At 39.8% G+C, this 209,880-nt stretch overlaps 6 protein-coding genes across 12 annotated transcripts; 3 read left to right on the top strand and 3 right to left on the bottom strand.

The window, feature by feature from the left end:
* Positions 1-14,060: 14,060 nt before the first annotated feature.
* CASP6 (caspase 6) lies at positions 14,061-31,985 on the bottom strand. 2 transcript variants are annotated; one of them, XM_053565150.1, is made up of 8 exons: positions 31,849-31,985; positions 26,589-26,685; positions 20,767-20,809; positions 20,090-20,236; positions 19,534-19,610; positions 17,601-17,776; positions 15,546-15,705; positions 14,061-14,899 (listed from the first exon to the last, which is right to left on the bottom strand). In XM_053565150.1, the coding sequence occupies exons 1-8, from the start codon at positions 31,855-31,857 to the stop codon at positions 14,661-14,663; spliced, it is 948 nt and encodes a 315-aa protein (XP_053421125.1). In that variant the 5' UTR covers positions 31,858-31,985; the 3' UTR covers positions 14,061-14,660. The 2 variants fall into 2 exon arrangements, with proteins under 2 accessions (XP_053421125.1, XP_053421205.1); XM_053565230.1 differs by lacking the exons at positions 26,589-26,685; positions 31,849-31,985 and adding an exon at positions 22,461-22,600.
* PLA2G12A (phospholipase A2 group XIIA) lies at positions 31,896-49,854 on the bottom strand. Of its 3 annotated transcripts, XM_053565339.1 has the most exons (5): positions 49,464-49,854; positions 37,503-37,579; positions 35,810-35,975; positions 33,597-33,614; positions 31,896-32,834 (listed from the first exon to the last, which is right to left on the bottom strand). In XM_053565339.1, the coding sequence occupies exons 1-5, from the start codon at positions 49,669-49,671 to the stop codon at positions 32,716-32,718; spliced, it is 588 nt and encodes a 195-aa protein (XP_053421314.1). In that variant the 5' UTR covers positions 49,672-49,854; the 3' UTR covers positions 31,896-32,715. The 3 variants fall into 3 exon arrangements, with proteins under 3 accessions (XP_053421314.1, XP_053421397.1, XP_053421467.1); XM_053565422.1 differs by lacking the exon at positions 33,597-33,614; XM_053565492.1 differs by lacking the exons at positions 31,896-32,834; positions 33,597-33,614 and adding an exon at positions 32,841-33,554.
* Positions 49,855-60,443: 10,589 nt separating this feature from the next.
* Positions 60,444-115,847, bottom strand: CFI (complement factor I). 2 transcript variants are annotated; one of them, XM_053565594.1, is made up of 15 exons: positions 115,696-115,847; positions 99,872-99,919; positions 94,916-95,195; positions 91,485-91,635; positions 88,223-88,404; positions 87,270-87,383; positions 87,023-87,133; positions 78,743-78,766; positions 78,435-78,455; positions 71,819-71,854; positions 69,957-70,060; positions 69,675-69,778; positions 66,949-67,226; positions 62,906-63,010; positions 60,444-60,855 (listed from the first exon to the last, which is right to left on the bottom strand). In XM_053565594.1, exons 1-15 carry the CDS (start codon positions 115,750-115,752, stop codon positions 60,638-60,640), a joined length of 1,833 nt encoding a protein of 610 aa, XP_053421569.1. In that variant the 5' UTR covers positions 115,753-115,847; the 3' UTR covers positions 60,444-60,637. The 2 variants fall into 2 exon arrangements, with proteins under 2 accessions (XP_053421569.1, XP_053421642.1); XM_053565667.1 differs by lacking the exon at positions 78,435-78,455.
* A 15,853-nt stretch (positions 115,848-131,700) lies between these two features.
* GAR1 (GAR1 ribonucleoprotein) lies at positions 131,701-140,171 on the top strand. Of its 3 annotated transcripts, none has more exons than XM_053565815.1 (7): positions 131,701-131,882; positions 132,380-132,599; positions 134,130-134,284; positions 134,726-134,785; positions 137,548-137,689; positions 139,423-139,488; positions 139,868-140,171. In XM_053565815.1, exons 2-7 carry the CDS (start codon positions 132,392-132,394, stop codon positions 139,879-139,881), a joined length of 645 nt encoding a protein of 214 aa, XP_053421790.1. In that variant the 5' UTR covers positions 131,701-131,882; positions 132,380-132,391; the 3' UTR covers positions 139,882-140,171. The 3 variants fall into 3 exon arrangements, with proteins under 3 accessions (XP_053421790.1, XP_053421734.1, XP_053421871.1); XM_053565759.1 differs by having other exon boundaries at positions 131,702-132,086; XM_053565896.1 differs by lacking the exon at positions 131,701-131,882 and adding an exon at positions 132,117-132,214.
* A 1,808-nt stretch (positions 140,172-141,979) lies between these two features.
* RRH (retinal pigment epithelium-derived rhodopsin homolog) lies at positions 141,980-157,675 on the top strand. Its single transcript, XM_053595054.1, has 7 exons — positions 141,980-142,457; positions 147,139-147,329; positions 148,978-149,077; positions 149,628-149,781; positions 150,666-150,834; positions 154,443-154,621; positions 156,053-157,675. Exons 1-7 carry the CDS (start codon positions 142,352-142,354, stop codon positions 156,165-156,167), a joined length of 1,014 nt encoding a protein of 337 aa, XP_053451029.1. The 5' UTR covers positions 141,980-142,351; the 3' UTR covers positions 156,168-157,675.
* A 3,430-nt stretch (positions 157,676-161,105) lies between these two features.
* Positions 161,106-190,973, top strand: LRIT3 (leucine rich repeat, Ig-like and transmembrane domains 3). Its single transcript, XM_053595068.1, has 5 exons — positions 161,106-161,227; positions 165,109-165,581; positions 182,238-182,543; positions 183,809-186,415; positions 190,359-190,973. Exons 1-4 carry the CDS (start codon positions 161,112-161,114, stop codon positions 184,951-184,953), a joined length of 2,040 nt encoding a protein of 679 aa, XP_053451043.1. The 5' UTR covers positions 161,106-161,111; the 3' UTR covers positions 184,954-186,415; positions 190,359-190,973.
* Positions 190,974-209,880: the final 18,907 nt, after the last annotated feature.

Consider the following 209,880-nt stretch of genomic DNA (forward strand, 5'->3'; position numbering starts at 1 on the left):
CAGCAGATATCTGGTCTGAGTTTATGTATCCTGTCAGCCAGCCTGTGCCTCTTTGGAGGACAATTTAAAGCATTCGCATTAACTGAGAGAATTGATAAGCCTGCTTGTATTTTGGGTGTCATGATTTTCGGATGTCCAGTGGACAATTTTAATCCTTTCACCACTGTGGAAGTTGGGTTTTGTTCAAAAAATTTCTGGGTGAGTTTACATTGGCGGTAGAGCATAGCACTGGTCGTTGTGGAGGATGGGTCTGAGAATATCCTGGAGAGCTGGTTTTGTTATGGCAAATTTCTTCAACATGTCTGTGTCATTAAAGTATTTGATTTCTCTACAAATGAAACTCAGTTTAGCTGGATAGAGGATCCTACACTGGAAGTTATTTTTTTTTTTTTTTTAGGAGACTGAAGATCAATGACCATCTTCTTCTGGCTTGAAACATTTCAGCTGAGAGATCTATAGTCATTCTGATATTTCTCCCTTTGTAGGTGATGCTTTTCTTCCGTCTGGCTGCTTGCAGAATTTTCTCATTCATCTTCACTTTGGCAAGTTAAGATGAATGTGTCTAGGAGATGCTTTATTTGGACTGAGTCTTGCTGGTGTTCTGAAACTCTGCTATCTGAAGTTCTGTATCTCTTGCAATGTTTGGGAGATTCTCCTCCAAAGTCTCTTGGAGTAGAGCATCTGTACCTTTAGGACCATCCTCTTCTCCTTCGGATATTCCTATAAGACGAATGTTTGATCTTTTGGAGTGATCCCACAACTCGCTCAGGGAATGATCAGTTTTTGCTCTCCACTTGTCTGCCTCTTTGAGTGTTTAGGGAATGTTTAAAAGCTTTGTCCTCAGTTTCAGAGATCCTTTCTTCTGCCTGGTCAACTCTATTACTGAGGGATTCTAATGTATTTTGGAGCTCTTCAACTAACTTTTTTGTTTCCTTGAGCTCTACTATCTCTTTTCTCATTATGTTCATATCTTTGGTGACTTTGTCTTTGAATTCATTAATTTCTTGAGACAACTTTGGAATTCAATTTCTGTCTTTTCTTCCATTCTATTTATCTTATTTGCCGTCCATATAATGAATTCAGTTTCCAACATTGCTGCCATTTGTCTATGCATGGGATCTTCAGTTGTATCTCCTTTGTCATTATTTCGTGTGTGTTGGGGGTTGATCTACTCTGATTATTCATGTTGCCAGAGTTCTTCTGCTTGGTCTGCATCATGTTTATTTTCCACTGTTTGGTTATTAGAACTGGTAGGGTGAGATTGAATTGAGGTTCTCAGGTAGTAGAGATAGCCCCTAACCAAAGCTCTGGGCTTTGTAATTGTGGCTTATCTCCTACAACCTTACAAAGTTCCCTTTCAGAGTTTTGGCCAGAGACTCTGAGAACCTACTTGGTGAGATAGTGCAGGCTAGCACTGTTTTGATATCAGCCAACATCTACCCTATCCTTAGAAACCACAGTATTAGATTTAAATCTTGACTGTGAAGAGATATAAACCACCCAGGCCCCACCCTTCAGTTCTTTTCCGCTACAGAACTTCAAAGGTCAACCTCAGAATGTCCCTGAGTGGACTGCCCCAGACACAGGTTCCAACCAAATTGTCTTTGGCAGTGCAAACCCTGCCCAACAGAGAGGGATTCAAAGACAATTCAGAGCAAAGGGATTCAAAGCACAATTGGAGCCAGGGATCCATGCTCCACCCACCAGACTCAGTCCACACTTTTGTCTGCTTCTCTGCTCATAGGCCCAGCTGGAGCCAGTGGTAATGCCCCCACCCACCAGTCTCAGCCCACTGCCTGGCAAGCCTCTGTTTCCAGGCTCTTTTGGAGTCAGGGCACCGGGCACCGGGCCCTGCCCTCCGGTCTCAGTCCGCACACAGCTAGCCTCTGCTTGCCAGACCAGTTGGAGTCAGAGGACCACACCCCGCCTGCCAGTCTCAGTCCACTGCCTGGCCAGCCTCTGTTCGCCGGGTCTGTTAGTCAGGGCACCACACTTCACCGGCAGGTCTCAGTCCTCATCTGGTAATCCTCTGCTCACCAGCCCTCAGGTCTTGGTTCACACCCAGTTGAGGGTTCTGTTGGAATCAGAGAACCACGCCCTTGCTCTCAGGTCACAGTCCACGCCTATTTAGCCTCTGCTCACAGGCCCAGCAGGGCCTGGGGACCAGCCCTGTCTGCCAAACTCAGTCCACATGGGGCAACCATTCTCCTGCTGTGGGTGCCTTCAGAGCTGGGGGTTCTGCACCCCATCCTGCCAGACACAGCCCAAACTGATGGTCAACACTAGCACTGGCCGGGCATAGTCATAGCAGGGGACTACTCCTTCTCCTGCCAAGTGTCCCTTTCTTCCTACACCCTCTTTCTTCCCCATTAGTCACAGATTCCGTCCTAATGGTTGGTGGTCCACGCTATGCCCAGGTCTCTCAGGACAAGACCAAACACTATGCTCCACAGGGGGCAAAACCCCAGACCACCATGCAAGGGGGAAAGAGTGGACTGGGAGCTTGGACTTGTGGGGAAAAATATCCATTCAATTTTATGCCTGGCAGGGTGGTGTCTAGGTTCATAAGTGGCACCTCTCTGGAGAAAGAGACCTGGAGTGCAGCAGCTCTCTCTAGCAAGGTGAAATGAGAGGTCTTTTTTCCCCTTGCTTGTTTGCAGATAGCCTGCAACAGGCCTCCTGCTTGGGGGAGGGGTCTCCTGTCCTCTAGTCAAAAGGATTTGTACCTGTAATTTGTTTTCTTGAATGTTCTTCCTTGGAGTTACAGCTTGCCAAACTTCTGTTTTGGCTCAGCTCTCCGTCTTTGGCTTCATAGAGTCTGATTCCATCCAGTTTTTCTTCCTCTGCTCAGGAGCCTCTGAGGGTTGCTTACCAGTCAGCCATCTTCCCAGAATTCTCAGATTTTTTTATTACTGCTTCAGTCCAAGATTTATATTTCTTCCTGATTTATGCTTGAGAGATTATGTTTCCAAGAATTTATCCATTTCATTTTCTTTCAGTTTTGTAGTTTGTTTGCACAGAGGTTTTTGTAGTATTCATAGTTCTGCTTGAGCTTATTTGAGTTATTTTTCTGTTTCTGGCTAATCCGGCTAGTGTCTATCAATTTTGTTTATCTTATCGAAGAAGCAACTTTTTGTTTTGTTGACACTTTGTATTGTTTGGTTTCCACTTTGTTTAGTGCTGCTCAGTGCTTTGTTATTTCTCTTATTCTGCTGGCTTCGGGTTGGCTTTCTTCTTTTTCTGTTTCCCAGAGATGTGATTATTTCCCTGAGATGTGATATTAGGTTGTCATTTTGTGATTTTTCTTTTTTTTTGGAGTCTCATTCTCCAAAAAGTTCATGATGCCTGTAGCTCACTACAACCTCAAACTGGGGGGGTTCAAGAGATCTTCCTGCCTCAGCCTCCTAATTAGCTAGAACTAAAGGCATGTACTACAACACCCAACTAATTTTTCTATTTTTAGTAGAGACAGGGTCTCATTCTTGCTCAGGTTGGTCTTGAACTCCTGAGTCTCAGCCTTCCAGAATGCTAGGATTATAGATACGAGCCACCCTATCCAGCCTCTGGCCTCTTCTTTCTTTTTGAAATAGGCATTTAACTTTCCTCTTAGGGCTGCTATTAGTGTATCCCACAGATTTTGAAAGCTTTTGTCTCTGTGTGTGTGTGTATGTGTTTTGAGACAAGAGTCTGACTATATCACCCTCAGCAGAGTGCCATTGCATCACAGCTCACAGCAACCTCAAACTCTTGGGCTAATCGATTCTCCTGCCTCAGCCTCCCAAGTAGTTGGGACTACATGCACCCACCACAACGTCCAGCTTTTTTTTTTTTTTTTGTAGTTGTCATTGTTGTTTCATAGGCCGGGCTTGAACCCGCCAGCCCTGGTGTATGTGGCCTGTGCTATAGCTGCTGAGCCACAGGCACTGAGCCAGATTTTGAAAGCTTTTGTCCCTTTTGTTACTTAGTTCAAGGAATCATGATTTCCATCTGAATTTTTCTTTTTTTTCTTTCCTAATTTTTTGACAGGGTCTTACTCTGTTGCTCAGGATAGAGTGCAGTGGCATCATTATAGCTCACTGCAACCTCAAATTGCTGGACTCCAGCAATCATCCTCCTTCAGCTTCTCAAGTAGCTGGGACTATCTGTGTGCACTACTACACCAAGCTAATTTTTCTAATTTTTAGTAGAAATAGGGCCCTGTTTTTGAACAGGCTGAACTTGAACTCCTGGCCTCATGCAATCCTCCCAGAGTGCTAGGATTATAGACATGAGCAACCACACCTAGCCCCGATCCTAATTTTATCATTGACCAAAGGATTATGCAATAGCAGGTTGTTTAATTTACATGAATTTGTGTAGATCTTAGTGTTTCTTTTGGAATTGATTCCTAGTTTTATGCCACTGAGATCTAAGAAGATACATAGTATGACTTCAAAATTTTTTGAATTTGCTGAGACTTGTTTTGTGGCCTAAGAGGTGAAGAATCTTGGGAAATATTCCATTTGCTGATAAGAAAAATGCAGTCAGTAGGGCGGCGCCTGTGGCTCAGTGGGTAGGGCGCCGGCCCCATATGCCAAGGGTGGCGGGTTCAGACCCGGCCCCGGCCAAACTGCAACAAAATAATAGCCGGGCGTTGTGGCGGGCGCCTGTGGTCCCAGCTGCTCAGGAGGCTGAGGCAAGAGAATCGCGTAAGCCCAAGAGTTAGAGGTTGCTGTGAGCCGTGTGACGCCACGGCACTCTACCGGAGGGCGGTACAGTGAGACTCTGTCTCTACAAAAAAAAAAAAAAAAAGAAAAATGCAGTCAGTAATTTGGGATATAATGTCCTGGAAATGCCTATTAATGTCCGTTTGTTGTAGAGTCCATTTAAGTACAGTGTTTATTCATTTTCTGCTTTAATGATCCATCTAGTTCTGTCAGTGGAGTGTTGAATTCCCTAACTAATAAGATCGTTTTGTTTATTTCTTTGCTTAAATCTAGAAGAATTTGCCTTTTTTTAATTTTATTTATTTATTTATTTATTTATTTTATTCTTAAATCATAGCTATGTACATTAGTGCAATCAAGGGGTACAATGTGTTGGTTTCATACACAATCTGAAATAATTTCATCAAACTGTTCAACATAGCCTTCATGGTATTTTCTTAGTTATTGTATATAGACATTTGTATTCTGCATTTAGAAAGTTTCACCTGAACCCATTCTAAGATGCACCGTAGGTGTGGCCCCACTTATTACCTTCCCTCCACCCTAACCTCTCCGCTCACTTCCCCTCCCTTGGCCCTTTCCCCATATTCTTGTGCTATAGTTGGGTTATAGCTTTCATATGAAAGCCATAAATTAGTTTCATAGTAGGGCTGAGTACATTGGATACTTTTTCTTCCATTCCTGAGATACTTTGCTAAGAAGAATATGTTCCAGCTCCATCCATGTAAACATGAAAGAGGTAAAGTCTCCATCTTTCTTTAAGGCTGCATAACATTCCATGGTATACATGTACCACAATTTGCTAGTCCATTCATGGGTCGATAGGCACTTGGGCTTCTTCTATGACTTGGTGATTATGAATAGGGCTGCAAGAAACATTCTGGTACAGATGTCTTTGTTATGTTGTGATTTTTGGTCTTCTGGGTATATACCTAGTAGAGGAATTATAGGATCGAATGGCAGGTCTATTTTTAGATCTCTAAGTATTCTCCAAACATCCTTCCAGAAGGAACGTATTAGTGTGCATTCCCACCAGCAGTGTAGAAGTGTGTCCTTTTCTCCACATCCACGCCAACATCTCTGGTTTTGGGATTTTGTTATGTGGGCTACTCTTACTGGGTTTAGGTAATATCTCAAAGTAGTTTTGATTTGCATTTCTCTGATGATTAAGGATGATGAGCTTTTTTTCATGTGTTTGTAGATCGTGTGTCTGTCTTCTTTAGAGAAGTTTCTCTTCAAGTCCTTTGCCCACCCTGAGATGGGATCACTTGTTCTTTTCTTGCTGGTTATTAAACCTTTATGGGAGGTATAACCTACAAATATTTTCTCCCATTCTGAGGGCTGTCTGCTTCTTTTACTTACTATGTTCTTGGCTGTGCAGAAGCTTTTAGTTTGATCAGATCCCAGTAATGTATATTTGATACTGCTTCAGATGCCTGGGGAGTCCTCCTCATAAAGTATTCACCAAGGCCAATTCCTTCAAGAGTTTTCCCTGCATTTTCTTCAAGTATTTTTATAGTTTCATGTCTTAAGTTTAAATCTTTTATCCAGTGAGAGTCTGTCTTAGTTAAGGGTGAAAGGTGTGGGTCCAGTTTCAGTCTTTTACAGATTGCCAGCCAGTTCACTCAGCACCATTTGTTAAAGAGGGAATCTTTTCCCCACTGAATGTTTTCAATTGGCTTGTCAAAAATCAAATAATGGTAAGTGGCTGGATTCATCTCTTGGTTCTCTGTTCTATTATAGACATCTACTTCTTTGTTTTTGTGCCAGTACCATGCTGTCTTGATCACTATGGATTCATAGTACAGTCTCAGGTCTGGTAGCATGATTCCTCCTGCTGTATTTTTATTGCTGAGTAATGTTTTGGCTATTTGAGTTTTTTTCTGATTCCATGTAAAACAAAGTATTTTTTCAAGGTCTTTAAGACAGTGGAACTTTAATAGGAATTGCATTAAAATTGTATATTGCTTTGGGTACTATAGACATTTTAACAATGTTGATTCTTCCCAGCCATGAGCATGGTATGTTTTTCCATTTGTTAACATCTTCAGCTATTTCTTTTCTTAAAGTTGCATAGTTCTCTTTATCGAGATCTTTCATGTCCTTTGTTAGGTAAACTCCCAAATATTTCATCTTCTTTGGCACTACTGTGAAAGGAATAGAGTCCTTGACTGTTTTTTCGGCTTTTTTGTTTTTGGTACATATAAAGGCTACAGATTTATGGGTGTTGATTTTGTAGCCTGAGACATTGCTGTATTCATTGATCACTTCTAAGTTTTGTAGTAGAATCTCCAGTGTTTTCCAGATATACGATCATATCATCTGTGAAGACTGAAAGTTTGATCTCTTCTGACCCTATGTGGATACCCTTGATCACCTTTTCTTCCCTAATTGCGGTGGCTAAAACTTCCATTACAATGTTAAAGAGCAATGGAGACAATGGACAGCCTTGTCTGGTTCCCGATCTGAGTGGAAATGATTCCAATTTAAGTCCATTCAGTATGATATTGGCTGTGGGTTTGCTGTAGATGGCCTCTATTAGTTAGAGATATGTCCCTTCTCTACCAATTTTCTTAGATGTTCTAATATGAAAGGATGCTGGATATTATCAAAAGCTTTTTCTGCATCAATTGAAAGAATCATATGGTCCTTATTTTTTAGTTGATGTGTTGCTGGATTCTGTTTGTTAGGATCTTATTGAATATTTTTGCATCAATATTCATTAGTGATATTGGTCTATAATTATCTTTTTTTGTTGGGTCTTTCCCTGGTTTAGGGATCAAGGTGATGGTAGCTTCGTAGAATGTGTTGGGTAGTATTCCTTCTTTTTCTATATTTTGGAAGAGGTTTAGTAATATAGATACTAGTTCTCCTTTAAAGGTTTGGTAGAATTCTGACGTAAAGCCATCTGGTCCTGGACTGTTCCTTTTAGAGAGATTTTTGTATACTTGGTGCTATTTCAGAACTTGATATAGGCCAGTTCAACATTTACACTTTGTTCTGGCTAACTCTTGGAAGGTGGCGTACTTCCAAGTATTGGTTGATTTCTTTCAGATTTTCTTATTTCTGAGAGTAGAGTTTCTTGTAATATTCATTAAGGATTTTTTGAATTTCTGAGGGGTCTGTTGTTATTTCGTCCTTGTCATTTCTGATTGATGAGATTAGAGATTTTACTTTTTTTTTCCTTGTTAGGTTGGCCAAAGGTTTGTCTATTTTATTGGTCTTTTTAAAAAATCAACTTTTGGATTTATTTATCTGTTGTATAATTCTTTTGTTTTCAATTTCATTTAATTCTGCTCTGATTTTAGTTATTTCTTTTCTTCTGCTGGGTTAGGGGTTGCAGTGTTCTTCCTTCTCCAGTTGCTTGAGATGTCCCATTAAGTTATTAACTTCCTCTCTTTCAGTTTTCTTGAGGAAGGCTTGCAGTGCTATAAATTTCCCTCTTAGGACTTCCTTTGTAATATCCCAGAGATTCTAATAATTTGTCTTCATTGTTGTTTTGTTCCAAATATTTGGTGATTTCCTTCTTAATCTCATCTATAACCCATCTATCCTTCAGCATAAGGTTATTTAGCTTCCATGATTTTGTATGGGTATGCAGATTCCTGTTGTTATTGAGTTCAACGTTAATTCCATGATGGTCTGAGAAGATGCAAGGAATAATTTCTATTTTTTTTTAATTTGCTGAGGTTGGATTTGTGGCCTAGGATGTGGTCGATTTTGGAGTATGTTCCGTGGGCTGATGAGAAGAACGTGTATTCAGTTTTGTTGGGATGAAATGTTCTGTAGATGTCTGTTAAGTCCAGATGTTGAATGTCTAAGTTTAAATCTAAAATTTCTTTGTTTAGCTTTGTTTAGGAGGATCTTTCCAGCACTGCTAGAGGGGTGTTAAAATGTCCAACTAATATGGAACTTGAGAAAATCAAGTTGCTCATGTCTGTTAGTTTCTCTTATAAATTGAGATGCGTTCTGGTTGGGTGCATAAATAATTGAAATCTCATCATATTGAGTATTACCTTTAAGAAATATGAAATGTCCATCCTTCCTTATTTTGGTTGGTTTAAAGCCTATTGCATCTGCGAATAGGATTGCAACGCCTGCTTTTTTCTGCTTTCTATTTGCCTGGAGTATAGATGACCATCCCTTCACCTTGAGTCTATATTTGTCTTTTAATGTAAGATAAGATTCTTGCATGCAGCAGATATTGGGCTTGAGTTTTTGTATCCAGTCAGCCAACCTGTGCCTCTTTAGAGGACAATTTAAACCATTCACATTAATTGAGAATATTGATAAGCCTTTGGAGACTCTGGTGGACATTTTTAATCCTTTTGCGACTGTGGAAGTTGGAATTGGATCAAAATTTTCTGGGTGGGTTTACTTTTGTGGTGGAGGATTACGCTGGTCTTTATGGAGGATAGGTCTGAGACTATCCTGGAGAGCTGATTTAGTTATGGCAAATTCAACATGTGAATGTCATTCAAGTATTTAATTTCTCAGTCATAAATGAAATTCAGTTTAGCTGGGCATGGGCTCTTGGGTTGAAAGTTATTTAGTTTTAGGAGATTAAAAGTCAATGACCATCCTCTTCTAGCTTGAAAGGTTTCAGCAGAGATATCTGCAGTTATTCTAATATTGTTCCCCTTATAGGTGTATGTTTTCTTTCATCTGGCTGCTTTCAGAATTTCCTCCTTCATATTTTTAGTGAAATTGATTATGTGCCTGGGGGATGTCTTATTTGGGTTGAGTCATGCTGGAGTTCTGAAAGTGTCTGCTATCTGAATTTCAGAATCTCTTGGCATGTCTGGAAAGTTCTCTTTCATAATCTTATGGAGAAGAGACTCTGTGCCTTGTGAAGCCAGTTCATCACTTTCGGGGATCCCTATAAGACGAATATTGGTTTTCTTTGAATTATCCCAGAGCTCTTTGGGAGAGTGATCTGTTTTTGCCCTCCATTTCTCTTCCTCTTTGGGAGTTTGGGAGCGTTCAAAAACTTTGTCTTCAATGTCAGAAATCCTTTCTTCTGCTTGCTCCATTCTGTTACTGAGGGATTCTGCTGTGTTTCTCAGATCTTTGAGGTCTGCAACTTCTTGTCTCAACGTGTCAAAATCTTTGGTCATTTGGTCTTTGAATTGTTGAATTCTTGAGATATCTTTTGGGTTACTGCTTAGGATTCTAATTGGATCTTATTTGCCATCCAGATTCTGAATTCGATTTCTGACATCTCAGCTATTTGTTTGTGCATGGGATCTTGTGCTGTGTCTGCCCCATTGATCTTTGGGGAGTTGATCTATTCTGATTATTCATATTGCCAGTTTTTCTGTCGATTTCGCCTCATGATTGTTTTTCACTATTGCCTCTAGCTGTCCTGAGTTTGGGAGGTGCCTCTCCAAGATTAGACCCCAGCGGGATCACTCTATTGTTGCTGGATCTTTGTAGGGAGTGACCCTGTTTAGCTCCTCTGCAGCTGCCCCAGCAGGGAGTTTTGGTTGTGGGAGCAGCTCCGGAATGTGGTAAACCCGGATCCAGCAACAGGGCGGGGTGGGTGGGTGGGTGCATACATTTCTGGCAGCCTGGTGCCCAGTGACTGGCTGAAACAGCCCAAGGCTCCAGCAGTCTCTGGCCAGGAGGAGGGCTCCAGAGGACACGCGGCTACCAGAGTCCCTGGCCAGACGAGCAGGCTGGTGTGGAGGCAGGGAGGTTACAGGAGGGAGGATGCAGGATTGCGCGGCTCCTGGAGTTCCTGGTCAGGGTGTGTGGAGGCCCAGCGGGTGCAGCTCTTACCAGGGTCTGAGCAGGGGCAGATCTCTGATCGTGGCACAGCTCTTATGGAGGGCCGGGAGCTGATCGCTCATCGTGCGGAGCTCTTACGGAGCTCCAGGCACCAATAGCTGATCATGAATTTGCTTTTTGAAACTGGGAACTCACATGTTAATTGCATATATATATATAGGGTGGGCATAAATTTATTTTCAAATTGCACATGAACTTTGTGGTCACCCTGTGTTTAGGATTGTTAGGTCGTCTTGAATTTTTCTATTACCATTATATAATGACCATGTTTATTTTTTTCCATTGTTAAAGTCTGCTTCATCTGATAAGAGAATGGCCACCCTTTCTTTTTAGGTTTCCATTTGCATAGAATATTTTTTTCCATCCCATTAACTTGAGTGTATCAGTCCTTATAGTTTACATGTGTTTCTTGGAAACAGCAAATATTTGGGTTGTTTCCATTCAGCCAATGTCTTTTAAGTGGGGCATTCAAACCATTTATGTTGAGTGTTGGTATCGACATGTGGGATGCAGTTCTGTTCAACATTATTGTTTTGTTTTCCTGGTTGTGCTATTTTATCAGAGGTGTGAGCTATTACTTTTGGGTATTTTTATACTGCTTGGTATCTGTCATTCATTTGTATATATAATGCATTTTGAGCATTTCCTGTAGGGTAGGACTAGTAGTGACAAATTCCCTTAGTTTTGTCTGGAAAAGGCTTTATTTTTCCTGTTTATGAAACTTGGTTGAGCAAGAGAAAAAATTCTTCGCTAGTGGTTATTCTGTTTAAGGGGACTTACAATAGGACCCATTCCTTTTTAGCTTGCATAGTTTCTCTTCAGAAGTTTGCTCTAGTCAAATGGGTTTCCCTTTGTAAGTTACTTGATGCGTTTGCCTCATGGCCCATAGGAGTTCTTCCTTTGTGTTAACTTTGGCCAGTCTAATGAGTGGTGGTTTCCTTTTTGCAAGGAATCTCTCAGATGTTCACTGAGCTTCTTATATCTAGATGTCTTAAACTCTAAGAAGAGCAGGGAAGTTTTCCTCAATTATTATCTCACATAGGTTCTGCAGGCCTTATGCTTTTTCTTCTTCACTCTCAGGGATGCTTCCAATTCTTATATTTGGCTGTTTCACATCCCATATTTCTTGTAAATTTTGTTCCTCTTGATTCTTTGTTCTTTATCTTTTACTGGCTTAATTCAAAATAATTATCTTCAAGCTCTGAAATTCTTCTGCTTGATCTACTTTATTCTTAATGTTTTCCATTTCCCTAAATGAATTTATTTATAGAAGTTTAATTATTTTTTTAAATGTTAATATACTGTCTCTTTAGTATTTTTTCATTCATTCCTGAATTGTTTTTCTGGTTTGAGTTGGTTTTCCATTTTCTCTTGGATGTTATTGAGCTTCCTTACAATCCATATTCAGAATTATTTATCTTTTATTTTGGTGGTGATCCATGGCTAGAGAAAGTGTGCTCCTTTGATGGCATCCTTTCACTCGGATTTTTCAGACTTCCAGAGTTTTTATGCTGATTCCTTCTCATCTGGATCAATTGTTTCTTCTTGGTTTTGGATTTTCTTTTGCTTAGATGGTGCTTTTTTACCCTCTCCTAGTCACTCTTAAGGGCATGGCTGTGGCATATGTTGTGGGTATTTTGACAGGGGTCTGGATGGTATGATACCTAGGCTATAAATATCCTAAATGTGATAGTTTTCAAAATTGCTGGTTATTTACAGTCTGTAGCAGTGGTATACTACATGGGTAGATTCCCTGTCTCTTGTCAACATGGGGAAATGGAGGTCTTTGAAATCCTTTCTTTCCCCAGCCCTTCCCACAAGGAGAATTGTAATTGTTTATCAAGACCAGCCCTGTGGTCTTATTAATAGTGTGAATTATAATGGGATGCCCAATTTAATCTCTGTGACAAGTTGGTGATTGTGGGTAAGAATCAGCCATTCCCTATATGACTGAGTCAGTAAAAGTTGTAAGGGCTGTGCAAATTGACCTCCCTGCCATAACCACTGTGCTACAGGTGTTTGCAGGAAAGCAGTAGCAGTATTGTTTTTCCTTTTTTTTTTTTAAACCTATGACTGGTTCCAATCCATCAGAAGGACTCAGTAGTCCCAGGTGATACGTGGAACCCTGGAGCTCCAAGGGACTTCTTTTTCTCCACAAACGCAGAGATGGGTGGAGGAATGAGGCTAGGTGGGGCTAGGTCAGGGGAGTTTATATTTAGGCTCCATAAAGACAGACACAAGAGCTGTCTCAGTGGGGTCAAGGGTCAGCTCCCAGGCCACTGTGGAAAGCCACTGGGCAGGTGGCTATTAGGAGTGGTTTTCCTCTTTGGACATATTTGTGTAGGGACCAGGGCTGAAGCTCCCTGGAAAGGATAAAGACATAAAATGAGTGGAGAAGCAGCAATATGGCACTCACCATCTCAGCTCAAGGGTGTGGTTACAGAGAGTGGCTCCAAGTGCTTTGTTTTCAAGAGCTCCCAGTTCATTGGGAGCAGCAGCTTTTAGGTTCAAGAGAAACTCTTTTGAGCCTGCTGAATACCAAGTGTGAGGGAAGGAGAAACAACACACCTACCTACTCTTTCCACACAACTTGAAGTTTCTGAGGGTTGATCTCTGCTGAATCTTGCTCCTTGTTCTGTTCTGCAACTTCTTCCTGCAGAATCTCTGATAAGTTCTGGCACTTTTCTCTCAGCATTATACCTGAGGTATTTTATTTTTTTCATCCAAAACCTTTCCTTTTTCTGAGATGACCTGGTGACTGATGTCTCTAGTCAGCTGTCTTTTCTCTTTTCTCCCAACTTCTTTTTATTTATTTATTTGAGACAGAGTTTCAGTATGTTGCCCTCGGTAGAATGTCGTGGCATCACAGCTCACAGCCAACCTCATACTCTTGGTCTTAAGTGATTCTCTTGCCTTAGCCTCCCAAGTAGCTAGGACTACAGGTGCCTGCCACAACACCTGGCTATTTTTTTTGTTGTAGTTGTCATTGTTTAGCAGGCCCAGGCTGGGTTCAAACATGCCAGCCTCGGTGTATGTGGCTGGTGCCATAACCACTGTGCTACAACGCCAAGCCACAACTTCTATTTTTAATATGCAGTAGCCTAGAAGGAAGATTGTGATCATTTATCAAAAAGGGTTAAACATCCTACTAACTAGAAAGCACAAGTGGCACTTTCTGAACTACAACTGAAACAACATGTGCAAACTATGGCTTTTGAACTAGCAACTCATAAGTTTCAGTTATCAAAGCCCTAATAGTTAACCTTCTCCAGACTCTGGAAGGCTATTAATAAGACAGTATATAAGAATTAGACCTTACTAGTAACATCTATTATTCTGTTAATGTGGTAGTCTGTGAGTGGGTCTCACAATGATAGGACAGTGCATAGGAACTTAACATGGAAGATGCTAACAGGTAATTGGATTTTGTAGGTGTTTGGCTGATAGTAGCTAAAAATTATTATGTTTTATGTTTCATCCTCAAGCTGATTTTTTAAAGTAGGATTTAATAAGTCTGCCATAAATTATGAGTAAGAATGTGAATTAGAAAATTATAATAGAACATGAATTTCAAATATTTTATTAAGGGATAGCAACCTAATTTTTAGGTTTCAAAAACCTTTCAAAACATTACACAGTCAAAAAATACATGTAAAAGTTAAATTGGCCAGGCTCAGCACCCATAGCACAGTGGTTACTGTGCCATCCACATACACCAAGGCTGGTGTATTCAAAGGTGGTCCGAGCCAGCTAAACAACAAATGACAACTGCAACAAAAAAATAGCCAGATGTTGTGGTGGGCACCTGTAGTCCCAGCTACTTGAGAGGCTGAGGCAAGAAAATCAATTAAGCCCAAGAGTTTGAGGTTGCTGTGAGCTGTGATGCTATGTCACTCCCCCGAGGGCAGCATAGTGAGACTCTGTCTCAAAAAAAAAAAAAAAAAAATTATAAAATCTTATAGATTTTAATGTATAGTATTAATAATTCCCCAAGGATTTTTGTTTCTATGTATCAAAGCAAACCCTTTCACCATGTCCAACGTGAACTATTTAAATAAAAAAAAAATTTTTTTTCAGGACCATATGCTTCACTGTAGTGATCCTTATGTATATAAAAAGAGAAAGATATTTTGAATACAGATTGTAAGATAAAAATATACCCTATTACTTAGATTTTGGAAAGAAATGCAGCTTTTTAGTTAGCATTGAGGCAAAGCAGGGAACTTGCTTCTTTCCAATTGCACTTGGGTCTTTGCAAAAGTCCACTCGGCGCTGAGAAACTTTCCTGTTCACCAGAGTGAGGAGTTCTGTAAACTCTAAGGAGGAGCCATATTTCCTCAACATCTCACATAAGTCTTGAATGTACCATGAACCATTCACAGTTTCCCGGTGAGAATAATAGCCTAAAAGAAGAGGAAAACATTACCATAGTTTTCTGGCTTTCAATTACTGTGACTGAAAAACACCTTCATAATTTATAGTTACAGAAGTATTAGCTCTCAAAATTCACTTGAAAAGATTAAGATGTGTCCATGATACGGTTTTAAAATTTTTCTGTTGACTGTTCTCAAGTGAGAAAAGAGATTAATTCTATATAGCTTTATATAAATGGGATTAGATTCTATACAATTTCCTCTATTTCTAAAACATTGCTAAGATTAAGAGACACAGATTATTAGAAAGAAGTAAAACAAAATTATTTACTGTGCAAACAAAGAATAACTATAACCAAAATATTTTTCAGCAAAGCTTTCCATGAATATTACCACAGTAGCACAACCACTGTCAGTAATAAATAGGCTGCTGATACTGACTGTAATTAGACTTGTTGCTTTACTCAATATAGTGCTTAGAAGTGATTTCTCTGTAAGGTTTTTATACTTTCATTTATTTCTTTGTGCCAAAGAAATCCTTTCTAAGCTGAGAGCTTCAGGATCAAGTCATCATGTCCCAATAGAAAGATCTGATCCAAACCAATCAAAGGTGAAACTTACAGGAACTCAACCAAGAGAGCCAATTATACATCTGTTAAATTACACACCAACACACCTTCAGCAACAGAGTAACACATGAGGAAGTCTGCTCCAGCAGGCAATGTGTAAACTGAGGCTGCGTCCACCTCAGTTATGTTGGTGTCCAACTTGTCTGTCTGATGATCCACTACATCCAAAGGAATGACAGGTACGTCATGCTGGTTTCCCCGACATGCCTACAGAACAAGGAGGACAAAAACACTTCTGCCTACCCAGCACTTCTTCCCAGTGCTTACTGTGTACAGTGAATGTGTATGTCAGTATGCTGTCATATCAGTAGCAACAGAAGCCGCATTATAAGCAGGTCGAAGGCAATACATTCAGGTTTAGAGGGGACTAAAATCGACAAAGTCATTTCCCAACTTGTGTTTTTTTTTTAGTTAAGGTTAAAAAAATATTGGCATCCCCAAATACATCCAAAATTATATTGGTATAAAGGTACACTGCAGAGAAGGAAAAAGCTTGTGGTTTTAAATTTCTTAAAGATTAACCACACCTATAGCACCAAAAACCGTATTCTCTTTTAAAAGCTATTTCCCTAAGTGTTTCTAATCAGGTACAGTATTTCCAGATGGGGCTTTGCCTGCCTGGCCTAAGAATGGGTACCTATTAATGTGCTGCCACTTTGAAATAAAGTCTCAAATTCTTAGCCACTAATTCTGATTCAAAGGCTAACACTAAATTCTACTCAAATGACTGTTTATGAGCAGAATTATCTCCCCAAAATTCAAATGTGGAAGTTCTAACCCCATTATCCCAAATCTGATTGTATTTGGAGACTACACCTTTAAAGAGGTGACTGAGATAAAATGAGGCTATAAGAGTGGGCCCTAATCCAGTATGACTGGTGTCCTTACAAGAAGAGATTAAGACACAGACATGTACAGAAGTAAAGACCATGTGAGCCACAGGGATAAGAGAGGCCCTGGAAAAAACAAACCCCAGAAAAAAGGGGTTTATCTCAGACTTTAAGCTATCTAAGCCACCCAGTCTGTGGTATTTTATTACAGTAGTCTTATAAATTAATACAGTGACCTAATGAGATTCTGCTGTGGCATTTTAAATGCATGAATTATTTCAGAAATGGTTAGTTACAGAATTAAAAGTACCAAAAGAAACAAAGTCCTGAGTAATTTCAAAGTTATCAAATAAAAGGAAGATCCCTAATATCCCATTTTTACAGGGAGAACTCAATCTATTTTAATCTTAGGATTATCTGGCTTACACCTTCTTTTTTTTTTTTTTTTTTTGGAGACAAGAGTCTCAGTATGTTGCCCTTGGTATAGTGCCATGGTGTCACAGCTCACAGCAACCTCAAACTCTTAGGCTTAAGTGATTTTCTCAGCCTCCCAAGAAGCTGGGACTACAGGCGCCCACCACAACACCTGGCTATTTTTTTGTTGTTTAGCAGGCCCGGGCTGAGTTTGAACATGCCAGCTCTAGTGTATGTGGCTGGCACCGTAACCACTGAGCTATGGGTACCGAGCTTATACTACTTTTTATTTTTTTTCCAGTTTTTTGGCCGGGACTGGGTTTGAACCCGCCACCTGTGGGACCAGCGCCCTACTCCTTTGAGCTATAGGTGCCACCCGCCTATACTTCTTTTCTTATAACCACTCACCCCCAAGGCTGGTGAAGGGGGGCAATCTTGGCTTAAGGGGAAATGTGAAAGGCATGAAGCATGCTAGGACTGGAAGTCTTTATTCCTACATTCTTTCTACTGGCTTATTAAATGCTCTCCAGCTCCCAAAGCAAACTCAGTGTGATCAGGCTGTCTTGCCTGGCACCCTTCAATCAGCAGACACCTTTCTCAGTAGCTCTACCTTGACACCTGGCTGAGTAGCACATTGACTATTTTGTGAGTCACTTCCAATGTCAATCCAAACAGTGTTTCTATGTAATAAAGATAGTGAGTGTGAAGAAAGAATTATTACGAATAGCTCAAAGTACAACTCTGATAGGCCAAGATTCAAAAAGGACCTTTCTAGTTACTTTCAAAATTGGCCTTTAGAATTTTATCACATGTATAAAAACAGGGACTTTAATAAGATGATAATGTAATCAGTCTTACCTGAATGATAAATATCTTGGGTTTTCCAACCAGGCTCTGACACTTGTCTCCTTTGAACAAGCCAGTTAATGTCTGAATTTCAATTTTGGCATCATATGCATATATGTGATTCCCTTCTCCATGGCTCAAGAAGACACATAAAAAGCAATCGGCATCTTTGTGGCTAGAAGTTGACACTACAAAAGGCCCCCCAAAAGTTCACATAGAAATGAAAATATGATGCTTGATATCTATATATAAAAATTCAATTTACTAATATTAAGATAGTTACATTCATATGACCGGGGGAGGAAGAAAATGTGTTCTTTTAAAATATCTGTAATGAAATAATTTAATCTTCAGTCAAGCAGAATTTATACTACACTGTATCTGATTTTAAAAACCCAACCTTATTCAATTTAAGAGTTAGATGAAGTTTATTTAGCTTTTCTTTGTGTGTTTGTTTGTTTTGTGATTTTTGGCCGGGGCAGAGCTTGAACCCAACACCCCCGGCATATGGGGTTGGCGCCCTACTCCTTCAAGCCACAGGCACCGCCTTATTTAGCTTTTCTTAAACACTGAATGATGTAGAAAACAAAGGAATTAACATGAGAAACCCCCTTTAAATCCAAGGAGGCATTCAATCCCATTATGGATGGCCAGGTGTGGTGGCTAATTCTAGCACTTTGGGAGGCCAAGGCCAGAGGAGGTTAGGAGGTTTGAGGTTAGGAGTTCATGACCTGCCTAGGACACATAGCAAGAGTCTGTTTCTACAAAAAATAAGAATGACTTGGGAGGTACAAGCCCTAGCTACTTGGGAGGCAGAGCCAGGAGGACTGCTTAAGCCCATGAGTTCAAGGTTGCAGTGACAATGATCATGCCACTGCATTCCAGCCTAGGCAACAGAGTGAGATCCCATCTCGAATAAAATAGAATCCAAGCTACTTTGACAATTAAGTTTCTTTGAAGACCTTCTTAGAGCAGACGGGGAAGACCCAGAAACTGCTACTCAGCAACTTCCCACATGTTGTTGCATCTCCAGGGAAGGCCATACCTTCACTCTGCAGCACTGAGACCTTCCAAAAGAGTATAAAGACATGAAACTGATAGCCTCCAAAGCTTATGAGCAAAGCAGAAAATCTGGTAAGCAGCCAGTTAAAATGATATATAGTTTAAAGAAGAGAGTGCTCTGAAGAAAGTTTAGAATAATTATCCAAATATCAAAATAGTTAATTGGCAAGTCATTTGAAAACTTGGCATGCAGCAATGATTATAAGTTGCATTATAATTAAAATACCTATTGCAGTGATGTTGTGGAAATTTAAGGAGATAATAAATCAAGACGCATATTTTGAAGCAGTAAAAAATGGGGTATGAAAAGAGTCAATTAAAAAATGAGTTGGGGCGGCGCCTATGGCTCAGTTGGTAAGGCGCCGGCCCCATATACCGAGGGTGGCGGGTTCAAACCCCGCCCCGGCTGAACTGCAACCAAAAAATAGCTGGGCATTGTGGCGGGCGCCTGTAGTCCCAGCTACTTGGGAGGCTGAGGCAAGAGAATCGCTTAAGCCCAGGAGTTGGAGGTTGCTGTGAGCTGTGTGATGCCATGGCACTCTACCGAGGGCCATAAAGTGAGACTCTGTCTCTACAAAAAAAAAAAAAAAGTCTATTGACTGCCCAGTACCTGTAGTATATGCATTCTAGACTTTCACCACCAAATCAACAGATCATTTCATTCACTTCTAGAGTAGTAGACTATAATTAGCAGTCTGCTAAGTATAAACTTTGAAGGCATAACAGTTTGCAAAGGTCTCTAAATCTCGTGGGTAATAAAGAGGCACAACCAAAACCTATAACCCATGCTATATTGATATTGTGGGTACTGTTTTTATAGAAAAGATAAAGGACTAAATCCTATCAAAGAAAGATGAATGTATACAACAGCAAAACAACCTACCCTCATGTATTTTGCGTAGTAGTTCCTCTGCTTTAAGATCATTAAAGCATTTCACCTCAAATCCTAGATCTGAAAACCTGGTGATACATTAAATGGAATGTTAGCTTATAAGCTTTTCAAAGTTGTCTAATAGTTGCATTCATATGATTAGGGGAAGAGGAAAATGTATTCTTTAAAGAAATAATTTAATCTTTAATCAAACAATACTTAAATTTGAGGACCCTACACATTTTTATGACATAAATTTACTTTCTTTAGGAGAAAAAAATTAAATATGACAATTATGATTTTCCTTGCTTCACCCACTGGGAGGAAAAGATTTAATCATGATAGCCAATTCAGTTTAGAATATTGCTGTCTACTATGCAAGTCTGTTAGTAACAGTGCAAAGCCTGTTAATATTTAATAGAACAGAGTAAGGAAGATAACTCAGGCAAGTTCTTAAGGGAGGCCCTGTCCAAGTGAGGCTTATCATCAAATGCTCTTGATCTGTTATCTTATGAGTGGTAAGTAATTCTGCTTTCACTCAAGTGTCTCATCTTGACAGTAGAACTACCTGTGGATAAGATTGTCTCTGTCTGCACTGGTGCCCCGCCTTTCTGGCAGTGTTAAGTGCCAAAAGAACCTCTCATGATTGAAGATTAAAGCAATTCCTCTTCTCTTGTGGTCCATTCTGTACTCTTCTGCTGGATCAAACATTTCTCTGTTAATGAAAAGTTCAAAAACAATCACTTAAATTCATATTAAATAATGAGTTCCTCCAAGCCCAAGGTCAATGTGTAGAAAGGAGGTACATTGCTACCTCTTCCTTCACCAGGCTGATATTCCCCTGGTGTGCTCTGGGAAGGGCCATGCTCAGGAAAGGAAAATCCTGAAACATTTCTGTACCAATTGGTAAACAGAGGCCATGCGCCATCCTGATCCCTAACCCTGTGTCTGGATGTCTTTTCCGCTAATTCCCCAGATCCAGTAACTGAGGACAACAGCCTGGCTAAGGGCCAAGCTCTAGCTGTAGGCTCATGCCATACCAATTACCATTGATCATACCAATTATTCTGACCATCACTCCAGTCCTTTGACAACCAGAGTCTTATCTACAAATCAATTCCCCAAATGCTAAAACTTGCATACTTAGTTCTACTTTTTAGTTCCCAGGTCCCATTCTCACTTTGATTTTTACAGGCCAATCATGCCCACCAAAGAGTCCTTTTTAAGAAAAGAGCACATTTTTACCTTTTATAGAAGGCATCTGTTTCTGTCATGTTTTGTTCCCCACCTATTAACAAAAAGTTGATTTTTGTTAATTTGTTTTTGGCTTATGGTAGTAAAACACAGCGAGAACTCCCATCCTCCTTCTGACTTTCAAACTCTTAAGACTGTCCTATTTTGGTTAGTTTAAAAGCCAAAATATTGGGCCAGGTGTGGTGGCTCACACCTGAAATCCTGGCACTCTAGGAGGCCAAGGCAGGTGGATTGCCTGAGCTCACAGGTTCAAGACCAGCCTGAGCAAGAAGAAGACCCCATCTGTAAAAATAGTCAGGCATCATGGCAGGAGCCTGTAGTCCCAGCTACTTGGGAGGCTGAGGCTAGAGAACAGCTTGAGCCCAAGAGTTTGAGGTTGCTGTGCGCTATGCTGCCACAGCACTCTACCGAGGGCAACAAAGTAAGACTCTGTCTCAAAAAAAGCAAAACTTTCCAGAGAGAACGGATAAGAAAAAAACGAAGGGAAACTGTTTGCTGATAAACAAAGCTCAATGCTTTCTCACTCCAACTATTACCTGCAAAATAAGAAATAATCTTGCAAACAGAGTGGAGAGAATGTTACACAAATACATTCTTTGGTCATTCTACTGTCATCGTCTTCATTTACTGCAGTACCTATAATCCTCCATCAACAATTTGTTAAATAACCTGAAGTTGAGTAAGTCTAGACCATACGTTGAAGGGGGTGGGGTGGAGAAAGAAAAGTAAGGGAGTAGGCAAGGAAAGGAATCGCAGAGCAAGGATGGACGGGGAGGTGCAGTGACGAGTGGCCGGCCACCCTGGCTTGCTGCCCGGCTTCCCACCCCTCACCACTTGTTCCAGAGCGGGAGACTGTCACAGGCCCCTGCACCCTTCATCCACGACAAGGCCACTTCCTGAACGACCATGGTGCCTCTGGAGCAAGGCTTCCTTTGTACAGCAAAGAATAAGAAGCTCCGAAAGGAGGGCACTCAATAACCAACTGTTGGCGGGTCAAACTTTCTTTTTCCTTTCCCTAGCTAGGCTGGAAGTTTCTAAACTTTACCAGTAACATATGGTAATTAACAGGGAGAACGTTTTATAGGATGTGTTTAGCAGTAAATTACTTTGTAGAAAAAAGTTATTGTGATTTTCACTTAAACGGACAGGAAGCAGCAGGTTTCCTGGATGCAGGGGATACCGGGGCTGCCCCGCCGCCACGGCCAGGTCTTTGCTTTCAGGCTAAGCACAGGCACCCGCACCCAAAGGCTATGATACTTTCCTTATTCAGAACGCCTGCTGCTTTTTATTTTTTACTTAGAAGTTAGCAAATAAGATTAAACCCCACCCCCACCCCCAACTTTTCATAAAACCAGGCGAGGAGGAACCTCACGACCAGCTGAGCCCGCCTTTTAAAGTTTAAATGGCCGGCGCGCTTGGGAAGACCTCAGTGCTGGGTGGACAAAGGCGGCAGGGCCACGCCTCGGCTCCGCGCGACCACAAGGAGCAGCCAGCCAGGTCTGCGAGGTGTTTTCCCGGACCAACGAGCGACTCTATCCTCTCGGGACACAAGCGCGTCCCTGCAAGACCCACAACTACTTGAGGCCATCCGGCAAAGCCGACGAAGCCCGCGTCCCTCCCGTGTCCCCTCCGGCCAAGACACAACGCGAACCCGCCCCGCGCTCCCTCCGTGCCCCCTGGACTACCTGCGGGGCGAGCCCCGGGGAGCCCCTTCGCCGAGCTCATAGCCACCCAGTTTGCGGGACCCCCAGACGGCTTGGCTTCCGGAATCCAGGCTGCAGCCCCCGCTCCTCCTCTTCCCTCTCCTCCTCCGCCCCGCCCCGTCCCGTCCCGCCCCGCCCCTCCGCTACCCACTCCCTTTCCTTTCCTCCACTCTCCTCCCGCGCATCTGCTCCGGTCCTCCCCCCCTGGCCGCGCCGCCCGGAGGGCCCTTCCGGAGAGTTAGAGCTTCTCCCAGTAATTCTGGGGACCATAGAGAAGGACGCGGTCTCCGCCTCTGCGTCGGGAGAGACTAGCCGAGCCCTCGGGAAATGCCAGTTGCCACCCCGGAGACACCCAGATCGCCGAGCATTAGGCAATTGCAGGTCGTGCAGTGAGCTCTGACTCATCCAATCCCTGCAGCCATAAATATTTGCTTTTCCTGACTACCTATGGGCCCCGAAACTGCCCTTTAAAAATTAACAAAGAGCCACAGGTAGGAACTGTGACAGGATATGTATATAACCAGCCACTTTATAGCTGATGGTCTTAAAGGTTCTTAGCTTTCTTCGTTGCTCACACAGATAACATCACCCTTGTGAAACCTAAGGCTAGTTTTTAAGATACTCTGCGCACAGGCCCAGACCAGTGGTCCACATGAAGAACAGACTCAACTGGTCTTGAGTCACGACAACACAAAAAGGCCGTTTCTACACCCCTATGATCCTGCCCTGAACCCAACAGATCCAATTTCCTAACCCTTTGCCTACCAAACTATTATATCTTTAAAAATCCTTTCTCTCAAACTCTTGAGGAGACAGATTGGACAACATCCCATTTCCTCTAATGGTGCCTGCACTATTACAGCTTTCTCTGCTATGACCCCTGCTGTCTCAGTGTATCCTCCCTGGAGGGCGGTAACAGTACAGGCATAGCTTGTTTTACTGCATTTAACACACACTTTCTTACAAATCGAAGGCTCCTGGCAACCCTCCCTTGAGCAAGTCTACCAATGTCATTTTTCCCACAGCATGTGCTTTGTGTCTGTGTCACATTTTGGTAACTTTTGTGATATTTCAAACTTTTTCAGTGTATCTGTTATGGTGATCCGTGATCAACGAGCATCAATGTTTCTGCTGCAATTGTTATTTGTTACCATTACCTGTGTCTGTAGAGCAAGAACAGTGACCTTAACTGATCAATGTGTGTTCTGTCTGCTCCGATGAGATACCAGTTCCCTGCCTCTCTCTCTCTTCTCCAGACTTCCTGTTCCCCGAGAAAAATAATATTGAAATTGGGCCTGTCACTAACCCTATGATAGCCTCTAAGAGTTAAAGTGAAAGAAAAATTCATACATCTCTTACTTCAAACAAAAGGTAGAAATGATTAAGCTTAGTAAGGAAGAGATATTAAAAGCCAGATAGGCTGAAAGTTAGGCCTGGTGGTGCTAAACTGTTAGCCAAGATATAAATGCAAATGAAAAGTTCTTGAAAAAAATTTAAAAATTTTTTTAAATTTTAAAATTTAAAACTTTAATCATAGGGCTGGGGCCGGTGGCATAATCCTAGCACTCTGGGAGGCCAAGGCAGATGAATTGCTTCAGCTCAGTAGTTCAAGACCAGCCTAAGCAAGAGCAAGATCCATCTCTACTAAAAATAGAAAAACCAGGCATTGTGGTGGGCACCTGTAGTCCCAGCTACTCGGGAGGCTGAGGCAGGAGGATCACTTGAGCCCAAGAGTTTGAAACTGCTGTAAGCTACGATAAGACCACAGCACACTACCCAGGGCGACGGAGTAAGACTCTGTCTCAAAAAAAAAAAGTGCTATCCTAGTAAACAAATGGTGAGAAAGCAAAATAGCCTTATTGCTGATAGGGAGAAAGTTTAAGTGGTCTGGATGGAAGATCAAACCAGCCACAATATTCCTTTAAGCCAAAACCTAGAGCTAGAGTTAGCAAGACTCTAACTCTCTCCACTTCTATGAAGGCTGAGAGGTGAGAAAGCTGCAGATGAACAGTTGAAAGCTAGTAGAGGTTAGTTTTATATAAGAGGTTTAAAGAAAGAAGCCATCTCCATAACATGAAAGTGCAAGGTGAAGCACCAAGTGGGGGCGCAGAAGCGGCAGCAAGTTAGCCAGAAGACTCAGCTTAGATCACTCCAGATTTCCAATGTAGATTAAACCACCAAATATTGGTGGAACATGCCATCTGGGCCTTTCATTAACAGGAGAAGTTAGTGCCTGGCTTCACAGCTTCATAGGACAAGCTGACTCCTGTTAATGTAAAAAAAAAAAAAAAAATTAATGAGGTTTATACTTTGGAAAAAGAAGAGCTTAACTTCTTATAAAAGGTCGCAGCCTGTTGGGCAGCTATTCCAACCAGCTGGGAAGCAAGGCCCCAACCAGAAGCCAGGCACGTGTACTTCAAAGAAAAGACAAAAAGACTGGGCACGGTGGCTCACTCCTGTAATCCCAGCACTCTGACAGGCTGAGGTAGGAGGATTGCTTGAGCTCAGGGATTTAAGACCAGCCTGAGCAAGAGCAAAATCCCATCTCAACTAAAAAAATGGACTAGTGGAGCATTGTGGTGGGCAGCTGTAGTCTCAGTTACTTGGGGAGGCTGAGGCAAAAGGATTGCTCAAGCCTAAGAGTTTGGGGTTGCTGTGAGCTTATGACGCCACAGCACTTTACCCAGAGTGACAGAGTGAGACTCGGTCTCAAAAAAATAAAAAAAAAGACAAAAAAGAGAACAGATTTTATACTGAGCAGGGTACTCAAATATACATATTCACCAAGTTATATGAGGAATCATGAATATTTATGGAAGGAAATCGTGCCCATGGTATGTTTTGCTTTATCTCTCCTGGGAACTCAGTTTTAAGTTGTTTCTGGGATCCCTTTTCCCAAGAGGGTTCCATTCAGTTAGGATTTTATTTTTAGTTCACAATCTCTTTTCTTTTTTTTTATTGAGACAGAGTCTCACTTTATCACCCTCGGTTGAGTGCTGTAGCATCACAGCTCATAGCAACTTCAAACTCTTGGGCTCAAGAGATTCTCTTGCCTCAGCCTCCCTAGTAGCTGGGACTACAGGTGCTTGCCACAACGCCTGGCTTTTTTTGTTGTTGTTGCAGTTGTTTAGCTGGCCTGGGCCAGGTTAGAGCCCACCAACGCTGGAGCATGTGGCTAGCACACTAACCACTGAGCTATGGGTGCTGCCAGTTCACAATCTGGTGACTTTAAATTGAAGCCAATGTTCATTTACCATTCTGAAAATCCTAGGGCCCTTAAGAATTACATAAAATCTACTCTGCCTGCGCTCTATTAATGGGAACAACAAAGCCTGGATGACAGCACATCTGTTTATAGCACGGTTTACTGAATATTTTAAGCCCACTGTTGAGATCTAATGCTCAGAAAAAAAAAAATCTTTTCAAAATATTACTAACAATTCATATTGGTCACTCAATAGCACAGATGATAGTATGTAAGGAGATTAATGCTGTTTTTATGCCTGCTAACACAACATCCATTCTGCAGCCCATAGATCAAGGAGAACTTCTGACCTTCAAGTCTTATTGAGAAATATATTTCATAAGGCCATAGCTGCCATAGTTAATGATTCTCATTATGGATCTGGGCAAAGTATATTGAACATTTTCTGGAAGGGATTCACCATTCTAGATGCCAGTAAGAACACTTGTGTTTCATGGGAGGAAATAAAAATATCCATTATTAACAGGCATTTGGAAGAACTTGATGTCAACCCTCATGGATAACTTTGAGGGGTTCAAGATTTCCGTGAAGAAGTAAATGTAGATGAAGCAGAAATAGCAAGAGAACTAGTTTTAGAAGTGGGCCTGTATTGATGTGATCTTTTATTAAAACTTTAACAGATGAGCAGTTTCTTCCTGCCTATGCCTGAGCAAAGAAGGTGGTATCTTGAGATGGAATCTACTCCTGGTGAAGATGCTGTGAACACTGTTCAAATGACAACAAAGGATTTATAATATTCCATAAATGTAGTTGATACAACAGCAAGAGGATGTAGGTAAAATGCATCCCATGTTACAGAAAGATCTTTCATGAAAGGGAGAGTCAGTCAAGGCAGACTGACTTACCGTCTTTACTTTTAAGAGATTGCCACAGCCACCCCAAACCTTCAGCAATCACCACCCCGATCAGCCAGCAGCCATCAACACGAGGCAAGACCCTCCACTGGCAAAAAGATCATGAGTTGCTGAAGGTTCAGATGATCTTTATCATTTTTTAGCAATAAAGTCTTTTTTAAATTAAGGTATGCATTTTTAAGGCATAATACTAATGCATACTTATAATAGACTACACTATAGTATAAATATAACATTTATATGCACTGGGAAACAAAAAAAAATTGTGTGAATTGCTTTATTGCAGTGGTCTGTAACCAAACCCAAAGTATCTCCGAGGTATGCCTGTAGGGGGTGATATGTGTGTAACGTTTCATGTTTAGTCCTTTCCTCAGTGAAAGTTACTTTATAGGACTTGTAATAATTTATTTTTAATGCACTTTGTTTGGATATGGGATTTGGGCTAAAGTAAACGGAGGCAGCTCCTAGATTTTCAAGGCTGGCTTTCACAGGGAAGAGTTAAACTGGGGAAGAAATCAAGCAGAGATTTACAGAATAGGATCTGTAAATAATGGTTTTTCTAGAGGCAGAGCATATTATTGTTATTGTCATCACAAAATGCCACCCAGTGTGCTAATTAGGTGCAATGGGGTGCTCAATATTGGATTTAATTTAGCCCCTTCTTGGGTGGTTGGTTATTCTGAAAAATTTACTTTGGTAACTCTTGCAGATGAAAAGGTGGTCTTATGTTCTGTTAACTCCTCTGGACCTTATTTAAAACATAACCAACTTCAGACTGGGAAAAAATTAAAATGTGTCTTGGCACCATTTCTAATACATTAAAATAAGTATAGGTATATTTAAGAAATAAGTATAAGGGACTTGTGTCATAAATACGATACCATTATTTTAGAGGGAAAAATAAAATCTAACTTGGTAGCTTTTCCTACCTGTGCTTGTAATTCAAAGTCTTACTCGGTCATTAAATCAAGTACAAAATCAAGGAAAGGTTTAGATAAAGCCATTTTCTGTTCATTTCATTGTGTACATAAAATATCTCAGAAATCACTATCTTAGTAACTTATTCTACAATTAAAATGTGGAATATCATTATCTCCCTTGTATGGTGGTTGTGATGATTAAATTAAATGACTGTATAGTACTCAGAACACTGCCTGCCATAAAAAGGTCTCAACGAATATTGGTTACCATCATCATCATCTTCTTCTTTTTTTGGGAGATAAGAGTCTCACTATGTCGCTCACGGTAGAGCGCTGTAGAGTCACAGCTCTCAGCAACCACAAACTCTTGGGCTTAAGTGATTCTCTTGCCTCAGCCTCCCAAGTAGCTGGGACTACAGGCGCCTGCCACAATGCCCGGCTATTTTTGTTGTTGTTGTAGTTGTCATTGTTGTTTGGTAGGCCCAGGCTGGGTTCGAATCCGTCAGCCTTGGTGTATGTGGCTGGCACTGTAACCACTGTGCTATGGGTGCCGAGCCTCACCATCTTCTAATACTCAGTGAAAGCAGGACTGGCTTTCTCTTGGTTTCCTCAGTAGTTAGCCCAACTGCTGAGCATTTAGGAATTGCTCAACAAATATTTAGCCGTTGAATCGGCTTCAGTGTTTTAACATTGGCACTCTGGATTTTATCCAGTTTGAATGAGTTACCTGATCACCAGAACTCCCTGTCCTTTTGCCTCATTTTCAGGGTCTCTGAGTCTTCAAAACACTTCTTCTTCAGGAATGGAACCCTAATTGGCCGACTTTCCACTTAATTGAACAGAGCAGATGAAAAGAATTTGTCATCTTTTCTCCATAGGTATGCTATTACCTCAGAATATTACTTCTATAGTCTATGTGGTTATATATTTCAATGTATAATTTTATATTGTCTTATCGTAAAACATAAATACAAAATATTTTCTTGGCCAGGTGCCATGGCTTATACCTGTAATCCTAGCCATTTGGGAGGCTTAAGCAGGTGGATTGCTTGAGCTCAGAAGTTAGAGACCGGCCTGAGCAAGAGCAAGACCCTGTTTCAACTGAAAAAAAAAATAATAATAATAATAAAACTAGCCAGGCATTGGAGAGAGCCCATAATCCTACTCAGGAGGCTGAGGCAAGATTTCCTTTTTTTTTAATTATTAAATCATAGCTGTGTACATTAATGATTTTCATTGTGTGCATAAAATATCTTGTAATCCTAGCTAATCTGGAGGCTGAGCCCAAGAGTTTGAGGTTGCTGTGAGCTAAGTTGAAGCCATGGCACTCTACCCAGGGCATCAGAGTGAGACTCTGTCTCAAAAACAAAATATTTTCTTGGGTAATTATTTCAGAATTATAATTTTAGCCTTTGAAAGCAATACTATCCACAATAAAATGGTTCTGTGCCTAGGACTGGGAAAGTCTACTCAGGTTCTAATGCCAGCTTCATTATTATCTGTCAGACACTGAGGTATCTCAAATTTAGAGAGAAACGTTTTCAGCATTTTGTGGTTTGTTTTCTCTATAACCTATTTGACCTCATGCCTTGAGTTGTCATATTCAGACATTTTGCATTATTTTCAAAGATCTGTCTTAGAATAGAGATGAACAGAGGAGGCAGAATTGTTTAGTTAAGAAGCATAAACATAGCATTATAGAACTTTAAAATGTTATTTTTAATGCATTGTCATGTTCCTTATTCCCTGCATAGTTCTGTGTTAATCTCTTAATGTTTTAAACCAATCTGTTTTTTTGAGACAGAGTCTCACTATGTTGCCCTCACAGTAGAGTGCTGTAATGTCACAGCTCACAGCAACCTCCAATTCTTGGGCTTAATCGATTCTCTTGCCTCAGCCTCCCAAGAAGCTGGGACTACAGGTGCCCACCACGATGCCCAGCTATTTTTTGTTACAGTTGTCATTGTTGTTTTAGCAGGCCCGGGCCAAGTTGAAACCCACCAGCCTCAGTGAACAGGGAAAATAAAAACTTTAAAAGCTAAATATATGCCCTATGGAACAGAATTTGACTTGAAGACATCAGTACAAACTCTTGTTTGCCTAATATACACATACACAGAAATAATTATAGATATGTATACATACACGGGTTAATATATATTAATATATTATATTATATAATTATATATAATGTATATAATATATATATACTAATTATAGATATGTATACATACATGGGTTAATATATATATATATAGTAACTTTCTCTTCCAGGAGGTTGAATCTTGCTCATCTCCCACCTCCCACTGACTGGACCTGGTGACTGGTTTCCAAAGAACAGAAGTGAAGAAAAGGAAAATAGTAACTTTACAACAGAGGAAACCAACAGACACTGCCTTAACCAAGTTTCCAAAGTCAATATAACAGGCAGATAGTATGTAACTCCTGATATAATGCAGTGAAAAGGACCCTTCACCTATGTGGTATATTATTCTCAAAAATTCAAAATCCCTGTCTAATCATGAAGAAACATCAGACAAACCAAAATTGTGGGATTATTTTACAAAACACCTGACGGGTATTCCTCAAAATTGTCATGGTTATGAAAAATAAGGAAAGACTGAGGGGTCATCACAGACTAGAGGTTAACTAGGTATGATGACTAATGCAGTGTATGCTACCCCGTTTCCCTGAAAATAAGACATCCTCCGAAAATAAGACCTACTTACAGGAAAGATAAGACATCCCCTGAAAATAAGACCTAGCGCATCTTTGGAGCACACCTTAAAATAAGACACTGTCTTATTTTTGGGGAAACAGGGTAGATTAGTTCCTGGAAGTGAACAATGACATTAGTGGAAAAATTAGTGCCATCCGAAGAACAGAGTTTAGTTAATGTAATTACCAATGTTAGTTTCTGAGCTCTTGACAAATGTTTCATGGTTACATAAAATGTTAACATTAGAGAGAACTGGGTGAATGGTATACAGAAACTTTCTTTGTAACTTTTCTATAAATCTAAAATTACTCCAAGATAAGTCTATTTTTTAAAAAAATCTGAACATAAAACTCTTTCTACTAATCTTTATATAATTTATGCCCATGAATTAAATATATTATAAAGACAGTCTGAGTTTATCCTCTGAAGAAAGTCAATGCTGCTAAGAAAATCCACAAATTCATTATAGTTTCAAATTACCTCATCAAGCATTTAAGAAATAAAAACTGATTAAGTATTGAAACAACTTTTAAAACTGTACCTCTTGAGGTCAGGTGTAGTGGCTCACACCTGTAAACCTAGCACTCTGGGAGGCAGAGGCTGGTGGATTGTGTGAGTTGGAGACCAGCCTGAGCAAAAGCGAGACCCCGTCTCTACTAAAAATAGAAAAACTGAGGCAAGAGGATTGCTTGAACCTAAGAGTTGGCAGTTGTTGTGAGCTATGATGCCATATCACTCTACGCAGGGTGACAGCTTGAGACCGTGTCTCACAAAAACAAAACAAAATTGTTTAAAAAAACTCTATCTCTTACAAAAGTTTGAAATACATATCAATTAAGGGTTGCAAAGATTTAAATTGGAGCTCAGTTTGCTCACTTGGCCACAGGCATATACTTGCCTGCTCTAACAGAAGACACATCTCTTAGCCGAACAGCTACCACCATCTCAAGTTGAAGATATTAAGTTCCTGGCAATGACAGGAATGTGGCCCTTTCTCAGAACATGTTTCCTCTGCCCAGTTCTGCCTCTAATGACTTACAAAGAACCACCTCTCTTTGTGCTGTCCTTCTCTGACTTTCCAACTTTGACCCCTGGGTACCAGAAAGATATATATAACTTGGGATCCTGGGCTAGGGACAGGCAACAGCCAGTGCTAAGAAAAGGCCAGTATAGGAACACAGCTGGCCATTCCAAGAGGTTGAAGAGTTTTCAGCATTTGGTAGGGCTCGGTGGCTCGCATATGTAATCCTAGCACTCTGGATGGCTGAGGCAGATGGATTGCCTGAATTCAAGACCAGCCTGAGCAAAAGCCAGACTCCCACCCCAGTAAAAACAGCCAGGTGTTGTGGTGAGCGCCTGTGATCCCAGCTACTTGGGAGGCTGAGGCAAGAGGATCACTTGAGCCCAAGAGTTTGAGGTTGCTGTGATTTATGCCACAGCACTCTACAGAAGGCAACAAAATGAGACTCTGTCTCAACCAAAAAAAAATTTTTTTCAACATTCACAGACATTTTCAGAGGCAGCAAAATTTTCTGGGATTTGCTCTTAAACATCTGTTAATAATTTTCAATATCAATAAGAGATTCACGAGAGGCAGTTATTTTTACCTTACCTTTTCCATTCCTTTAACTCCAGAGTTAGACTTGAAAAAGAAAAAAAGGTATCAAGAACAACTTTTATTAAGTCCACAATTAGTAAAAGGTTACAGTCTTTTAAAAATATCCCAGCATCTACCACAAGGAACAAGTGCTAGGAAATAAACATCAAAGGATAACAGTAAATAGCGCACTAATGTGTTTGTTAAATAAATTTTCATTTGTTTCATTATATCCACCTTTACTCCAAATTAGACCTTTGTGTTATGAGTGGTCCATAAAACGGAAGTAGCTATGTTTCTGTATCTTCTTCACGTCACCTTCTACGCATATTACATAATATTTAGATTACATATGCTGGGTTTGTTTCCTGAGTGGTGATCAGCTGAAAAACAGACATGGAAACCTTGTCCTTATAATTAGCCCTAATAGAAGTGTGACTTATTTATAGGCTCAATGGACTATAGAAAAACAACAAATTATGTGTAATTAAGTGAAGAATTTCCCGTAGTTCCAAAAAAATAATAATGTTGAACAGCCTTTATAATGAATTTTATATTTGATCTCATTTTTCTTGGTAAATTTGGTTGCAAAAATCAAGTTATATAATGCTTCTTTGTAAAAATTCTGCCCTTAAAACATACTGGTCAAGACAATTTGGCACACTAAGGCACAACCACCAGGAGGGCGGCTGAGAAGGCAGGCGCGCCTCCTCTGACCTCCTCCACGATGTTTTACTTCGAGGTTTTAATGTTAAAATATAAACTTTTATAAGGTCTTAAACTAATCTTTTCATAAAATATTTTTATGCTATAAAAACATTTGTTCTTGGGCAAAGACTATGTTCTTCCATCATCATCTGTCACCAGCTGTCAGTATCTTCCTTAAAGATCTGTTTTTTCTTCATAACGGCACCTACATGCAGCTCGCTGACTGTCCAGGTATGGTTTACAGCCTAAATGTATGACACTGTCAAACAAGAGCTCCACGGTTGTTTCACATGCTGCAAAGTAAGGAAACACAATTACTGCTGGGCAACTGCAAAGCATCTCTCCCCTTTCACCTGTATTACATATCACAACACACTGTCAAGCTCATCTCTAGTGAGCACTCAAACCACGTTAGCAAACATGTTCCCAAACTCTCACATACTGTTATATGTGTATAACATGCGTGTATAAACTTCCAGTTTTAGTCTCTTTAAATGTATCTTATATTTTGCTTGCATTAAACTGTTCAACCCAATTGTTTATCCCAGACAAATAAGTCTTTATAAATAGTACTGATTAATCAGTGTTAATGTTCCTTTAATCCGAAAAATATAATTGCCAATAGAGATGCCTGTTCACACACACATTTTGAGGAAAGATGTTTTAATGCAGAAGAAACAAAGTTTAAAAATAGAAACCTCAACACATTTTATTGTTGCCAATGGCTTCTGAGAACTGATCACAGGCACTTAAGACACTTAATATAAATTCTTTGATCAATATCCAAATATGGCTTGGAGGAGAAGGACCATAGGAACCAAAAGGATTTTTACCCTGGAAGGGCTTTTAAAACTTTTTTAAGACTATAAGAAACATAATTGATTTATTTACTTTTCTTTTGGGGGGGTGCAGGAGGGCTGGGTTTGAACCTGCCACCCTTGGTGTATGTGGCTGGTGCCATAACCAATGTGCTATGGGCGCTGAGCCTATTTACTTTTCTTATTCGGAGAAACCTGGAACACATAGGTGAAAGTATTTGAACATGTTATACTTACAGAGATATAGCAGAGTGGCTTTTAGTTGTCCAAATGTTTTCAGTTTCAAATATTCATGTTAAGGAAGAAAGTTTTCATTACAAATCTTAACAGTTTCAAAATTCTCCAAAAGACTGTGCCACCAAAGAACAACCAACCACAGATGTGTAGAGGCTATCACTATTAAATAGGAACTACAAGAAAACTGGTTTCAGTCCTTAGCTCAGAAAACAGGAAATATACCCATCTATGCTTCAGCTAGTTTACCTTAGCCAATAGCTCCAAAGGGATACAGAGGTGGTGAATTCAAGCTTCACGTGTAGCAGAGATGCCTTTCTTGACAGTTAGGATTAGGAATTAGAATGAGAGCTACGATATGGGACTATGTAGAGAATATTGTAGCAGACAGAACATAGATTTTAGAGATAAATAGTCTAAATGCAAACTTGAGGCAAGTTACTTCTTTCTGAACCAGTTTCCTCCCTTAAACAACAGAGATAATACCACCCAGCTCTTCAGGTTTTTTTTAGCATCAAAAGGACACGTGAGTAAGTATCTATCTAGCACAGCACTTTATGATAAGTGCTGAAGCTGTTAGCTTCCTTCCTTGCCCCTTCCCATTACGGTCATCTTCTGACTTCAGTGTACAGCACATTCGTTGGCTTGACAGTAGAGAAATCTTATAAATACTAGTATTTAAATAGTGAACTGTATTTTCACAAATATTTCATTTCACCTTTGTGACAACTCTGTAAAGGGAGTAATATCATCCTCCCCAATTAGAAAATGAGGACATTAAAAGGCTTTTTCTTTGCTGATTTTGCTTTGTTCCCTTCACCATAATAAATCATAGCAGTAAGTACAACTATATGAGAGGTCCTCTGGTTTTCCTAGTGAACTCACTGAACCTGGGCATGATTTGGGGGGCTATACCAACAGATAAATAGGAAGAGACAGAGGTAAGACAAATCTTCTAGAACTTCTTACTCCAAATCCGATGTGCAGTGTGCTATACTTTTTTTTCCTTTCAGACAAGGTCTTGCCCTGTTACCCAGGGCTAGAGAGCAGTGGTATCATCATACCTAACTGCAACCTCAAACTCTTGGTCTCCCGCCTCAGTCTCCCAAGTAGCTGGGACTATAGGTGTACACGCCTGGCTAATTTTATTATTTGCTTGTAGAGATAGAGTCTTGCTCAGGTTCAGGCTGGTCTCGAACTGTTGGTCTCAAGTAATGCTCCTGCCACAGCCTCCTAAAGTTCTAGGATTATAGGCATGAGCCATCATGCTATACTCTTAAATTCAGTGGTCTGAATGTTTGTAATCCTCCAAAACACATTTTTTTTTTTCTGGGTCTCACTTTGCTGCCCTTGGTAGAGTGCCGTGGTGTGATGGCTCACAGCAACCTCAAACTGTTGGGCTCAAGTGCTCCTCTTGCTTCAGCCTCCTGAGTAGCAGGCACTACAGGTGCCCATCACAATGCCTGGCTATTTTTAGAGATGTGGTCTTGCTCTGGCTCAAGCTGGTCTTGAACTCCTGAGCTCAGGCAATCTGCCTGCCTCAGCCTCCCAGAGTGCTAGGATTATAGGTACCGGCCTGACCCCTAATAACGCATATGTTGAAACTCTGACCTCCAAACTGATGAAATTAGGTGAGAACTTTGGGAGGCGATTAAGGTAATGAGAGTGGGGCCTTCATGAATAGAATTAGTGCCCTTATAAATAAGACAACCCAGAGAGCAGCCTAGTTCCTTCAACCATGGGAAGACACAGCTAGAAAGCACTACTCTATGAACCAGGAAGTAGGCACTCATCAGAAAATGAATCTGTTGGTGCCTTGGTTTTATTCTCTTCAGCCTCCCAAACTGTAAGAAATAAATTTGTTACTAAGTCTTGCGGTCTTTGGTAGTTTGTTATAGTAGGCCAAATGGGCTAAGACATGAGATTCAGAGTTTCATACTTTAGGCTCTGGATGATCAGAGATACATACTTCAGGATACAAGGTGGTGAATTCTATCTCTGCCTCAAACACCCTCTTCCCAAGGTCTCTTAATAATTTTTGCTTCTGTGACTATAAATCATTTCAGATTATGAAATCATCAACTCCTCACCTGAGAAAATGGAACAGTCTGCTCCACAATAGATAATTCATATGAAAGATTTCTATACTACAATATAAAGCATTCAGTAAAACTTTTAAAAGTGCACTCCTCCCCAACCTGCCAGAACATCCTTACCCTGAACATGCTGAGCTAGTCCTAGTGTTTTCTGCACATTTCGGCAGATCTTGGAGAGGCAATACTGGAACTCCTCGTCACAGTCATTCTTGCTTTTGCCACAGGTCTCATAGCACCTGTCATGTTGGTTGCAGCACTTCGTCAGGGAAGGGATACCAACGTTAAGCTGCAAGAAACATTTGGATGAATTATTGTCAATAAAATGCAAGACTCCTCTGCTAAAGTACTGCATTCAAACAGACCTAATAGAAATGACAATGACTGCTGTATAGATAATTCCAAAATCGATTTCTGCCTACAAAGGTTTTCCATCTTAGAAATCTCCCCATTACTCTTATCCACACCCACCCATGTTACTTTGTTTCAGCCATGCCTTACTGATCCCTGCTCTGCAGTGTTAGAATATGGTAACAAACAACTTCCAATCACCCAAAACACAAAACATAGTTCTAAAAACAAGAAGCTGGGTGTGGTGGCTCATTCCTATAATTCTAGCACTTTGGAAAGCCAAGGCAGGAGGACTGCTAGAGGCCAACAGTTCAAGACCAGCCTGAGCAACACAGTGAGACCCTATCTTTACAAAATAGAAAAAATTAGCCAGGTGTGATGGTGCATGCTTGTAGTCCTAGCAACTCAGGAGGCTGAGGCAGGAGGATTGAACTATGATGACACCACAGTAAGTTATGAAGATATGAAGATACTACTGTATTCTAGTCTGGGCAACAGGGTGAGACCCTGTCTAAAAAAATATATATAATGCATTAAAAATTTTCTCTAGTATGATTTTTAGATATGAAAGTGTTTTTTGCCACTCTCACCCCAAATAAAATGTCACAGAAAACTTTTAAACTCCTACAACTCAAATTTTGTTTTTAAAAAATCTTTATCCATTCCCCAAAAATAACATTGCTCTGAATCTATAACTTATCTTTAATTATTTAAAATAACTTACACCCTTATATCTAAGAATCACTTTCATAAACATTTTTCCTCATAATACTTGGCTTGGGTCCAGTCTCTCCTATAACCATGACACAGCTATCCCACTTAGCCTTGTTTCAATGTAAAAAACACATTTTGGAGGGGGGGGGTTGCGGGGGACAGAATCTCATTTGTCACTCTCAGTAGAGTGCCATGGCATCATTGTTCACAGCAACCTCAAACTCTTGGACTCAAGCAATTCTCTTGTCTCATTATCCTGAATAGCTGGGACTACAGGCCCCCACCATAATGCCAAGCTATTTTTTATAGATGGGGTCTTGCACTTGCTCAGGCTGGTCTCAAACCTGTGAGCTCAGGCAACCCACCTGCCGTGGCTTCCCAGAGTGCTAGGATTACAGGAGTGAGCCTCTGCGCTCAGCCAGAAAAAGTTTTATCTACACATTTTATACCCAGGTATTTCCATACTCACAACTTTTAGACCATGATTGCAACATTAAGAAATATCATTTAAATGGTATTAACATTTATAAGATTCAAAGATAAAACATTAACTTTACTTCATTTAGTAACCATACTAAATGTTCTGCCATAAAAGAATGTAAATAAACCCGATTACTACTATACCAGACTAAAATTATTTGTGAACCTGAGGATATACTGATAGTCTTATATTATCAAAAGTATTACTGCATTCAAATAGATCTAATAGAAATGGCCTATAAAATAAAACATCAAATAAAAAAATATTTACATGAACACCAAACAGTGGAGAACCACATCCATTCGGCGGGGAGGGTCTGTAACCATAACGTGGGAAAGGTTTAGATCCTATAAAATATAAATGGTATCATAATTAACTTTCAAATATGACAGAAATAAAATATATAACAAAAAAGGTCCACACAGCCTTGGAAATACTGAATATTTATTTGGATGAGCATTAAGAATGCTAATTGTCTAACTGTTACCTCTCCTATGAAGAATGCAGAATACAAACATGCACATGTATACATAACTAGTAGTTCATAAAACGTAATTATTTGTAAGCCTATGCCTACAAAACGTAAGTACTTTTCCTTGACTTCTGGAAATTTCAGAGGTTACATGGCAGACTGGGTCCATATATATGAAAGATAAATCTACTCTGTGTTCCTGTATATTCTAACACATTTTATTTTTCCAATCTTCAGTAAACACTCCATCAAACACAGACCTCAATAACCATTAACTAACTAATTCTCTCAGCTAGATCCTATAGCTAAGGAAGACAAGGTCATCTGATGATCATTTAGTAATCTTAACGACACTAGAAGACCATACATTCTGCTTCTGTAACACTAATCATTTCACAGATACACTCCTTTGCCAGGTATAGGAAACGGTCAGAAGGGTACCTGGGGAACTACAGTACTCCAGCTATGCTAACGCTCTCTAATAGCATCAATGGTTCAGTAACAAGGAAAAAGAACAATATCACAGCAATGTTAAGTTTAGGAGAGTATTTCAGAAATATATCACCTAATTTAATACAGGCACACCTTGGAGATAATACAGATTCAGTTCCAGGCCATAACAATAAAGTGAGTCATACAATATTTTTGGTTTCTTAGTGCAAATAAAAGTTACGTTTATACTATACTGTAATCTATTATGTGTGCAATAGATTTACCAATGTACATTCTTAAGAGTACTTTATTGATAAAAAATGCTGACACAAACTGAGCACATGTTGTTGGGAAAATGATACTGACAGACTTGCTCCATTCAGGGTTGCTACAAACCTTCAATAAGTTAAAAAAAAATCACCTAGAAGTGCACTGAAGCAAAATACATTAAAATGCGGTAAGCCTATATAGGAGGACCTACTGTGTTTTTGCATGTTGCCCACAATCCTCCTACAACAAGAAATAACCCATCCCACCGTGGAATGGCATGAATTGTTAAGACATTCTTCTGCCTTCCTGAAAACATTCCTCTGCCCCTTGAGGAAAACACAACTCTCTACATGATAATCCTTACAAATGTTTGGGGCTACAATTTAACTTTACTTCTAAAATGGAATATTCTGGCTGGGTGTGGTGGCTCACGCCTATAATCCTAGCACTCTGGGAGGCAGAGGCGGGTGGACTGCCTGAGTTTAGGACTTCAAGACCAGTCTGAGCAACAGTGAGACCGCATCTCTAAAATTAGCCAGACATTGGGGCAGGCACCTGTATTCCTAGCTACTCAGGAGGCTGAGACAAGAGAGTTGCTTGAGCCCAAGAGTTTGTTAGTTGCTGTGAGCTGTGATGCTAGTGCACTCTACCGAGGGCAACAAGTGAGACTCTGTCTCCAAAAAAAAAAATATTATCCAGTTATTTCAGCCATAAGACATGGCATAGTTTCCAAATATCACCCCACAATTGTATACACGAGAGAGACAAAGTATTCCACTAAATTTCATTCAACTAACATTTATTGCTAGGAGACCTAAATAGAGATATGGTTATCCTCCAAAAGTAAAGTAAAGAGGTGGAGAAAGCACCTCTTTCAGTAATCATCCATCAAAATAAGTAACCCAAAGTCTGGGTTTGAGTTGCTAAGAAGATCCATGCTCAACTGAGGTGACCAAGTATAGCCTCAAGAAGGTATATAACCTCATAGAGATATAAAGCTATATAGCCTGCTCCACTGATTCTTAAGGAGCACTGTGCACAAAAAAGATGGTTAAGAGGAGTCTAGAAAACAGGACGCCGGTGAGAGAACTTGGTCTTGTCGCTCCTGCAGTGTCCAAGTAGGGTGGTTTCTGGGCCCTTGGAAAACAAAGCTAGATGCCTCAAGCTACCACAGATGAGTCACTGTGACCTTTACCTCTTATCTCCTGCTTTTAGTCCTTCATTCCTAAGAAAACAGTTTATGCTTTGCCTTCCTATTTACAAGGGCCTACAGAGGAAGGATATACTAACCCCAGGGATGCCTACTAGGCATCTCACACTTAAGATGTCCCTCCTGACATGTATCCCAATACTGCTCTAGCCATGGTTTCCTCTTCTTAGTTAATAGTAACTCCATCCTTCAGATGCTCAGAGCAAAAATGTTAGCCATGCTTGAGCCTTATGTTCTTATACCCCACATTAAATTCAATAGCATTGACTCTACCTTCAAAATATTAAGAGTCTAACCACTTCTCATCACCTCCCCACTACCATCCTACTCCAAGTCACCACAGATTATTGCCTTAAATTCCTACTTAGTCTCCCTACTTTGGTCCCCCCACCCCACAACCCCAGCTACAGTTCCATCTCAATACTGAACTTGAGTGATTAGATCAGGTCTTTCTTCTGCTCAACTCCCCCCGAGGTCTTCTCATCTTTTTTTTTCCTTTTAGAGACAGACTCTCACTTTATCATCCTTGGTACAGTGCTGTGGCATCACAGCTCACAGCAACCTCAAACTCCTGGGCTTAGGCGATTCTCTTGCCTCAGCCTCCCGAGTAGCTGGGACCACAGGCGCCCGCCACAACACCCGGCTATTTTTTTTTGTTGCAGTTTGGCCAGGGCTGGATTCGAACCCGCCACCCTCGGTGTATGGGGCCAGCGCCCTACCAATGAGCCACAGGCGCTGCCCCATGTCTTCTCATCTTATTCACAATGAAATCCAAAGCCTGTAAAACTCGATATAATCTGGTCCTTCCATGATTTCCCCCACTTCATCCTCTTACTGTTTTCCCTCTCCCTTTCCTCCTTACTCCATTCCATCATATCTGACTTCTTTGCTGTTCCCCAGATACCAGGTCTGCTCCTGCCTCAGGGCCTTTGAACCTGTTGTTCCTGTATGTAGATGCTCTTTCTCCAGATATGTACATAGTTTCTCCTGAGCATTTGTGTTACCCGGCAACTCCTAAGTTGAAACCTAATCACCAGTGTGGTGCTGTTAGGAGTTGGGACCACTGGAAGGTAATGAGGTCATGAGGACAGAGCTCTCATGGACTGAATTAGTCCCCTTATAAAAGAGACCCCAGAAAGCTGTCTTGCCTCTCATACTACATGAGGAAACAGCTGGAAGTGCCCTCTAAAACCTCAGTCTGCCAGCTCCTTGACCTTGGACTTCCCAGCATCTAGAACCATGAGGTATAAATTTCTGTTGCTTACAAGCCACCCAGTTTACAGCAGCCCAAACAGACTAAGACATCCACTTCTTCAGCAAAATGTTCCCTGACCATCTCATTTGTAACATATGAGACCTTCTAACATACTATATCACTAACATACTTATTATCTGTTACCTTATCCTTGAGAGCAGAAAGTTTTGTCTGTTGTGTATTCCCAATGCCTAGAACAGTGCTTGGCATATGGCTAGGTTTGCAATAAATATTTGTTGATGAATGAATACGTTAATGAATAGAAGATGTGGAAAGCTAATCCACATGGCGGTTATAATACTCTATAAATTAATAAACTAGGACTGTTTACTCTTCCATCTTTTAAGTTTCATAAGCATCATCAAACCTCCAAAGACTGACCACTTGTAGTTTGTTACACCTCTTTAAAATGTGGCACTTCAAACTGAACATCATTAAATATGGTGGCCTTTTTACCTTTTAAGTTGGTTAAAGTACTCTTATTAACATAGCCTAAGGTGTTATTAGCATATGTTTCCTCTGAGTCTCAGAGCCATCACACATCAGACAGTAGTACAAAACCATCAGTTGTTTTTTTCTAAAATGAACTTAAATTTTTAAGATTTACTACTAGAGGCTCACCATTTTTGCAAATTTTAAACCTAAATATTATTATTATTATTATTATTATTTTGAGATAGTCTAAACTATGTCGCCCTGGGTAGAGTGCTGTGGAGTCACAGTTCACAGCAACCTCAAGCTCTTGAGCTTAAGCGATTCTTTTGCTTCAGCCTTCCATGTAGCTGGGACTACAGGTGCCCGCCACAACAACCAGCTATTTTATGTTTGGTGTTGTCATTGTTTGGCAGGCCCAGGCTGGATTCGAACCCAACAGCTCCGCCAGTGTATGTGGCTGGCACCCTAGCCACTGAGCTGCAGATGCCAAGCCAAAACCTAAATATTAGATTGTATAATTCTATCTTGTTAGTTTAAGTTCATCATTCAGGACTGTTCAGCAACTTAAATCTAGACCTATCTACTGTTACTACCTACTGCTCCCATATATTATGGACTTAGACACAGACATTAATCAGAACAGAGGTCAGCAACGCCCTGCTACAGACAAGCCCTCTCTATAATAGTCATGAAGTCATTAGCCCAACCCATTGGGTAGACAGCTCGACCAGCTGTGACTTCACCTAAACCTAGTTTTAACCAGTCTACATTTCTTATGGGAACATCATGAGAGATTACACATTTACCTATGGTTTTCTCTGATCTATTTTATTCTTGGGAAACCCATTCTAGTTCCTTAAGCTTTACCACAAAGTTCTCTGTTATCAGAGGTTTTAACAATCAACTGTTTAAAATGTTTAAAAACTTATTTAGAAAGACACATTAAGCAATGGGTCAAACTGTTAAATCTGAAAAAAGTACAATGAATACACCCTAGAATATTCAAACAGTCTGAAAACAGAAAATATAGTGTATTTACAACACATTTTTCAAGTTAACAACTTGTCTTATTGTTTTGTTTTGTTTTTTGGAGACAGAATCTCACTGTTGTGCTGGGTAGAGTGCCGTGACATCATAGCTCACAGAAACCTCAAACTCTTGGGCTTGAGCAATACTCTTGTCTTAGCCTCCCAAGTAGTTCGGACTACAGGTGCCTGCCACAACATCGGGCTAATTTTTCTATGGGGTCTCCCTCTTGCTCAGGCTGGTCTTGAACTCCTGACCTCAAGCAATCCACCTGTCCCAGCCTGCCAGAGTCTAGGATTACAGATGTGTGCCACTGTACCCAGCTTGGTCTTATTGCCTTAAATTTAGAAGTATATCACCTGAAAAGGTAGAAGAAGAACATTGGTTGTTTATTTGAAGAAATGTAACTAACATACTGTTTACCCTATCTTTCCAACTTTTTGAACACCTTATAATTCCCCCTCCCATCTGCCAGTCTCCAGATTACTGGTACCTCTTCCGTAAGTAGCAAAGACTATCACCCTTAAATTGATATGGGTCCAATTTTAAAGGCATATGGGTTTCTTTCCTTCTTTCTTTTTTTTTTGAGACAGAGCCTCAAGCTGTTGCCCGCATAGAGTGCTATGGCATTCTCCAACTCTTGGGCTCAAGTGATTCTCCTGCCTCCACCTCCCAAGTAGCTGGGGCTATAGGTGCCTGCCACAAAGCCCAGATATTTTTTGGTTGCAGCTGTCCTTGTTGTTTGGCAGGCCTGGGCTGGATTCGAACCCGCCAACTCAGGTGTATGTGGCTGGCGCCTTAGCCAGTTGAGCCACAAGTGCCGAGCCAGCATATGGGTTTCTAATGGCTTCAAGTATGTACTTTTTTTTTTTTTCTAACTAGGAAATATTCCCCTCAGTACTCATTCAACAGCAGTACTTCTATTTTTCCTTCCCTTTTTATTTTCTCTAAATCCATAGCCTTTTTCAATTTCAAGTCTATAAAGACATTCTTGGCATTATGATGTATGATGGTAGTGATACATACATATATGAACATGTGTGTACACATATAGTTATTGTCTCACTTCATAAATGATGATTATCTTTGAACAAGAGAAGGATCAGAAGCAAATGAAGTCAGGAAAAATAAAAACATGCCCAGTACAGGAGAATAATAAGGAAGAGAGCACAGAGAAAATCAACTGGCAAAAGTGAGACTGAAAGCATGAAAATACAGGAGGTTGCTGTCTTAACCAGGACAAGTGCTTATAATTGTCTTAAGAAGTTGTTAAAATCACCAGGCACGGTGGTTCATGCCTGTAATTCTAGCACTCTGGAAGGCCAAGGTGGGTAGATTGTTTGAGCTTACCTATTCAAGACCAGCCTGAGCAAAAGCAATACCTTGTCTCTACTAAAAATAGAAAAACTGAGGCAAGAGGATTGCTTGAGTTGGAGGTTGCTGACGTAACAGCACTCTAACAAGGACAACAGCTTGAGACTGTCTCGAAAAAAAAAAGGTTGTTGTTAAAATCAACCCAATATCTACTGGATATGAAACACTGGATGGTAACACCATGAAAAAAATGCTGGCGAAATTGGCAAAAGGAGCACGTTTGTATTTGGTTTTTTAGTTTCTTTTGAAGCAGTATCTTGATCACTTCCTCAGTGAGGCCTTCCCTGCTGACCCCATTTAAAATAGTGCCTTCTTTCTTCCTGGCATTTATTGACCAAATTAACACAGCATTAGTCAGTTTCCACGAGAACTGGAACCTAGTCTTACTCCTCTGTGTGTCTGGCACACAATGGGAATCCATGAAATTACCAGGTGGAAAAAAAGAAAAAGGGAAACATTCTACAGACAAAAAAAATAAATAAAAGAAGCTTAGAAGTACTAGTTTCCTAAAACATAAGTTCACCTTGAAATTGAAATAATTATTTCTGAGTAAGTTATATAGAAGGTTATTTAGTAAACATAAGGTTGATACAGATGCCAAAATTACAAATGTATTAATATAATTGTAACTTTTGTTACAAATGGTGTTATAAGCTGCTAAACTGTTTAAAAAAATTAGCATTTCCTATGGTGCCATGTTTTAAAAAGCAAACAAAAACTCAGTAAGGGAAGAAACAAATCAGACTCAAACTAAAACACCATGATGTTTTGGGGCCACTGTCTTCTGAAGTTTGTGAACAGATACAGAAGGCTAAGAAAAAGAGATGAGAGGAAGAATTAAAAAAGCAAACCAAATTCACTGTGTATAACTGCATGGAAAGATTATTTTCCTGGATTGAGACTTTTCTCTCTCTCTCTTTATATATACATGGGTCTTTACCAAATTTTTGAGATACATAAAAATCAAGAAACATGGGTGGCACCTGTGACTCAGTGGGTGGGGCGCCAGCCCCATGTACTGAGGGTGGCAGGTTCAAACTCGATCCTAGCCAAACTGCAACAGAAAGATGGCTGGATGTTGTGGCGGGCGCTTGTAGTCCCAGCTATTCAGGTGGCTGAGGCAAGAGAATCACCTAAGTCCAGGAGTTGGAGGTTGCTGTGAGCTGTGACACCATCGCACTCTACAGAGGGTGATAAAGTGAGACTCTGTCCTTACAAAAAAAAAAAAAATCAAGAAGCATAAAATCCATGTGGACAGAAACAAATGAAGCTCTCTGAGCAAAAGGGATAAGCTGAGCAAATTGAAACTTACAGGGTGAATCAGATAGGACACTGTCAACTGTGTTTCTTGGAAGTGAAATAATGGACTATAACAGTCTGTCTCATGTGTGCACACACAGAGTGCCCCCCCCCAAAAGGAGAAAACTGTATTAAATTTGTAATACTAAAGTCATATTTGATAATTGCAATTATAAGAGGTGCTCAATATGACTTTTATTCTTCTGTTATCAGTATATATTGAGTATTATAATTTTAATATAGTTTTTTACTTTCTTAAAATATGTATATATATACATACACACTTTTCTTTGGCATTGTGTGTGTGTGTAAATTTGAGGTAAATACTTCCAAATAGAACAATTTTTTTCACCTGGAATATGAAGCAGAAGAGAAATTTCTGATCACGCAATGCTCCCACCATGTTCTGGAAGAAACATGGTGGTAAGATCCTAATCTGTATTCCCAAACACTTGAAACTTTAAATTCACGGTCATTAAGCTCCACAGAGTCCTTAGTTTTTATATGTTACTTTTCTAGTCCATTGACTTTCCTCAAATCTTTAACATCCCCATTTCTCATCTTCTCTCTCAGCTGATACCCTTGCTTCCTACTTCACTGAGAAAGCTGAGGCAATCAAAAGAACTTGAACATCTATTCACCTAACCAGACTGTCCCCATATCCTCTACCTTTGCTCCTACTAAAGGGATATGCTATATATTCTTGACCAATCTCTTGGTTTATGTACTAGAAACCTTCTCTCTCACTTAGCCAAAGGATATGACTCCAATAATTCTGCTCTTTCTCCCTTATCACTGTTTCTACTCTCTATTGAATCCTTCTCAAAAGCATATGAATATGCTGTTATTTTTCCTAATGCCCCAAAATTGTCCTTTCCATGGTCTTCCCCATTTCAGTAAATGGCAATTCCATCCTTCCAGTTGTTCAGACCAAATCCTTTGGTATAATTTTTTGACTCTACTCACACCCTATTTCCATGCCATTGGCTAATCTTTTAAGTTCTTCCTCAAATCCAACCTCTTCTCACTACCTCCATTGCTACTGACCTGGACAAAACCACCCCCATCTTTTGTCTGGACTCCTGCATGTGTTGTTCTGCTTCCATTGTTGCTCTCTAACCCCTCTGACCCTTTTTATTCTCAGCAAACAACAGCCAGAGGGATCCTGTGAAAACATTTATCATTGAATGAATTAACAATTTATTCATATATATATATATATTTTGAGACAGAGTCTCACTTTGTTGTCCTCGGTAGAGTGCCATGGTGTCATAGCTCATAGCAACCTCTTGGGCTCAACTGATCCTCCTGACTCAGACTCCTGAGTAGTAGGGACTACAGGCCCTCATCACAACACCTAGCTATTTTGAGAAAAGGGGTCTTGCTTTTGCTCAGTCTGGTCTCTAACTCCTCAGCTCAAGTGATCCACCTGTCTTGGCCTCCCAGAGTGCTAAGATTACAGACATGAGCCACTGTGCCAGGCCTTATTCATAATTCTAAAACACTTTTAAACCAATTTTGTTTTCTGTTTTTCAAAAGAAACTGAAAAGTTTTCTTATTCAAAATCGTCTTTGCCAAGAGAAAAAAAAGTTAAAAAAAAGAGAACATCAAATGCATTCCCCTAAATAACTTAACTTTTAATAAAGCCTTTTTTTCACCCAAGGGGAAAATAGCCAAAAAGGGAACAAGTCTCTATAATGCTAGTCCCTTAGGTAAAACAAGGATAGCTGAATGCAATAGTCTAGTCTGTGCTCCTTACTCTGACCACCCTCTCCCTACCATTAATATTTTTTCAAGCTCCCCCGATCTTACTCTTCCAAGTAAAAACCATTCCTTAATCACCATGTTCCTCTAGCTTTGGGATTTTTCTGATTTGGTCACTTGCATTCCAAACTGTAGGAAAGGCTAAATCATTGTTCCAGGGAGACTTCTCAAGTATTATAACAACAATTAAAAAAAATAACTTTCATTGCGTTGTAATTATCAGCATGGTGACTTGAAACCACAAGCCCAAAGAACAGACAGATACAAAAGGATTTTGAAGCACATACCATTTCTTCATTTCTGAAATCCTCAAATTCGTTTGTGTGGTTTTGTTTTTTTTTTTAGAGACAGAGTCTCACTTTATCACTCTCGGTAGAGTGTCATGGCGTCACACAGCTCACAGCAACCTACAACTTCTGGGCTTAGGAGGTTCTCTTGCCTCAGCCTCCCAAGTAGCTGAGACCACAGGCGACCATAACAACACCCGGCTAGTTTTTGTTGCAGTTTGGCCGGGGTCAGGTTTGAACCCGCCACCCTCAGTATATGTGGCCAGCGCCCTACCCACTGAGCCACAGGTGCCGCCCCCATTCGTTTGTGTTTTTTATGCTGGATGCCTTGCTCTAAAACTCTGAATGACAAATTTTGAGAGCCCTGCAAAAGATTAAAAAGATTTAGTGAATAGATTTAAACAGTTTTTTAATAGAACTAGTATCCATTCAACTTCAGGGATTTCAAATGTAAATAAACTCTAGAATCCTGGACTCATAAAAAAGACTACGCCTTCCAAGTATTCCCTATCTCTGTAAATGGCAACTGCATGCTTTCTTCACCTCAGAGCAAAATCTTCAAAGTCATCCCTGAATGCTCTTTTTCAAGGATTACCACAGTGTCACTTTTAACACTGTCATACTTCTTCGCAAATATTCCCATATCAATGAGGCCTTTCCTGAGCAACCTATTTAGAAGAGTAAACTACCTCCAACACAGCCGCTTCCATCTTCCCTGCCCTACTGCTCTCAAAGCACTGGCATATTACATAACGTCATAGTTGCCTTATTTTGCTTGTTTATTAGTTTACTGACTGTCTTCCCACCAGAACATAAGCTCCACAGTCAAGAGTTTTTGTCTGTTTTGTTCAATACTGAATCTCCACTTGTGACAAATGGGGACGGGCAAGGTGGCTCACACCTGTAATCCTAGCACTCTGGGAGGCCAAGGCGGATGGAATGCCCTGAGCTCACAGATTCGAGACCAGCCTGAGCAAGAGCAAGACCCCATCTCTAAAAAAATAGCCGGGTGTTGTGGCAGGTGCCTGTATTCCCAGCTACTTGGGAGACTGAGGCAAGAGAACTGCTTAAGCCCAAGAGATGGAGGTTGCTGTGAGCTATGATGCTACAGTACTCTACTGAGGATGATAACGTGAGACTCTGTCTCAAAAATAAATAAATAAATAATGGGGATGACTAAGTAACCTGCACAACATTTACTTCAGGAAACACAATCACTTAACCCTTATTCATTTATTCCTCCTAACAAGCTGTACGAGGACAAAAACATCTCTCTGATGCATAATGATCATAACACTTAGGTGTAAATTTAGGAAGCAATGGAACACATCTCAGCACCTGCTCAGCACTTTTAAGCATACAAAATACAGCTCATTCTTTAATTCTATTAACATGAAACTAGAAATCATTTTGAGAATTCTAGGCAGCAGGTGGCATCAAGGTTTTACATTATATAGATAGGTTCCTTTTAAATTCACCTATAAAACCATCAGATTTTACCATTACAGTTATAGGGTTCCCTATTATTTTCAGCTACCAGCATTAATGAGCCCATGACCTTGACTAATCTTACTGGAAACACAATCTCTCCAGTGCTATCTTAACATTTTGAATTTCAAACAGAAGCTTAAGCAACTTTTTCTGAACGATTAAAATATTTAATCGTTCAGAAAAGTCAAATGCCTTAAAAAGAACATCTCTGCCTGAAAAATTTTATTAGCACCCACATGGCCACCAAACATATTCTCAGATGCAAACAAAACTGAAGTTTAAGAAGCATGAAAAGAGTAAATGAAACAATAATATTCGTATTAACCAACAATGAGAAGAAAGGGTCATTGATATTCAAGGAAAGAAAACTGTCAGGTTTTGAGAGTGTTATCAGAACTCTTTAACATTCAAGTACACCAAAAGTCTGTACAAAGGTCACAATTTTCTGTAGCTTTGCAGGGGAAAAAAAAACCAACACCCTCAAACAAAACCCAATACCAATACTTGAGAAAAGTGAATACCGTCATGATTTTAAAATTTTCAGTTTGCTTCGCATGGCCAACTAATTTACAAGAGCAAAAATACTGAGCTAAAACCAGTCTGTTCCACCCCATTCCCATGATCCCTACGTCACTAAGTTCTTAGGCAACTCCGTGCAACTGGGGGGAAAAGTAATTCAGGAGCAATGAAAACACCGGAAAGTGCACACGCAGCCAACCGCTCACGTTCTAACAACAGCGACGCGAATCTGTACTCAGGTTGCTCCATCTCAAGAGCGGCAGGATTCTAGCAGTGGTTGAGTTTTTCCACAGTCTAAGGACACAAACACCGTCGGTCTTGTTTCTGTCACTCCCACACGTCCGCGACCTCCCTCACTCCAACGCCCCCGAAAGCACTGGCCAGCGTGCCCTCTCACCGTCACTGCACTTATACTGGCAGAGCCCGTCCTCCCCTCCTAGGAGGTCCAAGGCGGCGTTCAGGTAGGTGTCTATCTTGTGGACGCCGTTCCGGATGGTCTTCAGGGTGGCCCTCCAGTCGGTGGTCTGGGCCTGCTCCTGGCATCTGACCCCGGCGGCCAGCAGGAGCAGCAGGAGGGTGAGCGCGGGCCGCGGGAGCAGGGCCATCCGCGCAGCGCCGGGCTCCTCGGGTCCCCGGAGCCGGGCGAGCCCCCAAGGAGCCCCCGGGACGCCCTAAGCGGCGGCGCGGGCCCTGGGTAATGCGGCTGCCGCCGGCTCCATACCCACGCCTCCTTCCCGGCCGACCCGCGCACCCCTCCGCCTCCAGGAGGCGGCACCGGGGCGGAGACGCGCCCCCGCGCGTCCGCTCACCTGGGCCCCGCCCCGGCGCGCTCGCGTCAGCGTGCGGCGCGGCGTCGGGAGCGCGCTCAGGGGCGGCGGCCTCCTGGCCTGCGTGGTCGCCGTTGCTCTGGTGAAAACTACCTGACCCGGGTCCTTAAAAAAAAAAATGTTCGCACGGGGCGGTGCTTATGGCTCAGGGGGTAGAGCGCCGGCCCCATAAACCGAGGGTGGCGGGTTCGAACCCGGCCCCAGCCAAACTACAACAATAAATAACCGGGCCTTAAATTGGACGTCTGTAGTCCCAGCTACTTGGGAGGCTGAGGCAGGAGAAACGCTTAAGCCCAAGAGTTGGAGGTTGCTGTGAGCTATGACACTACAGCACTCTATCGAGGGCCACAAATTAATTAATTAATTAAAGAAAAATATTTTTTTAAAAACTTCGAAACTAAAAGCTCTCTGGGTGGTCGAACAGTGCAGGGAACGCGGAGAACCCCCACAGGCCTCATCCGACCTGCCCAGGGTCTGCTCCTCTACCTGATAGACTCCGGGCGAGCCCAAGTTTGGCGAAATTAACTCCCGCGCCTCATACAGAGAGGGCTGCGAGTGCCCCGCTGAGTTTAAAACGCGATTCTGCGGGAGACCTGGGCCAAGGCTGCGCTCATCTCCCTGTCCTCGCCGGGTGCCCAGGACACTCGGGCCGGCTGGGGGACGGCGATCCGGAGATGCTGTAGGTCTGAGCGTCTCCGGAGACTAAAGCCCAGGGCCAAGGCGGCGCCTGACTTTAACCAAGTTGAGCTAGGCCCTGGTTTAGACTTCCTGGAAGGAAAAACAAAATTGGAGGTTAAAACTCTCAAGTTTCTTTCTCTAGTAAGGAAGAAAAAGTATTCTACATTTGAATGTACTAAAAAGAAAATCAAAGAAATCTCTGTTTTGCCACTCGAGATTTTCTGTAACTTGGCAGTTCTTTGTATTTCCACCTCCCAGCCCCCTTCACTGTGCAGGATCCATAAATAACGATTGCAGTACTATTTACCAGAGCTATAGATACCTGGTTATCTTAGTATCCCAGCCATTTCCAAGAATTTTACAGTAAGATCCGGGATAAGGCTGCAAGTGTTGGGAATAGGTCCATCCTTTCTGTAAGAATTACCAATACTAGGTTGGGCATTTTGTATTGTTACAAAATTCATGAGCTTATAATAAATATTCATGTAGAGTTCATAAGAATTCCATCCCTCTTTATTGAGTGCTTAACTGTGTGCCAGGCACCTCTCATGATCTCTCAGGCGCAGAACTCCATTTTACAGGGTTGCAGCCTTTGGGCCAGTTACAAACATTAGGCTCCCTCCAGGCAGATGGTGTAGCTGTAGCTCAGCCTCGTCTGGGTTAGTGGAGACCTGCCTGGGCTATAGTCTCCACTCAGACCTTCATCCAGGCATGTTGGGCAATGAGCAAGCAGATCCTACTATAGTAGAGGAAGGGAGAAATGGTCCTAGAAGGCATAATTATCCTGGTTTTTTTTTTTTACAATGAAGATGTCCATGTCAGAGGATTTTTGAGTGTCCAAACAAGGCCTCTTTCTGTCTTCACAAGATGCCAAAGGATTTTCATTGTTGAAATAAGAAAATACCAAAGTGTGGATGTTGAACTAGATTACCTATTAGGTTCTGAGGTACCACCCAGTCCCACCACCACATCCTTAAACAGGGCATGGTCTTTCAAGTTTTCTTCCAGAGAAACTCCCTAGTTCAGAAATAAGGGTTCCAAAATAAAGAAGAGAATGTAGTAAAATAACCCAAACCCAAAGGCCCTTCCAAACTTTTTATTTTCCTTTTCTCTATGCATTCACTCCTTTGCGATCTCATCTAATTTCTTATACTTTAACTACAGTTTATGCTTATGGTCTGAGGACTCAGACTCAGTTTTCTATGTCCTATACCTCCTTAGGGATTAAATTCTCAAATCTCAGGTCCTCTGCTGATGGAACTGTTCTCTTTTCACTCAGGCAAATCTCCTTTTCCACTGTGTTCTCCATGGGAATCACCACCATCTTTGTAGAAAACAAAACTCTTAAGTTTTTATTTTTGAATCCTTTTCACATTCAGTCATTAAACATTTGTTGTTCTGCAATAATTCCAAGATATACTTTCTCCTCTTAATTCCTGCTATCAAATATCAGGGTTTGACACTGACCACAGACTAACTGTGTAATCTGCAGGGTTTGTTGCAAAATAAAAGCGCAGGGCCACTGCTCAAAGTTTATTCAGAATTACCACCAACAGCGTATGAAACGTCACCTTTCTCCACATCTTAGTTATTACCTTCTTGATAAAAGTTATTTTAACTGGGATGAGATGATAACTCATTGTGTTTTAAATTTGCATTTTTCCAATGATCAGTGATGTTGAACACTTTTTCACATACTTGTAGATCATTAGTAGGTCTTCTTTTGAGAAATGTTCATTCATGTCCTATTTCCATTTTTAAATGGGATTATTTGTTTGTTTGTTTAGTAAGCAAAAGAAGTATTTATTAATGACCTGCACAGAAGGCTGGCCTCTTCCTAGTGACTGCAGGCCAGATTATTTGTTTTTTACAGTCGAGTTATTTGAGTTCTTTCTGTATTCTGGATATTAGTCTCTGTCATATGATTAGTTTCCAAGTATTTACATTCAAGAGGTTGTTTCTTCACTATATTGATTTTTTTATTTTGGTGTTTAGTTTTTTTTTTTGTTTGTTTTTTTTGTAGAGACAGAGTCTCACTTTATGGCCCTCGGTAGAGTGCCGTGGCCTCACCCAGCTCACAGCAACCTCCAACTCCTGGGCCCGAGCGATTCTCTTGCCTCGGCCTCCCGAGTAGCTGGGATTACAGGCGCCCGCCACAACGCCCGGCTATTTTTTGGTTGCAGTTTTGGCCGGGGCCGGGTTTGAACCCGCCACCCTCCATATATGGGGCCGGCGCCCTACCGACTGAGCCATAGGCGCCGCCCAGTTTAATATATTCTCATTGATCTATTTTTGTTTCTGTTGATTGTGCTTTTGAGGTCTTAGTCCTAAAATCCTTGCCAGACTAATGTCCTGAAGAGTTTTCCCTATGTTGTCTTCTATCATTTTTTTTTTATTTTTATTTATTTATTTATTTTTTTTTTGGCTGGGGCTAGGTTTGAACCTGCCACCTCTGGCATATGGGACTGGCGCCCTACTCCTTGAGCCACAGGCGCCGCCCTCTTCTAGCATTTTTATAGTTTCAGTTCCTACATTTCATCTTTTTTTTTTGTAGAGACAGAGTCTCACTTTACTGCCCTTGGTAGAATGCCGTGGCATCACACAGCTCACAGCAACCTCCAGCTCTTGGGCTTAAGCGATTCTCTTGCCTCAGCCTCCCAAGCAGCTGGGACTACAGGCACCCGCCACAACGCCCGGCTATTTTTTGGTTGCAGTTTGGCTGGGGCTGGGTTTGAACCCACCACCCTTGGTATATGGGGCCTGCGCCCTACTCACTGAGCCACAGGCGCCGCCCTACATTTCATCTTTAATCCATCTTGGTTAGTACAGCCACTATAGAAAAGGGCATGGAGATTTCTCAAAAGACTAAAAGTAGAACTGTGATATTATCTAGCAGTCTCTCTACTGGATATTTTTCCAAAAGAGAAGAAATCAATATATCAAAGGGACATCTACACCTCCACATTTATTGCAGCACTGTTCACAGTAGCAAAGATACAGAGTCAACATGTCCAGTGATGGATGAATGAATAAAGAAAATGTGTCTACATACACAATGGAATACTACTCACCTATAGAAAAGAATAAAATCACATCTTTCCAACAACCTGGATAGGACTGGACATCATTATGTTAAGTGAAATATAAGTAAGTCAGGCACAGAAGGACAATTATCACATGTTCTTACTCATAAGTGGGAGCTAAAAGGTTGATCACATGGAAGTAGAGAGTAGAGTGATAGATACCAGAGAGTGGAAATGGTGAAGAGAGAGATTGGTTAATGAGTACAAACATACAGTTAGATAGATGGAATAAGTTATAATGTTTTATAGCAGAGTAGGGGAACTATAGTTGAAAACAGTATTGTATTTTTCAAAATAGCTGGCAGAGAAGACTTGAAATATACCCAATGATAAATATTTGTGTGATGGATACCCCAGTACCCTGACTTGATCATTACACATTTTATGCATGTAATAAAATTTCACTTGTACCCCATAAATATGTGCAAATATAATGTGTCAAAAAATTGAAAAATCAGTGAGAATTTCAAGGCTATGACAAGTGCACAGCCCTTTTGGATGTGGGGCTTCTTGCTACTGCACAGGATGCATGCCCTCGATGACCATATCATATACCTTCTTCTATATGACCCACTTCCATCTTCTCTTCCCAATAGTTAGCATAAAATGTTTGAAAAGGGCAGCACCTATAGCTCAGTGGGTAGGGCACTGACCACGTACACCGAGGATGGCCGGTTTGAATCCGGCCCAGGCCAGCTAAAATCAACAATGACAACTGCAACAACAACAACAAAATAGCCGGAAGTTGTGGCGGGTGCCTATAGTCCCAGATACTTGGGAGGCTGAGGCAAGATAATTGCTTAAGCCCAGGTGTTTGAGGTTGCTGTGAGCTGTGATGCTACAGCACTCTACAGGATGACTCTGCCTCAAAAAAATAATAAAATGTTTGAAAAGAGCCTTCTTTAGAGGGACTTTCATATAATTAGCAAAGCCTATTATTTTTGTTGCAGGCATCATTGGTAGCAAATGCACAGCTGTCTTCCAGGTCTTTCCTGCTAGAGAATGGATAGTTTGTCTACATGTACTTTGGCTGTGAAAGGCGAGAGCTGAAATCTGGAAGGACACAGTTGAGCAGGTAAAGTGTTAGTATGGCCTGGTCTGGGGAGAGATTGGTGGAGGTGTGAAAAGTGGTCACATTCTAAATGCAGCAATTGTAGAACCAAAGGGCTTTTCTGATGGGCTGAATGTGAGAGAAAAGAGGAATCAAAGTTGGCATTGAGATATTGGCCTGAGCAATTAGAAGAAAATAGAGTTCTCACTAACTAAAATAGAGAGGATTGCAGAAGGAGCAGCTTTCAGGGAAAAAAATTAGAAAATTTTTCAGGCATACCATGTTTGAGCTTATTCTGAGTCTGCAGCTCAAAGGTGGGATAAAGTTTAGAAATAATTTGGAAGTTGCCAGGATAGAAATGGCTTGTAAAGCCATAGGGCTTGATGAGATCCTGTAAAATATGCATGTATAAAGAGAAGCAGAACAAAATCTAAGTCTTAGGAGGTGTTGGAATGAAGAATTAGTAAAGCAGGTTAAGAAGGAGCAGCCCAGTGCAGCAGGAATAGAACTCAGAGAGTGCTGTGCTCTGGTGTGTCAAAGAAAGACAGAACCATCAATTCTGCTGATGTGGAAGATGAGGACTCGATACTGACCACTAGATTTAGTAACTTGGAGGTGACTGGTGAACTTCACAAGAGATGTTTCCTTGGAGTACTGAGGACAAAACGCTATTGTAGTCAGAGAAGGAAAAGAGAAACTGGGAACAATTATAATGGATGTTATCAAAATAAAATTGTGAAAATATAAAACACTATCTGTGTTGATTCTTGTCTGAATGGTTTGAGTGCCTTGAAATAGGATCTTCTGGATGGCCAAGACTAGGCTGTATTTTCTATACAGAACTAATATACAGTATAATAGTGAACACAAGAAGTCAAGTATCTCTTCTGGAAACCCCTGATGATCTCTTCACTGTACAAGGACATCACAGAACATAGTAGTGTTGATGAGATGAGACTGCAAGAGTTTTTCAGTTTGATGTAACATATTAACTTAGAATGTTTAGAAACTAGACTATTGTGCAATCGTTTGTGTTATTTAAAATAACACAAAAATCAACGAAATAACAAATGATCAAGGACGGTTTCTAATTTTTAGTGTTTTTCCATGTCTCATTAAATGGCCTCAGCAGGGCTAGTGTGATGGAAATAAATGCCACCTGGTAAAATAAATCCAGCCATAATGTCTGTCCTTTGTCCAGGATGAAAACAAATACCATGTGATGAAATCATTCCAGTCATAAAGATCAGTCTTTCCCCACTGCCAAGCCTGGATGGTTATCCTCTAAAAGGGAGTTCAAATTAAGGAGAAATAAGTGCTAGTTTCTAGCCTCTGGCTAGAAGGTGAGTGGCATGAATAGCTTTCAAGCTGGGACAAAGTGAAGGACGAGAGGTGGCTGTGCCAGATCTGTGAACATGGGATGGTTCCATAATATGTTAGAGATAGGGCGGCACCTGTGGCTCAGTGGGTAGGGCGCCGGCCCCATACACCGAGGGTGGCGGGTTCAAACCCGGCCCCAGCCAAACTGCAACAACAAAAGTAATTAGCAGAGTGTTGTGGTGGGCGCCTATAGTTCCAGCTACTCGGGAGGCTGGGGCAAGAGAATCACCTAAGTCCAGGAGTTGGAGGTTGTTATGAGCTGTATGACGCCATAGCAATCTACCGTGGGCAACAAAGTGAGACTCTGTCTCTACAAAAAAAAAAAAAAACAAAAAAATGTTAGAGATAATGGCTGTGTGCTTGGTGAGGGTGGGGCGTGGTCGGCCAGGTGTCTACCATCAGGCAAATTTGATCAGGAAGAGAGATTTTCTAGGTATCGTTGTAGGCAGAAGGTAAGATGACTTGGCACAGAAGCAGCACTGGAGAGCTGGAAAGGAGCTTGCTTAGGTGAGGCTGCAGGTTTGACCATCAGGACAAATTCAGTAGGTGATTTCTCTAGCTAGGGTTCACTGGTTGATTTTCAGCTTTGCATACTGTACATCATCACTGGGCTCCCATGGCACCATAACTTTAGAATATCTCTAAACCTGCCTTTATTCCTCTATTCCCTTGATTTCTGCACTCAGTAGCAACGGCAATCATCTCATTATCCAAAAGCCTGGGAATTACCCTAGACTCAACTCTCTCTCTTTAGTACTTGGCTGTCTATTTGTCCCCAGATGGCATCCATTTCATTCAACATATCTAGAATCTCCACCATCCTCTTTACCCCTGGTTTAGTTTCTACCTTCATTATTCTTGGATCACTTCCAGTCCATCTTTCTCCCTCCCACCAGCTTGAACTTTCCAGAATCCTTTAATGGTCCCAACTCTTTGGCATGAGGCCCTCTCTGGTCTGGCTCTTTCTCTCTTTCCAGTTCCTCAGCTGCACCGTGTGCTCTAGTTGCACTGAGCTGCTCTCCGTTCCTTAAGCAGCAGGACCTTTGCATTTGCATCTGCCTGGACAGTCCTTCCTTCCATAATTTAAGTCAGCGGTTCTCAAGCTTGGGTCATGACCCTTTTGTAACAATGGAAATACATTGCAGCATTAGGAGGGTTGAGAACCACCGATTTAGATTAAGCTTGCCTCTGGGGAAGCCTTCTTTGACACTTCAGGCTGGTTTTCCTGATCTGCCTTAATGTTTTCCTTACCATTGTACCTGGCAAAGTACAGCTTCATAATTTGTTTTCTCATCTCCTTCATAAGATGGTGCGGTCTGAAGCCAAGTGAAATAGCAGATGATGGGACAGCTCCACATCCAGTGAGTTCTGTCTCCTGCCCACCTTTAGGGAAGATCTGCTAACTCAAGGAGGCACAGCGGCAGAGGGTCTAGCAACAGTGTCCAGTGCCCAGACTTTGTGGTACAAGCTGTCCCTGGAGACTGGCATATGAGCTGGTGGCAGTTGGAGTCTCTGATGGAGCCGTCCTATGGTGGTCTTTGAGCATTTTTCCCAGATGTGTACACTTCCATTCTCTGACTTACCTGAACATTCTGTGAACCGCCTAATATCTTTGAATATATATATATTTTTTATCGAGCTGATTAAGTTGGCTTTTGTTGTCTGCAGTTAGGAGCTGAGACAGACCTCTAAACAGGAGAAACTTGGCATCAGGTCATCCCACTCCTGCTATTCCAGGTCTGTACCGCGTGGAGTCCTTTCAGAGAGCAGGCTCTTTGCCCTTTAGGCCCTGACCCTGTTCTGCTCTGCTGCGAAGCCGCCAGGTTCTAGGTCACTGTGCAGACTGGCATGGCCCCTTCCTTGATTAGTTGACGGTGTTCCATGGGCTGGGTTCCCACCTGGCTGCTCTTGAGCATTTTCTCTTTTTATCTCCTACATAGCCATCTTCTAAAGTGCCACATTGTGCCAGGATTTCTGATCAGGACAAGGTGGTTTTAAAACATGTCCACACATTCTTTGATACCCCTTTCATCCAGAGATGGATTATTTCCCTTCCCTTAAAACTGGGACTATCTTTGTGGTGGAAGTGATGCTGAATGACATCCAAGGCTAAGTTAGAAAAGGCCAGGCCGGTCCTGCCGTGTCTCTCGGGACACTCATCAGCTGCTGTGTAAGGAGTCTGGCATCCCTGGACTAGCCATGCTGAGAACCCAGGTGGAGAGAACACACAGAGAGGAGACATCTGAGAAGCTCCAGCTGTCAGATTGCTCCCAGCCCAGGCATCAGAAGCCTGCGTGGAGGAAGAAGCCTCAGTGATGATTCTGCCTTCATCCCTGTGACTGCAGCTGCGTGAGAAACTGAAAGGGGAGCTGCTCAGCTGAGTCCAGCCAACCCCAGATTCATGAGCAAAATTATAAGCAATTTTTATTTAAGCCACAATTTGGGGGTTCCTTCTAACACAGCAGTAGATAAGGAATACTTTCCTGTACCCTTGAATGACAAAAGGAATTTAAAATATGGGCAGCATGGGAAGGAAGAACGGGGAATTATCGTTTAGTGAATACAAAGTTTCAGGTTGTGAAGATGAAGTATTTCTGGAGATGGATGGTGTTAATCATTGTTTAACAATGTGACTGCTCTTAATGCTTCTAAACTGTACACTTAAAAATGGTTAAAATGGGGCCAGGTGTGGTGACTCGTGCCTGTAATCCTAGCACTCTGGGAGGCCAAGGCAGGAAGATTGCTTGAGCTCAGGAGTTTGACAACAGTCCGAGCAAGAGCGAGACCCTGTTTCTACTAAAAATAGGAAAACTATCCTAGCATTGTGGTACACGCATGTAGTCCTGGCTATTTGAGAAGCTGAGGCACAGGAATCTCTTGAGCCCAGGAGTTCAAGGTGGCAATGAGCTATGGTGATGCCACTACATCCTAGCCAGGGCAACAGAGTAAGACCAGGTCTCACAAAACAACAACAACAAGAACAATCACAACAACAAAAAGTTAAATGGAAAAAAAAAAAGATTAAATGGTTAATTTTATGTTATGTATATTTTACCTCAACTTAAAAAAAAATCTGGTAGCAACTAATTTTGGAATGTATGTTAAAATGGATATTTCTTTTTTTTTTTTTTTGCAGTTTTGGCCAGGGCTGGGTTTGAACCTGCCACCTCTGGCATATGGGGCCAGCGCCCTACCCCTTTGAGCCACAGGCGCCACCCAAAATGGATATTTCTATTATTTAAACAATTGGTCCTGTCCAGTCTTGGATCCTGATACCATATTAATTTTTCACTTATGCAAAAAATATATGTCTGCCTTCTGGATGATAATAGCTCTGTTTTTAAAATAAATAAACAATATTAGCTCGTATTTATTCACTGAGTGCCCTCTATGAGCCAGGTGCTAGGGAGGCAGCTAGAAAGAAGGCAGATGATTGTCACTCATTTTACATTGTAGTTGGGTTGCGGGAGCAGTGAGGGGAAGAGATGGACAAACCTATAAAAACAGACTGTGTTGAGGGATGACAGTGCTCTGAGCAGGTTAGAGCAGGTGATGATAGATGGAGACTGGGTCCACTGTAGCCCTGAGGGGTGGTAGTGCTGTGTACCCAGGTGGGAAAGAGCAAGTCAGGCAGGGCCAATACTGTGCCTGTGTGTGCTCGTTACTTTTGAAATGCTACTAGATATCCACATGACAATGGCAAGTGTTCAGCAGCACATACCAGGCTGCAGTTCTAAGAAAAGGCAGAGCAGGAGATTTTGTGAATCTGAATGAATTTGTGAGTCATTAGTTACCAGTGAAATTTAAAATGGAATATAGGTGAGGTCGTCAAGGAAAGTGCAAAATGAGAGACCAGAAGGAAGAGGCTAAGAACAGCAGCCAGGAAGGAGTGTGATGCTCTGAAGGGTGTAAGGCTGTGGGGAGGAGAGCAGCTAATGGACTGTGAGGTCTGACACCAGATAGGCCAATGGTGGTGGAGAGATTCAGGGAAAGAGTCAAAGAGAACGTGTGAAATGGACAGTGAAGACAAAATTTTTAAGAAATTTTAATAGTTCAAGGAGCAGAGAAATGGACAAGACCTGTGAGGTCAGTTATTGCCCTGTGACAGGCACTATGCCTGCCAGATATTGCACATTAATATGTAATTTCATTGCTAGACAATTCCAGTTTCCATTTTATAGGTGGAAAATGAGGCACAAAGAAGAAAATAGATGGCCCAGGGACAAAAGTAGTAGGTGCCGGAGTTGAGGTGTGAGCCCAGTCTTATGTGAACTGATGTCATTCAACTAGTTACACCGTTAGTACATCACTCCTGCATGAGAGAGAATTTAATCCAAATTTCTGATAAATAAAATTTGTATACTTAACCAAAATATTTATTTCATAATTACACAGGAAAATTCCAGTATGGTGTAAACTTTGTAGAGACCTTTAAAAATACCAATGAGATTTGATTCAATTTTGTCCCTAGAGAAAAATTAAATATACAGTTTCATATCAATTAAAATGGAACTTCTGAAAGAAAAAGAGTAGAAAGAGGAGGATCACAATTTTATAGATTATGCTGAGAAATAAGAGACCTTCCCACATGGTAGCTAATCCAGTCAAAATAATTGGCTACTTTGGTGTAAACACCAGGGAACTCTGGTTGTCCACAGTTTTCACCCCAACTCACAACACCCCAAACGTAAGTCACGTTGTTGGGATCCATACAGACCAAGGGGCCTCCAGAGTCCCCTTTACAGGCATCGATGGAACCATCAACTGTACCTGAGAAAGAAAGGGGGAAGAGATGGTCACACGGTTCCTTCTATTTTCAAGGCTGCTCCGCCTCCTGCCTCCTACGCCAACGCATGTAAGGGCCTCAGTTGCCTTAAGCTTACCTGACAGGAAATAACAGAGTTGGAGAGATGCAGGTTAGGAAATATTTTCTAAGCCTTCTTTTACTAATGCCTTTAATTCAGCATGCTTTTCCTGTGTTCTCTGTTTCATACAACTGTATACTGAGATGAACGACAACCTGCAAGTTGCATCAGATGCTGAGTAGGGACAGGAATACTTAGTGCTTATCAAGGTCCTAATATGGATTGGTCATTCATTGTTTTAATCCTGACCACAATCCTATGTGGTATCAGCTATTTTGCAGCTGAAACGAACAAGGCGCAGAGTTTAACTGTCCAAGGTCACTTTTAACAAATAGCATTGCCTGGACTTGAACCCGAGCAGCCACACCTCAGAGCTCACGCTCTGAACCATGATACCACCTCCTGGAAGATTTTATGCTGTTCCTCTCCCTTTCATCCACTGTAATTCGGAACCATTTCAAGACAGAAGAACACTGTCTCCTTACTCTTATGACTTTCTAAAAATTTTTTTTAATTTATTAATAGTTTATTTATCACTCATATTCATAGCTCAGGAACATGGGTCAGTGACAAACGTCTATGTAAATCAGCCCAAAGAAATTCTTTATATTCCAAAATCACTTTACACTCTGAAAGACACCAGCCTTCCTCATCTCCTCAAAATCTTTCACAGAATCATAATTTCTGTAGAAATCTGCATATGCCTTCTTTCTTGGTTCAGCCACAGCAAACTTATAGAAAGCTGCAACCTCCAGGGATACAACAAATGCTCCAACAATGTGAATCCACAGGCGCCTGGCCAAGAGGTCATGCATCTGAGGTTTGGCCAAAGCACTGGAAGCCATGGTAGTTACTGTCCTTGATGGGTATGCCAACCTCAATGTGTCCTTCCGGCTGAGGTACACACGAACTGCCCTAAAATTTTTTAAATCACTGTATTCAAAAAGATTATAGGATATTAATAACTGCCTTTTTCAGTAATACATTATTTATAAATGGTTTCAATAAAGCATCCTAAATGCACCACACAGGCTGGTGCCCAGCCTTTGGATCATCTCCAGAAGCAGGAATTGTTCTTGTAGTGTTGGGGAATTAACCATGACAGCAGCAGCAGAGACCATGGCATAAGAAGCGCAATGTGATTTCTCTCTCTGTTTTTTTTTTTTTTTTGAGACAGTCTCACTATGTTGCCCTCAGTAGAATGATGTGGTATCACAGCTCACAGCAACCTCAAACTGTTGGGCTCAAGCAATTCTCTTGCCTCAGCCTCCCAAGTAGTTGGGACTACAGGTGCCCACCACAACACCTGGCTACTTTTAGAGACAAGGTCTTGCTTTGCCTCAGGCTGGTCTCGAATCTGTGAGCTCAGGCGATCCACCAGCCTCAGCCTCCCAGCGTGCTCCCAGATTACAGGCATGAGCCACCATGCCCTGCCCACAATGTGATTTCCAAGGAAGGGGGATTTACTTCCAACTGGAGTCATTCGAGATGAGATGACTTGAACTTCTCTTTAGAAGTGGTTTTAGTTTTGGTCTTGGGTATATTATTACCTTTTGTCTGTAAAACTTTGGGTAAATCATGTAAATGCTCTGCCCCTCCATTTCCTTATTATTTCCTTAGAGCCTCAATTTTCCAAGTGAGGAAACTTACTTAAAGTCACATGACTAGTAATTGCTAAAAACTGGGATATAAATCTAGGTCTGATTCCAAAGTCTGTGCTCTTAGTCAACCTTGCTGTACTAGTATATAATAGTTTAAGGAAGATGTTTCCTCTTAGTATTAGAATGGGGGAACTTGAGCTACAGGGAAGGGAGCGAAAGAGTTGGCAACAACTAGAAGGCCAAACGGAAGCGTTCAGGGCCCAGAGCAGGGGAGCTGATAGGGTGGGGAGGAGGAGCTATTTGCTGGTAGGAATATATATACTGTAAATCCCAGATGAGCCACTTAGCACTTACCTGCACATTCCATTTCTTTTTCATAGAAGCGATGTTGATAAAACTTAGAGCAGTTGCCAATTAGGTAAACTTCACCCCACCGAAGTGTAAAGACTTTTTGGTTATCTAAAAAAAGTGAAAAAACAAACATTTAGAAGTCACAAAGAAGAAATCTAAATAGTAAACCATTAGGAATATAAGAGAGTATATATTCCTCAACATACAGATGAACTTTTGAGGACAGGGCCTTAGCATATTTCATCATACTTTTCTCCTCATATCCCCTTTTCTGTAATTGTTTTTTACAGAAAATTGTATGGATCATCAAGGGGGATTATTGAACATATGGACTGAAGTCACACTCATTAAAAAAGAGCTGGTACCCTGAGATGAATGAGATAAAATCTTTCCCTTTTGGTTGCAGAGTTCAGTAGAGCAGTGGACAGGAATCCGTAAGGGATTGTTTTATGTAAACATCCTCTATCTTCTTACAATCCCTATTTCCTTGAAAAGTGCTTGTTAGAGTGAAAACAACTTTTTAATATAAGAAGTTAGAATAAAGAAAATGCATATGAAGTTATTAATGTGTGCGTGGGGAAAGAAATTCATTTCCTAAATGATTTGAAGCAATTAAAAGGAGATCTAGGACGTCCTTTCTATTTAAGTGTTTTGGGACTTGAACATTTTTGGTCCAAGGAAAAAGAAGGGCCAGGTACTGTTAACAAACAGATTAGGGAAGATGAAAATATAAGAATACAAGTGAGATGTCTCAGGTATAAGGAGGGAATCTTTGCCGCATCTCCCCTCCTCCTTTTCCCCAGATCTCAGCAATTTTTATACTTTAGTTTCTTATTTTGTGTCTGCTTCCTCATCAGTCAAAGTTTTAGGGGGGCAATATAGGCCTGACTGATTCTTTACCAGCACCCAGAATCATGCTAGCACAAAGTAGTTGCTTAATAAATATTAATGTAATTAATGCATGAACTCACAGTAATTCAGTTATATACGAAGTATCTTATGCTGAATGACCCCCCCACACACTTCACTTAACTTATGAATGACCTAGGGATGGAGACCTCTGGTTTATCCTCAGAGGACACCTCCACAGACCCTAACCTATAGCATGTAGAGGTACTTAATTATACAATTAGTATTCTACTCCCCCGAGAAGCAGAGGAAGATATAAGCCCACCAAAGTATATGGCAAATCAGGAAGGAGTTTCCTTTTTTTCCTTCAAGCTTTACTTCAAGTTGGTCTCAAGATGGTTGCCTTTCTTGGAACAAGAGCCTTTTTAAAATTGGGGATTTATTATTTCCCTTCAGTCAGGAAAAGTAAGAACTGTAAGAAATTTTAAAACTGTAAGAAATTTTTAATGGTCAGGAGACGGCCTCCCTCCCTGTACTCTTGTTTTATATATTTCTTATGCTGTCTGATGGGGGCATTCCTGTCTGATAGCTCCTCTGCAGATTGAGCGTGTTGACCTGGAATTATCCCAGGATGAGTCAGGGAAAGGACAGAATTTGACCTCCAGACTTCAAGGTAGCCAATGAGCATCCCGAGAGCTGGCTTTCATCTTACAGCCCTGCAACCTCTTCATCTCTTTGTCTATTGACTGGGGCCATATTTTTTGCCACTGAAATTCTCTCATGTTAGTATTAAAGTGCACTTGGTAAGCGCTCAATAAATGTGTTAAGCCATATTTGTATATAATTGGTTTTTGTTGTTGTTGTTTTTGAGACAGAGTCACACTTTGTCACCCTCAGTAGAGTGCTGTGGCATCACGACTCACAGCAACCTCAAACTCTTGGCCTTAAGCGATCTCTTGCCTCAGCCTCCTAAGTACCTGGGACTACAGGCGCCCGCCACAACACTCGGCCTTTTTTTTTTTTTTTCAAAGCTGGGGTCTTGCTCTTGCTCATTCTGGTCTCAAACTTGTGAGCTCAGGCAATCCACCCGCCTCAGCCTCCCAAGTGCTGAGGTGTGAGCCACGGAGCCCGGCTAATAACTTAATTGTTGAATAAAAATGTATCTAACTATAGCTTATAGGAAAATACATGGGATGGAAGAACATGTCAAATATCATATAAAGGATATGATCAACCAAGTTCAAGGTGTGGAAATTCTAAAATAGGAACTACTCAGTTTTAAAAATAAGTACTTTTTTTTTTTTTTTGCGGTTTTTGGCCAGGGATGGGTTTGAACCCGCCACCTCCGTCATATGGGGCTGGTGCCCCACCCCTTTGAGCCACAGGCACCACCCTAAAAATAAGTACATTTTAATGAAAAGGAATGGGTAATTATTCTAGATTAAAAGAGATTTAAGAAAAATAGCTACAGAATGCAATGTATACACTTTGTTTGGATCCTGATTCAAATAATCCGACTCTAAAAATATTTTTTATAAATAGATGAGGAATATTAAACAGACTGGTTACAAGGAATCGCTTTTATTTTGGGGGGTATAAAAATAGTATTGTGTCCTTATCTGGTAAAGATCTATACTAGAGTGTTAAGGGATGAAATGACATGATATCTGCGATGTGATTTAGTATACTCCAGGAAGGATGTGTGGGCAACATGCTGACTAGCTCCCCGTGATCCCTCCAGTGTCCTGCCTCGCCCTGCCCTGAGAGCCCCACCTGCAGGAACTCCTAGCCTCTGGTTTCCAGCTGGTTTTGGACAAACAAGTTTCCAACAGCGGGGAGGATGATGAGATTGAGGACAGCTATATGCAATGTCTTTGCTTCTGTTAGGCCGCCTGCTCTACCTAAGACTCTTTCTCCTAGTACCATTCCTTCCCTTCTACCTTCAGATCTAGAGGCTGCAGTGACGGCTCTGGTACTGCTATTCCTGGGCACCTGTGGGCCTTGTGGTTCTCTAACCCCCCACCTGTGTTAATTAACTCCTTTGTAAATAAACCTTTCTAATTATGCCATTGAGATGCCAATTGATAGCAGGGAGATAAAGTAAGAAGGGCAGAATGTTGATAACTGTGGAAACTGGATGATGACTAAGTAAGGGTTTATTATACTTTAATCTCTACTTTTGTGTTTACTTAGAAATGTACATCATAAAAGATTTTTTTTTAAGAAGAAATATAAGGATACAATAATTTACACTTCCAGATAAATTATTTCCTAATAAAGTTTAGTATTTTACAAGCTATGTATTCAAATGTACTACAAATCTAGGTTAATGTCAACATATATTTTATACTTTTTAATGTGGCAATTATAAAGAATGTGTTGGAATATGACTCTACAAGACCCATTCAGTGACGTTACTTAAGGTTTCTGCTAACAAAAAGAGTTTAAGAGAGTTTAAGAGGTCAAAAGGAAGCTAAATTTCAACAATAAATCTTCAAGAGGAAGGGAGAAGTGTTGGGTGGTTTAATTCTAATCTAATCTCTAATTCATCAGATCATGCCAATAATTTGTCTCTAAATGTTCACATCTCTTAATTATATGAAGTGTTCACTTCAGGTCTTCATAAAATCTCAATGAATGAATTTCTTATATTTCCTTTCTATTTGTGGATGGGGTAGGCCATAGGGAATGGGGAAGAAAGGAAGGGAGAGAGGAGGGTTGTGAGAATTAGTGACTCGACACATACTGAAGCTCTCCTTTTGCAAACCTTTTTATCTTTCATCCACATTTCCCCCAACAAATCCAAAAGGTCCCTGCCTTATGTCTCCTTATCTATATATTTTTTCTTGATTAATGGTTACCCATTCATCACAAAGAGAGTGTATGTGTCCATTGAAAGTCTGGCTACATAATTTGCAGGGTCCTGTAAAAAATGGAAATGTGGAGTGAGGCCCTTTCAAAATTATTAAAAATTTCATGATGGTGACAGTAGGACAGTCCGTCAAACTTGGGGCCCCATCTGTGTGTGGGGTGCTGGGCAATGCACAGTCAGAAACCCACAAAGTCAGCCCTGGCTGGATACTCAGTTTTCTAGATATGTTCCTCTCTGAGCACTAGGGAATTAGCACCCATGCATTTCTCTCCTCATTCGAATATTTTCAGCCCCTGGATTCTGATTAACAAATTATAAAACATACCTTTTTCTCGACCCCAGCCAGAAACGATGCATCTACTGTTAGGTTGAAATAGATACGGAGACCAGGGGATGCAAGCAGGGATGGATTTAGTCAGCTTACAAATTCCTGGTTTGGGGTGGCCTTTCATTTGTATCAAAGCTATGTCATTCTTGTAGGTGCTTCCATTGTATTTTTCGTGGATAATAATCCTATCCACCCATTCAACTTTTGTCTCAGCATTCGGTTTTATCCAGTCTATTAATGATGTCCAGATTTGGTAACGGTGACTTCTAGTGGCTCTATAACAGGAAAAAAAAAGGGGGGGGGGGACGAGAAGGGAAATAAAATATAGTGACAAAAAAGTTAAGTATGGAATTCTAAAACCTCATCTTTATTCTCCCTTTAAAAAGACTTTTTTTCATTTTCCCAGACTTTTAAAATTCTTACTGTCATGAAGCAGCAAGATTACATTTACTTAGTGTAGATTTAGGTCAATGGTATAGTTAAGAAAGGAATAATCCATTTAACTACTTAATATCAGGAAAGTAAAGAACTAATAACTAGAGATGCCTGAAGTGAAATGCAACTTCTGCCTTTGGAGTGAGTGGGCCATCACGGTAATTGTTAAGCAGAGAACAGACAGCGTCTTGCCAGAAATACAGGTGAGGAACTGGAGAGTTGGACCATGTACTGTTTTTACAATGCCAAACCCCGAGGTTCTCAGCGCAAAGTGCACAGCAGTTCTTATCCTCACCGTTAAGACTGACTTCATTCTAAGATTGCATTGTATTTATGCCTTCATATGCCTTTCTACCTGCCAGACCAGTGGTTCTCAACCTTCCTAATGCCACGACGAAAATAATTTTATGGTTGGGGGTCACCACAACATGAGGAACTGTATTAAAGGGTCGTGGCATTAGGAAGGTTGAGAACCCCTGTGTAGGCTGTGCTGCTTAAAGCCAGAGATTGGATCTAGTTCATCTTTGCAACCCTGGTGCCTAGTATTGTACCTGAAACATAGTGGCTGTTTTAAAATCCTGCTGAAATAGTGAATGAGCTAAATATTGCCTGTGTGTATGCCTCATTGCATTTTCATAGCAATTTTCAACTCATGGTTTCAAACAAATTTGGCATGTGCTATTATCTTCTCAGGGAACAGTATGGAGTCACTGGTGAAGCAGGTGTGTTGTAGCTCAGGTTTTGTTCATTTTGAAGAAAGGTGCTAAATAAGGACCTTATTTCCAAACAATGAAGTATTTCATAAAATGGATTTTCCTTAAGCAACAAAACTTATTCTAAACAACTTAATAGAAATCTTTACAAAGTGTACTACGTATATATGCTTTCTCAAGCATAATAAACCAAACAGAATTTATCCTTCCATAAAGATGATAAAGTTAAGCCGTGATGTCCTAGGAGATAATGAGATATTCAGGATACTTTTAGGTACAACTGTTCCAAGAATTATGTCATTAAAATTAATTTTTGTTATTTTTTTTGGATCAGAGAGCCTGAATATTGCTGAAAATTTGACTCTGTTAATTCAATTTATTCACCATATAGTGTGGACCTGTTATACCAGGCACTGTGTTAGGCACTGTGATGCAGTAGTGAGCTAAATCAGAAGGAATTCCTGCTCTCATGGAGCTCGGGGTCTAGGGAAAGATGCAGAGTTATGGATTATCACACCGATGAAGGAATGTACTGGGAAAAGAGAAAGGAATGAACTGTATATGGGCTTTTAAGAATTTCTCAAGAAGACTTTGAGTTAAGGGGGTCAGGGAAGGTTCCGTAAGGAAGTAAAGATTGAGCTGAGACCTGAACAAAGGGTGGTATTAACTAGGGAAATAGAATAAGGAAGAGCATTTCAGGTAGGGGAAACAATATATGAAGGTCCCTTTGCAGGAGCGAGCAAATGAGCTTGAAAAGCTGAAAGAAGCCCAGAACGGTGCAGAAGGGAGCAGGAGGTGGCGCTGTGGAGCAAGATGAGATTGGCAAGGGAACGTAGGGGTTGGGTTACATGGAGCCCAGGTAAACCTTTCTGTTTAGATCTTTATCCTAAGAGGGATGCAAAGCCATTGAATTTTAAGTTGTAAGTGATTCAGATTAGGAATGGAAACGTTACTCTTGCTGTACAGTACAGAAAAGATAGATGGGGCACAGCAGAGGATAGATTGTAAGTAGTACCTGCCCACTTTCCCACCATGCAAATGAGCCAACCAGGTAATTTGTCACCTATGGTTTGGGTCTGCCCTTGACAGTGGGATCAGCAGTTTGGTCTGTAGAGAACACAGTCTGTCCTGGGGGTCTGGCCTCTGGAGTTCTGGTCATGAATACCAGAGAACATTTAGCCTTTAATAGAGTGGAACTCCCCAATGACTTTTCTCATATATGCTTTTATTTTATTTTATTTATTTAATTAATTATTTTTTAAGAGATGGTGTCACTCTGCTGCCCAGGTTAGAGTGCAGCGGCACAATCATGACTTGCTGCAGCTTTGAACTCTGAGCTCAAGGATCCTCCTGCCTCAGGCTCCCCAGTCATTGGGACTACAGGCCACACAACCATGCCTGGCTAATTTTTAAACTTGTTTTTAGAGATGGGGTCTGGCTATGTTGCCTGGGCCCGTTGGGAACTCCTGGCTTCGGAAGATTTCAGATAAGGCTTTTATTTATTATCTGCCACAATCTCTATTGCTCATTTTCATTGTTTCAGGAAATCTTAGATGTACTGAAGACACTTTTTACCTGACACAATGTGCAGCAGTCAGAATCCAACAGCCACCGATATAAATTCCTCCACAGGAAATTCCCTCGCTATCCTTAATTCCCACCTGCCATGGGAAGTCTCCCTGTAAAAGACATTTGTGCAGTCACTGCCATTCTAGCAGATAGTGATACGCACAGGTAGCATAAGACATTTCAGTTGTAATATTCCCAGCCCCTTGTAATCGCATCATCCCCTCCGTTTCCCCCCGCAGTCCTGGCCGTTCTGGGGAAGTCATGTTGCAATTTTCCACACAGATTTACCACTACTGCAGGCTTTCCTCCCACGACTCGTTTCCTTCGAGCATGCAGGCTGTTTTTAACTCCACAGGATAGTTTAGGGAATAATGACTTTATCCGTTTTCTTTCTTCAAGAAAGGAAGAGATTAGGTGTTATTATTTTGAACCCATTACCTTCTGAACGGACACTTCTTGATTCTGCCACAAAAATGGCAGAACCGCACTACTAAAAAACAGGCTGGATCCATTAGTAAATTATTTTTGATGCTAAGCTCAGCTATTGACCTTGCTAAAAGATTGTGGCTTCCTATTAAAATTGGTTTTATTCTCTGAAGTTCTGCTTAAAGGGGGACTAGTGACAGAAAGTGCTGGCCGGCCTCTAGCGATGAGAGATGCTTCATATCCAGGCATTACTACAGTGCAGTGCAGAAAGGAATCCCCTTCTGAGGTCATCGGGGTAAGATGACAGCCTGGGGAACTGTGCCTTCTCACTCACAGTTTTTACTTTCTAGCCGCTGTTTGTATGGCCCTCTTTTCAATAATATTAATATTATCATTAATGATATTATGATAATACTGAGCACTTTCTATGTGTCAGGTCCCACACTGAGCGTTTTGCATATCATTTATCACATTTAACCACAATATTAACCCTGAGGGGTGATGTGCCAGGGACCCCTGGGCAAGCAGATCAGCAGAGCAGGGGATGGTTTTTTGGTCGCTTGACATGTAACCATATTCCTTTCTCTGTGAGCGTGCAGATGTGGCTTGTTTGTCACTGAGAAAATGTGGTAGAGCAAGACGTAAGTCATGAATTGGCAACAGAATTTGTGACAATGGAAGAAAGGAAAAGTGTAAGATGCTTCCTTTCTTCTCTCCCTATATTTTACTGTGGCATGAGAATTTTTTTTACACTTGTTTCCTAACCCTGAATGAGAAAGGAAAGTGACTCTCATCATTATACATTTGGGGCATCCCAAAAGGAGGGAGGCCCTCGAGAGAGAACACGGACGGAAGACTTTTTTTAAAAAAAGAAGTCTTTACTTATATTTTTGTGTCACCTGTCCTAAGAATCTGGGAAGAGATAAGGGAAGAGTATGATGGTAAATCTTAAATTTTTGCTTAGACCTTTGAACAAAGAGCAACCTCATTGAGGACTGTGAAACCACCTTGGATACTCTCTGCAAATTAATATTATCTTGAGTAGAAAGTAAGGATCTTTGTCAAAAATCACTTTTGTTTAATAATCTGTAGCTTCTAGATCTAACGCTTACATTCACTGCTATTTTTTCCCCCTGTTTGTATTTGAGGTTAAGTTGCTCACCCAAGGTTCAGATCTAATACATAACTGAGTCAGGATTTAATGTAATCCGTCTGACTCCAAATCTTTAACCATTTACTATCCTTCCAGGAACTTAATACTTTCATGTAATTTCGCTCTTATTACACAGCTGGCCAAGGTGCCATCTTCAAAGGTCTTCTGTTATCATGATTTAAAATACTGCAAAATTCGATTAACATCTATTATTTTCTATTTCAAAATGTATGTCATACGTTATGCTTGAAATCCAGCTATTTTGACAAAAATGCCCTGACAAAGTTCATATCAAAAAGTTTGCCTAGCACTAGAGTACTGTTTTCACTTCAAAATTAGACATATAAATTAATACAGTTTTAAAAGAAGTTCTCGAGAATCATTTATGCTTGTTTTTCTTAAAAGCCACTGGGAAAGGAGAACGATAGTGTTACGCTTTCAATTTAGATTGATACCAAAGTTAGTTGTTGCTTGAATCAATTATATACACATACGTGTATATGTGCAAATAATCTTAACATTTCAGTTGAAACTAGTGAACCACTAAGAAAAAAGTATAATGTTAACTTACCTTCATTCATATCAGCAGTCAAAATTTCTGTTTCTTCTATAATAAAACAAAAATTTCCAATGTTTAAAGTTATCTTTATAGTGAAAATTAAATTATTCAAATCATTTAAACTTAGACAATGATTTTCTACCTTAAAACTTGTCTTTCCTTTAAAAGGACCATACAAAATCCTCAAAGCATGTCATCTTATTTTCTTTCTATAGCTAGGTATTTGTAAAGGCTTAAGTAAACTAATAGAAATTGATGCTGGCACAAACCAGAGGTGTTTATTTGTACAAGTGAGTGGTGAGACTTTTGGTGTCACAGTTTTCTGTATTTAGAACAGGCAACATGCATGGGTCAGAGAAGGAAAGCTTCTCTTTGAACTCTGTGTTCACAGGTCTTACCTAGGGATAGAGCAGTCACCCACACTGATCAGTACAGCCCTGAGTGACATTTAGAAGGCTCCTCTCATTTTGCACAGAATGTGGCACTTCTTACAGGTTCATGCAAAGAAAGATATTTCACTGGTTTCAGTAATAGGTATGGTTAACAGTAGGCAGCTGGGATGTGGAAGTCATAAGAAAATAAAAAGATTCTTTTTCCCTTCAGACGTTTTCTTGAAGCTATACAAGACATTTCCATCTTCAATCTGGCACCCTAGAACATTTCAGTGGATAGGATTATAATTTCTTTGACCCAAGAATCTGAAGCCAAATTCCTATCAACATGTTGCTCTGTCTCGGACAAAGATGTGGCTGCGATGATGTAGTCCAGACAGGGGTGGGGAACTTTGTCATGTTGAAAGGCACATTCATTTAGCTGCAATCAAATAAGGCTGCATTCAAGAAACTTCAATTAGATATACTTTTACATTATTATGTAAAAATCTAATTACTGGGTACTTAATAATTTCAAAAATGAAAACTATCTGTTAATTTTAAAGTTAACTAACCTTTTGGTGACTTTGTTGTGTTTGCTTATTGTTGAAAAGCATTTGAATATTTGGTTGCAGCATGGATGTCACAGTTTTGGTTGCAGCATGGATGTCACAGTTTTGGTTGCAGCATGGAGGTCACACTTTCAGTTGCTCCTCTAGATGGGTATGAGTCATTTGTGACCTTAAGGACATTTTTATTTTGATTAGATAGGACAATGAAGATTTGCAGCAAGAAATGGTTGAAAAGCAAAAAAGTATTTTTGAGGCTTGTTGCCAAAGGTGTGGGTATTCTACTGTATTTCCCGTGCTTCAGTTGGATGTTTCTTAGCATCAATGACTTTATTTATTTATATTTTTTTGAGACAGAGTCCCACTTTGTTGCCCTCAGTAGAGAGCCATGGCATCATAGCTCACAGCAACCTCAAACTCTTGGGCTTAAGCGATTCTCTTGCCTCAGCCTCCCAAGTAGTTGGGACTACAAGTGCCAGCCACATGCCCAGATATTTTTAGAGGCAGGGTCTTGCTCTTGCTCAGGCTGGTTTTGAGCCCATGAGCTCCGTCAATCCACCCGTGTTGGCCTCCCAAAGTGCTAGGATTACAGGTGTGAGCCATTGCACCTGGAGTTAGCATCAGTGACTTTAAAATGTCATATCTTGTGATACTTTAATAAGAAGAATGTTCTCTAACTCCATCCAGGTTAATACAAAAGATGTGAAGTCTTCATCTTTTTATGCCTGAATAGTATTCCATGGTATACATATGCCATAGTTTATGATCCATTCCTGGGTTGATGGGCACTTGGGTTGTTTCCACATCTTGGCAATTGTAAATTGATCTGTGGTAATCTAGTGCAAATATGCGTATGATAAAATGATTTTTTTCTTCTGGGCAGATCCCTAGTAATGGGATTGTGGGATCAAATGGAAGGTCTATTTTGAGTTATTGAGGATTCTCCATACTTATTTCCAAAGAGACTGTATCAGTTTGCAGTCCCACCAGTAAAAGTGTTCCCTTTTCTCTGCATCTGGGCCAGCATCTGCAACTTTGGAACTTTGTGATGTGGGCTGTTCTCACTGGGGTTAGGTGATATCACAGGGTGGTTTTGATTTGCATTTCTCTGATGATTAGGGATGATGAGCATTTTTTCATTATAAGCCCACAGTGATCAAAACAGCATGGTATTGGCATAAAAAGTAGAGATGTAGACATATGGAACAGAATAGAAAACCAAGTGATGAAACCAGTTTCTTATTGCCATCTAATCTTCGATAAACCAAGCAAGAGCATACACTGGGGAAAAGAATCCCTATTCAATATACAGTGCTGGGAGAAGTGGATAACCACATGGAAAAGAATACTTTTTTAAAATTTGTGCAATAAACCCTTCATTTTCCTTTTTTTTTTTTTTTTTTTGAGACAGAGTCTCAAGTTGTCACCCTGGGTAGAGTGCTGTGGCATCACAGCTCACAGCAACCTCAAACTCTTGGGCTTAGCTCACAGCAACCTCAAACTCTTGGGCGTAAGCTATTCTCTTGCCTCAGCCTCCCAAGTAGCTGGGACTCCGGGTGCCTGCCACAATGCCTGGCTATTTTTTTGTTGCAGTTGCTATTGTTGTTTTAGCTGGCCCGGGCCATGTTCGAACCCTCCAGCCTCAGTGTACATGGCCAGCACCCTGCCCAGTGAGCTACTGGCACCACCTAAACCCTTCATGTTTTGCTGTCATGGAAGGCACACTGTCTCTATATAGTCTAACTAAATTTACCAAATTCAGTCTAACATCACAAGATTTATCTTAAAAGTTGTTGAAGATATCTACTCCATGTGTTCTTTTCACATGTATACCCAAAGCAAGTAACTCTTCATAGCAAAGAAAATGTTATGACCTGAATGAAGTATAAAACCTGCGCTGAGTCCATGGTATAAGTTGATTGAATAACATATATTTTCCATTTGAAGTATTGCATGGAGTTGTTCTGTTAAGTTGAAAGCTAATTTATGCTGCTGATCAATTATGGTTCTCCCTGAAAAAGGCAGTTGTTTGTACATTGAAATGTAGTGTATAAGCATCCTACAACTTTGAGAATGCATTCTTTCACCATTTCTATATCATTGAATGGCTTCCCTTTGAAGTGATTAACTTTGCAGGTTGCTGCAGCGGCATTATTTCTGGGTCTTACTGCTGCTTGAAAGAATTGTCTTTGCTTTTGCTTTTCCTCTTTTAATTTCTGCAGTGTAACTTTTTGCACCTCTCCTGCTAATTTAAAATATTTGTGATCCTTATGAGTGTTATGATGCTGATAAGCATTGAATTTCTTTAGTGTTGATATTAGAGTATCACAAAGCAAGCAAATCGTCTTTATCTTCAGCAGAAACAAGATATTATTGTAATTCCTCATCCTTGTTAAAAAATCTGTTTTCTTCCTTCAGGGTTCTCTTGGTCTTCTTTGACATGATGGACTGTTAAGCAGACAGAATTAAAAAATACTGCCAAGCTGTGCGGCTATTTACAAATCCCACTTCAAACAGAAACACGGTATACAGTTGTCAAAGGCTGATAACAGACTGGTGAACCTGACCCCCATTAACACTTGCCAACCACCCCTGAGCAGTAGTGGCGTCCATCAGGTGTGGGAAATTAGAACTAAATCATGAACCTTGGCAGCCAACAATTCAGGTATTATGGCTTACTAACATTCTAATTTTGCTGGTCAATCTGGGAGGATTATTTCAGGAAACTGATTTTATTCTTTGGTATTTTGAAAACATTCATTTAAAAATTAAAATAAAAGTATAAAAGATAAACAAAAATATATTAATAAAAATAGAAGGATTTATTCTGTAAAATTTGGATTCAGGTAAAAGGCTGCACTTAAGGACCTAGAAGGCCACATGAGGCCCTAAGGCTGAAGGGCCCTTCTCCACTTGTGGTCCAGAGGGCAATGTTACTTTGCTGAAGTGCTGTGTCCTGTCCCAGGATTCTCCAAGTTCTCTTTGGGGGTGGCACACATGTGTCTGTTATGCCAACCACCTAAGTTGTTTTCCAAGGAAGAGAAAGGCTTTACCCAGAAGTATTCACAAGAATACCCTCACAAATCAGAGAAGACGCATGAAATGCTCAACAAAAGAAGATGCGGAAAGTCCAGTGTCGCTGAGCTGTGCTGGGTATAAGAAGAGCAAACAAATCTTCTAGCACAAACCATAAGAAAAACAACTGATAACTCTGATTATATAAAAAGTAATTGATTTCAGGTGGTGCCTGTGGCTCAGTGGGCGCCGGCCCCATAGACCGAGGGTGGTGGGTTCAAACTCGGCCCCAGACAAACTGCAACAACAACAAAAAAATAGCCAGGCATTGTGGTGGGCGCCTGTAGTCCCAGCTACTTGGGAGGCTGAGGCAAGAGAATCGCCTGAGCCCAGGAGTTGGAGGTTGCTGTGAGCTGGGTGATGCCACAGCACTCTACCGAGGGTGATAAAGTGAGACTCTGTCTCTACAAACAAAACAAAACAAAAAACCCCAAGTAATTGATTGCTACTCAATTATCATCATGGATAGAGTTAAATTTGGATGACAAGATGGAAGAAAGTATTTGTAATGTCTAAAACTGACATCAGATAACTATCCCAGGGGTCCTCAAACTATGGCCCGCAGGCACATGAGGTGGTGTGATTGTATTTGTTCCTATTTTGTTTTTTTACTTCAAAATAAGATATGTGCAGTGTGCATAGGAATTTGTTCATAGTTTTTTTTTTTTTTTAAACTATAGTCTGGCCCTCCAACGGTCTGAGGGACAGTGAACTGGCCCCCTGTTTAAAAAGTTTGAGGACCCCTGAAACAGGAACCCTTGCAAATCAATAAGAAAGAAATATGTAAGAGATATGAAACTAAGCAAAGGATGCGAACAGGCAAAAAAAGAGAGGAATGAAAAAGAAGAAAAAAACTCAAAAAGCTAGTATCCTCATGAAGAGAAAATCAGAGTCATTGGTTATTGCAAAAATTCAAGTTAATAAAGAATGTCATCACTTGACGTATGAAACTAGCAAACCTAGAAAGCTGGACGATGCTAGATCCTGGCAGGGTTGTGGAGAACCCTCAGGCATATGGGTGGGACTGAGACTGGTACATAACAGCTCTGCCAAAGAACATATAGGCACCAGTCGTCAAATTAAGGAGTTTTACACGCCAGGACTCAACCTCCTTGCGGCTATGGCTCTTCTCTCATGAATGGATTAATGTTCTCTTGCGAGTGGGTTAGATACAGCAGGGGTGAGCTTGTTATAAAAGTGACTTCAACCCCCTCTCACTCTCTCTGACTGTCTTGCTCTTCCACACTCTGCCATGGTGGGACACAGCAAGAAGGCCCCTCACCAGATGTGTGACCCTCCACCTTGGCGTTCTCAACCTCCAGAACTGTAAAAAATTATCTGTGGTATTCTGTTATAGTGGTACAAAATGGACTATGACACTTGCCCAGTTAGATGTCTCAAAGAAATCTTCCCACTGATCCTAAGGAGAGGATGTTTATGATGGCATGACTATGGGTTGGGAGTCCACCACTGATAGAACTTGGGAAAGATGAACAGAGCAGAGCATTGTCTACAGCAGTTAGAAGCTACAGATTAGACGAACACAGAGCAACATGGACAAATCTTTAAAATGTAATGCTTTGTGAAAAGAAAAAAAAGGGGGAATATGAGACCTATAATACAATACTATGTAAATAAAAAATGTATGCTCACAGAATATAAATACACATTGGATAAGAATGCATACAAACAAAAGACATACACATTAAATCACTTTAAAATGGTTGTCTATGGGGGAGGGTAACGGGAGTCAGGTATAGGGATAAAGAAGAATAAAGAAATGAAACAAGAGAAGGGCCTTGCCTGGACCAGTGATGATCACGTATAAGCAGCTGAGGCGTGTCTCTAACTCACGCCTTTGCCCCTGAAGTCTGACATTAGGGAGAGAGACGGAAGGAAATGAAGAAGGGAAAAAGGAATAAAGAAGGTAGGGGGGAGAACAGCAGCTTCAGAGTGCAAAATGACAAATGAGAGGAAACACAACACAATAATTAAGACTAGGTATTTCAACTGGGGGTGATCTTGAGCTAAGAATCTGAAGACATCCTGAGGAAGACCATGAACTTCTGGCATTATGTGAACTGGAAATTAAGTCCTTTTATATGAGTATTTTTTTAAAGGTATTTGTGAAGAGACTTGTTAACAAAAAACAAGAAACATACAACCCCCCGCCCCCACCAACCAACCAACCAAACAAACATACAAAAACAAAAAAGAGCTGGAGGAGCTGGGAACATCTGGCTATGTAAGCAAATAAGAAAACGTCTATTATGAAAAGTTGTTATCTTTCTGATTGTCGCACTTTCTTCAGGAGCTGCCCTGATTTGAGGAGAAATAAAAAGAAGAGGAGAAGGGTGTTTAGCAAAGGTGAAATGTGCAGAGACGGGCTGAATTTGGACAATGTTTTGGTCAGCAGGCTGTGGATGGGATGGGTGTGAATGAGCTTGTCACATTGAAGAAAGGCCTCTGTGCCTAGACTTATGTTAAAGATGGGTTATCCCTAACACATGGTCATATCAGGCTCAGGAAATAGTTATCATTAAAATGTAAGATAACTGAATTTTAGTTTTGTTTCAATTTTTCAATATCCCAAGATTTTAGTAAAATTTTTACCTTGAGCCACAAGTGCAAAGCCTAAAGAAAAACAAAGAATAAGACCAAAGTTTACCACAGAAAAGGATAAATTCTAATGTATAAAAAATACATACCACATCAATATACTATACATATATCATAAAAAACAAAGCACCTTATTTTTGTTTTCAATATAAATTTTCTATTATAGAAACAGGTGGCATGCACCTGTAATACCAGCTACTTGGGAGGCTGAGGCAGAAGGATTGCATAAGTCTAGTTGTTCAAGGTCAGTCTGGACAATACAGCAAGACCCCATCTCAAAAAAAATTAAAAAGTAGATTTACCTTGAGTTGCAGAATGTCTGGGTCCTAAAAACAAAATGAAAAAAAAAATGACTATAGCAAAGAGATTATATTCATTTAAATAAAATATACAAAGATCATTAACATTTCATAAAAGTATAACAATTTGAATTAATAGTTACAAAAAGATCAAAGGAAACCACAATATACCATCTTACTTTGATCTTTAATATTGCATAGCAATTTTTTCATCCTACATTTAGACATATAAATTTCACCACAGCAAGGAAATTGTTTTAACTTTAATTTTAAAAAGAGATTCATATTTTAGATACATTGGAAAACACAGTCAAAAGCATATTTACTATACAGTTATATAAAATTTGTAATTATTTTAAACTTATATTAATAAAAGGAGGCCTATTAAGAGATAAATGCAAACCTCTCTTGGTTTAGGTCTTCTGACCTGGTCACTTAAAGAAGGGGTCAAAGAATATATTAATATTTTTATTTTACATCTTTGCTCTCACTTGACCTTTCTTAAGAGAGAAAAAAAATACAACCATTATTGAGATACAGACAACAGGGCTCTTCTGAAAGAAGGGCAAAGTGAAGTAACAATGACAGGTGACAAAATGTGGTTTTGACGTAGATTTAAGAAATTGATTAAAAATAATATGTTGTAGGTACTGTCCTGCACAAGGATTTTTTATAAACTAACAAATTGTCTTCCTTGTTAGGGGGGAGGGCAAAGTAAAAAATTATAGAAGGAAAAAAAAATCAAACTGAGAGCTTTGGTAGAGGTCAGTATTTACTGTCTCCTCCCTGAAAAGTTTTCCGTTCTTCCTCTCTTTCCTAAGGGCTGAACAAATTTTAGTGAACGGAACAACACTTCTGCTCAACTGCTTCTATGCCCTTCAGAAGAAATTATATGACTTGAAATCCTAAACAGTATACTCTTTAATTTAAGAACTAGTATCAACAGAAAATTCAACAAAATTTTAGTGAAGCCTAATACTGAGCATATCTAGTAACATGTTTTATAAAAAATAATTAATAATTTATCCATATGTATCTCCAACATGTATTTAATGTTTATTGTGACACACTTCTCTTAGGATATCTGGAATATACAAATAATTAGGTAGAGTCTATTTTCAAGGTGTTCACTGCTGATTAGGACAAGTACAAAAATCAACGAACAGTTGAAAGTCATTCATTGGTGTGCTGGCACCAACTTGGACAAGTTTGCCAGAGTCTGTTGTGCCCACCATGCCCAGCTTAAGTTCTGTGACATCTTGTCAATATGAATTACCGAGGTGGGAGTATTTACACCCTCAGAAATTAGCAAAAGCTATGAGTCAAGGCTTCTCTCCGAAGCCAGTTGTTAACCGTTTGCTAGCACACCACCGGATAGGCCTGTGGAGGAGGTGGACGTGAGTATACCTCCTTCTCCCACAGCCTTCCCCATCTTTGTGGGTAGCAGCTCTGTCCTCTCCATTCTCATGCCAAAACCCTTGCAGCCATCCTTGGCTGCTCATTCGGTTTCACACCCGATCCAATCCATTGGGAATTGGATCTTGGATCTTGTTGGCTCTACCTTCAAACTGTATCCTGAAACAACTGCTTCTCATCATTTCCCTTCCCACCACTTGCCCTCGTCACTCTCTTCTCTTGCTGGGCTTAGAGTAGTAGTTTCCTAATTGGTGTTTCCGCTTCCCCCACTTGCCCTTATACAGCATATTCCCCACCCAGCAGCCAAAGCAGTCTTGATTTCAAGAGTCAGATCAAGTTTCTCCTCTTCTCAAAGCCCTGGAGTGGCTCCCATTTCACTCACTAACAGGCCTTACTCGACTTTCCCTGGCACCTCTGGCCCCCCCACCCCTCTACTGTTTGTCCTTTAATGCCTCAGACCATTACCTGTACCACCTGTCACACTAACCCCCTAACTCCTTTCCTTACACATACTAGGAATGTTTCTGTCCCAGGAACATCGCACTGGCTGTTGCCTCTGCCTGGAATCTGCTCTGAGACATCTATCTGCCTGGCTGCCGCATGGTTTCCTTCAGCATGTTGCCTGAAAGTAACTTCAGTGAGTGAGGCCTTCCCAGGTCTCATGTCTAAATTTCAAAACTTGGCCAGGCATGGTGGCTCCCACTTGCTCCTAGTTCTCTAGGAGGCCGAGGCAGGTGGAGCATTTGATCTCAGGAGTTCGAGACCAGCTAGAACAAGAGGGAGACCGCATCTCTAATAAAAATAGAAAAACTAGCTGGGAGTCATGATGGGCACCTGTAGTCCCAGATATTCAGGAAGCTGAGGCAAGAGGAGAACTTGAGCCCAAGAGTTTGAGGTTGCTGTGAGCTAAGTCGCCAAGGCACTCTAGCCTGGACAATGGAATGAAGCTCTGTCTTAAAACAAATTTTTTTCTTTCATAACTTACCCCCTCAACATTTTAAATCCTCTATCCTTGCTTTATTTTTTCTTAAAACTTACTTTACTTAATATTTTACTTATTTCTTCTATTCATTGTCTTTCTGCTACCACCAGAATGTAAAATCTATGAAGAGGCAGAAATTTGTGAATTATTATTCACTATTGTAACCCCAGCACCTAGAACAGGGCCTGTACATGGTAGGAACTTAATAAACATCCATTGAGTGAATGAATATAATAAGTTACAGAGATTCCCCCTAGAAGGCACTGATGGGAGCAAACAGTCGGTCTATATGGCACAGAGTAGGTACATAAAAAACATTTTTCACCATTGGAAGTTGTCCTGGGCACCAACTCATTGCTTTGGAACTTCGTAAGTAAAGGGAAAGAGTTAAACATTATTTTACCTTTCTACTGTGAAGTAAATTTTATGGAAACAAAATAGTGGATGAAGGAGAATTTTTTTTTTCCTATAGGTTTCCATTTAATAAATGCAGAAGGAATGGTAAAATTACGTATCATCATTTTACTGCCCCTAGTGGCAAAATGTGTGAACACAAAGGCTGCTGAAATCATTAGGCAAAAGGTTATGAGGGCACTTTTAAGTGGACACGTCAAGCAGTTCCAGTGATCAATTTTGGTGTTGTTGGTAGGGGGACATCCAGAGAAGACATTTTGGTAACAGTAAATACAAGGCAAGACTCATCAATAAGTATTGCCTAAAGTATTAAACTTTCCTTCTAATCAAATCTTATAGATCCAGAATAAGAACTAGCCTACAGGCAAATGACCTAGTTTCTGTTAAAAAAAATCAATGGCATGAGAAAAATTGGGGTAGGGGAGGTGATTCTTAAAGAATAAGAGAGACTTAAAAAACATAATAACCAAACCCAACCTTCAGATTCTTTTAGATCCTGATTTGAACATTTAACTCAAGAAAGACATTTTGGAGATTATTGGGAAAATTTGAGCATGGTTGATATTAAATGATACAGGGAATTATTTTTATTTTAGGCCTACTAATGAGAGAGTGGTTTTATATATATATAGTCTTTTTATCATTAGATGCATATATGGGTGGAGGGATGTGATATCTGAAATTTGCTTTAAAATAATCCAACAAACATATAAACAAGCTGGAAGAGAGAAAAAAAAAACTGGCAAAGTATCAATAAATGTTGCATCCAGAAGGTGGTTACATAGAGGTTCATTTTATTTTATTTTATTTTAACTATTATTATTATTTTTTTTGAGACAGAGCCTCAAGCTGTCGCCCTGGGTAGAGTGCTATGGCATCACAGCTCACGGCAACCTCCAACTCTCAGGCTTAAGCGATCTCTTGCCTCAGCCTCCCAAGTAGCTGAGACTACAGGCTCCTGCCACAATGCCTGGCTATTTTTTCTTGCAGCCATCATTGTTGTTTGGCGAGCCTGGGCTGGATTTGAACCCGCCAGCTCAGGTGTATGTGGCTGGCGCCTTAGCGGCTTGAGCCACAGGCGCCAAGCCCATAGAGATTCATTTTAATGGTCTTGTTTTGTGTGTATATGAGAACTTGTTTTTTTTTCTTTTTTTTAATTATTAAATCATACATTACTGCAATGTCCATTAATGCAATCGTAGGGTACAATGTTCTGGTTTCATATACAATTTGAAATGTTTTCATTACCCTGGTTAACATAGCCTTCACGGCACCCTCTCAGTTATTGTGTTAAGACATTTATATTCTATATTTAGTAAATTTCACATGTACCCCTGTAAGATGCACTGTAGGTGTGGTCCCACCAATTACTCTCCCTCCACCCATCATCTCCCCTCCCCTTCCCTCCCTTTCCCCTTTCCCCATATTCTTGGGCTATAATTGGGCTTTCATATGAAAGCTATAAATTAGTTTCATAGCAGGACTGAGTACATTGGATACTTTTTCTTCCATTCTTGAGACACTTTGCTAAGAAGAATATGTTCCAGCTCCATCCATGTAAACATGAAAGAGGTAAAGTCTCCATATTTTTTAAGGCAACATAATATTCCATGGTGTACATACACCACAATTTATTAATCCAGTCATGGGTCGATGGGCACTTGGGCTTCTTCCATGACTTAGCAATTAAGAATTGGGCTGCAGGGCGGCACCTGTGGCTCAGTCGGTAAGGCGCTGGCCCCATATACCGAGGGTGGCGGGTTCAAACCCGGCCCCGGCCAAACTGCAACAAAAAATAGCTGGGTGTTGTGGCGGGAGCCTGTAGTCCCAGCTACTCGGGAGGCTGAAGCAAGAGAATCGCTTAAGCCCAGGAGTTGGAGGTTGCTGTGAGCTGTGTGAGGCCATGGCACTCTACCGAGGGCCATTATGGTGAGACTCTGTCTCTACAAAAAAAAAAAAAAAAGAATTGGGCGGCAATAAACATTCTGGTACAAATATCTTTGTTATAATGTGATTTTTGGTCTTCTGGATATATACCTAGTAGAGGAATTGTAGGATCGAATGGCAGGTCTATTTTTAGATCCCTAAGTGTTCTCCAAACATCTTTCCAAAAGGAACATATTAGTTTGCATTCCCACCAGCAGTGTAGAAGTGTTCCCTTTCTCCACAACCACGCCAACATCTCTGGTCTTGGGATTTTGTGATATGGGCTAATCTTACTGGAGTTAGATGATATTTCGAAGTAGTTTTCATTTGGATTTCTCTGATGATTAAGGATGATGAGCATTTTTTCACATGTCTGTAGGCTGTGTGCCTGTCTTCTTCAGAGAAGTTTCTCTTCAAGTCCCTTGCCCACCCTGATATGGGATCACTTGTTCTTTTCTTGCTAATATGTTTGAGTTCTCTATGGATTCTGGTTATTAAACTTTTGTCGGAGACAAAACCTGCAAATATCTTCTCCCATTCTGAGGGCTGTCTGCTTGCTTTACTTACTGTGTTCTTGGCTGTACAGAAGCTTTTTAGTTTGATCAGGTCCCAGTAGTGTATTTTTCGTGTTGCTTCAATTGCCCGGGGGTCCTCCTCATAAAATATTTGCGCAGCCCTATTTCTTCAAGTGTTTTCCCTGCACTTTCTTCTAGTATTTTCATTGTTTCATGTCTTAAGTTTAAATCTTTAATCCAGTCAGAGTCTATCTTAGTTAATGGTGAAAGGTGTGGGTCCAGTTTCGGTCTTCTGTAGGTTGCCAGCCAGTTCACCCAGCACCATTTGTTAAATAGGGAATCTTTTCCCCACTGAATGTTTTTAATTGGCTTGTCAAAGATCAAATAATGGTCAGTAGCTGGGTCCATCTCTTGGTTCTCTATTCTGTTCCATACATGTACCTCTCTGTTTTTGTGCCAGTACCATACTGTTTTGATCACTATCAATTTATAGTATAGTCTGAGGTTTGGTAGTGTGATTCCTCCTGCTTTGTTTTTATTTCTGAGTAATGTCTTGGCTATTTGAGGTTTTTTACAATTCTGTGTAAAACGAAGTATTATTTTTTCGAGATCTCTAAAGTATGACAGTGGAACTTTAATAGAGAGTGCATTAAAATTGTATATTGCTGGCTCAGCGCCTGTAGCTCAGCGGCTAAGGGTGCCAGCTACATACACCAGAGCTGGCGGGTTTAAATCCAGCCCGGGCCTGCCAAACAACAATGACAACTGCAACCAAAAACTAGCCAGGCATTGTGGCAGGCACCTGTAACCCCAGCTACTTGGGAGGCTGAGGCAAGAGAATCACTTAAACCCAAGAGTTTGAGGTTGCTGTGAGCTGTGATGCCCCGGCACTCTACCAAGGGTGACAAAGTGAAACTCTGTCTCCAAAAAAAGAAAAAAAAAGCGTATATTGCTTTGGGTAGTATGGACATATTAACAGCATTGGTTCTTCCCAGCCATGAGCATGGTATGTTTTTCCATTTGTTAACATCTTCGGCTATTTCTTTTCTTAGCATTTCATAGTTCTCTTTATAGAGATCTTTCACATCCTTCATTAGGTAAATTCCCAAATATTTCATCTTCTTTGGCACTACTGTGAATGGAATAGGGTCCTTGACTGTTTTTTCAGCATAACTATTGTTGGTATATATATAGGCTATAGATTTGAGTGTTGATTTTGTAACCTGAGATGCTGTTGTAGTCCTTGATCACTTCTAAGAGTTTTGTACAAGAATCCCTGGTGTGGCGGTGCCTGTGGCTCAGTGAGTAGGGTGCTGGCCCCATATGACGAGGGTGGCAGGTTCAAACCCAGCCCTGGACAAACTGCAACAAAAAATAGCCGGGCGATGTGGCGGGCGCCTGTAGTCCCAGCTGCTCAGGAGGCTGAGGCAAGAGAATCGCGTAAGCCCAAGAGTTGCTGTGAGCCGTGTGACGCCACGGCACTCTACCCAAGGGCGGTATGGTGAGACTCTGTCTCTACAAAAAAAAAAAAAAGCAGTGGAGACAATGGGCAACCTTGTCTAATTCCTTATCTGAGAGGAAATGATTTCAATTTAACTTCATTCAATAGGATATTGGCTGTAGGTTTGCTGTAGATGGCCTCTATCAGTTTAAGAAATGTCCCTTCTATACCCATTTTCTTAAGTGTTCTGATCGTGAAAGCATGCTGGATCTTATCAAAAGCTTTTTCTGCATCAATTGGGAGAATCATACGGTATTTGTTTTTTAATTTGTTTATGTGATGAATTATATTTATAGATTTACATATATTGAACCAGCCTTGAGACCCTGGGATAAAACCCACTTGGTCATGGTGTATAATTTGTTTGATGTGTTGCTGGATTCTGTTTGCTAGGATCTTGTTGAATATTTTTGCATCAATATTCATTAGTGATACTGGTCTATAACTTTCTTTTCTTGTTGGGTCTTTTCCTGGTTTGGGGATCAAGGTGATGTTTGCTTCATAGAATGTGTTGGGTAGTATTCCTTCATTTTCTCTATTTTGAAAAAGGTTGAGTAATAAAGGTACTAGTTCCTCTTTAAAGGTTTGGTAGAATTCTGATGTGAAGCCATCTGGTCCCGGGCTTTTCTTTTTAGGGAAATTTTGTATAGTTGATGCTATTTCAGAACTTGATATAGGCCTGTTTAATATTTTCACTTCATTTTGGCTAAGTCTAGGAAGGTGGTGTGCTTCCCAGTACTGGTCTATTTCCTTCAGTTTTTCGTATTTCTGAGAATAGAGTTTCTTGTAATATTCATTAAGGATTTTTTGAATTTCTGAGGAGTTTGTTGTTATTTTGTCTTTACCATTTCTGATTGATGAAATTAGAGATTTTTTTCTTTTTTCCTGGTTAGGTTAACCAAAGATTTATCTATTTTATTGACCTTTTCAAAAAACCAACTTTTTGATTTATTATCTGTTGTATAATCCTTTTGTTTTCAAATTAATTTAATTCTTCTCTAATTTTGGTTATTTCTTTTCTTCTGCTGGGTTTGGGATTGGAATGTTCTTCCTATTCCAGCTGCTTGAGGTGTCGCATTAAGTTGTTAACTTCCCATCTTTCCGTTCTCTTGAGGAAGGCTTGCAGTGCTATAAATTTCCCTCATAGGACTGCCTTTGTGGTATCCCAGAGGTTCTGATAATTCAGGTCTTCATTGTCATTTGTTCCAAAAATTTGGTAACTTCCTTCTTAATCTCATGTATGACCCAGCTATTATTCAGCATAAGGTTATTTAGTTTCCATGTTTTTGTATGACTATGCAGATTCCTGTTGTTATCAAGTTCAACTATGAGAACTTTTTTTAAAAAGTTCTGTAACAAGTAGATATTTAGTAAATAAAAATATGAAGTGATGAAGATTTCATAGTTTTTAACAGTATTCTTACTGCTACAGCCACCCCTTGTCCCTTAAGTTCACGCTTTACCTAAAGAAAAGTTTCAGAAGTCTTGAATTCAAAAATGAAAAAAAGTCACCCCAAACTTTAAATTACCTTCACAATCAACTTCATCTTCTCCTGTAAGGCAGTCCACTTCACCATCACATTTATACCGGCTTGGAATACAAACACCCGATTTACAAAAGAAACTGTCACCGCGGCACCCTGTGCAAACATAAGTAAGAAAGTTTTCCTTCCATGTCTTAAAACGTTGAATGAGGTGCAATATGAAATTCAATGGTAAAGTTGTTTTTGCTTTTTTAGTTAGAAAAATGAATTTACGGGCTGGATTTATGTCTACCTTTACAGCACAGCTCATCACTTTGGTCTCCACAATCATTGACACCATCACAAGCCTTCCTCTGAGAAATGTATTTCCCATTCACACACTGAAAGGATTTATCCATTGGTAAATCTGTAAAGCAGGAATTAACTTTGTGAAATTTATTTACGGAGTTGTGGCATGACATCCTTAGCACATTTGGGGGATAATGGACTTGTTAAGATAAAGTGAAACTTCCAAAATCTGATATAAAATGGATTAGTAGTATCAACATAGTATATATGACTAATAAGGGAAAATAAATGCCAAAGTTGGCTGATGGGGTCCTGTCATTGTCCCTGAAAATCAGCATTTATGGTGGAAGTCTGACAGGGGGCCAGGAGTCAGGAGTGCTTGCCAAGGTCAGCAAACACTGGTTCTCACCATTTCTTTTTTGCTGCCACACTAATACCCACACCTACTTCCAAGATCGTACTTTAAAAAGAAAACCACTGGAAAGGGGTGGCTATGGTTTTGGCCTTTAAAACCATACGTATGGGTCAAATATTCCAATGTCAGAATGGAGGGTCAAAGTGGCAATGACAGCCGGGAAATGGAGGCTCTGATGTGATCACTTCAAGGTTTTAAAGGAAGGTATGCACACCAGAACTCTAAAAGGAGATGCTGAGGTTTCTTCTTGTGCTCAATTGACTTCTGTTTGCTGTAATAACTCTAATCCGATATTCAAAGAAAGCAAAGGGGAGTCAGGCAACTTTGCTTCCCATATAGGAACCTGGAGAGAAGTGATATTTTGAATGGCAAAAAGACACAATAGGAGAAAAGTACCAATTTAGCCTCTAAAGCCCAAAACATAATAGAGTCCATATCACTGCCTCTGTGACTGGAAACTGGGTACTAATCATTTGTTTACTGTGGTGTTGGTATAAAATAAATGTGAAGGAAGGGAAAGGACAGGCAAGTACTCCACCAACCTGTGTCCTGTGTGTAACACACCACACCAGCTAAATCTTGGGAACCCTGAGTTCTTCTCTTAGTAAAAGTACATTCAGCCAAACTGGTCTCGAATCCCCGACAATGCACATGCAGACATTCAGTGGAATTTATATAAGGTTCTTCAGAAACACTAAACCTTCTTTGAGTATGAAGAGCACCTCTGCAGACAGAATAAAAGAAACATTACGGTAGAATAATTAGTGCATTGCATGTATGACCCTCTGTAGGAGGTCAGGGACTCAAGTTGTTTCCTCTCATTCTGTGCATATGAGTTACAGATTGGGGAACATACTTGAATTCTCTGAGCCCCAGTATCTTCACCTATAAAAAGGAATATAACCATCTCACTGGGTTTTGTAAAGATTAACTAAAATAATCGATTTTAACTAGCCAGAGTTCAAAACATGGCAAACACTCAGCAAATGTTGGTTTCTGCTCCTTGTTTCTTATTAAGGAGAAAGGCTTCTTTCTCATTCCTGGTTTCTTTCCTGGAATCCTTTGGCCAGAGGATTTTGGAAATAAATGTCAGAAATGGTGCGCTCAGATTTTTTGTCCTTTCCTTTTGGGAGTCTCTCTGCCTTCCCCATGCTATAAGGTTATCTGGCCGGTTTCATTATTGCCTAAGATTTGGAAGGCTGAGTTAGTTTAATTCTAGAGGGTCCCTTTTGCTTTTACACTAAGCTTATCCTCAATTCAGGATTGACACTATTAGGGCAATACTTTGGCATCTCTATGTCATTGCCTGGGCTTCCTAATTTGTTCAGAATTTATGTGGAAAAGAGGCTTCCTTGGTGAGGCACCATCCTAGAGACAATTATTTGCAATGAACTATTTTTCCAAGACGTTCAATGGGTCCTTGCTTCTTGTTAGAAGTAAATGGGGGGAAAGAGGTTAAATATGAACAGTTGAGCAGAGATGCATCAGGCAAAAATTAAACAGTAATGGCAGTAGAAATATCAGACTAATAGAATAAAAGGCAAAAAGAGAACTAAAAGGAGGGTACTTTTAATTATTTCAGATCCATGATGAAGATGTGGCAGTCATGAAGCTGTGCCATGAGAATAAGCAAGACCCTTGGGGACAATCTGATGAGTAAGTAATCCAAAAAGCCTCTCAATTAAAAGTATCAGAAATATTATATAAAACATAACAAATGTACTCAAATGAGCTTTTCAGGAAGTAAGGGAACTCCACGCTGGCTAAAATCAGAGAAGTTGGTTCATGAGCTTATGGAAAATGTAATAAGAGCACATAGAGATAAATAAGCCCAAGAGAGTTTACCACCAGGTTGAACCAGTCACTTGAAGATCACTAACTGTCGAAAATCAGAAATATTCTATTGCTCATTTTAACAATAAGAGACTCTCACTAATGAACTACTAGCAGGTGTCACTTAAGAAGAAAATTGAATCCAGAATGGAGGTGTGAGATGCACAAAGGAACAAGCCAAGAAGCTAGTAAACATGAAGTAAATCTGAATAAACATTGACTTAACAACTTTGACAATAATTGCTTATTATACAAGGATAGTGATTAACTTCAGGGGCATATAAAAATAAGGTGAAACTAAATATGGGAACTTGATGGGATAATGACATTTTTTCTATTATGTCTAAAGAAGCTGAATACTTCCTAAGCCAAGAATTTATACTATAAATGGTATAATGGTATAAATTCAAAGATAACCATTAAAGGAATAGAAATATAATGTATTGGCTCAGCACCTGTAGCTCAAGTGGTTAGGGCACTGGCCAAATACACCAAGGCTGGTGGGGTCGAACCCACCCGGGCCTGCTAAACAACAATGACAACTGCAACAACAACAACAACAAAAATAACCGGGTGTTGTGACAGGCGCCTGTAGTGCCAGCTACTTGGGAGGCTGAGGCAAGAGAATCACTTAAGCCCAAGAGTTTGAAGTTGCTGTGAGCAGTGACATCATAGCACTTTACCAAGGGTAACAGAGTGAGACTCTATCTCAAAAAAAAAAAAAAAAAAAGAAAAGAAAAAAGAAATATAATGTGTTATTTCCAAGCCAACTAAAAGAAGAGAAAAGGAAAGATTAAAAACAATCTTTATTATCTATTAGCAATTAGAAAAGAAAAAATGAAAGCACAGAAAAAGCAGAGTAATAATAAGCCCAAAAATAAGAAAGGAAAAACACAACACACCTAACAATGTAGTAAACACAGTAATGTAAATAGAATAAACTCTCCAGTTAACAGTGACTGTCAAATTAAATAAATAATCTAGGTAATGTGCTATTTATAGGAGACATGCTTAAAATATAAAGATATAGAAAGATGGAAAAGAAAGAAATAAAAAAAAAATTTGCAAAAACAGTTAATTATGCTAATTCTAATGGATAATGAATCCATCACATAGAATCCTGTACCTGGAGCATTTAAAAAACACTCAACTACAAAGCAAGTCTCAATGAATATTTTAAAAAGTTGTCATCATACAGGCACATTCTCTGACTATGATGTGTTTAAATAAGAAAACAACAACAAAAAGTTAACCAAAAGCAAACTAATATATTCATACGGAAAATAAAAACAAAAAAAGAAGAAAAAACCTTCTAAATTACTTATGGCTCAACAAAGAAATTACATTGAAAATTAGAAGATATTTTGAAGTAAATCATAAATAAAATACCACTTACGAGGTTTATGGAATGTAAATGAAGAATTACCTAGAGGGAGATTTTTACTGTCAGTGTTTGTTTATGTTAGGAAAGTAAGAAACACTGAAAATGGTTGAGTTGAGCCTTGAACTCAAAGATAACAGTAAAGATTAATGACGTAGAAAATAAAGAAACAAGAGGCCATTCATAAATACAAAAATCAAAAAGACTAATCAAATAGACAAATCTCCGCAAAGCTGACCAAGGAGAAAAATAGAAAAGGCTCCTATAAACAGTATTAGGTGTGAAAAGTGGACATAATTACAGATATGGAAGAGACAGATGGTAAGGAACACGTTTGCAACTTGGAATTCCCAAAGGATTCACATGCAAACTCTTCAGTAGACTTGCAGATGCTCTGTGCTCAGCAGGGTTCTAAGTGCCAGGTGAACTTGCCCACCCTTCATCCTCCTGACCATGCTATGAGGCAGGTAGTTAATTTTCTCAGGTTACACATGAGGAAACTGAGGCAAAGAAAGATTAGGTAATCAAAAGCAAATAGTTGGAATAATAAAAACAAAATCCTGAGAAAATCTTCTGATACAAGCACTCACTGTTGAAATCCAAGGTCAAGGCAGGCCACGTTGGCTTCCGTCATGCTCCAGCTACTGTGACATATGAACATTTTTGTATCTTGGTCTACAAGTTTTACTTCAACGACTCCCTCTGAGTTTTTAATTCCATGTAAGGAAACACTGAATTTTCCTAAAATGAAAAACCAAAAGAATAAGAAATATTTCAGCATTTACATTCCCCCCTTAATTAAAAGTCTTTAAAATAATAAAATATACATAATTCAAATAATCTTTGTTTCACATTCAGTATTTTAATTTTCTAGTGGACAATTTACATATTTCCCTCACCATTTCCTTTAAGTTAGTGTGACAATTCTCCATAATAAACTACTTAAAGAGACGCTTTAGTCAACAATGGAATGAAATAGCCTCCCCCCCACCCCCAAAATCACTATTGCTTTTAAAATACCAACATTTTCACCAATTTTATACTGAAACGAAACCACACAATATTTGTGCGATATGTGTTTCAGTGCCATTGTTGTGCTGGATGGCAGAGGCTCACTCGGCTTCACATCATCCAGAGACCCTGGATAGAATCTGACTCTAATGTCTTGAAATCCCAAATTGTCATGGCTCCATCGATGCCAGTAGTGCGAAGTTTGTGACAATCTTGTTTGTCTGCCTCTTAAATAGACACTTGAGTGATGCTATTCTGGTGTAGCATCTCCAAGGCTGTATTGCAGTCCTCAGGCGTGGCCCTCGTATCCACATTGCAGAAATGTTCCATGGCAGACATACTGTGCTGGGTGCTCTGTTTTGGAATGTCTCACTTGGACCCAAGGGTCAAGCAGCCGTGGTCATTGTAGTTAAAGAGCATGGGGCAGCAGTCATGGCCAGCAGCCACAATGCTATTGTCTGAGACAGATGATACACTCTGGAGTGGCAGGAACTCTCTTTTCAGAGTTGAGACCTGTACACTTTTTGAGGCATCAGCAACAGATAAGGTGCTGTTGTCACTGACCCAGGCTAGGCAGCTCCCAGTGGCGGAGAAGCTGACCCTATGGACCCAGCCACTAGTGCTACTACCCTCAAACTCTGACATCAGCTGACCAAAGGCTTCGTGCTGCCCTGGGGTGTACTGGTTGGCTTTTCATCCACTTCTTTAATCTAGGCAGAAAACACTCTTCATTTGAAGTCACATGATCCTGTTGTCAGCAAACATTGTTGGGATGCCAGTCCAAGCAGAGGACCGTGGAGCAAATTGGCTTTTTAATGTTTTTGCTTACCCATCAGTCATTTTCAGACTGGAGTAACAAACAGAAATGAGTCATGCTCCACTTCCTACAGCAAATTTTTTCTCTGAGGGGTACCACTTCACAAAAGTGGCTGCACGATTAATTCTCAGGTTCACCAGGGCCAGCTTCCAGACACCATCTTTCTGACTGCAGACATAGGCCTTGCGGTCTGCCCCGAAAGTGATGATGTGGTCCCTTTAGGGGACCCCAGTCAATACCTGTGATGTGTCTGCTATGCTCCTTGAGTTCATGAGCTTTGACCCACTGGCTTCCATTTTTCTTGCAGATCTGCACTTCGTGACTATTGGCGCTAAGGGCAATTTGGGTAGGATCCCTGTTCCAGGCGTGACAGGTGATTGGCTCTAGTAAAAACTGATGCAGGGACATTATTCTCCGTGTTTTCAAAGAATGGACAGCTGGGGTGGGGGCAGTCAGGGCAGGATCAGAGCAGAGAATTCGCAGATTCTGGTCAGTCAACACCAACAGGCTTCATGGTTGCAGGCCTTAAGTTATCTTCGAACACCATGGGGATTGTAACAGATAATAGTAAGCAGCTGTTTTATGGCTGCTTGTCATGTGTCAGTGGCTGTGCTTCCCAGCTGTATAGAAGAGCATTGAATTCTCACATCACCCTATGAACATTAAGACTGTGCTTATTCCTGTTTTTATACAGGAGAAACCTACATCTGAGAGAAGCAAGTTACTGGCCCAAGTGGAGAAGCCAGGAATTGGAACCTGCTGAATTGCTCTTACCCCAAGTCCAAAATAAACAATTAATGAAAACATAGGAAGGGTTCATGTCTTCTCACATATCTAAGGCATGGAGTGCCTCAAGAGAAGAAAAGTCTGACATGGACAATATAACCTGCACTATTGCCTTCTTCCTCTCCCAAAGAAATGGGCTTAAAGAAGGAGTTTTCTCCTTCCTTTTCCACAATATTTCAACATTTTTTTTTTTTTTTTTTGAGACAGAGTCTTACTCTGTCACCGGGGTAGAGTGGCATGGCATCATAACTCACAGCAACCTTGAACTCTTGGGCTCAAGTGATTCTCTTGCCTCAGTTCTTCACTTTTAGTAGAGACAGGGTCTTGCTCTTGCCCAGGCTGGTCTCTAACTCCTGAGCTCAGGCAATCCACCTGCCTTGGCTTCCTAGAGTGCCAGGATTACAGGTGTGGGCCACTGTGCCCAGCCAGTATCTCAACTCAGTATCTCAAAAGTATATCGGGCTACTATGAACTATATGTCATGATGCCTTTGAAAAGAATGCTTTCGGCATCCCTAAGGTCACAACGTGTCTGTGACCACTTGATATCAGAAGACAATGAGCCTGAATTTTGCTGTATAGCTCAAATTTAAGGAGTACTTTCTGTTTGCCACACCCTGCATGAGGAACTTTACATATATCATTCTGTTTAATTTTAACAAGATGCTTACAACTTAGAAACTTCTATTATTGCTCTTTTAGAGATGAGGGAACTGGGTCCAGAGAGGAGATGCAGCTTGTCAATAACAAGGTGGGGTTTGCAACTACATCTGACTGGCAGTGAGATCCCCAATCTTAACTTCTCCATTAGCCCAAATGTAACGGCCCCGTTCTCCTCATTGCACGGAGTATCTGGATGGAGTGTAGTTGAGCAGCCCGCTCTTACATGCCAAGTTTGCTAGGTTGGCATAGGTCCTAGGTTATCAGTGGCTCCAACGTGCCTTGGGTAATCAGGCCGGTGGGGTCAGAGATGCTGGGAGAGAGGAATACTGGAAGAAAATGTTAGGTCAGAAGGTCCAAAAGGAGGGCTCGAGGTCTGAGTAGCCTACATTTTGGAGAAATATTTTTTCACTGGGTTCTGAACCAATTCAGTGGCCCTGGGAATCCTTTTAACAAAGTAAAAGAGAGAGTGAGGACAATTCTAAAGGGCTGGGCTGTAGAGAGTGACACCAGCAGTCGTGAGGTGAAGGCCTGGACTCAGTATCCCCTGCTCTGGATTCCAGGGCTGGCTGGATTCTGGTGATCATTGATTTCATTAGTTTTTACTCCAATTACTATTGAGGGACTAGAGAAGAATTTTGAGTTGTTATTATAATATTTCACAGGAAAAATATCATCTCATAGAAAGTATGACATTCAATTGTGCTCTATGTATCAGAGAACGACTTCAAAACTAGGCTTTTCCTACCTTCAGCTGGGCATGTTCCATTATTTAAAAACTTTGTTCCTGCATAAAGACATTCCACACTCTTCAGGTGACAGTATGTTGGGTAGCTTCTCCCATTGGTTGCACATACCACGGGGCCATTCTTTGGGCACTGATACGGGAGTTTACAAACACATGTCCCCTCTATGCATTTTTGCCACGGGTGGCAGAAGACTTTATTGCAGGAAAGGTGTGTGTATTTTTTCGCTAAGCACGTTTTCTCCACCAGGTCCTCTTGAGGTGTGTCTGAGGTTACAGTGAGCTGTACAATGCAAAATAAATATTAACTTAGCAACAAGTTGAAGTCTTTTTTTTTTTTTTTTTTGGTTTTTTTTTTTTGTAGAGACAGAGTCTCACTATACTGCCCTCGGGTAGAGTGCCGTGGCGTCACACGGCTCACAGCAACCTCTAACTCTTGGGCTTACGCGATTCTCTTGCCTCAGCCTCCCAAGCAGCTGGGACTACAGGCGCCCGCCACAACGCCCGGCTATTTTTTGTTGCAGTTTGGCCGGGGCTGGGTTTGAACCCGCCACCCTCGGCATATGGGGCCGGCGCCCTACTCACTGAGCCACAGGCGCTGCCCAAGTTGAAGTCTTTTGTGTGAAGATGAGTAAATGAAGGAAAAGAGCAAAGCAGACCCACCTCACAATACAGATGTGTTTGGGGTAGTCTGGTGGCTTTAAGAATCAGACAAACTTGGCATCTAGTTCCAGTTTGGGCACTGAGAGTTATATGACCTGGAACAAGGGATTCTGTTGAAATGTGAATTTCCTGTTTGCAAGATGGGAATACTATCTCTCCTATTCTGCTAAGTTATCATGAAGATTAGAAATAATACATGTGTAATGGTTGGCGGTTACCAGACTTGAAATTAGTGGAATTTATTATTATCCTCAGGCCAACACGTATTTTGGCCTTTGAAAAAAATTAGTGAATCTCAGCAGTCATGTTAAGGAGTAAACACACTTGGTGTTGAATATAGTGTCATGGAATGAAGTGATGCGTGAAATTTATTAATTGTGCACTCCATATATTAAACTCCTACTGCATGCAAAATCCTGCTAAGATGAGTATGACATGATCTCTCTCTTTGAAGGGCTTGATATGTAGGCAGTAAGGTAGAAACACACCTGACAGCTAGGATGAAAGGCAGGCTATGCTGAGTAACACAACACTGGCACGCACACAACTCAGTTCTCTTGGAGAACCAGGGTGGGAGAGATCGTCTCTCTAGGGAGATTTAAAAAGACATCCCAGAGGTAGTAGCATTGGAAAAAACCAGGAAGGACAGGTGTGGCTGCCAGAGGGCTGTTGCTAGCAGCACACTGAGCAGGGATGGTGTGGGACATATTTAGGGCACTGTGAGCAGCCTCTACACTCACACATATGGCAGTGAGTGTGCTCCAGATGGGGTGGCCGCTGCTCAGGAGACTGGGGAAGAAGAGGCAGCAAGAGTGTTATATGAGAATGGTCTAGAAAGACATGAGCAGGCATTAGGATTCAACAACTTAATGTGTATAGGGGTAAAGGGTGGGTCCTAGGTTTTAAGGTTGAGTAAATGGAATAATGTATAGGGACATTAGGTGGAATGTTGTGAATTTGGTTAGGGACCTTTCGAGTCTGGGTTATTTTATAGAGGATATGTGTGTCTGACGTTTAGAAGGCAGATTATTAGCTCGTGTATCATTTAACAGAATAAGTGAACACTGCTTTGTGCTAGGGACTGTTTTAAGGCTAGGGGCAAAGGGATGAAAGGCTGCCCTGTGGGATACACCGGCCCAAAGAGAGACAAGCCAGCATGACTGACAATTTCCCTGATTGACCTGGGCCAGGAATGCCCTTAGGACAGAGTTCTAGGCCCCTAAGCCGGAGTAGAAGACTTAGGACCACTTCTAGGAGCAGCTTATGTCTGGGCTGAGTTCTGAGGGTGTGTGGGAGCCAGCTATGGAGGCAGTAGTGGGTAGAGAGTCCAGGCTGCACTGTGGGCTGGACTCCAATAGTGAGTTGGAGGTTGGAGAATAGAGTGAAAAGTTGGCTGGGGATGAGGGAGCAGGTCCTGAGGGAGCCGTTGAGAGACTGTAAGTGGAAAAGCACTTCCTGGAGATCAGATCAGATGGGGAAGAGGCCAATTAGACCTGTAGGAATTCAGAGGAAATGTGATAGGGGCGAGGAATGGGACAACAAATGGGACAGCTTGTGGAAAGCCAGGGTCTGTCCCTGTCCCCAGCCATGCTAGGTAGGATGGGCATCTTGTCCCCCAGTCTCCCTGCCCCAGCCGTGACAGCCTCATCCTTCTTCAGTGCCTCGCAGCTGCAGTAGCAGCCAGCTGGGGCCCAAATGAGTAGACTTTAAATGCTCTTATGAAGACAAAGATAAGCTAATTAAAACTTTGCAAAAAATATGCTTTTTAGTTTACTTTAAAAATAGCCATGGAAACAAGAAAATTTGACAAATTGGTCCCATTCTGTGAACTGGCTTTTGACATAGTGATCTAGAATTAAATCTACTAGTTACACACTTTTCATGGTTCCACATACTTCTTTGGGGTATGTAATTAGAGTTGGAATTTTTTTTTTTTTTGGAGACAGAGTCTCAAGCTGTCACCCTGGGTAGAATGCCGTGGCATCACAGCTCACAGCAACCTCAAACTCTTGTGCTTAAACAATTCTCTTGCCTCAGCCTCCCAAGTAGCTGGGATGACAGGACCCCCCACAATGCCTGGCTATTTTTTGGTTGTCATTGTCATTGTTGTCTGGTGGGCCCAGGCTGGATTCGAACCTGCCAGCTCTGGCAGTCTAGCCACTGAGCTATAACCACCAAGCCCAGATTGGAATTTTTATCCTTATTTCTCTCCTGTATCTTCTGCTGACCAGCTTGGAAGTGCCTGATGGCAGAGACCTTTTATGTATCATCACCTTTATGCTGAAAGAGCAATAGCAACTTGATTCTTCCCCCCCCCCCATCTTTTCCCCTTTAAATCCTTTCTGAGGTCTCTTTTCTCCTTGATCTTAGGGTAAGAACTTGGGCAAGTGCCATAACTTTTTAAGTCATTCTTAGATTAAAAAAAAAAATAATAAAAGACTTTTATTCCTAGGAACAGTTAATACATAGCAATGACAATGTCTCGTCTCATGTAACTGTTGAAATGCTGACCTTCATGTCAGGTAATGTAGCCTCACCCCCCCACCCCCTGCTTAGACTTGCTTCAGGTCTGGTGGGCCCTTTGTGAGCTCTCCTCCATCCCACAGCTTGCAAGGCCAGGAGAGGAAGAGAGGGACAGGCAACTGGTCTTGCCTGACTCTTAGGGCTGCAACCTGCAAATTGATGGGGTAGGGTGGGGATTAAAGCTGACTCTCACATGTGGGATACCATGAAGTTCTCTAGAGATTATAGAATGGGTGATATCAAAGCTTTGAGAGAGAGGAAAATGGTTGAAACAAGGAGATAGGAAAAGTAATCACAGCACAGGAGAGAAATTGTGTTAGAAATTAAGCAATTCCCTACCCCTACAATTTCCTATTACTGGAATCAACTTTATGATATTACCATTTTAAATTTCAGATGGATGGTAATGGCTAACACCAACACAGTGGCTGTTGACAATGGCAACACTAATCAAAGGAGAGATAGAAAGTCACTGTTGGCCAATAGTAAGAAGAGAGATTTATTTATACCCTGTATAAAACATAATGACAATAGTTTTAGCTATTTTAAGTCTAGTTTAGATATAAAGGGGCACAGAGAAATGGGGTAATAGTTAGGGTTGGCCATGGGATTAAAGGAGGATTGTGTCTCAAGCTCATATACAAGAGCTTGATTAAGGAATGTTATATAAGTTTTAGGTGAAGTAATCCTCACAAATTGACACATATCCTGAAGAGATTCTTGTCAAGAAATGAATTCTGTATTAAAAATTATGCCAAAATGCAACACCAATGAACAAGAAAATTCCAGAGCCTACATTTTTAGCAATCATTAGCCACATTATGGAATAAAAAACGATATAAAGTTAATCAGTATGCTAAGAACTCCGTTCTTCTCTTCAACCAGCAGTACTAAAAAGATGATTTGAAATGACTTATATCTAATATCATTAATGATGAACCTCTCCCTATGTATTTATTGTGTGTGTTGCTCTTTGTGAGTTATCTTTTCCAGTTAATATGCTATTGAAATCAAATGAAGTTTGAAAATAAGAAAGTGTGATTAATGACAGTATTCCATAAAATATTAATGGTCAAAATTATTATTAAAAGATTTGCGTGTATAAAATTCTGTCTATTTTTAAGGTGCACTTATTTGTACAATAGCACATTTATTATTTATAAATAAATACATTCACATATACTAGGAGCACTTGCTCTAAAATTTTTAGCAATTATTATTACTTCAGACTACTCATTTACAAAACATGGCCCCGTCTCCTTTAGTCAGTACTACTTCTCTGTGTATATTGGCTTTTAAAACAAAAATTCTTTCCTTGGTATTTGAAATGATACAGCAATAATTTTTATGTGAACTTTATCTTTTTTCTCTAGGTGGGATTCCAGTGAAACTATTTTATTTTTATTTATTTATTTATTTTTGAGACAGAGTCTCACTATGTCACCCTCAGTAGAATGCCGTGGCGTCACAGCTCACAGCAACCTCAAACTCTTGGGCTTAAGCCATTCTCTTGCCTCAGCCTCCCAAGTAGCTGGGACTACAGGTGCCTGCCATAATGCAAAGTTATTTTTTTGTTGTAGTTGTCATTGTTGTTTGGCAGGACCAGGCTGGATTTGAACCTGCAAGCTCCAGAGTATGTGGCTGGCACCCTAGCCGTTGAGCTACAGGCACCGAGCCAAAACCATTTTAGATATATTTTCATTAGAAAACAAGGAACAAAACAACTCCTTATTCCAGGCCTTCTCAATCCAGTTTACAGACATACAACTTTACCTTAGTTTTCTTTGTCATCGTGTCTTTTCTGGGATTTTCCTGTTTAACCTATAAACAAAGGACAAAAGATGATCAATTATGATCAATATGAGAAAAACTCTACTCCCGTCCCCTTCTGCTGGGCATCATTAGAAAGTTACCCTTGTATTGCTAGCTAACTGTGTGATCTTTGGGAAATGACATTATTTTTGATCCTATTTTCATTTGTATAAAATGTAGAAAATACAAATAACCCATTTCCACATAGCTATGGTGAGGATCAAATGAAAAATACATGGGAAAGCACAAGTAAACATCTAAGATCCAATGTAAATGCTAATACGATGATTGGGGTGAAGTGCAGATAGCCGTGATTTTTCTACCCTCATCTCATCACAGTCCTTTGCTGTGCCTCTTACTGGGGACAAGGTGTATTTCCCCATCCTTTGACTCTGGGACAGGCCATGTGACTTGCTTTGGCCAATGAAAAGTCAGCAAATGTGACACAAGAGCTGCTTGGAAAATACTTGTGCAATTTTTTTGTCCTGTGTTTCTCTGCCATAACTATGAGAAAAATGTGACCAGGCTAGTACAGAGAGGAGAGAAGAACCACACCGCTGAGCCCAGCATAGACCTGCTGACCTCCAGCTGACCTACAGAATTGTGTACTAAATAAAGTTGTATGCCTTGGAGATACAGTAGTGCTTTTATCATTGTTATTGGCACAATAACTGGCACAATATTGATCTCCCTGGAAAATGCTGAGGAAAAAAAAAAAGAAAAAGTTTCAAAAAGAGTAAACAATATAAAATTATGTTTTTTCTCTAGGGGCGAATAAGCAACTTTGATCTCAAGAGTTACATATCAGTTAAGGTTCTCTATGGCCTCACTTCCTACTCATCACGATACTCATTAGAAATTTTTTTCTCCATTTTTCTCTCTCCTTAAGCTGCCTATCTTGCATTATACTTGAGAGCAGCTCTGTTCCAGAGTGCTGCAGACATCCCAACAACTCCTTAATTAGCAGCCATTCTATTCAGGTAAAAGAATAGAGGGAGAATGTTTCTCTATTAATCCCTAACAATGAATTCCAATTCAAGTAAGAAATTTGATAAGGTCTTTTGTTGTTTTTGTTTTCATTTTAAAAATAAATGTCCCTCTTTTCCCAGGATCAAAATGTTGTTGGGAATTGGGGGGAAATGGCTTTATGATGTGAGCAGGTAGGATGGATTCTTGTATCTTATTATTTAGTCTCTCCAAAAAAACAGAAAGTAGTATTTTGGAGCAACTTCATTATTTTTGTCTCTGAGATTAAAATAATCATTGGCCTAGTTTCTTGGTCTTGGGTTTTTTCATAATGAATGTGAGATGACTAAAATTTTGGGTTTTCCCCCTTTATAATAGATTTTTAAAAGTAGGAAACATGGAGAAATGTTCAAACACGTTCAAAAAGATGCCTGCAAAAATTGTATTTTGTTCCTTCACTTACCCTCTTAATCTACCTAGGGCCCACCTCAGAGGCAACTATTCTTTGTGAATCTTTCCAGTAATCAGCTACATATACCTGAGGCCAATTTTGCTCTCTAATATCTGCCCCACAATATCAGTGCATTTGCAAGCTTTAGTCCTATAACCAGCCCCTAAAGTGCATATAAATTGTTTCTAATGTTTTGCTGTTATGAACAATGTTGTAATGAATCATCTTTTCCCATATATGTTAAGTATACCTGTCAGATACTTATCTGGAAGAGAAATTGCTGTATCAAAGAAATGAGCAATTTTAATAATGAAAGATACAGCCTATATGAGAATGCCTAGGTTCCATACCCTCAACCACAAGATATATACTTTATTAACTTTTTTATCTTTGACAATTTGACATGCACAAATGTTATCAGAGTATAATTTTACTTGCATTTTTCCTGAGTGAAGTCTAGCATCTTTCAATATGCTCAAATTTAGAGATTTTTATTTTTCTCTCCACATACTAACCATATCTTTTACTTTTCACTCAATGTAAATTAGATGTTTTTCTTTTCTTTTGCAATACTTTTTTTTTTACGTTTATTGAAAACATTGATAAGTAGGGTGGATTTCTGTCCATCCTGTTGAATAGAACTTGGGGGAACTTGGGTTGAGGCCAGTGGAATCCCCGAGGTTAGGAGAAAGAGCTGAGAGTCAATGGAGACCAACTGTAGTTTATAGAATAAAGGCCTAGATAGAAGCTGCTCAAGGAGAGAACTTTGGAGCTCTGTAGGTCTCCTTTCAGTATTCAGTTGAGTATTCATCAATACTTACATGTGAAAAAACTATCAGAGGCTGGGGAAAAACAATTTGAGTTAATAACACCCATGCTCAATCAGCTTCTTCTCACCATTCTATCTAGAAAGCTTATCATTCAGGGGATACTGGGTGGAGTATACAGAAGGATCTTTCCCTAATAGTGTGTAATTAGCTATAGATTGAGTATGGTTTGACCTACCTAAGAAAGCTTAAGAGCAAGGCCTGAAAAGATAAAACAGTTTCTAAGTAACTAAATTAGCCCCTAGAACAAAGCTCAATAATATTTGCAGGAATAAAAAAACTCATCCAATAAGATAAAATTCATAACATTTTGGCATTTAAAGAAAAACAATAGGCACACAAAGAAGACACAAAATGTGACTCACAATGAGGAGAAAAGTCGATCAATTGAAACTTACCTAGAATGCCTAACACAGATGTTAAAATTAGGAGGCAAGGAGATCAAAAGTTATTATAACTGATCTAAACAAAAGAAAAATCCAAAAATAAGAGGGAACAACTGCTTCTGGTTCAGAGCCCACATACCACAATGGCTCAAGAGGTAAAAGAAAGCAGTGAAGTTCTATTCAACAGGATGGACAGAAATCCACCCTGCTTATCAATGTTTTCAATAAATGGATTGAACTCCCTTTTCAACAGACATAGGCTAGCTGAACGGATAAAAAAATACAAGTCAAGTATCTGCTGTCACTAGGAAATACATCTAATCCACAGGGCCTCATTCTTTCTGAATGAGGGATGGAAAATGATATTCCAAGCAAAAGCAAGCTGGTAGAGAGCCATTCTCAGGTCACACAACATAGATGTCGAAGCAACAAAAGCAAGAAAGGCAAAGATGGTTATTACACAGTGATAAAGGGAATAATTCAACAAGAAGACATGAGAATTTAAAATACTTATGTACCTAACACAGGTGTACCCAGATTTGTAAAGCAAATCCTACTAGATCTAAAAAAAAGTGATGAACAGCAATATTGTAATAGTCAAGTACTTCAATACACCACTGACAGAACTGGATAGATCCTCCAAATAGAAAATCAATAAATAAACATAGGACTTAAACAAGACTCCAGAGCAAACAGGCCTAATAAATATTTACAAAACGGTCTACCACAAAACTACTGAATATATATCTTCTCATCAGCACATGGAACATTCTCTAAGATTGATCACATCTTAGACCGCAAAATAAGTCTCAGCAAATTCAAAAAAAAAATAGTAATTATGCCATGTATATTATCAGACATTAATGAAATAAAATTAGAAATCAACACCAACAGAATCAACAACCAACTGCTGAACTATTATTGGGTCAAGGAGGAAATTAAGATGGAAATCATAAAATTCTTCAAAGTAATTGATGAGGGGACCAAGTTATTAAAATCTGTGGGACGGCTGAGCGCCTTGCAGCCCTAACCCTCGGGGACAGAATGAGACCGGTTTTGGCACACTGGGTAAGTGGATAGCCACTTCAGCAGTGATTCCAGCGAGAAAGCTGGGAAAGCTTCTGCTCAGCAAGTTTACAAGTTCAAAGTGCCTTTAAGTGGGCTGAAGAGAGATTTAGGGTGTCTACCTGCTGGGGCTTGAGAAATCAGCAGCCTCCAGTCGTATCAGAACTGTGATTAACATCTCATACCCCAGAAGACCACGTGTTGCCCAGACAATATTCAATAACATATACAAACTGCATTGTTTTTGGTTGTGCATTTTTTTCTTTTTTTTTTTGTTTGGTTGTTTTTTTTGTTTGTTTATTTTGACGTTGTTGATGTTCTTTTGTTTTTTAATTTCAATCTTTTCCATACAGATCCCTTTTTCTTTCTCAGTTTTTCTAGTTTAATTATAATTTCCCATTGTTGCCTTTTTTAATAACTAGAACTTCATTTTTGTTAGTGTTTCTACCGCTATCATTTGGTTTTTCACCCAATTCTATCCCCGTAAAGTTTTCTGTGTGCTTGTTTTGGTTTGATTTATAGCATTTTTGTCTTTCCTCTCTACTTGGTGGAGGTGGGGTACTGTGTCTGATCAGGTTAGCAAAGAGCTGCTGACCTCAAGGGAACCACCCAACTGGGCACCCCCAGAAGGTGGGTTTTTTTTTAAGGTTGTGTCAAAGTACCCTACTGTACACCTATATTGCCCTGTCTCCCTCTTTCTGTGCCTCTCTTCTTTTTGTCAATATTCCTTATACCCACCCCCTCTCCTTTCTCTATCTTTCTTTTTTTTTCTTATCACTCGGTCCTCCTTTCTTTCATCCCTTTTTTGCTCTTCAACCTTCTCACCCTTCTGGTCCTGTAACCCTTAGTCCACAGGCACAAGAACTTAAAGAGCAAGAGGAAGTGAAAGGAAAATTAGGGCAAGGAAACAGATAAAAGAAATCACTCATGAGGAAGAATCAGCAGAAAACTCCAGGCAACATGAAGAACCAGTCTAGAACAACCCCACCAAGGGACCATGAGGTAGCTACTGCAGATGATTCCACCTGTAAACAAATGTTAGGAATGACAGAAAGGGAATTTAGAATACACATGTTGAAAACAATGAAGGAAATTGCTAATAAAGTGGAAAATAAACAAAAGGAAATCCAAAAACAGAATCAAATAAGAGATGAACGATATGAAGAATATAAAAAGGATATAGCAGACCTGAAGGAACTGAAACAGTCAATTAGGGAACTTAAAGATGCAATGGAAAGTATCAGCAACAGGTTAGACCATGCAGAAGAAAGAATTTCAGAGGTAGAAGACAAAGTTCTTGAGATACCTCAGACAGTAAAAGAGGCAGAAAAGAAGAGAGAGAAAGCAGAACGTTCACTGTCAGAATTATGGGACTTTATGAAGCATTCCAACATACAAGTTATAGGAATTCCAGAAGGGGAAGAAGAATGCCCCAGAGAAATGGAAGCCATACTAGAGAATATTATAAAAGAAAATTTCCCAAATATCACCAAAGATTCTGACACACTGCTTTCTGAGGGATATCGGACCCAGGTCGCCTCAACTCTAACCGAGCTTCTCCAAGACACATTGTGATGAACCTGTCCAAAGTCAAGACAAAAGAAAAGATTCTGCAAGCTGCCAGGAGTAAGTGGCAGTTGACCTACAGGGGCAAATCCATCAGAGTGACCGCAGACTTCTCTAATGAAACTTTCCAAGCAAGAAGACAATGGTCATCTCCCTTTAACCTACTTAAACAGAACAATTTTCAGCCCAGAATTCTGTACCCCGCTAAGCTAAGCTTCAAAATGGACGGAGAAATCAAATCATTTATGGATATACAAACATTGAGGAAATTCGCCACAACAAGACCAGCTCTACAGGAAATACTTCAACCTGTTCTGCACACTGACCACCACAATGGATCAGCAGCAAAGTAAGAACTCAGAAATCAAAGGACAGAACCTAACCTCCACACTGATGCAAAAGATAAAACTAAGCAAGGGACACTCACCAAATAAGACGAATAGAATACTACCACACTTATCAATTATCTCAATAAATGTTAATGGTTTGAATTCCCCACTGAAGAGACATAGATTGGCTGACTGGATTAAAAAACACAAGCCATCCATTTGCTGTCTGCAAGAAACACACCTGGCTTCAAAAGACAAATTAAAGCTCCGAGTCAAGGGTTGGAAGACAATTTTTCAGGCAAATGGAATTCACAAGAAAAGAGGAGTTGCAATCTTATTTTCAGATACCTGTGGATTTGAAGCAACTAAAGTCAAAAAAGACAAAGGTGGTCACTTTATATTGCTCAAGGGAAAAATACAACAAGAAGACATTTCAATTCTAAATATTTATGCACCCAATTTAAATGCTCCCAGATTCTTGAAGCAGACCTTACTCAGTCTGAGCAATATGATATCTGATAATACCATCATAACAGGGGACTTTAACACTCCTCTTACAGAGCTGGACAGATCCTCTAAACAGAAATTAAACAAAGATATAAGAGATTTAAATGAGACCCTAGAACAACTATGCTTGATAGACGCATATAGAACACTCCACCCCAAAGATAAAGAATATACATTCTTCTCATCACCCCATGGAACATTCTCCAAAATTGATCATATCCTGGGACACAAAACAAATATCAACAGAATCAAAAGAATTGAAATTTTACCTTGTATCTTCTCAGACCATAAGGCACTAAAGGTGGAACTCAACTCTAACAAAAATGCTCAACCCCACCCAAAGGCATGGAAATTAAACAATATTCTGTTGAATAACAGATGGGTGCAGGAAGAAACAAAACAGGAAATCATTAACTTCCTTGAGCATAACAACAATGAAGACACAAGCTACCAAAACCTGTGGGATACTGCAAAAGCAGTTTTGAGAGGAAAAGTCATCGCTTTAGATGCCTACATTCGAAAAACAGAAAGAGAGCACATCAACAATCTCACAAGAGATCTTATGGAATTGGAAAAAGAAGAACAATCTAAGCCTAAACTCAGTAGAAGAAAAGAAATATCCAAAATCAAATCAGAGATCAATGAAATTGAAAACAAAAGAATCATTCAGAAAATTAATGAAACAAGGAGTTGGTCTTTTGAAAAAATAAATAAAATAGATAAACCATTGGCCAGACTAACTAGAAATAGAAAAGTAAAATCTCTAGTAACCTCAATCAGAAACGATAAAGGGGAAATAACAACTGATCCCACAGAGATACAAGAGATCATCTCTGAATACTACCAGAAACTCTATGCCCAGAAATTTGACAATGTGAAAGAAATGGATAAATATTTGGAATCACACCCTCTCCCTAGACTTAGCCAGGAAGAAATAGACCTCCTGAACAGACCAATTTCAAGCACTGAGATCAAAGAAACAATAAAAAAGCTTCCAACCAAAAAACGCCCTGGTCCAGATGGCTTCACTCCAGAATTCTATCAAATCTTCAAGGAAGAGCTTATTCCTGTACTGCAGAAATTATTCCAAAAAACTGAGGAAGAAGGAATCTTCCCCAACACATTCTATGAAGCAAACATCACCCTGATACCAAAACCAGGAAAAGACCCAAACAAAAAGGAGAATTTCAGACCAATCTCACTCATGAATATAGATGCAAAAATTCTCAACAAAATCCTAGCCAATAGATTACAGCTTATCATCAAAAAAGTCATTCATCATGATCAAGTAGGCTTCATCCCAGGGATGCAAGGCTGGTTTAACATATGCAAGTCCATAAACGTTATCCACCATATTAACAGAGGTAAAAATAAAGATCACATGATCCTCTCAATAGATGCAGAAAAAGCATTTGATAAAATCCAGCATCCTTTTCTAATTAGAGCACTGAAGAGTATAGGCATAGGTGGCACATTTCTAAAACTGATTGAAGCTATCTATGACAAACCCACAGCCAATATTTTACTGAACTGAGTAAAACTGAAAGCTTTTCCTCTTAGAACTGGAACCAGATGAGGTTATCCTCTGTCACCTTTACTATTCAACGTAGTGCTGGAAGTTCTAGCCAATACAATTAGGTAAGACAAGGAAATAAAGGGAATCCAAATGGGAGCAGAGGAGGTCAAACTCTCCCTCTTTGCTGACGACATGATCTTATACTTAGAGAACCCCAAAGACTCAACCACAAGACTCCTAGAAGTCATCAAAAAATACAGTAATGTTTCAGGATATAAAATCAATGTCCACAAGTCAGTAGCCTTTGTGTACACCAATAACAGTCAAGATGAGAAGCTAATTAAGGACACAACTCCCTTCACCATAGTTTCAAAGAAAATGAAATACCTAGGAATATACCTAACGAAGGAAGTGAAGGACCTCTATAAAGAAAACTATGAAATCCTCAGAAAGGAAATAGCAGAGGATATTAACAAATGGAAGAACATACCATGCTCATGGACGGGAAGAATCAACATTGTTAAAATGTCTATACTTCCCAAAGCAATCTACCTATTCAATGCCATTCCTATCAAAGTACCTACATCGTACTTTCAAGATTTGGAAAAAATGATTCTGCGTTTTGTATGGAACCGGAAAAAAACCCATATAGCTAAGGCAGTTCTTAGTGATAAAAATAAAGCTGGGGGCATCAGCATACCAGATTTTAGTCTGTACTACAAAGCCATAGTGGTCAAGACAGCATGGTACTGGCACAAAAACAGAGACATAGACACTTGGAATTGAATTGAAAACCAAGAAATGAAACTAACATCTTACAACCACTTAATCTTTGATAAACCAAACAAGAACTTACCTTGGGGGAAAGACTCCCTATTCAATAAATGGTGTTCGGAGAACTGGATGTCTACATGTAAAAGACTGAAACTGGACCCACACCTTTCCCCACTCACAAAAATTGATTCAAGATGGATAAAGGACTTAAATTTAAGGCATGAAACAATAAAAATCCTCAAAGAAAGCATAGGAAAAACACGGGAAGATATTGGCCTGGGGGAAGACTTCATGAAGAAGACTGCCATGGCAATTGCAACAACAAAAACAAACAAATGGGACTTCATTAAACTGAAAAGCTTCTGTACAGCTAAGGAGACAATAACCAAAGCAAAGAGACAACCTACACAATGGGAAAGGATATTTGCATATTTTCAATCAGACAAAAGCTTGATAACTAGGATCTATAGAGAACTCAAATTAATCCACATGAAAAAGGCCAACAATCCCATATATCAATGGGCAAGAGAGATGAGTAGAACCTTCTCTAAAGAAGACAGACGAATGGCTAACAAACACATGAAAAAATGTTCATCATCTCTATATATTAGAGAAATGCAAATCAAAACAACCCTGAGATATCATCTAACCCCAGTGAGAATGGCCCACATCACAAAATCTCAAAACTGCAGATGCTGGCGTGGATGTGGAGAGAAGGGAACACTTTTACACTGCTGGTGGGACTGCAAACTAGTACAACCTTTCTGGAAGGAAATATGGAGAAACCTCAAAGCACTCAAGCTAGACCTCCCATTTGATCCTGCAATCCCATTACTGGGCATCTACCCAGAAGGAAAAAAATCCTTTTATCATAAGGACACTTGTACTAGACTGTTTATTGCAGCTCAATTTACAATCGCCAAAATGTGGAAACAGCCTAAATGCCCACCAACCCAGGAATGGATTAACAAGCTGTGGTATATGTATACCATGGAATACTATTCAGCCATTAAAAAAATGGAGACTTTACATCCTTCGTATTAACCTGGATGGACGTGGAAGACATTATTCTTAGTAAAGCATCACAAGAATGGAGAAGCATGAATCCTATGTACTCAATCTTGATATGAGGACAATTAATGACAATTAAGGTTATGGGGGGGGGAAGCAGAAAGAGGGATGGAGGGAGGGTGTTGGGGCCTTAGTGTGTGTCACACTTCATGGGGGCAAGACATGATTGCAAGAGGGACTTACCTAACAATTGCAATCAGTGTAACTGGCTTATTGTACCCTCAATGAATCCCCAACAATAAAAAAAAAAAAAGAAAGAAAAAAAAATCTGTGGGACTCAGCAAAAGCAGTCCTAAAAGGAAAATTCATAGCCTTAAATGCCTACATCAAAAAATCAAATCAAAACAAAACAAAGCAACCAAAACCAACCAAATGAAAAACCCAGAAAGATTGCAAATCAACAATCTAATGAATTCTGTCAAGGAATTAAAGAAGAAAGAGCAAACCTATCCCAAATCCAGCAGAAGAAAAAAACAAAAATTAAGGTCAGAACATAACTAAACAAAAGAATTAAACAGAAGATTAATAAAACAAAAAGTTGGTTCTTTGAAAAGATAAACAAAATTGAGAGACCTCTTGTTATATAAGCCAAAAATAGAAAAGAAAGGACCCTAATAAGATTACTTAGAAATGAAAAAGGAGGTGTTACAACTAATATCACACTCACTACTTTCCATAACAGCAGCAATGAAAATAAATACCTAGGAATATATTTAACCAAGGAAATGAAAGGCCTCTGCTGGGAGAACTATGAGATGCTAATGAAGGATATCATGAAGGAAGTAAACAAATGGAAAAATATATCATTCTCATAGACCGCAGAATCGACATTGTTAAAATGTCTATACTACCCAAAGTGATCTATAGATTCAATGCAATCTGCACTAAAATACCAGCATCTTGTTTCATATCTAAAAAAAAAAAAAAAAATTCTATGCTTTGTATGGAACCAGAAAATAGCCTGAATAGCTAAAGTGACCTTAAGCAAAAGTGGACAAATTGGGAAGCATCACTTTACCAGACTTCAAGCTATACTACAAGACTATGGTAATCAAAACAGCATGATACTGGCACAAGGAGAGAAACATAGAGCAATGAATCAGTACAGAAAACCCAGATGTAAAACCATCTTTATATTGCCATCTGATGTGAACAAAGCAGAAAATAACATACACTGGGCAAAAGAATCCCTAGTCAATAGGTGGTGCTGGAAAAATTGGACAGAAACAGGATCTACACGCCTCTTACCACCACAAAAATTAATTCACAATGGATAACAGACTTAAACCTAAGGCCTAAGACTATAAGAATTCTAGCAGAAATGTTGAAAAAACTCCTCTAGACATCAGCCTAGGGAAAGAATTTATGACGAAGATCCCAAATGCAATCACAACAATAACCAAAATTAACAAATGGAATCTGATTAAATTAAAAACTTCTGCACAGCCCAAGAACTTAATTGACAGAGTGAATAGACAACCTACAGAATGGGAGAAAATATTTGCATGCTGTATAGCCAATAAAGGGATAATAAGAATCTATAATGAACTGGAGCAAATCGTCAAGAAAACAATCAAACTCCATAAAAATTGGGCAAAGACAGGAGCAGAAGTTTTTCGAAGGAAGATAGACTAATGGCCAATAAACATATAAAAAATGTTCAATGTCTCTAATCATCAAGGAAATGCAAATCAAAACCACAATGAGGTATTACCTAACTTCAGCGAGAATGGCTTTTGTCAAAATATCCCCAAACAACAGATGATGGCATGGATGTGCCATGCCATCACTTACATGCAGTTGGTGGGACTCCATACTAGGACAACCTCTCCAGAAAGTCATATGGAGATACTTCAAAAAACTAAAAGTAGACCTACCATTTGATTCAGCAATCTCATTATTGGAATTTACCCAAAGGAAAAAAAGTAATTCCGCCAAAAAGACATATGCACTCCAAAGTTTATTGCAGCGCAATTCACAATTGCACAGATGTGGAACCAACCCAAGTGTGCATTAATACATGAGTAGATTAACAAAATGTGATATGTGTATAACATAGAGTACTACTGAACCACAAAAAATGTTGAACTAATACCTTTTGAAACAACCTGGATGGCACTGGAGACCATTCTCCTAAGTGAAGTTTCACAGGAATGGAGAAACAAACACCAGATGTACTCATTATTAAATTGGAACTAACCAATCAACACCCATGTGCACATTTGGCAATAAACTGAATGGACAGTAAGCAGGTAGGAGGCATAGGATAGAAGGGGTAAACCAACACCTAATGGGAACATGCCCTCTATCCAGGTGAGGGGGATGCTCATAATGTTGACTCAAACTATACAAAAGCAATTCATGTCACCAGAGCATTTGTACCCCCACAATATTCTGAAATATTTTTTAAAAGTTAAAACGTGATATGCAAACAAGTTACCATAACTGTATTTCATATGTTCAATAAGTTAAATAGAGACATGGAAGATATGAAAAAGATTCAAATTGAACTTCTAGGGATAAAAACCACCCTACTTGAGATTTTTAAAAATTTGATAGAACTAGTGACAGATCAGACATTGCAAAAGAAAAAATTTGGAAAATGTAAAGACACATTAATAGAAAGAAACTATCTAGAATGAAACACAGAAATAACAAAGAATTAAAAAAAAGAATAGAGTATAAGTGAGCTGTGGGACCCCTCTAAGCAGCCTAGTATATGAAATTAGAGTCTCTAAAAAAGAGAGGAGAAAACAAAAAACATTTGAAAATTTCCCCAATGTAATGAAAACTATAAAAACACAGATCCTACAAACTGAATGAACCCAAGCACAAGAAACATGAAGGAAATGCCACTAAGCTACATCATACTCAATGGTGCAATGGCTCAGGCCTGTAATCCTAACACTCTGGGAAGCCAAGGTGAAAGGAGCCCTTGAGCTCAGGAGTTTGAGACCAGCCTGAGCAAGAGTGAGACCTTGTCTCTACTAAAAGCAGAGGGCATTGTGGCAGGTGCCTGTAGGCCCAGCTATTTGGGAGGCTGAGGCAGGTGAAGCCAGGAAGTTTGAAGTTGCTGTGAGCTAGACTTAGGCCATGGCACTCTACCCTGGACAACAGAGTGAGACTCTGTCACACACACACACACACACACACACGCACGCACACACACACACACACAGAAGAGGAGGAGAAGGAGAAGAGACTAATGATGAAGAGAAAATAATAAAAAAAAAAAACCCAAAACACAAAGTGTACAGAGGAACAAAGATAAGGATGACATATTTTTTCTCTATAATGCAAGTAACAGTGCCCCAACATTTAAAAAGTACTGAAAAAAAATTTTTTTGAGACAGGAGTCTCACTTTGTTGCCCCCAGTAGAGTGATGTGGAGTCAAAGCGCAGAGCAACTTCGGACTCCTGGGCTCAAGTGATTCTCTTGCCTCAGCCTCCCGAATAGCTGGGGCTACAGGCGCCGGCCACAATGCCCTGGCTATTTTTAGAGGTGGGGGGGTCTCACTCTAGCTCAGGCTGGTCTCAAACTTGTGAGCTCAGGCAATCCATCTGCCTCAGCCTCCCAGGGTGCTAGGATTACAGGTGTGAGCCATTGCACCACCCAGCAAGTACTGAAATTTTTTAGAAAACTCTGTTGGCCTATAATTCCATATCTAGCAAAAATATCATTAAAAAATTAAGGCAAGATAACTATTTCAGACATACAAAAACTTAAAGGAATTAATCAGCAGTAGACCTACATTACAAGAAGTTTAAGTCCTTTAAGCAAAAAGAAAATTACCCCAGATGAAAATTTGGATCTACACAAACAAATGAAGAATATTGGAAATTTTTGGTATGGGGGCATGGTAACTTTTATCTTTGCTTTGCACCTTTTCTTGTGGTATCTTCATCTGAGTTTGGTATGAGACTAATAAAGGCCTTAGAAAATGCTTTAGAAATGCTCCCCCCCTTTCTATTTTTTTGGAAGAGTTTTAGAAGGGGTAGTATTGATTCTTCATATGTTTGGTAGAATTTACCAGTGAAGCCATTTGGTTCTAGAGATTTCTTTCTTGGGAGGTCTTTTGTTACTGATTCTATCTCTTTACTTGTTATATAAGTTTGTTAAGATTTTCTATTTCTTCTTGAATGAGTTTTGGTAATTTATCTTTTTCTAGGAATTTGTCCCATTTCATCTAAACTTATTTGCTGGTGTATAATTGTTTATAGTACACATATTTGCTTATCACTCTTTTTATTTCTGTAGATGAGTAGTAATGCCTCCAATTTCATTTCTGGTTTTAGTTATTTGTGTGTTTTCTCTTTTTTGTCAGTTTAGCTAAGGTTTGACAATTTTGTTAACGTGTGATATCTTTATACAATATGTAACTATTAACATGATTTATAATAATCTTTATGTAGTCGTCTTTTAAATCATGTAATAGATAAAAAGAAGAGTTACAAACACATATAATATTGGCTTTACTGGAGTTCATTGTTTCTTTATATGGCCTTGAGTTACTGTCTAGCATTTTTTCATTTTAGCATGAAGGATTCCCTGGCTCGTGGTACATTTCCTGGAGAGCAAGTCTGCTAGCATCTAACTCCCTCAGCTTCCATGTATCTATGAATTTCTTCATTTCTCCTATAGTTTTGAATGAAGTAATTTTTCTAGATATAGAATTCTTAGCTGACAGTTATTTTATTTTCAGTAATTAAAAAAATATCATTTCACTTTCTTCTGGCCCCCATGGTTTATGATGAGAAAATTGCTGCTAATCTTATTAGGGATCCCATGACCACAATGAGTTACTTTTCTCTTGCTGTTTTTAAGACTCTCTTTTTGTCTTAGTTTTAACAATTGGATTATAATATGTCTTTTGTGTACCTTTTTGTGTTTATCTTTCTTGAGATTGACTGAGCCCTTGACTATCATGAATTTTATCAAACTTGGGAAGATTTTGGCCATTATTTCTTCAAGTATTGTCTGTCCTTTTCTCTGTCCCTTCTTTCTGAGATTGCCATTATGTATATGTTACTATGCTAGATAGTCTCCCACGGGTCTCATGTGCTTTCATTTATTTGTTTGTTTATACATTTATTTATTTAGTTCACTCTTCTTTCTTTTTGCTTCTTAGACTGGATAACTGATTGATCTTCTTATGTATTGACTCTTTCTTAGGCCTATTTACCTCATCTATTGAAACTTCTTTGTGAATTTTTAATTTCAGTTATTATTGTTTCCAACCCCAGAATTTTTGTCTGATTATTTCTTATAATTTCTGTTTCTTTACTGGTATTCTATATTTGTTGATACACTATTCTTTCAATTTCCTTAAGTTCTGAGCATATTTAAGACAGCTGATCAGTAATATGGCAGTAATATGGCAGAAAAGGATTTCCTAGCCCTTGTCCCATCCCCCCCCCACACACACAAAAAAACCCACCAATTTAACAACCATCTGCATAGAAAAATACCTTGATGAGAGTTCCAGGATCCAGGTGAGAGGGTACAGTACCAAGGGGAACATAGATATAAGGAAGATAATTTAAAGGGTAAGAAAACAATTTCTCTTTGTATGTTTCACTCTTGCCCCAATACAGCATAGCACAATGTTAAGAGAGATTACTTTGGCTCATACATTCTCCTATGGGGGAATGAGGGAGCAAGCCTGTCCCTGAACCCTGGCATCAGACCTTGGCACCAGGCCTATATTCCAGAATTATAGGTCCAGCTCAAATCCTACTTGGTTCATAATCTCTTCCTGCCCTTTCTGCACAAAGTGATTTGTACATTATTCATGTACATAAAGTCCTTTGCTACAAGAAATTTGTATCATTTTTGACCATTAAATGTATACTGTCTTATAACATTCCCCTCTTTTGCATTTTCAAGTGTTGTTTTAAATCTTGTTTATTATTTCTCCATTGGCATATTTACATCTCCTTTCTACAACTATACATTATACTAAGAGGCTATTGAAGGAAGAGATCAGTCTTACTACTTTCCTAGCACTATATCTTACAGGCAGAAAAAGCTTGGTAAATGGTTATTAAATTACTGTAATTACAGTAAATCATAGTCTTGTTTTAGTAAAATTCTTTTTCTATGTCTATACCTTGTTCAATCTTTATGTACATATATCATATAAAAACTATATTCTTAAAACTTTTATCAAGATATTAACACATTTGTTACTGACTATGTACTAGCATTGGTGGTGACTGAACTATGTAATATTTAAATCAACATTATATCTTTAACTTTATTTTCTCTATTTCTATAATCCTTAAAAACGTACTTAAAATAATTTGCATAAAGATTCAATTACTTACCTGGCAAAAACTTAAGTAGAAACACAGAAGTAACAGAAAAATATGAATAAGCTTCATGTTGGAGGTGTTTAGGGTCTGTGTCTCTGCTGAGAACTTTCTTCCCACCCAAGATAGTGTTTTGAAATTTAATTTTTAACCTCTGAAAAAATATTTCAAAAGAGTAAACCTCCTAAAGAGCTTTGTACTTTTGAACTCTTAAACAATTTGACTACGGTCCAAAGAGTTTTACCGTAACTGAAACCAAAATACGGCCTTCCCAGTAAATAGCTAAGCAAGGTAACCAACAGGAACCGTGTTTCTTCCAGAAGAGTTTGATTTCTCCACCTTATTAATGAACAATGCCTCAATTTTGTTTTCCAGGGAATACATAAATTTCTTTTTTTCTTTGTAAGATAAACTATATTTTTTTCCTCTTAGGGTTGAAGACTAGAAGGCAGTTAGAATAAAAGTATATCAAGGTGGAGGCTTTGCTAAATACATTAAAAACTACAAAAAACATCCCTGCTCCTTTACCACGCATTGGTTGTGCAGGTATGTTTTCTGAGCACAGAAAACTTGGTGAAACAAGCATTCTTGTCCTAGTACCAAGTTCATTTGTATTTAGGAATGAAGTTTGTGACAGCAGAAATGCTTATACAGTTTGGGTTCTTCTTAAGCAGACTTGAGATAGAGTTTGGGGTACAAGGTTCAACAACTGTGAAAGGAAGGCAGGGGAAGCAGGAGAGAGCAGATGGAGAAGTGAAACTGAATGCAGCTTCGACAAAGCCTTAGGGTGCTCATGGGCAGTTCTGGAGTAAGCGTGATCTGTCATGCTGACCAGGCAGACATTATATGCTGCCTTGCTCAGTTTCTCAATATGGGTTGCCCTGAAGCCCATGCGCTTAGGTGAGGCAGACCCTGAAAGATCTGACAATTACTTGCTATCAGGAGGCAGTGTCTTCTGACCATACTCTTCACTCCCAGGTAGCTAGACCTTCCTTGATGGAAGATCTAGGAAACCCATTTCTGTGCCTTTCTGAGTTCATTACTTGTACCTTTTAGATGTACTTTCTGAAGTACATCTGCTTTTAGATGTATACTCTGTGTAGATGTACATTTCCTTTCACGTGTATACTTCAAAGCTGGCTTCAACATTTGACTGGGCCTCTCTTCTTTTTAAAAAAATTTTTTTTTTAGAGACAGAATCTCACTTTGTCACCCTCGGTAGAGTGCTATGGTGTCACAGCTCACAGCAACCTCCAGCTCTTGGGCTCAGCTGATTCTCTTGCCTCAGCCTCCTGAGTAGCTGGGACTACAGGTGCCTGCCACAAGCCCGGCTATTTTTTGTTGCAGTTTGGCTGGGGCCGGGTTCGAACCTGCCACCCTCAGTATATGGGGCCAGCACCCTACTCCCTGAGCCACAGGCACAGCCAGGCCTCTCTTCTTGATATAAAACTTAGAAGAGGGAGTTAGTAGCAAAGACTATAGCCAATGCCATTTTAGTTGTAGTTGATACCCACTGCCCCCTGCCCTGTGCATTCTGGATTACCTTCACCTGAATTTTCACCTCTTCTGGCTTAGGTGGCCTACCTGTTGGCACAACCCACCATCTCTTCCAGCAGTGGTCTGCGCCTCTGGCTACCATTCCCTTCTTAGGCCAAGTTGCTGCCTCTATCCTATTACTGTTCCAAGAGGTACCCCAGTAGGAGGTGTGGGTTCCACACACTCTGCTCTCTGCCTGCATCGTAATAATTGCAGCCGTACTTCCTCTGAATGATCAGGGTTAATTACCCTCATTGAGATTGAACTCTTTTCCTACTGATCCCAGATACAGGAGCCTAATGTTCACCAGGCAGCAGCCTAAGCTTATGATTTAATGGGATTCTTGCTGTGCACCTGGTGAGAGTGTGGTCTTGTTGGGACCAAAACCACTAACCCTGCTGAGTCTATAGTTGTGGGGACAGAAAGCACAAAGCCTTCATTCAGCTGGTCAATGGAAGTGACGGTAGGTCTGGTCATTCTTGCCTCCATCCCTTGATTCCCAGATCCATGTATTCTTCCCATTAGGAATAAAATGCTATAGGAAGGGCTTTGATTGCTGGAGGACAGTGCCCCATTCTCACAGAGTCTTGACTTTAACTAGCACTTCAGCTCTGCATGTAGCACCCTGTCCCAATGCTCTATCACACCACCAGCTTCTGGATATGTTATATGACTAGTGAATTTCATGGGCAGAGGCCCACTCCTACATCACCTTTGCTATAAAGTGGGTGGCCTTGTCTGGTCAGATGTTATACACACGTTGGATTCCCTGCTGGAGGAATAAGCACTCTGTGATCCTCTGGATTATGGTGCTAACTGAGGCCCTGCAGCCAGGAAAGGCATTCCATACCTTGAATATATGTCTATTTCTGTGAAAATGGACCACAGGAGGCCTAGGTGGGTGGACTGCTGGAGCTCAGGAGTTTGAGACTGGCTTGAGCAAGAGTGACACCTCGTCTCTAAAAACAGCCAGGTGTTGTGGTGGGCACCTGAAGTTCCAGATACTCAGGAAGCTGAGACAAGAGAATCACTTGAGCCCAAGAGTTTGAGGTTGCTGTGAGCTGTGATGTCATAACACTCAGAAGTGAGACTCTGTCTCTATTAAAAATAGAAAAATATAAGCCAGGAGTTGTGGCAGACACCTGTAGTCCCAGCTACTGGGGAGGCTGAGGCAAGAGGATCATTTAAGCCCAAGAGTTTGAAGTTGCTCTGAGCTGTGGCACTCAACCCCAGGGCGACTGAGTGAGACTCTGTCTCAAAAAAAAAAAAAAAAAACAAGGACTGAAGGGACCAAATGTTGTCTGCTACCAAGTTAATTGTTCTCCTTGATGAATTGTGCCATCTTGTGGGCACAGCTTTGGTCTTGGTTGCGGTGAGGTTGAGTATTTGTTAATAGCAGTACCAAGATGGGGTTCCATGCTATTTGCTCATGGGTATTCTCATGCTCTGCAGGTCACTTCATGGTGGTGTCCATCTCACCTGCACTGGGGTGGCTGATGACTGAGACTCAGTCATTTTAGTTCAGTCATTTTATTGGGCCAAACTGGCTGAGTCATTTTGTTGGTTATTTAGTGCCTTCTCTGATGGATGCTCTCTGGTGGGTATTAACATGATACAGAGACGTTTATACTTATGCCCACTCCCATGTGCGCATACACATGTTTGTACCCCAGACCTTCTTTGCTCTTGATCTTCAAATATTTTTCATGTCCGGAAAAAAAGATGGTCGTCAGTCACCATTGCTTGTGATTTCTTATATAGTCTAACCTTTGGCCACTTCTTTCCACATAGTGAATAACAAGGCGTACCACCTTAAGCTTTGCCCCCTGGAAAGATGTTCCCTCATGGGTGTCTTTAAAAACCCCTCCAGAATATGACTCTAATTCAGCTTCTGTCCATTTTCGACTTGTACCTAGGTAACAAGCCAACTCATCTGTAAATCAAAGGCAAACTTTTCCTTCTTCTTTCAGCTCGTCATATCAGATTCCCCATTGAATTCATACCAATCCATAGGTATGAACTGACAAAGGGGTGTGGGTACAACTAATTAGGTGCTGGTGGTGGCAAAGAGGGTGTCTGGGCTACCTGCTCACTCTGCTTGCTTTTGACCTTTGCTCCTGTTTGTTTTTGGTTCTAGGTGTAATTCTCTACCTTACAATACATTTTTGCTAAGCCTACTTGACCTTATGCTTCATGGGTCTGTTAGGACATAGTTCGCAATGGGCGGTTCTGGCCACAGGGTCATGTGGCATCCCATTCTCTTTATTCCACACTTACCAGGAATCGATAGTGCATAAGACATTTCTCAAAAGTGTATAATTCTCTGCTGCAGCTGGCATGGCCTTGCTCCAGAACTCCAAGGTCCTTTATTGTGATGCTCCTACTGGGTCTTCCTTAGACACTATACGTTGTCACATTACTGACACTTCTATCACTATACAGTCTGCTGGATACTATGGAAGGCTTTTCTGCTTTGCAGCTGGAGCAGTATTCCTCAGTGCAGAACATTCCTTCAGAGTTCAAAAAGCCTCACTGGGTTCTGTACTTCCTTCTTTGTTAAAGACACAGTAATTTGTCTTTTACTTTAGAAAGGATGTTGTGGCAGATTCCAAAGCACCAGTTTCCTAATAATCTTACTGATGTGCCAGGCTTTGTTCCTCACCATCTGGAGAACATGTGTCTCCTCAAAGTATTCAGCATGTGAACCACTTTTTTTTTTCTAGCCACTTTTTGCTTATCTGCTCTGATGAAGGTAATACCATCAATGCAAAACCATGTTACGTTTTTATAGGAAGTTCAGATAATCCAGAGTTCTGTGGATTCTATTATGATAGAAGGCAGAAGATAAGGCCTGGGGAGAATTGCAAGCATACAGTGCTGCTCATCCCATGTGAATGTGAACTGTTTCTGATTTTCTTTTCTGATTAAAATGTCTAGGATGTTTTCAGTTTTTCTGAACAAATCCTTATTGATACACTTTATGGTATCGTTAAAACTGGAATCAAGTTTCTCACATGCAAAAGAAATTCCACAGGAACAAAAATTAAACCTTGGGTAAAGGGTACAATTTCTAAGCTTAGAAAGAACAGGAAAAAAAATAGACATTTATATATTTAAATTCCATTAAAATTTTAGAACAAAAGTCACTGAAAAATGCACTAAGCATACAACTCAGTATATTATTTTTTTAAAGACCAGTAAAACAAATAAAAAGTGATAGTCTCTTTTCTTGGATTGGGAATAAAAGTGACAAAAAAAATAATAAAGACACATGCAATAGTACGTAAACCAGAAAGTAAAAGGCCTTAGACTTGATAAATGAAACAAAGAATTATTTTGAGAAGTGAAAAAGAGTGAAACAATTTTAGGAGAATGCCATTAGAGTAAATATTTTTAGGGGGCTGCCCAACATCCATTAATCTTCATAACAGGTTCCTAGTTTTCTTTGGGGGAATTATCTTTCTTCTATTTTGGGTTATTCTGGTGGAAGAGTTATTCCAGGCACATGATTTCCAAAATGGAGGTTGAAAATTTCATATTTAGTCTCTTTCCATTCCCTTGTATTGTTCAGGGACTGATCTGAAGTCAATCTCTGTTTCTCCTTCTCTCTCTTTCTCCTCCCTCTCCCTGGTTTTTCAGTCTTGAGTAGAACAGAAGAAACAGCTGGGAATTATTTATCCCAGCAGCAGCATCCTAGTCTGATTATTGTAGTCACGAGATTCCTGTGACTTTCCCGACCATCATGAGTATCTTTACTTCTTAAGCCTAGTTTCTTAGTCCCTGCGAATAATGTGAACACCCTGCCATTTTCCAAATGAATTTTCTTTTACCAAAATTAGCCAGAGTGGCTTTGGTGGCTTGTCATCTATAACCTTCAGTGGTAAAAGCACATGCAGTTTATCAAATGCATCTAAAGATCTAGATGAACATTTCAAAGAAAATAAAATTAATCAGAATTACTCAGGAAGAGTAGAAAATGGAAACAAATTAATAGCACAGAAGAAATAGAAAGAGCAAAAGAGGGCAGTGCCTGTGGCTCAAAGGAGTAGGGCACCTCCATGCCGGAGGTGGCGGGTTCAAACCCAGCCCCAGCCAAAAACTGCAAAAAAGGAAAGAAAGAAAGAAAGGGCAAAGGGCAAAAGATTTTAACCACTCAAAGACACAAACTATGTGTTAACAAAATGTTAAAGATCATTTCTCTGTTATTTAAACTTTTCCAGAACATAGGAAAAGATGGAAAGCAGCCCAGCTTACTAGCAATACTCTAATATTCTTTTTTTTGTTTTAATTGTTGGGGATTCCTTGAGGGTACAATAAACCAGGTTACACTGATTGCATTTGTTAGGCAAAGTCCCTCTTGCAATCCTGTCTTGCCCCCAAAAGGTGTGGCACACACCAAGGCCCCACCCCCTCCCTCCTTCCCTCTCTCTGCTCTTCCTTTCCCCACCACTTCCTCCTTCTTTCTCACTCTGCTCTCCCCCTCCCCCACCCCCACCGTGACCTTAATTGTCATTAATTGTCCTCATATCAAAATTGAGTACATAGGATTCATGCTTCTCCATTCTTGTGATGCTTTACTAAGAATAATGTCTTCCACGTCCATCCAGGTTAATATGAAGGATGTAAAGTCTCCATTTTTTTTAATAGCTGAATAGTATTCCATGGTATACATATACCACAGCTTGTTAATCCATTCCTGGGTTGGTGGGCATTTAGGCTGTTTCCACATTTTGGTGATTGTAAATTGAGCTGCAATAAACACTCTAGTACAAGTGTCTTTATGATAAAAGGATTTTTTTCCTTCTGGGTAGATGCCCAGTAATGGGATTGCAGGATCAAATGGGAGGTCTAGCTTGAGTCTACATACTTCCTTTCAGAAAGGTTGTACTAATTTGCAGTCCCACCAGCAGTGTAAAAGTGTTCCCTTCTCTCCACATCCATGCCAGCATCTGCAGTTTTGAGATTTTGTGATGTGGGCCATTCTCACTGGGGTTAGATGGTATCTCAGGGTGGTTTTGATGTGCATTTCTCTAATAGATAGGGATGATGAACATTTTTTCATATATTTATTAGCCATTCGTCTGTCTTCTTTAGAGAAGGTTCTATTCATGTCTCTTGCCCATTGATATATGGGATTGTTGGCTTTTTTCATGTGGATTAATTTGAATTCTCTATAGATCCTAGTTATCAAGCTCTTGTCCGATTCAAAATATGCAAATATCCTTTCCCATTGTGTAGGTTGTCTATTTGCTTTGGTTGTTGTCTCCTTAGCTGTACAGAAGCTTTTCAGTTTAATGAAGTCCCATTTGTTTATTTTTGTTGTTATTGCAATTGCTGTGGCAGTCTTCTTCATGAAGTCTTTCCCCAGGCCAATATCTTCCAGTGTTTTTCCTATGCTTTCTTGGAGGATTTTTATTGTTTCATGCCTTAGATTTAAGTCCTTTATCCATCTTGAATCAATTTTTGTGAGTGGGGAAAGGTGTGGGTTTCCAGTTTCAGTGGGCAAAGGTGTGGGTTTCCAGTTTCAGTCTTTTACATGTGGATATCCAGTTCTCCCAACACCATTTATTGAATAGGGAGTCTTTCCCCCAGGTATGTTCTTTTTGGTTTATCAAAGATTAGGTGGTTGTAAGATGTTAGTTTCATTTCCTGGTTTTCTTTTCGATTCCAAGTGTCTATGTCTCTATTTTTGTGCCAGTACCATGCTATCTTGACCACTATGGCTTTGAAGTACAGCCCAAAATCTGGTATGGTGATGCCCCTGGCTTTATTTTTATTACTAAGAACTGCCTTAGCTATACAGGGTTTTTTCTGGTTCCATGGATTCTGGAAAAAAAACATTTTCTGGATTCACAAAATGCAGAATCATTTTCTCCAAATCTTGAAAGTACGATGTTGGTATTTTGATAGGAATGGCATTGAATAGGTAGATTGCTTTGGGAAGTATAGACATTTTAACAATGTTGATTCTTCCCATCCATGAGCATGGTATGTTCTTCCATTTGTTAAAGTCCTCTGCTATTTCATTTCTGAGGATTTCATAATTTTCTTTATAGAGCCCCTTCACCTCCTTTGTTAGGTATATTTCTAGGTATTTCATTTTCTTTGAAACTATGATGAAGGGAGTTGTGTCCTTAATTAGCTTCTCATCTTGACTATTATTAGTGTATACAAAGGCTACTGACTTGTGGACATTGATTTATATCCTGAGACATTACTGTATTTTTTGATGACTTCCAGGAGTCTTGAGTCTTCGGGGTTCTCTAAGTATAAGATCATGTCGTCAGCAAAGAGGGAGAGTTTGACCTCCTCTGCTCCCATTTGGATTCCCTTTATTTCCTTGTCTTGTCTAATTGTATTGGCTAGAACTTCCAGCACTATGTTGAATAGTAAAGGTGACAGAGGACAGCCTTGTCTGGTTCCAGTTCTAAGAGGAAAAACTTTCAGTTTTACTCAGTTCAGTAAAATATTGGCTGTGGGTTTGTCATAGATAGCTTCAATCAGTTTAAGAAATGTGCCACCCATGCCTATATCTTCAGTGTTCTAGTTAGAAAAAGATGCTGGATTACTCTAATATTCTTATCCAAAACTGAGTAAGATGAGTTTCAGAAAGAAATTCATAAACTAATCTCACTTATTAATATGCATGCAATGGGCTTGGTGCCTGTAGCACAGTAGTTACGGCTCCAGCCACATACGCCAAAGGTGGTGGGTTCGAACCTGGCCCAAGACAGCTAAACAACTGCAACAACAAGAACAACAAAAACACACATGCAATGGTTCTAAATAAAGATTAGGAAACTAAATAAAAGACTAACAAATCATAACCAAGTGGAAATCATTCTAGAAATACAGGGATGTTAAATGTTAGGATATCTTTTGCCAGGTGTGGTGGCTCATACCTGTAATCTCAGAACTTGGGAGGCCAAGGCAGGTGGATTGCCTAAGCTCACAGGCTGGCGAACAGCTTGAGCCAGAGAAAGACGTCCTACAATAGCTGGGTATTATGGCAGGTGTCTGTAGTCCTAGTTACTTGTGAGGTTGAGGCAAAAGAATGGCTTAAGCCCAGGAGTTTGAGGTTGCTATGAGCTATGATGCCACGGCATTCTACCCAGGGTGACAACGTGAGAATCTGTGTCAAAATAAATAAATAAATAAACAAAAAGCATTAAGATAGCTATTAATGTAATTCAATATCAAATTTTTATTCAATTATAATAATAGATTAAATAAGATCTATATGTACATCATTAGATAAGAAAAATGTGGTTGATATATTTAACACTTATGCTTAATTTTTAAAGAAGGAGTAATCCATAAAAAGAACAAATATCATTAACCTGATAAAGGATAGAATGTAATAGTAAACACCATACACTACATATATGGAAAAAAGCAAATCTATTAGGGTCTGCAACAAAACCAAGAATGCTATATGTCAATATTGTTCTAGAGACTTCAAGCAATGCTATACACAAGAAAAAATTATAAATGTTAGAGTAATACAGAATAAATTGCCATTATTTGCAGATGAAATGATTATCTACTTAGGGAGATTAACTGAAAAATTATTAAAACTGAAGTCAAAGTTTATTAAGGTGGCTAGATATAATATCAACATAAGAAAATGACTTTGTCAGCAATTGAAAAAAAGACAAGGTAGCAGATGGCTTGCAGTGACTGATGTTCCAAGCAGTTTATGTCTCTTCTCCAAAAACCTAAGGGAAAATAAAAATAAAAATAAAAATAATTCTGTTGAACCATTGAAAAATGAAGGAGGATTTCATCAATAGGATATAAAACAAAGAATTACTGGAGTATAGTAGAGAAGAAGGGATTAACTTTAAAACCTAAAAGAGTTTTAAGAAATGTCAAATTCCAATCAGTGTAACTGGCTTATTGTACCCTCAATGAATCCCCAACAATAAAAAAAAAAAAAAAAAAAAAAGAAATGTCAAATTCATGTAGATGACAGTGAGGTAGCCAGAATAAGGGAGTTAACAATTAGAAACAGTAGAATCTAAGAGAAGTGATGGACTAAGTAATTAATTAAATCCTTAAGTTGCCTACAATAGAGCGACTTTCTAAGCATTTGCTCCAGGATAAAGCTTACCCCGAGGCTCTCTGTGGTACATGTTCTAACCCAGAACTCCTTGAGTGGACATGGGGGCAGATGTCACACATTCTAGGTGACAAACAGCCTCTAAGGCTGAGGTTGAGGGGGTTTCTACACTTAAGAGGAAGCTATAGGAAACCCATAGGCAAAACCCTGAGACCTCACATCCCACCTTTTTTCTGGGCAATCATCACAGGTGGAACTCTATAATCAGAAACTACAATACCAGAATGTACAGCACAACAAAAAGACCAATCCCGTTTATGAATATAGGTGCAGAAGTTCTAAACAAAATATTAGAATGCTGATATAAACAAAATCTGAAGTAGTCTTTAGTATTCTTAATGATAACATCACTATGTATTTGACTATGTATATATACATGCTAAGGTAAATATATAATTATGCTAATGTCAGAAGAATTTCAGGTAAGAGAGACACAAGTTTAAATTCAAAGAAACAGAAACTTGTAGTCTTTTAGTTAGAAATATTACAATGAACCATGAGTTTTTTTTTCTTTCTAAAAATGTGTACCTCCTAGCTCTGTCCACCAACAGGTCCCAGTGGTCATGATAATCCAGAGGCAATGAGTACCCCTTTGTGCAAGAGTGTCTTTTCTACATACCATTTTCCACAGGGAAGGGGGAAAGCAAGCTCCTTGGAGGGCTGATTCCATATTTGGGACAGATGTGTACCAGAAAGCAAGGAAGCCATCAGAGGCTAGTCAGTGGTATTAAAAGACACAGAGCCCAACATGAAAGGGCTCCTTCCACTCGCTAAAGATAAAATACTTTTTTTTTAGGAACAGTCTCACTATGTCACCCTCAGTAGAGTGCTGTAGCATCACAGCTCACAGCAACCTCAAACTCTTGGGCTTAGGCGATTTTCTTGCCTCAGCCTCTCAAGTAGCTGGGACTATAGGCACCCACCACAATGCCTGGCTATTTTTGTTGCAGTTGTCATTGTTGTTTAACTGGCCCAGGACTGGTTCGAACCTGCCAGCCTCTTTGTATGTGGCCGGTAACCACTGTGCTATGGGCGCCAAGCCAAGATAAAATACTTTGAAAATTATAAGGAATAATGATAGCAAAGAACTGATATAAAAACTAATTATCAAAAAATAAAAGAAAGTTCTTTATTTCTGCTAATAATTGCAGAAAGAATGGTAGGATTAGCATATCAACACTTTACCATAACTTATGGACCAATGGGCGTGGGTGATGATCATCCACAGCGTCTGAAACCATTAGGTGAAAACCCAGCAGGGAACTTTCCAACAGATGGATCTGGCTGATAACACTGATGCCACTGATCAGTCTTAACATTCCAAAACAGAGACAATGGGATGTTACAGGAAATATTCTTTGAATAACAACATAAAAAAAATTGGACCTGAATATAATCAAGTCTCCACACCTCACCATCAGTTAACTACATGTTTACTGGAAATACAGATGATACGTACCTCCACAACTGGGCACCAGCACGACAGAGGGAAATGCCACAAGACAAAAGACTCAGTTTCTTTAACAAGTAAACATTCTGGAAAGAAATGGGGACATGAAACTGATACAGAATAAAAGATACCTAAGTGACTATCAATTAAATGCAACGTATGGCTCTTGTTTGGATCTTTGTATGATTGAAAACATTTGAAACAATTTGGAAAAATTCTACTGAACTGGATTTTTTTTTTTTTTTGAGGAAGAGTCTCACATTGTTGCCCTCAGTAGAGTGCTGTGGTGTCACAGCTCACAGCAACCTCCAACTCTTGGGCTTAAGCGATTCTCTTGCCTCAGCCTCTCAAGTAGCTGGGACTACAGGCGCCCACCACAATGCCCGACTATTTTTTTGTTGCAGTTGTCATTGTTGTTTAGCAGGCCCAGGCCAGGTTTGAACCCGCCAGCCTGGGTGTATGTGGCTGGCACCATAACCACTGTGCTATGACATTGAGCCTACTGAACTGGATATTAACTGATATTAAAAACCATTAATTTGTTAAGAATGGATAATGGTACTGTGCTTACATTCTAAAAAGTGACAGAGCAAGACCCTGTCTCTAAAAAAGAAAAGTCCTTTGCTGGAGATTTATGGTTGAAATGCTATTATCTGGGGTTTACTATAAAATACTCTAGCAATAATAACAACAGGGAGAAAATAGGAGAAATAAGATTTATAAAAGGCTGGTGGAAAGTGAGCAATGTGTGTGTAGAATTTCATTACCCCATTCTCTCAACTTTTGTGTTTGAAATTTTTATAACCCCTTTCAAAAAAGAAAAACTCACAAGTTCACATGGATGTTTCCAATTTAATGGTACCTTGGCTAAATCTTTTAAAATATTTGCTCCAATATAAAAAATTTTAGCTCTTTTTCTAGACACCAGCTCTCTTCTCTGTCATTTGCACTACACCCTCTTGATTTAATGATTTGACTTGTGATTTTTGGCTTTGGAAAAAAATCATAGCATAGCAGAGCATAGTTGCTTTGATGCGAAAGGGACATATATTCAGTAAAAACTGTACCTTGAAATTTAAATTTCGATCTTTATGCAGGCTGGCAGTATGCGGTACAACACTCTCATGATTCGCACAGCCGCAAACCGTACGGGGTGCTGGGTGCTGGGTGCTGTGCTGCCGGATGATTTTGCCCCAGCATCGGTAATGTCAGTGTTGTGAGCACCTTCAAGGTAGACTAGACTGAGCTTCAGTTCAGGAGATTAAGTGTATTAAGTGTATTTTTGACTTATGCTATTTTCAATATGGGATGGGTTTAGGGCGTCAGTCCATCAAAAGTTGAGAAACATCTATGTATTCTTACCTTGTATTTTAATTATATTTCCTGAACTTTCAGTAACATATCTGAAAATGTTCTTTCTTAGATCCTGGCTACCATAATTAGGCTGCACTTATACCTTTTTTCTTTTTCCTCCCATCTCTTTTTCTCTTTGACCATCACTTCTCATTTTTTGACAAGCAGGATCTTAAGGAATAAGCAGAAATTCAATAAATAGGGAAAAGGAACCTCCGGCTGCAGCCCAATCAGTGGTGATGGAGCCCGGCAGCCTCAGATGCAAGCGGGGCGGTGGCGCCCACCCCTCCCCCCAGGAGACCACCCGTCACCTCTGCGTGGTTTCACCGTGGAGACCTACCGACAGACATGCGCGCGCGCGGCCAGTGTGTATTCCTCCATCATATGCTGGCCCTGGCCAAATGCCAGGATATTTTCAGCAAAGGATTTGGGTCGGGGTTGGTGAAACTGGATGTGAAAACAAAGTCATGCAGTGCTGTGGAACTCTCAACGAAATTTCCAGACATGAGAATTAATTATAGAGTTCAAAGATAGAAGACTGGCCTAGTGGTCAGGAATGAAGGTTCTCCAAGCAGGAGAAAGTACTTGACAATGAAGGTATTGGAAGCAAAACAATGATATTGGTATCATGGGACAGAGGAATGGTGGATAGCATAAGAGGGAAATAAAATTAATTACTTTAAAGCTTAACTAATGGAAAGAATTTACTTTAGACTTGTATTGCTAAAGGAAATGGGGAGTTATTTTGGGTCCTGAGGATAGATGTGGCAAGAAGAAATGTTTTAGTAAGCTCAGTAAGTCAAAGTCAACATAAGCCATACAGATGGGAGGAGGAAGTTAAGCCTGGAGGCATTTAGTCTAAGGCATAAAAGATGCTCAGAATGTAAGAGTATGTTATATTACAGTTACTGTTTTTGGACTTTTAAATTCTTGTAGATCTTATTGAATGATTTAGGATAGGAAGTGTGGCAGAACAACAGGAAACCTATAATAATTTGATGATAGTACAACTTTAGATGAACAGAAATTAATTTGATAGCTTTGGATAAAAGACACTGCAACCAAGGCTGGGGTGGTTTATTGTTGGAAGTATTTATTGATATGTTTAAACTCAGTACATCCTCCACAGATCAGTTAGTAGTTTGTAAGTGAAATTTAAAAACCTGTGCATAGTGGGAAAAGACATAGATAGGGTCAAAGGGAAGAAAGGAAAAAAAATACACAGTTCCTGGAAAACAAAAGAAACAGACCGTAGGTGATATTAGAACCTTCAGATTAAAAAAAAAAAAAAAAAAAAAGATACGAAGATGGCTTGGCACCTGTAGCACACTGGTTATGGCACCAGCCACATACACTGAGGGTGGTGGGTTTGAACCCAGTCTGGGCCAGCTAAGCAACTGCAACAAAAAAATAGCCGGGCATTGTGGCGGGCACCTGTAGTCCCAACTACTTGGGAGGCTGAGGCAAGAGAATCACTTAAGCCTAAGAGTTTCAGGTTGCTGTGAGCTGTGATGCCTTGGCACTCTACAGAGGGCAATGTAGTGAACTCTGTCTAAAAAAAAAAAAAGATTTGAAGATTAGGAAGGAAGAGCAAGCTCCATTATTTGAGTCCAAATACTTAGAAACCATGAGTATATGATGCTATCTGGGGGATAATTAGGGAACCGGAAAGATGAACAAATTTGGAGGAGAAAATTGGGGAGAGGGGAGAAAAGGAGGACTGGGAGAGTCCAAGGTTCTAGTATGTCTTTCCAACTAGCTAGAAAAGTTATTTGACTTCTCTGAATGTCAGTTCCTTACTTCTAAATAAAAGTGGTTAGGTACCTGTTGAAAGTCCCATCAAAGTTCAGTGGTTTCATCATACTGTGTGGGTGACCAAAGGGAGATAGAAACACTAAAATGTTAAATGATACAACAGACTCGCTAAATAGACAAGGGTAATTATGGATAATTCTACCCTTGTATGATATATAGAATTTAATGTATCTATCAAATCTCAAATGCATTTATAAAGTTAATTTTATATATGGGACTATTAGGCACTTAATTCCTTGAGAAACTTACACATTAACGCAGAAGACATTGTAACTCCCAATATTTCCGCAAAGTTTACAAAGTCTTTTAAAATTCCATTTACAATAATTTTTGAAACACTATCAATCTCCACTCTCTTTCAAAGAAGAGGTAGTTGACTGTGTCAAATACCAAGGTAAAGTCTCAGAGGATTTGGGACAAACCAGGCTCAGCGCCTATGGCTCAAGCGGCTAAGGCGCCAGCCACATACACCTGAGCTGGTGGGTTGGAATCCAGCCTGGGCCCGCCGAACAACAATCATGGCTGCAACAAAATATAGCTGGGTGTTGTGGCAGGCGCATGTAGTCCCAGCTACTAGGGAGGCAGAAGCAGGAGAATCGCTAGAGCCCAGGAGTTGGAGGTTGCTGTGAGCTGTGCTGCCATGGCACTCTACCCAGGGCGACAGCTTGAGGTTCTGTCTCAAAGAAAAAAAGAAAAACTAAGTTTCATAAATGAGAGATCACTATCTTTGTGAGAAAAGTGAAGTATGTGAGGGAAGCTGATGTTAGATAGCAAAAGCTTTAGGAAGGGTGAAAGGAGCTTCCAGCAGAGACGGGTGTTCAGCTGGTTGGCGCTCAAAATGTAATTGACGAGGCCGGGCGCAGTGGCTGACGCCTATCCTAGCATACTGGGAGGCTGAGAGAGGATCGCTTGACCCAAGAGTCCGAGACAAGCCCAAGCAAGAGCAAGACCCCGTCTCTACTAAAAAAAAGGAAAAACAGGCCGGGTGTTGTGGAGGGCGCCTGTAGGCTTAGCTACTCGGGAAACTGAGGCAAGAGGATCGCTTGAGCTCCGGAATTTGAGGTTGATGAGAGCTATGACGCCACCTGGCGACACAGTGAGACTCCGTCTCAAAAAGCAAACAACAAAAACAACAAAAGTAATTGACAAATGTCTGGAATAGAAGATAATAACACATTTTCTCTAGAAATACCCCACCGCGCGCACACATACGCATTTCTGCCTTTAGTGAAACCATGACAAAAGGACAGGCACAGTTCAGCCCACAACGGTACCGTTCTCCAAAAGGTCGGAGAGGAATAAGGAACTGGAAAGAACGGAGATAAACCTTTCTGCGGGCTGTCCCGGGTTCTCACGCAGCCTGAACTACCTCCAGGCAGAGGACGGCTCAGAACTCCTTAGAGACTGGGCCACACAGTTGCTGGAGGAGGTCACGAAGAAATGAGTGAGGTTGGGGACCATTTCGGTCTAAGAAGCAAGAGCGCCGCAGCAGGACCCGTCGCACGGCACAGACTAACTCCGCGTCAGCCTCAGGGAGAAAGGGCGGAAACTGCACCCCAGCACAATATCACGGCAGCACTTCCGGCAATGCTCTGTTGCAAAAGACGCTGCTATTGTACGTCACTTCCGACTCCCAGGCCAGGCAGGTTGATTTCACTGTCGTAAAGCAGTGGTTAAAGTTAGATATTGTTGCTTCTCCAGCGCTGAAGACTGTTTTGGAAACGTGGCTGTGTCGGTAGTTCCGCCAATGACTGGCTTTTTTTCTTTAAAGCAAACGAGTTAATTCAAATTCCTGGTTTTCTTTAAAAAAGAAAAAAATAACCCCAAAACTCTGTGCTTGTACGGTGGCCGAGAAGGTTCGAGGGTGGCGGAAGTACCCGAGTGGGTGTGCGCGAAAAGCCGGAGGCAGAGGCACACGTGGCGACGGTGAGTGGCCACAGAAGCGGGAGGATCTGAAAGTGCTGGATGCTGAGCCCAGCTGCGGGAGAGAGGGAGGAAGGAAGGAAATACAGAGTGAAGACCTTGATGTCTGCTGGGGGAGAAGGTAGTAACCCAGGGGCGGCGAGGCTGGCGTGCATTCTGTCGACCGGCGCTCTCAAGGCCATTGGGAAGTAACACTTCACTTTTCAGGTTCGTCATTAGAGGTGTGGGACTGGGGAGGTGGCAGGGCTGCTATTATTTCTCCCCCCCCCCTTTTATGGTGTTCTGACAGACTCCACAGGGTTAGGAGATGTAGGAGATGCCACAGTTCTCTGAAGGTACGGCCGTTTTTTTCTTTTTTAAAATTATTTTTTATTAAATCATAACTTTGTACATTGATGCATTTATGGGGTTCAGGGTACTGCTTCGATATACAATGTGAAATTCTTACATTGAACTAAGTAACACATTCATCACAATTATATGGCTGTTTTTTCCACCAGGTGTTGAAGAGAATGTCTTTTCGAGGTGGAGGTCGGGGAGGTTTTAATCGAGGTGGCGGAGGCGGAGGCTTCAACCGCGGCGGCAGCAGCAACAACCACTTTCGAGGTGGAGGAGGAGGCAATTTCAGAGGCGGCGGCGGCAGGGGAGGATTTGGACGAGGGGGTGGCCGCGGAGGATTTAACAAAGGCCAAGACCAGGGACCTCCAGAACGTGTAGTCTGTATGTCGTCTTCAAAGCCTAGCCTTCTTGGGACAGTGGGGGTGGGTTTGGGGTTTGTGTTATTTGCAAGTTTGGCTGCAAGTTAAGTACTGAAGGATCTATCTACTTTTAGGTTGCAGCTTGGTTGGGGAGCCAAAGTCTGAGTGGAGAATGCTGTAAACTGATTCATAATCATGTGGTAGCACTTAAAAGGAACGATCAAAAAAGCTAAAGGACACTTGAAATGCATTATAGAGGTGGAACTTGAGCTTGGGTTGAGAGAAAAATATTAAATAGGCAATATTGAGTACCTACCTCTATTTTCCACATTTTACAACTGATTAAACTATTACTTAGTTAAGTTTCTTTACTATGGTCATAAGCTTACTGATAAAGAGGTCAGTAAGTGAATTAGCTGAAAGCTAATTCATTTTACTGACCCCAAAGCTTAGGCTTTGAATTATTACTCAAAAGTAAGAAAAGTGAGAAAAAATTGTGCTTGGGAAAGGAGGGAAAGTCAAGAACAAGACCTTTTTAGTTCTGGAGTAATTATCAGTGAAGTGGGATGGAAGTCATGGAAAATAAGACAGAGGTTTGTCAGTAGAAACATACTACATTAAAGAGGAGAGAAGATGAATAGTATCAAAGAGTGGGTTGGATCAGAAAACTGGATAGTTTGAAGGGAGCAATGGCTACAATCAGAGGTCCTGGCTCACAAGCTGTAGCCACTGTGAGGCACTGAGAGTCTGATTTAGGTTGATAGCAGTGAGGGGAAAAAAAGGAAGAGTTCAATGGGAGAGAGCTTTCAAAGGAAACAAAATCAGTAGAACTTGGCTAAGCCTGAGGATAAAAGTTTCAAGATTTTGAACTTGGATGATAAGGGTAGAGAGTTGCTTTTATAGGAATGACATGAATATTTTAGTTTGAGGTGACAGTAGTCAATTAAAAAGAAAGGTAGTTATTTTGAGATTCCAGACTTCCTGAAAAAGATTATGATTCATTGGTAAAGAGGTGGTAATGGGAATGGGAAAGTTATAAGGGAGAAGAATAAATAAAAAAAGAGGGCGGCGCCTGTGGCTCAAAGGAGTAGGGCACCAGCCCCATATGCTGGAGGTGGTGGGTTTAAACCCGCCCAGCATAAAAACTGCAAAAAAACAAACCAAACAAACAAAAGCTGGTTCATAAATAGGTGCTGGTGAAAAGGAGATAATAATAGTTGTAATAAGATGACTGTTATAGGTTAAATGGTCTCAGTGTGCCAGCCACTGTTCTAAGCATTTGACAATTGTTATTCTACTTAGTTCTTGTATTAAAGATGAGGACACTGAAACACAGCGACGGTGAGTAACTTCCCCCAGGTCACACAGCTAGTTGTGGAGGTGGTATACCAATCCAGGAAGTAAGTCTATACTCGCAATGATTATGCTCCCCTGCCTTGGAGGAGGACAGGTATGATGAAGTCCCAGATGGCCAAAAGAAAGTTCCCAGAAGAGGATGGTCAGTATTATTTTAAATAGTTCTACATTTTTATATTTTTTTGTCCTATTTCAGTATTAGGAGAATTCCTGCACCCCTGTGAAGATGACATAGTTTGTAAATGTACCACAGATGAAAATAAGGTGCCTTATTTTAATGCTCCTGTTTATTTAGAAAACAAAGAACAAATTGGAAAAGTGGATGAAATATTTGGGCAACTTAGAGATTTTGTATCCTTTTTAATTGGAATACCTGGTAATATTCAGAAGTTACTATCTATATTTTTCTGGGGCAATTAAGTACAAATTAAACTTGCTGCTTCATAAAATGATACAATATTGCTACAGATTGGGCCATGAAGGAGAGTGTATATCTATATGTAGTGAAGTGATAGACCCTAGAAAAGTGACTTCTTTTTTGGCAATTTCTAGGAATTATGGCCATTTGGATTAGTGCTATAGGATTAAGTTGATTAGTTTGGATATGATGATGGCCATTGGAATATTGTGGTAGAATTGGAAGGGTTTTTTTTTTTTTTCTTGGAAAATAACTCATTCTTACCTTTCTTATACCCATATATTCTAACCTTTAAAAAAATTATCCCTGAATTCAGAAGGTTTGATATCTTCTTTCATTTTTATTGCTTATCTGTTCCTTAATGAAATTAATAGTATTTTTCAGTTAAATTGTCAGAAAACATGAAGGCATCATCCTTTAAAAAACTACAGAAGGTAAGCCAAACTGATAATACTTAATATCCTTGGTTTTACAATGGAATGACATATACTTTAGGACAGTTATACTGGGAGTGTCACTAAGCTCTTACACTGAGATACTAAATAGTGAACCTATTGATTTTTTTAAAGTAATTTATTTGGTGCAGCTTTGTAGAAAGTATTCCTTGCTCATATTAGCAAAATCTATTAACTGTTAGGTTCTGGTCCTTTTATTTATGTAATAAAATTCTTACAGAAAAACTTAAATGACCAAACATTTCTAGTAAAATGTTAAATTATAAACTTACATTATTTGAGAGAAGGCAGATGTTAAATGATTTTATAAGAACTCTGATTAACATGATGTACGTTGTGAAGAAATAATATAAAAATTGTTATGAGAATCGAATCTTTGTAGCAAGACCAAAATTAGTCTCTAGGCTTGCCTGGGGAAGTGAGCTTAAAGCTGAGGCCTAAAAGTAGACTGGAAGTGATTCCCACTTAGGTGTTGTCAAGAATTATGTGGAAGACCTTCTAACAAGGTGTACTTCCAGGGCCCACTCCTTGAAATTTGACCAGAAGCCCTAATGTAGGGCACAGGATTCAGTTTAAAAAAGAGCTTGTGGATAATTTTGTTGTAGTTAGGCAAACACCTGGGAGCCACCGATGTAGTCAAAGAGGAGGAGAGAGTGCATTCCAAGCAGAGAAAACAGTGTGTGTGTGAAGTCTCTGAGACAGCAGACAACTTTAAGGATACAATATGTTTTAGTTTTAATTTTGTTTGGTTTTTAATAACAAAATAATTCTGTTACATTAATGCTTAAGAAGGGTACTGTGGAAAAATTTAAAAAGCATTCTGGGAAGGGGTCAGCACTGAGTGTGAAGGGGACAGGTAGGGGCTGTTGCAGTAGTCCTAGAAGTGATGATCGTTTGGAGCAGAGTAGAGACAGTGGAAACAGAAAAGTGAATGGATTTGTGAGGTACATAGGAAGGCGGAGCAGTAGGACTTGGTAATTGAAGTTGAGGAAGTAAAAAATGCCACCGTCTTCCAGATGTCTGCTTTCATTGTCTTTGTGGATGATGGTGCCATTTAGTGGAGAAAGGGAGGATTCAGGGGAAGAGAGTAAGTTCGGTTTCGGTTTTGGCTGTCTCAAGAGTACTTAATGAGTTTGAAGTACTCTTGAGACAGCCAAGTGGTCAGGAGTTCAGAGAAGGGGTCCGGACTAGAAATAGAATTGGGAAGTTGTCAGTGTGCACAAAGTAACAGTCTAAGAAGAATGGAGGAAAGGAAAAGAGCAACCTGTGATGGGCTTGGAGGCACCTCCCAAATTTAAATGTGTTTGAGGAGATACGTAATTGCCAATGTAAAGGAGGCAAACCATAAACCTGTCATAAGTGTGGTATCACAAAAGTTGAGAGGATAGAATTTTTCTAGAGGGAGTGTTCAGCTGTCCTAAAATGCTACAGGTGTCCATTGAATGACAGCAGCATAAAGGTAAAGGCATCATGGAGCCAGTGGAGCAGCAGGCCCAGGAGCCAGATTGGAATAGGAAATGGGATGGAGACAGCACATCATTGTTTGCAAGTGCCTGCTGGTTGTAGAAACCCTGACAAGTACTCAGTGGGAAATTGCGCTGCTCAGGTGTGCCTGGAGCTGAACAGCCTAGAAAGAAACAGTGCTCAGAAGGGCATCTCATCTGTGACCTGGAAAAAGAAAATGGCCAGTAATTAATCCAGACTGGTTTGGATTCCAGTCTTTTCTCACAGTATTACTAATTTGAGGGTTTTTATTTAGGTTTTTTTTTTTTAAATCAGGTGCTAAGTTGAGTACATATATACCTCTCCTGGCTTCCAGATCCACCGCTGTGCTTAAGTTCAGGCCCTTCTAACACAGCGTAGGTTATTATAAAGTCTGTAGACTAATGCTGTGGAGTTGAATTTTCTGTAATGATGGAAATCCCTGCTCAATACTGTAGCCATTAGCCACATGTAACTATTGAGCACCCATACGTAATGTGGCTCGGGTGACTCAGGAAATGAATGAGCTTTTCACCGTTTATTAATTTTAAATAGCAACATGTGGCTAGTGGCTGCCAAATTGTGCCATGCAGATCTAGACAATATTTTTGAGGTGATGAGCTGTGAAGGGAAGAAGGGAGTAAGATGAGATCAAGAGAGAGATACAGACATCTTACAAGTAATAATTACAGTTTTGAAAACGTCCATGGATGTTTCATGTAGAACTGTGAAACAATAGACCCCTTACATTTCTTTATCTAAAACAGTGTTCTCTTTAACCCCCAACATAGAATAGGTTTAGTTTCTATATGCCCCTGATTACTTTGTTTAGTAAATAAAGTCTTGAAGTAGCTAGTATGCCAGTGTTTTATTTTGAATTTTAATGCTACAGTCTATTTTTCTTATGGCAATTTTGTTGAGTGAAAATGCAGTTAATTTGGGGAAGTATTATTTGTTCCTAAAGAGAAATGAGATCAAATTGGTCTTGCTATTTCTATATGCATGTAATGCGTACTGTGTCAAAGTGCCTTGAGCACATTACTTCTTTAATCCTCACATCATGTGGAATAGATACTTTATGATCTACATTTATAGATAAGAAAACTAAGGTACTAGGAAGTTAAGTCCTTGCCCAGCACTGCATAGTAAAAAGTGTGGTAGGGTTAGGGTTTGAACTCAGGTGGTTTTGACTGTAGGTTCTTAATGATTATACTATACTGTCCCCTGAGTCGTCATACTAATTGCTTCTATATTTCCAGTTTTATATAGACCCATTTAAGCTACTGCCACTGCAGAGGTTTCTACCTCGACCTCCAGGTGAGAAAGGACCTCCAAGAGGTGGTGGCAGGGGAGGTCGAGGAGGAGGAAGAGGAGCAGGTGGCAGAGGTGGTGGTCGAGGTGGTAAGTTACTTGTGGGGGAAAATTTCTAATGAAATTTCAAACTCACTGCTAATTCATAGTACAATTGCGTTTTGTGCATAAGTAAACCTCCCTTATAAATATTTAGTAAAGCTGCTCACAGATATTGGCAGGCTGCTCATTGTAATGATGCTTTGTTTCAACAACTTCTTTAAAAAGAAAAGAATCTAATAAAGTATACTTTTGAGAGATTTCATCTCTTTGGGTTATTCATGTTTCTCTGGCCATTTTAATAAAGTATAAGATTATCCTAACTGAATTTTAGTTTCTTGGTTAATATCATTGAGTGTTAATTGTATGCCAAGAGCTGGACATGTATTTTTTAATGTCCATGTATATTCTCTAAGTACCCAGCAAAACCTTTCAAGATAGGTTATGTCCTTATTTTATGGATGAGGAAATAGAGGCTTATAGAAGAAACTAATCCAGTGTTGGGGAACCTGAGGCTTTAAGGCTGCACATTGCACATGGCCTTCTAGGTCCTTAGTGCAGCCTTTTGACTGAATCTGACTTATTCTGTAAAATTTGGATTCAAGGCTGCAGGTTTCCCACTCCTTCCCTAATCAGACAATTGGCAGATCCAGAATTAAAACGCGTATCTTTTGATACCATGTCAGGAACTATTACTGATAAGTTAATTGCTGTGATTTTAGTATTTTGAGGCTTTCACCCATTCATCGTTAATGGCCAGCTAGATGATGAGCTGGGCTTGGATGAGTGGGACTGCAGCATTGGGTGTGCTTGTGGGGTGCCTGAGTGACAACATGATGGGCACAGGAAAGTGGAAAGGGAGAGGTGCCAGAAGGTAGGTGTGGACAGCTTCCTCTGCAGATGAGAAGAGAGGGAACCCTGTTTTCACCTTGGCTTCTCTCAACTTAATCGTTTCACTTTGTAAATAAATGTACTTGCTTGGATCTTCTTAGGTAGAGATCTCTTAAAAAAAGATCGGAACTTCTCTCCTTCTCTTCTCACTTCACCCTCAGTGGGGGTATCTTCTTGAGAATTTCATGTGAGCATCACCTGTGGTCTGTTTGTTGCTCAGTTCACCTTATACGTCATATTTGTTGTAGCCTCCTCAGAGCAAAACCTCCTCTCCCTGCCACTCCTTGTTTTTAGGATAAAAGCCTTATTAATTCCATCAAATTATCCTTAGTTCAATCAAAAGAATATTTCCCAAAAATGAGTTAATCGTACGCTTAACAATAGGGCTAAATCATACTTGAAAGTAATAAGCTTTTCAAATCCATTCAAGTGGAATACATGTTTAAAAGGTAAAAATCTGAGGTATTAGGCCTTTTCACAATTGGTAAACTACAGTTTTTCTATTTTTATCTTTTAAAAGTTTCTGCAGGGTAAAATAATGTGAATCTGTATTTATCCTTTGTAATTGTAAGAATTGTGTTCATCTTTGTAGGCCTATCAGTGTGAGAGATTGTAGTTATTTAATAACTTTGTTATTTATGTTACTTAATATACACATTAATACAAATTTTTATTTATATTTTACGTTATTTTTTTAATTAATTAGTTTATTTTTTGAGACAGTCTCATTATGTTGCCCTTGGTAGAGTGCCCCTGGTGTCACAGCTCACAGCAACCTGAAACTCTTGGGCTTAGGCACTTCTCTTGCTCAGCCTCCCAAGTAGCTGGGACTGCAGGCGCCCGCCACAATGCCTGGCTATACATTATTATTTAATAAACTTTTCCTTTTTTAGGTGGCTTTAGAGGTGGAAGAGGAGGTGGGGGCTTCAGAGGCGGAAGAGGGGGTGGTGGTTTCAGAGGTGAGTAATAAAGTCTTTAAATGATTGAATTTTTTAAATTGATAGTGTACCATTTTCTCTTTTTCTCTCTGCCAGCAAGTATATAGAATACCATGGTATTCTCTGTTTAGCTTCATTTATGTCTTCATTTTATGTCACTCTTTCTTGTTTTTCTTTTTAATTTTTCACCTACTTTTAGTTTATTTGGCTTTATTATTAATTTGAAAAATTGAAAAAGATGTAATATGAATGGCAGTGAAATTTGGCAAAGTATGTTTGCTAAACATTACAGGAATGAATAGTGCTGTAATGTTTAATAGTACTGTTAAAAATCTGTTTTCTTAATACTTTAATACTTTAATTTTCACAATACTTAATACTTTATTTTTCTCTTAATCAGGGAGAGGACATTAAGTATAACAGTCGACAGACTTCTCACCGGTTGGCTTCTGCATTAACCTGCGTGATCTCCTTCTGTAGAATTGAAAACTTGCTTCTAAGCAAGTCTTGGAAGATCTGATCATTTTAGGACAGTGGAGCTAAAATGTCAGTGTCATGAAGAAATGAGCGCAACAGTGAATTTTGCTCTAAAAGAGCATGAATAAGTCTTAATGTTTTGTACAGTGGCTGGCACTCTGTGGGTGCATAAATGAGCAGTTTTCATTTTCATTTGAATTTTTAAAATAAAATGTTTTATTCCTTTATTCAGAGTGTGTTTGTTAAACCAAACTTTTTAAAGTTAAAAGGAACAACTAATGCTTAAACACAGCGGATTTAGAGAAAAGGATTTGTTTACAGATATAAGATCTGACAATTAAGTACATGAATTCATCCTCGAAGTGCCTTATTGCTGCAAATCACTTTGGTCACCTTTGAAGTACTCCCCTTGGGAAGCTGTGCATTGATGCTAGCACCTAGTCCACCCTTCAAAGCAATTTTGGAACTTTTCCTGGAACGTCCTATCAGAGCTGTCATTTGTACCTGGTCTGACAGGTTCGTGAACTTGCCACTGTGTGCTTGCATTGGCAGCAGTGTACAAACAACTCAGTAAGGTTTCATATGTCAGTGTCTCACAACTGTTCATGTCAACAGGTGGCAGTGTCTTGGTGGGTTGAATTTATCATTGTTGCATGTTGTGTATACTGTATGACAATGGCTCTGATGGTCTTTCCAGGAAAAGTTCCAAAATTGCTAAGCCTCATCCTGTGCAGCTTTTCTGTATCACTCATGAAGAAAGCATGAAAAAGTACTTTGAATGTACTAACCTCACTCAAATCTGATAAAAGTTTAATCTGAGCAGAAAGCTGTCTGTCTTTGAAATTAAATTATTTTGTAGTTCTTAGAAATAATTATTTTGGAAAAATTTTAAATAGGTGTTAAAACCAGGTATCTACAATTACAGAAAAGGGAATGTAAACCAAAGCAAATTAAAAATTTTAAAGTCTTATTTTGCATAATGAATGAAAACAAGAAAGAAGAGATTTAAAACCTAACCTATAGATTTTTTTTTTTTTAATTAAATTAACCTATAGATTTTTTTAAAGGGATGGAATTGTGCTTCCAGGTCATTTGAAAAATTTTGAAACCTTGGAGTACAAATGAGATTCTTTTTTAGTACAGGTATTCCTCGCTGTAACGCTGTATAAAGATTTTAGTACTGGTAAGATTTGTGGCCGGTCAATCAACTTACTCACTTCCTTGAGTTTATATACAGGTGAGAGAACTGAGGCAAAAGATTGTCTTGGTCCCTTCCTCCTGTGCCATTGTAAGATTTATAAAATGAAAGTAAGTGGCTAAATATAGCCCTCTAGTGGTTCTGTTATATGCTTATACTTCAATGCATCTAAACATTTCTCTAGTGAAATTTTTCTGATTTTTAGAAGTTCACCAAGAAGAATCAGATTTTAATAATGTTACACGGTATAAAGAACATGGAAAAAAGTAACAAGAATACATCATTCTAACAATACATGTTCATATTAGATCATAATTCATTTTTCAGGTTATAACATGGTAATCTAGAATAATTAGAATTACTTTGTACTTAATATGAATTCAGATTATTTTGTGGATATATGCTATTATTACTATCATCAGATAATATTAATTACCTATCAAACTGTAGGATAAAGTGAGGTAGATGGAGTCGATCATGATGTATTTGTGCTATGAAGTATGTAGCTATTAGTAAGTAAGACTTAAATTTTTGACCTGGAATTTATAATATGACTTCAGGGGAAAACAAATTGCATAAGGTATGTGTGTATATATGTGTATTTTTTATATATGTATATTTGTTTAAAAGAAAACTGGAGAAACCTCAAACTCTTATGTTTGTATAAGCAAAGAAAAGCATGAGAAAGCATATACACCAAATAATATTGGACCCTTTAGAGAAATGAGGTTTTGAAGTATTGGGGGAGATTCATTCTTCATCTCTAATATTTAAATTGTTAAAAAAACAAAGGGAACTGAAATAGAAAAGCTCAAAAGGGTCAATAGAAAACAAGACCTTAATCTGAATAGTTTTAGAGAACTAAGGCCAGTCCTTCACTGGTTTTCTGAGTGTGTTTACTGATTTAAATAGGATATGTGTGTGCCTGATAATCGCCTTACATATAAGACTGATGCCCCAATTGTGTATAATGTGTAGTGTTTGGTATTTTTGTTTTCCTAATAAGCTTTTCCCTTGTTCTGGGAATTATAATAAAATCCTTTCCTATTTAGCCCAATTAAGTGTGTTAAGGGAGGGCCTCTATGAAAAGGCCGTTCTTTGAGGTCTCTCAGTGGAACTGATTGGTCCTGAGAAATCTCAGTGGCTCATAAAACAGTTCATAATTATTGAAGGCTTATAATGAAGGCTGTCTGAATTTCTTCCTCCAAAATGCTAAGGAATAATTTAGGCAACAATTCAGACTCTAAAAATGAAGATGGCTCAGTCTTTTCACAGACTGAACACACTATTGTTGCGACTTACTTGATCGTGGCAGGTATGGATGTTGATTTCATTAACAGGTACCTTGCTTTGGAGTGGGCAGCTAAAGGCAGAGGCTTGCAGTATAAGGCTATAGAAAGGGCACCTATTGTTCCATGCTCATTATGGGCCAACTTAACCTTAGTTGGTTTACTCATGTGGTAAATGAGGATGATAATTATCTATTTGTGGGCTAAAAAGATCAAATAAGAGAATGTAGGTGAAAGCATAAATGAAAGCATTGTTCACGGTGGGTAATGGTCCCAGGTTATTTTGAATTTTTATAAATAACATGAGAGCACTAAAGGGCTGAGAAAAGTTTTCTATGGTATGAATAGTTCTTTTATAAAAATCATCTATAGATTTTTTTTATTACGTTAAGTTTTTATTGGGAAAGAGTATGCACCATGCCAGAAATGTATTTTTATATCATTTGCTGTTCGTATACATAATTTTCATATTTTTATTCTTGGTGGTGGAATCTAGCTAAAGATTGAAAGGTTCTGGAAAGAAAATTAAAATTCTAAAAAGACAGAGCAGAGTGTCTTGTCGCTGACGGCAGAGTTTTGAAAATTCGGCTTGTTCCAGAATGCTATATTTGGATTTCATATTTTATTTTCGCAACTGTGAGCAAATTCCTTCACATTTTTGTTCTTTCATTTTCTTGTTAGATGACTCTTAAATGCACCTAAATGACATGTAAGTAGGTGTTAGACAATCTTTCTCCTCACATTAAACTCATTGATACAAATATTGGATGAAGATAAAGGCTTGTTTGCCCCCCCCCCCAAAAAAAGGTGATGTAAAATAAGCTACTCCTTTGTTATATTGGGTTCATTATTTTGGGGCTTGACTTTTATAAAAAAGTTTTCAAACGTTCAAAAGTAGAGTGAAAAGTATAAAAAGTCCTCTTATACCCAGTTTAGTTGCAGTTATTTAGGTTTTTTGCTCATAATTCAGAGTGTTACTTCTTGTGCTAGAAATTGTGAGTTCCTCGGTTAATTTTTGTAATTTTAGTGATGTGTTAACTTGATCATTTAAATACCTCTAGGATATGAACTGGACAAGTTCTATTCTTTTGATTGTTTCTTATTGCAAAAAATAATGAAAATTTCATGACTATTACATGAAACGCTTTGTATATAAGCATTTTGTTTTGTTCATTTTTTTAGATGACCAAGGAAAAGTCTTTTTTTTTTTTTTTGGTCTTATTACAAAAGCAGCATGCAAAAGAAATTTCCTAAGAAATTTCTTATCCCTGTAACAACTGTTCTGAAACTTTTTTCCTAATTCAGTAAGTTATTTTTAGTTTAGTTGTTTTTTTTTTTTTTTGAGACAGAGCCTCAAGCTGTCACCCTGGGTAGAGTGCTGTGGCATTACAGCTCACAGCAACCTCCAACTCCTGGGCTTAAGTGATTGTCCTGCCTCCACTTCCCAACTAGCTGGAGCTACAGGCACCCACCACAATGCCCAGCTATTTTTTGGTTGCAGCCGTCGTTGTTTGGTGGGCCCGGGCTGGATTCAAACCCGGGCTGTATGTGGCTGGTGCCTTAAGCGCTTGAGCCACAGGTGCCAAGCCAGTTATTTTTAGTTTTTTTCCCCCTGTTTATACAGATGAAGAGTTTATGAAACTTGCTCAGCACACACATCTGCTAAGCAGCCGACCAGGATTTGAACCTAGGCATTTTGAGAGTTTTATCAAGACACACCATGAGTAGGCGTTATCTGTTTGTGTTTTTGGCAGATGAACCAAAGGAAGCATGTCTAACTCTATGCTTTTGTTCTGTTCCTGCATCAAACATCTATTGTTCTTCAGATCCTCTCACTTTCCTCCTTTCACAAAATTCACTTAAACTCCCAAATCAAAACCAAAACTATGAGGAAAAGGGTGCAGTGGAAACATTGATTTCATTTGTCGTTACTTTTACCAAGACCTATTCAGATTTTTCATTTTCAATTTAACTTTAAATTTAATCTTTCATTTAGATTTTAGCTCCTATAAACTTTTGTCAACTTTGAATGCAACAGACATTTTGTTAATTTAGAATACTTGAGCACTCTTCTCCCTTTCTCCAACTGATGCTGGAAGGTGAATGTAAGGGTCTGAAAGAATCCATTAGGGATGGACTAGAGAATGCAGGGTGAGAGACAGGCGGAAGAAGATGAAAAGGCTGAACAGCGGGCAGTGAAGAACCATTTAAGCCTGAAGGTGACAGGCAGTTGCTGAAGGGTTATAACAGGAAGGACTGATCTAATTTGCATTTTAGAAATGTGCTAACATGGCAGCTAAAAGACCACCAAGGAGGCCACTGAGGTGATCCTGTGGAGGGAGTGATGGCAGTAGGGACAGAAAGAAGAGACATGGCTCAAGAGCTAGAAGGCAGAACTCATGATTGGATGTGGGGATTGAGGGAGAGGGAGAGGGACCGTCGGAGAGCATGCCTTGTTTTCTTTTTGGTGGCTACTGAAGAGGAGAGGAGAGGTCAACACCAAGTGCTGTTTAGATTTAGACCAAGAGATGCCACTTAACTAAAACTTGACTGCTAAGCAAGTAATGTGGACTTAGTGTATGTACCCTCGTATTACTTGGCAATTTTTAAAAAGGGATCTTTTCTAGTGATCCCACTAAAACACCTACAGCTATGGGAATAAGACTGAGTATGTAGGCAGCTTCAGAGAGAAAAAAGGGCTAAATCATTTACCTCATACCCCGAAAGGTATAGTTACTTTATTCTGGTTGCATATTTAGTAGGCAACAATTTAGTGCTTTTTTATCTAATTAAAAAAATTAATCATCAAATTAGTGGCTAGCCCAGAAAGGTTCTTCATTAAATTAATTTTTTAGAGTATTTCTTTTACATGTGCTACAATATTAGATGGTAAAAATAAAGCCAAAACGCCATCAAATTTGCTATCATTGTGAGTTAATTATCTTGAAGGAATAATAGAAACTAAGCAATGTGTTGTGGCCCATTTATTAAATAAATCTAATGTGTGTCACGCACTCAAAAACAAGATCATGAGGAACATAGTATCTACAGGGAAAGGCTAGGAATATGTAACAGTTAAATAATAAAGCATCAGAAAAGATTAAGTGCATGTGGAGTCACTTTGGGGCAGAATTAGGCACGAACTGAACTTTGAAGAGTGGATAGCACTTGGATAGGTAGAGAAAAGGAGAAGTGTGCTCTAAGTGGGAGAAATGCAAGTCAAGACTTACAACAAGAATGGTGTATTTGATAAATAAGTAGAATGGAGGTTTGCTTGACAAGTATGCAACTGTGCCTAGAGAGGGTGACAACAGATTTGAGGCAAAGACCCAGGAAATGATCAGGTTGGGACATTTGGATTTTTATCCCTTAGGCACTGGGGAAAGTTCTTAGGAGAAGAAGAAGGAAGCTTATCCTGACAGAAGTATGGAGAGGAAAAGAACAGGAATCTAGAAGGTTAGTGTAGCAGGATGCTAAGACCCAAGTTTTGACTGAAGTACCCAGGTAATAATAGAAGTTCTTACTTAGTCGACACCTTTGGGTACTGGTGTTTGGAAACCTTCCTTTCTCTTCAATAATAGCTAAGGATTGCTCACCAAGTAATCTTCATGATGGGGAACACAACTCTATTGCTTATTGTATAACCTTCCTTTAGTCCCTAGGAATCCAGCAATGGTTCTAGCTTCTCGGCTGAAACCTATTCATACTACTCCTGGACTGTTAAGACTGTTAAGTACAGCTCACATCTGGTTTTGCAGCATGGAGTGGGGCTGATCAGGCTACCATGCACGTCCAGTCCACTCAGTGATATTTCTCAACTAAATAATAGTGGCCTTCTGATTATTAAGTCTAGTCATTTGAGTACAGTCAACTCTGGGGCACTGACAATGCTATTTCTGGGCCTACAAGCAGAAAGATTGCAAATTGTGGATCCTTGATTAGGTTGGTATCCCCTGTGAGGCTTCTCAGTGGGCCAGAAAGCTGGCTCGACTTCCTCTCCTGATAGTCAAATCTTGCAGTACCTATTCTTTTATAGGTGTGTGTGTGACAGAGAGAGAGCAAGAGAGATTCAGGTTTGGATTTGTTGAGTTTCAAGAAATAGTGGAGCAGTCTTCCGATCTTACACATGGCAAAAGTACACAACTGTTAATGCGTAAGAAATGTTTAATGGCAACGAGCTGTATGAAAAGAGAAGGTGTGGAACTGGAACAGGTGTCAAGCTAGGAATAGTGACAAAAGTGCTGCTAGGGTTGAATGATGGTTGGAGGAAGGAAACTACTGACAAACGAGCCTCAGGCCTCAGCAAGCGGGAGGAGGAAGTTAATCTGCCACAAGAGAAGGTAAGACCAGCCATACGTGTGTCCTGCAAACCAGCAGGGGTGGCATGATGAAAACCAGGGAATGACTTTTCAAGGACAGAACGGTCAGTATTAATGACTTTAAAACCAACTTTCAGTGCTGGCTTGTGTAGCCAGCTGGCTTGCTGGCTATACAATTGGCAGATTGTTGTTGTTTTAATTTTATTTCTATTTCTCAGAAGAGACTGACCTTGAAGATGTTAGAAACAGTTGTGAGAATAGCAGGAGCTCTTCAAATAAATGAACTAAAATCGATTTGCTACGTTTATCAAAAGAGTTTGAATATTTAATTTTGATTTTAAATAGTCAAATTAAACAAAATGCATGATTTTTTTGTGTGTGTTCTCAGGTATGATAAGTATTCTCAGCAACATAATAGTTCTGGGCATCTTCATTAAGTACAAGGAACTTCGCACACCCACAAATGCAATTATTATTAACCTGGCTGTTACTGATATAGGGGTCAGTAGCATTGGCTATCCCATGTCTGCTGCCTCAGATCTATATGGAAGCTGGAAATTTGGATATGCAGGCTGCCAGGTATTGGAGATCTTTGGAATGAAAGAAAAATAAAGTCAATCAAATGTAAATTTAAATGTCTAAAAAAAATCCCAAGGGTTTAAATCAAGTAGGGCATTACAAGATAATAGGTAACTGTGTTTTAACATAAAGCAACTGTTATGTAAAAGAGAAGTGACTAGGACTATATTCTTTAATATGAGAAATAAAATTCACTAACCACTGTTAGATTTTCAAAATTCCCCCAACTTAAAGGAAAAAACAAACTACTACAACAACTAGCATTCAACTAGAGATGACTTATAACTTGCATATTTAAATAAAAATTTGTATATTGCAAATTCAAAAAGCAATACCCTGCTTTTGTTTAAAATAATAAAATCTTCACTGGCTTAATTATAATATCTGAGGACTGTAGTCAAGCTATGATATTGACTTTTTTTCTCTGTAGAAAGACTTTCATGAGATTATTAAGTACATTAAATATATTTACTCTTATTTTTACTAAAAAGGAAATGAATTAATATTTATTTGCATTAGGATAGTAGGCAAATGTGACATTTGGCTTAATTTTTTTATTGTTTGCTTCTATAAGCCATTAAATTATAGAGAATAAAATAAGAGTAGGAGAGAATATTGGATACCCATGTGTGTACCAACCAATTATGTCCAATCTTAGTGTTTTTGCAATCTATACTTCAGATTGTTTTTCTTTTTAAAGTTATAAAATTTTACAGATATTGCTGATACCACTGCACACAATTTCCAATCTTATTTTCTTCCCTCCCATGAATATCTTTCTATCTTACTACATGTTTATATGTGGGATGAGGAACTCGTGGCCTTCTAGGTCTTTAGATGCAGTCTTTTGACTGAATCCAAATTTTACAGAATAAATCCTTTTATTAAAGGGGGTGCAGTAGAGAATGATGAAATTTTCCTTTGGTGCTTAAAAAAGAACAGTTTTGAAATCGGAAGACCACACATTCTCCACTGAATGTTCTTATACATGTCTCCTAAGAGAATGTGAGTTTCTTTAGACACATCGCTTAGGAGAAGAATGGCTGGGTCATAGAGAATGTTCATCTTCAATTTCTCAGATGTGACTAAATTGTATTACAAGAATTTCTATTACTCCACATTCTCCCTCAACACTTGGAATTGTCAGACTTTTAAATTTTCATTTTTGTGATGTGAAATGCCATCTTAAAATTTTTATTTCGTAGACTACTTACTATGGTTGTATAGCTTTTCTATCTCATAAATGTTCAAATGTCCTGGGCTTGTGTGAATAGCCTACTCATCATTTGCTATTTTTCTACTGAGTTTATCTTTTTCTCCTGTTGAATTGTGTGTCTTCTGAATACTAATCTTTTGTTGGTTGTATGCCCTGTGCCCTAATTTACGACTTGTTCGGCACTCTTTGTACAGTTGTATAGAAGTTTCATCATCCTAAAATATTTTTAAAAACTTACTTTTAATTGATGAACTTTTGAACTCTTAAATTCCTTTATTAAGCCAGTTACAATTTGACAATGGAACTTGTATTTTAAATTAGTAAAATAAAAAAAGCATGTACCTTAGAAATACCTGTACTCTAGCAATAAGACAAAAATGTGAATTTTTTTGGAGGATGTTTAGAATGGTGGAGTCTAATTTTGCTTTTCAGATTTATGCTGGATTGAATATCTTTTTTGGAATGGCAAGCATTGGATTGCTCATGGTGGTGGCTGTGGATCGGTATCTGACCATCTGCCGCCCTGACATAGGTACAACACTTTCTCAGCTTTCTTAATGAATCCATTTCTTGACTAACATCTCCTCAACATACATTAACTTTTAAATATAAACATAATGGTTTGTAATCAGGGTCAGTTTTATTTCTCTGGCAAACATTGTTCAAAGGTTTCAATGGCTTCCTATTATTGTGCTTAGAATAAAATCTAAATTTCATAAAGCAAGAATGACCTGGCTCCTGGCCACCTTTCCAGGTTTGGCTAGTAGGGTCACTCATACTTTGGGGTACTGGCCACCCTTTTTCCCCCTTTTGAGCCATTGTTTATGATATTTTCCTAAGCCTGGAAAACTTTTTCCCTGCTTATTCTCTGACCGATCTTTTTTATCATTTAGGTTTCTGCTTTAATGTCATTTTTTTTCAGAATGTAAATTTATATAAATAGGCTTTTAGTGAACTAAAGTGCTCTGTAAAGAATCTACTTGAAAAAAAATCTACTGGATAAGAATTTTGAATCATCAATTAAGATAAAATGAGTCCCATCATTGGCAAATGATGTTAATATTTCATATGCTTGATCACAGGGAGAAGAATGACCACCAACACTTACATCGGCATGATTCTGGGGGCCTGGGTCAATGGCCTGTTTTGGGCTTTGATGCCTATCATAGGGTGGGCTAGTTATGCCTCAGATCCTACTGGGGCTACCTGTACCATAAACTGGCGGAAAAATGATGCGTAAGAGACAAGTTTACACTTCATCATCAAATGCTTCTAATATAGACGTTTTCTCATCCTTCCAATAGAGCAAAGAGCTTCCTTGCTAGCGATAATGTGATTCAAACAAGAGTTGAAACTGAGAAAAGTGAATTATGTTTGTTTGCAAGTAAAAGTCATCCAGCTCCCCTTGTCTGCTTACTCTGTCCCTCCTTCCCTCTCCTAAGGCAGCAGTGGGAGATCCCAATCACCTTCTTGATACTTGCACACCTCAGGGGTAGGCTCATGACTAGGAAAAGGGTTAAGGAAGCTAGACAGCACACAGCTCTGGTGAAAGCCCAGACTGCTTCCCTCCTATCTTTTCAAGATGATTTGGAGTTGAAGCATATTCTGAGAATTACGTAGCAAAAAGTACAGTCACTGCCATGATTCACCTGCTAGTTTGTGGTGCTCTATATATTCCAGAGAAAAAAGGGCTATTTAGTTCATTAAAGGAAACAAGAGATGACTCAGAAAGCAAACAGAATAATTCTAAATCTCAAACTAAATCTAAATGTAAACTTTTTCTGTAAAGAGTCAAAAAATAAATTATTCAGGCTCTATAGGCCAGATGGTCTCTGTCACGGCTGTTCAATTCTGCCACTGTACTGTGGCAGCTTGGCTGGTATGTCAGTGAGGGTGTGTGGCTGTGTTCCAATAAACTCCATGTGCAGAGATGTTTGGAAGGCTGGAATTGGCCTACAGGCCACAGTTTGCCAACCCCTTGTCTAAATGAACTAAAGATTGAATATACTTCCTAATTTAACAATATCATGACTGCCAGTATTATTTCTAATAATTTTATCCTCGTTCTCTTCTCATTTAGTAGAGAATGAGTAGTCTTGTCTTCCTGTTCTTATTTTCAGGTCTTTTGTGTCTTACACGATGACAGTTATTGCAGTAAATTTCGTTGTGCCCTTGATGGTGATGTTTTACTGCTATTACCATGTCACTCAAGCCATTAAGCGTCACACTGCCACCAACTGCACTGAGTCCCTCAACAGAGACTGGTCAGATCAGGTAGATGTAACAAAGGTAAGAAGTCAAAATCCTGGAGAAATGATCTGTAATCAAGCTTTTGTGAAAGCATCCCTTGACCCATCAATTTGACCCCATTTTTCACTTCTCGGGGGGATCTTCTGTGTTTGCCTCCTTTTTCCTGAATGCTGTGCTTATCTGCTCTTTGGATGTTTTTGTTTGCCGTCATCTCTTGAGTCCTTTTGTGGACGATGAGGATTCATTTCTTGTATGCCACTAACCGGCTGCATTCCTCCCTTGTATGTTTCTCTTTCCTCACCTACCGGGATAATGTTCACAGTATTTGAGTAGATGAAGAGGCAGACTCCTCTCCTCTCGCTGTAAGTTTACACACGTCGCAGACAAGATGCATTTCATCCTTTTCTGGGAGCCGTCCTCCTGGTACCCCTGGAGCCTCTTGCTCTGCTGTGGATGGTTGCTGTCTAAGCCTGCAGCTCCGAGAGCCTTCATCCCCATCACCCTTCACCATTAGCTGGGAATGCCTTTTGCCTCTTCTGACTCAGATCCCTGTTTTCTAGATTGCTCATCTTCATTTTCTTTCGCAGTTTATTCCCTCTGATTTGGTGGAGCACATTCTCTAGCACATTCCTGAAGTTACAGGAGAGGCAAATTTTTTAAGATTTTGTATGACTGAAAATGTCTTAATTCCACTATCATATTTGACTGATTTTTGCCTGGTCTAGAATTCTAACTACAAAAATAATATTCAAAGACTTTTGGAGGCATTGCTCCGCAGTCCTAGCTTCTAGCCCTGCTTTGGCAAAGGCATTCCAGCGACTGATGCTTTGTGGAGATCTGTGTGTTCTCTCTGGAAGCTCATACTATCTTCTCTAGGTCTACAGTTTTCTGAAATTTTATACTGATGTGCCTTGCTATGGCTTTATTCATTCCGTGGTGGGTATTTGGTGAGCACTTGGTGAGTACCCTCAGTGTAGCGACTCAGAGGTTCCCCGTCAGGGAGATTTCTTACATTAATTCTCTGGTAACTCCCGCTGCTCTGTTTTCTAGGTTCTCTTACCTTGGAATTCATTTATTTTGAATATTTAATCTTCTGAATAGATTTTCTTTTTTTTTTTAGAGACTGAGTCTTACTTTGTCGCCCTTGGTAGAATGCTGTGATGTCACAGCTCACAGCAACCTCCAGCTCTTGGGCTTAGGCAATTCTCTTGCCTCAGCCTCCCAAGTAGCTGGGACTACAGGCATCCACCACAACACCCGGCTATTTTTTTGTTGCAGTTTGGCTGGGGCTGGGTTTGAACCCGCCACCCTCATTATATGGGGCCGGCGCCCTACTTACTAAGCTACGGATGCCACCCTGATTTTCTAATTTTTGTACATTTACTCTACTGCATTTACTCTACTCTCTCTTTTTGTTTGTGGTAGTTGTTTTTTTCTTTTTGTTTCTAGTTTCTGGGAGGTTTCCTTAGCCATATTCAGGTCTGGTACTAGAGTGAGGATAATGAAGGCCATGCCTTGGGCACAAAATTAAAGTAAGCACCAAAAAAATTCAGTAATTAATCCCCCCCACCAAAAAAATTAGTAGCTTAACATAGTACTTTAAAAATCAAAAGGAATGTAAAATAATCTAATGTTGAACAAAATATAAAATTTTAAATAAAGTCAGGATCTGGCCCTGTACTTACATAATTCACCTGACCCCCTTCCCTTTAATCCGGCCTGACAATATCATTAAACCTTTTTATTACATTTTGAACATTTCTCTTCTCTCATTTTTATAGATAGGATAAAAATCATTTTTTAGTGAGAAAGAAGTTTTTTTATGCTTTATCTTCCTGTTCTTCTAGCCTTTTCTTCTTGTTTTATGGATATGTATCTTATTTTAGTGATGATATTATGTATATTTACATTGTCCTTCTGTTTGCGACATGTTTTTTGTTTCTCCTGAGTTCCGGCACTGTTTTTTCTCTGCCTGTTGCAGTTTGGCCAGGGCTGGGTTCGAACCCACCACCTCAGTATATGGCGATGGCACCCTACTCATTGAGCCCCAGGCGCTGCCCCATTATACTCTTTTCTTAATAGTTTTGAAATGTACCATTGCATTATGCGCATTAGGTGAGGTCCCCCAAATACCTTCCCTCTTCCTGCCTCCCCCCTTCCCTCCTCTCTCTCTCCTCTTCCCTTCTACTTTCTGGACTATAGTTATGTTTTGACATTTGTATGAATGTGTAGATGATTATATATTGATTTCATAGTAGTATTGAATACATTGGATAATTTTTTTCCATTCTTGAGTACTTTACTAAGAAGAATATGTTCCAGTTCCTTTCAGATAAACATAAAAGATGTAAGGTTTCCATCTTTTTTATGGCTGAATGGTATTCCATGCTGTATATATGCCACAATTTGTTAATCCATTCATGGGTAGTTAGACACTTGAGCTGTTTCCGTGTCTTGGCAAGTATGAATTTGGCTGCATTCTGTTGCACATGTCTTTGTTCTAAAATGATATTTATTCATCTGGGTATATACCTAGTAGAGGAATTGCAGGATCAAATGGTCTACTCATGTCTGGTTAAGTAATCTGCCATTTGTCCAATGTTTATTTAGTCCCATTAAAAAAATATATTGTTGGCTTGGCATCCATAGCACAGTGCTTATGGAGCCAGCCACATACACTGAGCGTGGCAGGTTCGAACACGGCCCAGGCCAGCTAAACAATGACAACTGCATCAAAAAATGGCCAGGTGTCATGGTGGGTTCCTGTAGTCCCAGCTACTTAGGAGGCTGAGGCAAGAGAATCGCTTAAGCCCAAGAGCTGGAGGTTTCTGTGAGCTGTGACTCCAGGCACTCTACCAAGGGCGACAAAGTGAGACTCTGTCTCAAAAAAAAAAAAAAAAAAAAAAATATATATATATATATATATAGTATAACCTCAATTCTTTGTTATTATAGGTTTATGTCTTTTTTAAAAAAATATCTTTTCCATTATTTTAGTGGGCAGTCACAGGGGAGCAATGTAAAAATTATAGTTTTTCATTTAAACAAGATGCAAGGTGGGGCCTTGATGTGTAAAAAAATAATAATAAAATAAAAAAATTAAAAAAAACAAGATGCGAGGAAACTCCTTTACAAAATTATCTGCAAAATTAACTGACAGCTCAAAATAGGATTTTGTTTTTTGATTGAGTTTAGAAAGTTAAAAAGTTATTTTTTAGATTAGCAAATGATCACAGTGAAAGCAAAATACTACTACTACTAATAATAATAATGAAAGCAATGCCAGCAGTTCATAGTACAATGACTAGAAGTGGGGTGGGTGGAGTTTTCTATGTCTTTCATCAAAACCAGCTTTAGTACTCTCCCTTAGCGTACCAAATGAAAAAGACCATTCTTTACATGTGTGTTGCACCCTTAAAAGCAACGTCACATAATCGACATTTCTAGTCCACAAGCTCATGGTAGTAGAGATGACTCCAGGCGCCTAAACAAAGAACACTGAAAGCAAAAACTCAGTTATTTTCTTGATGTGATCAACAACATAAACTTACACAAATTCCAACAGACAGATTTTCATGGTATTTTAGGTATATTAGCTACTTAAATCTTATAGATACTGGGCTTGGCAAATATTATTTCTTTTACAGATGTCTGTGATAATGATATGCATGTTTCTGGTGGCGTGGTCCCCTTACTCCATCGTATGCTTATGGGCTTCTTTTGGTGACCCAAAGAAGATTCCTCCCTCAATGGCCATCATTGCTCCACTGTTTGCAAAATCTTCTACATTCTACAATCCCTGTATTTATGTGGTTGCTAATAAAAAGTACGTGATGCCTAAAATGCTTTTGAATTTAAAAAAAGGATACAAAAATGCTTACGGGGCATGGATAATGTTCTAAGAGTTTTCAGGAAGTAAGTGACAAAAACTCACTTCAGTCTGGACTGCTGTAGCTGGAGCAGAATCTAGGCCCTTAAATGTGTGGAGCTTGAGATTTGTGACACACCCTTCCCACGTGGTAGCAGAGATGATCATGGGCAGCCCAAGACCTATATGCTGTCAGCTAAGCTTCCCCAAGTGCCAGCTTCATCTCAGATGTTTTCTGCTGGAAAAGACCCTTGGGGGGGTCATTGGTATGGGTACCCCACCCCAAAAACATGGAATAGAGGCTTCCAAAAAAGAAAAAGAAGAAAAGAGTAATTCTATTACTAGAAAATGGACAGGGCAATATTGGACTCCCTTAATTGGGAGCATAGTTGTGTATTGACCAAAAAGAAGACATATTCAAATGCAAGAGAAGAATCTAGTGCTAACCTAAAAGCCTTCAGGAGTGGGTTGTCATTCGGGATATTAGAGAATTCCCCCCTCTTCCCTATTATGAGACCTTCAGCAAAGAGTCCCTTTGCTGTCTCCTCAGTGAAACTTCTGTTATTTCATTTCTCATTACTGCTGGAAAATTGGGATGAAGCAATGTACTATGCTTAAGTATTTGGCCAGAAATTCTCAGTAGAGGTCAAATAATTTGATCATGGGATGACAATGTTGCTTCTATTAAATCTGTATATTTATGCACACATTTGGGGGAGTAGCTTTAGCTACAGGTATGTGAAGGAGCATCAACCTTTTAAGACCAAATGACCCAATAAGAAGTAGAAAGAACCAGAGTTTGCTGGTAGCTCTTTTGGAAAGATCAGTCACTCTCAAGCTCCCTTAATTTCAACTGGCCTTTGCTTGGAAGAACAGATGCATGAAACACCCATTGTTAGTTCAAAAAATAAGTCATTATTTAACAGTAGAAGTGTCATTTTAAGTGCGTATAACAATTATTATTATTTTCTGCTTTACATGTTTTTTTGCATTTCAGATTAATATGAAGGTGCAAACAATTATGTTACAAGGTTTGCGCTAGTTAGATAAGGTCCCTGTCGTAGCTGTGTCCCACTCCCAGGAGTTGTACCGTATATTCTTACTTGTGCTCAAGCCCTCTCCCTTTTCCCCCTCTTCCCCACCCCCAAAACTGAATAGAGTTTTTCTCTTGTATACACACATAATTATTGACTTTTATTAAATGTCTTCAATGTTTATAATCAATGTTGCAAAACTGGCCTTTAACAGTACTATATGTTCTTTACATTTATAAAGATTATCAACAGGAATGTTAAAGTAGGAGGCAGAGATGTCAATTGGCGTTGTTGAAAATGTCTTCACTTTCTGGTTATCATAGTATAATGCCGAATTTTCTCTTTTTTATTGTAGATTTCGGAGGGCAATGTTTGCCATGTTCAAATGTCAGACTCACCAAGCAATGTCTGTGACAAGTATTTTACCAATGGATGTATCTCAAAACCCACTGGCTTCTGGAAGAATCTGAAATGAGAGAAAAGCACATCCAATCGAAACATTTTATTTGCTTTGCTTTTGCAGTGTTTTAATTTTATTTTACATATGAGCCCATTTAGATCAAATGCAGACGTAGATTGTTGTCCTATTGGGCTGTAAGTTTCTCCAGTGCAGTTTGTGGTTCTTCGTGTGTGCTGGTTGCTGTAGTGAGTGTTTCTCTATTTCTTTCTTTGTAAACCTACTGTCATCTCCTCTGATGAATCTAGGCACAGGAGGAGAAAGTCTCTCTCCTTTCTCCTTACCATGGAACGCATTACACTGTATCAATGGCCTGTAACTTGCCCGGGTCTTTCATTAGACTAGAAGCTGCCACTATTTTGTTAGAATAAATTAATAATAATGATAATTAAAAATCCTCAATAAATAATCACTGGAATGAGTTATTGCATTTCCCAGTTAGAATAGAAAACATTTTTAGCATTTCAAAGGTTTTTTTTTTCTTTGAAACAAAATCTCACTATGTCGCCCTGGGTAGAGTGCTCTGGCATCACAGCTCACAGCAACCTCCAACTCTTGGGCTCAAGCGATTCTCTTGCCTCAGCCTCCCAAGTAGCTGGGACTACAGGCGCCCACCACAATGTCCAGCTATTTTTAGTTGCAGTTGTCATTGTTTTTTTTCCAGCCCAGGCGTGGTTGGAACCCGCCATCCTTGATGTATGTGGCTGGCTCCATAACCACTGTGCTACAGGCATTGAGCCTCAGAATTTTTAAATTTTAAATTAATTATGAACTTAAATTATTTAACAAAAATAATCAAATGAACATTAAATGTTTTTGCTTCTAAATTACATGTTAGTCGATGCACATTGTTCTTTTGTATTTTTTGTTTGTTTTTTTTTAAGATAGAATATCACTCTTTTGCCCTAGGTAGAGTGCCATGGCATCACAGCTCACAGCAACCTCAAACTCTTGGGCTTAAGTAATCCTCTTGCCTTAGCCTTCTGAGTAGCTGGGACTATATGTGCCCACCAAAACACCTGGCTAATTTTTCTATTTTTAACATAGGCAGAGTCTCACTCTTGCTTAGGCTGGTCTTGAAGTCTTGAGCTCAAGCAATCCACCTACCTCCCAAAGTGGTAGGATTACAGTCATGAGCCACCACTCCTGGGCCATGTTGGTATTTCACATAGCTCTATGCATGTTGTTATGTACTCTGCAAGTTTAATTACCGTTTTTCCACATATGTATTTCTATGTATTTGCTCCTAGAATTAAGTTCCCCAACAGTGGGCATTTTTGTATATTCATTCCCTGATGTATCCTTAGCAGGTAGTCTGGCAGGTAGAAAGCACTCAATAAATATTTTCTGAAAGCTGAATGAATTTATAGACTCACATATTTGTTATTTTAAATAACCATTAAGTGTAGCAATACATACTGTTGTTAGATAATAGACATTTATTTATTTATTTATTTTGCAGTTTTTTGCCAGGGCTGGGTTTGAACCCACCACCTCTGGCATATGGAGCCAGTGCCCTACTCCTTTGAACCACAGGCACCACCCAGATAGTAGACATTTAAATTGCTTCTAAGTTTTAGTTTCATAGATGCACCGCTGGGAACATTTTAATACAAATTTATTTGGGAGTGATTTTTTCACTCAAATAGAATAAAATTTATAAAATAGTATAAAATTATTGGATACAAATATAAAAACATTATTATTCTTGCTAGCTTGCTCTCTGGAAACACTGAATTTACCCTGATGCTGGCAGTGTCTAAACACTGCTAATACTGGTGAATGATTACACATTTAAACTATGAGTTATATCCTGTAACTTAATTTTATTCCACATTTCTTTAACTGTTAGTGAGGGTATGTATCATTTGCATGTTGTATTTTCTTCCCTCTTTGGCTGCATATTTAGTAAAATACAAGTATTAGTTTTATATGTAAAATTCTCTATGTACGTGGAATGATAAGCCGCTATAATAATCTCTCCTCACTGTCTGCTTTTCCTTTGCAATCAGTGCATCTACTATACAGCTAACCTTTAAAAAACAAAATTCCAATCTCCCAAATCTTCGATCACCCGCCAAATCAGTATGAAGTCCTCAGCTGAATTTTCAAGATCCTCTTCAATATGGCCCCAAAGGGATTTTTCAAATTTTTGTCTTTATTTATGGCTAAAATTAAAATGTTTAGTGTTGCCAGACAACTGTGAATGCTTGTGCCTCTACTCTTTGCTCTTGCTGTCCTCTGTAGCTGAGCCTTTATAGAGAGGGCACAATGAAGGTCTGTGCCCAAAGTCACAGAGCCATTAAAAGGCCAAGACCATACACGTAGTACCGTCTGGAGAATTGATTCAGAGTCTTAATTTGCAAAGTCTTAACTCGTTTCCAGCAGTAATCCAGGGGCAACTTTGCCTGAAGCGTGAAGGACTTTAACAGTGTATGGTACTCATATTTTAATACTACATTTGTCCATTTGCTTATGAGATAAGACTAGGAAGACTTAGCTTCAGTTATATGGTTTGCTCTAACCTCTTCTTACTTTACTAATTTCAGGTGTTTTATCTTCAAACAGCTTTTCTGTACTCAATTTGGCATGTCTTGTTTCTTACGTAGGTCATAACATCCATGGATGTTATGGATGTTATGAGTGTTAATCATTCAAAAACCATTTTGGTCATGTGGTGATCAAAGCTCTACTTATCCCCATCCCCCCATTTCTTCTTCCTCCTGCGCTTAAAACTCATTTATGGCCACCTCCACCACCTCTTAGGAAACCATAGAGTTGTTCTTAAATCTCTCATCCTCTTCCTCATCTTTTCTTCTCCTTCCCTGCTCTAATTCAAGCGTTTCTCCCTCCTAGAAGTTTTCTGAAGCTGCATTATGCTAAGCATTACAGCTCAGTGTTCAAGGCTGCAGCCTAACGGCTGCTCACCTGAACTGGAATCATAGCTGCCTCTCCCTCCCTTCTTGCTTGTTCTACCTCAAACTTTCCTCCAGCTGCTGGAGAATCCTGCCTAATATGATAATCTGAGATGCCATTGCCAGGTCTAACCTCTACTGCTCTTGTTCTCTACGGGCTGAGGGTAATCTAAGGCCCCTCTTGTTCCCTACGGGCACAGGGAATCTAAGGCCCCTCTTTTGTAACTTCAGCCTCACTTACCTCTCCAGCTTTGTCTTTTCTCATCTTTAACTTTTTTTTTTTTTTTTTTTTGAGACAAACTCTTGCTCGGTCACCTGGGGTAGAGTGCCATGGCATCATCATCGCTCACAGTAACCTCAAACTCTTGGGCTCCTCTGGCCTCGGGCTCCCACCACAATGTCTGGCTAGATTTTCTTTTCTTTTCTTTATTTTTGTTTATTTGTTTGTTTGTCTTTTAATAGAGACATGGGTCTTGCTCTTGCTCAGACTGATCTCAAACACCTGAGTTCAGGCGATCCATTCGCCTGGGCCTCCCAGAATGCTGGGATTACAGGCATGAGCCACTGCAGCCGGTCTTCTCTGTAACTTCTTATGTCAAAATCTTCTGCCTGAGCAACAAGAAGTGCTTGTTTTTCTCTGAGGATAACAAACTGTTTCTTGCTTCCCTTCCTTGGTTCCTGCTATTTGCTCGGCTTGTGATGCCCTTTTCCTGATTTTCCCATAATACATTAACTTGCATCCTGTCAGAGGCAGCTCAGGCACCACCCGTGTAGGAAGTCTTGTGCACTGACACAGGCTGGGTCCGATGTTCTTCTAGCCTGCTGCTTCAGTGCTTTGCCCCTCCCTTTATCATGTGAGCTCCTGATGTGTGGTGATTGTGCCTTTCAGTGCTTGGAACCGTGTAAGAACTCAGTCAGTGTTTGGTGAACAAATAAATTATGCAGAACCTGAAAAGCTGAAATGTTTTGTTTTAACTGAGCAAGTTTTTCAGAACCTATTGTTGATATAAATTCTATTAGTTTTGAACGATATTTCCCGTAATCTTATTTTGATAGAATTTTTAAAAAGTTTTTGTTTTATAGATGACAGCTAGAACCACCCAATAAAAAGATGACATGACCAATGTTTGTTATTTAAATCCTGATTGTTTCCATGAATTATTCACTTTAGGTGTGAGGGAGATAGTTTTAATTTAATTAAATTTTCATTTTCTGATACAGCCTAATATTGCTAAAAGAATGACAGCTGATTTTCACATGTGGTTTTGAGGCCCATAATTTGGGAAACTCATTCAGAATAAAATATATTTTAGAACTGAGATATTTTTAATGCAGAGGTACCTGCGTAATACTGTAACACTGTCATAAATGCACACTAAGATGATCTGAAAAGTCTCAGAACACAGTCTCAGTGGAATCTTAGTGCTACCACATCAGTGTGGATTGAAGTGTTTTTCCTAAACAAATTCTATATACTGGGCTTGGTTTATTTTGCTTCTGGAAATAACCAATATGTGGCAACATCAAGAACTCTATTCTAAATCCATTTTATGTGCTTCTGTTTTCAAAACTAAATTTTGTAAAACTGTATGTTGTACGTGCTACTAAAAAGCAACAAATGTGTAATGTGAGGATACTCAAATAATCCACAGACTTTTCTAGCATCTGCCGGGACTGAATTGTTCTCAACATTACGTATTTTTTAAGGGGTAGTGGCAATTACATCCACAGAAGGGATTTAAGAGGCATTTCCTTGAAGCCCAGATATGGGTAACTATTAAAATTGTCTTGATGTGTGTTTGATTTTCATTTTCCTTAACAGGCGTTGCTCTGCTGAAATCATATGCAAAGGCTGGGTCGATTGATCCCCTGCAAGATACACTTGAAGGTTAAGTAACTAAGGATCTCAGCTAATCCTGGGTAATCTGCTGCTGCTAAATGGCTGTTTGCATTGCCGGCACACCAGTTTTTGAATGCTTAGGATTTTTAGGACCTGAATGCAAAGGTTTCGCCTTTGCTTCAGATAACCTCTGAGAGGAGTGATGCATCTCCCTGCGTGTCTGTGCCTCGTGCTCAGCTTGGTGGGAGGAGGGAGCTGTGCGTGTCCTTCGCGGTGCAGCTGCGATTATCACGGCAGAAACGACGGCCTGGGGTCCAGGTATGCTCCCCTCCTTGCTGCCCACGGTATTAGTTATTCTGACAAAAAGGGCCCCCACAAGATCGCCTTATTTAGAAAGCAAATGTTTGTCAGAAATCGGAGGGGGAAAGATATAATTTCTATAAGCTTTAATTTAATTGTGTTAATACTGGTCGCCTACTCTTCCATTGTTTTTATTTTGAGCAGTTTAACTTGTAAAAGCCTCTCAAATTATTTGAGACTTGGAAACATTCTGTGTTATAAAACTATCCATAGAGCTTATATTCACAAAATGTCCCTGTTCAGAGGCCGAACCTGAAATGTGTGTGGCCAGCTCGGCCCTGGATTACAGGAGTGGGACAGGGCAGGGCTGAGCGGCAGCTTTTAGGGTCCCCCATTTCAGTTGAGGATTATTCGTGCCAGCTGGATAGAAGAAGGAAGCACACAGGGTGAAGTTAGGTTCATCATCAGAATTTTTTGTTTTTTTTTTTTTTTGAGACCGTGTCTCTCTCTGTCACCCTGGGTAGAGTGCTGTGGCTTCACAGCTCACAGCAACCTCAAACTCTTGGGCTCAACTGATTCTCTTGCCTTAGCCTCCCAAGTAGCTGGGACTATAGGCACGTGACACAACTCCAGCTATTTTTTATTTTTCTAATTTTTTTTTAGAGACAAGTTCTTGCTCTTGCTCAGTCTGGTCTCAAACCTGTGAGCTCAGGCAATCCACCTGCCTCAGCCTCCCAGAGTGCTGGGATTACAGGTGTGAGCCACCGTGCTAGACCTATCATCATTAGAATTTTTCATTTTAAGCTGACAGAATTCATAAAGTAAAGAAAGTTGAAAAATCTTATCTGTTTACCTCACGGAAGTTATTTAATCTCTAGTTTGCTTTTACATCTACCTGTGAAGTGAGAATAGTTACATGCTTAACACGTGCATGAGTCCTTTTATGTAGAAGTTAAAAGCAAAACAGAACTCCTATTGGCTAAACGCCTTAGATCTTGATATATTTTTCTTTCTTTTTTGGAGAGGGTATTTAAAAACAAAATCAAGGTATTTGTGACTTGAAATAAATAGTAATTCTGTAACAAAATAATTTGTTAAAAGAATAGCCCAATTCATGCCTTACAACTTTAAACAAAGAAATAATAATAATTCAAAAGTATCTGTGAGTAGTTTGTCTTGTTATTATATGAAGTTAACCAATTCCTGTTATCTTTTTGAGATATCCACTGGGTGGCTAAAGACAATGGAAAGAACATAACATACAAAAGACCTGCTTCTGTGGGGAGATATAGCTGTTCATAATTGTGCCAGGGTGTTTTTGAGAAAAATATCTCAAAAATGTTTCCTTCTCTGTGGTGGACCTACTATTGATGGATTTTATAAAAATTATGAAATATTATGCCTGGAAAGAACTCTAGAAATAATCTAGGTGAACCTCTGTTACTTTATAAGCAAAGAAACTAAACTGTACAGAGACTCAATGACTTATCCTAGGTCACGTAGTTGTGTTGATGCAGTAACTGAGTTGATAAAGATACTAGGTCTTTTGGCTTCCAGTCCAGGCTTTTTCCGATTGTAGGACACTGGAATGCTTTCTTAATGGGTAGAAACTGCTACTGTTCTGATGAAAAGTATCACTGAAATTTGCAGTACAAAACAGAGATGAAGAGTAGGAGATATCCCTAGAAAATTCCAGTGATTCCCCAGGACCTTCTCCCAAAGTCATAGAAAGATCAGATGCTACCAGTGTGTGGCAGATTTATCCTGCTCACCTCCATTGACATAATGGCCTGGCTTTTCAAATCCACCAAATGACTGTTTTATTGTTATTATTTACTAAACATATAGTGTATTGTAATTTAGATGATGTTTTGCAAAACTTTTTACTGTTTATATGCAACAATTCAGATGAGTATGTTACAGGAGATAAATAGATTGGTTTTTTTTTTTTTTTTTTCCACAGACAAGGTCTCTCTCTGTCTCTGAGTCTGGATTTTAGTGGCACAATCATAGCTCATGGCAAGCTCAAACTCCTGGGCTCAAGCTATCTTCCTGCCTCAGCCTCCCAAGTTGCAGGAACTACAGGCACTCACCATCATATCTGGCTAATTTTTAATGTTTGTTTTTTTTTTAAGAGACAGGGTCTTGCTATATTGGCCAGGCTGGACTTAAACTCCTGGCCTCAAGCAATCTTTCCACCTTGGTCTCCTGATGGAGTGGCTTCTGGCCTCTCTCTAGTATTTTTCCAGCTGCATTTTATTTAAAAATAAAATGTTTAAATTAAAAAATAGGATTCCCTGAAAAGAGTTTTAAAATGTTTATGCTTGGGTCCTTCCCCACAGATGCTAATTTACATAACTAATGTGCAGCTAGGGTCAAGTACCATGAGCAGAGCTTGTGTATTAGTATATGACAACCCTTACAACTAGAGATTTCAAGGTGTCTTTGTTCTATATTAAAAATAAAATTGTAGGTGGCGCCTGTGGCTCAGTGAATAGGGTGCTGGCCCCATATACTGAGGGTGATGGGTTGAACTCAGCCTTGGCCAAACTGCAACAAAAAAATAGCCAGGCATTGTGGTGGGTGCCTGTAGTCCCAGCTACTCAGGAGGCTGAGGCAAGAGAATCGCCTAAGCTCAGGAGCTGGAGGTTGCTGTGAGCTGTGATGCCATAGCACTCTACTGAGGGCAGTAAAGTGAGCCTGTGTCTCTTAAAAAAAAAAAAAATTGTAAATATTTTGGTAATAAGTATTGTGATATAAAAAGAAATATACCTGGTCTTTTACTCCTGTTTCTGGCACAGAGCTCCTAAAATCCTTGGAATTTTCCTGAGTGATAATAAATCAATCTTTTTTTTGGTCTAAAATGAATCTAAATTCTCATATTCCTCATATCTTAAACCTACACATGGGGCAGCCTTGTTTTTCTATGTTTGTTTTACATGTGCCAACAAACAAGATCAAAATATAACTTGCTCAAAGTCACTTCGGTCAGTGAGTGGTAAAAGGAATAAACTTTTAGAATCTGGTTTATTTCTCAGGTGGAAAGCAATGTGCAGGTCACGTTATTAAAACCAAGCTCACCTTTAAACATTTAGTGTGAACACTTGTTTTCTAAATAAATGATCTTCTTTAAAAGGATCAGTTTATGATTTGAACAGGGGATTCTTTTAAAATGGGCTCTTTCCTAAAGAGATTTACTGTGAAGTTGGACAGAAGTGGTTTTTCACTGTGGCCATGTGACCCATGGCTGGATGACCTTGGGAAGTGACTGAATTTTGATAGGCCTCAGTTCTTTGTGATGCAAACTGAGTTTGTTGATAATAGCAGCAAATGCCTACTGAGTGCTTATTATGTGCCAGGAAGGTGTAAAATTTTACATGCATTTTAATTAATAATCACAAAAGTGGCATATGGAAAAATGAAGTTGAGAGACTGGTCAGGCGCCTGTAGTCCCAGCTACTCAGGAGGCTGGAAGAGCTCAGATATGTACCAAGATCACCCTGCCTGGAGCACTGGTGCTTTCAACTCTTATCCAATGTCTGCCTCAGTGGGTTGTTGTGATGACTAAATACAGTAATGGATTTGACTTTGTTGCACAGGCCTTACAGACACAGAGCTCAATATTAGGTTGAAGCACATGCAATTGCTGATATTTGATCATCTTATAACTACAAAAACGGCCATTTCCTTAATAGTAGCTTCTGTAATGGTGATGAGGATGATGAAGACAATGATGATGATTCATTATGAATGAACAGATTAGCCAAGCTGGACAGATTTTTTTTTTTTTTGAAAATAAGTAGGGATTGAAAAATTGATACATGTTTCAAATAAGAATTACTTTTTCAAATGGGTCTTGGAAAGAGGATTTCCTTGTATTGCTCTTGTTGTGACATTAGGTTGGTGCTATGTAATGACATGGATATCAATGCGATCCCCACCAACTTCCCTGTGGACACTGTGAAGCTTCGCATAGAGAAGACTGTCATCCGTAGAATCTCTGCTGAGGCCTTCTACTATCTGGTGGAGCTCCGGTACCTCTGGGTGAGTTACAATTCTGTGGCCAGCATTGACCCCAGCGGCTTCTACAACCTAAAGCAGCTACATGAGCTGCGCTTGGATGGGAATTCTCTGGCTGCTTTCCCTTGGCCATCTCTACTGGACATGCCCCATCTGAGGACACTGGATTTGCGCAATAACAGAATAACCAATGTGCCAAATGAGGCAGTTAGGTATGTGAAGAACCTCACCTACTTGGATTTATCAAGCAACAGGCTAAGGACATTGCCTCCAGATTTTCTGGAGAGCTGGTCTCACTTAGTCACAATTCCTTCTGGAAACCTGGACCTCTCGCCAAGAAGAATTATTCTCGGTAAGCACACAAGCCTTTGAGCTTTTTGTGTATAGATAATTTGCTATGCATAACTTTAGTTGTCTAGTCTTTCTTTTTTTTTTTTTTGAGACAGAGTCTCACTTTGTCGCCCCTGGTAGAGTGCTGTGGTGTTGCAGCTCACAGCAACCTCAAACTTTTGGGCTCAAGCGATCCTCTTGCCTCAGCCTCTTGAGTAGCTGTGGCTACAGGCCCCTGTCATACCTGGCTATTTTTAGAGACCAGGTCTTGCTTTTGCTCAGGCTGATCTTGAACCCAAGAGCTTAGGCAATCCACCTGCCTTGGCCTCCTAGAATGATCATGATTATAGGCATGAACCATCGCACCTGGCAGTTGTCTAGTCTTTTATATATTTTTTTACTACTTTTTTTGAGACAGTCTCACTATGTTGCCCTTGGTAGAGTGCTGTGGCGTCACAGCTCACCGCAACCTCAAACTCTTTGGCTTAAGCTATTCTCTTGCCTCAGCCTCCCAAGTAGCTGGGACTACAGGCGCCCACCACAACAGCCAGCTATTTTTTGGTTGCAGTCATCATTGTTGTTTAGCAGGCCCGGGCCAGGCTCGAACCTGCCAGCTCTGGTGCCCTACTCACTGAGCTACGGGCACCGAGCCAGTTGTCTAGTCTTTTAAAATCTATTTGATTTGATCTCTTACTCTCAATTTGTACTTTAAATGGAATAGTACCTGAGTTAACTTAGGTAATAGTACCTAAGTCAAATTACCTGTTTTTCCCCCGTGTAAGGTATAATGGTAGGGTGCATGTGAGTATGTGTGTGTGCGTGCAGGGCTTTGGGGAGAGCTAGCTTTATAAACTGACAGTGCTCCATTTCTCTTAGAGGGCCTTGGGCTGAGTGACAGAATCCACCAACCTGCCTTGATTCTTTTATTTTTTTTTTTTTGAGACAGAGTCTCATTTGCCCTCAGTAGAGTGCTATGGCATCACAGCTCACAGCAACCTTAAACTCTTAGGCTTAAGTGATCCTCTTGCCTCAGCCTCCCAAGTAGCTGGGACTATAGCGGCCTGCCACAATGCCTGGCTTTTTTTTTTTTTTGCAGTTTTTGGCCGGGACTGGGCCTGAACCTGCCACCTCCGGCATATGGGGCCGGCACCCTACTCCTTTGAGCCACACGTACCGCCCTGCCTGGCTATTTTTTAAGAGATGGGGGTCTCGCTCTTGCTCAGGCTGGTCTCGAACTCCTGAGCTCAGGCAATCTATCTGCCTCCGCCCCCCAGGGTGCTAGGATTACAGGTGTGAGGTACCACAGCCAGCTTTTGCTTTGATTCTTGAGAGCACACCAATGCTCTATATTCTGGTACAATCACCCTTTTGCTCAATTTACTTTTCAACTATTCACAAGGTTCTTCAGGAGTAGGAAAGGGGTATTGGCATCATTATGAGACAGCAGTGGTTTGATTAGTTGGGAAGAATTGCTTCCAAATTTTCTCAGTCTGCAAAGAAATGGTAGAGACGTCATTTATTTTACCCTCCCAAATGGTTCTTTGAATGGATTTGGTCTCTAAGTTTAGCTGTAATCAGTTCTGTAGTTTGATCTTGACTTTGTTTAGGGTCTATGTATAGTCTCTTAGGTTCTAAAATTGTAAACTCCGTCCAGTAAGTCCTTCTCTTCATACATGTAGTGCTTTGCATGGAGCTCTGCACGTGGTGAATACCCAGAACCTAGAGTTTCCTGATTGAAATCAGTGAACTGAAACACTTTTCAGGGGTGTCTGTGGGCAGTGAAGCCTTTTGTACTTTTGTATGAGACACAAGCTTGAAGCTTTGATCAGTATGATTTGTCAAAATTTAGTTATGTTTTTCTTTCCACCCAATAAGGTTGTATTATCCATGTTACCAGTTCCCGGTTCATGTCCATGGTGGCTGGAGAAGAAGTTGCATTTCTCAAGAGGATGAAAGAATTTCTGGGTCTTTGGCCCATGAAATGAGTTAGAAGTCCTTTGGAATGACAGATAACATAGACGCTAAATTTGTTGGTCAGCTAAATCCTTGCTGACCAAAATCAAGTATATGCTCAGATATTTGCCAAAGTAAAGCCTGAAGTAAGCTATATTTGCAATTTTTTTTTCTTTTTTTTAGTAAAAGAGAAAATGCTATGATGGCACTCACATGGGTTAACCATTGCTCTTGTTGAAATGTGAATGTGTTTGGTGCTTATCCAACTAAAATATGAGTAACAAGAACCAAATAGAAAGGGGGAAGCTCGTGGAATGTTTTCTTCCATAGCTTCCACTGCTTCTCTAGCCCTTTAAACATTTTTTGATTAGAGAATAAAAGTCCTATTGTAGGATGGGTTAGCAAAAAAAAAAAACAAACAAAACATCACATTAATTTAACAAATATTTATAAAGTCCTTATTGTATACACTGATATTATAGTATTTATTTACTTTATTTTGGGCCTTATAAGAAAGGCTAATATCTAGAAAATCATCTTAGTTTAAACAATGAGATTCAATTTCTCTACTTATTTTTCTTGGAAGAAATACCCAATGGTAGAAAATAAAATTCATTTGCAAAATTTCTATTAATAGCTTTCTAATGATTCATTACTAACATTACTATGAGGAACCTATTTATAGAACATTAGTATCTTTCATTGGTGAGTTAAAGCTGGATGGGAAATTAGGGATCGATTGGGAAAGAGTTATGAAATTTTAGCATCATGGGAGGTTACCCAAATAGCTTTAGCAGTATTTTAGGGTCCATTCCTTTAATAGCAGCATCATGAAAGTGCTTTTGAATATTAAATTTAAAAAGCAGGCTATGTAATTGTGTCTATAGCATGATCATAATTATTTAAAAATGTGCAAAGAAAAAGACTGAAAATCTATACTAGCCGATTAATCATCCTCTTTGGATGGTGAGATATCTTTTTATTTTTCTGTGTTTTCAAAATGTTCTGCAGTGATCATGGATTTTTTATAAGGATGATAATAATCGTGATAACCAATAACAAAATGTGATTTGACATTTGTTGAGCCATGAATGGCAGCTGACTTTAGCAAAGCCATGTTTGGTATGTTACAAAATGGAAAAGAAGTGCTACCCTCTCAAGGGGGGCACTAATTTATGGGTATGAACCACGCTTGGGAAACTCAGATTTTTCATCTGGAAAATGGAGCTGGCAGGATATGTTCCGTTTTGCTCTAGGACTAAAATGAGAAGGAAATGAAAGACTTCATGTGGCAATTCTATAGAATCCACGTATGAAGGGTACAGTCTCTGAGGTTATGCTTTTAGATTAACAATCATCTGCAGAAGCTGTGACTGGGATGGGGATGTATTATAAAGAAAGACTCTATTTGGCTTTCTGGTTATCTCAACAAGACTTGAGCCTTCCAGATGCATCACTGAATGTAATGATGAGAACCAGTTTTACATTTTGTAGAACTCAGTGTTTAACTGTTGCAGTTATATCTTTCCAGGTGCCCTGTAAAATTTGCTTCTGTTCTGTTATAATGGGAAACATTCTACTTTATTTAACTTTTCTTACCCTGTGTTTGTTGCTGTTAGCAGATGGAGGTCCTATTTGTGATATTGGTAGTAATCGCTAACATTGATAGAGTTACTCGTGGTCATGCCTCGTTCTAATACTTGACATACACAACTTCTTCTAGTCTCCTATTAACCCCATGTTAAGGTACCACTTTATGCCCATTTTATAGACAAAGAAATGAGGCGTAGGTTAAGCCTCTTTCCCAGACTGACTCATCATGTAGTGGTGGTGCTGGGGTTTCAACATAGGCCATCTGGCTCCAGAACCCCTGCTCCTTTGTAATGCAAGGTATCTGATAAGACCAGAGTATCTTCCTTATGTATGTGTTATTTTGCTGATTATTTTACATTTTATTTATTTAATAAAAAATTAGGAAATGTCTTTTCAATTACTCTCTTCTCAAGGAGTAAGAATAGCAACTTAGTGAAGTTGTCCTTTAATGTATTCATAAAAACCTAAACTACTGTACTGCAAGTATGCATTTAAATTAACTCAAATAGTAGATGATTGACAATATAGGTAAATTTTCATGGCCTCTTACTCAAAATTAAGCAAACATTTACACAGTCAATGGCCTGATACTGTTTATCTTGGAAGAAAAAGCTGGTAGTGGGAGAGGACACAAAATGCTTTTTTGGGGTGTTTTTACTGGTACTCAGATTTGCTCAACTGTAAACAGAGGCTCTTCTATTCAGAATGGAGTTTGCCTGAAGGGCAGTGGCAGCCTGAGTATTCCCACAGAATTTTCTAAAATGCCATTAATTTAGTTCAACAAGCACTTACTATCTCTGCAAATGTGCCTGGCCCTTTGCTAGGCTTGAGGAGATAAACCCACACAGTTCAGGCTTTCTCCTGGCTGGATGCCCTTCCGGGGACCTCACGTGCACGTTGCTGGCCCTCACGGCAGCCCCCTGGGGTGGACCTGATGTAATCCTCACTCTCATTCTACAGCTGCTCGGGAGGCAGAGTCAAGCATCAAGCTTTGAATTCTCAGTCCATCTCTGAAGACATCACTCTTTTATTTTTTTCAACTTTTTTTTTTTAATTGCGAGTTTAAAGTATACTTTGCACACAGTAAAATTCGGGATCCTAAGTGTATAATTTGGTAAATTCTGATAAATTTATACAGTACCCCCATGTAACTCACACCACCATCGAGAGACAGAATATTTCTATCACCCAGAAAGTTCCCCTGTGTTATTTCCTAGTCAATCTCCCCACCTGTCAGACAACTATTATTTGGATTTGCATCATTTTATTTTGCCTGCTCTAGAATGCCATATGGAATCATACAACACTCACCCTCGGGACAGGCTTCTTTCCCTCAGCGTCGTATTTCTGAGAATGATTCATGTTGGTGCACATAGTGGTAGTTCCTTGTTGCAGAATTGTACCTAAGTGCATGAATGAACCCAAGTTCCTTGTTGCAGAATTGTACCCAAGTGTATGAATGAATCCATCGCTTGTCTTTTCTCCTGATGTTAAGCACATGGGCTGTTTCCACTTTGGGGCTATTGTCAATGAAGCTGCTATTATTGGGTTATGAAGTGTGACATGTCCGATTTCCTTAAGTACTAAATTTGACAGTTGGTGTGTCCGACAGTTCACTTTGGCATTTCTTGTTCTATCTGTTTTGTGAAGGACATTTTCATTCTTTCAAATCCATGTTTTGCCTTGTGAGTATCTTTCAAATTTTTTTCACAGCAATTTTTGTAAATCTATGGATAAGTCAAAAATGTGTGCTATTTTTGAATCTGAGTTCTGTTGTGGACAGAACAGCAGAGACAGCTTGAGTATCAACAATATGTTTGGGAAAGATGTGGCTAGGGAATGTATAGTACATCCATGGTTTCAGATTCCCTTCTGGTGATTTTAGTCTTGAAAATGAGCCACATGGGCAACCTGAGACCAACAAAGATAATGATGAGCTGAAAGCTATCGCGGAAGTGACTCCATCTCAACCTGTGTGTGAATTAGCAGCAAGGTTTGGCATTACTATTCTAACAATATTAGACCATTAGAAACAAATTGTCAAGATAAAGAAGCTGGATAAATGGGTTCTGCGTGAATTAAAGGAGTGTCAGAAGAGAAATCATCTTGAAGCTTGCCTTTCTTTGCTATCAGGACATAAAAGCGAACCATTTCTACACCATATTGTTATGTGTAATGAAAAATTGGGAAAAGTGGATTCTTTTCTTTTTGACAATTGCAAGCGTTGGGCACACTGGTTGCATAAAGATGAAGTGCCAAAACACAATCCAAAACCGAACATTCATCAAAGCTAACGGTGCCTGCCAGGTGGTTCAGTGCTGGTGTTATGGTGTTCACAAAAGTTGGTCCATTGATTACAGCAGGGGTCCACTGCAGCCAGGTGGATGACATGATGAGGATGCTTGGTCAGTAGAAACAGGCCAGTCCTTTGCAAGACAACACCTGGACCACATCGTGCACAAACAATGCTGCTCAAACTTTAGAAGCTGGAATTGGAAACTCTGCCCTCCACCATCTTCACCAGACCTGGCACCAACTGACAACACTTCTTCCAGGCGTTGGGCCACTTTTTATGAGGATAAATATTCAATTCTCAACAAGTTGTGAAAAACGTCTTTTGAGATTTCATCATCACTTGCTCTCCAGGCTCCTTTGCTGCTGGCATAAACGAGCCACCGTTAAGATGGCAAAACTGTGTTGCTAGTTTAGGCACATCCAGCAGAACCTCCACAGTTGACAACCCCCTTACACTGACCACCTTCTTAAGTTGACCTGATTTTCAAAGACCAGACATGCGCCACATGTGCGTTATCAGTACAGTAGTTGTTGTTGTTGACCACTTCTATATGTTGACCAGTTTGTTACAGTCCCTTGGATGGTCAACTTACAGAGTTTCTATTGCACTTAGATTAATTGTACTGTTTTTTTGTTTGAGATAATACATCGATTTGAAATCGGACATTTCATATTTAATTACATGCTTGTGCAAAGCTTTTTGTGGTATGTATTTACATTTTTCTTGTATCAATTCCTAGGATTGACTTGGTGAGTTATAGATTGGCTATAAGTGTAACTTGTTTAAGACACTGCCCCTTTCCCATGGAAGTTGTATAACATACACTCCCACTCGCACCACATGACAGACTTGGTGCTCCATATCCTCACCAGCACTTGACCTTTTCATTCCAGTTGTTTTGTAGGGTGGGTTGGGTCAGAGAACAAGTATCACATGTCATTTTAATTTGCATACTATGATTAGTAATGGTGTTGAGCACGTTTTATTTGCCTATTGGCTATTTGTATATATCCCTTTACGAAGTATCTGTTCAAGTTTTTGCCTTTTTTTAGGGTTGTCTTTTTTTTTTTTTTTTTTGAGGCAAAGTCTCACTCTGTTGCCCTGGGTAGAGTGCTGGGGCATTAGCCTAGGTCACAGTAACCTCATACTACTGTGTTCAAACAGTCCTCCTGCCTCAGCCTCCTTAGTAGCTGGAACTACAGGTGTCCGCCACAATGCCCAGCTGGTTTTTCTATTTTTAGTAGAGATGGGGTCTTGCTTTTGCTCAGGCTGGTCTTGAACTCCTGAACGCAAATAATCCCCTCACCTTGGCCTTCTAGAGAGCTAGGATGACAAGCGTGAGTTACTGTGCCTGCCAAGGGTTCTTTGTCTTTTTATTATTGAATGTGAGTCTTCTGTTAGTCATATGCATTATGAATATTTTCTCCAAGGCTGACATATCTATTCGCTTTTTCATAGCATTTTGGGTAAGGAAGTTTTAAGTTTTGAAGACACCTGGGTTTTTCTTTTTTTCTTTTACTGTTAGTGCTTTCTATGTACCATCTAAGAAATATTTGCCTACCTCATGTTCACAGAGATAGTCTGTTTCCTTGTAGTTTTAGCCTTTACAGTCAGTTTATAGCTTTCTTTCTTTTTTTTTTTAACTTTTTAAAACTGTTTTTTATTCTTTTAAATAAAAGTTTAAAAAATAAGAATATATATAAAAAGTTTATTATCTAAGTTTGGAAAGACCTTTGCAAAGTATTTTTATCTCTATAGTTTAAACAAATGTAATTTGCATATTTCTGGCTTTTACGCTTATGGATGTGATCCATCTCAAAATAGTTTTTGAGGGCAGTGCCTGTGGCTCAGTGAGTAGGGCACCAGCCCCATATTCTGAGGGTGACGGGTTCAAACCTGGCCCTGGCCAAACTGCAACAAAAAAATAGCCAGGCCTGTAGTCCCAGCTACTCGGGAGACTGAGGCAAGAGAATTGTCTAAGCCCAAGAGTGCCTGTAGTCCCAGCTACTCGGGAGACTGAGGCAAGAGAATTGCCTAAGCCCAAGAGCTGGAGGTTGCTGTGAGCTGTGATGCTAGAGCACTCTACCGAGGACAACAAAGTAAGACTCTGTCTCTAAAACAAAAACAAAAACAAAACAAAAACAATTTTGAGTAGTATGAGATAAAGGTTGAGGTCTATTTGTTTCTAAACATATGAAGTTAGACAATTAATTTCACAAACTCACCCTAGAAAAAGTGGTACATACCTCATTACTGAATATCCTTATAATCACATTTGAAGTCCTCCCCTTGAGGAGCTATGCACTGCCCTAGCACTCAGTCCACCCTTCAAAGCAATTTTGGAGCTCTTTCTGGAGAGTTCCAGAACAGCCATCAGAGCTATTGTCATCTGAAAATTAAGTTCATAAACTCATCCCAGAAAAATTGCTTTGAGGGGAGGGCGAGGCGCTGGTGTCTGTGCTTAGCTTCCCAAGGGGAGTACTTTGAAGGTGACTGTAGTGATGTTCAGCAATGAGTATGTAGCACTTTTCTAAAGGTGAACTTCATTGTCTGACCTTGTAGATAACAGCTGTTTCATAACCATTCATTAAAAAGACTTTCCTTTAGGGCCGCGCCTGTGGCTCAGTCGGTAAGGCGCTGGCCCCATAACCCGGCCCCAGCCAAACTGCAACCAAAAATAGCCGGGCGTTGTGGCCGGCGCCTGTAGTCCCAGCTACTCGGGAGTCTGAGGCAAGAGAATCGCTTAAGCCCAGGAGTTGGAGGTTACTGTGAGCTGTGTGAGGCCACGGCACTCCACCGAGGGCCATAAAGTGAGACTCTGTCTCTACAAAAAAAAAAAAAAAAAAAGACTTTCCTTTAGCTATAGAATATAAATATCTTAACACAATAACTAAGGAAATGCCGCGAAGGCTATGTTGACCAGTTTGATGAAAGCATTTCAAATTGTGTGCAAAACCAGCACATTGTACCCCATGATTGCATTCATGTACATAGCTATGATTTAATAAAAAAAAAAAGACTTTCCTTTCTCCACTGAATTATTAAATACTTTTCCTTCCACAAAGGTAAGACATGGTCTTTGCCTTCAAAGGCTTACAGTCTGCAAAATAATTTTTTTTTGAGATAGAATCTCACTTTGTTGCCCTTGGTAGAGTGCCATGGCATCATAGCTCACAGCAACCTCAAACTTTTGGGCTCAAGTGATCCTCTTGCCTCAGCCTCTTGAATAACTGGGACAACAGGAGCCTACCACAATGCCCGGCTAGTTTTTCTATCTTTAGTAGATACAGGGTCACACTCTAGCTCAGGCTGGTCTGAAACTCCTGAGTTCAAACAATCTACCAGCCTTGGTCTCCCAGAGTGCAGACCTGCAAAATAACTTTCGTACAAAAATTTATTGCTGATTTTTCACCAAAAAAAGCACATACAATCCAACTATTCTGATGCATGAAAAACATTGCTCTTTTAGGAAGGAATAAAGTAAAGTTCACTTGCCCCATTCAAGAATAGTTATATAAAATAAATTAATTAATGCAAACTATTGTAATTATGGTTGATGTGTTGCCTTGAAGGAATGTGGATGAAGTAACAGTTTAACTTTAGATAGTTCTAGTACCTTTGTCCCCAGAAGAAAAAACACTTGATGTTTTCAGTTCACGGATCGCTATTTTATTTAGGTTTTTAAAATTATACCTTTGACCTCAGATGTTTCAAAGTTAGAATAAACAAACATTTTATTTTTGAGGGATTTAAAAATATTTATTCCCAGTTTACATAACTTCTAGCTATGACCAACTGGATTCATTTCTCTAAAAGAGTTAACACAGTGGTGATTTCCTCTCTTCCTCTTTTTAATAAGTAACATCAGTTCTATTATTAATAAAAGGATAATTGGCTACTTTTAGTCTGGGTAATAGTTAAAGTTGATAAACCTTTTTCATGTTGTCTGATAATTCACATTTTATCTGTATATCAGTGTAGATATAGAAAAGTCACAAACTTGAATAATTTAACTTTTAAAAACAGGCTTTATTATGGTAGCCTTGATTGATCCATAAATTATCTTTCACACCTCAATCAATAGATATTACAAGTCTTGCAAATTAGGCCCTCCTCCCTATTCTGCTTTTTACTTGGTGCTAATGAATGGTAGTGTCAGTTTGCTGTTTCATCTTTGGTTTCTTTTAGTTTATGATCATTGCTCTTATTTTATAGACTGGCAGAACCTTATAGCTGGAAAGAGCTCTGGCGTTTATCTAGCCTACTCTCTCACCTTACAGATGAGAAAACTGAGGCTCAGCAAGGCTGCAGTGTTGAGGTTACAGAACTTTTTTTTTTTTTTGAGACAGAGTCTCACTTTCTAGCCCTTGGTAGAGCAACCTCAAACTCTTGGGCTCAAGTGATTCTCTTGTCTCAGTCTCCCAAGTAGCTGGGCCTACACCTGTCACAGTGCCCGGCTACTTTTAGAGATGGGGTCTTGCTTTTGCACAGGTTGGTCTCGAACTCCTGAGCTCAGGCAATCCACCTGCCTCAGCCTCCCAGCGTGCTAGGATTACAGACATGAGCCATTGCGCCTGGCCCATGCAGAGTTTGTTAATGGCAGAGCCCAGTGCAGAACCCAAGCACAGTCAAGTTTGTGAGAATGTCAATTCCTATTTCACCTTTATTACTATTTCATACCATATTTAAATCTGGCCTTCATAAATCAGACCAGCCAATATTTGCAATAATGAATGAATATCTAATGTGATGCCTAGAAGGGAAGTGGGGTTTTGAATAACTGTTTACCGACTTCATTATCATAGGTGTTTCAGGATCTATCAGATCACATCACCACCACTACTTAATGTATTTGCTTTGAATTGTTTGTTTAGTAGAGGTGCAGATTGCATTCAGTTTGATCTCTTTTGATGAACAGCAAGAAAATATACACTCAAGTGTAGGGAATATGTTTTTCTCTTTGTGAAATTTGTTGCTTATTCAGAGATTGAAACTTTGACTATATTAGCAAAAGGTTTTAAGTACTATGTTTAGCAAGAAACGTTGAGGTTTGCAGAGATTTTACTGTGAAGAAGCTATTGTTCAAGGTAATTGACATGCATTGTTTAATTAGAATTTCATGCATCTCTATGAAAGAACTATTGCCATATATATTTGCTAAAAGTGAGGCTGAGAGAGGTTGTTGGATACTTATCCGTGGCAGTGAAACTTGGTAGAAATGGGATTTCAGCCCAGACATTAGGGTTCAGAGGCACGCTTAGGCATTGCAATAGAAAAATAAACTAGAAAGCCTGCGTGTGGAATGAAATTGGGTGAGAGTGCCAACACTTAGGAGAACAGAATTCAAATTAATATTAATTAGAGAACTAATTGTATAACAGTTTCACAAGACTAAATGTAAGAGGGAAAAGTTCAAGGTTATTTTCCCATGGAAGTAAAGCAAATTTTTAAAATAGAACATAGAAAAAAATAAACTTTTCTTTCCTTTTTTTTTGACACAGAGTCTCACTATGTGGCTCTCAGTAGAGTACCGTGGCAGCTCACAGCAACCTCAAACTCTCGGGCTCAAGTGATTCTCTTGCCTCAGCAAGTGCCCACCACAATGCCTGGCTATTTTGTTGTTGTTATTGTTGTCATTGTTGTTTAGCAGGCCCTGGCCGGGTTCAAACCCACCAGCTCTGGTGCATGTGGCCAGCGCCCTAACCACTGAGCTACAGGCACGGAGTCATAGGAAAAAAATAAACTTTCCTATCAGAAAAATATGGGCTGGTCATGAAATGCTACTGTAATAAAGAACGGCATAATAAAAACATAGATTTTATCAATAGTTAAATTTCTACCCCGGTTAGAAATTTAAAATAAAATTGCAGTTCCATCTTTTCTTCTCAATGTAAAATCCACTCCATGATTAAAAAGCCATAACCACAAATCTCTGAGATAATTTCTTTTTTATCTTGGGCTTTGTGTGAAGCTGTTATGGGACCTCATCCTACGGAGACGTCCGTCTTACAGTGTGCCATGGAGCACTGTCTTAGATCCTTCTGAGATTCCAGCAAATAATTTTATAGTCTCACCCTGGATTTGATTTTTACTCTGAAGTCCTTTCTTAATTTGAGAATTTTAGAGAGGCTGGGAATGAGAAACAGCTTCGTTATCGGGCCCAGCAAATTTCGTTTATATTTAACAGTTCTTGAACTGTTGTCTCTCCTTTCCATTTTACTAGCAAGACAGTAGGCAGCAATTTCAACGCTCTGTGTGGAAATATCCTTAGGTAGATGGCTCATTTCATTGAGTGTGTTTTTTACTTTCCATGTTTGCCACAGGGGAGAGTGCTGCTAAACTCTGCCACTCTGTGCAAGGATTCTCTTTCTTCTGCTTTCCAACATTTTCCTCACTTTCCTTCAAGCTCACACTGACAGGCTCCTCCAAGGCCCGGCAGCGTCTGCTAACAGTTCTGAAAGCGGAGGCAGATCCTGTACGTGCTTGCAAACTGGAAGCTGTCAACCAACTGCATTCCTTCTAACCGAATCTCTCTTAAAAGGAGCTTTGAACAAAGCTTCATGGCCACCACATACGCCACGTGTGCCAACCCATGTTTTTGCCTCTGCCAGCCTTTTCAGGCTTATCTTCTGCCACTGCCTGCCTCTCACTCAGTTTTGCTACACAAAACTTGTGTCACCTCCATATGTCTTCAGATCACACCGAACCAGGGCATATTCCAGGCTGTTCGGAGTTCCCAGCACCGTGTAATACTTACAGTACTGTAAGTACTTCCTAGGAAGCCCATGTTTGATATATCTCTATCGCTGTATTTATGGCACCTGTGGTACCTGGATGAAATCTTGGCTCTGACACCGATTATGTCAGGGGTGTCCAGCCTTTTGGTTTCTCTGGGCCACATTGGAAGAAGAGTTGTCTTGGGATACACATTAAATGCACAAACACTAACAAAAAACTGATGATCAAAAAAAAGCCTGCGCATAATTTTTTCTTTCTTTTTTTTTTTATTAAATCATAGCTGTGTACATTGATATGATCATGGGGCATCATTCACTAGCTTCACAGACCGTTTGACACACTTTCATCACACTGGTTAACATAGCCTTCCTGGCCTTCTCTCAGTTACTGTGCCAAGACACTTACATTCCACATTTACCAAGTTTCACATATACCCTTGTGAGATGCACCGCTGGTGTAATCCCACCAATCCTCTTCCCTCTACCCACCTCCCCCCTCCCTCCCCTCCCTTTCCCCCTTCCCCCTATTCTTAGGTTGTAACTGGGTTATAGCTTTCATGTGAAAACCCTAAATTAGTTTCATAGTAGGGCTGAGTACATTGGATACTTTTTCTTCCATTCTTGAGATACTTTACTAAGAAGAATATGTTCCAGCTCCATCCATGTAAACATGAAAGAGGTGAAGTCTCCATCTTTCTTTAAGGCTGCATAATATTCCATGGTGTACATATACCACAATTTATTAATCCATTCGTGGATTGATGGGCACTTGGGCTTCTTCCATGACTTAGCAATTATGAATTGGGCTGCAATAAACATTCTGGTACAAATATCTTTGTTATGACGTGATTTTTGGTCTTCTGGGTATATGCCCAGTAGAGGGATTACAGGATTGAATGGCAGATCTATTTTTAGATCTCTAAGTGTTCTCCATATCTCTTTCCAAAAGGAATGTATTAATTTGCATTCCCACCAGCAGCGCAAAAGTGTTCCCTTTTCTCCACATCCGCGCCAACATCTCTGGTTTTGGGATTTTGTGATATAGGCTAGTCTCACTGGAGTTAGATGATATCTCAAAGTAGTTTTGATTTTCATTTCTCTGATGATTAAAGATGATGAGCATTTTTTCATATGTCTGAAGGCCGCGCGCCTGTCTTCTTCAGAGAAGTTTCTCTTCAAATCCCTTGCCCAGCCTGCGATGGGATCCCTTGTTCTATTCTTGCTGATGCGTTTGAGTTCTCTGTGGATTCTGGTTATTAAACCTTTGTCGGAGACATAACCTGCAAATATCTTCTCCCACTCTGAGGGCTGTTTTCTTGCTTTGCTTACTGTGTTCTTGGCTGTGCAGAGCTTTTTAGTTTGATCAAGTCCCAGTAATGTATTTTTGAAGCTGCTTCAATTGCCCGGGTGGTCCTCCTCATAAAATACTCACCCAGACCGATTTCTTCAAGGGTTTTCTCTGCACTCTCCTCTAGTATTTTTATAGTTTCATGTCTTAAGTTTAAATCTTTAATCCAGTGAGAGTCTATATTAGTTAATAGTGAAAGGTGTGGGTCCACTTTCAGTCTTCTGCAGGTTGCCGGCCTGTTCATCCAGCACCATTTGTTAAATAGGGAATCTTTTCCCCACTGAATGTTTTTAATTGGCTTGTCAAAGATTAAATAATGGTAAGTAGCTGGATTCATCTCTTGGTTCTCTATTCTGTTCCAGACATCTACTTCTCTGTTTCCCTGTGCATAATTTTCATGGTATCAACTACGACAGATAAGCAAAAATGTCTTCACTTACTAATCCTAATTATGCAGTGGCTTGTTCAGAGAGTCCTTGAAAACCATCGAGCAGGTCCCAATCTTGTGATCACTAATATAGAAAATGTACATAGCTGCGTAATAAGTTGTCTTTGGGTTTTTGAGATCTTTTAGATTATGAAAGTGAAAGAAAAGTGGGCAGCATAAAACTAGTGGGATATTTGATATTGTATTTGAGAAATGAACGCATTAATATCTTGTTTGGATGGAAGTAACTGGAATTCTCAGTGAGTTCTCAGGATGCTCATCAGATATTTTGGTCCTAATTTTAATGTGCTTCATTCTTGAAAATAATTGCTCACAAATGTAGGTGCTGCTGAAAAGCCATAACATTAATAAGGCATGATTGTGCAGTGAGGGATACTTTTACTGGGGGGAAGATAGGACCTACAAAAGTCTAGTAAAGAGCCATGATCAAAGTTGAATGTCAGATTGCAGCTTGATGCACTGGAAGGTAAATATTTATGACAACTGAAAATGGAGTTGCAAATACACCAAAATATTGATTATTTTTCTGGCAATCTTGGTATCTATTTTAGAATTCTTAAATCAAATAAAAAAACCAAGGATCATATTTTTCACAGTTCATGAGACTGTGTTTAGCCAATGTGTAGAAATGCATAAAATTGTTTGCCTTAATTTGAGCTTGCCTTAATTTCAGTTTCATTTGGAACGCTGTTATGGTTTGAAACACTGTGTTGATAAGTTGGTTTTCACTGTAAAGATGCATGTTTACTTAATTTAAATGATTGGTTAAATCTACTGAAAACGCTGTATCTATAAGTCAGTTTTCTTTCTTTTCTTTTTTTTTGAGACAAAGTCTCATTATATCACCTTAGTAGAGTGTCATGGTGTCACAGCTCATAGCAACCTCCAACTCTTAGGCTTAATCAGTTCTCTTGCCTCAACTCCCAAGTAGCTGGGACTACAGGCACCCGCCACAATGCCTGGCTATTTCTTTGGTTGTAGTTGTCATTGTTGTTTGGCGGGCCCGGGCCGGGTTTGAGCCTGCCAGCCCTGGTATATGTGGTCAGTGCCCTAGATGCTGAGCTACAGGCTACCAGCCCTGTAAATCAGTTTTCATCATCAAATTCTGGCACAAATCTGGCTTTTGATATCATAAACAACTTGATAACATGTTGCAGATCATAAAATATTTTCAATATTGGCCTTGGTTTAGCCATCTTACTTCTGAAAAGTAAACGATGCCACCATAGTCAGCATTAATACTTTAAAGGAATCCCTAGAATTGGTGGATGATTCAATCTCTTGGCTGTTATGAAATTCACAATCTTGATGACAATTTGCATCACGTTATTCATTTTTGAAGATTTTGAGCGTAAATTTTCTTAATGTAGAGGCCATGCTGGGATTAAAAAATAATAGTAAATAAAGTGCTATATTTACTTTTGTCATGAAAATTAAGTGATGGGAAAATGGAAAGTAAGGTTTGGCTTGTCCACATCTCAGCTGCCCGAGGTGTGTGAGGTGCCGTGGAGGTGTGGAAGTACCCTTAATAAGCAGATAAGAATGCTTACCTGACTTCTCATTAACATCCACCTGACACTGCAATGGTAGTTGAAATATTATTGATAATTACTGCTTTGCCAAGTCACTACAAGCACACATTGTGTCAGGTCAACTGTGCTTGGAAGACAACACACTGGAAGCCACACATGGCTCTAAACGGAAGCCACACATGTACAAATAGCAAGAACATACATATTATCTGTTTTACATGACAGTGACATTGCAACATGATGTTGTTTACAAAGTTCACACTCAAGAACCGCGCAATCGAGTTCCATCAAAAAAATCACAAAAATATCTCATAATGTTTTAAGTAAGTTTACGACTTTGTGTTGGGCCTCATGCATAGCCATCCTGGGCTGCCTGCAGACCACTGGCCATGAGGTGGACACCCCTGAGTTCTATTATCTTGGTCAAATTATTTGGCCCTCTGTGTGTCAGCTTTGTCATCTTCCAAATGGGGATAATAATACATAGTACCGTCACCGTCACAGGATTGTTGGGATTAAATGAGATGACACAGGTAAGCGCCTAGAACAGAGCTTAGATCTTATTAGTTTTGATTATTAATGATGTACATTAAAGGACGGGATATGTTCCATTTGAGTTGCTGGATCTCAGGGCAAAACTGACTCTACTTATGCTCTCAAAGAACTTCTGTTTTTAGGGAAACATTGGAGTCTCTACTTTCCTGGAGGCTGTGATGGAAATTGAAGTCCTCAGAGTAACTTTTATCAACTTTGTCCTACTTTCTGTTTTAGGTCTGCAGGACAACCCTTGGTTCTGTGACTGTCACATTTCCAAAATGATTGAGTTGTCGAAGTTTGCTGACTTTGCTGTAGTGCTTCTTGATCCACTGATGGTCTGTAGTGAGCCCGAGCACCTCGCAGGAATTTCGTTTCAGCGGGCTGAGCTGGAGCAGTGTCAGAAGCCATCTGTGATGACCTCGGCCACCAAAATCATGTCTGCTCTGGGCAGTAATGTCCTGCTGCGGTGCGATGCCACTGGCTTCCCCACCCCGCAGCTCACGTGGACCAGATCCAACAGCTCACCAGTTAATTATACAGGTATTTCTTAATTCAGCCCTATGAAACAAACAGTTTACGAGGGTCTCGTGTTTTTGTGGAATTTGACACTACTCACACAACTCCAAGATTGTTGGGTACGAAGAATTTGAAAGGTACATTTTATTGATTAATATTTTCCTTGGTTTAATTTATCTAACTCCCTAGATAAAATTAGGCAATCTAAACTTAGGTAGACACAAAAGGATGATTGAGTAGATTGCCCTTTTGTTTTGGATATAGCTCACATCAAAATGTATATTGTGTTTTTATAATTTTTTTAAAAGGTATTTTATAAAGTTTTCTCATTTTTGAATAATTATTTAAATAATAATTACATGGAGACCTGTTTATAATTCAAAAAGTATAATTTTTGAACATACTGATTAAAGAGACTTTTCAGCTCCTACTATGACAAAGTCTGTGCTTTGGCCCCAGTTTCAACAGTAATATTGTGACAATTAAAGAGATGTATTATTTTTAAAATTCTTCAAAATTAAATTAAAATTGAGGTTGAAATAATAAAACCTGATGGATTTTTTTAAAGTTCATGACTAATACTCCTATGTATAGATAGTTAATGGCCCACGGTTTAAGATAGGGTGTTGAGTTTTGGGCGACTGGTATGTAATTCTATGCATTATTATTTTTTGGAAAGCTTCTAAAATCAAGACAGAATGGAAATATGTACAGACATTAGTAATTAGGAAAGCAAAATTCTAATTTTTGTAAAAACTATCCATGGTTTACTAGTTTATCTAAGTTAAAAATAAATGATTCAGAATACAAATGCTGACTCTTCTATGCCAGAAAAACATTTGCTGTACCTCTCGTTATGTGGATAGATGTATTTTATTTACAATGAAAAAAATACCTTGAGAAGTATGTAAGTATAGTATTACAATAAGCCTTTTATAGAATTATAGTGAGTTAAAACTGGAATGGTCTTTGAGATCAGTTTGTCTCATTTTCTCTTATTTTATAAATACAGGAACAGAAGCCTAAATATACTAATTGACTTGTCTTAAATCACACACTACTTAACGGACAAAAGTTTACTTAAAAGCCATTCCCCATACAGGCCACTGGCAGGCCTTAGACCTTCATGTAAGCAACTTGCAGAATCATCATGTGTCATCAGAGACTTGCAGAGTGCCATTTCCCATTTCCCTGTGGCCTATGTGAAATGGATGCGTGTAGAATGGATAGTTTCCTTCTCTGCTTGAATTTTTTCTTTTCTCACAGAGTATGCATTTGTTTTCTCCCAGTTATACAGGAATCTCCCAGGGAAGGAGTCAGATGGTCCATAATAAGCTTGACGGGCATTTCTTACAAAGATGCTGGAGATTACAAATGTAAGGCCAAAAATTTGGCTGGGATGTCAGAAGCTGTGGTTGCGGTGACAGTGGTTGGCATTGTCACCACCACCCTATCAACAGACACTTCTGAAAGAAGAACTGGGAATCATCCTGAGCGGGAGGTCCAGCCAGGATCTGGAAGCCTGCCGTCCACACCTAGTTCATCATCCGCCTGGTCCTCTTCCTCTCCTCCTTCCTCCCCGGAGTCTTCCACTTCTCTGTCGAATTCCACGCTGTCTCCTCCCTCCACGCCTTCCTTCTCTTTATCTCCTTTCCTCTCCTCCCTTGTTTCTTCAACCACAACGCGAAGCTCTGGCATTTCAGCAAGTACCACCATGGCCAGCAGGCTGTCGCTCCAGGTCCAACAGGATGGGAAAAGAAATTTAAAGGTGGAGATGAATGGAAGCAAGCTTCCCCCAGCCAGTGCAAGTAAAAAAGAAGGGCTGGCAATGCCTATGGAGACAAATGCCATGGTAGAGAATCTCAGGGTGGTTGGTGAGACTCAAGAGAGCGTGACTTTGATGTGGAACATCATTAATACCACACATAACTCTGCGGTGACTGTGTTGTATTCCAGATATGGTGAGAAGGACCTGCTGCTGTTGAATGCAGACTCTAGCCAGAATCAAGTAACCATAGATGGCTTGGAGCCTGGCAGGCAATACGTGGCCTGTGTCTGCCCAAAAGGAGTGCCTCCCCAGAAAGACCAGTGTATCACCTTTTCTACCAAAAGAGTTGAAGACCATGATTTTCAATGGTCTTTGCTTATTGGGGTAACCAGTACTGCCTGTATTATTGTCTTGCCATTGATTTGTTTCTTGTTGTACAAAGTTTGCAGACTGCAATGTAAGTCAGACTCTTTCTGGGAAGATGATTTGGCAAAAGAGACTTACATTCAATTCGAGACCCTGTCTCCCAGGTCTCAAAGTGTGGGGGAGCTATGGACACGAAGGCACAGGGATGACTCAGAAAAAGTACTGCTCTGTTCTAAGACAAGAGAGGGATCTCAGATGACCTTTAAAAACGAGGGCTCCAGACCAGAGTTTTATTGCTAAGGTTCTGCAGCTCAGGCACATGTGAGCTACAACATTAGAATCTGAAGGTATAATTGACCCTCTGTTTGCGTGGCTTTTGGACAGACTTTCATATCCTATGTGAAAATCACAAATGGAATTCTTTTAAGCATGTTTTAGAAAAACACCCTGAGACTTCTGATAATTTTTGTTGTGTGGAAAAATGCCCATAGAAATAATTTTTAGGGTGGTGCTTAAAAAGTTGATTATAATTAATAGAGAAATGCTTTAGTTCTTAAAAATAAGTTCATGTGAAAATAGTAAGGAAACTGTACATTTTGAAAAGATAGGTTTTTTTGAGCAGTAAGGAAAGATTTGTAAAACCAGCTAAGCCTTGATGTTCATTCTCATTCAAAGTGCTTTATGCCATTTGCTGTGGACATTTGCTGGCATTGCCTAGTGGGTGAGCATGAGATTGTAAAGAATTTTGCATTTACTAAGGTTAAATCCAACCCAGTAAGGGAGATGTGTGTTTCTTGGTACCATTATGCATTACAATACTGAAGAGTTGTGTTCATATTGCACGTAAGAAAAATGTTCCCTTGTCTTTAGAAATATAGGTATTAGAAAAAATAAGTAAAAGAAAGGATTATGACAAATGGACCATTTCTAAGAAATTGTAACTGTTACATTTAAAAACATCTGCTGACGGATTGTGTAGGTTTTTGCATTAATTTTAAAACAATCTCTTCGGCACTCTGATATTTGCTCTTCCTTCCTCCCTTCGACCTTCCCTCCTTCGTCTTCCTCCACCTCACCTTCCTTCCTTTATTTTGTTTTTGTCCTTCTGCTTTATCAGAAGATGTACAGGCAGCCAAAGGACCACACGCTAAGCTGTTTGGTTTTTGCCACGTTCTGTTTTGATTCTCTGGATAAAGAGAAGGCCTTTGAAATTGCGGACTACCCTTTGAGGTATTTTTTTAGATCTCAAAAGGATATTTTAGGATTTTGAAAGAGGAGCATCCATGGATTCATTTGGCCAAATTTTTCTAGGTTAAAAACATAAGAGAAATTGAATTGAAGTGAATCACATGAATTGGAAAGAAGCTCTATAAATAAAATTTGGGTTTCTTACAAAGATTTCTGTGGCTGTAGTATACAATGAGGGAACATTGCCAGAAGAAACTGCTAGACAGGAGTCGGTGTCTGGGACTTATTTAGAGGACAATCTAACTGAAGATTAATGGTAGCCATCAGGCCCACTCCAGCATCTGGCAGGGCTGATGCTACATGTCACTGGCGGTCTGATGCCACCTTGCCTGGGGATTCTAACTGTGGCCCAGGGATTTTCCAGAGACAAGGCTACCCCAGCACACACGCAGCTTTCATAAACCTGGGGACAAGAATAGCTTACACAACCTTTATGAAAGAAACACCTGGTAACTCACCCAGACTGAATATAAAATAATAGCAAATAAAGGGGAAGGACCCCCCCCCAAATGCAGTCTCTAGATGGAGACCCTCCTGGTCACTCAGTCCTCTGTCCCCTGCTGCTGGCCTGCTCCCGCTCCCCATCTTGTAAAAGCACTGCCAGAAGAAACTGCTAGACAGGAGACTGTGTCTGAGACTTATTTGGGGGGACAATCTAGCTGAAGGGAGAAGCCAGCCCTTGGGAAGCTGGTTAACGAGGGCCACCCGAGAGCCCTGGACATGACAACTGCAGTGAGGATAGGATTTGAGTGAGTAATGACATCCATTTCTATGGGAGAATGAGAGAGAGAGAGTGAGTGGGGACTGGCTTTGATCAGGAAAGTGGGTGACAGCCATGGCGCACTCCACAGTGAGCTTTTGTTCTGCAGTTCGGACCTGTTGCTGCCTTCCATGTGCTCTTTGCCTGTGCCTCTGCATGGAGGTTGTCACCAGGCACAACTGTCAAAATCATTCTTAAGACTGCTCAGGCTCCTAGCAGGAGGGTGGTACCGAAGCAGGATGAGGGTAGGGACACTGCTGGCTGGAAGAGCCAACTGCCAGCTGGTGTGTGTCTCCAGCCCCTGTGGTGCAAGAGAAACTCCTCCTTCCAAAAGGTCTTGGCTTCAGGACCAGGAAGGCTCAGGTAAAGCTCATCTGTGGAAAGCTTATCTGTCGTTGTAGTAGCCAACAGAGGAATTAGAAGAGCATCTTCCAGCAGACTCTAGATCAGTGGTTCTCAACCTGTGGGTCCCCTTTGGGGTCACAGGGGTTGCCTAAAACCATCACATACACCCCGTACAAATAAAGGCAAATGAAACTAATTTTATGGTTGGGGGTCACCACAACGTGAGGAACTGTATTAAAGGGTCACAGCATTAGGAAGGTTGAGAACCACTGCTCTAGATTAACCCCTCTGTGAAGTTACCAAATCACCCGAGGATGCTCTTCTGCCGTCTGTGCTCCTCTGCACACTCCCATGGAGACCACTCTGCTTCTCAAATGCTGAGCCACCTCCTATGACGCCTACTAGGTGCCCCTGGGAGCAGCCACGAGCAGCACGCCTAAGTCACGGGAGCTCCCCTCAGACTCGCGCTACTGTGCCTGGCTGATGGGGAGGCCCGTGAGCCTCGGAAAGGACCCCTACTGCTCCTTCCACCTACTGTGACAAGGCACTGCCGGTAACCACAGTTAAGAAAGCATCGGCTGTCTCGGCAACCAGCTTGGATGAGGAAGAAGGCACTCCAAGCCTCCTGGAAGTCTGCAAAGAGGTACAGTTGTCCCCCTTTCTCTGTGGAGACGTCTTCCAAATCCCCTAGGGGATACCTAACGCGCACTGAAGCCCGTATATACTGTGCACACATTTCTCTTTCCTTTTCACAATGCTTACAGTGGGACTTGGGAGCAAAGGGAAAATTTAAAGACAGAATTTATAATTAAAAAACAAGCAAAATGTTGGGCGGCGCCTGTGGCTCAGTCGGTAGGGCGCCGGCCCCATATGCCGAGGGTGGTGGGTTCAAACCCAGCCCCGGCCAAATTGCAACAACAACAAAAAAAATAGCCGGGCGTTGTGGCGGGCCCCTGTAGTCCCAGCTGCTCGGGAGGCTGAGGCAGGAGAATCACTTGAGCCCAGGAGTTGGAGGTTGCTGTGAGCTGTGTGAGGCCACGGCACTCTACCGAGGGCCATAAAGTGAGACTCCGTCTCTACAAAAAAAAAAAAAAAAAACAAGCAAAATGTTAAATATTGGAAAAATTGCGGCCTGGACAAGTAATGAAAAAACATGTTAGGGTGTGTCTGAGTAAACCCTTGTAAAGAGATTAGCTGGGCAGGAAGGCAGCCAGGTGCTGCTCCTCCAGAGGAAGGGGAAAAGTCCTGAAGGCCTTCAGAGAGCTGAGGGCTGTCCCATCCCCCACAGGCCCAGCAGATGGAGGAGAGCAGCATGGTTTAGAGCAGTGGTTCTCAACCTTCCTGATGCTGTGACCCTTTAATACAGTTCCTCATGTTGTGGGGACCCCCAACCATAAAATTATTTTTGTTGCCACTTCATAACTGTAATTTTGCTACCGTTATGAATCATCACGTAAATATATGATATGCAGGATGTATTTTCATGGTTACAAAGGGGTCGCGATCCACAGGTTGAGAACCGCTTGTTTAGAAGCTCTGGCTGAGGTGTCCTACACAGGCTGGCTTCCCAGGGTGCCATGGGACTCTGTTACTTGCATCCCCGCATAATGCACCTCAGTCACCCCAGCTGTGGCTCAAATGGCCCCTGGTATAGCTTGACCCCAAATTCTGAAAGATGCAAGACAAAACCTTGGCACCATCCACATGGTGCTAATTCTGCAAGAGTGCAGGCTTCACCTGGATTCCAAACAATGCATTGAACAGCCTGGGAGCCTAGGAAGGGACTTATTGCAGGGGCAGGGGCACTTCAGAAAACCCCAACCAGGGCAACGCCTAACAGAAATGTGGAGTTGGAGCTGAAGCAGAGATTGTCTGCCAGGGCCTTGCTGGGTGGAGCTGCAGGGATGAGACAGCCTTTCAGGTCCAGAGCTGTACAGAGCTACGAGTGTGCAATGTCCTACCTCTCTGATCCCAGAGAGCTAAAGCATGGGCTTGTTATCACCTTGTCAGAGTCATTGCCCACTGCTCAAGAGGAAGCCAATACACAGAGATAGCAGGGATTATAGCCGAGAAACAGTTTGGTATCATAGTGGGGAGATGGGAGGAAGTTCTGAAATCCATCTCCCCAAGAATTTGGAAGAAAGGATTTTTAAAGATAGTTTAGTGGGTAAAGGGCCAACCAGTTGGGCCTGCTGATTGGCTAGGTTCTGGGAGGAATCATGGGTGCGTAGAAATTGTTTTCTTTGCTGAGTCAGGTGAGGGTCGCAAGACAAGTTGAGTCAGTTCCTTGGTATGGGCCACCGGTCTGGGGTGGGTCAGTTCATCTGTTAGAATGCAGAGCCCAGAAGATATCTCCAAAACTAGCCTTGGGTTTCTGAAGGGTGATGTAATCTATGGGAGCAATGAAGAAAGATAAGAATCTTTATGACTATCAGTTATACAACTCCTGAGTAGTAAGCAATTATAGGAAAGTAAGCAAGAGAACAATGGCATATATATAAAATTTCCCTTATCACAGTTCCCGCATTGTGGCCTTTTATTAATTTTATAAAGGGTGGTTTCAGATTAAGCTCAGCAAAACCATAAAGGTGGGACTGCCTGAGGCATTGGGGGCCTAACCCCACACCAGTGTGCAAAATGGGCCAGACATGGAGTCAAATTTTTCCAGTCTTAAAATTTAATACCTGTCCCACTAGGGTAGATACTGCTTTGGGATGATTACTCCTTTTCTTTTTCCCTACGTCTCCCTCGGGAAATGGGAATGTGTACTCTATGCCTGTCCACTATTGAATCTTGGAAGTAGATAACTTGCTTTGATTTCATAGGCGCTCAGATGAAACCTTGGACTTTGAACTTTTTAGTTGGTGATGGAACAAGTTAAGACTTTGGGGAATATTGACCTGGAATAATTGTGTTTTACATGTAAGAAGAATGTGAGTTTTGGGGCCCTGGGGTGGAATGCTATAGTTTAGGTATGTTCTGTCCCCTCTGAAACTCACGTTGAAATTGGATTGCCATTGTGGTGATAGTGGGAGGAGGGGCATAAAGGGAGGTGGTTGGGTCATGGGGGTGGATCCCTCATGGATAGATTAATGCTGTCTTGCAGGAGTTCTCACTCTTGAGGGACTGAGGACTGGATTAGTTAGTGTGAGAGCTGTTTGTTACGAGTGAGTTTTCTCCTTGTGTTTACTTTCTTTTGCACTGTTTCTGCAACCAGCACCTCTTGGAAATACTCAGAGCCTCAGTTGCGTGTGGCAACCATGCAGGATGGGCAAGACCTGAAACTTTGGCTTGATTGGACCATCCGTAGATTAAGCTTTTGTGTCCACAGCATCACTTCCAGGGCACCCAGTGTCTCCAGACCTCACTGCTCCATTCTGAGTCTTCCTGGTCCTCCTGTCCCATTCTCACCTGCCATTGCTCCGCAGTCAAGCAACTTCAAGCCTGCTGCCACCATTTAGTCCATTTAACTCCATCTTCTTCCCCTGAAGCCGTCTTCCCAGCACCAGCATACCCACTGCCTTTCAATGCTCCAGGTGGCCTGACACTCCACATCCAATTGTTGCTTCTCCAGACCTGTTCACTGATTACTTTGCACTGAGGGTCATTGATAAGAGGGACCACCACAAGGTCTTTTGGGCCATCCACTGAGCAGCCAAAACTTCCGGCTTGCTGAGCATGCCTTCACCAACCTTCTGCCACTCGCTCATGTTTGAAAATCAAGCCTGTCGATTGCCCTCCCCTTACCATTAGTGAGACTGCATGAGATCACAGCTGAACCCTGCTCTCATTAGCTTCCCTAATTGCTCAGATGGATGCTGGACTTAACTATACCTCTCTCTAAAACCTTTCTGTGATGCAGTTTGGTTCCCACCAGATTATTCCAAGGATGCCACTAATTCCTGCCCCTCCCACAGGATGTGCTCGTGGGGCACCTGGACTTGCTTTCTGGGTACTTATCATCTGATGTCCCCGAGGGAGGGTATTCCTATTCTGGTGACTCTTCTTTACCCCTCTCTACAGTCTGAACCACCCCCTTCTTAGATTTCTTGTACCTTGGTATTGCTGGAAATCCCACTAGTGTTCTGGGTTGCCCTGCCTCTGCCTCTTGTCCCTGTCCTGCCTCTCGAGACCATAATATATAGTAGGGGCAGTTGTGGCAGCCATCTTACTAAAGAAATTATTCTCTTTATATTGAAGATTTGGGAATATAGAATAGATTTCTTTTCCTTTTTCTTTTTCTTTTTTTTTTTTTTTTTGAGACAGAGTCTCACTCTTTTGCCCTGGGTAGAGTGCTGTGGTGTCATAGCTCACAGCAATCTCAGTCTCTTGGGCTCTAGAGATCCTCTTGCTTCAGCTTCCCAAGTAGCTGAAACTACAGGTGCCCACCATGCTAGTTTTTTTCCCCTATTTTTAGTAGAGATGGAGATCCTTGCTCTTGTTCAGGCTGGTCTTGAACTCCTCAGCTCAGGTAATCCACCTGCCTCAGGTAATCCACCTGCCAGCATGCTAGGATTATAGGCGTGAGCCACTATGCTTGGCCTTATAGAATAGATTTCTAAAGCTGTGTCAAGAGCCCTGAAATATTCTGAGATGTGAGTTCTAAGAAAATAAAGAAAGATTTTTAAATACAGTGGAACCTCCATCGTTGACTACCTCCCTACATTAACCACCTTCTTAAATTGACCTAATTTTCAGAGACCGGACATGCGTCACATGTACAAATCAGTGTAGTAGACCAGTTTCTTATGTTGACCACCTCCATTTATTGACCACTTTGTTATAGTCCCTCGAGTGGCTACCTTAACAGAGGTTCTCCTGTATTTTGTGTAAGAAAGACATTGGCTTTAATGTACCACAATCTAGAATTGATAATACAAGTAGCTGGAGGATAAAAAATTATTCATTCTAAATGGCTCTTAATTAAAAAAAAAAAACCACATGATTTTAGGTTAGGTATAATCTGCACATTAGAAGACCAGTGTGGATGGATAGCTTGCTCAGAACTCCAGATTTCCCCTTCTTATATAATTGCCTTTCTTTTCCTTTCCAGACTGGTTGTCCTTGGTGCTTCATCATTGAGTGTTCATTGTCTGAGTGCATTGTCTAATGACCTAACAGTTGTTACTTTAGCATTCATTGTTAGGATTTAAAAAAAATCCTTTGCAGGCAATTTTGTGTTTAGCTTCAATTTATGTGAGATCAACTTATTTTAAATTAAAAGTTTATAAAATTGTCATTTGTTTACTCTGAAACAGATGCACTAAAATTCCATTGCCCTGTTTTTAAAAGGCTCGTGTAAACAGACTACTAAAATACTACCATATTAAAAATAACATGACTGCAGGAGAAGGTTACAGACAACTGAGCCAAAGTGGGTATGGAGGGGGGCTCAAGTTGTACAAAGGTAGGTATTTGTCAAGACAGTGTACTTGGACCTTCCTGATGAGATGATTTACTCATTGTCCTCATAATTAAAATCAAGTGAAATATGGACTTAATTTTAAGGAATTTTTTTTTTAATTTTAAGGAAAAGTTAGTTGGTGATGTGGCGAGGGATAGGAACCTCAGAAGATAGTACCTGTGTTTCCCTTAGCTTGGTCCTGGCATGTGGGGTGTGATGCCTGTTATTTATTACTAATAGTAATAGCACTAAAATTCTACTTTCTGAAAATACACACATTTCAGTGTAGTCAGGGTTATCTCTGTGATAGCATTTATCTCGTGTTCTTACAAGTATGTTTCTTGAGCGAGAGAGAAAGATTGACATTAGAGCAAGCAGCACGGAATGCCACATTATCAATAGCCTATGTATTGGTGTCCCCAGAAGCATGGTGGAGAGCAAGCCTACCTGAAATACAGCCAATGTGAGTGGCAACGAAAAATGATCACAGTGTTTTACTTTCAGGAAGAATATATTTGAGTTTTGTAAAAGTTGTGGTACTCAGTAACAGTGTCACTTGTGAGGTTATGATCATGATATGCTATGACATGAAAAATGTTAAAGCACAAAGGTCTTCCCAAGGACAGAAAAGGGAACCCTGAATAGAGTTAGGCAAGGGACCTGGACTTCGGAAAATGTTACCAAAAAATTTTTTTTCAAAAAATATTTTGACCTGTGGAAATGAGATTATAGCTTAATAAAGAAAGATTTTTAAATATCGTGAAGTAAATCAAATAAAATGAAAGAGATCTTAGGAAATTAAATAGTTGTTTAGCAATCTCAAATTTCAAATGATATGTATACACAAGAAATAAACAGAAAGAGTAACCAAGGATGAGTATAGAAATGTAGCAAATCTTTATAAATGTAGCAAATCTTTTATAAATTTTTATAAAAATGTTATGAGGTAAGACCCAAATGAATGAATGGGCGGGGGGGGGGAGAGGCAGGGGGCAGAGGGAAATGAAAGGCTTTTGTAAGGCTTTTTTTTAGTCAAAAACAACAAGGAAGGGAGAGTGACAACTGCAAGATGGTGAATAGGAGGTCCTAGGCTTCCTGTCCCCAACAGAAAGTCAACTAACAATTATTCCACAGAAAAGAACACCTTTGTGAAAACCCCACAACTTGAGAATGAGCCTGATGCCAGTGTGGACCACAGAATTGACTAAAAACCACATTAGAAGGGTACGAGGAATAACCTTCTTTTCTTTTCTTTCTTTCTTTTTTTTTTTTTTTATTGTTGGGGATTCATTGAGGGTACAATAAGCCAGGTTACACTGATTGCAATTATTAGGTAAAGTCCCTCTTGCAATCATGTCTTGCCCCCATAAAGTGTGACACACACCAAGGCCCCACCCCCCTCCCTCCATCCAAGAATAACCTTCTTTTCACTAACACTTTGCCCCTGCCTGTCTCCCAAAGGTCACACAAATAGGGTTACTTTGCACATATGGTTTTTGCTCAGAAAAAGAACCAGATATGAACATCCAGCTTCCCTTACATACTGAGATACACCCCCAGAAGCCCACTCTAGTCTTGCCTCATGGGGCACTTGGGACCAATGGCATGGCTAGACTGCCTGGGGTCAGGTAGAAACAAAGACAGGAGGTAGATCTCACAGTGACCTTGGTGGTAGCTCTGTGCTCCTGCCAAGTATGGTATCTGATCAGAGATACCAGGCAACAGCATAGCCCACCTGCAGACCCACGCTGGTATGTTCAGAAGAATTATGGGAGGTTCAACCTGGATTGCATCTCCAGATGTCCAGAATCCATGCATAGCCTCAGAGCCCCCTCCAAGTCTCTGCGCAGTTAGAGAGATACCCACTACAGTGCATTTCTGCAGAGCACCAGGGCTATACATTCCTGACATGGGAGGCCAAAAAGTGGTTTGGCCCAGTCCAGAGCCCACTCCAAGGCCCTATTCAGGCAGGGAGGCAAGCCTCAACTGTACACTTCTGTGGCATGTAATCTCTGGTTCCATTTGTCCCAAGCAGTGTTTCTATCTAACATCAAACCCAATCTGCAGCCCTGCTCAATAGTTAGGTTCTTAGGAGATGCACACATATCATTAAGGACTAAAAGAGCAGGGTTTATTATGACGTATGCAACCTATTTTCCAACATCTATTTGTAGAGAGTGAGAGATTGATATTGCAAATATGGCAAAATATTAACAACTGGATTAAGAATATTCGAGAGTTGACTTGCAAATTTTCTGTGAGTTTGAAATAATTTTAAAGTTAAAAAAACCACAAGATAGTAAATCAAAGACTAAAATAAAGATAGGAAATAAAAATCTCACTTAAGAGCCATCTCTGAATTGTAGGTAGATAATGTGATAAAACTATTTCTGTTCAGGGTGGCAGTGCTTATAATCATAATCATTTCCCCATGTTTAACATGTGCTAGAAAAAACACCAGCACCTTGATGAACGTGAGTGATTAGATCATGTTCCTTCGCTTGTTAAAGGAAAACTAACATTGAAGAAATAATTAAAAATTGAAAAATTGAAGATTGATTTAAATATTAATGCAATTAAGGTTACATCTTCAGTTAGCTCAATGGTGTGCATGTATTATTAGAATATGACTACTTTAGAGAAGCATTTTTGGTATTTGCTTAAATATGATCTGTGTCACTTTATAGCTAAAGTCTAAACACAACAGCTGATTCTCTTTCTTCTGGACAAATGGAGCCTTTAGCCTTGGGAAATACGAACTCAACATTTATTGAATTCTCTTTTCCTTGGAACTCACTTCATCCCTCCTCCCCACACACTTCTGCCAATCCTGATATCCTTTTACACTCAGCGGAATCTCATTTCACTTTAACAATATGCACATTCATAAAATTGAACACCTAGGGTTTTCATTTTCAAAGCATTGCTCAGGGGGTGTGCCCCAGCTTCTCGGCTGCTTTAAATAAGATGCATGTGTCTGTGTGTGCCTGCAAGACTGTCTGCTCCTTGATAAGCTGGCCCTGCTGTCCTCTCCTGGAGTTCAAATAGATTTCTTGATATATGGCTACAAGTTTATTGACTGTGGGCATGTTTTAGAAACCAAACTTTCAGAAGGAACTAGCAAGGCCTGTCAGTTGCCCAAACAACATATGGTTGCTTAATAATATGTGTTACCACAAAGACCAAAGAAACTCTCCAAAGAAAATTCTTTCAAAGAATATAGTTTATGGCCTTGATATTCACTGATATTCTTAATGAGTCTGAGATAAATTATTACCTTTTTTTTTATTTGATGGCAGAGAAAAATCCTTATGAAGGATAACAGAAAACTAACATGGATCAGTTATTTACTGAGAGAATCAAGGCCTCATTACAGTCAGTATAGATTGTTTTTCTTGATTTGTTTATTCATGCATCACTTATTCACTGGGCATATATTTCATGTACTTACATATAGTTAATGGAGGCTGATAAAGAAAGTAAAATAATGTTGGGTTCCTTTTAAGCCAATAACATACAAATGGTTTGGGTGATAATATAAAAATTAATAATCATTTACATTTTATATGGTTAATTCACAATTGTACACAGAGAAGGAACATAGAGAAGACACTCAAATAAGCATTTATTTGATTTAATCCCATAATATTAAATAAAATTTTTATCAAGGCTCAGCCTTTGAGCTTGTAGGCCCCAAAGTGAGGCTGGTGCAATGCCTACTGTCTTCGAAAGGGGCCCACGTATTTTTGGGAGTGCTCAAGAATAGGCATGTGGGCTACAGTGTCGCAGAGGGGAAGGATTTTATTTGTTTTTCCAAAATGAAAACAGCTTTATTTTGTTTGACAGTTGTAAAATTATGCATAGATTTTTTCAAGCAATTTTGAAATGCATATAGTCAAAATTAAGTCCTTACTTGTTCTAACTGCCAATCCCCCAAATGTAACAACATCAAAAATTTGTATATACCTTTCCAGACTTTTAAATTTAAACTTTTTTTACATTAAATGAGATGAAATTATACATATTACTCTGAAGCCAGCCTTTTAAAACCAGCAATATAGTAAGGGCATCATCCCATGACTACAGACAGAGATTAACCTCATCCCTCCCCAATTTTCTCAAATAAAGAGGAACCACATTAATCCAGCCAGATTTCTATTGATGAATAATGAAGTTGCTTCCATATTTTTGATATTATAAAGAATGTTCCAGTGAATATCCTAACTTATACATCTTTGTTCACATGTCCAGTTGTTTTCTCAGTATAAATTCCCAGAAATAGGATTGTTGAGTCAAAGTGTATATAGATTCATAATATGTTTTTGCAAACTGCTCTCCCCTAGAAGATCGAGCCCTAATAGAGTACGAGAGTGTCTATTTCCCCACACCGTTAAAACCATGGGCATTGTCAAATCATTGCCAGTCTGATAAGTGGCAAATATTCCTTTATTATTTTAATATGAATTTATTTTTATTGCTGAGATTAAATATCTGTTTGTATATTTGGTTGATTTTTTGTTTTTGTTTGAGACAAGGTCTCACTCTGTGGCCTGGGCTAGTGTGCAGGAGCATCATCACAGCTCACTGCAATCTCAAACTCCACCTCATCCTCCCCAGTAGCTGGGACTACAGGCACATGCCACCATATCTGGATAATTTTTCTATTTTTTGTAATTTTTCTTTTTTATATAGGGACAGCATCTTTTTTATATAGGGACAGTTGCTCAGGGCTGGTCTCTAATTTTTGGCATCAACTATCCTCTTGGCTCAGCCTCCCAAAGTGCTGAGAATTGTATATTGTGTTTGTTTACTCTTCTTTTGTGAATTGTTCATTTTTGGACTTCACATATTTTTCTAAAAGGTTGGGGATCTTTGCCTTTTTAATTTGTAAGAACATTTAAGGGTAGTAATTGTTCATTTGCTATGTATATACTGCAAGTATTCTTTCCTTATTTTTCATTTGTATTTTAGCCTTCTTTGTGGTGTTTTTGCATAGAGAAATTTTACATGGTTGCATAATCAAATCAGTTCACATTTGCTCTTACGACTTTTGCTTTTTATTACTGTGCTTGAAAAGGTTTCCTCATCCCCAAATTTCATACATACTTTCCAAATGATCTGGACTTTTTGCAGTTGCCTTTTGCTTGGAAATTTCTAATCTTTTTTTTTAAATTAAATTATAAAGAGGTAGATCATGTATGTATTAATGCATTTATGGGGTACAATGTGCTGATTTCATATACAATTTGGAATGCTTACTTTGTACTGTTTAATATATCCCTCCCCTCATTTACTTAATTATTGTGTTAAGACATTTATACTCTATACTTAATAGATCTGACATGTACCCTTGCAATATGCACCATAGGTGTGATGCCTCCATTCATCCTCCTTCCATCTGACCTCCCCCTCCACCACTTCCCCCTCATTCATCTTGGGTCATAGTTGTGATCTATTCTTCATATGAAGGTGTCAGTGATTGCAAATTGGTTTCATAATAGTACTGAGTACATTGGATACTTTTTCATCAATTCTTGAGATACTTTACTAAGTAGGATATGTTCCAGCTCCATCCATATAAACATAAAAGAGGTAAAGTCTCCATCTTTTTTAAGGCTGCCTAATATTCCATGGTATACATGTACCACACTTTATATGAAACTTTAATGTATGTATGATGTGAGTAGATGGAAAATATAATGCCAAGTTTAGGTGAATTAAAATTAACCAAGTTTTGTGGATTTAAGACATATCTTTGATCTATATATAGTGGAAGGGTCAGACTATGCATGTTTGAAATGTAATACATTTACAATAAAAATTACGAAACTTATATAACTGAAAAACTCTGGTTATCTCAGCTGTATCCAAGGTGAATTGATGATGAGGGTTACTAAATATGAGCTATGGAACACTGAACCATGAGGAACATTCACAATTTGCCTTAGGTAATCTGCATAATAGGACAGAGAATGACATATTTTGGCCATGTAGGTGAAACATTCTATATATCTAAGAATTACTGGAGTGGGTATGCAGGTCCACTGTTTTTTTCCCTATAGTAGAGTTTTCAACCTTGAATGTTACATTTAAACCACCTGATTTTTTTTTTTTTTTTTGCAGTTTTGGCTGGGGTCGGGTTTGAACCCACCACCTCCAGTATATGGGGCTGGCGCCCTACTCCTTTGAGCCACAGGCACCTCTCTTTACAAATCACCTGCTTTTATAAATGCTGATTCTATCTGTCAGGCCCTAGCTGTCTGAGATTTTAAAAGCTCCCCAAAAGATTAAATAGTACATTCCTAAGGTTAAGAACCACTGTCTTAGAGCTTCCTAATGATGCCTAACTGATATTACTTGCTAAAAGCTTAAGTATGACTCAAATAATGTTTCTCTAAATTTCAGTCCTAAGGTCTTCCCATCCTGAGCGATAATCAATTGTTCTAAGGAAACCAGTAGGACTTGGCTTTGGGTTGACAAAGGCCACTTTCCACCTGTGTATGAATCTGCACAATGGATTTAAGAGAATTAAAGAACTGATAATGTCACAACAACAACTAAAGTAAATAAATGGGACTTAACTGAGCTGAGAAGCTAAGAACACAACAATCAAAGCAAATAGATAACATTTAAGATGGGAAAAGATATTTGCATGTTATGAATCTGACAAAGAGTTGATAACTAGAATCTATAGAGAACTCAAATTAATCAACACAGAAAAGAGTAAACAAGCCCATCTATCACCGGGCAAGACACATGAACAGAACCTTCTCTCAAGAAGACAGGAAAATGGCCAACAAACACATGAAAAATTGCTCATCATCCCTAGTTATCAGAGAAATGCAAATCAAAACCACCTTCAGAAAATAGCCCACATGGTAAAATCTCAAAGCTTCAAATGTTAGCATGATGTGGAGAGAAGGGAACACTTTTACCCTGCCGGTGGGATTGCAAACTAATACAACCTTCATGGAAAGAAGTATGAAGAATGCTCAAAGAACTAAAAGTAGATCTTCCATTTGATCCCACAATCCCATTACTAGGCTTCTACCCAGAAGAAAAAAGTTGTTTTATCATAAGGACATTCGCAGTAGAATGTTTATTGCAGCTCAATTTACAATGGCCGAGATGTGGAATCAACCCAAGTGCCCATCAACCCATAATTGGATTAAAAACTGTGATATATGTATCCCATGGAATACTAGGAATACTATTCAGCCATAAAAAGATGGAGATTTTATATCTTTTGTATTGACCTGGATAAAGTTGGAGAACATTCTCTTTAGTAAAGTATCACAAGAATGGACAAGTAAGTGTCTCATGTACTCAATACTAACATGAAGCCAGCAGCTGAACTAAAGCACAGCCACACAAGAGAAAAACTGAATTTAATTCAAGTTGGGGGGAGGGGAGAGGAGGGGAGAGGAGTGGGAAGGTGGGAGGGTGGGAGGGGGATTGGTGGGCCCTCGCCTAAGGGGCACGAATTAAGGGTATCTGACACACTTCCTGGGTAAGGAGCACAACTACAACAGGGACCTTACCTAATAAATGCAAATGTTGTCACCTAATTATTTGTCCCCTCATATGAGTCTGAAAAAAAAGAACTGATATGTCTAATAAAGTTTCTCAGAATAATTTCCCATGTGAGTGAATTTACTAACATTATTCTTTACCTTTTAAGTATCACTTTCTACTGTGATTTTCTTGCAGATTCAAAGCGGAGAACTTTCGTAAGCGTTTGCAAGGCAAAATTTTAGCGCAGATGTGGTCCATTTTCATTTTCCTTTTTAATAAAGCAACATAACTATATGCCAATCGTGGATGGTAGAGCCACTATCGACACACAGGTTTCCTCACTTTCATGCTGGTGACTTGCTCAAAACTGTGCGTTAGACTAGGAGAACAGAATTTGCTTGAGAATTGTGGGACTTAATGTTCAATAGAATTTTGCTCAACATAATCAGTGTAAAACAAATGCATGCAATCCAAGGGGATCTCAGGTGAAACACATTCCCTTAAGTATCAACTGGACATTCTTGGCACCAGGTAGTAAACCTGACTGGGGAAATAGCTGCGGATAGCCTTCTTTCTGTGCCTGAGAAATGTCACCCTTCTCAGGAATGCAATTAACTAGGTGTTCGGGAACGTAAAAAAGCATGTGAAATAGACTGCAACGTGCCAAAAATTTTCCTTTATTCCCTTCAGAATAAATAACATGTTTATAGCAAACTGAGTAAAAGGCCTATTATTGGATTTTGGTGAGCTTGGTGTTCTCTAACTCTCTATTTGGTTACCTTATAATCAGTAAATTCCAGGCAAATGTTAAGTACAGAGTCAGTAAGTGTGAATTGCCCCCAAGCTATGTGCCATGTTGGAAAAAGGAGGAATGAGGAGCCATCAAATGCAGTTTCAGTTGAAAATAAATAATTCCAGCAAAGATCAGTTTGTTCAGATACTTTTTGGTCACCAAACTCACTCCTATAACCTTAGCCAAAGTCCTGCTTTTACTGTCAGTTGGCCTCTCCTTGTCCCTCCCATCCAAGAACAGCCCGGACAGCTGTGGCCCCAAACAGGGTGTGTCTCTGGCTATGGGACTCAGATGCCACACTCTGGATTCTCTCTCATCCTGCCTTTTGAGGTTGAGATCCACACGTTGGCTTTGCTCCCCAGGCAGCTGGGAGGTTGTGTGGGGTCACAGGGCTGCTCTCGGGGGTGCCTCGTTTCCCTTTCTGAGTGTCCTTGTTTCCATCCAGGGTAGAAGTGAGCCAATCCCTCTGGGATTCCTCAGGCGTTTCCAAATGATCAGGTGGGTTTTTAGCTTAGATGGATGCTGTATTTTGGGGATAACTTCCACGAGGAAAAGTCACCTTATGTAACTCTGGCCTCAGGGAGGATTTTGCTATTATTGGGTTTTTGAAAATTATTTGTCTGTGGGTCAGTGTTTTGAGTTATATTGTGTGCAGGCGCACGCACACACACATTTTTCTTTGTTCCTCTTTACTTTCAACCAACTCATCATTCATTTACTTGACAAAGACATGCTGAGCCCCTGCCTTGTCCCAGGCTCTGGGTCTGTGATGACAAGATGGACAGCTAATCACATGACTTGGGAATCTGGGAGAGGCATTTGGGAAGAGCTTTTTCTGAGATAATGAACATGAAAGAAAAAATAAACTAGTTTCCATGCAGCAATATATTTAGGGCCTCAAAAAAGAAATGGGGAATGTATAATATCCATGTTCTATTCCCCGCACAAGCTTTCTCAGTTCTGTGATTGTGAGTCAATATTAGGATGTAGTTGATGGTCTCTGGCTCAGAGAGTACCACACCAGTCCCTTCAGATAAATGCCAAGGCTATTTTTAATACTTTTCAAATCCAGAAAATCCTAGAGCTTTCTTCTCAATTATCAATGATACAGTCGGAGACAATTTCTAACTTTTAACTTGATTCTGTGTTTTAGTACTTCCCTCAGGAAATGCAGGAGGTAAAAAAATGATGTTTTTCTCCATAAAAACAATAATTGTCAATTTATAGCCCCAGACTCTGCCTATGTCTATTAATTCCTGTACCAGTATCACTCAGGTTGCCTACCCTCCTGGGGACTGTGTTTTCCACCTCTCTTGGAACTCCAGGCACTTTAATTTTCCTCAAAGAATAGTGATAAATAAGACCAGATGTGGTTAAGATTATTATATAGCAGGTACCAAAAAAATGTATATACATTTTAAGAAAGGAAAAAGCTGTATTAAATTTGTGACACTCAATATATGCCAATAAAAAAAGATGAATACAAGTCACATTTGAGCATCTCTTGTAATTGCAAAAGTCAAATATGACTTGAGTATTACAAATTTAATGCAATTTTTTCCTTTCTTAAAATGTGTATACATGTTTTTGGCAGCCTCCATATATCTAATGTTTGCTACACATGAAACATTCCACATGGAAGCTTGTTTTCAATATTCATAATCACGTTACATTATTACTTAAACACTTATTTGAATAAGAGAGAAACATTTAGCCCTATAAAACAAACTTGCAAGAGGGACTTTACCTAATAATTGCAATCAGTGTAACCTGGCTTATTGTACCCTCAATGAATCCCCAACAATAAAAAAAAAAAAAGAAAGAAAGTGACGAAGGTTTTGAAGAGACACAGTGGAGGGCCAACTCCAAACTCTCAGAAGGGATTTTAAAGGGAATGCTTTAATAAATCTGCACACGTACATAAAAAAAATAGACTGGAAAAGAAAAAAAATAGACTGAAGGGAAACTAGTGAAGGTATAAATGTAAAATTATTATATCAAACCATTCTGATTAAGCAAATGTATGACTAACCTACAAACTACTTTCCATCATTATGCTGAGTAACATCTACTTTTTTAGAAATGGCCTGTGGAAGGGTCCTGTGGAGGCTTTGTGTTTCTCTTCCTATGATGTGTATTGGATAAAAATTAACTTGCTAACAATGAGCAATATAGATATTTAAATTTTGAAATCATGCATCCTCTGGCTAACACTTTTATTTTTTAATTGATACCTAAATTTTTAACAGATGTATGTTTTTGACTCAGAATGTTCTTGCAAGAACTAATGGGACTAAGTTGTAGAATCTTATATATGGGGTCTTGAATGCCAGATGGAATTTTCAGTAGTATAGGTATGGCTTTGCTAGAGGCAGGAAAACATTCAAAGGAATCTTCTTTTTAAATGTTTTTCTACTAGTTTGAACCCCAATACCCAAGTCCTTGATGTTTCAAGAGAAATTGTTTATCAATGCTGTAGAGCTAGAACTTTTATCAATCTGGTTTCCACTAATTAAAACTCTGTAAAATTCTTTTTTGAGTGGAATGGATTTTACTGTTACATTGTTTATAAAGAAAAGTTTTGCTAAGCAAATTAGTATTAAAAAGTTTTCAGTGCTTTGCACAATAGCAAAGATCTGGAATCAACCTTTGTGTCCATGAACAAATGAATGGATAAAGAGAATATGGTAGATTTATTCAACAGAATACCATTTAGCTACAAAAAGAATAAAATCCTGTCTTTTGCAGCAACTTGGGTGGAATTGGAGCCAGTTATCTTACGTGAAACAACTTAGAAACAGAAAGTCCAATGCCACACTGTTCTCACAAGTGGAATCTAAATAATGTGTACACATGGGCAAAGAGCATGGAATACTAGGAGACAGGCACGGGGGACCGTGGGAGGCAGGGAGGGAAGAGGAACTACTTAAGGAGTACAAAGTATATTGTTTGAGTGATAGGTACACTAAAAACTCAGGCTTTGCCACCATACAATATATCCATGTATCAAAATTGCACTTGTACCCCTTAAAAGTATACAAAGAACTCACAGCCAATATCATACTGAATGAAGTAAAACTGAGAGCATTCCCACTGAGAAGGGAACAAGATAAGAATGTCCTTTATCACCACTACTATTTAACATAGTGCTGGACTTTCCAGCCAATGCAATTAGGAAAGAGAGGGATATTAAGGGCATTCAAATGGATGTCAAACTCTCACTCTTTACTGATGATACGATCTTATACTTAGAAAATCCCAGAGACTCAACCACAGACTCTGGAAGTGATGAGGAAACAGAGTAACATTGCAGGGTATAAAATCAATATTCACACTTATCAGTAGCCTGTGTATATGCCAATAACAATGAAGTGGAGAAACAAATCAAGGACACAATATCCTTCACAGTAGCCTCAAAGAAAATGAAATACCTGGGAATATATCTTACGAAGGAAGTGAAGGAACTCTGCAGAGAGAACTATGAAACCCTGAAAAAAGGAATAGCAGAAGACACTAACAAATGGAAGAACACACCATGCTCTTGGCTGGGAAGAATCAACATTGTTAAAATGTCTGTGCTACCCAAAGCAATCTACAGATTTAACACAATTCCCATTAAAATATCAACAGTATACTTTGAAGAACTCAAAAAAATAGTTCTTTGTTTTGTTTGGAAACAGAAAAGGACCCTGTATAGCCAAGGCAATCCTTAGAAATAAAAGCAAATCTGGAGTCATCCCTCTACCAGACTTCAGGTTATATTACAAGTTCATAGTGATCAAAACGGCAAGGCAGGCAGGGATAAGACCTGAAATCAGGACCCATAAAGGCTCCCCAGCTTGTTCAAATGTGCAGTCATGATTGATAATAACTGGCCTAGACATTAACTCTTTTAACATATAAACACAAAGTATTGGCGGCGCCTGTGGCTCAGTGAGTAGGGCGCCGGCCCCATATACCAAGGGTGGTGGGTTCAAACCCAGCCCTGGCCAAACTGCAACAACAAAAAAATAGCTGGGCGTTGTGGCGGGCGCCTGTAGTCCCAGCTGCTCGGGAGGCTGAGGCAAGAGAATCACATAAGCCCAAGAGCTGGAGGTTGCTGTGAGCCGTGTGACACCACGGCACTCTATCGAGAGCAGTAAAGTGAGACTCTGTCTCTACAAAAAATAAATTAATTAATTAATTAAATTAAATAAACACAAAGTATTTTTACATGGTTTTATGTACAATGAATCTTTTAAGAACATGACACCATGTACTTTAATTTATTTAGAACCATTCCAAGATTTGTTCACCATTCTGGAAAATCTACTTTCTAAAATCAATCCCAGTCAATGGTATATGAAATATTGAGCCAGTCTATCTGTATCGGTAGCTTCAGAATTGACAGTGATTTCCCTCTGTAGGTAAGTTTTTAATATCTCCAGTAGGTCTTCCTTTGTGTAATCACACTAAACATTTAGATGTTAATATATATGTTTTGATTTACTTTTATTTTTTATTTATAATATAATTAAGAATAATGTTGATTTTAAAAAAAATGTGGGTAGGAAGGATATTATCTGTCCATACCATTTTATGATATTAGTGAAGGAACTGATTCTGATAAAACTGAAAACTACTGAATCAGAGAATGAAGAGCAGGAGGGCAGCCTCAGGGCGTAGACCCTGGGGAGGGAGAGGACTCCAGGTTAAAGAGAACCCAACGGGATGCTCCTCATTGGCTTTGTAAGTCTCAGTTAAAATGATAACTTTTTACAAATATTTTTTGATGCATGCTATGTATACATATTTATGGGGTACATGTGAAATTGTGTTATGTGCATAGAATGCGTAATGGTCAAGTCAGTGTATTTAGGGCACACATCACTGGAGTATTCATAATTTCTATGGGTTGGGTACATTTTGAAAGCTATGATACATTGTTAACTATAGTCACCCTACTCTGCTATTCAGCACTGTAATAACTGCAAATAACAAAAACTTAAATGTGTGTGTGTGTATAATACATAAATTAAAGAACCAAGAATAGCCAAAAATAGTCTTGAATTTTAATGAAATAAAGACCTTTCTCATTTTCCTAAATGTATAGACTACTTTTTTTAAGCTTATAGAAAAATTGAGTAGAAAGTACAAAGAATCCCCAAATAAACAACCCTCCGCCTACCCCACCCTAGTTTCTCCTATTATTCACATCTAGCATTAGTGTGGCATATTTGTCACCGTTGATGAGCCAATATTGACACATTATTATTCAGTAAAGTCCATAGTTTACATTACAGTTCGCCATTGTCTACTCTAGTTTGGGTTTGGATACATCCCACGTATCCACGGTCAACCGTATCATTCAGAGTCTTTCATCTGCTCACCTCCCCCTTCCTCCTCCTAAAACCCTGACAACCACTTTGAACTGTCTCCTGAGTCCTGCCTTTTCCAGAATGTGATATAGTTCGATTTGGGGAGTATGTACCTTTTCTTTTTTTTTTTTTTTTTTATTTTTGGCCGGGGCTGGGCTTGAACCCACCACCTCCGGCATATGGGACCGGTGCCCTACCCATTGAGCCACAGGCGCCACCCGAGTATGTAGCTTTTCAAACTGGCTTCTTTCCCTGAGAAGTCTGCATTTATTATTCCTCAGTATTTTTTGTGGCTTGATGACATTTCTGTATATTGCTGAATAATATTCCATTGTCTGGATATACCACACATTTTCCATTCATCTACGGTACTGATTTTCAACCAGTGTGCTGTGTCACACTGGTCTGTCACGAGAGGATCTTAGGTGTGCCGTGAAAATTTTTCAAAATCATTAATTAAATGATTTTTAAAAGAAGTTCAAAGCATAGTGAGTATATTCTTTTTTTTAACTCTTTTTTTTTTGAGCAACATAATTTCAGTATGCTGTGAAAGTTTAACTGTGCCATGAGATTAAAAAAGGTTGAATAACACTAATTTAAGGCCATCTTGGTTGTTTCCAAGTTTTGGCAGTTATGAATAAAGCTGATATAAACATTCCTGAGCAGTGGGTTTTGGTGTGGTCATGAGTTTCCAATTCTTCTATGTAAATACCAAGGAACATAGTTACCTTTCTTGTCAATAAAACCTTTATATCTGGCTTGGTGCCTGTAGCACAGTGGTTACGGCTCCAGCCACAGGCTGGTGGATTCAAACCCGGCCTGGGCCTGCTAAACAACAATGACAAATGCAACAAAAAATACCTGGGCATTGTGGTGGGGGCCTGTAGACCCAGCTACTTGGGAGGCTGCGGTAAGAGAATCTTGTAAGACCGAGTTGGAGGTTGCTGTGAGCTGTGACGCCATAGCACTCTACTGAGGGTGACATAGTGAGACTCTGTCTCAAAAAAGAAAAAAAAAAAGAAATTTTATATCTGGTATTCACATTCTGTCCCTTCTGATTTCTTTCTGTAATACAATTTCAGTTTCTGCCACTAATGAGTCACACAGAATGTCAAACACATGTCAGCCACTATCTGAAAAATGAGAAAGTGTTTTCAATTCTTGTAGGAGCTTCCCTGATACCCTGATACTCTTTGATACAGGTGCTCTATGAAATGGCCTGTGTACTGTTTTTGCAGGTGACTGTTAAGTGCTACTAGTCATTGCCACCAAAACATATTGCCTGTCACTTCTGGTTCCTGCAGTCACATCCACGTGTGCAGCATGAGTTTTGCTCTCCCTTTGATGATACCCCAGTCCGTTTATTTTACTCACTGCCTAAAGAGGAGAGCATGATGATTGCAGAGCCTGGAGCCTCCGTAAATGAGTGTGATCTTGGGGAAATGACTCAGCCTTTTTGATCTTCACTGTCCTCATTCATGATATGGGGTAACAATATGGGGTAACTTTGCAAGGCAGTGTTGAGGATTAGGGGTGATGTGAGGAAAGCATTGCTTCCATGGGCAGAGGGAGGGGGATTGGTGGGACTACACCTAGGTGCATCTTACAAGGGTACATGTGAAACTTACTAAATGTAGACTATAAATGTCTTAACACAGTACCTAAGAAAATGCCAGGAAGGCTATGTTAACCAGTGTGATGAAAATGTGTCAAACCGTCTATAAAACCAGTGTCCGGTGCCCCATGATCGCATTAATATACACAGCTATGATTTAATACTAATAAAAAAGAAAGCATTGCTTCCCATATGCCTGGCACACAGGAAGCCGTCTGCCGCTGGCGTGGTGGTGGTGATAATTAATAGGAGCTGTTCTGAACAGCCAGCATATAAGCAGGAGAACTAGATGCTTTGTGTTTCAATGGGGAAACTTTGAACAGTTAGAATAATGACCGACACACATACATATATACTCCTAGCCACTGCTGCCCACTCACACTCAAAAGTGTCAGAGCTTCCTTCTTACCACCCATGTTTAATTCTCTGACTGAGCCACCAGAAGCATTTCTCCCCATCCAGTTGTGTCCCCTCCTGATCTAAGGAACTAATAAATAAGCAATTTTTTTTTGTCCATGCCTGTTCTACATCCTGTTGTCAGATGCCCTTTCTCCTTCCCCATGCCCAAATGAGGCTTCCTAATTGCCCCACAAAGTTTCATTCACTGCCTGCTGCAGTCCCCAGAGTTCATTACAGCTGCTCCTTCTTTCCTGATGCCCCCAGAATATTCGGTGCCTGGCCATTCATTAGCTCCGACTCACACACCCTTCTTTGTTGGTGCTGCTAATCAACCTCGGCAAGCTCTGGGAGTTAAGGACCGGGCCTTCTGTTCACTGCCCTATCATGTATAGCTGCTTAATTAATCGATGAATTCGTTGGTTTTTGGCTCAATTCCAGAACCCAAAACATATTTGGCAGCTCAAATCTGTAAGGTTATAATGGATTTCTTGTCAACTTTGAGCAATGTTCATTTGCCCAGGAAAGGTTCAGTTTTATCTCGAAGTAAGAATACGGATTTATTAAATATCTCGGGAAACCCTTTCTAGCTGTGTGACTCTGATTTCGCCATCTGGGCTTGCAGGTTGTCTGTGGATCAGCCAGGACTGAGGTTCCACATCAGCTATCAGTCGTGGTGTCCAGCTTTCTGTTGACTCCAGCATCTCCGGGGGGCTGAAGGTTAGTAGCAATGACAACATTAGCTCAGGTGACACCTAATTAAGTAAGAAAACCTTTTTACAGCCAAAGATAATATAAGAAATTCCAAATCCAAACAGTAGAGAGATGTGGATTATTTCATCTTTGTGTTCCTATTATTCTCACCACTCTGTTCCAGGTGACGCTCGGCTGTCCTCTGAGCCCCTTCTGCTGCTGTCCCCTGTGACACTGGCAATGTGCTTTGCTGAAGGAGTTGCTTAGGAACAAAGTTAGTAACTGAATAGTCAGTGTAGGTTAGTCATAGAACACTCATTACCAGTCCTGAGTCTGAGTGAGTCCAAAAAGCAGAGGAATATTCCGTACATCCACCTGCAGTATTTCTCCCGCCTCCCCTCCTCCCAGGGAATGTTTCTCCTAGAAGGGGTCAGAGCTGCCTGGCACAGGCTGGCTGCAATCAGAGAAATCCTGGTGTAAGCCTGGATTCAGAAAAGTGGCCTGGCCTCTGAAGAATAATCAGGATGTAATTAAATATGAGGAAAGGCATAGAATTCTGTAATAATGGGTATTCAGTAGCAGGATGGTTATTTTTTTGACTCCTGCTTTATCTACATTTTGACTAGCACTCGGAACATTACCTCAGGGCAATTTAAATGAAAGTCTATTTTCCAGGATGGAATAAACTGGCAGAAATTTCCATTGTTCATCAAATCTGGTGTAAATCATTTGCCTGAGCTGGATATTTCTGGGCTCTGGGTGTATTCTTAAAGAAAAAGTCACTATTGCGCCAAGAGATCAAAGAGCAGCTAATGGATACGTCCCGCTCTCATTTTGTGCCACCAAGATGTGAAAAGATAGCCTAAATTATCTGAGAAGGAATAGCATTCAGGGGTGCTGCTTTCCAAGGCTTCCCAGCTTTTGTACTATTAGCTTATTTTTTCCAACCCGGCTCTGTAATAACAATCCACTCTTGCCCGGCACTTCTGGCCCCTTGCAATGTTTTGTCATTTTCATGCTGAAAGAAAAGTTGTCTGTGCAGACTGTATCTTCACATTTTGGCTTCAGGGATTTCCCTTTGATTTGGAAAGAATCTTTCTA

Source organism: Nycticebus coucang, chromosome 1 (genome assembly GCF_027406575.1).
Source record: "Nycticebus coucang isolate mNycCou1 chromosome 1, mNycCou1.pri, whole genome shotgun sequence".
Taxonomy (NCBI): Eukaryota; Metazoa; Chordata; class Mammalia; order Primates; family Lorisidae; genus Nycticebus; species Nycticebus coucang.

What these genes read in the sequence shown, in the direction of transcription:
- RRH (XM_053595054.1), top strand. Translation starts at nt 142,352, where the DNA reads ATGCTAAGGAATAATTTAGGCAACAATTCAGACTCTAAAAATGAAGAT. An exon ending in GACTTACTTGATCGTGGCAG is followed by an intron (nt 142,458 to 147,138) that starts GTATGGATGTTG and finishes GTGTGTTCTCAG; the next exon opens with GTATGATAAGTATTCTCAGC. An exon ending in CATCTGCCGCCCTGACATAG is followed by an intron (nt 149,078 to 149,627) that starts GTACAACACTTT and finishes GCTTGATCACAG; the next exon opens with GGAGAAGAATGACCACCAAC.
- CFI (XM_053565594.1), bottom strand. Translation starts at nt 115,752, where the DNA reads ATGAAGCTTATTCATATTTTTCTGTTACTTCTGTGTTTCTACTTAAGT. An exon ending in TCTACTTAAGTTTTTGCCAG is followed by an intron (nt 99,920 to 115,695) that starts GTAAGTAATTGA and finishes CTTTGTTTATAG; the next exon opens with GTTAAACAGGAAAATCCCAG. An exon ending in AAAAGAAATGGAATGTGCAG is followed by an intron (nt 60,856 to 62,905) that starts GTAAGTGCTAAG and finishes TTTCTTTCTCAG; the next exon opens with GTACAGTTGATGGTTCCATC.
- LRIT3 (XM_053595068.1), top strand. Translation starts at nt 161,112, where the DNA reads ATGCATCTCCCTGCGTGTCTGTGCCTCGTGCTCAGCTTGGTGGGAGGA. An exon ending in AACGACGGCCTGGGGTCCAG is followed by an intron (nt 161,228 to 165,108) that starts GTATGCTCCCCT and finishes TTGTGACATTAG; the next exon opens with GTTGGTGCTATGTAATGACA. An exon ending in GCCAAGAAGAATTATTCTCG is followed by an intron (nt 165,582 to 182,237) that starts GTAAGCACACAA and finishes TTTCTGTTTTAG; the next exon opens with GTCTGCAGGACAACCCTTGG.
- CASP6 (XM_053565150.1), bottom strand. An exon ending in ATCTCTTAAAAGTAAAGACG is followed by an intron (nt 20,810 to 26,588) that starts GTAAGTCAGTCT and finishes TTTTGTTAATAG; the next exon opens with GTGGGGAACAAAACATGACA. An exon ending in GTGTTACTCTGTTGCTGAAG is followed by an intron (nt 14,900 to 15,545) that starts GTGTGTTGGTGT and finishes CTCTTCTTTTAG; the next exon opens with GCTATTATTCTCACCGGGAA.
- PLA2G12A (XM_053565339.1), bottom strand. Translation starts at nt 49,671, where the DNA reads ATGGCCCTGCTCCCGCGGCCCGCGCTCACCCTCCTGCTGCTCCTGCTG. An exon ending in CCAGTATAAGTGCAGTGACG is followed by an intron (nt 37,580 to 49,463) that starts GTGAGAGGGCAC and finishes TATATTTTATAG; the next exon opens with GATCTAAACCTTTCCCACGT. An exon ending in CTCCACTGTTTGGTGTTCAT is followed by an intron (nt 35,976 to 37,502) that starts GTAAATATTTTT and finishes TGTTTCTTGCAG; the next exon opens with CTTAACGTTGGTATCCCTTC.
- GAR1 (XM_053565815.1), top strand. Translation starts at nt 132,392, where the DNA reads ATGTCTTTTCGAGGTGGAGGTCGGGGAGGTTTTAATCGAGGTGGCGGA. An exon ending in ACCTCCAGAACGTGTAGTCT is followed by an intron (nt 132,600 to 134,129) that starts GTATGTCGTCTT and finishes GTCCTATTTCAG; the next exon opens with TATTAGGAGAATTCCTGCAC. An exon ending in TTGGGCAACTTAGAGATTTT is followed by an intron (nt 134,285 to 134,725) that starts GTATCCTTTTTA and finishes TGAAATTAATAG; the next exon opens with TATTTTTCAGTTAAATTGTC.